The 260,986-nt window shown below is 42.1% G+C and overlaps 2 protein-coding genes across 3 annotated transcripts; one reads left to right on the forward strand and one right to left on the reverse strand.

Moving 5' to 3' along the window:
• Positions 1-119,393: 119,393 nt before the first annotated feature.
• On the forward strand, positions 119,394-203,163 carry RASGRP1 (RAS guanyl releasing protein 1). 2 transcript variants are annotated; one of them, XM_030318533.1, is made up of 18 exons: positions 119,394-119,482; positions 119,904-120,052; positions 126,676-126,860; positions 166,744-166,849; positions 172,477-172,539; positions 173,509-173,640; positions 175,743-175,896; positions 179,763-179,936; positions 180,907-181,023; positions 183,207-183,482; positions 184,813-184,893; positions 186,154-186,258; positions 186,974-187,083; positions 187,867-188,011; positions 188,961-188,997; positions 189,755-189,907; positions 191,313-191,698; positions 200,629-203,163. In XM_030318533.1, the coding sequence occupies exons 2-18, from the start codon at positions 119,991-119,993 to the stop codon at positions 200,761-200,763; spliced, it is 2,421 nt and encodes an 806-aa protein (XP_030174393.1). In that variant the 5' UTR covers positions 119,394-119,482; positions 119,904-119,990; the 3' UTR covers positions 200,764-203,163. The 2 variants fall into 2 exon arrangements, with proteins under 2 accessions (XP_030174393.1, XP_030174394.1); XM_030318534.1 differs by lacking the exons at positions 119,394-119,482; positions 119,904-120,052 and adding an exon at positions 122,155-122,249.
• A 3,111-nt stretch (positions 203,164-206,274) lies between these two features.
• FAM98B (family with sequence similarity 98 member B) lies at positions 206,275-242,120 on the reverse strand. Its single transcript, XM_030318536.1, has 8 exons — positions 242,011-242,120; positions 233,862-234,007; positions 232,612-232,746; positions 225,284-225,462; positions 222,390-222,470; positions 221,710-221,826; positions 209,367-209,534; positions 206,275-207,087 (listed from the first exon to the last, which is right to left on the reverse strand). The coding sequence occupies exons 1-8, from the start codon at positions 242,079-242,081 to the stop codon at positions 206,692-206,694; spliced, it is 1,293 nt and encodes a 430-aa protein (XP_030174396.1). The 5' UTR covers positions 242,082-242,120; the 3' UTR covers positions 206,275-206,691.
• Positions 242,121-260,986: the final 18,866 nt, after the last annotated feature.

Here is a 260,986-nt window from a genome sequence, read left to right on the forward strand (position 1 = left end):
GCAAGCTTTGGTGATTAAGAGCACAGTCTCCAGAACCAGACAGCTGGGTTCAGTGTGAACTCTGTTAGTTTCTTGCTGTGTGACTTTAAGCAAGGGATGCAACATCTCTGTGCTTCAGTGCCTTCATTTGTAAAAAGGAAATAATACTAGTACATACCCCTAGGGAAGTTTCAAAGATTAAATGAGTTCATGTAGTTAAAGTTCTTGGCACTGTGCCTTATCCTCATCTGCTGTGAAAAGCGGAACACAGCTTTTCAGGGCCAGGTAAGTGAGAATCATCTGGACTAAATAGAAAATTTGGTACTAGACAGATACATATTTTCTCCAGAAAGATGACAACATATATGTTTATATCTCTTTTTTAAAAGCAAATAGAAGATATTTCTTTGGGAAATGCAAGAAGAGATCACAAGTGCTGATTATTAGATACATGTTTTTCCCCTTTTGTCTCAATCTTACAGCAGATGTACTTCCTCTTTGACATCAAATTGATGACAAAATCTTGCCACCCACTTCAGAGTCAATCGTAACCAGCTAGAAAGGGAAGGAAATTTCCAGAGAAACCATGGAAATTGCATTTCTAATTAGATACAGAACTTCCTCCAGTCAGGAATGACAGAGTCTTCGAATTAGAAAGATAGACAGGTGGTTGGTAGATAACAAATTGCCTCTTAAGTAATTGATTCCGGATGATAAGTTTCTATCATTTCTCTACATGGAGAAACCATGCTTTCTGATCTTTCACAAGTTACCAGGAAACATTTGGTTGGAAAAAAAATGACGATAATAATTAATTATTTTCATTGACATGAGGCCAATGTAAAACTAAATGTAAAGGGGCACCTAGGTGGCTCAGTTGGTTAAGTATCTGACTCTTGGTTTGGGCTCAGGTCATGGGATCGAGCCCCAAGTCTGGATGCACACTAACAGTGCTGAGCCTGCTTGCAATTCTCCCTCTGCGCCTCCCCCGTGCTTTTGGTGTACTCTCTCTCAAAATAAATAAAATAAACTTAAAAAAAACATATAAAACAAAACTAAAGGTAAAGACCAATTTAACAGAAATTCACAGGAAATGAAATACTGGTTCAGAGAATATTCTTTTTTTTTTTTTTTTAATTTTTTTTTTTCAACGTTTATTTATTTTTGGGACAGAGAGAAACAGAGCATGAACGGGGGAGGGGCAGAGAGAGAGGGAGACACAGAATCGAAAACAGGCTCCAGGCTCTGAGCAGTCAGCACAGAGCCCGACACGGGGCTCGAACTCACGGACCGTGAGATCGTGACCTGGCTGAAGTCGGACGCTTAACCGACTGCGCCACCCAGGCGCCCCCAGAGAATATTCTTATGTTATGATATTGTCTGGGTTTAGTGTTCAAAAATAATGGCCCAAATAAGGCTAAATGTTTTCTTGGAACAGTGGGTGGAGTTCAAAATATAATACTTTCATAGATTTTTTTTTGAATATTGGTTCAAATCCAGTTTATTCTGTATTTTTATTTCTGTCCTTTGTACTTTGCTTGTAACTTTCAGTCTTTTGCTTGTAACTTTGTGTGTGTGTCTTATCCCAGCTAAGTTGTTCTCGAAGAACTGGTGGGGACCAAGTGTTCTGTCTTTATAAAATTTTGTATTTAGGGCACCTGGGTGGCTCAGTCAGTTAAACATCTGACTCTTGATTTCGGCTCAGGTCATGACCTCGGTTTGTGAGATAAAGCCCCTCATCAGGCTCTGCACTGACAGTATAGAGCCTGCTTGGGATTCTTTCTGTCCCTCTCTCTCTGTGGGTCTCTCTGTCTCTCTCTTGTGGTCTCTCTCTGTCTCTCAAATAAACATTCTTTAAAATTTTTGTATTTACTTATAATAAAAATATAGAAAAATGTGCAGACCATAAACCTACAACTCAATGAATTTTCACAAATGGAACACAACTGTGTAATCAGCACCCAGATCAAGAAACAACTTGCCTACAACTCAGAAGCACATTTCACACCTCCTTCAAGTCATTATCCACTTCCCCAGAGTAACCTCTGTTCTGACTTTTAGCTACATACTTTTGTGTACAATTGACCATTGCTGTATATCAAACAACCACAAAACTTAAGTGGCCCACAAAGTCAAGACTTCACGGTTCGCTCACTGGAAATGGTTGTAGAGGCAATTCTGCTCATCTTGGCTGGGCTCTCCCCCGTGTCTAGGGGTGGGGGACAGCTCTCCTCCAGAAGGCTAGCCTGGGCACAGCTGTGGTGATGGCAGAGGATAAAAGAACAAACAGAAACCTGCAAACTTCCTATTTAGGCAAGATAGGATCTGGCAGAGCCAGGATTAGCATGGGGCTAATAAAGTACGTTGTGCAAGTGCAGGGTCGGCTCCCGTCTTCACTGAAAACTGACCATTTGTTCACTATGATAGTTTTGCATTAATTGTGATTTTTTTTTAAAACCTTTTTTAAAAAAACATTGTTTTCCTTGACGGCTGAGGTTTTTGGCAATCCCTTAAATTTTGTGGCCAGGATAAATGCCTTGCTTGTCTCACCTAGGGTGCCAATAATGCAGTGAATTACCACAATTCGGTTTGACCACTTTTGTATTTTATTAATGGGGATTGTACAGTATGTATTCCTTTGAGTTAGGTCTTTTTCTGTAACCTTATGTTTGTGACACGCGTCCATACTATCACGTGTAGTTGTAAATCACCCATTCTCGTTGCTATATAGACTTCCATTGCACAAAGACACCACAATGCTGATGGGCATTCGAATAGTCCCGGTTTAGGGCTATTATGAATACTGCTGCTTTGAACAATGTGGTATAAATTTCTGTTAAATGTGTATGCATTTTGGTTGGGCACATACAAGTGGAATCGCCGGGTCAGAGGGTGTTTATGTGTTCGCTTTGAGTAGACAGTTTTCCGGCAATTAATCCCTTGAACTTTGTTAAAAGTCCTGATATCTGCTAGTGTTAAGTCCTCTAAGTTTCATTCTTCTTTTTCAAGACTGTCTTGGCTATTCTTGGCCCTTTGCTTTTCTAAATAAATCTTAGAAGTATCTTGTCAATTTCTCCAAAAGAAAAAAAAACGATAGAATTTTTACTGGGTGAGCTTGGAATCTCTAGAGTAATCTGGGATAAACTGTCATCTTTGCAATGTGCCTCCATATCTTCTTTTTTTTTTTTTTACATGTTTGTTTATTTATTTTGAGAGAGAGAGTGAGTGCGTACAAGTGAGTACGAGTGAGTGTGTGTGGGAGAGAGGGAGAGAGAGAATGCCAAGCCCTGGCACAGGGCTCAATTCCATGACCCTGAGATCATGACCTGAGCCAAAATCAAGAGCCAGACACCTAACCATCTGAGCCACCCAGGTGTCCCCTCCCCCCCCCCCATGTCTTCTTAAATGTCTCTCAATGTCTCATACCTTTGTGTGTCTACTTCGATTGAAATAGGTAGCCAGTAAGTGCATAAAATAGGTGGTCAATAAATGCATTGTTCGTACAAGGTTTTAGACCGAATTATATTTGTCAGACACTGTGCTAGCTTGTGAACTTGTCCTTCTACTCCTCTGGGTCTTCCATGTGTACTCTTTGTCAAGTGGGATTCCCTTGCTACCCTCTATCTCTACTGCCTGACAAAATCTAATCTTCCTTGATGACTCAATTCAAATTTCACTGCTGTACAGGGTTAGCAGATCTTCCTGTGGTATTCACTAGATTCTCCTTCAACTTTTAAATCACCACAGTGCATTGTGATGAGCTGCTCCATTAAACTCTTAGATGCTGACCACACCTCACCCAGTACTTGGTAGATATGTGTTGGATAATGAAAGCAGTCATCCATTTTTTGTTCATTTGTTTGGTTAAAGTCGTTTGTTGGTTGATTTGCTTGTTTTGTCTATGTGGGACTTCATTTAAGTGTAGTCAAAGAAAAAACGTAGTGTCCTCATTTGGCACCCTAGTGCATGTCAATCTCATTTTTGTTTCACTATTCATTTTGATTTGAAAATATTCATAGATACTCAGTCTCTTTCCAATAAGGCTTTGAAGTGCATACATTGTTTGAGCTAATTTATGTCACAGCTTCTAAGTTAGATTTAAAGAAAACCATCAACTCTGATTTTTTTTTTTCAGGTACCCTTAGCAAGGAGAGCTCATGAAAAGGCAATCACACCTCCAATGACCACTAGGTGGTAGTTTCACTCTCTATCAGATCAGCTTAACGATGTCGTGTGCTGTTGTTTGAGTCTGGGGTAGGCAAGATGAACTGTGGGGTAAACCTTAACTAGACCTCTTAGAGGAAAAATAAAGCCAAAAATTGGCCCTGAAGGAAATAGAATTATGGAGAATACAGAAAAATGGAAAGAAATGTTATTAGGTATTATTTCACTGAAAGGTTAAGCAAAAGGCTAAATTAACCGCATCCAACAAGCAGTAAGAAAAGCTACACAGAACCAGAGACAACTCATATAATGTTGGAGGGCAACGGAGTCTGCTGTTGACCCTCCACAACCGAAGCCTGGCCCCTTGGGGCAGGGGAAGGGGACAAGGATGAGGGGTATCACTGGTAGAACCCCTGGTACCAGAGCCCCTGGTAACATTCTTGAATTCTCCTGGGAGGAAGGAGGGTTACAGGCTTCAGACGACATTGGATGGGACTCTGCCCAAATGTTTTTGGTTGACATTGCTGTCGGCCACAGGATTATACGAGTGCCACACCAAAGTTTTGGTCTGCTTTCGAAAGGTAGGGACACAGGACATGTATTAATCACCTGTTCCATTCAAGAAACTTTATGGATCTGATTTCACTTAACCCTCACACTTTATGATTAGGTAGCCTTATCTCCATTTACAGATTAAGATACCTGAGGTTCAAGAGGGGTATATATCTTCTCCAAAACCACCAAGTAAGAGGTTGGGGATTGAAACCCAATACTCTAGCTTTTGCCATGACACCAGGCTGATTCCCAAGGAATCCCTCTTCCCTCTCCTGGGAATAATGAGAGCACCTCCCTCCTTGGGCCGCTGTGGGAGGAAGGGGATAATGCTCACAGAGAGCCTGGCACAGCGTCCGGGGTGCCCTCGGCACTCAGTACATGGCACTTCCAGAGGCAGAGGGTCCTTCCCCACCTTTTCAGGACCCTCAGAAAAGGCCTGGGGATGGGCCTCCCTATTTTGCCCATGTTGATCTCACTTAAAAATGACATCTCCACCACCCAAAGGAGAAATTCTCAAAGGTCCTTGTGGCAGGAACTGAGCCAGGTAGCAGTGGTGACCCTGAACAACTGACCTCAGTCATCCCTAACCCAAGACTGGGTGGGTCCCCTCTCCTAGCCAATCATAGAAGAAACCCCTGAGGGGCTCTGTTGAGTCTTTCCAGTTCTGACTAAGTTTGATAAGGGACTTCCCAGACTCACAGTGTGAATCAGGGCCAGGACTTATCTCTACAGAAAGCTGAGGTGGATCCTATAACAGCAGATCCAGACATTCCATGGGCCCATCCCCAGTAGGCCACCTATGGACCCTAAGGACACGAACTGGAAAATGAATCCTGAGGGGACTGTAGGCAGTTTTCTCTCAGAACTGGATTTTTTTTTTTTTTTTATGCCACAAATTCCTTCTGGCCTAGATTAGAGACACTGAGGCCCAGAGGAAGAAAGCAAGGCAGTAAATGGAAATTGTGTGCCTCAGAAGGGCATTGACACCTTGGATGGACCTGAGGAGACTGAAGCCCTGAGCAAAGCTGTCCTGCTGACATCTTGTTTGTTAAAACTTGACATCCACTCATAAGCCTGTGATAGAGTTATAATTTTTTGCACACACACAAAGAATCTGAGGGATCAAATTAACTACTATTTTTTTTTTCTTTCTTTGCTACCAACCCCACAAAGACTGTTCAGAACAAAGACATGCAAATCTACACCAAACTGCCAGATTGAGAGAACACTGCACCAGCTTTGAGTTAATAACCACTGGGGATTACAGTCTAAGTGAACAGGAATGGCTTCTTTGTCTGTTCCTCTGCTGTGGTATGAGCTGTAAAAGAAACTAAGGAGGAGAGCGGGAGAGAAGTTTAAAATAAGAGCTATTAAGAAGATGCAGGTAGCTTCTCGCCTGCCATCCTCATCACCACCACTGACATCAGCCCTTAGGCCTTGTCCCAAGTTGGGTGGTGGGGAGGAAGAATATAGGGAGGATTCCCCACAAAAGATCCAGGGAGAGGAGAGACTCTATGCTGTCACCTAGATAGAGCTCCCCAAGTAGCAGCCCCCACAGAACCTCTGCCACAGGGTCCTGGGGAGAAAGGGAGAAGGGAGGGGCAAAGCACACTCAGGTGGGAGGGGCTGGAAACTTCCAGGCTTCTCTGGAGTCATGTGTTGTGATGGAGGAGGCCCATGAGTTTCCTCAGACCCAATGTGGTCTAAGGCACTAGCTAGAACCTGACACAATTTACCAGTCCCAGGAGGACACTTGGAGAAGAGAGGAGTGTGGGGGATGGGTATGGACCACCTGCCTGGGGAGAGGGGCCTCTCTGAGCAGCAGAGAGGACAGGAAGCAGTAGAGAGCCCTATGTGCTTCATGTAAAGGGCAGCCTTGAGCAACATCTATCCCAGCGGCCAAGTGGGTGGGGATGCCAGTAGCAGATACCAAGAAAGAAGCAGACCTAGATGTACAAGGAAGCACAGAACATCAGAAGGAAGAATGCCCTCCCTTCCACCAGAACATGGCCGACCATTAAAAAGGACTTCACCTCTGGTAGCCACCACCGAAATTAGGTGTGTCAGAGGCAAGAAAATTACGTTCAATTGTAAAATGATACTCCACCTGGTACCCATTTGTATTAGTATTCTGATGCTGTAACTACCCTAACTTTTGCAGCTTACAACACAAATATAGTATGTCGCAGTGCTGTCGGCCATGAGTTGCACTGGACTGATATCAAGGCATCAGCAGCGCTCTGTTCCTTTGTGGGGCCCTAAGGGAGAATCCATTTCTTTGCTCATTCAGGGGTTGGCAGTTCCATGAGGTTGTAGGACTGAGGTCCCCATTTCTGTGGCTGTCAACTGAGGTTGCCCTAGCTCTTAGTGGGCTCTTTCTGGTCTTTGCATGTAGCCCCTCACATCTCAGAACCAGCAGTGGGGTACAGAATGCTTCTAACACTCCCATCTCTTTAACTCCTCTTCCATAGTCACATTTTTCTCTCCACACCCAGGGAAGGTTTTGTCTGATTTTAAGGATACACGATTAGAATGGGCCTACCCAGATAATCCAGGATAACCTCTTCATTTCAAGGTCCATAATAAGAATCATGCATGCAAAATCCCTTTTGTCATGTAAAGTAGCATATTTACAGGTTCTGGAAATTAGGACATGGTGGGCGAGGCGGGTATTATTCTGTTTACCACACCATTATATATTCAATAAGTACAGTAAAACCTTGGATTGCAAGTTACTTGTTCTGTGAATGTTCCGCAAGACGAGGAAACGTTTCTAATAAACTTTAACTTGATAAACGAGCAGTGTCTTGTAATAAGAGGAGTACTAAATGCCGAACGTCACATGATCACAACTGAGCCAATGGTTCTTGAAACTCACTTTGATAGATGAGCACTTTGCAGAACAAATTATGCTCTCAAACCAAGGTTTTACTGTATTTGTTTAGTGCCTGGTGCTGATTATCTGGAAGTTAGGCCAGCAGAGAAGCTGGGGTGGGGATGTAGCACACAGAGATATGCGTCCTAGGGCCCCTTTGCAGGACTCCAGGGGGCGCCATTTACATAAAGTGCCCTATAGATTGTACTCATCCCCACACATACACCCCCCACCAACCTCTTGACTCCCCACCCCTCATCCCTGAGTTATGCAGTCTAGATGTTGGTCTAGAAGTTGCTGGAGGTCTCTGGAGAAGATCCATCCAGTTCTGCTGGATCTAGGTTCACCCATAGCAGAAAGACAACAAAAGCAGAATAGGACCCCCAGAGAGGACTGGAGATAGATGCTTCTACTGCTCTGACCTGCTTTCATGCCCCTCTTCCCCCAAGGGGCAATAGAGAGGGAAATGCTCAGTGTCCTCTGGAGCCCCTTATAACTTGACATCATAAAAGAGAGATGGTCCGAAAAGTGTTGGTGTCTCACTAACTGAAGCTCTTCCGGCTGAGGCTCCCTGGCCTATATTTTGCAGCTCCAGGGCTCATGGGAGCCACCAGTTTGCTGGGTTTTTTCTCAACCACAATCACAGTGAGTCAGCATAGCGTCAGCTTTCAGCTGGGAGGCCGCAGCCCCAGAACAGCTCCAAGAGGAACTGCCTCCTGATGGGCCTGTCCCCATGTTCCTTCCAGTCCTGGGCCTCCCGGAACTGCCCAGCACCCTGGCCGTGTACCTGAGCAGCAATCCATCTGGCTCAGTGTGGTGCTTCCAGAGCCAGGGGATGAAGGTAATGGAGACAGATAACCCAGAAAAGAAGTCATCAGCCCGGTGTGACGAGTACATGCTTGCATTTGACCAAAAGCATCTCCGGCTCTTTGCTGGAGGCCAGACTTGAGATGGAAGGAAGTTGGTAGGGCATTTTGCTTTCCTCTGCTGTGTCGGAAGCCAGGCCCGACCACTAATACCCTTCAGAGATGTCCACATCTCCGCACCTCATGCTGGCCAACCAGACTTCCAGTGGCAGGAACAGCTACCAGGAAGGGGTGCTCAATGCCCCCTCACCTAAATGGCTCTTTACTACTCACGCTACAAAACGTAAAATGTCAGTGGTGATTGTCACTTCTGGTTCTACCACCTAAAATTTGCTGGCAGGGGAGCCCTTGGAGGGCGGGGCGGGGTTGGGGAGTGATGCCTTCAGGAACATAGCGTCCCTTGTTTTGGAACTAAATCGCTGACTGCTGCCCTGAGTGGCACAAAACAAATTGATAGCAAGGAGGAAACTTGTTAGCAATTATAAGCTCCAGACAATAGCCATGTGGCTTGGAAGACTTACTTTAAGGAATACCCCCCACCCCCCAAACCTCCCCAGCTCTGTGTTACTCTGTGTCTGGCTGGCAGATGTGCCCCTGGGTCTCTGCTTAAGACGCTGGCCTCCAGCTAAGCCTGAGAGGGAGTTTTCCTCTCTGACCTTCCCCCCAAAAGCACCATTGCAATGACCAGAATAAAAATGTCTCTAATCACATGCACTCGTCTTCAGTAATGCAGCATGGCAAAGACCAGCTGCTGTTTACAAACAGGAAGGCACAAGGCTATTTGACCCTCCACAGACTCTGGTTGCTGATTACAGGTATATGTGGCTTCTGTTAGTAAAGTTATCTCCTTTCCCTCTTGTTTCTGATCTGCTTTTAGTAAAACTTTCTGCATAAATATGCACCTCCTTAAAATATCCATGGGTATCTTTACTTTTTCCTACCAACTTCCCACATTTCAGCCTCAGTGTGTTCATAGACAAATTAATAGTTCGACTGTCTGATGAGCTCTTACATAAAAGGGATGATAGCTCCCCCACCCAGAATGGGAGAGCCCTTGACCACCCCCCAGCCATTTTTGCACTACCTCAAAACTGCCGACATCATCTCAGCCACCTGACTTTGGGGAAGTAGAGACAAGTCCTCTCTTCCTTTGCACTGTGGCTAGCCCAGGTCATAGACTCAATTTCTTTGTGGGGAACATAATCTAATCATCTTGAGCACACAGAATCAACAGCAAAAATAAGGTCACATGTTGCAGAACCTCTTCAACTCAGGAAATTCTGGAGGGAGTTCATCAGCTGAGAGCATCTATAGTACATGAGAGTATCTGCGCAGGAATGTACAGAACATGGCGCCCCACCTGCTCTCATCGACTGAGAATGTAAGACAGCATAAGGAAAAAATTTTATGTCCCCTCATGGAGATGGTGATTTATATATAAAGTGTTTCAGGGAAACAACAACAAGATTTATAAGGAGCCAAAACTAGGATGACATTAAAAGGAATGAATGATACTGTCCATGGGTTGAAGGTGAGACCCTTTTCGGTGGGGAGGTAAAGGTGGGCGATGCTGTCACTGAGGGAGTCTCCTATGCTCTGGGAAGACAAAGCTCTTATCAGAGAACATCTGAGAAGCTTCTCAACTGTCACATTACCTCTTAGGAACCTTTAATGTAGGTGTCCATTCATGTCTTGGGATTGGCCTAAGTTCCACATGGGCCGTTGGAAGGAGCTTAGAGCCTACTCCCTTTGTTCCAGCCTACCAGCCTTCGTGTTATTCCTCTAACTTCTCAGGTTTGTTCCCATGGAAGAGGCCTTTCCCATCATTTCCTCTATCTGGAATATTCCTTCCCCCAGCTCCCTGTGTGGCTGGGTCCCTCTTATCATTCAGGCATCCAATCAAACTTCTCTCCTCAGAGAGGCTTTCTGTGATGCCCTCTCTGAAGTAGCCCACCCGAAGGGCTCACTGTCCCACTGTCCTCTCTCATTTTCTTCTTGTCACTGTCTGGTCTGATCTGATTTGTTTATTGCTTACTGTCTCATCTCACCCTATACATGAGTGAGCTGCATGGAAGCAGGACCCTTGTCCGCCTCATTCACTGCTGTGTTCCCAGGGTTTCACATGGTGCCTGGCACATAGCTGGTAGCCAGTAAACATTTGTTGAAGGAATATTGAAAGGCATTTTCAGATGTATGGCCTAAGAATCCCCCTGGGGGTCGGACTTGAGGGAGAGAGCAAGATAACTGATTTCTGAGGAAGTCCCCCGAGTAGACAAAGACTCCGGTGGAGAGAGTGGGACCAGGCAGTGAGGAGGTTCAATGGCCTTGCTGTTCCAGGTTGAGTATAAGGCTGTGTTATGTGATTCCCAGCCCTGACCCCACCTCAGAGAAGAAGAGTGTGGAAGTGTATATTAACCAGGGCCCCCGAGCCTGTGATGGAAACCCTTTGGAAAGATCTTAACCCCAGAAAGCTTCTATGAAGACCTCTGAGAACAAAGACACTGGAGGCTAAATTTCTATGCCTCAAAACATCTTCAACTCAGGAAACAGGAGAGCATCCCAAGTTTGAAAACTATTAGGGAGTGTAATTTAAGCCAGCCAGAAAAACTGTCCGGTTCCCTGCCTACCACTCCCAAGACAGGGAAATATAAAGCTCACTGGAGAGGAGAGAACAGAGAAAGATTTAGAAGAACAGTGAGAAGTAAGCCTCCACCTTGCACCCTGCTACCACATAAACCTGAGGCCTTGTCCTGCATGGGGGAAGAGGGACCAGGGAAAGGAAGAAAGAATGGTCTCTCAGTGAGGTCTGGAGATCTGATGAGCAGGTAATACTGGAATCCTTCTCTCTGCCCCATGCCAAAGTTTTCTGAACTGCAACCCCTACAGATCATGCCCTGCAAAATACATAGTATAATTTTCATTCTCCAGGCAAAAGTTGAAGACCAAAATGTAATGGATTTGTGACAGATCATGTGCTCATTTGCCTGCCAAATCACCATCCTCACCGGTCTCCTCCTTGTGTTAGAACCCTGATTTGGGGGATAGGGAGGCCAGTGTTCAGGGGAGGCTGAACCCCTCTGCCAGCCCAGGTAAGGAAATCTTTATTAGATTAAGCCAGTGGCCTCAATGCCTGCATATTAGAACCATCTACTCTAGTTAGATCAGCCTTTCTGGGGGTGAGTTGTAGGCCTCTGTAGTTTCACAAAGCTCCCCAGTGGCTCTGATATGCATGCAGGGCTAGGATCCACCCACCTAAACCACGAATTCTAATTTCTATTCTCACCAGCACGGAGTGAAAAGTGTCTTGGGGCTTCTAAGAAAGCAGGATTCTCTTTGAAAAATGCATGTATTGTGTTGATAAACTGTACTGCCCATGGAGGTGGGCCTGGGAATGTGGACACCATCTTCAGCACAAAAGCCAGTATACTGAAGTTGGCAGAGAAAAGAAAAAAGGAGAAAGCCTGGATACTTGGGCTGTTGTTGAGCAAATGGACTACCCAACCCTGGAACTTTCCTCTCTCTGGACTTTCTATTTAAGTGAGTTCTTAAAGTTGACTTGGCCAGATTCAGTTGGATTTTTTCATTGCTTGCAGCCAAGAGCATCCGAAACGATAAGGTCATACAGGAAGTGGCAGAGCTGAGACTCAAGGCAAGTCCAAGCCTAAGGCAGCTAATAGAAGCCGAGAGCAAGGCGAGGCCATGTGACCATGGGGAGGCAATTTGGATCAGGTCGTGGATTTCTAAACCATCTTTTTTCGCTTTTTCACTACCAAAAAGGTGGTTTGTTACAGTTAGGTTTTTTTTTTCTTTCTTTCTTTTTTTCTTTTTTTCGTATTCATCAGAATCCCTATCTGAAAATGAAGTCAAATGTTATCTAGAGAGTTAATTGCCAGCTTCCGGTTAAAAACAAATTAATTTGGAGACAAAGTCCAGGTTTAGGAGTTTAGAAAGTTACCAAAATTGTAGCTAAAATAAGGAATCTGGATTGTCTTGGATTTTAGTTAAATATCTAATAAATCTACCCACCTAGCCAATCAGCTCAGTGGCTAATTGGTCTAACCAGTTTCTCAGCTGAATTGAGTTTTCAGTCCAGAAATTTTCCATTTGGGGCCACCAAATGGCACTAGAAAGGCCCCTTTTACTATTTGGTCATAAAAAAATAATCAAATCTCCAGGGCAAAGCATCACCAGAAACACAAGTGTTTCTCGGAAGGTTCTTGTACCATATCGTCAAGGCAGCTCAAGGAGAGGTGGTTGTACATTTCCACTCACATGCAAAGTCCAGATGGCCCCAAATTTCTGCAACCGTACTGAGAAACTACCCGAAGGTGGCGCTTGTGGGTGGTATAGACACAGCATCTGATCAAGCAATTTCTGCAACTGGAAAGAAAAAAGTCAAGGCTAGTCTTTCTTTTCTTCTTGATGAAGTTAACTGCCTTAACACACAGCATAAGACTTTGTGGCACAAAAAAGGCTAACAGAATTATGAAAGGTATAATTTGGAGGCTCTGTCACGAGCTGTGATGATCACACCCTAATAGATATAAACGCTCTGAAGCACTAATGCTCGGTGACAAGGGTGCCTGAAGGAAGAACAATGCCTGCATTAGTGTTCAGGCTCCGGAGAGGAAAAGCTTTGCGGTCTGCAATTACTAATCTGCTATTCTTTGCTTTAGAACACATCTACTTGATGCTTGCTATTTTTTCAGGCATACTTTTCCCCCAGACAGATTCACATGTACATTCACATGAGTAAAATATGCTTTTCACACTTTGATGGGTGTTGAAGTCACTGCCTGATGGAAAGACTCAAACCCTCACCTTGCAGGGGCTCTTCCTGGCACTGGATTTGTGAGGCTTCAACGTTCAAAACACAGTCATCTAGACAATACCATAAGGCCACTAAGTTTGCATTTTCTGCCCTATTTCCCAAGCCTGAATCCTCACGTGTATCCCACTCATGTTCTTCCTGCTGAAGCTCTATAAAAGTGTGTCCTTGCTTCCCTGGAGAGTAAGCTGCTTCTAGAATAGGAACTGCTAACCCTTTCTCTTGTATTACTTTGGCAGTAACAGACCTCCTGCCTCCCTTCTTGGTCCCGCATGACCACCACCCTACACCTGAGTACTTTTCCACCTTGGCTGAGGCTAGCCTGGAGTGGATCTTCCATGGCACATTCCCCTGATTTTAGAAGGTCCCAGACTCTGACCTGGGGCTGTTCTGGTTCTGGGCTTATTCCCTTGAAGACAAAGCCAAATCCTACCCAGGAGAGCTTTTGTGGAGAAGAAGTTGAGCGTATCTTCTCACTTAGAAAATTCTTTCTGATTCCTTTTATCTTTAGGGACCCTGGACTGGGCTGAAGTATGAATGCAGAAAGGTGGCCAAGATGGAGACCAATAGAAAGGGACTGCAGTTGGTATTGCTCTAGCCTCACCCTTTCCATAACTCCTCAAGCCACAAGCTTCCTATGAAAAGGAAGATTTTCCCTTTGTCTTCTCTCCGCCTCCACTGCCTGGTGGCCTGGCCTGACTATCTGCCACCCGCCCCCTTGGTTTCTTTCTTTCAAGGTTAGTCATCTTCCCAGGCTTGCCTCTAGAGGGAAGTACTTCAAAATGAGGGAAATAGAAAGGCAGACTTGTGGAATGGTGGTGAGCCACCAGGGGTGTGAGAAACCATGTGGCCTCGGATGAGGAAAGCATTTTCCCCCTCAGGCCTCAGTGCCTTGCATTAATCCACAGGCATGCTTTGAGTAGAGAACTGTCAACACATCCCCCAGTATCTCTTCTTTGTGACCAATACTTGTCTCCCAGACTAACTACAGGTCTTTGAAGGGGCTCAATGAATACAACCATCCATACCTTTATTCTTTGTATGCGCTTTGGAAAAGGCATCTTTCCAAAGTCTCCCATCTGTGAGCAGTTTGGGGGCAGGAGGCAAGCCTGGCCCAACCTCTCACCTGCACGACAGGATATGACATTTAACATATTTCATTATCTTCACATTTGAAATCTCCCTGTTTCTCCATAAATCTAGTCAAACCCAGGAAGTAAGCCAATGCCCTAAATCAGCACCCCATGGTTGCCCAGAAATCACTGCCTACGGTTCTCTAGATCCTCGCTAGAGGAAGTCGTAACCTATTTGTTCTTCCCAAATGTACTTGCATTGACCGAATGTTCATCAGGCCCAGCCACTCCTACCATGTTGCTGGACTCCCTCACTGCAAATGGCTGCAACAGCCCTACATTCAGGGTGCTGAGTGCTCGGAGGCCTTTTACATGGTACCTCAGGTGGTCTTCACGACAGCACACACATCAGCACTGTTATTATCCTTCCTGTCCTACAGCTGAGGGCACTGAGGTGCAGAGAAAGCAAGCAACTTCCCAAAAGTAAGTGACGCAGCAAGCTGTGTATAACGTACCATGGGAACATCGATAGCATCCATGAAAGAACAGTTAACAACAAAATAAGTCACAGCTAATGTTTATGGAGCTCCGGGTATCAAGTCCTGTGCCAGGTGCCGCAGAAACATTCTCTCCTTTAACCTCCCATCAGCTAGTCTGGAAATGACATCAGAAGCACGGGCATGTTCTCCCATCAAGGAGAGTGAACACATTTTTTAAAAAGCCCTATCTTTTTGGCCATCCTCCCTGTTGTCTCTTGTTCTGACCACTAAAGTTTCAGATGCGCTTGGAACAGACCCAGCTGCCCCCCCCCCCCACGGCTTCCTCTCACGCCCCCCTGTCCGGGTCGCGATAGTAGTCGTGCCTGGGATAACAGCTGTGCTCTCACACTACCCCAGAACCTCTAGCTGTGTCCCTGGGAATTGTTGTTACTCCCAATTTAGAGATGAGAAACCCACAGCTCAGACTAGCTAAATAGCTTGTACAGATTCATTCAGCTTATAAAGAAGGGATTTGGGGGCAGGAGAAGGAAGTAGATAAGCCCTCGTCCAGCTCCAGGGCAAACAAGGAAAGTGAGGGCATCACAGGTGTTTGAAACAGCTTGGACAGGAGCGTGAGGAAGTGTGTTTGGTAATGACCTTCAGGTAGATGGATGTGGTGGGCATATAGGGCAGTGGAAAGGGTGAAGGAATATGACCTTGCAGTTAGCTGGTAAAGAAACTTGTATGCCGCGCTGAACGATTGCTCTATTCTGTGACCCCAAGATTTTTTTTAAGTTTATTTATTTATTTTGAGAGAGACAGACAGACAGACAGAGTAGGACAGGGTCAGAGAGAGAGAGGGAAAGAGAGAATCCCAAGCTGGCTCCACACTGTCAGCTCAGAGGCCAATGAGGGCCTCAAACCCATGCACTGCGAGATCATGACCAGATCTGAAGTTGGGCGCTCAACCGACTGAGCCACCCAGGAACCCCTGTGAGCCAAGGATTTTTTTTTTTTCAACGTTTATTTATTTTTGGGACAGAGAGAGACAGAGCATGAACGGGCAAGGGGCAGAGAGAGAGGGAGACACAGAATCGGAAACAGGCTCCAGGCTCTGAGCCATCAGCCCAGAGCCTGACGCGGGGCTCGAACTCACGGACCGCGAGATCATGACCTGGCTGAAGTCGGACGCTTAACCGACTGTGCCACCCAGGCGCCCCAAGCCAAGGATTTTTAAAGAGTTTTAATGTCATCAGATCTACTAATTAAAATCTTTGACCAGAATATTTCAAAATGATTTGCTACTCTTGATTGACTCCATGAATGAACCTATGAGACAGAATAACAGCACTATCACCCCCATTGTACAGATAGGGAAACTAAGGCAGAGAAGTCATGCTTAGGATCATGGACTGTGATGGACAAAGCAAAACTTTATGCCCGATCTTCCAGTTCCTGGCCCTAGAAACCCTGTCCCTGACAGTGGCCTAATGTCGGACTCCAAGAAAACTGCCAGGCCCCAGGCACACTTACCCTGTGCTAAAAAAATACAAAAACCTCTGGGCCCCACCCACCACCCCCATTGCCTCATTCAGGACCTACTTATGCTGCATTGCTCCTGTGCACGCTCTCTCCCAGCTCTGCAGACAGGTTCCTGCCACCCTCAGTCTTTTTGTCTTTGGTGGTGCAAACATTTACTCTCATAGCAAGAAAGAAAATTCAGAGGCCAGCTGACCTTTATCAGCTGAATTGCCTTTTGCACTTTCCCTGTTCTGGTCAGAACAAAAAATTATTAACCCTCAGAAAACTAAGCTTCAACAAGTTTAAAGCACTTCATTGAAGAAGATAGATACACTTGAATTTGGTGTTTGAACAATACCCTGTAACCCTATAACACTGGGTTTATCCTTTGAAGAATTCTAAGAACCTTCTCACAGGAAAGGGTGGATCTGGGGCCTCTGGTGGTTCTCTCTGGGTTCCTTTGAGCTCGGAGTTTTGAAGTGTGAGTGAGGCCAAGAAAAGATGGTTGGGGGGAGGGGGCAGGATGGGGAGACTGGCAATCAGTGGACAGAAGAACCAGCTGTGCAAAACCTTGGTTGGTGAAATAGATCACTTCTGGGAACAGTGGGCCCCTCCTTCGTAGATGGCTGTGTCCCCAGCCACCAGCACTGCAGAATAGATTTTGATGATATTGACTGTGGCTCTATATCATTAACTAGAGAAGGAAGAATGGAGGGGTGCAGGAAAGGCGGCATTTAGAGACAAAACGAGTCACTAGGAACTCTAATGATGCCAAAATCTAAGAGCTAGGATTGGGGCACAGGAAAGGACAGCCTGGAAACCATATGAACCCGCTGTGAAGGCCAGGACTCTGGAGACAGCAGGCCTGGAGCAGAGTTCTGGTCCCACCCCACCCCTAGCTGCATGACTTTGGGCAAGTTATAGAACCCACTTCTCACCTCTGTAATGGGGGTCACAGCAAAATCTACTTCCCAGGGTACCTGGGAGATTTGCAGTATAAACCATCTCTAAGCACTTAGTTTACTACCTGGCCCTACCAAGCGCCCACTAAATGTGAATTTTTATTAATTAAAAATTCAAGATTGTCCTCCCCATTTCTGAAACGTTTGCCGCTTCAGTGCGTTCCTCTCATAGTTTTTTCTGTATTGATTTCAGAAATGGTATTTGCAAAGTATATGCATTTGTAATTCTCTGTTCGCCAGCTTATCCACATTCAGTTAATCAGTTCCTCTTAAACAAAGCGAACTTCTCAGCCTCTGAACAAAGGGCTCAGCTGCCCTCTCTTGCTTTCCTCATTGTTTAACCAAGTTTTGTTTTGTTTCTTATTTTCTGGGAAATGGTGTTTGCCTAAGGTTCCTCCTCCCCAGGGCCAGTACCAGGGCACCACGGTTTCCATCTCACTGAGCACATAACAGGGCGTCCTGGGGAGATAATGGATTCAAGAGAGCAAGGGGCCACTTACACAGAAGAGCCCAGGGTCTCGGGCTAAAAGATGACAGCGCAGAAACCTCACTAATGCACTCCTTCCATTACTGTTCTCCAATTTTTTCTGTCTCCCACTATTACCTTCAATTAAGCTTTGCTCTTTAAAACCCTTTGTCTGCCCCCAGGGTCATTAGCTTTCATCCGGCACAGCGGTCTGCCACCACAGCTAACCCTGGCACTTCTTCGAAATCTCAAAGTTTGGAGCCAGATAATTTTTCAGAAACCTCCTTAACACGGTTCTTTACCTTGACTGTTTTCGGCTTCGACAAAAGGGGTGGTGTACTAGAGGGAAAAGGTGGCTAGCTTTATCTGTTTTCTGTCACTGGTGCTGAGTGAGGGTGGGCAGGCCAGAGTTCAGGTAGACCAATAAGCGAGTTTATTTTGCAACTGACTTATCAGCTAGAGGTATATTTTTAAATTTTATTTGGCATAACATTTAATGTTGTTTTGTCTCCCAAACTGGGGAAAGGGAGAGACTGGTCAGCAGGCGGGGGGGGGGGGGGGGGGGGAATGGGAAGGTGTCAGAATGATAGAGCAACTACCCCATGACATGCAGACATTGTCATTCTAGAGTATTGGTCTGCTGAAATCTTGGAACATCTCATTTTCTAACACTCTGTTCCACTTCCCCACACACCCACTGGAACCCCCCTGAAAAAGAATTGAAGTCCGAGGGCTCGGTCTCTATGTCATTTAAAAGAAACTTCCCTGTAATACATGGATATTACCACCAGATGGCATCAAAGGTCACAGTTCTGTTGGTGTGCTTCTTGCTGCATACCTTGCTAGGCTTTTTTTAATTTTTTTTTTTTTAACGTTTATTTATTTTTGAGACAGACAGAGACAGAGCATGAACGGGTGAGGGTCAGAGAGAGAGGGAGACACAGAATCCGAATCCGAAGCAGGCTCCAGGCTCCGAGCTGTCAGCACAGAGCCCGACGCGGGGCTTGAACTCGGACCGTGAGATCATGACCTGAGCTAAAGTCGGCCGCTTAACCGACTGAGCCACCCAGGCGCCCCGTAAGAATTAGGGGGTGAACAAAAAAGAGTCCCAACCCTTCAAAAGATCCAAGTCTAGCAAGAAGACAGACATTAACCAAAATATTATAGATAATTAGATCACAATACCAGGAGGAAGCGTCCAGACTTGGGCTGAGAGCGGGCAGAGACAGCAAAGCTCAGCACATGTTCTCTGGGCTTCTCCACCTTCCCCAGCCACCTTACAGTTGGGTGGGACCTTGTGACTGGTGCAGGGCAATGGGACGTGAATGGGGATTACACGCAATACTCAAGAGCCAAAGTAGAGAAAAGTGAGTATAATTTCTCCATGCTTCTCTCTTTCTTTACTGTATTAGCTGGTGATGTGACAGAAGGCAGGGCCTCTGTGAGCCTGTATCCCTGAGTGACTACCTAGAGCAGAGCCATCACTAATCCCCATGCTTGGTGACCCCAAATCTCCACTGCTCATGTAGAGTAGGTAGCATAAATCTTTATTCAAGTAAGCCACAGAGATTTTGGCCTTAATTTGTTTCTGCAGCATAATCTAGGAGGTATGTTAGTCTGACGAAGGACTAACTTTCTAGTTGCAGAGTTAGGTCAAAGAATGAGTCTTTTAGGTCTAAATGAGTGGGCCTTTGTGCAAGAAGCACAGACTTGTGGGAATGGAGAAAATGAAAGTGAGCTACTTTGCCACCTCTAACCCTCCCAAGACCAATGAGAGGAAGGGGGAGGCTCCATAACCAAAGAGGCTAGCCAAGGCCACCGTTTCTTACCATTTCAGGCAGGCTATTGAGCACCTGATAACAGACCAGAGTGGTATAGTTGTGCCAGCAGGCCCAGGTTCAGGCCAGGGATATGCAGAGCTCTAAGCAGCTAGTCTGGGCAGGACTGGCTCATAGACGTGTCTCAGGCTGGCCACAGAGATGGCCATCAGGTCTCTACAGTAGCCACAAACGAAACAGAACAGAGTAGTCAGGTATTCAGTGGTTGGGCTGGGCAGGCACCAGTCACCCACAAGTTGGCTTTCTTTTCAGTGATGTATTTTTTTGGCACTTCTCATTTTGATATAATTTCACACTGACACACACACACACACACAAATGGAAGAATAGAAAGAACACCAATTCACCCTTTGCCTAGATTCACTCGTGCACTTAAAAAGTGTTTCTAAAACCAATTGTCTCTTTCACCGCAAACATTGTTTTACTGCCTCGCTCAAACTTCAATGGGAAATGTAAGTTTCATAAGCTAGTTTTATATTTAAGACTTGTAAAATATACAGTATCCTTGATAAATAAAGAGTTGTTTCAAATCCATAGAGAAAGAGTTTCCCCTCCTGGAAGAATGGGCAAAGGCCACAAGTAGCCAGTTGGTCAAAAGAAGTAGAAGTGACAAATGAAGCTATGAAAAATATTCAACACTCTCATTCTTAAATAAATATAAGTCAAAACCTTATTTTCCACCTAGCAGACTGACAGACATTTACGTGAATGATAATACTTGTGTTAGAGGCACGGTACTTGGGTTGGAGGTTTAACATGGCAATTTTAATCCTAGGAATTTATCTGAGGGAAACAGGGAAATAAATATCCCTGATTGTCCCCCAAGCAGGAGGGTATTCATCACATTATTTATTAGAGGAAATGTCGAAACATAGGGACTTAGGCTAAGTACATAACAGTGCTCCTTACAAAGCACTGGCACCATCTGCACAGCACTTCCTGAACACCAGGCTCTTATCTTAACACTTTACATGTGTTAGTTCATCCAACCCTCCCAAAAGATAGGTCCTACAATTACCATCAGCCTTTGACTGAAGTACAGCGAGCCTCCCTCACCCATCCTCTGTCTTCCAGCCATACTTGTGGCGCTCACACGCACCCAGGCAGTCTGGCTCCAGACTCTGACTCTTAGACCAGCCCTACCCAGCCTCTCATATGATATGTCAGCCTTTCTCTGCAGCCATCTAAATGACAAAATAGCTTTATATTCACTGTCGTGGGAAAATGTGTCGTAAGATATGAAAGAGAAAAGTCAATTACGAAACACGATGTACAGTGTGAAACCATGTTTTAAAAAGGAATTACGTATACACTTATATAAGAGTACATAACCTCCATCAAAAGATTAGCAGTGTTAGGACTGGGGAGGGTGTTGCTTCTTTTTGCTTCTCTTTATTTCCTAAGTTTACTACAGTGATGGTGTGTTTCTTGTAGTATAACATTTTACATGACTTCCCCCACTGCCCAATCCTGCTTTCTTCTCCCCTTTTCTCTGGATATTGGTCCCGTGGCCACTCCCTATTAAACATGCTAAAGTCCATCTCAGGCTCAGCTTCCCAGAGAACCCGGCCTTTGGGGGTTGGTGCCAGGAGTGGTCTGAGAAGGCAGAGGGAAAAATGATGTTTGGAAGCTGGGTCACTCCCCCCTCGGCTGACAGTGAGGACCCATCATGGAGGTCACAGGAGCACAGATGCTCCCTGATCAACTGTTATGACTTCCCCTGTGCTGAATTAGGATCATGCCTAGGCGGAAGGGGGTGCAATAGCTAGTGCTCTGTATCTGGTGTCAGCAAAGTAGCAAGAAAGAGAAAGCTTGAGGACAGGGAGAGGGAGTGCCCGACACTATACTCTGTTGGAGTTCTACAAAAAGAACACAGCTGAACAAAAAGCTGAGAGCCAGGACCAGCCCATTGAAAGTCAAGTGACAAAGCCAGAGGCTCTCCGTGAAGGCAAATGAAGAGGTTTTGCTCACCTGCAGAAGGAGGACAGGGAACGTGGAGACCCAGGCCCTCACAATAAGTGTAGCCCCAAACTCCAGTGGAAGTTAAAACCCCAATCAAGTCAGAGTTGTGAGGCCCAAGTCCACAATCTGGTCGGGGAAAATGAATGATGACATGGAATGTCTGGGCTGATTTCTTCCAAGCTCTCAAATTAATTTCCAGATTCCTCTAAACCCTCTGAGCCTGAAGAAATGAACCACCTCTCTCATTAAGAGCTAGGACCACTCCCTTGTTTAGAAACATTTTGGCCAAGATGTGGAGCATTTGATTTGGGGATCAGAACTCAGTCTCATAATCTTTGGATGGTAGACCCAGCGTTAGTCAAAGCACATGATCATAGGCTAACCCTGCGCACCTCCCTCCCCAGACCCAAAGTGTACAAAGGGTTCAGGTTGTGGGTACTTTCTTCCATGCCTTTTTTCCCCCATTTATTTAAAAAGTCTTTAATCCCATCACTAAGATATATAACCTCTGAAAATATTTTTTCTCTTTCAGAGAACAATTTGGTATGTAACCTTCTGGACTTTTTCCCATGCTATGCAAGCCATTTAATAACCTATATTTTTTTAGACTTAATTTTAGATTTACAGAAAACTTGAGAAAATAGCACAGAGGGTTCCCACATACTCTTACCTAGTTTTCCCTATTATTAACATCTTATAGTTGTATGGCACACTTATTATAATTAATGAACCAGTATCTGTACATTATTATTAACTAAAGTTCATGTTTTATTCAGGTCTCCTTAGTTTTTCCCCTAATGCCTTTTCTCAATTCCAGAGTCCCATCAGCACACCACATTAAATTCAGGTGCCAGTCTCTTTAGACTTTGCTTGACGGTTTCTTAGACTTTCCTTGTTTTTGATGACCTTGACAGTATTGAGGAGTACTGAGCAGGTATATCATAGGACACTTCTCTATCAAAATTTGTCTGATGTTTTTTTCATAAGACTGGGGTTATGGGGCTTCCTTGGCTCTTTTTTTTTTATCCTATTTTGGGTAACTTTGAAAATGGTCCCAATTACTGACTGAAGAGAGATTTCTCTCTGATCTCTGGAAAATCTCAGTTTCTTGCTGCTTTGGTGAGTTTAGCTAATGTTCAACTTTTAAGAGTCAGAAATAATAGAAGGAAAAGTCTCAGAATATTTGCTTTAAAAAAAAGACCTACTCTTAGGGCACCTGGGTGGCTCAGGCAGTTAAGCGTCTGACTTCAGCTCAGGTCATGATCTCATGGTTCGTGAGTTCAAGCCCGCATCAGGCTCTGTGCTCAGAGCCCGGAGCCTACTTCTGATTCTGTGTCTCCCTCTCTCTCTCTTCCCCTCCCCAACTTGCTCTCGCTTGCTCTCTCTCTCTCACACAAACATTAAAAAATTTTTTTTAAATAAAAAAAGACCTATTCTTGGCACTGAGGATCCTATAAAGAAACTTTGCAGGGGAGCCTGGGTGGCTCAGTCAGTTGGGCGTCTGACTTCAGCTCAGGTCATGATCTCACACTTCGTGAGTTCGAGCCCCGCGTCAGGCTCTGTGCTGACAGCTCAGAGCCTGGAGCCTGCTTTGGATTCTGCGTCTCCCTCTGTCTCTGCCCCTCCCCTGCTCACACTCTGTCGCGCGCTCTCTCTCTCTCTCAAAAATAAATAAACATTAAAAAAATATTTTTTTAAAAAAAAGAAACTTTGCAATGAGCATTACCTTTTTTTTTTTATTATTCATTCAGCATTTGTTGGAGAGGTACCACTTGCCCCATTGCAAGGGCACATATATCTTATTTCAGCTCAATCAAGATATTTTGCTAATCACTTTATAATCCTCACACTTTAATAAAGTACCAAGGAGCAATTAGTTTTTGTGAAGGTAATTGGCACTAAAATATTACTTGTGCTTGAGGTGTTCTTCTTTTTTCTTTCCATATACAAAAGCAGAATCACATGATGGAGAAGGCAAATTTGTGCATGCTTAATTGACTAACAATAGAAAAGCTGGCAGCTGCTCTTGATACACATTTGTGGCACTTTTGCTGTCTTATAAATACCTCAAGCTGAACGAGTGACAAGCAAATTTGAAGGGAAAGAATGGTGGTTCGCTATATGAAAAATAGGAGTTTTATTTATACTGAGGTATAACTCACTGTAACATACACAGATCAGTGATCAATTTGAGCAGTTTTTACAACTATATACCCCCTAGCCACTACCCTAAACAAAACAAGGAACCTTTCCATCACCCCAGAAAGCTCCTCTGTGCTCCTTTCCAGTGAATTCCCCCTTCCCCCTCTGGTCAGAGGAACTGCCTTCTGATTTTCATCACAGATTTGTTTTGCTTATTCTTAGACTTCACGCAAATGGAATCCCACTGTCTGTAACCATGTGTGTCCAGCTTCATCCTGTTTTGAGGTTGACTAAGCCATAATGGCAGTTCAGTGCCCAGCTCAAGGGCGAACACAGCCCCTAGGACTCTGGGCTAGGCAAGCCCATCAGTAATAGTTATTCCTCCAGGACAAGGGGCACTTCTCCAGGAGAAGGGTCTGGAGTCAGTGAGGAACAGCTGAGAGAATTCCTGAGAAAGAATAGAGAAGAAAATGAGGGTCAAGAAAATGGTCACACGACACTGGAGGGCTGTCATCTGAAAGAGGAAATAGATTTTGTGCGTGTGGTTCCAGAATCAGAATCTGTGGGTGGAAATTACTGGGAGGCACTCTTGAGCTCGGTGTAAAAAGGAACATCTTTCAACAACAGGTCATTGGGGCACCTTGAATAGTCATTGAATGTCTCATCAAGGCGGCTGCTCAAAAAGAAGCTAATAGCCAGTAGCCATATATCATGGATGCTATTAAAGGAAATCCCCCATGAGGTGGGGGAGGACATCTCCCTATGACTTGTGGTTTCCCATTTAGACAAAGCTGGGCTTTACCTCTACTTCATTCTAGTTGGTCCCTGTGGTTTGTTACAGTGTGTATTGCACACGGGCAACAAGGTCACGTGGTTTTCACTCCAAATATCTCAGAACTGGCTGTTACCATGAAGATGAGGCCAAAGTATTCAGGATCAAGGGTGGATTGTGCTCTTATTTTCAAAGCATTCTCCACAACAGAGTCCTTCCCTGCCTTGGTCCCCAAGGACCCTGCTGGATAGCCACAGGCAGTATGAGGTCTTTATCCTAACAAACATGAACACATCATCCACTAGGGCCAATGACACTAAAGAGTTTGCCTTGTTCTCCTTCAAGTTCCCACGTGCAACTAAAATTAAAAACCAGAGAGCTCTGCAAATCTTCCATGAGCTGCCCTCTGTGAGTTAGATAAATACAGAAGAGGAAGTAACGAGAAGAGAGGCATCGTTTATAAGAGAAGGTGGCTGTCCTTCAGGTAGCTGAAAGGTCTCCTTAACCTGTCTACAATATCTGCACACACCATCCTCCCCCACCTCCCAGCCCAAAGTTACCCAAAGTCCAGCCACCTGCCTTAGATCCTCGGATGCAGGCTCGGTCCCAAACAACTGTCCTCAGAAGAAAAAAGCAAGCAGAGGAAATAAGGGGTCATCACCCATCCTGCATACCCTGAGCTGACCTCTTATCACTGTCTACAAATCTGCTCTTACAAGCACCTTCATTGTCCTCATAGCTTGTTCTTCACATTTTCCCTCTCCCACCTACTTTTAAGCTCCATTCCCTCAGTATCTATGCCATACCTGGAACTGCCTTCCTTGTCTCCAAAACCACCGTATCAGAGAAGCCATCCAGGGAATCTCACCCCTTCCCTCCCTGACCCCACCTCCTGCAGTTTGTGAACAGCCCGGGTGAGCCCGGGTGTGCCCTTGTGACCTCATTTAACATATTGCCTGGCAAGCACAGCAAAGTCACATCTAGAGAGCCGTAATACTGATTCAGCAAAAAAAAACTCATTTATTTTTCACGCTGGACAGTTGACCATATGATCTTTGGGGTTACAGTGGGAAGGCCCCCCATGCTGAAGCCCCAACAGGCACTTCCAGTGCCTTGTTCCAAGGAGGATTGGTCAAAGGTGGCTCTCTCTGCCAAGAAAGATTCGATTCTTATAATGGCTCCTTCCTCCCACGATATTTGCATGAGGCTGTGCCCCAGCCACACCCCTCAGGAGAGCTAATAGGCAGGAAAGGGCTAACTAAGCATTCAGATGGGCATGCAAAATAGCTAAAGCAACCTGGGCTTTCAGGAGCGCGATTCTGCTCTCAGAGACCATTAGAGCAGTCAGGGAAAGGGGCCTCTCCAGTGCCTCCCTGTAACAAAGAGCGGAGCTAGAGCAGGAGCCCACATTTCCCCAATTTTTGCATGACTAACCTTAGGCAAGGGGTTAAAAGTGGATAAAGAAAGGGAATTGTATCAGCAGAAAGCTGGTGTAACTCACAAAGAGCTGGAATTGACCTGGTCTGTGGCTACATGTATGACCTTGACTCGCAGAAGCCATTTTCTCATCTGTGAAATGGGCTATGAGTCCCTCTTATAGCCCTTGTGAAGGACAGAAGGGACACATTGCATGCAGATGCCTTGCTGCTTACTGACATCCACTATGTGATTATTTCTGTCTTCTGTTACAATTTAGCCAGCCTCTGGCATTCATTTCTGGGTTAATGCCTCCCCAAAACGTAACAAAAGTTGTCCCAAACATTAGAAATCTGAAACAGTGTGCAACACTAAAATCTCCTTAAAGTGAATGTTTATCTTATGTTATTTTGCTAGATTGTCTGAGCTAGAATCAAACAAAGTTAGAGGAGGTTTTTCAAAGCATCTTGTGGCTCTTAACTGCTGTTGGAAACATCTGGGGCTTGTTTTTCACCTTTGAAGATGATCTTGCCTCGTAATTTTACATCTTACAAGGCATGAGATACATTGACAGGTTGGCTAGAGATAACAAGCATGAAAAAAAAAAAATCCCGATTGAACAATACCTGGATGGAAACTTCTCCTCCCTGAGAATTTCTTACTTTAATTTTGAAATACATTTTAGAGCATAAAGGCCCTGTCAGCAATGCGAGGGGCTGGCCAAGAGAGAGGGAAACAACAACTGAACTTTGTTTGGTAGAAGGTGGGAACTAGTGAGAGTCAGAGGGGTCTGTGGTCAGTCACCCTTCAGGTGGAGTGAGTTGGCCCAAAGCCTGGCCTGGGGCGTGGGGCATCCCCACTATTTCCGTGGCTGAGCCATGACCCAGCAAGGAGGCATGAAGGAGGTGAGGCCATCGGCTAATGACCTAACATGCTGTCAGTGAAGGCCGAGTAGGTGGGCCTGCTCTCCCATAACCCCTTCTCCAATAAGCACACAGTATACCCTCATGTCCCCAAGCTGTAGCCTGTCCTTCTATGGCTTTCCCTTTAAAGCTGCCTTGGTGCTCTTTATAACCTGATTGCACTTCTAAAAAACATGCTGCGGGGGATGAAACACCCGGAGGAATCTGCCCCAGCTCTGTGCCACGCCACCATCCCTCCCCACTCCAGATAGTACTAGTTGCAAAAGTTTACATTCTGGGCTCTCAGGTATGTTGATATTCTGCCTTGAAAAGCTGCTGTGCTCCATGTCCCCTCTACCCTTAGTCCTTCAGGAGTGCCCGCTCTCCCCCAAGAGGGACCCTCTGTGTGTGCGCTCTCTAGCAGAGGGCTATTTACTTTGTCTCTTGGCATCCTGCATACCTTCCCACTTTTTAATCCCAACCCTGAGAAGCATGTACTGTTTTCTTAATGTAATGTTTTCTTAATGTTAGACTTATTCTACAACAATTTCTCCCTAAACTGAAGCCATAATTTAAAAAAAACTTATTTTTGGGGCGCCCGGGTGGCTCATTCGGTTAGGCATCCGACTTTGGCTCATGTCGCGGTCTCGCGGTTTGTGAGTTCGAGCCCCGCGTTGGGCTCTGTGCTGACAGCTCAGAGCCTAGAGCCTGCTTTAGATTCTGTGTCTCCCTCTCTCTGTGCCCCTCCCCCATTCACACTGTGTTCTCTCTCTCTCTCTCTCTCTCTCTTTCAAAAATAAATAAAACATTAAAAGTTTTTAAAATTATTCTCTTTCGTAAGAAAATAAATAGAGGCCATGGATTTGTTTTTAAAGCAATGCAATGACATTCTTAGCTGCCTATTCAAACATCTACTGACATCTTCCTTCTTCCTAATAAAACCCCAACTTCATTTTCTATTCCACATAGCTCATGTCTCTGGGGGAAGCTGCTCCCACCCTCTTGTCCACGATGGGACAGGCTGGTAGGAATACTCCAGTTCCTCTTGTTAGTGACTGCTTCGGAAGTGGGCAAGTGATCCCACTCTGGCCTATAAGACTTGAGAAGAGATGTGACAGGGATCTTCTGAAAACTTCCTGGCTCTTAAGAAAGAACCACAGGGACTCCTGGTGGCTCAGTCAGTTAAACGTCCTACTTTGGCTCAGGTCATGATCTCACGGTTCATGGGTTCGAGCCCCATGTCGGGCTCTGTGCTAACAACTCAGAGCCTGGAGCCTGCTTCAGATTCTGTGTCTCCCTCTCTCTCTCTGCCCCTCCCCAGCTCATGCTCTGTCTCTCAAAAATAAATAAACATTTATTTTATTTATAAAATAAATAAAGGTATTTATTTTACCTTTAAGGTAAAGGTATTGGATCAACCAACGCTGAAGGCATCCCCCCCACCCTTGGACTTCCTGCCTAATAAGCAAATACATTTTCATATGACATTGACAGGCTTAAGTTTTCTGTTTTTCACAGCTAAAGGCATATTTTTTTTCCTTCCAAGATTTCATTGAAATTCAAGTTAACATATAGTGTAGTATTGGTTTAAGAGTAGAATTCAGTGATTCATCACTTACATATAACACCCAGTGCTCATCACAAGTGCCCTCCTTAATGCCCGTCACCCATTTAGTCACCCACTCCCCTCCAGCAACCCTCAGTTTGTTCTCTGTAGTTAAGAGTCTCTTATGGTTTGCCTCCCTCTCTGTTTGTATCTTCTTTTATTTCTCCTTCCCTTCCCCTATGTTCCTCTGTTTTGTTTCTTAAATCCCACATATGAGTGAAATCATATATGCGTCTTTCTCTGACTTATCTCGCTTAGCATAATACAGTATAACTCTCTAGCTCCGTCCACATCATTGCAAATGCAGCTGAAAGCATCTGTAACTGATACTGGTATCTGTCACATCTCCTGCCTCCATGTAACTAGGCACTCACCATTCACATCTTGAATGGTGGTCAGGAGACATCACATAATCTTCAATCAACAAACAAAAGTCAGGTTTTGAACGTGGCAAGTTTATGGGGCGCCTGGGAGGCTCAGTTGGTTAGCATCCAACTTTGGCTCAAGTCATGATCTCCTGGTTCATGAGTTCGAACCCCGTGTCAGGCTCTGTGCTGACAGCTCAGAGTCTAGAGCCTGCTCTGTGTCTCCCTCTCTCTCTGCCCCTCCCCTGTTCACGCTCCTTCTCTCTCTCTCTCTCTCTCTCTCTCTCTCTTTCACAAGTAAATAAACATTAAAAAATTTTTGAATGTGGCAAGTTTCGTATGATGCATTTAGATGGCTACGCATTCTTTGTCTTTGGGAGGCTGTTGAGAGACTGAATCAGTTTCCCCTTCTCTTGAGTCTCGGTTGGCCACGTGACCTATTTTGACCAACAAAATGCAGTAGAGTGTTACTGGGTAACTTTCAAGCCTGGGCCTTGAGAGATTGGCAGCTGCCATCATGCCATTTGGAACACTCTCTCTCAGGGCCTTGCCATACTCTGATGCCCACGCCATCCAGAAGCCTAAGCCAACCTTAATGAGAGACAGAGAGAGAGACAGACAGACAGACCCTGTGGAGCAGCACTGAGGTGCCAGACACGTGGTAAAGCCTTTTCAAATATAGCCAAGTGAACTCCATCAGACACCATATAGATCTAAAGAAACACCCAGCTGAGCCGTACCAAATTCATGACTCACAAATAAAATAGTTGTTGTTTGAAGCCACTGAGTTTTGTGGTGGTTTGTTGTACAGGAATAGATCATTGAAACAAGAGGAAAATAGAGAAACTCGTGTTTCACAAGCTTCAGTAATGGAAACAAAACACTTTCTGCTGAACCCTTGTGTAACTAGAAACTTCATTAGTGGGGACACTATTCCCCAAGTACCTCAGCCAATGCTGGTTCTCAGAATGCTTGACCTTATAATAAGATACGTACACGCAGCATGTGAATGTCTGTGAGTAAGGACGGTGTTGCTCTACCCCATGCCTCTTGTCAAAGTTTTCAACACACTGAAGAAAACATATGGGAGAGTGTTATACAACCAAGGGGAGCCCACTTTCTTGGCCTCACAGAGCATTCTCCGTCTATGTACATACACGCATATGTCCCCTCAGCGTGAGTCCTGACAGATTCGTAGTCACCGTGTGCGGCCTCGCAGGACAGCAATTGTTCAAGCATTTGTCCCATAAAAAGTCAGTAGAATTTGAATTAGCCACCAATTTCTTTTTAAGGTGAGCTGACATTTTGAGCTAAATTTATTTTAACTAGGGATTTATGACAGGAAAGGAATAGTTCTAATTAAATAAGTATTAGCCTCAAACAGTGTGAATAATGACCCATTGGAAGTTTCCCAGTCCCCTAATAGCTAATTAACAGCTCATAACTGGGTTCCCTTTGTGTCCCAAAGCAAGTGTGAAAAGGAGGCCTTGACTGATTAATGAGATCGGCTCAAACCGGATTAAAAATGAAAATTGGCTTTAAGGACTCCAGACCTGCAAATCCACTCCATGTGAAAAGAAGGCATCCTGTGGGAAAAGAGAGCGCTCAGCCAAAGGCATTGATCTGTTAACACTCTCCCTGTGACCCCTTTCACAGCAGCCTGGACAGAGGACAGACAGCCTGCTGTGAGGAAAATGGCCTCATCGCTGTCATAAGGTCTACCTACCGGGTTTGAGCTGGAAAGCCAAATAGCCCTTGTAAAGACTCCCTCTTCCTTTGCCGTGTTTGTGTTTCAGATAAATACAAGGCAGACAGACCACAAATGAGAAGCCAATAAGTACCAATTTCCATCTCTGTGATTCCATATTATGTGTTAGAAACTCTTCTCCCTCAGTCATAGCTGAAGACAGACTCTTCCTTATCAAGGGAGATCGTGCTTGGCTTTCCTGAGGCAATAGTAAGCCTGTACCACGTCTCCTCCCACATAACACTTTCTCTGGCACTTACCAGAAAATGTTTGTGAACAGGCGGGCATGGACTCTGGAAAAATACTGCATGCGTTTTCAGAAGCCCTTCTCTGCTGGAGGGAAACGCATCCCTGGCTAAGTCCTAAATCGGCACCTGCTTTTACCATCACCCTTTAGAAACTTGAAAATAGTACAAAGAGCCCATATGTATTTTCCCAATAAAATTCCATTCATGCATGAGAACTGCTTTCAGTCAAGGTGGGGGAGGGGGAAAGGGCTCCTGTGTCAACATGAAATGTAAACTCTTCTCAGAGCAGCCTGCTGACCCCACAGCCCCCCATCCTGCCCCACATTTAAACAGAGGACATGATCTGAGGGTAAGCCGGAGCAAGCCCACAGTTGTAAGTGTGCTGATTTGGGGTCACCATAGAGCAGATGTAGCTCTTCATCACATGCCTAACCTGCATGAGCAGATTACACATATAAGACGGAGGAGAAACACCTTTCAGAGTCGATAAGTAAAATGTACGATCTACCATAGTCAGGAAATGGGATGCTTTCTGTTAACCATGTAGATTGCCATTGTTCAAAAACCTGGGATTATATTGAATTGAATTGAGTCTTGATTTGATAATTTTAAAAAGGCATTGGAGACTCCACAGAGCCCTCAATTCTTTATAACAAACTTTGTCAAAAGGTAAGATCTACTTAAGAGAGAGATTAAAAGCTTTTGGGGCACCTGGGCGGCTCAGTTGGTTGAGTGTCCAACTCTTGATTTCAGCTCAGGTCATGATCCCAGGGTTATGGGATCCAGCCCCATGTTGGGCTCCACATTGAGCATGCAGCCTGCTTGAGATTCATTCTCTCTCTCTCACTCTCACTCTCCCTCTGCCTCTTCCCCCACTCTCTCTCACTCTCTCTCTCTCTCTCTCTCCTCTCTTTCTCAAATTAAAAAAACAAACAAAAAAAAAAAAAAAACAAGCCTTAGTATGCCTACCTTCCATCCCAGAAGATTCCTAACCTTCCAGTATTTCAGTATCCTCCTCTCCATCTTACCATGACAAGGAGAGAACCACAGCAGGATTAGAATCATTTTCCCTCTCCTCCAGGAATATCCCCTCCAATCTATGTGCCTCATTTTCTTCTACCCAAATCCAAAGATGGATCAGGAATCAAGGACCATCAGAACTTGTACTGGACAGACAGCACAAAAAACAAATCCATAGCCCAAAAACAAGGTGTGGAAAATACCTGGCTTTTATCTAGTCCTTGCAAGGCTTGATGCCAACCTATTTGGTTGACTGCCAAGAAAGGTGTTAACTCTCAAGGGATGGTGGAGATGCTAGAAATCAGTTAATTAGCACTCCCTCAAGGTGAACAGAAGTGCTCTCCTAGGCTGGAAAGAATCTCATTTTCTTCTAAAACTGTGACTTAGGACTGACACTTCAAATTGTCAACAGTAATTTGGGGGGTGGGAATGTGTCTCTTTAGTTATTTTAATCAGCAGCGTGTACTGAGCACACTTTGGTGCTCTGTCTGCGTGAGTTTCTGTGGGAAGATAAGAATGATGATCATGTCTGCCTTCAGTTAACTGATCAGGTTAGGCAGGAAGTTAGGACCCACAGAGACTACATCATAAAGGATACAGGCAAGTCCATACGTAGAAAATAATATTAGTGTGGTGCATGAATGGGATGACAACAATTGAAGAATGGCCATCTCTTACATTTTAGTTAAGGTCTTCAATGCTGAGGACATTTTACAATAGTGTATTGGAGGAAGTAGAGGGTGAGGATCGACAGCAGAAAGGAGCAAGCCAGTAAGTTCTACCCAAGGATTGGCCAGAAAATTTGATAGCGTGAGAACATTTAAGAAGCCTGTGGCTTTATAGAACAAGAAACAAAGAGAAAATCGTAGTATTTAAAGTTCCAAAAGTGATGAAGAACAAAAATCAATAGCATTAGTATCCAAAATTGGGAAAAGGCAGTGCTCGCTTCAGCAGCATGTATACAAAATTGGAAAAGGCATAGGGAGTGGGGAAAGAGGGGGAATGATCTAATCCTTACCTTCCATAGAAAGAATAAATATTGTCCAAAGTGAATAAATCAAGAAACAAAACCATTAGGAATCAAATAAAAATTGGTGGTGGTCATTTTGAATTTCGCCATTCTGATCAATGTTTCACTGCATGTAGGTATTATTACCTTGATGACTTAAAATGGGCAGTGGGGGCCCTGATGTTCCAAGTACTCTTAACGCTTTTACCATCTCTATGATGACCTTCTCAGCATGCTAGGTATGGCTTGGGAGGGGAGAACAGTGACTGCTTCAAAATTCAGTACATGGTAAGAAAAAGAGAATCTTCAGGTGTTCTTCTCATATCATTCATGCTAGACAAGTCCCGATATATGGTGCCTTATGACTGATAGTATATTTTGAAGCCTTTGCTCTTATTTCCCTGTTAAGAGCTATTGGTTGTGGCAATAGCAAAATCGGACGCTTGCATTTAGAAGAAAATCAGCAGCGTTTCTGGGGGCACTTAGATATACTACCATTCTAGAATCCTTTGTCCTGTTCACATAGGAAATCCAAAGTGAACCAGAATTTTCCATTTTCTCAAGGTCCACAAAAAGTTGATCTGATATTTGGTTTCTGATCATTTTGCTAGTTTCCTCCAATATTATGTTCCCAGAATACAGAATAGAATTAAATAAGTAGAATTGCAGAATAAAACAGAATAAGTAGAATTCTGGTACTGAAGAGTTTATTTCAAGGGTTATCTAGTCTATTTCCCTCATTTAAAAAAGTTTTTTAAACATTTATTTACTTTTGAGAGACAGAGCATGAGCGCATGAGCAGGGGATGGGCAGAGAGCGAGGGACACACAGAATCCAAAGAAGGCTCCAGGCTCTGAGCTGTCAGCACAGAGCTCGATGTGGGGCTCAAACTCACAAACTGCGAGATCATAACTGGAGCTGAAGTCTGATGCTTAACCGACTGAGCCACCCAGGTGCCCCCACTTCCCTCATTTTAAAGATGAGCAAACTGAGGCCTCTGTGACTCACTGGTGATCACGAACAAATTAGTAAACTGACCTCTTTCGGGGGCTTTTGATGCCTACAATTCTTTTCCACAGGTCCATTTCCCCTTACCCCAATGAAATCCTAGAAGAAAAAGTTTTTAAGAACAGTCAAAACTTACCTTCGCAAGAAAGAGGTGAGTCACATACCAAAATTTCTCTCCCACCCATCACTTCTTATGTGCTTCATCTTAAAGCGTCACTTTTATTCTGTGAAGGAAAAACAGCCTTTAAGGGTCGGATATTCTTAATTCAGTCAATGTGGAAGAGGGAGGTGAAAAAAGAGCTCTCTGAAGATAATCACAATGAGAACAAAAGCTTTTCCAAATTATGCAATACATTATAATTATGCCATAAAATTGCTCTTCAGCTGGAGGTGTCAATGGAGAGCATTACAGTTTTTAAATAGTTCTGTTCTTGATGGGAATTCACGAATATTTGAAATGTTCATGTGTGTGCACACAAATTTTGGCAAACCATGGGGCTATAAGTATTCATCCAGAGCTCTGGTATCCTTCCCATCCCCACCCCCCAATTAAAAACAAAGGAGAAAAAGCAAAAAAAGAAAAAAAAGAAAGAAACTATCTAGATGTACAGGCAGGCATTGCCCTTATGGTGGGTTCCTTGAAGGAAAAGAATGTAACTCTCAATTCAACACATCTGAAGATCTCCAGGGCTTCCCAAAGCTATTTGGTTTGAATTTATTTGCCCTAAGCTGTCTGTCCACCTGCAGACAAAGCCAACTGAAGAACAGCAGTTGAGTATGTTCTGTAAGTGAATGGAAAAGAGTTCTAGCAGCAAAGGGATCGATGTATGAGAAAGTACAAAGTATTGATGTTCATTCGTTCGCTAAGTATCTCTCTGAGCTCAGCTCCATGCTGGACATTTTGGTCAGTACAACAAAGTAAAGACTTCTTGCCGTGCCTATAACAAGAGAGTCATGATTTACAAAGACACTATTTTGAAGGGCTTCTCTGAGTTTCAAATTCTTACTTTAAGATCTCCCACTTTTTCTCTTCCTTGCCCTACGGCTTGACTGAATCAACTATTTTTTGTTGTTCATGTTTTTGTTCTTATATATCAATGGTACCCAACCTGGCCTCACATGAGTGTCTCCTGGGGAATTTTAACTCCCTCCCCCAACTAATACCAATTGAATCAGGATCTCTAAGTCTGGACGTCCATATTTAGAAAAGCTCCCTCCATGTGTGTAATGTGCAGCCATGAGTGAGAACCCCTCTTGTTATAACAAGATCATTCTGTAGAAACTTTAGTTAAAATCAGTTTTGCCTATTAATTTAGTCAAAAGTTCTGGATGTGATGTGTGAACAGGACTTGTATGGGACATGAAACTAATGGTACCTATTCCAAGACCTATAAATGTCAGTGGATGAATCTAGGGCCCATAGAGAATCCCAGAATTTAGTTACTTCAAGTCTGAGGCCATTTTCTGTTATGGACAATGCAATTTGACTTGTCTGTAGCCAGTCCTACATTTCTACTTCATTATGTGGTTTTCTTTTTTTTTTTTTTTTTTTAATTTTTTTTTCAACGTTTTTATTTATTTTTGGGACAGAGAGAGACAGAGCATGAACGGGGGAGGGGCAGAGAGAGAGGGAGACACAGAATCGAAACAGGCTCCAGGCTCTGAGCCATCCGCCCAGAGCCTGACGCGGGGCTCGAACTCACGGACCGCGAGATCGTGACCTGGCTGAAGTCGGACGCTTAACCGACTGCGCCACCCAGGCGCCCCCATTATGTGGTTTTCTAATACAGTCTTTTGTCAAAGTCTTTTTCTAGACTGACTATAAGCTCTTTCCTTTCACAGTGGTCCTGGAACTCTTTTTGCAAAATAGGCATGCTCTAGCCAGATATATCTGCTGATAGATAGAATGGATCTCTTCCTAGTAGCTTGGTTTTAGAACTATATTGGCAATGTTTTGCTTCCAGAAGAGGAGTATAGCTCATGTGCTATCATTCACTGCTGTCAGTGGTATTTCTCTCTCCACCTTGACCCTGCAGATGAGTCTGCACTGAGTGTGGAGTGTAAGACTCTGAGATCAGGTGGGGACAGAGAACAAGGAAGCCAGTGATGAGGGACCAGGGGCAGCAGCATGGAATGATGACCCATGGATAACATTTTGTGTGTGAGTGGCCACGGAAATCTGGACTTTAAATACTTAAACTAGAATCTTTCTTCGGAATATAATATTTTTACATATATATTTCTACATACACATACACACAAATATATGTGTGTGTTATATATAATTAGATTATAAATTTCTTGGAAAAATACATCAGGGTTCTTGATCACACTCAACAAAAACTAATGCTAACTTAAAAAAATAACAAATTTTTGGAAAGATACTGGGCACATCAGAGAAATGACAGAAAGGATGGGAGCCAGGCTCAGAAAATACAAGCAAGGCATGCTATCTATGCTGCTTTGCTGATGCCATCACGTTTAGACCCTTGCTATCACCACTGCTGGCCCCATTGGCATGGGACACTCACCATTATGTTTTCTGCTGAGCTTTGGGTAATCCAACACGTGACTATCCCCAGTTGTGCCATCAGGAGTAGGAGCCTTTGCGGAAGTCACATCAGAATCGGGAGCATCAGGAGAAACAGACAACAGATTGCAAGTTCTTTGAACAGAAGGGACATGCCACGTCCACCTCTCCACTACAACTCTGCCTGGCATAAGATGGTGCTCTATAAATACTGGTGAATTTCAAAAATGAAACAAAATGAAGTAGCGTGACACATCATGACAGGATGACATTGATGACAGAGCATACCATACAGGCAACAAATGATGAGCAGACTGTTATCACAGAATAATTTCTATGGAAGAATTTGCGTCCTAACTCTACAACTTAGGAGTTTCAGACAATGGGTAATCATTTACTTCATCTAGGCCTCCATTTCTCCACAGTAAAAGAAGCATAATAACTACCTTGCCCCTGTCGTAGGGTTGTTTCAGTACTAGATAAGTGCTTTGAAAGTACACATGCCATACTTTATGGCTCTGTGGAGTATAAATAATTTCCTACTAAAAGTACAAATTAAAGATACTCAAGAAACCCCCCCACACACACACTTCATAGTCTCAACCTAGGAAGACATTGCCTGTCTTAGGTTAGTCTACATGCCGATTAAGTTCTAACTTAGTGATGCAATGGGGATTTCTTGAGGAAGGTGCTTAGTTAGGTTGAAGTGGGCACCATGAAAGGAGAAGAGTGAGTAAAAACTGGGGAAATTTACAAGAAGCTTTATTTCCCAGGGCATCTGGATAAATTTAATTCTTTCATACATGCTACAACCCAGGCCTCAACTAAGACATTCAACCTGATTGCTTGACTTCGGCAGAAATCTGACACTTAGGAGAAAATAATTTTGTGTGTGTATTATATTTGAGAGGCGATAAAGTCCTGTACTGGGACTCATTGAAGACACAGAATATTTCTTGTACATGGGTATTTTCCTATCCAGCACCTTAAATAATTTCTAGCACATAATAAGCATGTAGTAAATGCTGCTGAACTAACCAATTTAATGAGTGGGTTAATTCATTAATATGAATAAAGAATCGTGTACATATAATACATATAGTATGGTATAGTATCATTTCCTTAGCCCAAACTACCAGTGTGTTGTGTAAGTAAGCACATGGAAACTGCAAAAGAATGAACTAATACATGAAGGATAAATAAGAAAACAGAGATCAAAGGAGCTCCCATTGCACCCCTACCCCTACCCTCTTCAATCAAGTCTAAAATGCCTCTCTGAGCTACCACTTACATTCCTGTGCATTAAATCATCTCTAAGCACTGACTTAAAAAGAAACAATATCCTCTTCATCTCACCTCTTCATGAGAAGAAACTTAAGCACTGCCCATTTTGCCTAGGGTTATAAGAGCAGAAGAATGAAGAATATTTGCAAAAGATAGGAAATTCGTTATGACATCCTGCATTTGTATTATACCTTATACCTTTTTTGAATAGACTTTCTTTTTTAGAACAGTTTTAGATTCACTGCAAGATTCAGGGGAAAGTACAGAGATTTCCCGTATATCCCTCCCCCTACACATGCATAGTCTCACCATGTTCAGCATCCCCCACCTGACTGGTACATTTGTTACAATTGATGAACCTACACTGACACATGATTATCACCCAAAGGCCATGGTTTCCATTAGGATTCACTCTCCGTATTATACATTTTTTGGTTTGGGACAAAAGTATATTTGTACAGAAATGGATACCTTATACTTTTTCAAAGTATGTTTACTACACCATCTCTCAACGATCCTCAAAACAAGCTTATAAAGTGAGTAGGAATTTTTGTCTACATTGAAATATACAGACCAGTGAAGTGACCTATCCATCATTATGCATGGAAAGAGCCAAGACAGGACTCTGTGTCACCATGGTGAAGGGTCTTTTAATCCCCATCAGTCATTGTCTATAGTTTTGTTGTATACACAAAGTGTCCAGGTGAGTCTGCCTTCGATCACCACACCAGATATGAAAGTGCTCAGTTAGACACCAGTGCTGAGACTCAGGCCAAGAAGAGCTACGTATAAATAGACCACATAGAAAGTGCTATTTCTGAATTGCTATTCTGGGGAGAGAAGTTAAACACAATGTAATTTCCCCCGTTGTTTTGCATTTTTGTGTGTGTGTGTGTGTAAACTTTATCAGGTAAGATATTCCATACTGCAGAAAGAGCTGGGAGTACAGGGGAGAAAGAAAGAGGGGAGATTGACAGAGTACAAGAATAGAACATTCTAATTAAAAGCTATAAAGTGAGGATCTTGCAAGGCTTTTAAGGGGGAGTATGCTTCCTTGAAAAGAGATCTAAATTGAAAAATTCAGAGGGAAACAATAGATGTTGGTGTAGGGACTTGACTTGTTTCTTGTGCTTTGCTTACATACATCATACTAGAAATGCAGCCACTCAGATAATCTTAGGACCCTAGCTTCCCCTTGACTCAAGCCTCATGAAAAAGATGACACCGATAAAGAAGGAAAGAGCTAATGCATGTCACCAATCCATCATCAGAGACCAACAGCATGGACATCTTGACCTCCAAGGAGTTACCAACAATTTGAGAAGTTAGAGAGAGCCACACATGAAACAGAACAATTAAAGCCAATCAGTAGTCAAGTGCCTTGAAATATAGAGAGGGACAAAGTTCTCTGATAGGGGGTGCATACACTTGAAGGCAGGGGTGACACCGGGATCTTCACCCTGACCGTATGTCAGATAGTCATGGTCCTGAGCGAAGAATGGAATTCTCCCAGGGAGGGAGAGTTGACCGTGGCTGCCTCGCTTTCCAATAACCCTGACAAATGGACTTCTGTGTCCCTACTTGAATGGATGTATCAACTATTTAGTAAAGACTAGATAATATAGCTCCTACAAAGTGGGCAAATGCCATGAAATTTTCTTTTTGTAAACTATCCATGGGTTGAAAATACTATTAGTAACGTTAGTACAAATTAAGTGCAGGAAGATGGCAGGGCTGCTATTTCCACCTCTCCTGGTACAAAGCTCTTCATCGGCTTCAATGTGAGATAAGCTTCACAATGATCTTTTCAGATCTGGCAACAAATTTTTGAAATTATCAACACATAAACAGTATTTGAAATGTCAGTTTACATCCACTACTTTTAACAATTAACCCTATCCCTATGTAAATATTTATCCCGGAGATATAAGCTGATTAGAACCTGAAGACATTACAATTGGCATGATATTTGTAAACATTGTTTACTTCATTTTTATCTCCTCTCTTGAAATTTCTCTCGTTTCTGGGGGTGTCTCGTTGGCTCAGTTGGTTAAGCATCTGACTCTTGATTTCGGTTCAGGTCATGGGATTGAGCCCTGCTTCAGGCTGCATGCTGACAGCACAGAGCCTGCTTAAGACTCTCTCTACCCCTCTCTCTCTGCCCCTGCCCTGCTCACACTTGCTCACTCTCGCTCTCTCGCTCTCTCTCTCTCTCTCTCAAAAATAAAATAAAATGTCTCATTTCTATAAAATGTTTTAGAGCATTTACATGTATATAGTGTCAAGAATCAGTAAATGGATGTATCAGGAGCTACACTCAGAAACACTCTGTTAGTAGGGATATGCAGTCAGAAAAGCAGAGGTCGCTGGTATAATAGTGAAGCTGCAGAAACTCAGAGAAGATGAATCAATAGGAGCCAAGGTCATAGAGAGTTTCACAGAATTGGTATTTGAAGGATGGGGACGCATAAAGAAGGTAAGTCCAGATAAGGAAAAAATGTCAACAGGGACATGAGAAAAGAACGTGAGCTAGAAGATGAGACTGATTTGAGGCTGACACTGAAGAGGAACCAAAGCACAATAGTTCGGTTTGGGATATACCTGCCTCCTAGTAACAGGAAGTCAGAAAATCTAGATTTTTTAAAAAGATTTTTTATGTTTATTTATTTTTGACAGAGAGAGAGAGGGAGAGAGAGACAGAGCATGAGCGGGAGAGGGGCAGAGAGAGAGGGAGACACAGAATCTGAAGCAGGCTCCAGGCTCTGAGCTGTCAGCACAGAGCCCGACGCAGGGCTGAAACTCACAGACTGCGAGATCATGAGCCGAAGTCGGACGCTCAACCGACTGAGCCACCCAGGTGCCCCGAAAACCTAGATTTTTAATTCCAGCTTCACCCCACATTCTCTCCCTCATCTCTGTCTGTCGTTCCACGACCTCAGCTGCCTCCTATAAAGATCACCCCCTCAGACATGTCTTGATCTCTAGGCTGGTTTTGCCAGGTGCCTTTTGGTTATCTCCTTGAATCACTGTCACTCCCCAAATTCCAGAAGTTCAAAAACTTTCATCAGCTTGAAAGTACCTCTTCACCAATCTCAATCTTCAAAGATCCTACCTCTTTGCATTGCAGTCAAGTAAAGGGATCAGGCGAACTAATAACTATTTATTGTTCCAAAAGCTACACTTTACATCTTTTTTAAGGAACTAAAAGCAATTATTTATTCAACAAGTATTAAGTACCATGTGCCAGGCACTAATAAAGGTACTCAGGATACATCAGTGAAAAAAACACACAATGCTCTCTGACATACAGGAGCAAAACATCTGCTCTTAAGAAGGTAAATAAATACACCTATAGGTAAGATAAAATTTCAAGTCCACCAATTAACTGATCTTTGAGACGTACTTAGGTGACATTTAGCAGGAACATCTTTTACCTCACAGCGGCAATATGCTGGGTTTTCTGGCATCAAACCGATCTGGGTTCAAATCTTAGCTCTATCAACTAACAAGCTTATCCTCTTTAGACAAGTCACCTCCAGTCTGTTTTCTCATCTGCAAAGTGGACATAAAAATACAAAATTGCATTATTGGAGGTTTCTATGAAATAAAATCTGTAAGTCCTTTACACACAGTTGGTGCTCAATAAGTGCTAGTTTCTTTTTCGTTAGTAAGTATGCTCCTATTGGTTTCATGCGGAAATGGTATGTATGTGTGGATGCCATACAAACAAATCAAATTTAAAGGACAACTTGGGATGCGGGCACCGAGGGAAGAAGCCCTACCCAACCACTGCTGCCTCTTCTAACGAAGCTTCTCAACTTCCAATCAGAATTCATTTTCCTGGACCCACGTTATTGTTTCTAGACCACAGGCATTTTTACGGTGGTGATCTCTGTATCTCCCCCTCTACAATTCTTAAAGACGGTGTCTTGTGCTTCATGTCCCCTTCAGCACCCAATACGGTGCCAACCACAAACATGGTTGAATTCAGATAGCAACTCAACACATTAGTGAAATATCCTGTTCACTGTACCCCGGTAAGACATTGTATATGACTAGAGGAAAGAATCGTGGGATGGGTTCTGTATTAGTCAGCGTGGGTTGTCATAACAAAATACCTGAGACTTAAATATGGCTGTTCCTCTGCATGCAGAGTTCTTCCTCTTAAAAGGACACCGGTCCTACAGGATTAGGGTCTCACCCTTATGACCTCATTTGACCCTATTTACCTCCTTAAAGGCCCCATCTCCAGTTACAGCCACCTTGAGAGTCAATGCTTTAACATATGAATGGGCAGGGGGTGTGTGGAAAGAGACCATACAATTAGGTCCATAACAGGTCCCTAGCTTTATTTTTTGTCTACAAAGAGAAAGATTAATTAAAGAAAATAGGTGTTTTTAGTCCTTGATCTTATGAAGCTCACATCTGTCTCCATCTCTCAAGACTTGAAGGCAGAGCTAGAAATGAAGAGAAAAGAAATAGTGGGGACCCCCTGATTCCACCAACATGTAAATTATGTCACCAAGATGGAAAAACACATTAATCAGGGAATTAGAAATTCAGCATTAAATGCCAACCAGTCCAGTGACTTACAATGCACTAATCTCATGCAATGCATCTAACCTCTTTTACCTAATTTTCTAATCTATAAAATGAGGTTAAGACTTCCTGCTGCAAAAAATGATGATTCTGTGATTCAAAAATAAACAAGACAATATTTTCCATTTTAAATAATCTCCTTTCCCCTAATTAATGTCAGCACCCTACCTTTGAAAACGTATCTGATCTTGGTTATTTTTTTATTGTTTAATGCTTGGGATGCATTTACTCCCCAAACACAGGCAATCCCTTTGTGTTTACTTTTGCCTCTTGGCCGTATCTGGTATCTGGGTAGAAATCGCTGCTCTCGTCCCAGAGCAATTAAGAAGCTGCATCTCTGATTTCTTGTCAGAGGAAAAGAAAAAAAATACAGCTCCCCTGTGTCTCCTATTTGAACCTCATCTACCTGAAAATGTGTCTTTCTGGGCCCTCCCTGCCTCAGAGCTCAATGTCAAGCTCCTTTCTGTCCCTGGATATAATTTGAGTCTACTTGGCAACAACAAGCCAACGTCAAAAAGATAGTCACGAGTCCTGTTCACCAAGCTTTCCACCTCTCTACTTGACTTTCGGGTACGTTGCAGAATTGCACTTTCTGGTCACTTTGAGATTGGGTAGGGCCATGAAACTGATTCTAGCCAATGAGGCAAAGTGACTCGTGTCACTTCTAGGTCCATCATTTAGTTGTAAGCCTGTTCACAGCACTCTTCCTCTACCTTGGTGGCCAGCAGTGTTTCAGACAGCAACTTCTCTGTCAGACTGGATCAGGAGCCAGGGTGCAGAGCAGTCTTCCCAGACCCTCAAAATCCCCCTTCACCAACCCAGGTCGATGTGTAGTAAGAGTGAGAAATAAACTTCTGTTGGGTAAAGCCACCAACATTTAGCCTATCCTGACCGATAAAGACAGCTACATTCCTGCCCCTTCCCAACATTCTTAGACTTTCCTGAAGGATAGTCTCTCCACCTTAGACACCACAGTCCCAAACGTGGTTGTTCAAGCATACACAACTACATTTTACCAGAGAAAATAGGCTCCGAAGTTCAAGAAAAACATAGATATTCATATAATTCAGTTTTCTGGATCCAAATTTAAAGTGGTAAAGTGTTCCATAATTTGAGGGCCCTTGTTCTAAACCTGTGTTGTTGTCCAACGTGGTAGCTACTAGTCATGTGTGCTATTGAGTGTTTGAAACGTAAGCAGTTAATGCAACTGAGGAACCAAATTTTCTATTTAATCTAATTTTAATTCATTCAACATTAATATTAGTAAAATATCTCAAATACTACTTACATTGATTATGTGTTAAAATGGTAATTATTTTGTATATTTTGAGCTAACTAAAATACGTTACTAAAATTAATTTTACCTACTTCAAACGTTTTTAAACATGGCCACTAGACAATTTAAACTCCTATACGTAGCTCACATTGTATTTCTTTTGAATGGAGCTGGGAGCTGGTCTGGAACCTTATCCTCAGGGTTGCAATTCTTTATTCGAATCCTGCTTGGTCTTCCAGTCCCATGCAGAACTATGCTGTCAACTTCCTTTAGTTTCTAGAGGAGCAAGTTTTCCCCTTGTGGCCCCAGAAATCCCTACTTGGCTAGGGATTAAAAGGAGTGTTTCCCCTGCTTTACCAAGTCCTGAAGAACTCCTCCCTAAGAATTCTGTGTGGTTCTCCTCTCAGAGGCCCACCCTCCAGTCCTGCTAATGAGTCCTTCCCCAGCTCTTTTTTGGAGGGCTGCACTATGGTTTCCTGTTTTCCTGTGTGTCCTTTTCTCAGAACCACCTCCCAGATTATCCTGCTCAGACATTATCTGACTCTATCGCTTTGAGACGTTGCCATAATCTTCTCCTTAAACAAGGAAGTTACAGACCCCTGTATTTATGTATGTTTTAATACTGGGCTTCTTGTGTAATGTGGGTAGGGGAGAGTGCCTGTCAGCTCACCATCAGGTTTTAGGAAGGAGGAGCATTTATTCTCAACTTCTTATGAAGAGATTTGACTTAATCTACTGTTTTCCTTAGATGAGTCTCAGAAAATAGGTTTCTCTGTTGGATCACCTTGACATTCAATGACATCATTTCTGTATCTATCCACAGATTTCTCCTGAAGCTCTTACGGTCTCCTGCTCTTCATAGTGAGAATTTAAAGGATCTTGGATGGTTTGAAGTCAGGTCATTAGAACAAGCTTACAGAATCTGTCAGAGCCTAGGGAGAAGCTAGCATGTAGAGACCTGGACCCGTTCTATTACGCTCCTTTGCATCAGATATTTATCTGGCCTTTTGTGCTTAGTTCCCTTTCAGAGCTGCCCCTCTGAATGTCAAATAACTGACCCAGTCTCACATTCTTCAGCACTAGGTAGAAAGGTACCCCCACCATGGCCTATCACCTACCAAAGGCCCACTGGAGGTGGTTATCATTTTTTGGAGCCTGCAAAGATCAAACAGTTCTTCTACAGTTGCTCAGACAGCCACAGAAAAACTCCACCCCCCTCCCCAACCTAACTTCCTGACCCCAAAACCCAGAGTCTAATCACTGAGCCAATAGGTTTAAAGTTGGGGTTTTGACAGCTACAGAAAGCCAAGTTGCAAGAAAGCGGCTCCCAGATGGGGACAGAGGAGAATGCACAAGAGGGCCTGTAGATTTACTTACTTACTTTCAGTCTGCCAGTTCTTCTCATCAGCATGTTGCTTTGCATACATTTTCAGTTTGAGTACCTTCTCATTCGAACCCTTGAAGCTAATTAGTTTCAGGGATTAAAGCCAATGAGTTGTGGATTTTGTGAATTAATCAGCAAGGCAAGTCCTGAGTGCACCTTGCGTGGTCTCTGTTTCAAACTGAGGGGCCCAGAATACAGAGGCTGATGGAGGGCAGAGATTCAGATCCAAATACATTGCACTGAGTTTAGGGCCAAATAAAATGTTGAATGTGAATAGTAAGCAAATGAAATGGATGAATATCTTTATGTGAAGAGGTATCGCCAGGCTTCTGACCTGAGCTCAGTGATGGAACTTCATACTATGTAAACCTCAAGGCTTAAAGGCTAAAGCTACCCAGCGTGCCATGGATAGAGGGGTTTGATGGCGTAGGCCCTGGTCCTTGCCATCTAAGTGAAAGTTTCGCTGTTTTATGCATGTTTTAAATGTGTTTAGGGCTGTAGACTGCTGTGTTTTTGCATGCATGTGTGGCCATTCATAGGATTTTAGAATCCACAGCACTCTCTACCCGTACTGTCTTCTATTCGTGAATTACTGATGCCTGAAATGCCCCCACTAAGTAATTTGTCTTAAGGTTAAGAGTATCCATAGAAGGAATGATACATTAGAGCTCATTCATCATCCCTAGAACAGATGACCCTATATCTTTCTATGCCACGATGCAAATGCATTTTATCAAGCCCTTTCTAGGAGCTACTTTGAGAGAAGAAAGAACAGAGGTTTGAGGTACCTGGGGAAGTATTTTAGAGAGAGAAAATGGTGCTGCAAGTTCCCCTGCCATCTCTTCACGGAGGCAGCTCCGGGTGGAGTTGAGAACTAGAGGGGCAGGAAGACAGGGTAGAAAGGGAATTGGGCATGTGGGGAGGACCCCCAGTTCTGCTTTCTCTTTCCTGCCCTTCACTTCAGCTTGCTTACTGCTGAAGCGTTGAGGCCAGGCTAGGGAAGGTTATCTTTGTCACCTGAAGGGGAAGGAGGTGTGGTTTTATTTTAACTTCAGCTTCCTTTGTTATCTGAGTGCTGCTCTCATGAGTGTGTTCACTTGCTTTGCCCATTGGAGCTGAGTAGTTACTACCTGAGCCCATAGATTTCAGCAGAGAGAGGAAAAAACTATCCCTTTGAAGAGAACGTGGGTGAAAGAGAAAGCCACATTAAACAACCAGCAAGTGTTAAATTTGGGCTTGCTCCTATTTGTAAGAGGTTTAAAAATACCCTGGGCCATTTTCTGCTTTTGCACTTTTTTACCTAGCTACTTGCCCCATTTTCCAAGCAGCCCCATGTAAAGGCGCTTCCTTTGACTCTCTTACACCCGCCAAGAGCTTTGATATCATTCTCTGAAGGTTCAGGGGCTCTAGAAACTCCTGTTAGAAGCGTGAAGACTCTTCACAGCTAGTGAAGAAGATCTGAATTCAAACATGACAAACAACATTGAGAACTATTCATCCTGCCCCACCCACCCGGCACACACACCCCAATCAAGCCAAACTAAACCCACACTCAAGGGGTGTGTCCCCCGAGGTGCTTACTCAAAAATAAGTTCATTTAATTGTTGTTGTGGGAGAGTTGTGGAGTGCACTCATTTGATGGTGTGGTGGGGGGTTACAACTCTCAGGAGAGCGTCTTGATTTGTCTCTGACAGCTGAGCAAGTTATGGAGCCATGGAGCTCTTTGGGGGAAATAAAACCCCTTCCTGTGTCCTATCAGAAGGAGTTCCTAAATACTACACTCAAAATGAAAAAAAAAAAGTGAGAACAGACATCAGTAAAGAGCGGGTTAAATATAATACAGTATAACCATAAGTGGAAAACAGAGCAGTTGCAACACACACACACACACACACACACATACACACACACACACACCAGAATGAGGAAGCTCTCTGGGCACTGATATGGAACAATTACCAAAAGATATTATTAAGTGATAAAAAAGAAAAGTACAGAACAATGTGGATAGTCTGCGACTATGATAAAAAAAAAGTTTCTTCCCATTTTTATACATAGATTACCTAGGATGCACAAGGAAGATATTCTATATATTGTCTCCCAGAGCTCCAGAATGTCCAAGCCCCAGATCTCCTCAGGGACCTATCCACTGAGTGCTTACTATTTGCCAGGCACTATCACGAGCAAATAAAATCCAGAAATACTCAACATGACACACAACACAAACATTTAGCTACGACAGTATTACCTCACTATCCCTGTTATTTCATCTGTAACTTCCTCCACTGCTAAATTTCTCCCTACCCCTCCAACATACACATACTTAGGATTATTCTGAAAGAATAATCACAGACATCTTGTCATTTCATCCATAAAGATTTCAATATAAACTTACAAAATACCAGCACTAAGGTTTTAAACCTATACCTCCAAGGGGTGCCTGGGTGGCTCAGTCGGTTAGGCGTCCGACTTCGACTCAGGTCATGATCTTGCAGTCTGTGAGTTTGAGCCTCACGTTGGGCTCTGTACTGACAGCTTGGAGCCTGAAGCCTGCCAGCTTCACATTCTGTCTCCCTCTCTTTCTGACCCTCCCCTGCATGTGCTCTGTCTCTCTTGCTCTCAAAAATAAATAAAACATAAAAAAGAGTTAAAAAAAAATAAACCTATACCTCCAAAAAGGAACAATTCTTTCAAATCACCAAATACCTAGACCATGTTGACTCTTATAAAATGACTGGGAAAATTTGAACACTAACTAGATTTGCACATAATTTTTAATTTTAGAGTTATTTTGTTTGAATTAAGATTGAAACAGGGTACAGGGACATCTGTTTGATATTGAACTGAAAGCTATTCTAATCTAGATATGGGGTTTATTTTGGAAATTTATTTGTTGAATAAACTTGTTTGTTGGACCTTGGAGTCTCACCTTCTGGATTTGGCTGATTGCATTCTCACGGTTTTGTTTCAGTTTTGTCTATTCAACTTCCTATGTAAATGGATGTTCGATCTAGAAGCTGAGTTTGATTCAGATTTCATCTTTTTACAAGAATACTTCATAGGTGGTGTTGTATGCATCCATCAGGAGGCATATGATGCCTGGTTGTCTCTCTTAGCGATATTAGCAGCTATCGACGGTTATTACCTAGATCCATTATTTCAATCAGGAGTTGTAAAATAGTGCTCTCCCAGTTCTGTTGGTCTTCCTTATTAGCTGGAATACTCCTGTAAAGAGAAAATTCTTCTTACTAACTACTTGCTTACCCTGAGATAGAGTGTCACGTGAAAGGAAAGATCAATGCTTAACTTCTTCCCTCTACTTGTGGATAATTCAGGACACAGACTTGGTCCTTCATAATCCTCCAAAGATGACCAATTAGCTTTAGTTGGCTCTTAAGAAATGTTGACACAAGCCCACTGGTCTTTGATAATCCCCTGCCATCTAGTATGACAAGATATCCAGTCTCTTCTTTTCCATTTTATGCCTTTAGACCTGGAACATCCACTTCTCCAAAAAACCCTAGTTCCTTTTACTGGAAAATATTGTTTAGATGCTCTAGGCTGGGCACAAGGGGTACTTACTGGTATTGAGTTGACCTTTTTATGGACAGAACCAGGCAAGAAATATTTTTTTAATACACTGTAAACTCATACTGTTATTTTTCATTCAACTTTAGGATTACAAGGCTTTGCTTCTGTGATTTTATATCCTTTTTCCTCTTACAAGGAAAATCTTAGTGTTCTAATCTCTTTAACACAATCATTTATTTGCTTTATACTATAACATATATAACCATTTCAGGGACACTACAGAGAGTGCCATCATTAAGTTGTTTGTTTGTTTGTTGTTATTGGGTTTTTTTGCAACTCAATTTCTCTTCATTCTACTGCACTAGGGTTGTGTCGTTCTATGACCATTTTAAATAACTAGTTTTTTTTATTTTAAGGAATTGCTTTTTTAATTTTGATTTGATTTTTTTTTTATTATATAAGACATTTACATCGTACCACTATTATATCTACAAAACAAAGTACATTCGGAAAAGTCTAACTTTCACCTCTATCCTCTTCACCCACCTCCTCATTCCTTTAAGTAATTATTTTATTTATGGTTCCTCAAATATCACCAAGTATACACACATGCACTTATGTCACCCTTCGTCAGATAAATGTTAGAATACTCTTACACTTTGCTATCTTAATTTTTTTAACTAAACATCTTATTAAGCTGATAACTCCATGGCATTATACTGAGATAACCTTCCTGTTTATAACTGCATAGTATTCCACTGAATAGTATTCCATACTATTCCATAGTATTCCTCCACTAATATGGAGGGTATTCTATAGTTTAGTCAATTAGTTTTCACTCTTTTGCTGTTATAAAAAATTCTACAATGCAGTGTCATGTATAAAAGTCTTTTTGTACTTTTCCAACATATTATTGGGATAAATTCCCACAGACTGGATTACCAGATCAAAGGACAAATGCATATGTACTTTTACTAAATATGTCAAATTCCCATCCATGGGATTTGTATCATTTTGCATTCACCCTAGCAACGTATAAGATTGCCTATTTTGCCACAGCTCCACCAACAAAATATGTTGTCAATCTTTTAGATTTTTGCTAGTCTGATAGGTAAGAAAATCGTATGTTAGTGAAGTTTCTGTGTGCATCTCTATTATTAAAATTAAGGTCTTACGCATTTTCAGATGTTTAAGGGCCATTTTCGGGGCACCTGTGTGACTCGGTCGATTGAGCACCTGCCTTCGGCTAAGGTCATCATCTCACATTCATGAGTTCGAGCCCCACATCGGGCTCTCTGCTGTCAGCACAGAGCCTGCTTCAGATCCTCTGTCCGCATCTCTCTTTGACCCTGCCCTACTCACACACTCTCTCTCTACTCTCTCTTAAAAATAAATTAATTTTTAAAAAAGGTGGGGGGGGTGCATTTTCCTTTCCTTTTCTGTGAACTGTATGAGATTTGGAGCACTGTTCTGGTTCTCCTGGGACCACGCGGCCCTTCTTCCTGGAGGAGATAAGCATTGTGAGTGTTACCAGTTAACATACACAAGCACTTTACTTTGCACGGAAGGAAAATACATGCTCACATCTGCTAACGCATGCACCTGGTCTTTGTCCGGCACAGATCAATAAGGATCCCTTATACATTTGCAAGTGGCTTCTTGTGCAAAGTTTACCTGGGCACTTTATAAGTTTCTTGTGGGAGTTTTATTTATCTTTTATACTCTGTAAATTCTTAGAACATTATCACATACTTTGTAAACATTGGTGGCTGCTTATTTATTGATTAACCTTACCTGTTCAGCTATTAGAAGTCTTATTTCAGCTGCCATGTTGCTGTTACTGGCAGGAACAATGAAAGAAGCCAAGAAAACTATTCAAAATAAGCATTTCCCGTGCTTTACCACCCATCAGTCCCTCTTCCCTCTAGTCCCCCTGATAATAAATAAGTCTTTTCCTTTCTGAAAAAGGGCAGTGAAGAGCCAAATGAATAATTATAAAACAAATTATACAGCCTGCCAGGAGGACATGAGACCTAGGACAGGATTTTGAGGCTGACTTTTTTTTAATAGGATGCTTCTTTAATTTGGGATATAAAATATTCTACTTGAGAAATGTGTTCCCTAAGCACTTTTTATCTTTGGCTATAAATGATAGTCCTTTTCTTCCTGATGACTATTTCTAACTTAGTAACTAATTTTCATTCCACTAGACACTTATTCTCACACACAATTGAAGTAACTATTTAAAAAGAAACCTAAGATATAGATGTTTTCCTTAGGTCCTGTTAATATTTAGTAAGTGCCTACTAGATGCCTGGTACTTCCACAAGCACTGTTTGATTTAATTTTCTCCTAGAGTAGTTGCAGGTTCTTTTTAGTAAACATTTATTAAGCACCTACAGGTGCCAGCACCATGCCAAATGCTGGGGATATTTATCAGTCAGGAGGGATTTGCTCATATTGTGGTATCACACAAGCCCACATCATAGTGATTTAAAACAGTGAAAGTTTATATTATACTCATGCTAAATGTGCACCATGGGTTGTCTGGAGCTCTGTTCACCATCTTCATCATCCTCACTCTGGGTCCAAGTTGACAGAGCAGTCCCTACTAGTATATTGCCAGTCAGCTAAGAGAACCGCCAGAGGTCTCCCAGTGGTAATTCACTTTTCTGGCCCAGGATTTAAACAAATCACTTTCACACATAAGTCTTTGGCCAGAAATAGTCACGTGGCTTCAGAGGGATAGGGAAGTACAATCCCACCATGAAGCAGAGAGCTAGAAATAGTGAGCGGCCAGCATTAAGGACACTACCGGATAGACAATTAAAATGACATGGTTCTTGTCTTTGCTGGAGCCATCAGTCCAGTTGGGGAGACAGACATAAACAGAAATGTTCAAACACTGTGTGCTCAGTGCCAAAACTGAAGTCTGCAAAGGTGGCTACAGGGTCACAGAGGGAGAAATCAAGGTTGGAGGGCTGAAGGGAACACCTGAGGGAATAGTGAAGGACAGGTGGCATCTAGCAAGCAAAGAGGGCAGGGAATGGGTCAGCCCTCTAGGCAGCTGGAGCCACGGCGGAGGGGAGAGACAGCTCAGTGTGTGTGAAACAAGAAGCAGGGCATTTGTGCAACATTGCCGAGTGTCAAGGGCTAGACCAGAAAGGACAGAAGAGAAGACTGTAGCTATAGGTGGGAGCCAGGTCTTGTCATTGTAGGGAGCTTGAACCTTAATGCAGAAAAGAGAGAACTACGTAAGTGTTTTAAGTAGGAAAGTACTATGGTCAATGTGTCATCTCTTGGGGCATACAGTCCAGCATTATCCCTTAAGTTCTTTGGAAATAAAAGAACAGAATGATACTTAAAGCAAAATTATGAAACCAACCCAAATTTGATCAAAAGCTAAGAAGTGGAAAGTTACCCTAGGGTGACAGAATGTCTCCAAACTATGTAGATTAGAACCTCTATTAACTGAAAGACACTTGGGAGTGGAAGGAATGGAGAGGTGTTGTTCAGCCTTGAAAACCTAAAAAATGACATTCATAACGTCAAATGTAGACCATGCGCATTCAACTCTGTAATGGACTTGGAGAATTCCGAGTCACATCGCCAAGGTCAATCCGATCATGAGACAGCTGCCTCAGGTGTTATCAGAACCTGATGCTGTTAAACAAAATCATTGTTTCAATAATTCCACTTAATCTAATTTGGTATGCTATGCACTACACAAACTTCCCCTTAGGACTTTTCTCCAAACATTACAGAGGCCTGAGAAGGTGTCCATCAAGCAGGAATATTTAGGTTTCTGAATGCTTTTCTCACTGTGAACTGATTTGCTAACAAATCAAAATTTTGAGCCTTAAAGATGTATGTCCATGGTAACATCACCAAGATAATGTTATTCTATAAAATCCTATAATGAAAGCCTGCTATACCTTCTTCCCTGGTCAACAAACAGACTCTGAATTACCCAGCGGACATGAAGCTAATGCATTTATAAATTTATTTTTTGTTCCGTTTTTAAAATATGAAATATTTCAAATATACAAAAGTACATATGACAGCTATCTACACACCTATCACCAGATTTAAACATTTTGATACTTTGCTATGTTTGTTCTATGTATTTTTTAGAAATAACAGAATCATCGTTCTGTGTTTTCAAATGACATAAATATAGTATACGCTCCTTTTGTAACTAGTTTTTTTTAGCTTAACATTAGCTTCAAGAGATGTATCCATATCAATATATGAAGATACAGTACATTCATTTTTTCAAAATTTTTATTTATTTTTTAAATTCTGGTATAATTAACATATAGTAGTATCCTAGTTTCAGATGTACAATATAGTGGACAGGAACACTAATTCAAAAAGATATATTCACCCCTAGGTTTATTGCAACATTATTTATAATAGCCGAAATATGAAAGGAACTCAAGTATCCATCCATAGATGAATGGATAAAAAAGATGTGGTATAGATATACAATGCAATATTACTAAGCCATAAGAAAATAATGAAATCTTGCCATTTATAAACATATGGACGGATCTAGGGGAATAATGCTAAGTGAAATCAGTCAGAGAAAGACAAATACCGTATCATTTCACTCATGTGTGGAATTTAAGAATCAAAACAAATGAACAAAGAAAAAAGAGACAAACAAAAACCCAGACTCTTAAATATAGAGAACAAACTGGTGTCTGCCAGAGATGAGGTGGATAAGGAGATAGATGAAATAGGTTATAGGGATTAAGAGTACACTTATTATTATGAGCACTCAGTGCATTTATTTTGAATTGCTGTATTATAGTGATTCTTAACCCCAACTGACATTAGAATCTCTTGGGGAACTGTAAAAAAAACTGATCCCTGGGGCACCTGGGTGGCTCAGTCAGTTCAGCGTCTGACCCTTGATTTCGGCTCAGGTCATGATCTCACGGTCGGTCGTGAGATCAAGCCCCATGTCTTCCTCCACACTGAGTGTGGAGCCTGCTTTAGATTCTCTCTCTGCCTCTCTCTTCACTCTTCCCCCATTTCAAAAATAAGTAAATATTTTAAAAATAACTGATCCCTGACATCCACCCCAAATCAATTCACTCTAAGTACTAAACTTTGGTAAATGCTATAATTGCCCTTAAAATCAATGTATATTTTCTAACTGGTAGATACAGAGTTTTATAAATATCCATCAGATCTATTATGCTAATTCTATTAGTCAAAATTCCTATGTCCTGTTTTTTATCTTCTTGAGCTATCAATTTCTAAGCAATATATGTGATCAAATCTCCGATGGTGTGGTTGCTGATTTATCAATTTCTCCTTGGAGTTCTTCACTTTGGAGTTTATATACTTTCATATTATGTTGTAATACCATCCTCAAAAATTGTTCCTTTTTATTGCTTTATATTGTAATAAACTTCATTTATAATAAGGTGGGGGGTTGTTTTAAAGTCTGCTTTATTTAAAATTAAGTTTTTTGCATGTTAGTGTTTTCATGGTGTCACTTTCACCAGAATTTTATTTTTTGTGACATTATATTTATGTATTTTGAACCCATCATATATCTAGATTACAGGATTGTGGGAGTTTTTTTTTAATACAATCTGAGCCTCTGTATTTGAGCTTGTGAATTTAGTCCATTTACATTTATCATGATTACTGATATATTTGGTTGTATCTATTTCTATAATTTTATTTTGTGCTTTCTATTAACCTTTCCTTTTCATTTCTGCTTTTTCTTTTTCTTTTTTTTTTTTTTTTGAAATTTTTTGACATTTATTTATTTTTGAGAGAGAGACAGAGACAGAGACAGAGTGTGAGTGGGGGAGAGGCAGAGAGAGGAAGACACAGAATCCAAAGCAGGCTCCAGGATCTGGGCTGTCAGCACAGAGCCCAATGTGGGCTCAAACACACAAACAGTGAGATCATGACCTGACCCGAAGTCGGACGCCCAACCGACTGAGCCACCCAGGTGCCCCAATTGCTGCTTTTTTCTTAAATTCTTCTGGACTTATCATATTTTCTATTTCCTCTTTGCTTTCTTCTGGTTTTGAAGTTATTTTTTTATTTCTATATTTTTAGGATTACTCTTAAAATTCTACATACATGATCAAAAAAATCTAAATTTAATTGATAGTTCTAACTTTCTCACACTTAATACAGAAGTACCTTAAAACTTTTTCTATATTTAATGTTTATTCATTTTTGAAAGAGAGAGATAACAGGGAAAGGAGAGGCAGAGAGAGAGGGAGACAGAGGATCCACAGTGGGCTCTGCACTGACAGCAGAGAGCCTGATGTGGGGCTCGAACTCACAAACTGCAAGATCATGACCTGAGCCAAAGTCAGACGCTTAAAGAATGAGCCATCCTGATGCCACTAGAACTTTTAAATCAGTAAACTCTCCTACATGTCATCATTTTCTTCTACTTTAATTCCACCTTGAAATTACCTCTCCACAGTAGTCATCATTTTGTTGGTACTGTTATTATTTATATCACTGCTTGTCAATTTATCACTATGTTTTACATCATTTATTATGCATTTTGAATTCCTGGACCACGTAGGCAATATAAATTTGGATATTGAGTCCATGCAAGGCATAGGTCTGTAGTTTCATTTTCTCAGGTCAGACTTTTTTTTAACCAAGAGCCATATAGAAACAGAGAAGTTTCCTTTTTGAATCTTTGGCCACTTTGTAGATTTTTTTTTCCTCTTTTGTCCTTTCACTGAGAGTACAGCCTCAGCCTCTGAATGTCTTGGCTTTTGCAGACATCTCAGGTTCACTCCCCACATCATGCAAACTCTAGCTCCTTATTTCACATATTCTAGTCCTAAAAGCCCAAGACTCTGCTTGTAGGAACCCATAAATCCCCAGACCAAGGGCAGCCAATGCCAGTTTATAAGCTTACTGATCTGGTTTTCAGTTCCCTCTTCATTTCTGGGATCTAGGGATTTCCCTTTTTTTTTTTTTCTTGTAGGCTCAGCTATAAATTTCAAAGAATTTTTAAACCTTTCAGCTTTTCTCAGAATTTGTAGCGGGAGAGTTTCAAGTTCTCTTAGTCTACTCTTTTTCCAGAAGCCACAGATTTTCTACATATGTATACTTACGTATACATCTATGTATTTGCACATGTTTTCTATGCACTTATATATTTTCTGTCTTATATACACTTATATATACATGTATGTATGTGTATATGTAAAACACATATATAAAGTACATGTATACAACATACCTTCACAACTGTAACAATGACACATAAACTCCTACAATTGCATAAGGTCAAATTTCTGTAAGAAACTCCTTGTTATGATATAATGATATAGAACTGCTCGTAGTGGTTTCTGCTTCTCTGATTGAACCTTGACTGATAGAAAATTTGGTTCCGGACCCTCTTGCACTGTTGGTGGGAATGCAAACTGGTGCAGCCACTCTGGAAAACAGTGTGGAGGTTCCTCAAAAAATTAAAAATAGACCTACCCTATGACCCAGCAGTAGCACTGATAGGAATTTACCCAAGGGATACAGGAGTACTGATGCATAGGGGCACTTGTACCCCAATGTTTATAGCAGCACTCTCAGCAATAGCCAAATTATGGAAAGAGCCTAAATGTCCATCAACTGATGAATGGATAAAGAAATTGTGGTTTATATACACAATGGAGTACTACGTGGCAACGAGAAAGAATGAGATATGGCCCTTTGTAGCAACGTGGATGGAACTGGAGAGTGTTATGCTAAGTGAAATAAGCCATACAGAGAAAGACAGATACCATATGTTTTCACTTTTATGTGGATCCTGAGAAACTTAACAGGAACCCATGGGGGAGGGGAAGGAAAAAAAAAAAGGGAGAGAGAGAGGTTAAAGTGGGAGAGAGCCAAAGCATAAGAAACTCTTAAAAACTGAGAACAAACTGAGGGCTGATGGGGGGGGAGGGAGGGGAGGGTGGGTGATGGGTATTGAAGAGGGCATCTTTTGGGATGAGCACTGGGTGTTGTATGGAAACCAATTTGACAATAAATTTCATATATTTTAAAAAAAAAGAAAATTTGGTTCTGGGAGTGGTTTGGTTGGTTGTTTCTAAATGTACAGAAGGACTTGGGGAAAGAAAATGATGAAATCAGGGCAAGTTCCCAGCACAAGATCTGCATAAAGGGCCCAAAATATAGGGGTTCCCTAATAAAAACCCTTATCTCCAACAGCCTTATGGCCAAGATTTCCAAAAACACACCCAAAATCCTCTCTTGTAGGTGGCTGAACTACACTGCAAATTGACTTCCCTGTCACATAGCTTCCCACATTATAATATTATTTGGCAAAGAGTGGGACCTTGAATATCGGAATAGGGATTTATGGGTAAAATCTAATGAAGCTGGGCAACTTGAATCCTTGAGCTCTACTAAGCCTCCTTTTCCAGGAGAGGCAGCCCATCTTCCCTGTCTAAGGAGGTTAGTTTGCTTTTGCCTGAAGAACCTGTAATCACCTCCCCTGAGATATTTTGCCTGGCAGGGAATTGCTGATCTTCCTTCAGACCTAATTCTACCACCTCTTACTGCTCCTAAAACTAGACTCAAGTCCCAGAAGATCCAAGAGAGCAATGTACAAAGCATGGATCATAAGGAGGTACAATAAACTCCAAAATAATTGAATGATTTTGCCAGTTTACATCATTAGAAATGTCACAACCAATTCCCAGACTTGAGCCAGCTCACAGACCCAGAATCCCTTGAATAAAGAAGGGTCCCCCTGAATCAGAACTCTGCTCTTCAGACAACTTATATTGTAAATCTTCCTGACTTTCCCCAAAGGCACCTATGGCCATTTATCAAGGCGACTATGCACTAGAGAAGGAAAAATAATCACACTTTTCAGGGAATACTGGACATTCCCTAATTTCCTGGAGATCCAAAGCACCACTGTGTGTACTAGTCAGAGTAAAATTTTATAGGAGATTGAGTGAATACAATTCTGATGAATAGAGTTTTGGCTTAAGGCTGTCTCACAATAGTCACAGTGGGTATCCTAACCTTCGACAAAAGGCATCCTTGTATGCCACTGAAATTGTTGTGGTTTGTTGTTATACAACCTTAGTGTGGCAGTAGATAACTGATGTAATTGATTTAAGAAAATGTAGGGTAGTTAAGTTCAAAGGGCCTGATTTTTAGATGTGATAAGCAGTATTAGCCCTATTTACAGATAATGAGACTGAGGGATAAGGGAAAGACAATTTACTTGTGTAAGGTCACAAAGGATAGTATTAGAAAGTGTCCCATTGTTATTCTCTGGTGCGATGGCATGTAAAAGTAAGGTGCAATCATATTGCAGAGAGGTTATAATACCCCATTTAACTAATAGACACTTGCAAAGTAGGTAGTAGGATTTAAAAATCGTGTTCTAACTTTCTTTACTTTTTGCAATAGGCTACCATTTGGTCATCATGTTAATGGTTACCCACCCCTATCACTACTTCTCTGCTTAGTATCCCACAGAAAGGGTTATAACTATAATAGCACTAATTTACTTGATGTGAAAACATGCCCAAAACTATGAGTTGCCATTTTTCTTTAAGGCGGAGTAGTGGGGTCCAAGTTCCGCTGTGTACTTAGGCAGTTTAAGGGGCCAGCTACAAGGTGCGATTTTCAGGAGCACAACAAAACCAACTTGTCCTAACTGAACTACCCAATTAGATTCCCTAAGTTCTTGCTTATTACCAAGAATCACCCCTTGGGTTCTTATATTAAAAAGAGCTACCAAACTCGAATATTCCTTGAGGATTGTAGCATAAAATGCGTGCATGAAAGATTTTCTACTACTTGGGTAGGTCGGGGGGAAGGGAGAGTATGTAGAGAAAAACGTCCAGGTCCGGTGAGGTCGATGGAGGAGAAGCCCAAGTAGATGGGCAACCCTTCTGCCTGGAGTCAGGCAGACTTCCAAGAAGCTCCTTGGGATGGAGAAAGGATGTTGGAAGCAGGTTTATCTACTTACTCGTTTGAAAGAGGCAGGTGTTTCCTTCTAGGAGTCAGAGTGGGATACGATCAATTTCAAGGAGTCAGGAACAAAAGTGGTAAAAGAGTAAAATTAATCAATAGATTGGAAATTAGGAGACCTAATTGGTGCTAGGCTCCAACTTGATCCCAAACAGCTGTATGACTTTGGGCAGTCACTTCACCTCTTTGCCCTTACTCCTCATTTCCAAGGTGAGGATCCTCTAAGGACATTTCCTGCTTTCACATGCTGTGAAAGTCCCCTGGTGGAGCCCCTGGAGCTAGATAAAAAACACAGCAGAATTTTTTTTTTTTTTAAAGTAGGCTCCATGCCCAATGTGGGGATTGAATAAATGACCCAAAATCAAGAGTCACACGCTCCACCAAAGGAGCCAGCCAGGCGCCCCTGTTTTGTTTGTTTTTTTTATTTTTTTATTTTTTTAATGTTTATTTATTTTTGAGAGAGACAAAGAGAGAGAGAGAGCACAAGCAGGGGAGGGGCAGAGAGAGAGAAGGGGACACAGAATCTGAAGCAGACTCCAGGCTCTGAGCTGTCAGTACAGAGACTGACGCGGGGCTCAAACCCATGAACTGCGAGATCACGACCTGAGCCAAAGTTGGATGCTTTAACCGACTGAGACACCTGGGCACCCCATCCTGTTGTGTTTCTTTTAATCCCAACAAGTCCCAATGTCTAACTACAGTTTGTGAGTAGAATTTTTGTGTTTACCTCTCAGAACAACCACATTCAGCACTAATAGACCCTGAGTCCTTATCATGAGGCTAATGTGCACGTGACCCATGGAGTCATTGCCATCACCGGTATTGGTGGCCCTTGTTGACTTGACGGCACTGTTTCCAAAAAACATTACGATGAAGCTAGCTTTGCTGTGATATTCAAGGTAACAGGTGGTTGTGGTTTCAGAATGGGTCTTTGTACTTAACCCCTTGCTTAATTCAAACTTCTCTTCAAGTCGATTCAGGCTCCTGGATGATAGAAGCCCTGAATCTTACTACCAGATGTAAAACCTGCCACTTCAGACCACCCCAAAAATACTGTTTTTCTCTTTGGTCCCAAGCTTCAGAGTTTATTTACCAAAGAGGCCCACAGCCAACCATGCTCCCCTAACTTGGAGGAAATGGCTATTACATTGCACACTAGTTGCTGTCCAGTTATCAAAGGTCATCATAAATTCTTTGCAAATGCTGATTAATTCTCTCAATAGACCAGTAGGGAAATTTCTATAATGAAATATGACGAAACTGAGACATAGAGCACATGAATTGCCCTTTATTACAACACAAGTTGGCCTGAGACTATATCATAAGACGCCAGAGTGGTAGGCACCATCTCTCATGACTCTAAGTCTCTTAACATCTGGAAATCCCTGATCCATTTACAGGTTTCCCAAATTGCATCTTTACTTTTAAGAATACAGACTTTGTAATTCTGCCAGACAAATGGGGACTAAACCAATCTCATTCTATGAATATTTCATGTTAACAAGTATCTATTAGGCTTTGCTTAGTGTACTCCCATGTGCAAAAAACACACCTTTGTTCCAAAACGTAGGTTTGATAGTCTATGGCACCTCCCACTCTTTGGCAATAACATAACTCCTTCTCCCAGCTAATATGTCAATGTATAGACAATACCAGATGGATCCAAGTTTTGCTAGCCCAGCTTGTGACTTCAGAGTGAGGAGAAAAGTATTCCAAAACCTGTCCTACTTGTAATACTCATTTTAATCCCTATCTAGTGGTAGAAACTGAAAAGATTCCTCTGGAAGTCTTTGCCTTATTCCAACCAAATTTTCCATAGGCAACCTCTGAACTTCATCTGAGAATTCTTTTACCAAAGAAACCCACAGTTCATCTATAATTCTCTAACTTTGGAGGAAATGGCTGGAGTAGGGTCAAAGAGAGAAAGGGAAATTGTTTACATGTAGGCAAAGGGAACGTTCTCTTGAAAGCAGGGTGGAACACACACTTTAGGCTCAGATGTACCCTGTCAGGCATTTGGACAGTGGATTTGCCCAACATGCGATGGAGTAACTTGAACTTTTTTCAAAGATCCAAAAGGAGTGAATAATGAGATCTGCCTGGAAATGTAATCAATTCATCCAACTCTTCCTATCAGTTGGCTTTCTGGCTTAAGGCAGGCATAAGTCTGCAGTGGGAGACTTTCTCTCCTCATACATTTCCTTGGTAAACAGAGAAGTTGTTTCAGAAGATAGTCTCAAGTTTAAATTAATCTTCTCCTTTCATTGTCACTGCCTGTCCCCTAATTAAGGCCCTTGTCACATCTCATTGTGGACTCTTGCAAAGTTGCCTGCCTGGACTTTGGCCTGTAGTCTTGCCTTCTTTAATCCATGCTCTGCACTGTCACCAAAGTGTTCTTCCTAAAATGAATTGTCCTGAGGGACACACAGAATAAAATCTGAGCTCCATAACTTGGTTCTCAGGGCCCTTCCAAATGTAGCCATTACCTGAATTTCCAATCTTGTCGGTAATTTCCAATCTTCATATCCCTCTTCTGCTCACATGTCTAAGGGGACAGCAGCAATCATTTATTGCCACATTAATTCTATGTAACAATCACCCTACACTTAGTGGCTTGAAACAACAATAATTTGTTCTCAGTCTCCCACGTTTGCAAATTGGCAGGAGTGGCTCTGTTAATGTGTTCCCTTTATGGGGCCCAGGCTCAAAGGGCATCAGCTACAGAGAGGTAGCTGGTAGCTCCTCTTCATGGAGGAGGATGGAAGCTTCCAGAAAAGTAGGTGGAAACACAGACATCCTAAGGCCTAGATAGCTAAGAATGGACATGCTGTCATATTTGCCCAAATATCCTTGGCTAGAGCAAGTTACATGACCAAGTTCAAGATGATTAGGGCACGAAAATATATTCTGCCTCTAGTAGGAGAGACTGCAATACTATACAGCAAAGGGCTTTGATGCAGAAAAAGGTAAAGAATTGGGAATGAATACCTATTGCTGCATAATAAATTATTCTTAAAACAGCAAATATTTATTATCTTGCAGCTTCTCTGGGTCAGGAATCTGGAAGCAGCTTAGGTAGGTGATTCTGGCTCATTGTCTCTCATGAGATTCCAATTGAGCTGTCAGCCAGAGCTGCAGTTATCTGAGGCTTGATGGCTGAAGGATGCACTTCCAGGTTCGAGCCATGATTGTTGGCACACCTGATCTCCTCCACGTGGACCTCTCCAGAGTCTGCCTGAGTATCCCCACAACTTGGAAGCTGGCTTCACCCAGAGGCAGTGATCCAAGAAGGAGAAAGAGAGAGCCCAAGACAGAGCCACTGAATTTTGGCACTTCATCTCAGAAGTGACACACCCTCACATCTTTCATGTTCTGTTGGTCACACAGACCAACTCTGGTATATTAGGAGAGGGGATTACATAAGGGCTTGAAAATCAGCAGGCTGGGATCATTGGGAGCCATCTTGAAGCCTCGCTATCCACCCGATTTCTGATTTAAAAGATCTTATTAAGTTGTCCTATAAACTGCCAAACTGATTCTACGCTTTATTTGTACAGGGTCTAAATCATTGTTGCAAAGCCTGGGTAAAAAGCAGTTGCACAAAATTCTTTGTCAAATCCCATTAGTTTTTAAACCAAAAATGGTAGCCATAAATATCAACGGTTTTTCATCTTTTGGCTTTTTTGTTTTAACATATCTGTCTTCCTGTCTGTAAGTTTATTTCACACTGGCACATCACACCCCTTACTACTTATTCTCCCTTTCCCAGTCAACCAGCTGAGCTCCCGAGTATCACTCTTTCTTTTAACTTTTTCTGGCCCCTGCACACATGTGACATGATCCTCCTATGCCCATAGCACCCTGTACGTACCTCGATTAAGAGCCCTTAGCTCACTGTGGGGCATCTGTATTCCTCCCAGTGTCCTTCCTTAAACTCTGAGAGGTCCGAGGCCCAATATTTGGTATGATAGCAATTCAATCAGTGGTTGAAGAAAGCGTGAGAGGTGGGTCAGGAGAAATAGAGACAACACAGGGCCAAATCCTGACAGGCTCTCCATACCCTGATTTCCTACTATCTGCTGGTTAAGCTCCTCTTGTGTGCAGACAGTGTTAGATGCTTTCATAGTCACGCCTCATTATAACCTTGCAATAATCTAGCAAATAAGAGTTATTTGGGGAGGATTTGGTTTTCAAGCTCAGTAAAGTTAAATCATTTTCCAAGGAAGTGGTAAAACCAAGTGTTTATTCTTGACTCTTGGGTTCCAAACCCAAGCTCTTCACACCAGCTCATGCAGCCTCCGTAGGGAGGAGCCCACTGCTTTTACTGTACTGAACAGTGCGTTCATTATCCACTGGAGCTAGCTCTCTCACTTAGTGACCCACCTATCACGGTCCCCCGAAGTCTTTCATCAGGCTTTCCCTTGACTGATTGCTCTCTTTACCCTTGTGCCTTGATTGGGTCCCAAACCTGGGGAAAGCCTGGAGGTTTGCTTTTCATCTAAGTGAGTTGTATCTAGAGGAGCAGGCGCATTACAAAGGAGTCGGGAGAAACTCTGAGCCCTGCAGGCTGAAAGAGCCCAGCCACAAAGCCCAGCTCTGGGCACCCTCTCCCGCAGAGAGGATGGGCAGTTGCTGCCACCATGACATGCAGACGTCCATCACTGGAGCCCGGGCAGAGAGCCCTGGCGGCTTTGACGTTTAAAGGTCACACCTCCCTGGAAGTCACGAGGATGGAATAACGCTGTACATAAAAGCATTAAGAAGTCTTTGAGAGATAACCGCTATATAAATTCAAGGTAGTATTAGCATGTTTTTGAAAATCATGGTTTGTGTTAATTTCTTCTTTGACCACCCAGTTACACTGGGTGCATATGTATGCACACATATAAATAAAAATAAATATGTACATAAATATAATATTAATATCTCTAAAGTGTAAATTAAATCATATCATAGATATGGGAGTAGGGGTGTGTTGCAGTCTTTTCCTTTCTTTTCTTCTCTTTCTGGCCTTCTCTTCCATACTTCTTCCCGGCAGAGTGTTGAACCTCATAGGTCTCCTTCTGTATCTTTTTCTCCATGCTCACATGCACATTAGTACATTTACTGAAGATGGGTCATTACTTATTTAACAACAATGGAAATTCTATTACACAAGCTTTCCAGCATCATGCATTTCTCAATCAACATAATGTCACAAAAATCCCCCCAAGTCAAATGGCGTAGTTCTAAATTCTTTTTAAAGTTGCACAATATAGGATGGTGTGATGGGCCCATAATTTTTGTATCCATTCCCTTCTTAACTTGCCCTTACTTGTCTCCGGATAATTTTAGCACTACACACAAGGCTGCAGTAAGATCTAGAGGTGGAGCTTCCCATTTTGGTGTTTTCTTTCTGTGGAATACATACCCAGGAAAGGGATTGCTGGCTCGGAGGGAATATGTGTTTTGTCTGGTAGACATTGTTTCCAGTCTGGTGGGACTAAGGAGATCGCTTTTTGTTACTTATGGTGCATTTCCCTGAGTGAGAGTGAGCATTTCTTCAGGTATTTGTTACCATGTTTATTTTTCCCTAGTGAATTGTCTTTTTCTATTTCCCTTGCCTTAGTTTTGCTGGATGGCTTGTGTTTTATGGATCTGTGAGAGCTCTTCAAATATTTCAGACAAAATCTTGCTCTGTCTTCTACATTGGAGCTATATTTTTCCATATTTACCATTTTTTCCTCGACATGACTCGTGGTCTCCTCTGACTTCGCTGTTATTTTTGCATACATAGGTATATATTTACATATTCTTTTATAGTGTCTGGTTTAAATTAAGAAAGTGTCCTATATCCTAGATTATTCACGAGGATTCTTAGATTTTGTTGTATTTTGTTGTATTTTTTTGCATTTGCATCTTTAATCCATCTGAAATTTGATTTTTGAACATGATATTATAGAGTCTAATTTTATCTTTACCCAGATGAAGAAACATTTGTACCAAGAGCATTTATGTAAAAGTCCATCATTTTCCCCTTGAATCACCTTTAAAGTATATTCAGTCCTCGCATATACTTCAGTCGTTTTCTAGCTTCCTTATTCTGTGATGCTTGTCTATTTCTCTCTTCCTAACACAACCTCATATTTACGTGATTACAAAGTTTTCTGCTATCTGGAAATGCAAATCCAACTGTAGAAAAGCCTCCCTTCTTTGTATTCTCATTTAAAAGATATTCTTGGACATTTATTTTTCTATGTGATATTTAAGATTATTTTATCTGATTCCAAGAGAAAATCTATTGAGATTCTCATTAAAGCTTGATTCAATTTTTACATTAGGCTTAGGAAATTTTATTTATAATTCTCAGCCTTCTTCTCCAAGAACAAAGTATACCTTTATAAATCTCTTATAATTGTCATTACTATTGAGAATGGAATGTATTCTGCATGTTTATTTTAGGTGCTTATGGCAATATGGGGAAGAGCTAATGATTTCTATGCACTTATACATAGCCACCTACACAATCCTTTTATACATTCTGTTGTTGTTGTTTTTTTTCTAGACCTGAATTTTCTAAGTACACAACTGCAGATCCAGCAGAAGTTATTTTATTTAAAGGCACTTGGGTGGCTCAGTCGGTTGAGCATCCAACTTTGGCTCCGGTCATGATCTCACAGTTTGTGAGTTCGAGCCCCACATCAGGCTCTGTGCTAACAGCTCAGAGCCTGGAGCCTGTTTCAGATCCTGTGTCTCCCTCTCTCTCTGCACTTCCCCTACTTTCACTGTGTCTTTCTGTCTCGCTCAAAAATAAATAAACATTAAAAACAATTTTTTAAAGAAGCTATTTTAGGGGCGCCTGGGTGGCGCAGTCGGTTAAGCGTCCGACTTCAGCCAGGTCACGATCTCGCGGTCCGGGAGTTCGAGCCCCGCGTCGGGCTCTGGGCTGATGGCTCAGAGCCTGGAGCCTGTTTCCGATTCTGTGTCTCCCTCTCTCTCTGCCCCTCCCCCGTTCATGCTCTGTCTCTCTCTGTCCGAAAAATAAATAAACGTTGAAAAAAAAATTAAAAAAAAAAGAAGCTATTTTATTTCTACTTTTCCAAAGTTTATGCAAACTATTTATTTTTTAAATATCATTGCACTCACTAGAATCTTTAAGCCAATATTAAGTAGCAGTATTGATGACAAGCAATCTCATCTAGTTCCTGATTTTTACTGGAATGGTTTTAGCAAGGTTGTATAATTTGGGGAAATGATTGTGTCCCTGTTTAGGAGCTCACTCCCTAAATTCTCTTCACTTGCTGTGAGCCGTCCAGGGTCCTCCAGGAGACTGCATGTTCCTGCTCTCCTATAGGTCCATCTAGAAAGGGAACTTGAAAGAAGAGGATGGACCAGGAGCGATGGAAATCCTTCTCCCTTCCAGGAGGGGAGGTGCCTCATGGAGTATCATGCCGGGAGCAAACGTGGGCGCAGAGGCTAGAGCACATGATGCTCCCTGTGCACTGGTCAAAAATCTTCACCTGCCACCCAGGCACCAGATGCTCTGCTGCCCCAATTCTAGGCCCACTTATTTTCTAGCAAACTCTTTGGTTTCTCCCAGAGCCAACTTTTCATTCCACAAACCTGGGCATGGAAAGCCCAGCCCCACTCCAGCTTACTGCAGATTTTCCCTTCCATCGCACTACACACTCCTGGAGTCCTACCTCTTCTTCCACGTGAGACCCACGGAGAATGGGCTTCACCGTGTCTCACTGCAGACACTTTACTGCAAATGTGTGTGTAGTGTTATCTGCCTGCTGGGGCGGATCACCAACCACTGTAAAAGAATTGAACTCCTAGGACAGGGTTTCTCAACCTTGGCACAATTGGCATTTGGGGCTGGATAATTCTTTGTGATGGGGTGCTGTCCTGTGCATTGTAGGATGTTTAGGCCTCTTTAAAAAAAAATGTTTTTAACGTTTATTTACTTTTGAGACAGAGAGAGACAGAGCATGAACAGGGGAGGGGCAGAGAGAGAGGGAGACACAGAATCCGAAACAGGCTCCAGGCTCTGAGCGGTCAGCACAGAGCCCGACGCGGGGCTGGAACTCACGGAACGTGAGATCATGACCTGAGCCGAAGTCGGACACTTAACTGACCAAGCCACCCAGGCGCCCCTGTTTAGGCCTCTTTAAATGCCAGTAGCATCCCATTTCCAATAGTGACAATAAAAATCTCTCTAAACGTTGTCAGAGATTCCCTGGTAGGGCGTGGGGCAAGGGGGGGTGGGTACGAAACCATCCCAGTTGAGAATCACTGCCCTAAGCTATGCGTCTTGAAGCACACTACCTAGAGTTGCCAGTGCATGAAATAGCTCGTTTGTTAATCATTGCCTACAAACTGAAGCATCTGCCCTTGTCACTTTCAATTTGAAACTTATTTGAAACTACTACTTCTTTCTTCTACTAAGAGAGCCTTAAGATGCATATGGCTTGCTTCTCTTGACTGGCAGTCATCCAGGCCTCTCATTGAAGGATGATGGCTCAGAGACCCTGAAAGTTAATTTTGTGTGTGTCACAGTGGGGTCAGTTCCCATCAGTGTTATCTATTTTTGGTTGCAAGAGTAAGATCATTTTTATTTAGCTTGCTGGTGTATCACTCAGCGTGAAGATACATGTGCTTCAGTTCCTATTGATGATGGCAATAAAATATGTGCAGCTTTCAGAATTGCAATTTTCAAAAGGAAATTAGCTTTCCACTGAGCAGCCTGGCACTGTGTTTGGATGATGACATCCCAATAAACAACCTACAAACAAACTCTCGACTCTAGAAATAAGTAGGACCTATTTATACACCAAAAAATGATTTTTAAGTGGGCAGGTGAAAAGAAAAAACAAGCTGAGAAGTCAGCAAGGAAACTCCCCTTCACCCAGGATCTTGAAGTGAGGAACTGTAGAGCCATTCACCAAAATGGAAAGTCTGCGTCACTAAGAGAGGGATGATGTTTCGGCACGTTTTCAGCTTGTTGAAAATGTCAACTCATTTGATTTGACACGACCACAGACTCAACTTAAAACATGAAAACCTGAAGACTTAGCCTTAAGACCAAGGAAACAAAGGGATTTCAACCAAGATCTTGGAAATATCAATCAGATGACGTGTATCCTAGCAACAGGAATGCTGGTAAAGGCTGTCTGACAAAGGTGAGGTTTCTCACTCTGAGGTTCTTTGAGATTGGTCTCCATGTGCACGCGAGTATAAAGTCCCCCGGCATTCTGAAGCAGTGTCGTGTCACTGCTGCTCTCCTTTTTTGCTAGGGAAAATCAGAAAACTTTGAACTGTTCTTGGAGCAAGTCCAATCTAAGATAGGAGACTGGGTTACAAGCAGCTCTGAAGTCAAGGAGCCAGTGTCCTGAGAGGGCAGTCGTGTGGGCTCTGCAAAGTCAAAGGATGGTTCTTGAGGAATTGAGCTGTGTGAGAGTTGGCCAGGGATGACAGTCTCCTTCCCGATCGGCCTTTCCAAGCTGTGTATCGTGGCTTCTGCATTTTATGACTCCTCACTTCACTGGAATTTAGGACAAAGCTCAAGGAAAAAGCAGCCTCTGGCTAATGGGAAAACTGGCCCTTGGTTCCCAGAGGATAGGGACAAACCTTGCTGTCTTTTATAATGCCACCGATCTGAGCATCTAAGACCTATATCTAGAATATATAGATATTGTTAATCTTGATGAGGCACCAGCAAACTTTTTCTGTAAAGAATAAGGAAGAAAATATTTTTGGCTTTTCCGGCCATTCGGTCTCTGTCACAAATATTCAACTGTGCCACTGTAGCACCAGGGTAGCCGTAGACAGTATGTAAAAGAATGGGTATGGCTGTCTCCAAATAAAACTACTTACAAAAATAGGTGGTGGGCCAGATTTGGTCCACAGGCCATAGTTTGCAGATTCCTGATCTTGATGAAAAACATCACACCCAACTAAGGTTTCCCATCAGAAAAGACCACTCCTTCAAATCTTTCTGGCCCCTGCCCTAGTTTGGCCCCTCTTCTTCTCTTAGTAGAAGACAGCATTCCTGCCTGTAGGTTTAAATGGAAGTAGTAGAGAACAGAAAGAAGGAGAGGAGAGGAGAGGAGAGGAGAGGAGAGGAGAGGGGAGGAGAGGAGGAAGAGGGAGGAGGAGGGACGGAGAGAGAGAGAGAGGGAGGGAGAAAGAAAGAGAAAGGAATGAAATAAGACAGGAAGGCAGAAGAGAGGGAGAGAGAAAAAGAGGAAGGAAGGAAGGAAGGAAGGAAGGAAGGAAGGAAGGAAGGAAGGAAGGAAGGAAGGGAGGGGGAGTGGGTAGGGAGGGGGAGAAAGAGAGAAGAAAGAAAGAAAGAAAGAAAGAAAGAAAGAAAGAAAGAAAGAAAGAAAGAAAGAAAGAAAAAGGAAGGACAGGGAACAGGGAGACCCCTCTGAGAAGATGATTATTTGGACTGATACCAAGTATTGACGATGAATTGACAATGAGTGATAAGCAACCACTTAAGGCACTGCACAGAGGAAACTGCACAGAGAAAGTACCTTTAAGTGGCCCTTGAATAAAGGGTAAATGAAAATATTGCTATATGTAAATAAGCTGTAATACACTTATTTAAAAAATTAGGTCAGTACATCTACATGTGCATATAGGAAAAGATATCTAAGATTACTCTTAAGTAAAAATAAAAGTAACTTGCGGAAGTATTTTTAAAGTTTTAAAAAATTGAAATAAAAAACATCCTATGTATACACATGTTAACCCACCCCCAAGAAATTTCCGGAAGGATACCCAAGTGAAAGTTCAGAGTAGCAACTTCTAGGGGTGATAAAGAAAGGCTCTGATACATTGGCTTTCTATTTTATACCTGACTGTGCAGCTGGAATTTTTATAAACATGTATCTCTAGTATAATTTTAAACACAAAAAAATCAAGTTTTCAAGGAAAAAAATTTTCCTCCATGAAACATTCTTCAGTGTTTTTAGTCTATAACTTACGGGTGAATTTTTCCTAACATACTGGGGGGAGATTCTTCTCATTCTCTTTACCATTAATGAAGTTTTTATCCCTCTCTCCTCACTTCCCGTGGTAAGGGTCCCCATCCCTTCAATACTCTTCACACACACCACATGGCTGCTCACCCTCACAGTTTACCAAGGGTATCTTGTTTCTTAAGTTTATTTATTTATTTTGAGAGAGAGAGAGAGTACATGTGGGAAAGGTACAGAGAAAGGGAGAGAGAGAATCCCAAGCAGGCTCCACACTGTCAGCACAGAGCCCAACGCAAATGGTGAGATCATGACCTGAGCCAAAATCAAGAGTCAGGTGCTTAACTGACTAAGCCACCTGGGCACCCCACTAAGGGTATCTTTTTTGACTGTATCATTGTGTCCAGAAGCATTGATTGAGATTCACCATTTTAAACAGGCTGGGGTTGGCAGATAAAATACAGAATACCCAGTTAAGTTTGGGTTTCAGATACACAGTGAATAATTTTTTAAGGTCTGTCCCAAATATCGCATAACTAGAAAATTATACTAAACAAGTATTCTTTGTTCATCTGAAATTCAAATTTAAGTGAGCGTCCTGTTTTTGATTTGCTAAATCTGGCTACCTTAAAGCATACACATGCCCTAAATAAAAGATATTAAAATCTTGAATGAAGGACATTAGATCTTCTCCATAAGCATTCCCTCCACAGAGTTGGAAGAATAATGGCGCATTTTTCCACATCTTGACTCTGTCTGAACATAATCCCCATGGCTCCCTTTTCATTGCTTTCTTTCTCAAAAAAAAAGAAGAAGAAGAAGAAGAAGAAGAAGAAGAAGAAGAGGAAAAAGAGAAAAAAAAAGAAAATTTAGGGGCACCTAGGTGGCTCAGTCAGTTAAGCATCCAACTTCAGCTCAGGCCATGATCTCCCAGTTCGTGAGTTTGAGCCCCACGTCAGGCTCTGTGCTGACAGCTCAGAGCCTGGAGCCTGTTTCAGATTCTGTGTCTCCCTTTCTCTGTCTGCCCTCCCTGATTCATTCTCTCTCTCTCTCTCTCTCTCTCCCTAACATTAAAAATAATTTTTTTAATCCACACATGATAGACTTTCATTTTGTGCTTCAGTATTTATTCCACTGTCCTTCCTTAAACCTTGTCTATATCCATGCTGACTTAGAGAGTCCAGCAGAGAGAGCCCTTGTCCTCATATAGATCCACGTCCTCGCAATGGCACGTATAATGCCTCAGAGCCAGACTCTGCTTTCCTTTGGGCAGTGGGACTGAGCCCTGATTGCACCCAATAAACTTTTTCAAACATTCCCATCCTAGATAAATGAATGCAGACTCCAAAGCAGGGGGGCCCAGTCTGTAATATGTTCTAAAGTTCCCCAGATGATTCTAAGGCGCAGCCGGCCTGGTGAACTATTGTCTTAGCACTTGGCCACCCTCGAGTTTTCAGTCACGTAAAACTGTGCCTCTCAAACTTCCTCTGCATGGAGATAAGCTTGGGGTGCTGTTAAATTGCAGATCCTGGTTCCATGACTCTGGAGTGGGGCCTGAGAGTCTGCCTTTTTAGTAAGCTCTCAGGTGATGCCGCTGCTGCCGCTCGACCTTGACACACTTGGAGGAGCAAGGCCCTTAAGTACAATGCGGGGCCAAAACACCTGGCGACCAAAGTCATTGCCACTTTATACTTTATAATCCATTGAAGAAGCAAAATAATAAAACCTGGTAATAAAAACTTTCTCTGGATCCACACAGATCTAAGACTAGCACCATATGTGAACTGCACTTCCAAGTCGCAACTTTTCTGGATCCGTTTCCTATCTGTGGGAAGCTAACGAGAAAATAATAATGGTTCCAGTTCCAGCACACAGATTTTTCTCAGACACAAATAGTCGGAAACCTCAGGCTAAAACTTCCTGTCTCAGGGTCATGAAACCCCAAAAGATGTGTCAGACTTACCTGTGGAATGACTTCACTCCCAAGTATTTTCAAATAGGAGCGACAACATCCTGGTTTCCACGTGCCGCGGACAAGGGTGAGACTCAGGAGCCCCCGCCCCCCCCACCCCGCCCCCCGGGCTCTGGGGTGAATCTCAGCTCTCTCACTGACAGGCTGTGACCTGGGGCAACTCATGTCACCTCTCTCACCCCTTAGAGCCCTCAGGTATCTCCTGGAAAAAGGAAATACAGGGGCAGCCTGGGGGGCTCAGTCGGCTAAGTGTCCAACTCTTGATCTTGGCTCAGGTCATGATCTCATCATTCGTGAGTTTGAGACCCACATCAGGCTCTGGGCCGACAGCTCAGAACCTGCTTGAGATGATCCCTCCCTCTCTCTCTGCCCCTACCCCCTAGTGCACGTGCTCTCTCTCTCAAAACTAGATAAATAAACACTTTTTAAAAAAAGGAATACAAACGGACATGTAGATGAAATTATAGGTAAGGTATCTGGTTAGCCCAGTGCCTGGTACATCGGTCACATTAAATCTTTGCTGCCATTGGTATGGGTCCTCCTCCATTTATAAGTTAGGTAGAAATATAAGCCTTGACGTGTTAGGTAGAAAGTTAGGTCGAAATATAAGCCTTGCAGAGAGAAGTTGAATTGCTGTATTCAAGTACAGCACACACACCAAAGTCCTGTTGCCCTCCACGCTCTGGCTTTTGGTTCGAGCCCGAGTGAAGGACAGCAATTGTGCCCACAAACAAATGTAACAATAAGCACATCAAATCTGCACACATTAAGAAACCATATTGGGGCGCCTGGGTGGCGCAGTCGGTTAAGCGTCCGACTTCAGCCAGGTCACGATCTTGCGGTCCGTGAGTTCGAGCCCCGCGTCGGGCTCTGGGCTGATGGCTCAGAGCCTGGAGCCTGTTTCCGATTCTGTGTCTCCCTCTCTCTCTGCTCCTAACCCCGTTCATGCTCTGTCTCTCTCTGTCCCAAAAATAAATAAACGTTGAAAAAAAAAAAAATTAAAAAAAAAAAAAAAAGAAACCATATAAGGCTTGAAGGCAAACAAAATCCATCAGGTTCTTCTCCCACTTCATAGAAAAGGAAGTTTGTCTTGTGACCAGGGCTGCTTCCTTTTAAGGCCACGGAAGAGAGAACTAAGGACAGCTTGCGTTACTCGGTGCGCCCTTTATAGGAGCAGAGCCTTCCAGTGCGATGCTATTAGTGGGGTCTGCAAATGGCAGGAGAGAGGAGCCAGTGAAAAGAAAAGTGCCATAGCTTTTTAATATGGATGAGAAGCTGCCTGCTCTCTCCTAAGCTACTGGGTAGCTACAAGAGTAGCAAGGAATTCAACCATATTTACAGGTAGTCTCTGGAATGAAGGGTAGACGGCAGAGGTGACGTTGTTCAGAGCCATGCGGTGGTGGAAAACCTACCAGTATCGAGTCTGGCTTCTGGGAGACAATCCCTGGTTTGTTTCATCAGAGAGACAACGAAAATGCAAAAATAGTAGATAACCCTTGAAATGCCAGTGTCAGCCCCCAAAGAACAGCTTCCAGGGATGAGGGGTGGGTGGACTTCCAGAGACACAGATTCAGATTCTAAGTTTAGCCTGGACTTTCTGAAGCTGCTTAGCAGTACCAGGGGAAAGATTTGGTGTGAAGGTGGCTAAGAATAGCAGCTCAAATCAGACTGTGGAATTAGATGAGTCTTGATCAGCCGCATGCCTCCCACCCCCCAGTCTCTCCCTTCCTCCCCAGTCCCAGTTGGACCTGAATATCCTTAACACTGGAGAGGTGGGGCTCTGAGACTGAGCTTAGACCCAGAACAATGACAACAAGAGCTGACATGTGAGTGATTAGGACGGCAGGCCTTATGCTAAGTGTTCCACACAGATGGATTCATTTAAAACTCACCCAATACTGGGGCGCCTGGGTAGCTCAGTTGGCTAAGCATCTAACTCTTGATTTAAGCATCTGACTCTTGATTTTGGCTCAGGTCATGAGCTCTCGATTCGTGGGATTGAGCCCCACATCGGGCTCTGTGCTGACAGCATGGAGCCTACTTAGGATTCTCTGTCCCTCCCCTGCTCGCTCCCTCTCTCTCTCTCTCTCTCTCTCAAAACAAATAAAAATAAACTTAAAAATAGAAAAAAACCAACACCTCACCCAATACTAGGAGTGTCGTTTACCTTGCAACTAGGGATACTTATGCTTAGAGATATCCAGATAGTAATCAAAGGTCACTCAGCTGGTTGTGCTGGAAAAAGAACAATGGGGTGCTGGGAAATGGGAAGAAAAGTGAGAAGAACAGGAAGTTCTAGGACCTTGAGAAGGAGGACAGACCTTTAAGTACAGAAAGGACTGGACACTGGGGAGATGTGGTTGTCCTTCTCCATGGAAAATGATCAGGGACTTCTCACACTGCAGCAAGGAGGCAAGGAATTAGGTTAGATCCAAGGGGAAAAAAAGAAATCTGGGTTGTGAAAATGTGTGACATAGGATTCATTATTGAGGGACAATGAGAAATCCGCTAAGTTAATTAAAAACACACATGGGGAGCCTGGGTGGCTCAGTCGGTTAGATGTCTGACTTCGGCTCAGGTCATGATCTCGCGGTCCGTGAGTTCGAGCCCCGTGTCAGGCTCTGTGCTGACAGCTCAGAGCCTGGAGCCTGTTTCGGATTCTGTGTCTCCCTCTCTCTCTGACCCTCCCCAGTTCATGCTTTGTCTCTCTCTGTCTCAAAAATAAATAAACATTAAAAAATAAATTAAATAAATAAATAAATAAATAAATAAATAAATAAATAAATATAAAAACACACAGATGACGGGTGGTTTTGTGTTTCTCCAGGTATATTCCACAGGATATTGGTTCTTGAAGACATTAGTAGGTGTAACCAAATACAGACAGGAAATACTGGGCTATTCAGAGTCAAACAGCTTTCCTGACTGGAGGAGCCCTAGGAGCTCTTCATGAACTAATAGACGTTATGAATCTCTAGTAGTAGAATACAGTAGGGAGTGTTTCCCAAACTTATTTGACCAGAACCCTTTTTCAAACTAGCCTTTCCTCAAATACACATGGGTTTTCTAAGATGATCTAAGTCGGAATGTCCTGGAGGCCGGGGACTGGCTATGCTATTCAGAGCATGTTCCATGTATTTTGTCATCAGAATAAGGCATCACTTAGGAGCTGGTGAGAAATACAGAATCTTAATCCCACCCTTGACCTACAGAATCAGAAACTGCTTTTTAGCAGCATTCCCTGATGATGGGGTGCCAGGGTGGCTCAGTCAGTTGAGCATCCCACTTTGGCTTGGGTCATGATCTCGCGGTTTGTGACTTTGAGCCCCACATCGGGCTCTGCCACAACAGCTCGGAGCCTGGAGCCTGCTTCAGATTCTGTGTTTCCCTCTCTGTATGCCCTTCCCTCACTTGTTCTCTCTCTCTCAAAAATAAGTAAACAAACTTAAAAAATAAAAAGAAAACAAAAAAAAACAAACAAAAAGGTATGCCCTGATGATGTATTTGCAGATTAAAGCTTGAGAAGCTCAAAACTTTTTCAAGCCTCAGGATTTGGTCACACCAAATTTCATAGCTGTCTGTTGCAAAACAAACACCCCAACATGTACCGTGTCTTGAAATACTAATGATTTCTTTCTCGTGATTCCGCAGGTTGACTTGGCTCAGTTGGTGGGTTCTTCTACTTCAGGTGGCATGGGCTGGGGGCAATCACTAGGCTGCATTCACGGGCTGGACTGTAAGATTCGAGGTTTCACTCATATCCAGGGCCTCAGTGCTCCTCCCTGGGTTTCTCTACATGGATAGCTTGGGCTTCCTCAAAGCACAGTGTTCTTTGGGCTTTGGATTTCTTACATGGCAGCTGGCTTGCAGAAAGTAGGACATAGGTCCCGTCAATTCTGGAGGCCTGGGCTTGGAGGACCCAGAACATCACGTCTGCTGCCTTCTATTTGTTAGTGGAAACAAATCACAAGTCCAATTAGATTCAAGGAGAGAGAAAATGGTTTACACCTCTTGATGGATGAAGTGGTGAGCATACGCAAGGAGGGAAGGAATTGGTGATGGTCATCTTTGGAGAGTATCTATCTTACTGCCCCTCTTGGGTGATATCACATGTTGTGCCTGAGCCCTCCCTAATCTCTAAGTGCTCAAAAAGTGCTCTGGTGTATGTCCTAGACTGGCTCTTTCTCTGAGGTAACCAGGCACCTCAACCCACTTTGCAAAAGGGAAGCTATGGCCCATCCATGGAGCATGTCAGTGCCATGGGGAAGGGGTAATGGGTTAGGTCTCTTTGTTTATCAAATACCCAAACTATTTATTCTGGACCTACTGTGTGCCAGGAACTTATCACTGGGCATATAGCGGTATACGATAGTTTCATGCCTGCTCTCTGGAGTTAACATTCTAGTGGTAGGAAACAGTAAACTAGTAAACCATCAAATAAACACAATAGTTTTAGAAAGTGATAAGGACTATGGAAAGAGTAAAATCACATACTATAATTGTGAGTGACTTCCTCGGTGAATTTAGGAGACCCAACGAGGTCTCACGGAGGAGGTGTCAGTGAACTAAGATCCAAAAAATGAGAAGAAGGCAGCCATTCAAAGAACCGAGGTCAGAATGACTAAGTAAAATAAAAAGCCCCTGAGGCAGGGGCATGCTCTACATCCTGAAGGGACTGAAGGAAAGCCACTGTGCCTGGAGCACATTCTACAAGGGGAAGGTAGGCCAAGGTGAGGCTGGATTGCTGGGTGGGGGCCAGGGCTTCATAGAGTTTTGTGGGGCTGAGTAGACCAAGGCAGGAATATAATGAGTGGACCTGGGCAAGAATAACAGGGTAATGGAAAACCACTGGACAATTTAATACAGAAGGCGACACAGTTTGGCTTGCATTTTTTATTATTTCTCATTTTTTATGAGATGACTGGCTGCTATGTGAGAGAGAGATTATCGAAGGAGAGGAACAGAAACAGAGAGAGCACTTAGGGGCTGATGCAACCATCCTGCACCACAGTGGAGCTCTGAGTACTAAAGGACCTGTGGAATGTCCCTTCCTCTCTATCCTGCTACTGGGGGGGGGGGGGGGGGCGGGAATGCAGTCAACTGTCCTCAAAGCCCCTGTGTCCACTTGAAGAAATACACCTTAATTTAGGCCTTCACAGAGTAATATTGCCCAGCATATCTATCTTTTTTTCCTCTTATTGGGTTAAGGGGACGAAGATTAAAATAAAATGTTCCTACATGTCCTTTGGTACGTAGAAATATGGTGACTTTGAGACACTCATTTCCTTCCTTAATCATCCAGTGTCTTGACCTAAAGCCAATTGGTCAGAATTAGCAAAAGGCCAGTGTGATACCACAGTGAGCTTTGGTAGCAGTTGGATGACACCAGCTGATTAACATCAGTTATCTTTGTTCATGTTTCAGATATTTTGGCAAGGTCATCCCCTCTTGCCTTGCGAGATTAAACACAAAGAAAACGCTATGTGATTCCTGTCTTCCAGTTCGGACCCAGAATGTGCACAGATGCCTTAGCTAGTGCCCACCCCCACCCCCTAGCTACTCCTGACTTGTGACAATGCTGAGTGACAAAGTTTGCCTTTCTTGTTTCTAAGATAGTACTTTTAAATCCTTTACATGTCAGTTTCTGGTCTTGCAAGCCCTGAGCATGACATCACGTTTAATTTTCTGAGATCACCAGTTTTTACATACTTTTTCTTTTCAATAAAGGTGACTCATGCAATACATAACTAAACAAAGTTCATATTTATACTGTTGCTGTTTCATGTAAGTTTCCAAATCAGAAACAACTACTTCTCAAGCCCTCTCTCCAAATCTTGTTTCTAACACATAATCATCATTGGGTGCCTGGGTGGCTCAGCTGGGTGTCCGACTTTGACTCAGGTCATGATCTCATGGTCCGTGAGTTCAAGCCCTGCATAGGGCTCTGTGCTGATAGCTCAGAGCCTAGAGCCTGCTTCAGATTCTGTGTCTCCCTCTCTCTCTGTCCCTCCCCTGCTCACACACTCTCTCTTTCTCTCTCTCAAAAATAAACAAACACAAATTTAAAAAAATTTTAATAGTCATCATCAATAACCTCTTCCTCTGAGAAGGTTGTAAAGAGTATCACTTTGCACATTATTGGCTCCTTCAAAATAAAGCATTCATTGCACACCCACTACTTGCCAGGCTTGTGCCATGTACCCTCAGGAAATTCACAATCTAATGCACTTTCAACCATGGTGCTCTAATCAATTAAGAACTTAGTAAATGACGTTTGGTCATGATAGTTATTTTCTTTCAACTCGGTTGGGTAGAAGTTATAACAAACAGCCTAGGTAAACTACATGTAGTAAACGACAAGGAGAGAGGCCAGGAGTACAGAAGATCTAGCAACACACAATTTATTTACACCTTCATTGATTTCCCCAAAACCTCTTTTAATGTTTGCAGCTAAGAGGAGAACAAGCAGTTTGAGACCTCAACTCTATTAACCACTTTTCCATGAACTGATAAGACAAAGGACTCAGTTTCCCCAAGAGTTCATCAATAAAGGCAAAGAGTGGCTTTCTCTCCTTTATTCCTCTGAGAGCTTGGAAGAATCGTCTTGTTTCTTGCGCATTATGTTCCAGAAGCTGTCACTTATAAACAGAGGTAATAGGATTGGTAGTAAGCTGGGCTGAGGAGGGGAGGGAAGAGAGAAGGCAGGGAGAGAGAGAAGATGGTTAAATAAAGAAGGGGGGGAAAGAAACGGAGATGAGAGATTATTAGAAAAGAAGTAATGATGGGGTGCCTGGATGGCTCAGTCAGGTAAGCATCCAACTTTGGCTCAGGTCATGATCTCATGGTTCGTGGGTTTTATCCCCGCGTCAGGCTCTGTGCTGACAGTGTGGAGCCTGGAGCCTGGACCCTGCTTCAGATTCTGTCTCCCTCTCTCTCTCCGCCCCTCCCCTGCTGGCACTCTGTCTCCTCCTCTTAAAAATAAGTAAAGATTTTAAAAAAAAACTTTTTTTTTTTTTAAAGAAAAGAAGTGATGAAAGGCGCCTGGGTGGCTCAGTAGGTTCAGCATCCAACTTCAGCCCAGGTCATGATCTGGGAGTTTGAGTCCCATGTTAGGCTCTGTACTGACAGCTCAGAGCCTGGAGCCTGCTTCAGATTCTGTGTCTCCCTCTCTCTCTGCCCCTCCCCTGCTCGTGCTCTCTCGGTTTCTCTCTCAAAAATAAATAACATTTAAAACAAATTTAAAAAGAGACAGAAGAAAAGAAGTGATGAGATTAGGATCACAGTATCCCAAACCAGAAGTGCAAACTCATTTCTCCCACCGTCCCTTAAATCATCAAGAGACTGAGACAAAGTGGCAGAAGTGGGACCAGAACCAGGCTCTTCTGATTCTCAGAGCCTTTTTTCTTCCATATTTACTTTGTTACATGGTGATTTTGAGGATCTTGAGAAACTCTGCCTCCGTGCGTGTCTGTGACATAACACCTTACGTTGTGTGTAGCCAGGGCAGAGAGCCTTGTAAAGCGCTGTGGCTTGGTTTTAGTTTAGAATTCCGTTCAGTTTCAGTGCCCTCAACCCATCGGGTTTCTCCCTGCTAGCTGCTGGTGGGATGGTCATTGGAAGGAGAGACATCCTGGAAGAAATGGACACATTCCTGAACACCCACACTCTTCCAAAACTCAATCAGGAGGAAATAGAAAGCTTGAACAGACCCATAACCAGCGAAGAAATTGAATCGGTTATCAAAAATCTCCCAACAAATAAGAGTCCAGGACCAGATGGCTTCCCAGGGGAGTTCTACCAGACATTTAAAGCAGAGATAATACCTATCCTTCTCAAGCTATTCCAAGAAATAGAAAGGGAAGGAAAACTTCCAGACTCATTCTATGAAGCCAGTATTACTTTGATTCCTAAACCAGACAGAGACCCAATAAAAAAAGAGAACTACAGGCCAATATCCCTGATGAATATGGATGCAAAAATTCTCAATAAGATACTAGCAAATTGAATTCAACAGCATATAAAAAGAATTATTCACCATGATCAAGTGGGATTCATTCCTGGGATGCAGGGCTGGTTCAACATTCGCAAATCAATCAACGTGATACATCACATTAACAAAAAAAAAGAGAAGAACCATATGATCCTGTCAATCGATGCAGAAAAGGCCTTTGACAAAATCCAGCACCCTTTCTTAATAAAAACCCTTGAGAAAGTCGGGATAGAAGGAACATACTTAAAGATCATAAAAGCCATTTATGAAAAGCCCACAGCTAACATCATCCTCAACGGGGAAAAACTGAGAGCTTTTTCCCTGAGATCAGGAACACGACAGGGATGCCCACTCTCACCGCTGTTGTTTAACATAGTGCTGGAAGTTCTAGCATCAGCAATCAGACAACAAAAGGAAATCAAAGGCATCAAAATTGGCAAAGATGAAGTCAAGCTTTCGCTTTTTGCAGATGACATGATATTATACATGGAAAATCCGATAGACTCCACCAAAAGTCTGCTAGAACTGATACATGAATTCAGCAAAGTTGCAGGATACAAAACCAATGTCCAGAAATCAGTTGCATTCTTATACACTAACAATGAAGCAACAGAAAGACAAATAAAGAAAATGATCCCATTCACAATTGCACCAAGAAGCATAAAATACCTAGGAATAAATCTAACCAAAGATGTAAAGGATCTGTATGCTGAAAACTATAGAAAGCTTATGAAGGTAATTGAAGAAGACTTAAAGAAATGGAAAGACATTCCCTGCTCATGGATTGGAAAAATAAATATTGTCAAAATGTCAATACTACCCAAAGCTATCTACACATTCAATGCAATCCCAATCAAAATTGCACCAGCATTCTTCTCGAAATTAGAACAAGCAATCCTAAAATTCATATGGAACCACAAAAGGCCCCGAATAGCCAAAGGAATTTTGAAGAAGAAGACCAAAGCAGGAGGCATCACAATCCCAGACTTTAGCCTCTACTACAAAGCTGTCATCATCAAGACAGCATGGTATTGGCACAAAAACAGACACACAGACCAATGGAATAGAATAGAAACCCCAGAACTAGACCCACAAACGTATGGCCAACTCATCTTTGACAAAGCAGGAAAGAACATCCAATGGAAAAAAGACAGCCTCTTTAACAAATGGTGCTGGGAGAACTGGACAGCAACATGCAGAAGGTTGAAACTAGACCACTTTCTCACACCATTTACAAAAATAAACTCAAAATGGATAAAGGACCTAAATGTGAGACAGGAAACCATCAAAACCTTAGAGGAGAAAGCAGGAAAAGACCTCTCTGACCTCAGCCGTAGCAATCTCTTACTCGACACATCCCCAAAGGCAAGGGAATTAAAAGCAAAAGTGAATTACTGGGACCTTATGAAGATAAAAAGCTTCTGCACAGCAAAGGAAACAACCAACAAAACTAAAAGGCAACCAACGGAATGGGAAAAGATATTTGCAAATGACATATCGGACAAAGGGCTAGTATCTAAAATCTATAAAGAGCTCACCAAACTCCACACCCGAAAAACAAATAACCCAGTGAAGAAATGGGCAGAAAACATGAATAGACACTTCTCTAAAGAAGACATCCAGATGGCCAACAGGCACATGAAAAGATGTTCAGCGTCGCTCCTTATCAGGGAAATACAAATCAAAACCACACTCAGGTATCACCTCACGCCAGTCAGAGTGGCCAAAATGAACAAATCAGGAGACTATAGATGCTGGAGAGGATGTGGAGAAACGGGAACCCTCTTGCACTGTTGGTGGGAATGCAAATTGGTGCAGCCGCTCTGGAAAGCAGTGTGGAGGTTCCTCAGAAAATTAAAAATAGACCTACCCTATGACCCAGCAATAGCACTGCTAGGAATTTATCCAAGGGATACAGGAGTACTGATGCATAGGGGCACTTGTACCCCAATGTTCATAGCAGCACTCTCAACAATAGCCAAATTATGGAAAGAGCCTAAATGTCCATCAACTGATGAATGGATAAAGAAATTGTGGTTTATATACACAATGGAATACTATGTGGCAATGAGAAAAAATGAAATATGGCCCTTTGTAGCAACGTGGATGGAACTGGAGAGTGTGATGCTAAGTGAAATAAGCCATACAGAGAAAGACAGATACCATATGGTTTCACTCTTATGTGGATCCTGAGAAACTTAACAGGAACCCATGGGGGAGGGGAAGGAAAAAAAAAAAAAAAAGAGGTTAGAGTGGGAGAGAGCCAAAGCATAAGAGACTCTTAAAAACTGAGAACAAACTGAGGGTTGATGGGGGGTGGGAGGGAGGGGAGGGTGGGTGATGGGTATTGAGGAGGGCACCTTTTGGGATGAGCACTGGGTGTTGTATGGAAACCAATTTGTCAATAAATTTCATAAAAAAAATAATAAAAATATAAAAAATAATAATAATAAATAAACATTTAAAAATTAAAAAAAGAAAAAAAAAAAAAAGGAAGGAGAGACATCCAAAAGCAAATGAAAGAATGATTTTCAGTCTCTCGGGGTCAATGGCACAGGAACCAATCTGATAGTGGCAGCTCCTTGCTGAGGACCTGGAATCCCAAAGGTGAAGATCTCCAGAAAATGCCTGGCAGAGAGCATTCTATAAATTTTCAATAAATGAGTAAATAATCCTGCCCTCTGCTCCGTGTCTTACAACACAGTCCTGAGCACAGAGAGGCTTGAACACACAAAAGGAGAAGGAAAACATTTCAAAGGTGGAAAATAAAATCATAATGTGGTGGTTCCTCTGTTGCCTAGGCGTTCAGTTCAAAGGAGATCTATTTAACAGCCAGGAATGCCCCTCCTGAAACTGTTATTTAAATACCAAGAACCGATACTTCAGCACTGAGTGGGTGAGTGAGGTGAGGTGTGGGGCACCTGTAAAGTAACGAACAGTAAACACATTAAGTCAGAGACAAACAGAAGTAGGGGCCTGTTCCACCAGCCCTGGAGGCAGGGAGAGCTGAAGACCATGGGGAGCTAATGACACTGGGAGAATTTGGTCCTGGACTTGGTGGAGAAGAGGAGGAGCCAGTAAGAGGATCCTTGATTCCAGGTGGGGATGCGGCAAAGGAAGGTCTGCCAGCCCCCCCCCTCTGGACTGCAGTGTTGACACTGACCTGAGCACACAGGAGCCCTGCTGAGGTCTCTAACACCTTGACTCACGTGTGGGGAGGAGAGTGGAGGCTTAACCGAGGAGAAAAGGCGAGCAGTCCCAATTTGTTTTTATACTAAGAGGCAAATATTCAGACATGCAAGCAAATAGTAAGAAAAGAAACCAAATTTTCAGTACATAAGATATCCAAAACCTCATTTCTGACCCCTTTAAAACCAGTAGGGTTTAGGGGCACCTGGGTAGTTCAGTCGGTTGAGTGTCGGACTTCGGCTCAGGTCGTGACCTCGTGGTTGGTGAGTTCGAGCACCACATCGGGCTCATTGCTGTCAGCACAAAGTCCGCTTTAGATCCTCTGTCCCCCTCTGTCTCTGCCCCTCCCCTGCTTGCACTCTCCCTCTCTCTCTGAAAATAAATAATAAACTTAAAAAAAGAAACAGTGGGTTGTATCCAATGGAGACAGGGATTAGCTGTACATCCTTAGCACTTACACCTATAAGACTACCTGCTCTAAGAGTCCTCTTGTCATCTCTTCTAAGATAATAAGTTCCTTGAGGGCAGGACCCAGATCTATTTCATCTCTGTATCTTTCAGCACAGAGCACAGTGGTTTGCACTGTTGAAAGGCTTATCATGGAGGAAGGCTATCCCCACAGGCTTTCCCGGAGATCTTTCCTCTCCCCACACACTCCGTATTTTATTCCAAAGCCATATTAACCTTTGTAATATACAATTCTGAGTATGTCCTATTTGTACTCAAAACTGTCCATGGTTCCCTAGTGCATACAGTCTATCAAGTCCACTGTCACTGGCTGATGGGCATGGCCAATCTACCATGCCAGCCTTGTCTCACACCTTCCCCTTTAAACCCCGTCTGCTTTACAGCCCTCTGCCTGCAACTATTCCCTAGTTCTCAAACACTCTCCATGCTCTCCAGTTCTGTACCTCTACTCACGCCTTCCTTCCGCCTGGGAAACGGCAGCAGAAAGACCAGACGAGGAGTCTGGACACTACCCACCATTAGCTGTGTGACCTATGGCAATTTTGGGTTTTTGTTTTTCCCACCGAGTCTCATTTCTTCATCTTTAGAATTAGAGATCATACTAGTAACCTTGCAGAGTTGTTGTGGAGAGCCATAAAATTAGATGCCCTCTGCGAAAGCGCCAGGTACTGTAGCTGCTCCATCAGTGTTTGTCCCTCCTCTTTATGATCCTTCTGGCCTGAGCACACACTGGCGAGAGAAGAGCCTCTCCCTGCACCGAACCTGAGCAAGTAGGTAGGGGAGGGTCCAGCCCCAGGTTAGCCACGTGGAAGCAGACGGCCCGTGGATGACACAGCCACCTGTCCTCAGACTCAGACCTGGAGTCAGAGAGGTAGAAAATCCTGGCAGATTATCCAGCCAATCTTCTGTTTCAGAGATAAGGAAACTGAAACCCAGCGAGGAACCAAGGCTGGGCTCCCGCCTTCTGTGCATTACTCTTCCCCATGCTGGGAACAAGAGCTAATGCTCACAGGAATGCCTCAGGCTGAGGCTGGAACCGGAATCACAGACTAAAGAGCTTCCTTCAGAAGCGTCCACTCCACCGCCTTGCTCCAGACAGGCCTGATGCATCTACTACTCACTCAGTGCCTATGGGGCTCCTACAAAATGTTAGCTCCACACCGACAAGAAGGATAGTAAAATGTCTGAGATGGACACCATCCCACCCTTAAGATTCACAACCCAGCCAGGGAGGTGTCATGTGTTTAAACAGTTGCCATGCAGCGTGGGAACTGCGTCCACCCCACCGCAGGAACACCGAAGGACTGGGCCAAGCTCCCTGGTAGAGCAGAAAATGCTTTCCAAAGCAGACAGATGAGTTAGGCCTTGAAGGATATGCAGGCCAAGTACCCAGGTGTTGGGAAGGACATTCTCCTTTGGTCATTGATTTTTGCTGTGCAGACAATTACAATAGCAGATGCTGCGGGTGGGGCCACACACCGGAGTCTGCCGGTGACGATCTGCTCCATGAAAGGCAGCCAGGGACTCTCTCAGGATGCGCCAGGCCCCGGAACATTTTTGAGCCAAATACCTGCTGTCGTTCCTAATGTATTTGTTTTACAAAGGTTACTTCCAAGGGTCCCTCATCACCTCCTTTATTAGCGAGACTGAAGAGGGCCTAGATGAAATAAATCAGAACCTCAGATATGGGAGTTTTCATCCAGAAAAAAAAAAAGGCAAACACAAGTGGGAAACCTTTTAAGTGAGAAATAAGTGAGTAACCTCTCAAAAGAAAAGGTATTGGTGCACAGTGGGCTGGTTGGCTCCCTCCAGGAAGAAGACAAGACCGAGTTAGAGGGACGCCTGGGCAGCTCAGTTGGTTGAGCATCGGACTTCAGCTCAGGCCATGATCTCGTGGTTCATGAGTTCAAGCCCCACATCAGGTTCACTGCTTGTCGGCGTGGAGCCCACTTCACATGTGCAGGTGGGAAAGGGATTTATTTCAGGGTATGAAATGGCTTACAGAATCGTTGGAAGGGCTGAAGAAATGGACTGTAAGTTGAGCTGTCGGTGGAGCCTCGGGAAGCACCCTGTCCCCACCTCTCTCTCTCTGCCCTTTCCCCACTTGCGCTCTCACACTGAAAAATAAATAAATCTTAAAAAAAAAAAAGACTGAGCTAGGAATCCAAGAGATCTGTTGGAGATGAGGCCTGTGAAGAGAAAGAAGACAGGAGGCAGGAGGGAAAGACCTCAGACCATGATAGAGGCCTGACACCTGTGAAAGGTAAAAGGCAGAAAGGAGGATTGGCAGGAAGTTCAGGTGCAAAGATTGCCTCTAGAGGTGAAACCATTGGCCCCTGGGCCTCCCTGAGCTCAGTGTTGGCGAGGGCTACCTGGGTAGTGCTAGATCAGTCCCAAAACCTAAGCAGATCCCCAGGGAACTGCTGCTGACAGCAGGCCTTGCCGTGGGTTCTCGCTTAAAGAAAGATCTCAGCCACACGTCTCCGTGGCTGCTGTATAATGCATCCTCCTGGAGTACGAGAATTTGGAGGAGAATTTACTGTGCTGGTACTTAGAGACTTGTTCTAGGAATGTGGGAAGTAGATCCTGATCTTAAGATAACAGAGTAATTGTAGGCTCTGTTTGTTGGTTAATTATTGGTGTCTGGCAGGGAAAACTCAATCACTAGTGTTTAGGACTGGCCTGGGTTGGGAGTACAGCTTTGGTCCTGGAACTCCTGGCTCCCCAGGAGCCAAATTCTTTGCTTGAGCAAGCTACTCAACTGTCTGATCACTAAATGAAAAGCAGTAGAATGGAAAGAGTCAATGCTCTCAGCCAGGTAGACAAAATGGAGGAGGCCAAGAGGAATAATCTACTAGACTTTAACAACCATAAATACAGGATTCCATTGGTCTTTTCCCCCGGTGAATAGCCAGCTGTCCTAGTAGCTGGCACATGGAGGCCCTTAATATATATATGGGATGAATGAATGAATGAATGAACGAACAGATGAATGTCACCTCCCTGTGTTTAGCTTCACAGACATACTCCTTTGATTTTGTTTTCTGTATTTGTACATACCATGCTGTATCGGCTGGGGTTAAACTTTCTAACAAATGTAGGTGGGAAGGGATTTATTTCAGGGTATGAAATAGCTTACAGAATCGTTGGAAGGGCTGAAGAAATGGACTCTTCGGTTGAGCTGTCGGTGGGGGACTCAGGAAGCACACTGAAGAACCAGCCCATCCAGGGGGCTGCTTCCTCTTCCACCACCTTGCTGCCTCCACTGGCACCACACTGCCACGGCGGCCCTCTGGAAGCTGCCAACATCTGGAATCTTCTACCGCTGCCAGCTCTGGATCACACCACACCTGCTGCGATACCAGTGAATGCCCCATACTGCCCCTCGCCGCCCAGGAAAGTGATAAATGGACTCTGGAAAGGCTAAATGCCTCCACGTGCTTTTTGGCCCTCACAAGCAGCAAAAGGATGGCCCCTGCCCCATGTCTCTCTTCCAAATCGACAAGAGTGCCACATGTTGGTCAAGTTTGAATCGGAAGCCTAGCTTCCGAGGAGTTGAGAAAATGTTTAATTCCAGCCTCTGCAGGATAGAGGCAAGTACTCTCAAAGCGAGGGAGGAAACCACAGAGAAGGTCCCGTTCTCTATTCTGTGTCAGTCACAACCTAGGCACCTTCAGGCCAATCTTTGGGTTGCATCCTCACTTGTGAAAAGGTTTAAAACAACTTGAGTGCATTTTCTATAGAGATAAAAGTGCAGGAATCATCGATCATTAGTTGTCCTCCACAAAGGGACATCGTCTATAGGCTTTGGCTGCCTGTACACTCCACCCCATTCGGAATGTCACGTGGCCGCTGAAGTCACTTTGGAATTGTGACTTTTGTGAAGTCAAACACTTAACAAGCCTAAGTACTCCGTAGCAACACCAAACCACAACTTCTAGGTTTGACCTTTGGTGTTCTTATAACTTCTGTATCTCCATGTAGAAGGTTCTGGTATTATCATTATAACCTTGTTGCCATTACTCAGGAAAAACACCTGCTGCATGTCAAGCACTGTTTATACATGTATGAGGCATGTTGAATAAGTATGACTCGTGATGTACTCAGTACTGTTTTTGTCCCCCATTCTCCCTTAATGTTTTTTTCAGTGTGTTAACCTCCCTTGCCCTTGGATAAAAAAACCCTGGCAGGTGTTTTGGCTTTTTTGCTCACAAAAAATGACTCCAATATTTTTGGAGTCACTTTAGGCACAAAGACCTTCTCACTTTCATCAAAATAAGGTCTAGTCTCATGTAATGGTCAAGAGGCTGAACCCCACTTAGTATTGAAGCCTCTCTCCGTGGGCCAGCCACAGTCTGGAAGCCCACAGTGGGGCAAGAGGCTTGATATCAGCTTTCCTCTTCCTACCACAATCTTCCCCACTGTCATATCTAAAGGAGAAAAGGAGGAAAGGAGTGAGGAGAGGTTAGGGCACAGGACCATACTTGATGGATGGCTCTGTGCTTCCTGGGTCTGGCATATGGTTCATGCTGGTATCCTTGGGTAGGAGAACTCTTTCTCTCTTTTGTAGTGTTGCATGGGTCCCCTCCTAGACTCACCTCTCCTGCAGACCCTTTTGACCTGGAAAACACACTTCTATTCTTGGTGGCCTCTTCCAACTCCTTCCTCATCCCCTGGGCCTTAAGCGGTGTACCTCTGGCTCTTTTCTGTGGGGTTTCTCCTCTCTTCTTTGAGACAGGACCACTCTTATTGGATGGGACCCGGCCTCACATCTCTCCCAAGTAGCCTTTGTCTAGCCCACAGGAAATGCATCCTTGCCCTCAAAAGACCTTGATCTGACTGAGGGGCTGAGGGACATGAAACACGTCCTCAGAGTCCCTTCTTCTGTAAATCTGCAGAGGGTATGGAAGTGGTAGGCTTTGTTTCACACTTTCGTTGGTAGGTCCCTGACCCTTTATACAGTGAGTTCCTCAACAATAGAAATCCTGCTTGCATTGTTCTCCCCCGTCACTAGCCATTCCCTCCACATCCTTCAAAATCCAGCTCATTCTTTATTCCTTTGGTAAAGTATGAAGTCTTTTTAGATCTTTCTGACTGGCTAATGTTTCTCAACCTTTCACAGGTCCTCCATGTTTGCCTTATCCATGAAGCCCTGATCTACCTGAATGCCCCCATCAACACAATTAGCTCCCTCCTTGGAGCTCCCTAAGGACATTTACATAAATCCATTACTACATTTTGTGTTGCTTTCTCCCCTAGCTCTTTGCCTTACATAGTAGCCTAAGAACTCTTCAAGAACAGCACCTATGTCTTAGCCAATCGATGCCTCTAAGTCAATTCATACCACACCACACTTAGTCAGCTCCTACCTCTAGCATCATACTCAGCCCATCAAAGGCAATCAATTCATTTATCCAACATGTGCTTATTTTTTTAATATAATTTATTGTCAAGTTGGCTAACATACAGTGCACGCAGTGTGCTCTTGGTTTCAGGGGTAGATTCCCATGATTCATCTCTTACATACAACACCCAGTGCTCATCCCAACAAGTGCCCTCCTCAATGCCCATCACTCATTTTCTCCCCCTCTCCTGCACTCCCCTTCTACCAACCCTATTTGTTGTCTGTATTTAAGAGACTCTTATGGTTTGCCTCCCTCCCTCTCTGTTTGTAACTATTTTTTCCTCTTCCCCTCCCCCATGGTCTTCTGTTAAGCTTCTCAAGTTCCACATATGAGTGAAAACATATGATATCTGTCTTTCTCTGACTGACTTATTTCACTTAGCATAATACCCTCCAGTTCCATCCACATTACTGCAAATGGCAGGATTTCATTCTTTCTCTTTTCCAAGTAGTATTCCATTGTATATATAAACCACATCTTCTTTATCCACTCATCAGTTGATGGACATCTGGGCTATTTCCATAATTTGGCTATTGTTGATAGTCCTGCTATAAACATTGGGTACGTGTGCCCCTATGAATCAACACTCCTGTATCCTTTGGATAAATTCCTGGTAGTGCTATTGCTGGGTCATAGGGTAGTTCTATTTTTAATTTTTTGAGGAACCTCCACACTGTTTTCCAGAGTGGCTGCACCAGTTTGCATTCCCACCAGCAGTGCAAGAGGCTTCCCGTTTCTCCACATCCCCACCAGTATCTGTTATTTCCTAAGTTGTTAATTTTAGCCACTCTGACTGGTGTGAGGTGGTATCTCAATGTGGTTTTGATTTGTATTTATCCACCATGGGCTTATTGAGCAGCTACTACGAACACTGAGGTCACCATGGTGAACCATGGTGAAGGCATTTGCCTTCATGGTACTTGAAGGAAACCAAGAACATTGGTGGCATGTCACAGAATTTCCCTCGCTGAGGTCCTGGTCTGTGCTGGGCCCCTTGCAGGTGCATCCCCATAAATAGGTTCAGTGGGATTCTCCACTACTTCACATGGAGGTCCAGCACACTTCAAAACACTTGCCACAAATATCTCTGGAGAAGTCTGACCTATTCCAGTAATGTGGATTCACCCCTTCAGTGGCACAGTTTATTCAAAAGAAAGCCTGTGAGTGACCTGAAAGTCTAATATTGGGGACTGTTTTATACTTCATGAGAAAAGTTATGCTCCACAGAGGGGTGTGCCCCTCCCCGCGAGTCACCCAACCACGCACCCAACCCAGGCTTCCCCAGCAATGACACTGGTCTGTGAATGCAGAAAGGGGGGGAAAAAAAAGGCTCACATAGCAAATGTTCTTGCCTTTACTTCTAATAAACGAGTATGGCTTCTTGAGGTTCTAGATCATGGGACTATTTGTTTTGTTGTACTTCTTTATGTGAGGTGGAGAAGGACTGTAACAATAAGGCAGAGCATACCTGAACATTGGAAGTGAAAAATACCTGAGTCTGAATCTACAGTGATAACAAATTCTGTGCAGTAAGCACACTGGCAGCAACAGCCTTCTCATAGAGGGTGACCTAAGGGCAATGGGGCCTAGAAAGGACCTTCTATCCAAAACACATTTCTTCCCTCACTCTACAACACGAAGCAAGAAATTCTCACCATGGCACTCTGGCTAAAATAAGATGTTTCTAGACACTCCATGTTTAGATAGCCATGAAGGGCAGTGGACGTCAGAAACTCCAATGATAGTTATTGACAACAGATTCCTGGACCCTAAATATTTTCATTCAGAGAGCTTTCAGAATGCAAAACACTATAGAATTTTCTATAGCTTTTTCTATACTTGTTACAGAATTTACTCTGCATAGAATCAATCCGTCAAATGTCTGTGCCTGATCTCAAAGGACACAGGATCGCGGAGACCTGACAAAGGAAAAGTTGACAGACCATGTCCAGACTTTGGGATCGACACAGAGAAGAGCAGTCCCGGGGAGGCAAAGCTGTGGGAGCCCAGGAGCTGAAGGAAGGAACCCCTCACAGAAGACAAGCTCCACATCATATCAATGCCTAGGCTGCTGGTCACTGGGAGGGAAGGGAGACAGCAGGCTGGTGTTCAACATAGAGTTATAGATAGCAAAGGCACATGGGAAATTTTTGTTTTAAAATCTTCCTACTTTCTCAGAAGCCTTCCTCGCTGGGACTCCTCTGTCCTGCACAGCCCTTTCTTATAAAAGAGGGTGTCAGTACCACAAAACCAAATTGTGAGTCAGCTAAGCTGCCAGCTTCCTGGAGGCAATCACCGAGCACGAGACTGGCTCAGATTGGACAGAACTGGCTTTTCCAGGTGTCTTCACTCAACCAGCTGATCCAGAATGTCCTTGCAGAGATGAAGTGTCCCTTCAGCAAACACCATTGGTCTCCTCCTGGCATTTGGAGCTGGGATTTGCTTTACAACCCTGACAGTAGAGACCAGGAATAGAAATGAGACATTCTCGGAGCCACCAGGCCCAGCAAGAGCACTGCTCCACCTACAAGAGACTGCTGCAAAAGAAAAAAAAATAGGCTAAGATGATGCTGAATCTGCAAATGTATAGGCAAATTTTAAGCCTGAAACTCTGCCCTAGTGGCTCTCCCTTGTGGACCCACTACTCCTGTTTCATAGGCCTCATTATTCCACACTCCATCCTCTGCCCCCAGTAGATGCCATGGAGAGTCCAAATTCCCTGCATTTGCTCCCCCTGTTCCCCTTGTCTGGAATGATTCGCCCTTTTGTCTCTCCATCTCGCAGCTTCTAGGACGCAGGTCTAATTTTCAACCTTCTAACAAGGTATTGTTGAGAACTCCAAACTCCAAAAATCCTAACTGAACTGCAGTTCGAAAGTCCGGGACAAAACAAAAGTTTCTAAGGAAACTTTTTTCATATTTACCATTGCCCTCCTCAGACTGTCTGAATCTGAAATTTGGGGAGTGAGGCTAGAAAATCTGTCTTTGGTTTGGGTTTGGGTTTGGGTTTTATTTGTTTTTTAAATGTTCTCATACATCCTCATGTAAGGGTCATTCGACTATAAAGAAACATGTTGTGGGGTGCCTGGGTGACTCTGTCAGTTAAGCATCCAACTTCAGCTCAGGTCATGATCTCACAGTTCGTGAGTTCAAGCCCCGCATCGGGCTCTGTGCTGACAGGTCAGAGCCTGGAACCTGCTTCAGATTCTGTGTCTTCCTCTCTCTCTCTGCCCCTCTCCCACTTGGTCTCTCTCGCTCTCTCTCTCTCTCTTTCAAAAATAAATAAACATAAAACTTTTTTTGAAGAAACATGCATACTTGATACATACTATCACATTATTTTTCAATTGTTTTGAGTTTGTTATTTTGTTTTTTTCCACCAACCCATCAGCTCCTCTGACCAGGGGCAGGGCTACACACACACACACACACACACACACACACACACACACCAGTGCAGTATTAAGTACATGGTGAAGATAAAATAAATAATTCTTGCTGGATTGCCATACCTGATGAAAAAAGAAGGAAATGGAATGTTAGGAGATTAAATTATTTATATTGTCTTCCTTTTGTTGTGACTCTATGAAGAACAAATTCCGCACATGACCTGGACCATTCTCTCAAGAACCAGTCTTAGAAGGGGAGGTTTGTGGCCAAGAGCACTGACAACACCAAATGCTGGTGGGGATGTAAATTAATAGGAATTCTCATCCATTGCTGGTGAGAATACAAAATGGTGCCGCCACTTTGGAAGACAGTTTAACAATTTCTTACAAAACCCAACGTTCTCTTACCACATGATCCAACAATGCCACTTCTTGGTATTTACTCAAATGCATTGAAAATTGATGTCCACACAAAAGCCTGAATGGATATTATGTCAGCTTTATTCACAATTACCAAACTTGGAAGCAACCAATGTGTCCTTCAGTAGGTGAATGGATAAATAAACTGTGGTACATCCAGACAATGGAGTATTATTTAGTGCTAAAAATGAGCTGTTAGGATATGGAGGACATTTAAATGCATATTACTAAGTGAAATAAGCCAGTCCAAAAAGGCTACGTACCATATGAGTACAACCCCATGACATGCTGGAAAAGGCGAAACCATGGAGACAGTAAGAAGATCAGTGTGGTTGCCAGGGGTGGTGGTGAGGGAGAGATGAATATATGGAGAAGAGGACATTTAGGGCAGTGAATCCACTCTGTATGATATGATAATGGGGATACATGTCATTATTAATTTTTCCAAGCCCAGAGAATGTAAAACACCAAGGCTTCACTCTAATGTAAACTACGGACTTTGGGTGATAGGTCGATGCAGCTGCATCAAGTTGAACAAATGTGGTAACAAATGTACCACTTTGGAGGATGTTGATAATAGAGAAGGCTCTGCAAGTGTGCGGGGAGGGAGTGTATGAGAAATCCCTGTGCCTTCTGCTCAGTTTTGCTGTGAACCTAAAACTGCTCTAAAAAATAAAGTCTATTTTTAAAAAGCGGGGGAGAGGGTAAGTTATCTCGGTACCATATGACAACCCATGCATTCCCGGCAAGTCTCACTCTAGTAAAAGGAGGGTTATGGTGAGGATACAATGCTGGAATCTTTTGGAGAGGAAATTAGGTAAAGAAATTAGGAGAACTGACAAGCCATCAGAAATATTAATAATAATGATACTGGTTATCATGCAGTGAGTGCTTCTCCTGTGCCAGGCACTGTGCTAAGCAAGTCACCTGACTCCAACAGTCCTACTTTAAAGGTGAGGAAATGGAGTCCTAGAGAAGCTAGATAATCTGCCCACTCATAATTAACAGAGTCTAGATTCCAGCCCCAGCCTATCAGACCCCAGAGTTGAAGTGTTTGGGTTTTTTTTTTTTTTTTCCCATTTCTTAGTGTCCTATGGGCTCTTTCTTTCGTCTGCCTTACTCAGTGCAAGAGTTTTCTCTACCTCCTCATCTATTTACATGTGATCCAAAATGGCTGCCTCATCTCCAGAGCTTTTATAGAGACTCTTATCTCCAGGACTCCTAATTCACTTGAGAAAATAGGACTAGCCAATGAATTGGCCGGCTTTGAGGCCAGTATCCATCCAGGATCCAATCAGCTATGGCTAGTCCATTCAGCTATGGCTGATTGGATCTTGGATGGATACCTGTCTGGTCACCCCAGAGCTACAGGTACCAGAGGCAATTTGCCTGACAAGTCCACCATATTGGGACATCACTTACTATCCTTGAAACCAGAACCCTAGAGTAGGCACTGTAAACCTGCTGCTTTCCTCACATGTAGAATCAGGCTAATAATGATAGGCCCCCATGGTGTTATGAAATTTAAAGGAGATAATCTATGTGAAGTGTAGAGAACGGTGTATAACACACAGTAGTTGCTATGAATGGTATTAATTTTTTAATGTTTATTTATCTTAGAGAGAGAAAGAGAGAGAGCAGGAAAGTGGCAGAGAGAGAGGGAGACACAGAATCCGAAGCAGGCTCCAGGCCCTGAGCTGTCAGCACAGAGCCCAAAGCAGGGCTTGAACCCAGAAGCTGAAGTCCAAAGCTCAACCGACTGAGCCACCCAGGTGCCCCCTATGAATGGTATTATTATTCAAGCTGTCCCACAGGTACTCGTGCTGGTCTTCTAGTACGCTTATGTCCTTAACTTGCAACTTTGTTTGCCTGACCCACCCCTTCAGGAATATTTGTCCTAACAATTGCCGAACATAAGCGTCCCTGGAAACAAATCCTTTTTTCGTGCAGGTTTGCTAACACCCCTTAGACAACGGTTTAAAAAAAAATCAACTGACTAAATTTGAAGATCTAATTAGCTATATCAATCATTTGATACAGCCATCCCCTCTAGTAATTCGAAAGACCCTCTGCAAAATGGAAGGATTTTACAAGCAGAAGGAGGGTGCAGCAAGGAAGCTATTCGCAAAAGAGAAGAAAAGATGGTTTCAGGCCAGGTCATCTTTTGCGGGGAAGGGAACTGCAGGGGCCTTAAACAGATCACCTCACTCGTGCTGATCAGGAAATTTCAGATTGATTGTTTAAGGGCCCCATGTCTGGGAGAAGTCTTGGTTTGCTGTGATGGGGCAAGTAACTCCATTTTGAGCTCATTGTTTCTTTTCCCACACAACAGAGGTGGATGATTCCCAGTCTGAAAGCATCAGGTTTATTATTTCTTTTTTTTTTTTTCAACGTTTATTTATTTTTGGGACAGAGAGAGACAGAGCATGAACGGGGGAGGGGCAGAGAGAGAGGGAGACACAGAATCGGAAACAGGCTCCAGGCTCTGAGCCATCCGCCCAGAGCCCGACGCGGGGCTCAAACTCACGGACCGCGAGATCGTGACCTGGCTGAAGTCGGACGCTTAACCGACTGCGCCACCCAGGCGCCCCAAGGTTTATTATTTCTAAAATGACCCAAATCACTGCTAGCCTTCTTCTTTGGGAGGGTAGTTACAAAAGCAGGTCTTGAAGGAAGAAAGCTGAGTTCACAGACGTGATAGGCAGAAATGCCCGGCAGCAAACTCTGCCCCTGAAATCACAGGTTTCGCTCCACTGACCCATTTAACAAGGAAACGATTCATTAATGACTGTGAATAACAGGGGAAAAGGATGATCAGACTGAACTTGTCCAGACAACCAAAATGACTTACCGCATTTGCACGATCTCCCTAATAATGCCACCACAGTGATCTGGGGGATTTAAATATTTCCAGATGATTGCTATGAATCTTAGCAAAGTTCTTCTAGAATCAACTCAAACAGGGCTTTACATAAAATAGGCATTCAGGCTTTCGTTGACTTGATAAAGAGTAAATAAAGAACAAAGAGGCAGTGCTGCATGAAGTTTCATCCAAACAAACAAGGTAAGGGATTTCTCAGCCCACATTATCATCGCAATCTCCACGTTCCAGTTAGGTTATTTCAAATTTCTTATTTGATATTCCCAACGATTGCCCTGCAAGCGAAGGCCACTATTACTCAGTTTTACAGGTGATAGAAATGAGGCCCAGCAACTTGCCACTACTTGCCATTGCTAGGCAGAAGAAGCTAGGACAGAGCCCTAGTCCCCTGACTCATGTTGGTTCCCTGCCCCATGATATCTCTGTGGTATGTCCCACTGAAAATTCTGGAAGGAAACTTCCAAGTGGGGAAATCAACGAACCAGTTGAGAAATAGTCAGCGTCCCTTAAAGTGTGCTCCTTCAATCTCTAATGTGCCACGACATTTCGAGACTACGCTTAGGAATTACTGCTCACCAGATAATCTGCCTTGATGTGCACCACATCTGAGATCTGAGCAATCCTACCACACAGAAACATGTACAATATATTAACCCTGTGTTCCTGAAACTTATTTGAGGAAATAAAGAAAATTCCTTTCGTGTGCATTATCTATTCAGATCTCACAGAGGAATATTGTTTAGGAAATATTTTAGATTATCTTAAAAACAACTATTCAGTGACATAAGTAAATTAAAAAATTGTGCCTCATTCTACCTTGCCTAATCCCTAGTTTCTTAGGCCCAAACTAATTTCTAGAAGTAACCTTAATTGTAAGGAACATTTCTGGACATGCACCCTGCTATTAGGAAGTCTATAAGGAGAGATGAAACTTTCAGAAATTGAAATAGGCTTTAGGAGGGCAGATTAATATAAAAACAGAGTTTCTATCTCCAACCTCCTGGTTCCTTTTTTTTTTTCCTCCACCTATAGCTTTTCGTGTGTCTACAGCTATGTCAGTGTTATGAGGAGTAAGATATTTCTCCTTCTCTTCCTTATCTGTGGCTCTCTCCAAAGAGAACTTTCTCTAATTTGGAAGGAGAAAACTTTGGCTCCTTAGAGACCAGCATCTTATATGCAGTGTAGAAAGGTCACCCTGTGGTGGCCAGGAACACTGACCTGCAGTGGTAAGGAAAAAGGGACTGTAATTTACATGCCCTTGAAAAACTTTATCAAGTATCAATTAACCAACCAACTGAAATTTACACATGAACAGAGTAAGCCCTTTCATCATCAGACTTCTTTCCACCACCTTCTCATCAGTGGCTGCACATTTTGCTTGGGGGAGGCAAATTATCTCAGAGACCGAATTTGCCTTTGCAGCCATTTATATAACACGGGTTCACTGTGGAAATTTTGTAAGCTAATAGCATACACGATAATGACTTTTTTTTAAAGATTTTTTTAATGTTTATTTTTGAGAGAGAAAGAGTGCGAGTGAGGGAGGGGCAGAGAGAGAGGGAGACAGAGGATCTGAAGGAGGCTCTGAGCTGTCAGCACAGAGCCTGATGCAGGGCTTGAACTCATGAACCATGAGATCATGACCTGAGCCAAAGTCGGACACTTAACCGACTGAGCCACCCAGGCACCCCAAGATAATGACTTTTAGTAAGTCAAAAAATAATAATAATAACACTCTAAGCCAATCACACTATTGTTCCAGGCAAGGAGAGATAAAAGGAATAAAGTCCAGGGGCACCTGGGTGGCTCAGTGGGTTAAGCACCTGACTTCAGCTCAGGTCATGATCTCATGGTTTGTGAGTTTGAGCAACCCCTGGGGCTCCTCTGCTGTCAGCATAGAGCCTGCTTCAGATCCTTTGTACCCTTCTCACTTTTCCTCTCCCCTGCTTGTGTGCTCACTCTCTCGCTCTCTCTCTCTCAAAAATAAAATAAACATCAAAATAAAAAAAAAAAAAGGAATGAAGTCTAGTCTAAGTTTTGTTGTGTCTTTACACAAGTTGGTACTTGGGGGAGACGCCATAGCCAACCCAAAGCTGAAGTCCAGCTGCCAGCGCAGAAGGAAATGTCTCCTGTTGCCAGAGCACGTCTCTAGGGAACGACGGAGCCAGTGTCGATGGCAACATGATCTTTGTGGGGTCACTTCATGGCTTTTGCCGCTGTTGGTAAAAGACTCACTTTTACTCCTGCAGGAGTCAATTGCCCCGAGGTCTTCAGAGAGCTGTTTAGATCAGCGAAACACAGCCTTGCCCAGACAAACATTCTCGGATAATCCTCACACACTCAGTATTTATAGTCTAAATGTCCCCTTGCTTTTTCATGTATTTTTACTGATAAGTTCCCAGCAAGACCTTCGGCAGCTGAGCTACTGAGCTCTTATGTGAGGACAGATGAAATGGTGCTCACTTCCGCAGCTCATACGCTAAAAACTGGACCAATGTCGGGGCGCCTGGGTGGCGCAGTCGGTTAAGCGTCCGACTTCAGCCAGGTCACGATCTCGCGGTCCGTGAGTTCGAGCCCCGCGTTGGGCTCTGGGCTGATGGCTCAGAGCCTGGAGCCTGTTTCCGATTCTGTGTCTCCCTCTCTCTCTGCCCCTCCCCCGTTCATGCTCTGTCTCTCTCTGTCCCAAAAATAAATAAACGTTGAAAAAAAAATTTTTTTTAAAACTGGACCAATGCAAAGACCAGCATGGCCCCAGCACAAATTCACAAAGCGTTCCATAGAACAGATGAAATGACGACATCCTGACACAACTTACTTCATTCTTACCTCAAAACAACTTTACTTCTAAAAACAACTCCATTTTTCTGGTCAGAAACAAATAAATTCAAACAACTTTGCTTAAGTCCTAACAAGAGGATATGAAATCACATCACACCAGGACACAGCCCTGCAGCTCCCCAGTTAACTACGAAAGCAACTTCCCTTGAGAGAATTTTGACTCTTCTTGACCCTCCCGCCCACCTTTGATATCCAGATTGAATCGTTGAGCCACATTGCCAATTTATGGCACATATTTCCAACTTGGGGAAACACAAGAGCTTCCTTGCCTCTGGCCATTCCCTGAAGCAGCAGTGTTTACGGCTCGTCTTTGGCGTCACCCAGGGGCAACTGGCTGCTTTCTGCGACATTGAGTTTTCCTTCTTACACGATCCAAAATGGCCTCCCAGAGATCTCCCTCCTTCTCAGGTTCTCAGTTCTGAGGTTTCTTCTTCACCATCAGGACAGTTCTCTCAGGAAACAGTCTCAAGGCTTAGGACAACGTGCCCCAGAGACCAGCCCCTCCCGCAGCCCACAGGCTGTGGCATTACTTCCTCAGTGGCCCAGGCTTCTCTCCACAAACGGGGTTTCTCAAGAGTGGCGATGGGTTAGGGACTTCCTGAGCGCCAGCTGGGAGACACATGGGGGTCCACAGCCACCATGTCCACCTTAGCCACCTCCGTGCTCTCCCAGCACTCCTGAAGCAGGGGTTTCCCAGCGAGATGGTGCGCTTCCTCACAGCTCCCGTTCTCTGGGAACTGAGCCCTGGAAAGGGCTCCATCATTTGTCAAAACTCTATGGCCAACACTGAGCACTTTTGGGTCACCTTTCTGGGAAGGCCAGTGTGCTACCATCTCTTCAGTCCCTCTCCTGCTCGGAGCAAGAGCAAAATTAATTCTCTAGCCATTACAGAGTGCAGCATTCTTTCTTGAAGATTGTAACCACCCAGGGCAGAAAAAAGCTCAAAAGATTGCCCTTCTTAGCTGCTTGTAATGTCCTCTGTACCTTTACATCACTCTACCCAAGTTAGAAGTGGTACGTTTCTTTCTTTCTTTTAATGTTTATATCTGAGAGAGAGACAGAGCACAAGCAGGGGAGGGCACAGAGAGACAGAGACACAGAATCCAAAGCAGGCTCCAGGCCCTGAGCTGTCAGCATAGAGCCCAATGCAGGGCTCTAACTCATAAACCCGAGATCATGATCCGAGCCAAAGTTGGACGCTTAACTGACTGAGCCCCTCAGGTGTCCCCGAGTGGTACTTTTCCTAAAGTAAAAGTATGGAAAGGAAAAGTGGTCCTTTTCCTAAAGTATTGAATAATATCTTCCAATAACAAATAGTTATTTAAATAATAAAATCAAACACATGTAAAATGCACATAAGTGCTTTATCAGTGTTAATGTTTACATTGGATAAATATAGTCAATATTAATAAACTCACATAAAATGCTATGATAGTGACTATTATTATTCCCATTTTACAGATTAGAAAACTGAGGAAGAGAACAATAAATTCCCTATACAGCCAGTATAGTGAGGGGGAGAGCTGGTGTTGCTTTTTCCCCTCCCACACTCTACCTGGTATCCTTACTATAAGGTATTACTCCCCCTGGGAAAGTTTCTCTCTCTCTCTCTCTCTCTACCTCTCTGTCTCTGTCTCTCTCTCTCTCTCTCTCTCTCTCTCTCTCTCTCTCACACACACACACACACACACACACACTGTTAAGTTACTCTGGCTTATTGAAGACCATTGCAATAGGGGTATTGCAGTAGGAGAGAGAGGGGCGCTCAAATCCAAATACAACAAGGACACGTGGGGATTTATAGCCAAGGTGCCAAGAGAGGTGTCAGTGGAGGGAACGTTGCTGAGAGGAGACATCAGGGCTAGGGGGATTCTTGCTAAACTGGCTAACAGGCCCAAGACAGGATGAGGGCCAAGGTAGAGACCTAGCTGAGAGGAGGCCTCAGAAAGGACCTCACTAAAGTTTGGTCAAGGAGAGAGTCTGTGCCAACACATGTGCATGCGCACACACACATGCGCTCACACACACGCGCTCACACACACGTGGCCACACACTCACTACGTGAGACTTGCCCTCTGGCAGTCTCACTAGTGTTTTTCCTTTTCTAAAACAACCTGGGGGCAAGTCAGTGATCAGAAAACTTGAATTCTAAACATGGCCTCCCCCTTGCTCTCCCCCTCTTTATCCTTGAGCCCTGGGGTAAAAAAGGATACACTGAGCAGGCATTCTCCCTTGCACAAGACTCCCCTAGAAAGTGTTGGGTGGTGGAGAAAGGCAAGAGAACCATCATCGGGGGTCCCCATCGTGTACACTAGGTGGAGGCAGGCCCAGTGGGGCAGAGTGCTCCAGGAGCGGCCAGAGGCGGCCAGGCAAAGCAGGCTTGGGGCCCTGTGCAGGTTCCAGGAGGAGAACGAAATGCTCACTTAAACTGCTTTGGGGCTGGGCTATGTAACAATGTTGCCAGAGGGGAAATTAGTGCTTGGAAGGGTTTCCTGGAGTGACTTCAGACAAAGGCTCTCTAGCACCCCAGCTGACTGGACTGAAGCACACAATAGGGTCAATGAACACTGTGAAGAAAAAAAAAAAAAAAACAACCTTTGAAATTGGCAAGGTGATTGTGCCTCTCAGTGGAATGCAGGATATTGTCTGGAGGACCCTTCCAAGGTTGTTGGATTCATTAGACTCATTAGAGTCTGTGCCTTGCTTGGCCTTCAACTGTTTTGCAACTCTAGGTTTTGACTTGTGGAGACCTGAGAGCCATGCAAATGATGCCTGTCCATTAAAAGCAAATGAATTTGGTCCGGTGAAATCACAACTGATTTCCACCCCTGTGGTACAGGCTGTTTTTGCATCAACTAGCAAGTTAAAATCAGCATTTCTGGTTGCCCGTGTAAGCGACCATCTTTGGCTTTTCCTTTGAAGTAGTTGTAATATCGTACTAGTTCTCTCAATATTAGCAAGTTAAATAAAGTATTTGACATGGGTCCATTCTGTATCTGTATGCGAGTCATGGTTTTACTTTGAAAACAATTATTCTGTAACAGTTGAGAGTCCACAGTTCAATAGCTAACAATGAAATCCTTTCTCACTCCTCTGTTCTCAGCCGTGACCCTAAAATTAGACCAGATGCCAGTTCGTGCTGGCTCTCAGAAAGACGTAGCTTTATGGTTTTTTTACAGCTTTTTATTACTTTTTTATTTTTATTTTTTTAGTATGAAATTTATTGTCAAATTGGTTTCCATACAACACCCAGTGCTCATCCCAACAGGTGTCCTCCTCAATGCCCATCACCCACTTTCCCCTCCCTCCCACCCCCCATCAACCCTCAGTTTGTTCTCAGTTTTTAAGAGTCTCTTATGTTTTGGCTCCCTCCCTCTCTAACCCTTTTTTTTTTTCTTCCCCTCCCCCATGGTCTTCTGTTAAGTTTCTCAGGATCCACATAAGAGTGAAAACATATGGTATCTGTATTTCTCTGTATGACTTATTTCACTTAGCATAACACTCTCCAGTTCCATCCACGTTGCTACAAAAGGCCATATTTCATTCTTTCTCAAAAAGGCACAGCTTAAAAGTAAGTAAATGAAGTTTTAAAAGGCTCCTGGCAAGGGGACTAAGGACCTCATTGGCCATGTGTCATTCATTGGTAAAGACCACCTGGTTCATGGAGGTTGCACCTGGGCAAGCAGGAAAATATCAACCAGCAGCATCTGGCCAAAGAAAGGTCCTGGGGGGGGGGGTTCTGCAAGTATAGCTCGTGTGTGCTAGCCTCACACTAGGAGAGCTGGGACACAACCTTCCTAAAGAGAGGGGTGGAGAAAGCAAACGTGCAGAGAGCAAGAAAGAGTTCTAACTCACATCACTTAAGTTACTTGAGAATTGGGGAGTTTTAGTTGATATAGTCTCACTTGTCTATTTTTGCTTCTGTGGCTTGTGTTTTTGGCATTGTATCTAAGAAATCATTGCCAAAAGCAAAGGAATATTATTCAGCCTGAGAAGGAAATCCGGCCATATGCGACAACATGGATGAACCTAGAGGACTCTAAGCAAAGCAAAATAAGCCAGTTGTGGAAGGACAAACACTGCATGATTCCACTTGAATAAGTATTTAAAATAGTCAAACTCTGAGAGTGAAAAGGTGGTTGCCCAGGGCTGGGGGGAGGGGGAGTAAGGAGTTGTCATTCAATGGGTATAAAGTTTCAGTTACATAAGATGAATAAGTTCTAGAGATGTGCTGTACAACATTGTGTCTATAAATAACAATACCATATTGTATATTTAAAACAATTTTGTGAAGAGGGTAGATCTTGTTGTGGGGCAAGAATATTCCGTCTCCTTTACAGGGAGCAAGAACTCCTGTGCCCTTTAAAATCTTTCTAGCTGGACAAAGAATCAAATTGACATGAGACAGATTAACAGGGGGAAATCAAATTTAATAGTATTATGCATGGAGAAGCCACATAGACATGGAAATTCCAGAGTCAGGCAGGCAAAATGAGATGTATATGTCATCCTGAACTAAGGAGGATGGGTAGGGGTCTGGGACTTTGAAGGGAAGGAATGAAATTCACAGAGCAATGAGGAGAAGAGCAGATATTTGGTAGTTAAATGTTTTTCTGGCCAGACAGATGAGTCCCTCAGATAAGAATTATCTCTGGTAGTAAATCATTATTCTGGGAAAGACCCCCAATTTAGATTCTTCTGTTTAGTTAAGGGAGGGCCGAAATTTCTCTCGAGCCTGCAGGGTTTTGATTGTCATCAGCTCAGAATAATCATCATGCCAAAGTGACCATCTTTGGGAGGCCTGCCCTTGACCCTTTCAATCTCGTTACCACAATAAAGGAAGGAGGAAGAGAGGAAGGGAGGAAGGGATGCCGGTCAGGGGAGGGAGGGAGGGAGGGAGGAAGGAACAAAGGAACAAAGAAAGGTGAAAACAGAGTAAGAAACTTAAAAAAAAAAAAAAGAATTGGGGGCTATTTCAGATTCCAGTTTTTCATTGCAATGTTATTAACCCAAACCCAACAACACAGACCAGAACATGGCTATCATGATGGGGGGGGGGGTGGGCGGGGGACAGGCACCAAAGTTACATGGGCAGCTACTCCATTCCATGCCCCTGAGTTTTGAGCTCCTTTGATCCTTCTTAACCTGAGAAAAAAGGGTCAGAGGCAGTGAGCAGTACGTGCCCCATCACCACACCACTGCCCAACTCCCGACACCACCACGACAGCAAGTAGCCTGGTGTCATTAAATAACACACGGGCCCCACGGATCAGCTGGTTTCCAATCATGGTCCCAAGACCACCTGCATCATGAAGCTTGTCAGAAATGCAGGTTCCCATTCTCCACCCTAAACATTCTGAATCAGTTGGTGATATGAATGTCCCTAAAAGTTGGTAAGTCATTAAATTTTAGCTCAAACATCCAAAAGAGGGAAGCATGTTGCTTATCCTCTGTGGGTCTTAAAAACCAGACAGAGCTGAGTCAGAACTGGGCTCCAGCTCTCCAGCCATGCAGGCTTCTCCCACCAGGCCCTGCTGCCTCTGAGGCACAGTTGAGGTTGAGAAATGAAACTAGCCTGATAAAAGTGTTTTGCTCTTTACCATCTGTTTACCATTTTCAAACCATCTGTTCCTTCTCATGAACTATTTTGGCTATGAAGACAGTAGGGACTGGTGATTAGGGCTGGAATCTTGACCTAGAATACCAAGATTGAAATTCTGACTTTGCCACTTTCGAGCTTTGAAACCCTGGCTAAGCTACTTAACCTCTCTGTGCCTCAGTTTTCTCACGTATAATAACAGTATTTATTATTGTTGTTGTGAAAGGTATACTCATGTAATTAATACTCTTTAATGCAAGTTGTGATAGTTTAACACAGGCTGTGTGAATTCAAATAACAATGTATGCAGAGGGTTTAAAGAGAGCCTCATATGTAATAAATGCTCAGGAAGTAATAACTGTCACTCTTATTATTGCCTTCTCCCCTCTGATTATTTCTTAAGATAGGATGAGGGTTTAACAAATAATTTGCATGTTGTGGGTTAATACTGAGAGGCAATGGCCCAGATGTCTTCTTAGTCCCCTGGCTTAATCTCCTTCATTTGGCCTTATCAGTCAAGGTCACGACCTTGAAGTCCTGCCCAGGTGCAGTTTCAGTGAGAACTGAGCTTGGCTGGCACAGACTGTATGAGATAAGAACATGAAGGGGAACCCAATTATGTTGTGACTGTGAGATATGTCACTGCTGGCTACTTTTCCCTTGGCTAGCTTTCAGTAGAATCAAAGGTCTCCTTTAATATTCCATCCCCCTGGCAAAAATCAGAAAGGCGTCAATGAAGACTGAGCACAGGCTCCTCGGGTAAGAAAAGTTTGAGACGTCTCCCTCCCACCCTGATTGGACCTTGTTCTTATATACCTCCCCCAGCTTTCCTACCAGGTCCCAATCAGAGGACTCTCTCCGCACGGAGACTAGTGTTGTGATCAATTCTGTACACCTGGCCTCTTCTGAAGCACTTATAGCATGAATCTTGTCCTTTTAAAAGATGCCATCAAGAGGTGGCTATTACCAAACCAAGTCTGTCACTTAAATGAAGATCGAGCCCTGGAAGTGAGAATCACTTGAGGTAATAACTCTTCTTGCTGTTAGGAGAACTCATGACACTCACCATGCGCACTGGGTTGGAAAGTCATTAAAACTGCAGAAGCATGTTGTGTTACAGTGCACTCTGTCATGGAACCCCTAGACTCCTCCGCCCCCCAACGCAACATAGGCTGGTAAGCGTCACAAGTCTCGGAAGTGCTGCTGGCTTATTAAACAGCAAATATTTGTCCTATGATTCTGTGGGCACCGGAGGCCACAGGGGATGTATGAGAACCGTTCTGTGTGGCCACGTGCTGTGCTCCTGATTTGGAATGAATACTGCCAGTCTCTCTGAAGTTTGATTTCCTCACCTGGGACACGGGGGGCAAATACTTAAGTACATTAGTTAGGATGCTTTCTTTGGGTGGAAGTTACTGAGTGCTTTAATAATCATGGGAAAGCCCATCTCATGGAACAGCAAATGCCCAGGTATGCCGGGAGCCAGGGCCTCCCTCTGCTTTGCTTGGCTCTGGCCTCTTCCCTCTGTGCTGGCTTCTGTTTCAGCTATAGACATTCCAGGCAAACATCTAGATACCAGATGGTCCAGAGTAAGGAAGAAGGATGTCTCTTTCTATGTACCTGTCTTTCCTCAATGAGGAAAACTTCCCCTACCCCCAACCCTACCCAGCCAAGCTTTACTCAGGCCTCCCTGGCTTGAGCAGGGTCACATGACTACCTCTGAACCAATCACTGATGATGGATGCCATGACTGGTTTAGAGTATTCAGCACTTACTCCTGGGCTGAGGGCGGCATCACCTTTCCCTAGGACAGCGTGATAGGAAAACAAACCTAAACAATAGCAGGACTTTGCAGACACGGAGGAAGCAGTAACTGGCTGGGGTATAGACAACCCACAGTGTTTGCTCAATACCCTATCAAATTCTACCATGAATATAGGAGATGGTGGATGAAAATGGCCCACCCAGTGCCTGGAAAGTGGCAATAATAATAGCAGTTGACATTTTTGAGGACTTATAATGTGCCTGTCACTTTACATAAATTCTCTGCCCTATAAAGTAGGCACCACTGGTATGCCCATTTTACAAATGAGGAGGCTGAAGCACAGGTGAGTTAAGCAACTTGACCAAGGCAGAGTCTGCATTGAAACTCAGGCAGTCTGACTTCCAAGTCCTACCCTCATGCATTCATTGTCTAAGACTTACTGGAATGGTAAGTCAAGTTCATCACCACATCTCTAGCCTAAACTCAAGAACTGTGTCAATGTTAAGTTCAGTGGGATTCACACACATGAAAAATTTGAACACAATACAATACAGCAGCTAATGACAATCTCGGTGGTATAACAGAGGATAGAAGTAACCCACCCACATGCTAAGCATAGGGAAGACAGTAGGGGATGATGCCATGTTAAGAACGCAACAGGGCCTGAGCCTTGGTGGAGGTGGAGGGAGGCAATGGAGAGCATGCCAGACTGGGGTAGCAGCTTATAGTTCTCAGGAATAAAAAGCTACTCTTATGTGACTTGGCCAAAGGGAAGTGGCTTTGGAATCTACTCGAAGGAGTGGAGAAGCAGAGTGGGGCTCCAGCCACATTAGACTCTGGGAGAAACCTTGAAGGCTATTTTGCTCACAAAACCTTGGACTTCTGAGCTGCATTACAGTGGACTTCCTGAGTCATACCACTTTTGTGCAAGGCAAACCAAATCCTATCAGTAAACTCTAGAGGTTTCCTACTATTCTCATAACTCATGCCTGTGGGCTCCAATCTGTAGTATTTTTTTAAGTTTATTTATTTATTTTGAGAGAGAGAAAGAGCACACATGAGCAGGAGAGGGCAGAGAGAGAGGGAGAGAGAGAGAATCCCAAGCAGTTTCCACACCCTTAGCACAGAGCCCGACTCGGGTGCTAGAACTCACGAACTGTGAGATCATGACCTGAACTGAAATCAAGAGTAGGATGCTTAACCAGCTGGGCCACCCAGGTGCCCCTCTATAGCACTGTAAACTTCTAAGAGAAGTTTGATATAGGTGGACAAGGCCTGGAATGCCCTGCTGCCCCCATCATGGCAAGATCTCCTATAGATTTGAGTTGGATGAAAACAGGTGCTCAAGTTCAAACTCAAGGTAACTGCACATATGCTCATCTCCCCAAGGATTACATCCCATGCCTGCAGCTTGGGGGCCCAAGTCTTCTGAATGACTGGAGATTTGGTCCTAAGCCTCACATTCTTATGAAGAGTACCTTGGGCTCCCCACTCAGAGAGAACACGACAGTGTCAAACACTAGATGGTATTTCCCAGAGGAATCTGACTTGAGGCAGGGAATTTCTCCTTATGTGTTACACCTTTCTCTAGCACCAACTTTCATTCCAGGGAAGTATCTCCAAGAATATGTTCTGGGCAGAATTTCAAGTCATATTCTGTTCCTAGGTTGATGTGTTTCAATCATATTGCTAGGTCTAGATCCTATTGAGTGAGAGTTTTGTCTCTTATCAGGTCTTGTTTATGATCTTTTACTTTATGTGGTCTTAAAAGTACTTCCCAAATTCCTTTGAAATCTGATATTTAGACAACAGGTACTTTTCTAGGTTAGCAAATTAGATCCAAGTTGGAGAAGGATGGCCTTTGTCATCAGAGCTGGAGTTTAAATTTAGAGCCTTGTCACTCACCACTGGGTGCTTCTGGGCCCAGGACTGAACTTAGGAGGCAAAGACCCCACAGGCAAGACAGAAAATGCTCCATCCAGGCAGGGTGAGCAGAGCATAAGGAAGTCATCTAGATCATTCTTTGGCACCTAACTGGTGTTTTAAATGTTAATTTCCTCCCCCTCTGTCCTTTTCCCTTTATGGGGAGCAAGGGAGGTTCAAATGCAGTAAAAGCAGAAGAGTCCTTGTGTAGTTTACAAGATGCTCGATTGTGCTACTAAATTGCTGTGTTCCTTGGGGCAAAACCTTTACCTTCTCTAATTCCATTTTTCTCATCTGCCAAAAGAGGAGGTTGGATTTGATATTCTCAAAGTCACCTGTATATTTAGAATTATACTTTTATTATACACTGTGTACATTCCCCACGTTCTGAGTCACAGGAATTTCCCCAATTCATCTGTCACATCCAGGCTCCCCTGTTGTCTCCCTCAAGCAAGCAGGTGTGGCCTGGTTTCTTCTCTTTCAATTTGGCCAGGAGGACCCCTCCTGCTTCTGACCTGTTGTGAAATGGCTGCCGGCTAAGATTAACAAGTACCTACCGACCCCTTAGGGGGGATCTGGCGGGGACCCAGTGATAGTGATCTCAGAATGGTCTAGACTGCTGGCAGTTTAGTCAAAGTACCTGATAGCAAAGATGTCAGCAGAAAGGAATGTGAGGTCACCTTGCTCTGTTGTTTACAAACTGTGGTGTCTCAAAGACCTAAAGTTTCCTCAGAGCCCCTGGAGGCTAAGGGGACAGGGAGGCAGAAACAGATGGGCCCAGCTCCCCTCCACCATAGTGGGTTTACCTCTGGTTCACTTACTTCCCAGGTTTCTTCAAAAGTTTCTGCTGGAACAGTATATTGGCTGAAAACAAAAGAAAGCTGGAAAGTCACCAATTTCATCTTAACCCTTTCATTTTACAGATAAGGAAACTGTACTTCATACTTCAAAAGCCTAAGAATGATTCCTATACCCTTTCCAATCCCACTTTCAGGTAAGTTATCCTAAGAAAGGATTGATTTGTGTAAGTGTCAAGAATGTTAACCATGCTGTGGTTTAAAATGGAAAATCGGTAATGCCCGCAAGAAAGGAGTAGTTGAACAAATACTGGTACATCTCTAAACATGGCATATGGGGAAGTCCCATATATCATAGAAGGAAATTATTTATATGGAGGATCACCTACAGTTGACCTGTGGCACTCACCTGTCCCTTCTCTCACCTACCAGCTCTCTCTCATGCATGACCTCTACCTCTGCCACCATAAGAAGAAGTATGTCCATACCACTGTCCTATCCAACTGTCCTCATGCTTCCATGACCAGTGCATGGGAAGTCTGCTGGGTTCTTGGCAAAACAGGTAACTCCAAGCCATATTTTTTCCTGATCCTGAATCAGCCCTGCATGTGCCCAGAAGCACACAGTCTTTTTAAGTGGTTCCATCCATTTCTGGCCACCACTGCCTACCCCACAGGTTTCAAGTCCAATACTTCAGCCAGAACTAGAATAGACCTCACAGAACCTTCCGTTCTCTCTTTCTGATTTTACTTTTCTCTCTTCCCACAAAATAAACCAAAAATCTCCTCACTGTTCCTCATATTATAACAAAAAACATTTTCCCTGGATCTTGTCAATCTACTACCTTACGTGGCAAAAGGGACTTTGCAGGTAGACATGAAAGATCTTGAGATGGGGAGGTTAGCCTTGTAGGCTCAGTGTAATCACAAGGTCCTCATAAAATGAGCCAAGAGGGACAAAGCCAGAAAAAGGTGATGTGACAATGGAATTAGAGATCGGAGCTGAGCTGTGAAGATGGAGAAAGTGACAACAGGCCAAGGAGTGCCAGCAGCTTCTAGAAGGTGGAAAAGTCAAGGACACGGATTCTCCCCTTGAGTCTCCAGAATGGATGCAACTCTCAACATGTGAGTACAGCCCATAAGACCCTTTTTTGACTTGTGACCTGCTAAATGGTGAGGTTATAAATTAGTGTCATTTTCAAGTCACTAAATTTGGAGTAACTGATAGCAGTAATAGGAAATGAATACTGGAGGTTCAGGAATATGGTTGTCATGCCAGGAACAGCCAAACTATCCTATTGTATCATGGTAAGGGCAGAGTAAATATTCTTTTGCTTATGTGTGTTTCTTATCTTTACTAAAATGAACATTTTAGTAACAAAAAATGACAAGTTACTATCTTCGAAAAGAAAAGTCTGATGGACCATTGCCTTACAGTCCTAGAAGGGAGCTGGCCCCATGGCAACAGTGGGGAGGGGAAAGAGTCAATGGGAGATCCAGCATGCGGTCTGGAACATTTCTAACACCCATTATTCCCAGGGCAACAATGTACAGGAACTCTTGAGAGATGGCTAAAACAGCCCTCCAGAGCACCTGGCTTTCCCCACACTGAATGGAGAGGATAAGCAGGCACAGAAGAACGAGAAAAAACTGAGAAAAAATGCATTAGGCAAAAACAGAAAAATCAAATATTACGTGAAAGTGAATCCTCAGGCATTTTATGAATCTGTATGAAGGAGGCAGAAAGAGCAAAGGTCAATCTGCTGGCTACGCTGAGCAGATGCATGGCATGGAGGGATGTTTGCAGCACCTTTTTCTAGTAGATTCTGTGGGGTTCCTCCCATCAGAACATCCCATCCACACCCTTCCAAGAAACAGTCCTTTCTGCAGGTTTTTCCTAGCCCTTTCTTTCCCACCAAAATCTGTCATATTCCAAGGACTGTCCAACTGTCAGATTTCATTAAGTCAATGTCATCGGGCAGAAAGGAAAGAGGCACGTGAATGATTAGAGATCCTAGTTCTAGAGAAAAGAGCTATAAAAGGCATTCTTCAGGGAATTGAGAACATTTGAACAGGAAATGGACAACTGGGGGGAAAAAGGACTATAGACTAGTTATTGGATACTATTATAGAATTATTGTTGTTGTAAGTGAAAATTATAGATATGTGGGAGAGTGTCGTTATACTTAGGGGACTTAGGCTGATTGATGTACTTAGGGATAAAGCATCATGATGTCCGTAAATTATTTTTTAAAAGAAAGCAAGCAAGGGCAGATATGTGGGATATGTGGGAGAGTGTCCTTATACTTAGGGGACTTAGGCTGATTGATGTACTTAGGGATAAAGCATCATGATGTCCGTAAATTATTTTTTAAAAGAAAGCAAGCAAGGGCAGATATGTGGGATATGTGGGAGAGTGTCCTTATACTTAGGGGACTTAGGCTGATTGATGTACTTAGGGATAAAGCATCATGATGTCTGTAAATTATTTTTTAAAAGAAAGCAAGCAAGGGCACCTGAGTGGCTCAGTCGGTTGAGCGCCAGACTTCGGCTCAGGTCTTGATCTCACGATTCATGGGTTCAAGCCCTGCATTGGGCTCTGTGCTGACAGCTTGGAGCCTGGAGCCTGCTTCGGGTTCTGTGTCTCCCTCTCTCTCTGCCCCTTCTCAGCTTTCTCGCTCTCTCTCTCTCTCTCTCTCTCTCAAAAATAAATAAATCTTAAAAATATTTTTTAAAAGAAAGCAAACAAACAGGGCAAACTGTTAAGAGTTATTGGGACCAGGTGGAAGGTAGGTAAGTGTTCTGTGTACTGGTCTTTCAACTTCTCTCCGTGTTTAAAATTTGTAACAAAAACTTGGGGAAAACACATACACACACATCTGCCCTAGACTGCATTCCAAACAGGGACAATTTATCTATTAAAAAGTGTTAATCTGCTGAATGAATTGTGCTCAAACGTTTTTTAGGGTGAAATATTTTCTGGAGGAAGCAGCATGGTTAGTAGTAAAAATTAAATTCAAAGACAAAAGATCAAGATTCCCGTTCTAGGTTTATCATTTACTAGTTCTCTAACTCGAGTAGCCCTATTTTGGAAGGTTGCAATTCATAAATATAACCATACATATGGCTCTTTCTATAGGAATTCCATTGGCTCTTTCTATGGGAGCCAATGAGTGAGGAAGCTACTTTTGTGCAGAGGTACCCCGATGATACCGTCATGTGTCCACCTGGTTCATAATGCTGGCATCCTGGCAGGGGAGGGGTTCTCTGAAGCCTCTGTCCCCAGCCACATGCTCCTGAGCTATGGTGACAAAGTATTTGCCCTGCCTGAGGTACCATTGCCCCACTAGCAGGAGATGGATGGGCAGCCTGGGTCACCTGATAGCTGGAAATGGCTTTGAAATTATGAAATGTCAAATAATATCTAGAAGTAGAAATATCCAAATCATGTGGGAAGGGGCCATCCCCGTGGACAAAGAACACCAGACATCCACTAAAACAGTTTGTTTTGGAATAGTGTCCATTCATCCTCAAAGCACCACAGTCCATGTAAGATAAAGAGAAAGCAGATACGTGGGTGTCCACATCTGTCATTTTAAGTCAGCCTCAGAGGAGTCAGGGAATGTCAGCATCAAAGAAGGAAAGAAAGGGGCGCCTGGGTGGTGCAGTCGGTTAAGCGTCTGACTTCAGCCAGGTCACGATCTCGCGGTCTGGGAGTTCGAGCCCCGCGTCAGGCTCTGGGCTGATGGCTCAGAGCCTGGAGCCTGTTTCCGATTCTGTGTCTCCCTCTCTCTCTGCCCCTCCCCCGTTCATGCTCTGTCTCTCTCTGTCCCAAAAATAAAAAAAAATAAACGTTGAAAAAAAAAATAAAAATAAACGTTGAAAAAAAAAAAAAGAAGGAAAGAAAAATAAAGATTTTACTAACCGGAATTAAAGCTCCTGAAGGAGTTTTGCATGTCCGTGTTCTCCCTAGAAATTGGTTGAATTGGATTGAGTTTTTTTTACTCTTTGCCAGAGTCAGGAATAGGATACAGGCCTCTTCTTCTAAGTCACAAACCTCAAGACTCATTTGTTATCCCCAAACATAAACACTTAGCAAATACAGAAATAATTATCTATCTCAGAAATTCTATTCTGGTGGGTTCCATTTTTTATTCTGCCAAAGATCTTAAGATTTCTGAGGAAGTTACACAGGCCTCTAACTCCCCCTCTTTGTTTTTTATGTTGCAAAGTCTCTCTTTTACTTAATTTTAAAATTCCAAGATGATAGCTTTCCTCTTTTCTGTACAGGTAACTTCAATTGCCCTTGCTCCCTTTCTTGGGTATGCTCCCCTGAAATCTGTCAGCACTGAACATCTATCACCACAGCACACACACCTGCAATGGTACACACCCTCAGACACACACACACACACACACACACAAACACATGCACCTAAACAGACTCATACATTTGAAGACCACACTCAAATCCCAGAGGTTGAGATTGTCCTCAAATATCGTGGGTCAGGCAGCCCGGGTGACTCTTTAGGTTAAGTATCCGACTCTTGATTTCAGCTCAGGTCATGATCTCACAGTTTTGAGTTTGAACCCCCGTTGGGCTCTGCACTGACGGTGTGGAGACTGCTTGGGATTCTCTCTCTCCCTCTCTCTCTGACCCTCCTCCCCACCACCCCCCCACCTTGATCTCAAAATAAATAAATAAACATTTGAAAAAAAGACTCATGGTTCAATCAGTCCCTCCAAACCTTATAAAATTATAACATCTAGATAAACTTCTCAAGTTTGGACCAACTGATGTGAAGAAGGTCAATGTCATATTTGTATTTATTTTTTTTAACCTAACTTATTGTCAAGTTAGCTAACATACAGTATGTATACAGTTATGCTCTTGGTTTCAGGATTCCCATGATTCATCGCTTACATACAACACCCACTGCTCATCCCAACAAGTGCCCTCCTCAATGCCCATCATCCATTCCCCTACCCTCCCCATCAACACTCAGTTTGTTCTCTGTATTTAAGAGTCTCTTATGGTCAATGTTGTTTTTTTTTTTAAGTCTCATCTATAGAATATCTTTCAGGATATGGATTTTTGTTTTGTTTTGTTTTGTTTTAACTTCACAGGACATGTATTAATTGAAGCTTCTTTTAGAATGTTGGCTCTGTCTACTTTGCTCAACTTCTCTGTATTAGTAGCAGCAGCATTTAAAAAGCATTTGTATCTCCAAAGTGGTGTTCTTCTTAGCAGTTGAACTCCTTGCTCCTCCAATCATGTACTTAGGCTTAATAAATAATTTCTCCATATATATGTTTTTAAAACAGTATGCTTCATCTCATACCTCTGGAATTACTAACCTCTAAAAGGATTGAGTCTGGAATAATGATGTTTTACTGTATTGCTTATGTAACTGAAGATCAGGGTGTTCAGTCAAGATTAAGTGAGATGGGGACACCTGGGTGGCTCAGTCGGTTAAGCATCTGACTTTGGTTCAGGTCATGATCTCACAGTTCGTGAGTTTGAGCCCAGCATCAGGCTTCGGATCTTCTGGCTCTGCCCCTCTCCCACTCTCTCTCCCTCTCTTAAAAATAAACATTTAAAAGAAAAGATTAAGTGAGATTGGAAATTATCACAGATTCTATAAGTAGAGCACTGCCAGGAACACTAAGATTTCAGGAGTGACCTGTCTAGTGTGCAAAGCAAAGAAACAAAGAACTGAACTAACAACCCACCACTGTTTACTTAAAAGCTAAGGAAAACACTATAAACCTCAAAGTCTGATGGTCCCTGACCTGCCTTTTGAAACTAGTTTAAGGGTATCCTGGCCTTTGCAGCTCCAGAGAAGGAGAAAGGAGGGAAGTATACCTCCGGGACCATCTAGCCCCTCCAGAAGTTCACTGTATTTCTGATCAGTGCTCTTTGGGAATTTTTTCTCAAGAAAACAAGGTATGAAATTCAGGAGATTTTTGACATTTATGTCCATAGTAAAAATGAATGGATTCTTCCAGTTTATATACACAAGTCCCTATTAAAAGACAAAAATGACATATTCAAGGTCAATACTAAAACTGCTCTTAGGCATCGAGTTGAGTACTTGCTTACCTAAACTATAAGACCAGACATGGCACACAGCAAGGGCTGCAGTAGGGATGATTTCCAGGATACACACAGTCTTTGATATGTCATTTTATTTTATTTTTTGTTACATGGGTTTCTGCCTTTTTAAGTGAAACAAAATGACTTAGCAGAGAAGGAGTGCATAAAAATAAAATTGTATAGGGGCGTCTGGGTGGCTTGGTCGGTTAAGCGTCCGACTTCGGCTCAGGTCATGATCTCATGGTCCGTGAGTTCGAGCCCCGCGTCGGGCTCTGTGCTGACAGCCCAGAGCCTGAAGCCTGTTTCAGATTCTGTGTCTCCCTCTCTCTGACCCTCCCCCGTTCATGCTCTGTCTCTCTCTGTCTCAAAAATAAATAAACGTTAAAAAAAAAAATTTTTAAAAAAATAAAATTGTATAATGCAGATCAATTACGAAGGCTAGCCAGACTTTGCAAATACCTGCTAGAAACCAGGAAACAGAAATGAGATGAACAAAGGCAAAGACAAAAGTTTTACTACCTGTGACATAATCTTTTCCAGAAAGACTCGATGCTGTTTCGGTCAAGAGGCCAAATTTGAAGACATGATGCAATTCTCAATTTGTTACTGACTCACCTTGCAGCCTAAGACAAGTCACTTATCTCTGTGCCTTGGGAAGGACTCTGGTGAGTAATAAACAAATAAAAATGGAAAGTCCTCTATGAACTAAGAGGCACCTCCTATCTACAGAAGTCCCAGGAAAAATTCAGGAAGATTTGGGATTCCCCACCCCTCAGCCCTGAAAGTCTAGAACTTTCCTGTGCTAGACAGTCCCCAGTCATGAAGACTCAGTCTAGCATGTTTTCAGAGGACTCCCACAACCCTAAATCTCCCCCAGCAAACCAGTGCATATTTAAACATTTTTTTTTAATTTTAGAGAGAGGGAGCATTTGGGGGGAGGAGCAGAGGGAGAGGGAGAGAGAGAGAGAGAGAGAGAGAGAGAGAGAGAGAGAGAGAATCTCAAGCAGGCTCCATGCCTAGTGCAGAGCCCAATGCCAGGCTTGATCCCACAACCCTGGGATCATAACCTGAGCCATAATCAAGAGTCAGATCCTTAACAGACTGAGTCACTCAGGCGCCCCACAATGACTTAGATTTTTAAGAGGACTTTCTAAACAACTGCCAACATCAATTATATATAATTGTCTAGGTCCATCCTGAGTCCAACCCAGATTCCTCACCCCCTCCCCACACAAATACAAACTTCTGACATCAAAGCAATAACACTACAGCGGGATCACACCTGCCTGGGCCAAATTAAGATCCAGCATGTGCTAACCTTCCTCAGGGAACAAAGCCTCACTTCTGGGGCACTTGAAAAATCACAAATAATGGGCACTGACTGGATTTATCACAACATATGGCAATGCTTTTAACTGATTAATTTAAAATCAATTAAGCAGAACACTCAGTTTGACAGTGAGGTCTCTATCCATACTTACGAAGCCACAATGCAGACTTCTCCATCCAGCTGCACACTTTGCTCAGAGTTCAAAGTATCCTCAGTTTGATACAAGGTACAGCAAAAAAAAAAAAAAAAAAAAGGGGGGGGGGGGGTGGGGGAGGAGCAATATGAAACAAAAAAGACAGCTTTCTTTTACAGTAAATTTTGGCTATCATTTGGCTGGACGCTGAGATCAGTTGCTAATTAGACATGGAGGCAGATCAGTCTTGGTCAATATTTGCAACAAATTTAAGCTTTGAGCTTTGTTTTTTAATCAATGCATTTCTAATTGTCATGTTGGTTGCTCTCTTGGGTGTGACTTTGTTATTCGTGAAACGCAAACTCTGTACTCAGGGAACACAGTTACCCACAAGGTTGAAGATACACCCTTCTTAGGGGGGCCGACAGAGCCTCATGTCCTACTTCCAAAACCAGAGGAACACAGAAGACAGATGATTCCAGCTCACTTTATACTTTCCTAAGCCTGCCCTCTGCCCAGAAGAGTTTCACTCCTGTTCCTATGACAAAGAATCAGACTGAATAAAAAGACACTTACACCCCACGTGGGATGGGGAAGACTGGGCTTTGGCACAGAGCAGTGGGATGGGGGTGAGAACCCCACCTACTGCTTGTAAGTTGTGTGTGAAATAAGTTACTTCAGTACTTCTTAAATATGAATAATGTATGACCCATTTTAAAGGGAAAATTGTTTTATCTAGATTCTTAACTATATGTCTACAGATGACCCCCATTCGAGAAACACTCACCCCTATTAATGTACAGTGATTTTCCCCACTGCACACATGCAAGTGCATCTATTAATATTCAGGAGTTTTCATTTCAATCCTATACTTATCACAGCGCTTTTTTGAGTGTGTATTAAACAGTTTTTGTACCCAGAAAACCACATCCTTTGACTGGTCCAGGCCATTTGAATCTTTCTACGAACTGTTTTTTTCCAGCTTTTACCCATGTGTCTTTGTACAGGTTAAATTATTAAGCAGTAACGATGCTGACACGGTGCCAGGTACACAATAGGAGTTTTAAAAATAGTGGTTGCATTCCAAAACTAGCTTTAGCATTTAGATTATTGCCATTCTGTTTGCAATGCCAGCCATTTGAGAGGGAGCCCGGTGTTGGAGTTTAATTAACTCCGGTCCTTTTTCAACAGTTCCTTTCAAGCACCCAAAGGCAGACTTGAGGAGTGGTGTTAATTGAATCACGTCTAAAGTGGAGGGGATTTAAAGAGCTCATGGGGGGACTCGTCAAGGTGTGAAGCCTCTCAGATTCTGTCAAGGCAACAAGATTAAGTCAGACTTGAGAACCTTATTTATCCATTGGCAGGGGGTGGGGAGAATCAGAGTAATTTCCTGAGTGTCCTACTTAGTTCAGCAAAGCACTTGTTCTTCCTCCTCCTTACTTCCACATCCTCCTTTTCTCTGAAAGACTCTCCCCTCCCCTCCCCTTCCCTGGCCCTTCACCTCCTCTCTCTGTTTGGCTCACTGTTCACCTTAACCTTTGCATAGTAGCCTAGACCTCACTTCCTCTAAGAAGCTGGTTCCCCATGAATCAACAGCTAGGGTACTATCCCTTTGGGTGTCATCGCATAGCACTTACTAGGTTCTGGAAGCATTCACTTTGTATGCCCACAACTTGGCACCGACTCATCCCTCAGCGGTTGCTACGTGCTAGGTCTCGGCCATGTCATATCATCACCAGCAAAGTTCCATGAGGTAGGCCTTGTTTGTATCCATTTTCACAGACATGAAAATGGAGGTCTAGAAAAGTTAACTTGCTCAGGGTCACATTACCGGGAACCATGAGGGCTGAAATGCGTGAAAAATATACTCTTTGACTTTATATATATATATATATATAAAAACTTGAACAAAGCAGATTCACCAGCAACTCACCTTTGCTGGTCCCAGCCTCTGGTTTTTTAAAGCCACTCAGACCGGAATCAGAAGGTAAGCTCTATGTCAGAATGATTCAAAATAGGATTTATTTATTGAATAGATGCTTGTGCATAATACAAAAATAAAAGCTACAAAAGAGGAAACAATGAAAATTAAGATTCCGCCCCCCGCCCCAACTCAGAGCCAGCTAGATGCCTTTTCCAGAAGTATCTATGAAGATCTATTGTTATCACGACAGGTAGATCTAGAACTATATTTTATAAACGATGAATCCAGCCTAGTAATGGATCAATGCAGTGGGTCCAGAGCAGCATTCATTTTTTAAGGTCATTAAAAAGATATATTTGAATGAGCACTGGGTGTTGTATGGAAACCAATTTGACAATAAATTTCATATATTAAAAAAAAAAGATATATTTGAAAGGATTATGTTTCACACAGCTTGTGTGTTGGTTTTACACATAGTGTAAATGTACATCAGAGCCACAGAGTGTAAAATGTAACTTTACAGTTCTCATCACAAGGTAATGTTCCAAGCAGTCTGCAAGCCACTCACCTGGTAGACCTAGAAGTTGGAAATTATGAAAGCCACTCCCACACAGAACCTCCATCCTTACCTCCCATGAGTCACTTTGGAACCCAGAAACCTGAATGACCCTAATGAAACAAGTCAGATCCATTTCTTCTCTGTTCAAAGCCCTTCAGGGGCGCCCGTCTGAGGAGGGCAACAGCTATAAGGCAGCATGTATTTCTCTTTGTTTGTTGTGTTAGCATCCTAATAAAAAATATATCCCAAATCAAAAATATGGGCTGCGTAATATAAATAAATATGGCTTTGTGGGGAAGGGGCTCTGGGAAGAGACTTCACAGAGATCGGCAGCATCCTTCAAAGCGGCTGAAATTAAGAATGGATATTCACAACTAGGGTCTGTATATGAGATGAGCCATTTTAAAAACAGGACATTCGTACAATTCCCCTGGAAGAATTCTGGGTGTACCTGAAGGAGAACACTGCCCAGAACAGCTGGCCCATAGACAGAGAGGCTCCCAGGGAGGCAGGACTCTGCATCCATGAGAGGATGCCGAGGACCAAGAAATGAGCAGGGGTCCCACACAAGCCCCCAGTCTATAGGCACGAAGCAAGAGGGGCTGCTTCTCGTGTGGGTAATTCCTGCAGCCTTGGTCCAAGGTGAGCGGCAGCAGGAACGCAGTGTCTGGTGTGCTGCTGCACGGGACAGCAGCACCATAACAAAATAATGAGGCCAATTCTCTGTGCCTCAGAAACAGGAGCAGCACTCAGCAGGAGAGTAAAGCGTGATGCCGCATCGGCTCCTTCCCTTCCCTCTCCATCCCTCTTCGCTCCTCTCTGGAGCTGTGGCAGCTTTGTCCTCTCAGTTGCATGTGGGGCCTCCACTGGGACACCTTGTAGTGTCCCCAGCAGCACAGGGGTAACCAGACTCTGAAGGGGCAGCTCCTGGAAGTCAGAGTGTAAAATCGTGGTGCATTTGTTCATTTGTTGACTTGGTTACTGTCTGTCTGTTGGATTAGTGAGCTTGCATGAACAGGGATCTCATCTGTCTCGTTCTCTACCAAATTCTCAAGGCCACGGACAGCATCTGACACAAAGTTGGCAACCAGTGAATACATCTTAAACGGATGAATGTTCAGCAACAGAGAAAGTGGGAGCTGTGGTGGCCATAGGTTCTCCAAGGACAACTAGGCAGACTGCGAATGGTTTGTACCCCTCTGTACCTGGGAGGTGGCCCTGTATATCCTCTCTAGGGTGACTTGACAGTTTGACATGCATATGGTGTAGCTGTGCCTTTGTGTGTTTACCAGGTGAAAAGAGACGGCAGGCGGAAGGAAGTTCACAAGCAAAAGCACCAAGGCTTGTAAGAACACAGGGCACAGCATTACCAGGAGTGACGGAGGTGCCGCCTAAGAGGTCAGGTGCCTGGGAAGGCATGGCTAGAGGCTAGGCTGGACAGGTAAGGTCCGGTTGTGGAGACACACACCATTAACAAGTTTGCACTTTATTCTGTAGCCAACTCGGGATCCCTTAGTGGTTTGGAAGCAGACTAATGACGTGATCAGGTAACTCTGAAAGCAATATGAAAGAAGGATCAGAGAAAAGGAGGTTCTGTAAGTAGGGAAGCCAATTATGAGTCTATGACGCATGTCCAGATTCAGAGATAATGGGGGCTGAGATCAACGTGTCGCCATGGAGATGGCCTCTGGGACAATGAAAAGAGGTGACCAGTTGGAAATGTGAGTGTGAATGTTAGACATCAAGGTCGAATATTCAGACTGAAAGTCACATGGGTCCTGTTGAAGTCATGGAAGAAAATAAAAACGCCTAATTTGAGTAATGTATCATTTAGAAAATCTGATGAAAACTGGTGTTTTTAGTTTCAGAGGCTTTGCACATACCCACCAAAAAAGCCAAGTAAAGGTCCATGGACATCAGTTAAGAACACCTGATTGAACAGAGGAAGAATGACGGAGCCCCAACCTCTCTCAACGACTACAGTTGGTATTGGCTACAGCCCATCCGAGAGGTAGGAGAAGAAGACAGGACCAGAGAAATGGAGAACTTTGTTCTTGAGGTCAGAGGTGCCTCACACAACACCAGGGAGACTAACCACATAGCAGAAGATGAATAAAGAGATAGAGCTCACTTCTAATTTTTTACATGTTTAGAAAAGATAAATTGTTTAAGTAGAAATGACCAGAAAGCCTCATCAAAGAACTCAGGTGGGTTCAGACACAGTCAGGTGCAGGTGGAGTGCAGCACTCTCAGGAAGCCAGAGATAAAGACGCTTCCCAGGCAGAAGCAGGCCTCTTTCTTCAGTAAACTCAGCAAGACTTGCTTACTGACTGAATCACTAATAATTTCTATACTTCTATACGTAACGGACTCTGGTGTTCAGGTGTGTGCAACTGCCTACATGTGTGTATACGCCAAATATATACACGATACACAGTATTGTGTGTATACACCAAACAGCATATTTATCTATAGATGTGGATATGAACACATATTTACATATAATTTTTCATTTACATAAAGGTATGTTTATCCATTTAGCATATATACATGTGCATATGCCATATAGTCTAGAAAACTGCCATAATGTAATATTTAATAAATATCCACATGCTCCTTCTATATACATGGCTTGGACTGAGGACACCTTGGCTGTGACCCAATGTTTATGATGATTCTCTGGAGAAATTTCTTTGTGGTCTTACTATTAAGAAGAGTTGATACTCTCTTGAGTAATTTTTTTTGTCTTGCACGTGACAGAAATTTTATTCTAGATCAAGCTCCCTTTTGAACATGACTACTAGAAATCTGGGAGACAAATTTTGGTCCCAGTTGTAACCAAGTGCATGGAGATCTATGTGGTGCGTTAAAAAAACAAAAAAACAAAAACACGACTTTCACTTCTGGCTCCATTTTATATGCCTTATTTTTCACTTTTCGTTTCACTCACTTCTTTCTGTAGGTTATATGCCTTTGTAAGCTTTTCTTTTGGCATATAAACATGAAGAAATATAGAAATGACATCACAGAGGGAGACTTTAAGGTCCACAACATTATGGCTGGGAAGAAACCTATTATTGTGGCTGGAGTTAAGGCATGTAACGATGATAATGGGTGTGTTATTAGGACAGCCCATCAGCGATTACAGGGAGTGAGACAGATCTCAGCCCAGGTCCCAGTTCTCTCTGCTGTTTACCAGTCGTGTGGTGGGAGGCATCTTATTCTCCATGTCCTCTCATCTCGAAAACAGTGACTTCTTGGGATTTGGGGGGATGGCTTAAACGAGGCAACGTATAGAAAGCACTTTAGCACAACGCATTCCATCAGTTAGCTACTGTTACCATCACTATCTTTTGGACAAGCAGAGCTAGGCCGCCATTCCTGGCTCGGTCCGCTGTAAGAAAGTTCTTCCCCCCCGCCCCCCTGCCCCCCCGCCTCCACTCCCCGCATCTCCCACACCCACAGTCGCCAGGCGGCCAGCCGTCTCCCGCCAAATACGGATCACACTTCTGGAGCGCACCTCCGCTCCCGCCGCCTCCCGCGGGAGTGCAGGGCGCCAATCTCCGGCCAAAGTCCCGCAAATTGCTACCAAGAAGGCCCGGGAGGCGCGGGCTAAGGCAGATCCACACCTGAGCGTTAGTTCCTTACCCCGCCCCGGCTGCCCTCTGACACGTACAAGGGGGCCTGCGAAGGGCCCTGGGGTCCTCCGCGAGGCCGGACTGGAATGCGGGGGCGGGGGCCCCAGCGCGCCGCCGGGCTCGCACCTCCCCCGCGGTGCCCCCGGAGCTTCCCCAGCCCTCGGCTCCCCTCCAGACTTGACCCGGGGGCCGGGAGCGGCGGGCTGCGCCGCGGGGCGCTCGCGCTGGATGGGGGCGGGCTTCGGAGAGCAGCCCGAGAGCGCCACACATTTCCTACACCGATAGCATCAGCGCGTGTCAGGTGGTTGGTGCGGGCGAGAGAGTGCGCGCGCGCGTGAGGGCGAGAGGGCGCGCTCACAGAAACTTTGTGCCTGCGGGTGCGCCTCGGGCGGGCTCGCCGGCTGCGAGAGCGGCGTGTGGGCGGCCGGGGGCGGAGGGGCCCGGCAGGCGGCGGCGGCGGTGGCGATGCGCCGCGCCCCGCCGAGCCCGTCCCGCCGCGCTAGGTGAGGCGGCCGCGGGAGCGCCGGCCGCGGCCATGGGCACCCTGGGCAAGGCGAGAGAGGCTCCGAGGTGAGTAGGGGCCCGGGGCCTCGGCGGCGCCGTCTTCCTTCCTTGGGGCGGGCGACCCCGCGAGCCCTCTCAGGGGGCGGGGGGAGGGGGTGAGTGGGGCGGGCGACATGGGTGCCTCCTTCTACGGGAAGTTGCTGACCCGGGGTCCGGGCGGCGGCAGGCCAGGGTCTCGGCTCAAGTCCGGGGAAGCGGGCGACCGGGCAAGAGGGGCGGGGAGCTGGGTCGTGCGCGCCACGAGCTCCGGAGTTGCACCGACGGCCCTCCCCACCCCGTCCCGGCTCCCCGGCGTCCGGCACCTGGGTCTCTCCCACTCGCGGACTTTCCGTACCACCCGCACCTGCTGCGGTCCCGGGGCTCCGGCAGCGCCACCTGCCGGCCTCTCCGTGCCCTGCGGATCCGGGGCAGGGCCCGGAAAGGCCAGCGGCCGTTTGCAGGGAGCGAGTGGCGGTCCCTGAAACATACAGCCTTCTGGGTGGAAACTGTGCGCCCCTCCACCCCCACTGCGATTCTAGAGAGATGTGTTAGGAGCGTCTCGAAGATGAAGTTAGTGTGGTAGTGCAAAGTCTTTTGGCAGGGGAACGAGGCCTGGGGGGTGGGGGGGTGGCAGGCAACTTTGAGTGTGCCCCCTTAGAGCAGGGAGGGTCTGGGCACAGCACGCCAGTGCGCTCTTCCCAACTTCCTCCACGTGGACTCTAGTGTGACCGGCCCGCACAGACATGCCCGCGAGAGGCAGGAAGCTTTGCTCTGCTGGACTTTTTGGAGCCGAAGGTTCTTGGCCCTTTCTGCACTCGGACACCCTGACGGTGTTTGCCCCGGGGTGCAGCCCTGCACCTTCCCTAGATTGAGGGGAGGGGTGTCTGTAAGTTAAATTGAGTATACATTAGAGGGCTGAGGGAGAGGACAGGACTGGAAAGAATCCTAACCAGAAGCCAACCAAAGCCATCTTCTGCAGAGAAAGTTGTGGAAGTCTGTGTTCTCATTCCTCCGTTTCATCGCTTAACTCACTCTTCTTGGCTAGTTTTCCTAAAAAGTTCAACCTGAAAGTGTGTGCCCTCTGCTGAGGCACCTGTGCTGGAGAGGATTTCACCTGAGCCAGGTCAGAGTTTCCACCGCCTCCTTGCTTCCTGAGGCAAATTCCATGCAGCCTTGGCCACTCATAGTTCTCAGAAAACCCCTTCAAGTTAATGTGTTTCTCTCTGGCCTTATTTTTTTATTTTATGTTTTAATTTACATGGGAACATTTGGCTCCAGTCCTTTAAAAATATGCCTTTGGAGACTTAGAGTATTCTTTCTATGATTTTTAAATACTCTTTGATCTACCTATAATGAAACATTTTGTACATCCTTATCTGTAGACCTTTCACCAGAAGACCGAGTGGTTTGAAGGTTTGTCAGGAAGCAGCAGTCAAGAGACAGCAGCCAAAGAGCCGAGTTTCCTACTTTATGGCGCAGATAACCCTATCTTCCCAGACCTCTCGGGATGCAGTGTGGTTTTTAGTAGCATCTCTTCTCCCTGGTGTCTTGGGCCCAAACTGTGCGTCTCTTTGGCCTCCATTCTCCCAGATTACATTTCTCACCTTCCCTTCCCCCTACCCTAAATACTCCCTTCACACTCTTTTTCTTTCTGTGTGGATCTACCCTTAGTTCCCTCTTAGTTCTGATAAAAACATCTGCCTCTAAGAATCACCTTGTGAGCCAAAGTGGTTTCCCCTACGGCTGACATTAGGGAGCATTACCAGAATTAGAGCCAGCGCACTTTTCAGAATCCTCAGTGGTCGATGCCACCAACCGAGAGAGAAAATGGAATGTTTCCTGGATCCCACAGTTGAGAGACAGAGATTAACACCTCCCAGCCCCAGGGGAAAGAGCTGTATATGGAGATAGGGCCTGTGGCCTGTGGTTGAGTCCAGTGGCCGCCTCTCTTTGGAAGGCCTAAGAGAAAAAGACTTCTCTTGAGAAGGACTTCGTTTTCATCTTTCCCGCCTTTGCCTTGGTGGGGGTCTTCGTGGTGGAAAGGCAGCAACGGAGGCAGAAGTGTTTCCAACACTGGACAATGAGCACCAGGTTTAGAGAGTTGTCTGTACTTATAGGAGGGGAAGGGAGCCTAGCCGGCGAACAAAGCATGGGGCGCAGGAGGCCCGGCTTCTACCAGCCTCTGCTCCAGTGGCATTGCCTTTCTGAGCCTGGACCTCCACATATGTATATGAAAGTTTGGAACGTGACCATCAAGAGCCTGCCCAGCTCTGAAGACTGTTCCAGGGGCCCACAGGAGGGTATGAGGTGGAGACTTTATGTTATCAGCTATGCTTTTGGATGATTTTTGAGTCTTAAACTTTTCAGCCTCTCTGTGGCAGTCTCCTTCTAATTCTAATGTAGTGAAAGTTGTATGGTCCCAAGCACAGTAAATACTTATCAAATAAAGCCAGAGAGGCATCAGGTACAAATCCCAGATCTAGCACATAGGAGCTGTACAGCCGTGGCTATGTCATTTAGCAGCTTTTAGATTCAGTTTCAACTTCATGTAATGGAGGTGATCTCTTTCTGGGGTATAGGCTTTAAAAATCATTTAAACCTCCCAGTACAGTGCATGTGATATCATAGGTGCTAAGTTCATTATGGTCATTATTACTTTCTCTTGATTTCAGATACTGATCTGATCCTGGGGTTATCACAGGGCCTGGATAAAAATCAGTCATGGTCAGAAACTTAAGTCCTGTAACACCAACTTGATCTTTCAGAAATCACTTCCTTGGGTTAGTAGATTCTGGGTAGCCAGTTGTTGATGCAATTTCACTGGGCCCACCCCAGGCCAAAAGCAGAGTCCAGTGGTCACTGCCGGACCAGCGCCATGGAGCTAGTTTGAAACAGATCAGAGGGCATGGTCTTCCCTCCACTAGTCTGGCTGCGTACCGGGTGGCCCGTAGTTCAGTACACTCTCTTTTAGCAGAGAATCCATGTGTGCCCCCAGCATTTCATTTTGATCAAAGCATTTCAGCCCCTTCTGGGGGATGAGATTATATCTTACTGGAGCAGCTTCCCCCAACACTCCACCTGGAACCGGTTCTCTCTCTTCTGAGAACATCACGCTTCTTATGCTTGACACCCACAGGACACTTAAGATTTATAGAGCTGTCTTTTCATGGTGTAGGTCTGGTTCTCCAACTAGATTTTTGAATTAAGGAACGTCTAGTTTACCTTTCTACAACAGCAGCAATAACTAATGTAAGGAGTATGTCTTACAGTTTACAGAGTACCTCACATAGACTGTCTCACTCCAGTCCCCTTCCCCTCTGGCCTATCACAGTGTCTTACTAATAAAATAAGTACTTATTAACTAATGCCCTTACGTGTTTAGCAAAATATATAGTGAATAGCTAAAGTTATGGATCTGAGGTACAAATTTTTTTGTCTCCTCTTCGGTCGTAAACTCTGAAATAACCAAAGCCACAGAATTAATTATATGTTCAAAGAAGTTAACCAGCAACGACACCCATCACTATTAAACCTGAAAAGATTATAGATATGCATCTGTGTGTTTAAATAGGAAAGAAAGTAAAATACTTCATCATTTTGCAAACAACTTGACCTGTACTGATGAGGTCATGACCAAAGACAGAAGCTAAGTGAGAGAGAACATAGGTGACCTGTTGGATTCCTAAGCCATTTCCAGATCCAGACTTCTCCTTTTACATTCAGTTCTGAAATAAAGCTCACATAAGCTCTGCTTTTTTTTTTTTTTAAATCAGTATTCCCCAATTAAGGACTTGATAGAATGATAATATTTAGTGGCAAAAACTGACATATAATGATTGCCAGTATTATCAACAATGGAAAACGGAATCTTCAAGATTTGTGAGAAAGGCAAGATTAGCTGAAAATCTGAACACCTCCACTGTAAATCCTCTCCCTTGCACATGGGTCCTTAGTCTTTGACTTCTCCCCTAAAGTTCAGAGGTGTTTTTGAGGCCACCTGACCTTCTGCAGCATCTCCGGTATTGCTCAAGATGAATGAATTTGGTTGAAGATGAGACCAAATAAAACAATGCTTCAGACCCAAGTCAGTGGACTTCCAGCTAAAATATTGGTAGGAGCTAAGGACTACCTACATGGCCTGGCCTTTGCCTCTCTGGTTCAGGAGCCAGAGCCAGCACGCCAAAGCAATTCTAATCCCAGACTGAAGAGCCCTCGTTGCAGCCCTGAAATCTCACCTTATTATTTGCTTGGGAGATGTCTCTTTAACAGCCAACCAGTCCGTTTGGTGCATTTGCCAAGTGGGAGGGGTATGTCTTCTATCAGCCCAACTCTCAGGATTAATTGTCTTATCTCTACTCCTTTCCTGCCCAGTCTGCCTTCAGAGCTTGGAGCTGCCAGTCTGTCTGTCCCCTGGCTGCTTGGCTTGCACTCACTGCCTCCCCTCTTTCCCCAGGAAACCTTCTCATGGCTGCAGAGCTGCCACTAAAGCAAAACTAGAGGCGAAGTCAGCCAGCAGCCCCTTCCCTTCTCATCCCAGCCTGGCCCAGATCACCCAGTTCCGCATGATGGTGTCTCTGGGACATTTAGCCAAAGGAGCCAGCCTGGACGATCTCATCGACAGCTGCATTCAATCTTTTGGTGAGTTCGCTAACTACCCACATGCATAAGAATCTATTACTTTGTTCTTCCTTAAAAAGTTGCTTTGTGGAATAGCAACCTAGATTGTATTTTGGCTTTAAAAATATCTTTTGAGCCTTTGAAATGTTGGAGACCGTGTGCAGTGCCTATGGCACATGACTGTGTGGGTGTAATAGGTCGTGATGAGAGGCGTGATTTCAAGTGAGAAAAGTTACGGAGGAGAGTTTGCATTTCCATTTCTCTTAGGATGGAGGTTGTTCCTGTGATGAGAAATCTCATAAAATGCTACTGTGCCTCTGGTGCTTTGACATTCTTCTGCCCTTGTGTTCGTAGGGCACACAAAGACAAGGTTACGTGAGCAAACACTGTTATCAAACAGAAATTTGAAAGCCTTTGGATCATGTAGATGATAGAGTGTAATAATCCCCCTTACAATTGGAGGGTAGTTGTGAGGGACTAGGAAAGGACAGGATTTAAAGCCAGAATGTCTGTGACTGGAAGATACTGGTTAGGAAGTATTTGTGATTGGGGGTCAGGGATCTGGGCGGGGGGTAAGCAGACACACACATGGACCATGAATTCTCTAGAATGCTGCCCTCTGTCATCACCATTCTCAGCCTGAAGGGTGCACGGTTTCATACAGCTCACGAGCGGTTATCTGCAAAGATGCCCATTTTTTAAAAAAAAATCTTATAAGCACTGTCTTTTTTTGGATTGTGATTTGTGAAATAGTGATTGAAAAATACTATATATTGGTTCCCCTCAAAAAAGGAATTATTAAAATCGATGGAAAATTCATAGATTTCCAGCATCACTGTTCCCCCCCTCTGTGCCCCCTTTGAACCCCTGCGTCTCCCACCGGGAAGCAGATGAGCACAGGTGGCTCAGCTCAGAAGTGCCTGCCCATCTCAGACCCTCGTGGAGCCTCCTGGGGGATGTAGGGGAGGCTCGACCCGATCCCAGGCAGCACAACACACAAATCAGTTAGAATTCAGAACTAGGGATTCTTGGCTGGACATGTTTACCGTTGGGCCAGACCTTATTTATGGAATCGGGAAAGATTTGACATCTTAGGGATACTTGTTTAGTACACTTCAAGTACAAAATTGAGTAGTTCTGATGATTTCCACATTGGTTTAAAGCAGCAGTTCTCACATGTTGGTGCAGAATCACACGGAGGTTATCTTTTTTATGAACACAGATTGCTGGGCCCTGCCCCCAGAGGTTCTCCTCCAGTGGACCTGGGGTGGTGCGCAAGGATTTACATTTCTAACAGGTTCCCAGGTGATGCTGATGTAGCTGACCCACGTACTCACTTTGAGAACACTACATTATTGTTGTAGGCTTTTTAACTTGGAAAAGAGGGAGCACTTTTATTATTACTAGGTGAGCCTCAAATTTTAATTAAATCTGTATGTATTTACACTCTAATTTTTCAGTTAAGAATGACACGGGGAGTGGAATGAATGATTGTCTGTTTTAAAATAATCTTAGAAAATACATGGGCAAGGAGGTGAACCTAGAAGTCAGGTGGAATCTAGTGGGCAGGTGGCTGTGAGGAGCCATTGTTCTTTCTGGGTCTTACTTTCAACTGGCTCCCAACTGGAATGAGCTGCAAAGTTCCTCACGCAGTCTTGGTAGTCCTACATACCAGTCTTTTTGCAGGGCACTGTTGCTGTTTCAGGAATAAGGATGTTTATTCTTTTTCCATTTCACTTTTGAGAAAATGGGGACCGGGAATGTATTTATCACTAACTTTCTTCCTCTTGTGCCAATCAGGCAACTGCTGGCTGAGGTCAAAGCTGTTTTCCTAACCTTCCAATAATCATGACATCTACCTGAGAAATAGATGACCGGTTCTAAAGTCCTTCCCCAAAAGAACCAAGCCTAATCCACTCCCCTCAACAAATCCTACAGGGGCAAAAGATGTATTGTTTTCTGGAATATGTTGAACTGAAAAAAGTACCTTAAAACCCAAAAGCTTTAAAAATCCCATAGAGTCCAAGAGTCTTATCCACCCTGAGGAAGCATTGATTAAGCCCATAATGGCAACAGACACAGGCTAGGCAGTGCACAAGGAGAATTACTGTGACCAGACCCCTGTTCCAGTATCAGAGCTTAGAATACCTGAGAAATGCACCTTTCGAGGGAAAAAAGATAGATACACAAGGCAGGGAAATAATCTAAGGCATGTAGGAAGAATACATTCTTTATACATGTGGAGTTTTGAGAAAGTTCATTTCAAGGGTAAGGATGGATTAGGGAGAACAGCCACTGTTCAAACTCCTCTTTGGCCATGGGATTGCAGGGGGAAGGTGGGTAAGTAAGATCTCAAAGTTTTGCATAGTATGCATGCACGGTTTCCTGCCACAGAATTTATATGAAAGAGGTGGAAAAGAAAAGACATGCTACGTCTGGAGGGAGTGGGAGACAGCACGTGATTTTCACTCATGGGGTATCGTGACCATGTGTCGCCAGGGAGGGGAGGGGAGCGGAGTTCGAACAACAGAGGTGAGCAGAGCTGGGGATCATGAGCAGCTCTTGACAAAGAATAATCCGTGGCAGAGTGCCTGCCGGTGCTTCTGGAGGTCTCCTCGGAGGTGATCTGAAAATAGTACAGAGTGAGCCTTCTGTTTCTCTTGAACCTCTTCTTACTAGTTATTTTCCCATGTTTGTATCGGAAAGTTTTGCTTTAGAAGAAAGCAGTCTAGCTTAGTTTTTTGTTAATGAGTTGAGATGTCTTATCATTTTAATGCCTGTGAAAAGAGAGGGAAATGGTACAGACATGTGGGGAGACTATTATTGGTTTGGTTTTCGTAATCTTGCACTTCAGACTCTGGTTGCAGCCACTCTCCCACCAACTTGGGGGGAGAAAAAAAAAGGAAAAAACACCTGTTTTGAGCATAAAGACTAATTAGTTAATTTCTACTACCTTTTCAGCCGCACCTTCATGCAGATGCTTTCAGGAGGTTTGAATTAGCTAAAGCAGTATGGTGCAGTATGGTTGCTATTAGCCAGATCTGGCTTTTTACATATACATTTCAACTAATTAAAATTAAAGTAAATGTAAAATGTAGTTCCTCAGCCTCACCCGGCATATTTCAAGTGCTCAGTATCTGCAAGTGGTAGCTGCTGCTGAACAGAGTAAACAAAATATTTCCGTCATGTATGGCAGAAAGTCTGTTGCGCAGTGCTGGATGGGGTAGATGGTTGACTTGAAGGGGGAAAAGCAACAGAGAGACCTTCTGGAAACTGTGGAACTTGCATATTTCTAGCATCTCTAGGTAATAGCCTGAATACTCACTAAGGTATCATAGACATTTGGATTTAGCATCTTTACTGATGCCTCTCTCTTTAGTGTTATTAACCATTAATTACCACCCACACTGTTCTCAGAGAGAGGACTTATGACAGTGCTTTTAAGGATGGGTGACCAGCACATACATATTAAGGGTAGTCTTGAAGGTCTCACAGCAAGCCTCCTATTGTCACATACAGGGTTACAGATCTGTGATTAGAAACTCAGAGCCTTGAGTCATAGTTCATTGCTTTAACCATGAGACAACCCACTCCCACCTTCTGTTTTAATTGGAGGTCATGCTTTACATTCTCAGCAAATTATTGCCCGTTAATCCACTCTTCAGCTGAGCATAATGAGGCAAATCATCACAACCTGGTACATTTATGTCAAACGTATGTGAATCACACCATCTGTTTCAGGGGTAGAAAAGACCTATGAGATCATCTGGTTTTTAATGTTTTCACTTTTTAAGAGGGCTGCCAGCATTTGGGGCCAAACGGAAGGCTTCTCATGTCCAAATTCACAAAACTTCCCTTGTTCCCTTCTGAATGCCAGACAACTTTCAGCAGCATCAGAAAGAAAGCTGTGAACGTGTCCCAGAAAGGGACCCTCAGCAAGGAACCCTCCTGCTCCCAGGTGGGGTGTAGGCGGACATTCAGCGTCTCTGTCGTACCTGTCAGTGTGAAGGGAAACGCAGCTTAGCTGATACCTTTATATTTATAGAGCGTTGTTTATTTTTTATTGGAGCTCCATATGTATTGGTTTTCTTTTAAACTCAAAACAGCTCTGAAATTGGAGGGTCAGGTTGTATTGTCTCCCCTGGACAAATGAGAAAATAAATTGGGCCTCTGAGAATTGACGCAATTTGCCTCGTGCCCTCAGTCTAGAGAGAAAACATGCTGCTCGAGTGCTTTTTCCTCTGTCCCCAGCAGCCTGAGCTGGGGCTCGCTCAGACCCCTCTCCCAGGAAGGCCCCTCTTCATGCACAGGATACCTGCATGCCACACGGGACATGCCTGAACCCTGTGCCCACCTTCTGCAGGCCTGGTCTCCCCCAGATTAGAAGTTAAACTCATTCAATATGAGGACTGTTCATTGGACCCCACATATATATGTCTGCCTGAAATTCTATCTTGAGCAAAGTGTTAATTAAAATTTCCCATAGGTATTGTGCTAATGCTATACAAAGGCCTCCCAAACTAATAGGTATATTTTCTGCAGCACGGAACACTTAGATGTTAGACGTATTTTATAGACCTCAGCTTGTTAAGGGCAAAATACTACACCCACTTTTAAATTTTTTTTCAACGTTTATTTATTTTTGGGACAGAGAGAGACAGAGCATGAACGGGGGAGGGGCAGAGAGAGAGGGAGACACAGAATCGGAAACAGGCTCCAGGCTCCGAGCCGTCAGCCCAGAGCCTGACGCGGGGCTCGAACTCCCGGACCGCGAGATCGTGACCTGGCTGAAGTTGGACGCTCAACCGACTGCGCCACCCAGGCGCCCCTACACCCACTTTTAAAAATTGGAGCCAAAAAAGGCAAACACACACTTTTTGGGACCACACACAGTTCCCTCTGTGGCAAAGGGAAGGCTAGGGATTTCTCACCACTCTGCAGGTTACAGGCTGTGCACCACAGTGAGGTGTCCAGAGGCAACAGGAACACAAGACCAGAAGCCAAGGGCCATGATATCGAAGGGCACTCAGACCCAAGGATGGGCAACTCCAAGGAACAAAGCCAAGTGTAGTGTCAAGAAGGGACTGAAAACCATGTCCATTGTCGAACATAGGCCCTTTGTGAAGAAGACCCAAGGTGACCCAGTAGCCTCCTCAGTGGAACCCGCAGGTGCTTGGGTGTCACATACAAAGGATGGTCCTTGGGACACCCACGTTCTAGGGCTTCTAGGCATCAGAACAGCTCCAGGGCGTGCCTGTCGTTACCCCTCTGGAGCGAATTCACATCCTGTGATCCAGATGCTATTTATTCCAAGCAGTACCTTTGCTGCATCTTCGACAGGTTGGCATCACCCAGTGCCCAGCCTGGTGTGTACGCCTCTCATGGGTGTGAGGTACAGTGACTGCCAGGCTCAAGAAAGAAGGAGATAGGAAACCCCCGTCACTCGAATCTGTCTCTCCTGCCTGGTGGTGTTGACGGCAGGCTTCCCTCTGTCCAGAGAGATGAGGGTTACCACTGGGAGACATAGACGGTGAACTGACGTTGGTTGAACACTTACTTCTTGTGGGCTGTAGGGTACTGTGCGTTTACCTGAACTGGGCCCATCAATCTTTACAACAATCCTAATTAATAGGGAGTGGGAGCTCGGGGTGTCACATAACCTGGGGAACTTGGCCCAGTTCATTAGTTGGAGAGCCGCTGGGATCTGAACTGTGGTCATCTTGTCTCCGACGCTCTTGTTCTTTCTACTCTACCAGAGGTTCTCCCACTTGAACATGAACAGTAATCATCAGGGGTGGGGTGTGTGCATTTAGATTCCTGAGGGTCAACTCCAGAGATTTTCATTCAGCCAGCAGTCGCTGTGGTTTTGATGGAGGTGACCCACGAACTGATGGTGAGAAATACTGTCCTACAGCACACTTGCTATCCCTTCTCAACTGTGCCAACTTCCTTCCAAACTTCCTGCCTGTCAGCGGTTTGGCCGCGGAAATAGACAGCGTGGGTGTTCCTTACAACTACAGTTTGGTTCTTTGCACTCAAAGGCAGCATTCCTCGCCTGCATTTCTGCCTTTAAGCCATGCTCAGACCAGTTTACTGGAGTGCTTAGGGCCCTGGACCCCGTTGTATGCTTGTCCCCCATAGGACAGAGCGTGGCTATGCTGGGAAACGGGAGAGGTGCTTCATCTAAGTACTTCTCCAAAAGTACCGCTTTGCCAACAGATGTTTTAAGGCCACTTGTTGACATGAAGGTTGTTGAGTCCATGATGGAAACACATCAGGAAAGGATGTGAAAGCAAAAGCACTGTAATCAGTAGTTGACCGAAACAGCAGTGATTGGGCGGAGGCCACTGGAGGTGGTCTGAAGTGTGGGTCCTGCCCCAGGCCCTCCTCCTGGTGGTGGGACCCACCCTCTTCTGCTGGCGCGGTTACAGCTGCTGGATTTGGTGGCTTGTTCTGCAGGTAGTTTGGGCTACCACCTAGCTGGGGTTGTCCTAGAGAGGAAGACAACAGGGGAAGACGAAGAGCCTAAGCAAGGCCGGCTTCACCAGCACCATAGTCGGTTTAGTGCCGTTACAGTGCTGAAGCTCTTAATCTGCAAAAGCAGTATTAGATTTCCAGGAGTTTTCAAGCCAGTTGTTAGACACAACCACCATTAAAAACCTGAAATTATATTAAAAACGAAGGTAAGAGGGGCACCTGGGTGGCCTCAGTTGAGCGTCTGACTCTCAGTTTCAGCTCAGGTCATGATCTCATGGTTTGTGAGCTCGAGCCCCGAGTCAGGCTCTGTGCTGTTAGCACAGAGCCTGCTTGGGATTCTCTGTCTCCCTCTGTCTCTGCCTCTCCCCTGCACTCACTCTCCCTCCCTCCCTCCCCCTCTCTTTCTTTCTCTCTTAAAAATAAACATTTTAAAAAATGAAGGGCCTCCTGGGTGGCCTCAGTTGAGCATCTGCCTCTCAGTTTCAGCTCAGGTCATGATCTCACAGTTTGTGAGCTTGAGCCCCAAGTCAGGCTCTGTGCTAACAGCACAGAGCCTGCTTGGGACTCTCTGTCTCCCTGCCTCTCCCCTGCACGTTCTCTCTCTCTCTCTTAAAAATAAAGAAACATTTTAAAAAATGAAGGGGCTCCTGGGTGGCTCAGTTGGTTAAGCCTCTGGCTTCCACTCAGGTCATGATCTCACGGTTTGTGAGTTCAAGCCCCATGTCAGGCTCTGTGCTGACAGCTCAGAGCCTGGAGCCTGCTTCAGTTTCTGTGTGTGTGTGTGTGTGTGTGTGTGTGTGTGTGTGTGTGTGTGTGTCTGTGTCTCTGTCTGCCCCTTCCCTGCTCATTCTCCGTCTCTCTCTCGTTCTCTCTCTCAAAAATAAATATTTTTTTAAATGAAGGTAAGAACCCTCAAAACTCATCATTTCCTAATGCATGACCACATTTTACTATTATTCTCTATTCTCCCGAGGTTATGCCTGTGGTCCCCACACGGTATGAATGCTACACGGTGGTATGCTGTAGTATATACATCTCCTCCCCGACCCTGATCCGTGAAGTCATGCTGATTGCTTGAAATTGGCCTGGGTTTGGGGTATTTATACCATGGAATAAATGTTTGTCTACTAATCAGGGCTTCACACACACTAGTTACTAATCAGGGCTTCCGGTTGAACCCTGTCCCTGGAAAGGTCACTGTTACAGGTTTCTGAGCGTAGCACTTACTCCCAGCTGCAGGGTTTACTTACATAGCGAAGTGTCTGTGGTAAAACCAGAAATGTTATTTTATATCCCCTAATTAGGAGAAATAATAATTTGTCATCCTTTGGCTTCCTTCATGTAACAATCATATACAACAACTCCATGTGCTCTTCAAAGAAAAGGAACAGTTCACTTCAGCTTAGAGATAAGAAAATCAAATGTGGCTGAAGTTGAAAACTTTTCTTAAAGTGACAGTGGAACTTTAAAACTCAGTCTCACTCAGAAGTTGAAACTGTTTGTTTTCATTTTTGCTTTTTTGGTTTACCTCCTCTAAACATTCCCCATGATTCAGCTGTCTCTCATTTCTGACCAGCCAGACCTCACTTTTGTGACCTCCGTTCTCCATGTGTTATATGCTCTGTTTCTCAGTCCATCTATGTACTCATTTGCCTCCATTTCCCGCTACGTGGTAACAGGTGCTATTGGTAGTTGGATAGATAGGTAGATCGGTATTTATTTTATATATATGTGTGTGTGTATATATATATATATATATATCTCCAAGCTTTTGTTCTTTTGTTGAATATGTTTTCATAAGTTTCTTTTCCAACTATATTTCCAGTTTTGTGAACTATTCATACCCTTTATCACTCGCTGTTTAATGTTCTTATTATTAGAGGTTTGCAAAAGCTTTTTATTTTTTTTTTAAACATTTTTTTTAACGTTTATTTATTTTTGAGACAGAGAGAGACAGAGCTTGAACGGGGGAGGGTCAGAGAGAGAGGGAGATACAGAATCCGAAACAGGCTCCGGGCTCTGAGCTGTCAGCACAGAGCCCGACGCGGGGCTCAAACTCACGGACCGCAAGATCATGACCTGAGCCGAAGTCGGACGTCCAACCGACTGAGCCACCCAGGCACCCCTGCAAAAGCTTTTTAAATGAAAAGCTCTTTGAATACCATTTGCTATAGGCATCCCTCCCACCCCAATCCTATTTTCATATTTTATGTTGGTTTGGGGATATTAATGTCTAAAAATTTTACATTTTTATGTAGTTAGATTGTACCACATGTTTAAAATCTTTTGCTTTATTAACTCGGAATTATTTTTTTAAAATATCCTTTTTACACAGATACAGTGAATGCTCCTTTGTCATTTTAATCAAAGTTTGAATAAATCTATTGTATGATACAGTTCTGTATCCCACTCTTGTGAATGATCAGTGAAAGCTTGTCAGTAGGTTTTTCCTGAAGAAAAAGAAACCTCCAGTTTTGTTTCTGAGACTCATTGGCTTAAAACCAGAGAGTCTGGACAGTCGCTTTGTCACTCAGGGCCTCGGTTTCCCCTTGCCATGATGGCGTTGAAGTGACTTCTGAAAGTGACAGTGTCTGGGAGAAGGTGTCATAAGGTCTTCTTGATCATGATGTTGAATGTGAATTTGAAGAAAGTTCTTTACAAGTGATTTCTCTGTTTAAAGAAAATTCTTTGTTCTATTTGAAGCCAGTACCCTTAGGGTGGAGACTTAGATAACCAACCAAATTTAAATCCATTTTTTCCTAAATTATTAATATAGAGTGAGTCTGTATTGTTCTTACACGTTTTTACTGTCATAAAATGTACAAAGCATAAAATTTACCACTTATATAGACTTTTAAACTATTTTAGTAGTAGTTAACTTGAGTATTTACTGTGAACAATATGGTGTTCGTATTAATATGTTATAGGTACATATTATCACTTAATCCCCACCCTTTTATAAGTTCTTGTATTTACAAAGATCTGACACTTAGCTCTCATATTTACTTTTCACATTTTAATAACTTTAAAAATTATGTTCACTACAGAAAATTTAGAAAATACAGATGAGCAAAAAGAACAAAATTGCAGTCCTCCTTTCTACCACCAAGAGCAAGATAAGCACTATGAACGTTGTTTGGTATATCTCCCTCGATTCTCTTCCTTGCATGTTTACATGTACTGTAGTCTTGTTGACTTTACTATGGTAGACTTACTGTTATTAACTCTTTGTTTTCCATAATTCACATTTTAAACAATTGTTATCTTAAAACCAATATTAGTATTGGTAAAGAGGTATGCTAGCATACAAAGTTGCTACTCAATCATCAAATTGATTTTTTTTTAAAGTTTTGCCATAATCTCTTCAAATGTGGGACATAAAGTTGAAGGTTGTTTGGCAAGTAAAATGAGCCTAACAAGGATCAAGAAAAGTAGCTACTCATTTCTTTCTAATGCTAAGTGCTATAAGCATGACTGATTAGAGTTATGATAAATCAAGGAAACAAAAAAATGCTTCCATTAGCTTAAAATTCTAGATGTGAAGGTTTGTTTTGTTTGTTTTTTAATGCACAGAGAAACTCAGATGGCTTTTGTTGAAGAGAAGCTTTGCTTTCAGAAACAATGAAAAAAATCTCCTGTCTTTATTAACTTTCTGAGAGAATCTTAAGAAGTAGCCACTGGGAAAGATACATAGCAGAAACACAAAGATGCCACAGTTTGGTACATCTGTGATTCTTCTGCAGACTAAGAGAGGTGGTGGGCAGTGGTGTGGCATAGGCCACGTTGAGTACTTTGGTTTTTTCCAGAGAGTGGTCAAGGGCCTTGCTGAGGTTCTTACCAAAATCTTGAAGCAGAAGATACTGCCAGGATGGAGTTTGGATTGGAGGGATACCAATGATTAATTGAAGTGGACAAAAAAAGTGAGGACTTGAGGCACTATCCTTTTTTTTTTTTTTAATGAAAGTTATTGTCAAATTGGTTTCCATACAACACCCAGTGCTCATCCCAACAGGTCCCCTCCTCAATGTCCATCACCCACCCTCCCCTCCCTCCCTCCCAACCCCATCAACCCTCAGTTTATTCTCAGTTTTTAAGAGTCTCTTTTGGTTTGGCTCTCCCTGTCTAACTTTTTTTTTTCCTTCCCCTCCCCCATAGTCTTTTGTTAAGTTTCTCAGGATCCACGTAAGAGTGAAAACATATGGTATCTGTCTTTCTCTGTATGACTTATTTCACTTAGCATAACACTCTCCAGTTCCATCCACGTTGCTACAAAAGGCTATGTTTCATTCTTTCTCATTGCCAAGTAGTATTCCATTGTGTATATAAACCACAATCACTGAATTTACCCAAGGGATACAGAAGTGCTGATGCATAGGGGCACTTGTACCCCAATGTTTATAGCATCACTTTCAACAATAACCAAATTATGGAAAGAGCCTAAATGTCCATCAACTGATGATTGAGGCACTATTCTTGATGGGGGGAGGAAGAAGCAGAGATTGCCAGTTTCATAGTGAAGGAGAGAATGGGCTAACCAGAGTAGTCTAGCGCTCAGAGATGAAGTCATCTGGGAATTTCTGGGGTGGAGGAGAAAAGGTAGCCATGTCTGGCTTCCCTTCACTGATCACTCTGAACCACCATCCAGGACTCATTTTTCTAAGTTTTAAGAGGGCACCCACAGCATTTAGGAGGCCAAGAAATATTCCAGCATTAGCATTTATGAGTCTGTTGTGTTAGGCTTTAGTACAGTCTACAGAAAGTTCTTAAATCTGATGAGCAGTTAATCATTTTGGTCAGTTTTACCTCCAGTTATTTAATGCCAGGTATATAGGGGGGTTTTCGTGCTCCCTTGCCCTCTTACTCCCCAGTTCATTAGCATCATGGGTTCCAGATTTACTCCATCCAAACCTGCCTTGGTGGGTTTACCATTTACCTCTACTCCCAGGTAGTTGAGGTCACACAGTGAGTCCCTCCAGCTTCTATGTGCTGTCTCCCAGAACTTAGTTGTGGTACTCATGCTGCTGGCTGCCAGGCCCTTCAGTTAATGCCAAGGGTAAGCTGAGTACTTGGTCTCAGCGCGTGACTCTGGGCTTCACCTGTTTGGTCCTGCTTCAAGCCCCAAAGGAAAACTGCCCACACTTACTATACCCATGGTTCCCCAACCCTCTCTGTCCCCAGTGGCTTTGAGTCCCCTTACCTGGTCTGAAACCACCAATATCTACCTGAGATGGACTTAGCTTTAGTTAACTGAGAAACTGTGCCCTCAAAATTGCGAGAAAGCTAGAGAAGAACTCTGGATTGAGAGAGACTTAAGGGAAATTTCACCCAGTCATAGTGTGTGAATATTTTTTCTAAAAATTGTGTGCATGTGTGTATGTGCATATACATACACACATACACTGGTAATTATGTTAGTATATGATTATTTGTATTTGGAAATTTGTATGCTGACTGGATAATTCTCATGTTAGGGAATTACTATTCATTTTGTTTTAGGCATGTTAATGCATTTTTTCTTAAGAGTCCTTATTCTTAAAAGTGTATACTGAAATAGTTACTGTTGAAATATCGCATTTGGGATTTGTTTTAAACTAATATGAGACAGAGAAGTGAGTGGGGTACACATGGACCAAAATTGGCCATGTGTTGATAGTTGTTGAAGCTGGCCAAACCCGTAGAAGTTCTCCACCTTGTTTTGCCTATTGTGGTAAACGCTTATAATTTTCCATAAGATCTTGGGGTGCCAGCCGGTAGATCATGCAACTCTTGAGGTTGTGAGTTCGAGCTCAGCATTGGGTGTAGAGATTACTTAAAAAAAAAATCTTAGAAATAAATATAATTTTCCATAAGATCTTGAAAAGTGTTCTCAAACCTAAGAAAAGTAGATGATTAAGAACTAAAGAAAATTCAAAGGAATGTATTGTTCTAACTTTCTTGGATGATGAGCTAGAGTACCAGGTTTGTGTTAAGGAGGGAAGCAGAGAGTAAAGAATAAAAATGGGGTACTTTGGTTCCATATCACTGAAATTATTTATTCATGTCCCGTACTCGATTTTCCCCATCACATGCAGCCCGTTCTCTATTCAGCATAGAGATGTTGAATTTCTTGTATCCAGAAAGACAAAAAATAAAACCAAACACTTTCATCTTCAACCCCATCATCAGAGGTGGGAGTTGGAGTGAAGTGAGAGAATGTCGTAGTCTCTCCCCACCGCACCTCACCCCTCACACAGCCAGTTTTGATCTGGAAAATGCCATGGCTTTGGCACAGCCTGATTTCAGCAAGGTAGTGAGCAGACTGCAGAGGGACCCATGGGAGACCACATAGCACCATGGTCTTTGGGATCTGTCCTGACTCTGCCACTCACCAGAGGCTGGCCTGTGGCAGGCTGTTTTACTGTCATTTTCTCATCTGCAAGATAGATGGTAAGGGTGAAAAATATGAAAGGTTTTAGTTTGGGTGAAAATTAAATATGGTCTCTTATTAGAAATAAAGCATTTATGGAAAATATTATCAAAATGCCATTACACAGTAGGTACTCAAAAATAGTAGCAATCATTATTGCCGTGGACTCGAATGTTAGTGAATCAGTCTTTCAGATTAATACAAACTGCCAACGGATCCAAAACCACATTTTGGAGATCTAAGATGGAGATATGTGGCTGGAATGGTTTTGTCAAAGAAATAACCAGGATGTTATCATGATAGACAAGCATGAGCATAGGAAATAGTGCTATATATATTTTAAAATTTTACATGAACTTGAGCTACATTAATAGTTGTTCAGTAAAAAGACCCAAAAAAAGCAATTCTTTAATTTTTCAACCTATTAGAACAATGACAGAAATCTAACATGAACTATCCTATGGAATTTATTAAAAGGAATGCAAGTATTTCATATAACTAAGGCACGAGAAGAGTATAGGATGCCTACGGAGGCCTTGGGAACATCTGAAATTAGGGACTAGAACATTATCAGGAGACACTAACATGTCTCTGTCTCTTTCTCTGCCCTTACTGTTCCCCTTCTTCTATCTGTTCTCTTTCTCTTCTCTCACTGGCTTGCTTCTGTTTGGCAGTTAATCATTCTCTTTCAGTGAAGATTTGTTTCCTTCATGGACAGGAAGTATGGCACTAACATCTGCAAATCTTGCATCTCTTACCATTAGAGATTTAATTTTTCCCCCCTCAAGTTCAACGAAAAAATTGCCAGGGAAGAACTTGATTGGTTCCAATTGAGGCTACTGCTTGAACCAGTGATCTGTGGTCACAAGGGTGAAGTCATTTAAGAATGGAGCCTTTCTCTCTAGAACCACATGAGTGAAGTTGGGGAAGTAATGTTTCCCAAAGGAAGGCTGATGTTCTGGGCATACAAAACAATATCTGTCTATTGCACCAAGACCTGACCAAACACTAGAGTACAAAGTGTTATTAAATTCAGGTTTAGTCTCTGGGTCTTAAGATAGGAATGGAATGTTAGAGACAGGATAGAGGAGATAAACAGTTAAGAAATGATATAGAAATAGAATCTATGAGGATATAAGATGGCAGCACCTGAAAAGAAGACAAATAAGTGGCTTTTTCTTTCTTCTCTGACTTAACAGTGTTGGGCATATGTATGCCCTGATACTGTTAAGCAAAGAGAGGACGAAGAGTAAATGGATTTAAATTTCAGCAAACAACTGAAGCTTCCCATTCGTAAAGGTATTAAACATCAAAATAAGAAGTTCCAGGTTTGGCTGTAATTAAATATTGGGTACTGGAATTATTTTCCTTCTGTAAACAACTATGTAACTGGACAACATATGTGATGCAGGTATTTTCAGGTATTGAATGACAGGACAGACTTGTAATTGTGGATGAAATCAAAAGACACAAGGTAAACCCAAAATTCATCTTGGCTCTCTGCTTGGCGGCACTTTACAAATTGTGGTACAGGGAACTAGGGCCCAGATAGCAGTGTCTTACCTGACAGAGGAAACAGTGTATATTCAGGGCTTCTGGGATGGCTGGCATTGGTGGAGTTGGGTACTAGGGAGGGGGGGTTTCCTTTAGTCTTAGGCCAAATACTAAACATGGTGGGAATCCATGACACCAAATAGTTAAGGAGGTCTGTGAGACAGAAGAAGTTTCATCTCCTGAGAAATACTGCAGTTACACCTGGCCAGAATGGAGAGAGAGAACACTTTGGGCCTTCAGTTGAAACATAAAAAAGATTGCAACATAGGCGTTGAGGTACTCTAGCCCTAGAATAAGAGCTAGTCTTGACCCATCCTAATGAAGCCTAAATCTAAGCCTTGACAAGATCAGTTTGAGGTTCCCATAAATTAACTGCCTCTGCAAAGAAATGTGATCCAAATTCTCAGAATTGTGTCCACTGTGTCCAGCGTGTAACATCAAACTGCAGGAAAATATGACCCATGACCAGAAGAAAGAAGGTTAATAGAAATGAACTGAGTTGATGCAGATGTTGGAATTAGTATATAAGGAATTTAAGACAACTATTATAAAGATGTTGAAGGATTTAAAATAAGATGAATGGGGAGTGGGGTGCCTGGCTGGCTCAGTTGGTGGAGTGTATACTCTTGATCTTAAGGTTGTGGGTTTGAGCCCCACTTTGGGTAGAGATTACTTAAAAATAAAATCTTTAAAAATAAATAAGGTGAACAGATGGGCAACCTCAATAGAGAAATGGAAACAATAAAAGGAATCAAGTGGAAATTCTAGAAGTGAAAAATACACCAAAAGGAAAAATTCACCAGATGGGCTTAATATACTCCATTGGATACTGAGAAATGGAAGATCTGTGAATTTGAAGGCAAGTCAGTATCTCAGAAAAGACTGGGAAAAAAAAAATGGAACAAAAACTAGAGTTTCAGGTGACACAACTAGAGCTGATATGGAGATGAAAGGACCTGGGACGGCCAAAACAACCTGAAAAAGAAAAGTAAAGTTGGAAATTTTACAGTGCCTGATTTCAAGATTAACTGTAAAGCTACAACAGTCAAGACCATGAAGAAAAATATATCAGTGGAACAGAATAATGAATCCAGAAATAAATCCACATATATGGGCAATGTACCAAAGCAAGTCAACGGAAAAAGGAATGTCAACAAATGGTGACAGAACAAGTGATATCCATGAAAACAAACAAACCATTACCTATATTTCATACCATATACTAAAAATAATTTGAGATGAGTCTGGGACTTGAATATAAAGTTAAAACAATAAAGTTTCTAGAAAGAAATATAGAGGAATATTTTTGCAAACTTGGGGCAGGTATTTTTAGACAGAATGCAAAGGACTTGCCATTAGTGATATATTTTGTAAGTTGAACTTCATAAAAATAAAAAAAAAATTCTGCTCGTCAAAGGATACTGTTAAATAAGTAAATGGCCAAGCCACAGAATGGGGGAAAATGCTTGGCAATACATACCTTTCAAGAACCTTTATTCAAAATCTATATATAAAGAACTGCAGCAACCAAATAGTAAAGACCAATGTAATTGCATGGAAAAATAGTTGAACTCCAGCTTCACAAAGGAAGATACATAAATGCAAATAAACACATGAAAAATCCTCAACATTACTGGAAAATGTGAATTATAATCTGAGATACCACCCGGCGCCCACTAGAAAGGCTAACACCGAAGACTGACAACAGCAATAGGTGAGGAGGCGGAGCATCTGGAACTCTTAAACATTACAGATGGTGTTGTGAAATGATCTGATCACTTTAAAAACTGTTCAGTTTTTTATAAAGTTAAGTATACATCTACCCGATGGCCCATCACTTCCACTCCTAGGTGTTTACGCAAGAGGAATGAGAACATGTATCCACGATATGACTTGTGTAAGAGGGGCCATAGCAGCTGTAGATCCAAAAATCCCACACTGAAAGCAACCCAAATGCCACTGAACATCAAAAAAGAATAAGAAGAATGTTATTTATAGAATAACATACCCACCCAGCAATAAAAAGGAATGGACCACTGATACAGTTAACATGGGTTAACCTCTAAAACATTTTGCTTTGTTACACACAAAAATACATACTGTATGATTCCAATCATGTGAAGTTCTAAAATAGGCAAAACTAAATCTGTGATATGAAAAAATTACAATAGTGGCTTCATGGTGGGTCGAGTCGGAGGAGCTGACTGGGAAGATTAGGGAATTTGCTGGGTCATAGAAATATGCTAAGTCTTGAGAGGAGTCTGGGTTACATGGATGTATGTATTTGTCAGAAGATGTCAAACTGTACATTAAGATACGTGCCTTTCACTGTACCTCAATTAAGATAGAAAAAGTTATTTTAAAAAAAGACAACAGCAGCACCCAAACAGGTGATGAGAAAACTGTAGAAGTTCATTCTGTAGCAACTTTAAGAGAGGGGAGGTCTCCTTTTAACAATCCGTGGCCCCGTGGCAGGGTTTGCTAGAAGGCAGAGCAAGACTTTTGAAGGCAGCAGCAGATGACTAACTTCTGGTTTACCTCTGGTCTAATCCTTTGGGTTCCTCTGTGGTTGTGTGTGCTCTAAAATGTGAGGAACAAGATCTGAGGGACAAAATGTCTAGTAACTCAGAAGCCAGGGCTCCCCTGTGATGACTCGTAGGGCAGGGGTAGGGAGATAAATAAGACCACCCACATATTTTGTTTCTTAATCATTCTTTTGAGTTTGTTCCGATTGTCTTACCAGAGTTGCTGAAATGCTATAAAATAACTAGTGTTCAATCAATCCCCCTGTGAGTTCTCTCCCTGGCAGAAGTGTTGTTAGTGGTAAAAAGCCAAGAATTGGGTGGTGAGAAAGGGAATGAGAAGTGTTTTAATATCATGGGTAAAATGCCCCAGTTTAAACAAAGTAGACCAGGGTCATCCGTGGGATTGAACTTTTGGTGTCCCTTCATCACGCCTGGGAAGTGATAGACCCCAGTGAACACTCCCTACCATACCAAGGGCAGAGGGGAAGAAGACTGCCTGCACATCACCATAGACAAACACCATTAATGAGGAGAGCCTGTGAAGACCCCAGGAGAGCTGACATCCTTATTTTGGAGAGTTTCAAGGGCCCTCATCTACCACCTCAGCATACGGCTGTGCAAGCCCGATCGAGAAAAAAGCTTTGCTAGTTAACAGTAGGAAGCTCCCTGTGGCCCAGATCAATTACCTTTGATCATGGTCCTCTGGCGCACCCCACATTGATTTCTGATGTGCTTCTGATTGTGCTTTATAAGTTAGAACTAACCAAGGCCCCCTGGGCATCGGTAATGTTGATACCAAGTCGCCTGTTTACTTCCCTTGCGTCTAGCCCTGAAAACAGCCAGAAGACCTCACCACTGATCTCTGGAATTGGATGTGTCCTCACGGGGTCATATTATAGCTTGCAGACCTACCCCAGGGTGTGGAATGAACTAAACAGTCTCAGTCAGCCTAATCAAACTTGACCAATCATCAGATCCCTAAAGAGATTTAAAAAAAAATTCTGTGCCCCATCCCTGGCTATCTTGATGCTAGCAGGTATGAGATGGGGGCTTGGAACCTGTTTTGGGGGAAGTTGTCTGGTTTATTCTTGCTTGTTTTTAAGCTACCCAGGAGGTCTTGAAAAATCAGGTTTGATATGTTCATTTGCTTCTGGATAAGCCTGAACATATTCTTTCTAATATAGAAAACCACTGATTTCCAACCCCCCTCCCTCCCTGAAACTCTTCATTAAGGCCTCCTCACGGTGGGGGGATCCACTTCACCTACCAAAGCCCAAAATTTTACACTATTGGGAACATTTTCTATTATGTTATCTCTTTTCAGAATGACTGTTATTATGTAAATAGTGGTTGACGATTATTGAAGTCTCCAACACCTTAATAGGGACACCTTTCCTATGGTTTCTGTAAGTAACCACATGTGCGGAGAGGCAGAAGGGAAAGGGAAAAAACACACCAGGTAGGGAAAGCATTCAAGTGCTCACCTGCTTCATACTCAGCTCTAGACCTCTCTGGACTGGCTGAAAATTATAATTTTACTTAAGTCACTAGTATGGATTGGGCAGATAAGCCAGGTGGTGCTTCTAAGGGACCAAAGATGAAATGAGGATATTTACCCCCACTGTGATAAAACTCAGCCCAGCAGGTGAAGCGAAAGCCTTGCCAACTTTCAGCCCCCTCCCTGCTGACTTCTTACACATTTGGGGGGTCTGAATTTGTTTGAAAGTGAGTGGTGCAGCATCTCTGTGACAGATCTGGGGAGCCCTAAAGTCTTTGCTCCCTTGTAATCATGGATGGCTTCCGTATGGTTCCTCAGCTTCTACAGCAGATGGGGAAGGGTGTGGATGGGGAAGGAAGTTCAGAATTAAGATGCTAAGGCTGGCAAAGTGAGGTGGGAGTGATAATAATTGCAAATAACTGTCTTCTTTAATTGAAAATTAGTTGAGTTTAATGAAGAACAGCATTTCATACTCTGATATGACCTCACTGTGACAGCAAGTGCACATACATATACATACACACTTTCTAGCCTTCCCTTGGTGGCTGTGTCTCTTTGGGTCTTTGCGGTTAGGGGGAAATATGCACATAGAAATTAAAATAAGTTCAAGGTTCTTTAGAGATGATCCACCTTGAAAAGAGAAGGGCCAAGGTTGTAAGGTGCAAAATGTGGTAATTGGAACAGAATGCTAGGTGAGAGGACACTGCTTTGCTCCTTCTGTAGACCATCTGCTCTGGCAGAAGGTGAAGGTGAAGGTCAGAGTAAGGGCAACTCCCAAGTTTAGTGTGTGAAGTCCCCACAGTGCAACCCTCATCTCCATTTCCACATTTCTCTCCCTGCCTGGCCAGTGCTTTCTGATTCAGCCAAACCAGGCTTTACATCTTTTCCCAGATATACTTGTAACTGTCTCGTTTCCCACAAAGCCATTTCTCCCCCAGCCCAGAATATGCTCACTTCCATCTTCATCTGTCAAAATTTGAGCCCTCCTCCACACTGCCTTAGTGTTCTGTTGGTACCTCTCTCCAGGCCCTTGCTGTATTTGTACCGTATTTTTTTAGGCCTGGGAGCTCCTGGATACTTAGTGGGACAGGATCCTGGTTATCTCTGCACACCCCCCACCCCATACCTGTCACAGCACTCTTTAAACAAAATCCCTCGACTGATGATAAGAACATCCAAACCTGAAACTCCCAACTCTGCTCCTTGATGATGGTGTTATCCGTGAGCCAGTTGTTTATCCAGGAGTGATATGCAAAATACTTAATAACCCGTATGACACAGGCCCTCATCAACCTGAACAGATGCCAGTTGGGCAGATGGAACATCTGCCCTGTTGTGCCTTTCTCATCTGTAAAAGAGATAGAGTCCCTAGCCACCTCCCAAGTTTATTGTGATAGTCCAATGAGATATGCAGGTGAAAGTATTTTGTAAAGTGAAAAGTGTTATGCAAACCAAGTCAGGGTTGTTGAGTGGGATTTCTGGGGTATGTGTGTGAGGTTGGTTGTCCTGCCCGTTTGCATTGCCTTGACCTGTGCTCTGAGCAGGATCCCAGGAGCTGAGTGAGGAGGTGTTGGTCAGTTGAACAGGCTACAAAATTAGAGAAATCTTGCCATCAACCTATTAGATCCCACAGAAACTCAGGATCTCAACTTGTTCAAACATCTCCCCTTACTTTTCAGTTCTGAAAATGTAAATTTTTCAGTAAATAAGTTTTGGAAGATCTGATCAAAATGAAAAGACTAGAAAATGCTTTTTGAACATTAGTCTAAAAATTTTCTCACTGAGGGCTTTGTCTTATTTTTTATTGGAGTATAGTTGACATACAATATTATATTAGTTTTAGGTGTACTATATAGTGATTTGCTATTTATCTATATTACAAAATGATCACAGTAAGTCCAGTTACCATCTGTCACCATAAAAGTGATTACAGTATTACTGACTATATTTTCTATGCTGTAGTTTATATCCCTGTGATTTGTTTATTTTATAACTGGAAGATTGTACCTCTTAATCCCTTTTGCCTATTTCACCCATCCCCCTAGTCCCCTCTCCTCTGGCAACCCCCAGGTTATTCTCTATATTTATGAGTCTTCTTCTGTTTTCTTTTGTTTGTTCCTTTCTTTTGTTTCTCAGATTCCACATATAAGTAATCATAAGGTATTTGTTTATCTCTGGCTTATTTCACCTAACACCTTCTAGGCCCATCCATGCTGTTGCAAATGGCAAGATTTCATTCTTTTTTGTGGTTGAGAAATAGTCTATTGTATACGCATACCACATTTTCTTTATCCATTCCTCTATCACTGGACAGATAGGTTGCTTCCTAGTTTGGCTATCATAAATAATGCTGTAATGAACATAGGGTTGCATATATCTTTTTGAGTTACTGTTTTTGTTTTCTTCAGATATATACCAAGAAGTAGAATTGCTAGATATGATATTTCTATTTTTAATTTTTTGAGGAAACTCCATACTGTTTTCTATAGTGGCTGGACAAGTTTACCTTTCCACTAACAGCACAGGAGGGTTTCCTTTACATTCTCACCAACACTGGTTATTTCTTTCTTTCTTTTTTTTAACATTTTTATTTTATTTTTGAGAGAGAGAGAGAGAAAGAAAGAGAGAGCGAGCAAGCATGAGCTGGGGAGGGGCAGAGAGGGAGATCCAGAATCGGAAGCAGGCTCTAGGCTCTGAGCTGTCAACACAGGGCCCAATGAGGTGCTTGAATCCACAAACCTTAAGATCATGACTTGAGCCGAAATCATATGCTTAACCAACTGAGCCATCCAGGCACCCCAACACTGGTTATTTATCTTTTTGATAATAGCCATTCTGACAGGGATGAGGTGATAATTTATTATGGTTTTGATTGGCATTTCCCTGATGATGAGTGATGATAAGCATCTTCTTATTTATCTGTAGGCCAGATAAATGTCTTCTTGGATGTCTTCTTTGGAAGAATGTCTATTTGTGCCCTCTGCCTATTCTTTAATCACATTTTTGGGGAGGTGTTAAGCTGTATCAGTATTTTACGTATTTTGGATATTAACACCTTGTCAGGTATATCATTTGCAAATATTTTCTCCTATGCAATAGGTTGCCTTTTTGTTTTGTTAATGGTTTCCTTTGCTGTGCAGAATTTTTTAGTCTGATCTAGTCCTAATTATTTATTTTTGCTTTTGTTACCACTGCCTGGGGGGACAGAGCCAAAAAAAAAAATATTGCTAAAACCAAGATGTCCAAGAATTTACTGCCTGTGTTTTCTTTTAGGAGTTGTAAGGTTTCAGGCTTTCTATTTAGGTCTTCAATCCACTTTGAGTTTATTTTTTGTATGGTGTCAGAAAGTGGTCCAGTTTCATTCTTGTGCATGTAGCTGTCGAGTTTTCCCTGCACCATTTATTGAAGAGGCTGTCTTTTCCCTATTGTGTCGTCTTGTCTCCTTTGTCATAGATTAATTTACTGTATATACATGGGTTTATTTCTGGGCTCTCTGTTCCATTTTTCTAGGTGTCTGTTTTTGTGTCACCCTCGTACTGTTTTAGTTGCTGTAGCTTTATAGTATACCTTGAAATCTGGGATTGTGATACCTCCAGCTTTGTTCCTCTTTCTCAAGATTACTTTTGGCTCTTGGGATGTTTTGTGGTTCCATACAAATTTTAGGATGATTCATTCTAGTTCTGGGAAACTACTGGTTTAATTTCATTACCGGTAATAATTCTATACCGATTTCCAATTTCTTCTTGATTCAATCTTGGAAGATTATGTGCTTCTGGGAATTTATACCTTCTAGGTTGTCCAATTATTGATATATATGTACTTATTGTTATTTTGTAAATTGTTTTGTACGGTTGTTTTCATAGTTCATCTCTGTTTCTTTCTGTCTCTTCCCATATAATTTGATGACTTTCTTTAATGTTATTTTTGGGTTCCTTTTTTTTGTGTGTATCTATTTTAGGTTTTGGGTTTGTGGTTACCATGAGGTTCATATATAACACCCTATGTGCACAGCACACAGTTCAAACACATTCTAAAAGCACTAAGTTTTTACCTCCTGTCCCCTAAATGTTTTATGTATTTGACGTCGTATTTTACATTTTTATTTTGTGTATCACTTAACTAATTATTGTAGATCCTTTTGTTTTTACTACTCTTTTCTTTTAGCCTTCATACTGGCTTTTATAGATGGCTGATCCATTACCCTTAGTATATGTTTGCTTTTACCAGTGACATTTTTTCTTTCCTAATTTTCTTCTATTTATAGCATTTCCTTTTCTTCTTAGAGAAGTCTCTTTGACATTTCTTACAAGGCCAGTTTAGTGGTGATGAACTACTTTAGCTTTTGTTTGTCTGGGAAACTCTATCTCCTTCAATTCTTAATAGGTAACCTTGCCAGGTAGAATATTCTTGGTTGTAGATTCCTCCCCCCTGTTACACTTTGAATATATCATGACACTCTCTTCTGCACTGCAAAGTTTCTGCTGAAAAATCAGCTGATAGTCTTGTAGATATTCCCTTGCATGTAACTAGTTGCTTTTCTTTTGCTGCTTTTAATATTCTCTCTTTAACTTTTGACATTTTATTTTATTCTTGTTTTTATTTATTTTGAAAGGCAGAGCACAAGCCAGGGAGGAGCAGAGATAGAGGGAGAAAGGATCCCAAGCAAGCTCCATACTGTCAGTGCTGAGCCCGGTGGGGGTGGGGGGCGGGTGGCCCTCGAACTCACGAATTGTGATATCATGACCTGAACTGAAACCAAGAGTTGGCCGTTTAACCAGCTGAGCCACCCAGGTGCCTGTAACTTTTAGACATTTCAATTATTATGTGTGTTGGTGTGGACCTCCTTGGGTTCATCTTGTTTGGAGCTTCCTGCACTTCCTGGATCTAAACGTCTGTTTCCTTCCCCAGGTTAGAGAAGATTTCAATTATTTTTTCAAATAAGTTTTCTGCCTCTTTCTCTCTTCTCATTCTGGGATTCCTGTAATGCAAATGTTAGTACACTTGATGTCCCAAGGGTCCCATAACCTGTCCTCAGTTTTAAATTCTTTTTCTTTCTGCTATTCACTATGGATGATTTCCACTATGCTATCTTCCAGATTACTGATCTGTTCTTCTGCAGCTTGTAATCTGTTGTTGATTTCCTCTAGTATAATACTGGTATTCTATTTTCTCTTTGTTGAAATTGTGACCGTATTCATCCATTCTTCTCCCAAGTGCAGTGAGCATCTTTATGACCATTACTTTGAACTCTTGATCAGAGGTATTGCTTATTTCCATTCTTTTAGTTCTTTTTCTGAGGTTTTTGTCTTGTTCTCTCTTTTTTTTTTTTTTTTTTAATTTTTTTTTTCAGCGTTTATTTATTTTTGGGACAGAGAGAGACAGAGCATGAACGGGGGAGGAGCAGAGAGAGAGGGAGACACAGAATCAGAAACAGGCTCCAGGCTCTGAGCCATCAGCCCAGAGCCTGACGCGGGGCTCGAACTCCCAGACCGCGAGATCGTGACCTGGCTGAAGTCGGACGCCTAACCAACTGCGCCACCCAGGCGCCCCTTGTTCTCTCTTTTTAATCGTATCTCTTTCTCCTTGTTTTATTGAACTCTCTGTGGTTTTTTTTCTTTGTATTCAGTAGATTAACTCCATCTCTGGGTCCTGAAGGACTGGCCTTGTGTAGAAGGTGTCTGTGGGGCCCAGAAGCACAATACCTCTGGTCACCAGAACAAGGTGCTCCACAGGCATCTCCCGTGTGGGATATATGCACCCTCCTGTTGTGGATAGGCTGCAACTGCTGTGTGTGTGGTGGAGGGAAGGGCTGACTGTAAAGCCTAGCCATGACTGTTATGGGTACACTGGTGGGCCAGGATGCTACCCCCACCCTCCAATGGTAGGAGGTGTTTTGGAGGGGCGTTGGTCCCACCTGAGGCCACCTGCTGGGTGTGGCATAGTGGGAACCACTTGGGCCTGGTGCCAGTCCTGGCTGAGGCCAACTTCTGGGTGTGATGTGACAGGAGCCACTTGGAGAGGGCATTGTCTCAGCCAAGGATGCCTGCCAGGTGTGGCAGGGCAAGAGCCCCCTTGGAGGGGTGCCTGCAACACAGGCGAGTTGGGTGGGACAGGTCTGCAGGGGAACAGTGGTGTTGGGTGACGATTGCTAGCAAGGTAGATAGAGAGTGTCAGAACTGGCACCCACCAGTGTTGGACCAGCTAGACAGAAGCAGAGGGGAAAAAAAAAAAGTCGTGCCTACAAGCACTTCATTCCCAGAGAAAGTTCCTACAAATCCCTACCCCTCTAGCACGTGCTTGAAAATCAGTAAATCTCCTTTACATGTGGCCCAGATGTTTTTTCATCTGCCATCTCTGTGCTGGGTCTTGGAGCAAGTGAGATTATGTGTGGACCCTTTAAGAGTGGAGTCTTGATTTCCTTTAGCCCTCTAGTTCTGTCTGCATTAAGCCCTGCTGATTTTGAAAGCCAGACTTCATGGGGGCTCATCTGTGGGGGTGCAGTCCCCAATGGTGGGGTGTGCCCGAGGTGGAACTCAAGCCCCTCACTCCTCGGAGAGGACCTCAGTACTGGTGATAGCCCTCTCACTGGTGCACTGCCATGCTGGGGGTGTAGGTCCTGCCCAGACTGCATCTCTGCCACACCTACCCCTCTCGATATGACTTTTTCTTTATATCTTTAGCTGTGAACGAGCTGTTCTGCTCCAGGTCACTCTCAAACAGAGTTACTGTGTATGTAGTTGCAGGCTTCTTGTGTCTGTGGCAGGCGCTGAGTTCAGGACCCTCCTACTCTGCCATCTTGATCCGGCTCCTCACTTGAGGACATATTGTTCTATGGCACAGTGACCTTAAGACGAAGGATTCTTTTTTTTTTTTTTTAATTTTTTTTTTTCAACGTTTATTTATTTTTGGGACAGAGAGAGACAGCGCATGAACGGGGGAGGGGCAGAGAGAGAGGGAGACACAGAATCGGAAGCAGGCTCCAGGCTCTGAGCCATCAGCCCAGAGCCCGACGCGGGGCTCGAACTCACGGACGGCGAGATCGTGACCTGGCTGAAGTCGGACGCTTAACCGACTGCGCCACCCAGGCGCCCCAAGACGAAGGATTCTTAAAGGTATCTGAGAAGCTCTTATTGTTACTGTGTCAAGGGACTGTTCTGTCTAGATCTGTGAATGGAAGGAATTAAATGCCAGTGACATTAACACAGATTGAAAGAACAGTCTAAATCTTAGTTCCTGCTTTGTCCTTATAGTTTCTCAACTCTTGTTTTCACCCTTTCTTTTTAAAAACTGTGTTAAAATTTCCTCGTCATCCCCCCCCCCCCCCCCCCGCATCCTCTCACATTCTCCAGGTCCTGGGAATATAAATCCTTAGCTGTTTCTTCCTTCTAAAGGCATTTAACTCTTCACAGTAAGTGTGTACTTACTGTTGTGTGTTAACAGTGGTTGCTAGCCAATGGCTATTCTTATACGCTATGATTTAAGTGAAGGTAATGAACCCAGTGTTAATGGGTACAGCAGGGGACTAGAGACTGTAGGAAACTGATGGTTTCCATCATAGACTAAAAACCCTGGAGTCAGAATTATAACCAGGACAGGGGTGCCTGGGTGGCTCAGTCGTTTGAGCATCTGACTTTTGATTTTGGCTCAGATCATGATCTCACAGCTCATGAGTTGGAGTCCCACATCAGGCTTGCTTGATAGCACGGATCCCGCTTGGGATTCTCTCTCCCTCTCTCTCTCTGCCCCTGCCCCACTTGCATGCTCGCCCACCCGCCCTCCCTCCCTTTCTCTCTCTCAAAATAAATAAATATTTTTAAAAAAAGAAACAACGATAACCAGGACAGCAGTTCCCTTTCCTCCCAGCCTCTTCTCTTTGGGACCAGTACTGAGTTATTTTACTTCTCTTGAGTGTTTCTTCGTGTGTGAAATGGAGAATCATCTAGCGTACATAGGTGGTAATAATTAGAATACCCGGCACATGGGATGCTCGATCCATGGTGGCAGTTGTTGATGTTAGTATTCTCATTTACAGTCTAAGCTGGATCCAGCAACCCTCAGGTGCTGAGGTGAAGGATGTGCCTTTAATCATCACGCCTCTCAGAATGAGAAGCAGTGGCATTCGGTGGAAAGGGCAGGGCTTGTGTCAAAAGACCAGAATTTAAGCCCCAGCAGTCACTCATCAGATGTGTCACTTGAGGCAGATCACACCGCTTTACTCTCCCATTTCCACCCCCCACCTCCCAAAAAATAATAAAAATAATACCTGTCCCACCGATTTGCCATGAGGCTCAAAAGAGCTAGCATCTGAGGAGACTGTGGTCGGCAAGAAAGCACCAATAAATGCACTTCAGCAACAGAGTGAGGGTTTCATGTGCCTACGTGACAACTGTCAGGCAGCCTAGATATTCAGGACCCACAAGTCAACCAGATGTTACATGGTTTGGACTCAGTTCAGGACCTTGTTCTCCCCAGAAGATATCACAGCTCCTTCCTTATCTCGACTGATCTCCTGATTATCTCTCTACTGGGCGGCATGGGGGCAGGACATTGCCAAGTTCTCACTATGCAAATGAGCAGGCTGTGGCTCAGAAATGATCAGAGCTATCTGAGGCCTGGGCAGCCTGGGTTCAAATCCCTGGTCTGCCACTTCATAACTGAACTCGGGGAAGTTAGCTCAGCCCCTTTCTGCTTCAGTGTCTTTCTTAATCTGTCAGATAATAATATCACCTATGTCATAGAGTTAATACACGTAAAGACTCTCTTACACGCAAAAACATTTCATGTGTGTTAACAAAAAGACACAGAGAAGGAGACATGGTCAGGCTAACCTTTGAACGTGGTTCATTTCTTCTAGTCCGATGTCGCATTTACTCCAGCAATGCCAAATATCCTCCTGGCTCTTCCATCTTCTAGTTGGTATCAGCATTGTGTTTCACTGCTGCATTTGGGCTATTTCTGTAAGATGGTGACAGCACCCAACACCAGTTGGGGTGTTTTGGAACATTCTTATTTGGCTCTTGGCTCCTGAGTAGAGGGAAGTTTCTTTTTTCCCTCAGACTGTAAGAGATTCTTTGCCCATCCCTGCAGTTCTCTCTGGATAGTGAGGCTGTCTTACTATCTGTTCTCTCTGGATAGTAAGGTGTGTAGGTCTGTTAGGACCAGACTTGTTTCTCAGGTCCTCATGCAGATTTCTCTGGCACCTCACTAAACTCTGAGCTGCCCTGTCTTGAGAGTCTGAGGGGTAGGTGCACTTCAAACCTAGGATTGCAAGGAAGTTAGGAAGGCCCCCAACTAACTCTGCCATGGAGCGGGACCGTGCCTGAGAGGAAACCAAGTCCAGTCTCATTGGCACAGGCAGCATTTCATACCACAGTGGATAGCCACTCTTTGAGTTATGGTTATAGTGTTTCATGAAAAGTCAAGAGTTCCATCCGGAGTAGCTGGAGACTAACAGGAGCAACGAGAAAAACAAAACGGGATTCCAAACCCAGCAAGAGAAATAAGAACAATTCACCAACTGCCGGAGGGCCTTACAGTTTACTGAGCACCTTTCTGTATTCAGTCAAACGTAATCTAATCCTATACAACCAAAGAAGGTGGGATGAGACCTTCACAGTAACTTCTGTCTGATTGCAAAAGACTTCGCTGAGTGGCTTTCGCCTACATGGTGATCTGATGATGGTCTCGTACAGGACTGCTCGCTGCAGGGGATTATACACCGAGAGCCGAGTCTTTGGTGAAAGGGCAGTTTGTGATGAGACTATACTCAGCGTAGTGCTGTCTGATGTCAGTACATAGCGATTGCCTCAGTCCTGTCATGCCCTGGAACGAGGTCTGTTAAGATCAAGTCACACACACTGAGAAAAACTTGTTGAAGAAGGTGGACTGTGAGGCTAACCAATCCATCTCAGCCAGGCCTTGTACTAATTCTTTCCCTGGAGAGCATTTGGGAAGTTCCCCAGGCTGCTTCTTAGTACCTATTCGGCCTGACAACAAATATGCAAAAAAGGCTCAAAATGTAACAGTCAAGAATGAAGCCATAGGAATGTGCTCCAGCGAGCAAGGGAAGAGTGCTGTCCCAGATTTTCCTCCCTGTTTTGTTTGCGTTTGTCTCTTTTTCTTTGTGTCCACTCCCCCTTTGCTGGCCTCTCTCCCGGCCACCTGCTGGCAGCTGTCTGTGTCCTCTGGGGAGCCAAGACAGGTCTCTGCCTGACACATCCCTGTGCTGCTGTGGTGGGGGAAGATGACTGCGTGAGCCGAGTAGGCTCTACTGACGGTAGCTCACCAAAGACTCAAACGGCAGCATAGCTACCCAGGCAGATAATTTGCTCCCAGGGATTTGGACCCAGAGAAGCAGCTGCATGCTGGGTTTAGTTGGTGCTATCTTCCGACAGTGGCTCACAGAGTTTGAGGTCATGGTGTTGTCCTAGGGTCAGATCACGGGGCCCACCCAGCACCTGTCACACCTCTCCCTCCCTGTTCTCTAGGCGCCAGCCCAGTTCCCCAGCTCCCATCTCAAGAACTGTGTGCAATCTGCAGAACTGACGAGGACAGCTTCCCTCAGCCCCCTTATTCTTCAGACGTGACAGGTCCAGATTGAGGCAGCAGTCCCCAGGGAAGGCCAGCTGTCTTGCTCAGCAGAGGCGACACAGCTAAGAGCTCTTTTTCACATTAGGCGATTCATGCACTTGGTTAGACATTTATAGATTGCAGTCTCTCATCCGAAAAATCTGGGTCATCTTTTACATAGAGCTTCACGCTTTGGAAGAAAAGCCGTGCCCAGGGAGGAACGTTCCTGCTGATGGCTTGGCCAAGGGAGTGGAGAGAGCACCTGCTGCACCAGAGAGGGGGGAGGCAGGCCGACACAGGAGGGCTGGGAGCTCCCAGGGGCCTTGGCATTTCCACCCACATGGCCACTGGCTCACCAGGCATTCTGGGTTCTGGTTGTCCTAGCTAAATTGTGCCAGCAATAGCTGCCTTGTGTTGATGCCATGAAAAGTGGTAGGTTTGTTAGGCTCTCCAGGGTGATTGTTAGGGAATGTGTCGTGATTGTAGTGAGAAAGTTGGTCTGTATGGGTGCAGGGCTTCTTGGACAGAGAACCAGAAGTGGGGCTGCTGGTAAAGGAGTTAGCCTGGTAGCATGGATGGCCAAAAGGTAGAGCTCTTCCCAATATAACCAGTCTTCACCCCATTCACCTAATCCCTGAAGGGACACTGGTGCCAAGGTAAGAGCCCTGGGCTGGGGGCCAGAGGATCATTTCTGTCCAGGAGCCTCCACTCACCAGCCCTGTGACCATGGCCAAGGCATGATTACCTTATTTCTTCATCTTTAAACTTGAGCCAACGGTCCCTGAGACAGCACAGAGTTGTGAAACTCCCACGTTCCACACAGGTGATTCTGTATGTGGAAACTAAGTGCTATAAAAACAAAGTATTGCTATTAGGTGTTGTCATCTGGGGAGACCAGCGCGGTTCTCCACTGGCTTCAGGGACAGCGTGTGTGTGTGTGTGTGTGTGTGTGTGTGTGTGTGTGTGTGTGTGTGTATGCATGCGTGTAAGTAGATGCTGTTCCACTTGAAATGCCTGCCTCGCCCTCCCACTCCACAGCTCTGCCCCAACAGGATGGAAAGTAGGTAGAATGAAGGGATGGTGCACAGGTTCTTTTCCTTCACCAGGCATCTCCCTGGTTGGCCTCTCTGGGTCAGGAGTCGAGAGAGGCCTGATTAGACCAGATCCCCTTTATTGTAGAGGCTGCTGAGCCAGGTTTTCCCCTTCTCTGAGTCCCTTGCCTTGACTGTCATCACCCCCCAGGGGTTGGGTGGGAGCAGAGAAAAGAGGTGAGCCTGACCAGCCTCTTACCCACTTGGGTAATACTCTGCTTTTTAAAGGCCTGTTGCAGAAGTTTGAAATTGCAGGTCATGGTTCAGTTGAGGCTTGCGTATTGTCTATGTCATGGCATTCCCTGGCCATTGCAAATAAATAATTAAAAGCCAAATTCAACCAAGATACTCAGAGCTCCTGGACACTGTACTGGGCCACGGAATAGGAAATATTCTAACTAGTCCTACATCCTCGCACTCACAAGGCAGCCTCCATGCCTTTGGCCTGGGTGTGATATGCCAGGTTATCCCAGAGGGAGTAAGAGCAGGGCTGGATTTACAAGGCACTGGGAGCCTCCCTTCTGCCACATCCTCACCTTACATTTAAATGTTTGTCCTGGGTTAGAGCACTAACCACTTCAAGAAATCGCTGCTGTGATGTAGATCTCTCTGAGAGGGTTCACCCTTCTCTACCCGAGGAGCTTCTTGATCTGGATTAACTGCTCATTCTGTCACTAGGCGAGGCCCAGAAGGCATGAGGTGAGGAGTCAGGAGCACCTGATAGGAAGAAGTACAGCAGGATGCTGGGCAAGACCGATGGTGTCGACCTTGGGTCTGCTGCTAGAGTTTGCATCTGGCCAGAGCTGACTGCGAGCATCTCACCCCAGCTCCGCGCTCAGTGGCTTTGTGCTAGTAGCTTGGAATTGGCCGTAATGGGAGTATTTAGGTCATGGAAGTCTGCAAACACTACAAATCAGGGTCCCCCTCACCCCCAGGAGAGCTGTTCTCTAAAATCCCACCCGCGTACCGCTGGCAGTGGTCGTACTGATTGTCTCCCTTGCCCTGTGAAGTATGACTCCATCCTGGTAGATCACTCGCTTCCTCCTGCTTGTTCTTCTGCCCCCAGGCTTGAGGGGCTGGGGCACCAAAGCAAGAGCAAGGTGGTATCCGACACGTGTTGGAAGCTGTGCAGGTGGTAGAAGTTGTGAGAGTTGAAGGCATGCATCACCCTGTTCCTCCTTCACGCGCACTTGCTGCCCCAGTGGCAGCTGTTGGCACCAGAAAGCAAAACAAAACCAAGGACAATGACAAACTGTTAAGTTGTTTTTTCAGCTTGCTGATTTTTTTACCTTCTCCAAACAGGATTTAATGAATGTAATAGTCTTTCTGTCAAGTAGATTTTATTTCTTTAAAACATTTATGAAGTGTTACACTTCATAATTCTGTGTGTGTCTGTCAGCTTCTCCCTGGATCCAGTCTTCTCATTTCTGGAGACACTGACCTCCATTAGCAGCTTCTGCCCTGCTCTGGGTTCTGGATTCACCTCTGCTGTCATGGTTTTCTGTCCATAGTGTTCCCATTACCATTTTCTGGTCACTGGTTTTGACATACCTGTTACTTTGTGTTATGCCCCCAATGGTGACAGATGGCCTACCTGTGATAAGCCAATTTCTGAGCTTTTGTCTTTGGTCATGAGACTTCTGTGTCAAGAGATTTCTGTGGAAACCAAAACAAAGAGGAAGCAAAGACTCTGTTCTGCAGTTTCTCTGCGGTGGGCCATATTTTATGTCCATCTTGGAGCAAGTGGTTTGTGCCTCATCCCCAGGTGAGCCTGTGCTGTAGGCAGGTCACCCCACTTGTCAGCAAGAAGCAGGGCCTGGAATGCAGCTGAGTACAGATTTACTCTCACGGGATTCTAATCATTAGGGAGTAGTTCGTTGCTATGAGAGGCAAATATTTAAGGTTAAACCAAGGAAAGGAAGAAAAGAGTGTACAGAGTGATTGAGGGGCAAAGGGCTCAACCATATGATCTCTTGAATAATCTCAAAGTTCTGGGTCACTTCACCACGGGTATCAAGATGCTTCCTGAACCATCATGAGTGGATGGGTCTCTGCTTCCTCTGAACTTTGCATCCTTCAGTGTGCTCTCTGTAAGAGCTTCACCCTTAATATTTACTGCCTGATATTATCATGTGTCTTGGGTATGTCTTATTCCCCAACCAGATTGTTGACTCCTTAATGACAAGGGGCTTCCTTAGAGCTCCTCAGCTTTCCTTTGGGATCTAAGATAGCACCTTGCACAGAGTAGATTATGGACCAGTATTGGTTAATTGCATCAAAAATGTTTCCAGTTGAAGTAGAATGAAAAGTCACTATATGGAATAATTAGGGAGCCATATGCTTTCATTAGAAATGTGCAAGTAGATGGGGCGCCTGGGTGGCGCAGTCGGTTAAGCGTCCGACTTCAGCCAGGTCACGATCTCGCGGTCCGTGAGTTCGAGCCCCGCGTCAGGCTCTGGGCTGATGGCTCAGAGCCTGGAGCCTGTTTCCGATTCTGTGTCTCCCTCTCTCTCTGCCCCTCCCCCGTTCATGCTCTGTCTCTCTCTGTCCCAAAAATAAATAAACGTTCAAAAAAAAGAAAAATAAAAAAAAAAAAGAAATGTGCAAGTAGATACTAGGTAACAAGTTACCTGTGGTACTTTTAGGAAGAAACAATGCATGAGATAGAAGGTTAAGGTAGAAGATGTCAGAGGTCTTCTCCACCCTGAGATTCTGTGATTCCCTATAGTGGAGTCATGGCCGCCACTGAGTCTAATGATGGAAAATGGGTTTTTTGGTTCATAGACACATGACTTTCTGGAAGCCACATGGCTTTTCTTTTTCCACAGGTTGGGTGGGTCTTTAATATACCTCCCTAACAGCGTACGTTACTCCCCAAGTCTAGTGATAGATTATATAAGATTGACATTTTGTACCCACTGAGGTTTCAGCCCTTTAAAGAAGTCTCCCCTAAAGTGTTAGGAGGAGCAGATGGTACTGAGAAAATATGCACATTTTATTATGCATTGCACATTTTACTTATTAGAATTTTTAGTATGACACCCTGCATTTTTAAAAGCCTAAAGATGCAAACAAAATGAAATTATTCATTGAAATATTTAAATCAGCTTACAGCAATTATATCAAAATATCAAAATTAAATCTTGAAGTCTGGAAGGTAAATCCCCCTTGACCACCCACTTAGAAATCTGACTTTGAAAGGGAGGCGCTTCCTCTCAAAAAGGAAGAGGTGCTTGTTCTGTGAGATGAAGTCAGGAAGGGAATACATCCTTAATGAGGTCACACGGAGGCCGAAGATAGCGTTGGAGAGATGTGGTGGTAACGAGGGCAAGTGAACATGCAGAAATTCTCCTGGTGAAACAGAACCAAGAAGGGGGTTCTGGATGTAGATGTAGAGTTCTTCCTCCCTCACCCCATTCCTGCCTCCCTTTGCCGAGTGAGTCATCCCCTCCTGGCCTTACCATTTGCCAGCCTTCACTCCCACAGAGCCACAGTGGGGGAACGTCATGGAACTCTGGAAGAGGGGTTACAAGGCAAAAGTGGAGAGTGAATATGGTTTTGAATCTTGGGTACAGCCCTCTTCTTACTGAAGGACAACTTTAATGATCAATATCAATCAGCCAAGGCATGCAAGAGTTTTTCAGAAATCACCAGGAGTACAAAAGCTATTCTTCCAAATGTGCATTAATTCCAACCCTGTATCCCAGCAGCATCTCTTAGATTCAGCCCTGAGCACTGGAAGAGATCTTAAAGCTCATCTCCTTCAGCCCCCTCATTTAACCCTTGAATTCCCTGTCCTGACAAATGGCCGGGCAGCAGGCAGCTGAGTGTAGTGGAAAGAGCTGGAGTTCTAGAATCAAACAGACCTGGAGCCAGATCCTAACTCTTTTTCTCTTTGACCCAGAACAGATTACCTCATCTTTCTATACTACGATTTCCTCGGCTATAAGTTTTGAGCAATATTGCCAAATTATTTTCAGAATTAGAAATAACGTCATGAAGGTGCTTAGCACAGCTCCTGGTATTGGTATGACTTCAATAGATAATAGCTGCTATGCCAGTCAAAATGATATAATCAAGTGTCCCTCTCCAGCCTCCTCATGAATATCTCTGTGATGGGAGTGCTTCCGTTGTCGCAGTCCTGTTGGTTCGAACCTTCTGCTCCATGTGGTGCACAACCCTCTTTCTTTCTCATCCTCTTCTGGTTCATTCTCTCTGGTTCTGCCATTTGTGGCCACACAGAACAAATCTAAACCTTCTCCCACAAATAGTACCCCAGATATGTGAAGACGATCCTGGTATCCCTCCTTGATTTTCTCAGTGGCAAACCTAGTTAGCTCCTCGAATCCTTCCATAGGTCACTTGGTTTTGATCTCACTCAGGACACTTCTAAGCCCCTTCCCCCAATACGTGAGCATGCATGGAAAGATGCCAGCCAGCCACAAAGAACAGTGGAGATAGCAAGCGTGTCTATACTGAAAAAGCCTGTGACTGTGTCTGTAGCTCCTGTGATATTCCAGTGCATACCCTACAAATATGTTTTAGTTCCCCTGCTTTTTACCCTAGTATTTGGAACATGACGCTACTACCCTGGTGAGGAACGGAGCATTATAAAAACTATATTGTCAGATGCTGAACTGAAAAGTTATCCCCTTATAGCTGTGGTAAGATGTGATTGCATTAACCCCCTCCCCCCATTTTCCACTTTTCTCAGTGTCAGTGATATTTTTCACGAAACTTTAAGGTCCCTGCTCCTTCACTGGAGACCCCGCAGTGTGACTTGCTGTGGCCAGCAGAATAAGGCAGAAGCGACAGCATGCCAGTTCCAAACCTAAGCTGAAGAGGCCTTCGGTATTTCCAGTTGCCCTTTGGTGCCCTGCCGTCACCATGAAAGAACATACCGCAACTAGCCCACTGGTCCAGGGCAGCTGGGAGGTCTGCAGAACAGAGGCCCCCAGCAAAGCCCAGCCTCTACGTGCCGATCCCCTGTCCCCAGCCAATTCATAGCACTTGAGAAAAAATAATTGATTACTTTCTGAAGTCACTGAGTGTTGGGTGGTTTGTTATCTGGAATTTTTGTGGCAAGAGATAACCATTACAGAAGTTAAGCCAGAAAACAGAGAGAGGAAAACTAACCAGTTCCGTGTAGTTGCTGTATAAACACGTTTGCCGTGAGCATTTTTACCACAAGCATTTTCACTGCATAACTAATCAGCTGAAACACAATTTTCCAAAAAAGATAAAATCACAAAAAAAAAACAGAAGAGGGACATTCATTAAAAACATGAAAAATGAATAACAAACAAAATTAAAAACACTATTGCAAAATACAAAATGTTTGAGTACATTTAAAATGTGTGTTGGCCATACTGTGCAAATAACTGAGTTTATTTTGTGTATTATATCTAAGCATAGTCTTCAAAGTCTTTCATTCATAGTATTACCCTTTTTTTTCTTTCTTTTGTTTGATTTGTCTTGTGGCTAAAATTTCTTCCTTCATTAAGAGAGGTATCCATTTCGAAATACTAGGATGCATACTTGTAGCTGAGATTTGTATTGCGTTTTGAAAGCCTTCTCCACTGTCGCTTGTCCTTGGCATATTGTCACATGTCCACTAGCAGACATTCCAAGTTTGGTAGGAAATGTAGGTTCAAAAGTCTGCGACTGTATAGACCATTATGAGGGCTGAGCTTTATAGCCTGTAAAATGGAAGTGCTGCATGAAGGAGAGATGAGGCCAAACTTTCCACCAGTTATTTTTTTAATGTTTGTTTATTTTTTGAGAGACAGAGTGCGAGCAGGGGAGGGACAGAGAGAGAGGGAGACACAGAATCTGAAGGAGGCTCCAGGCTCTGAGCTGTCAGCACAGAGCCCAACGCAGGGCTCAAACTCGAAAACTGCGAGATCATGACCTGAGCCGAAGTCAGATGCTTAACCTACTGAGCCACCCAGGCGCCCCCTGGTTAGTTTTTTAAATCTTGTACGGCAAAATGGCCTTACAGACTATTAGTTTTGTGGCAAAAACACTTGTGGGCCAAGATGCTGGTGGTGAAAATGCCCAACATGATATTAACCCTTCCTCACTAAGTTGAGAAGAATTGATGAAAGAGTGACAGAACTATAACCAGCCTAACTGAATACTTCATAAAGATGATTTGCCAAGTTTTGTTTTTTTCTTTTTAAAGTTCATTTATTTTGGAGAGAGGGGGAGAGAGTATGAGTAGGGCAAGGGCAGAGAGAGGGAGAGAGAGAATCCCAAACAGGCTCCGTGCCATCGTCAGTCCAATGCAGGGCTCGATCCTGCAAACCATGAGATCATGACCTGAGCTGAAATCAAGATTTGGATGCTCTACGATCTCACGGTTTGTGAGTTCGAGCCCCGCGTCGGGCTCTGGGCTGATGGCTCAGAGCCTGGAGCCTGCTTCCGATCTGTGTCTCCCTCTCTCTCTGCCCCTCCCCCATTCATGCGCTGTCTCTCTCTGTCTCAAAAATAAATAAACATTAAAAAAAATAAAAAATAAAAAAAAAAGATTTGGATGCTCTGACTGAGCCACCCAGGTGCCCCAGTTTCTCAAGTTGTAACCTTGAGAAAACAAGTGTGTAGATTATGTATCTCATCAGCAAAATAGCTTATGACAAAGCAAACTGAATATCCAAAAACATGAAAAGTGAAGGGTTCTCCTGTTTGGTACAGTTCACTCATTGACTCAACAACTATTTAATGAATACCTGCCATGTATCCTCCTTGTTCTAGGCCCTGGAAATATGGTCATGGGAAAAACAGACAGGGCTCAGGTCTCATGAAGCTTATATTCTAGTGGAGACTCAGAAAATAACAAACAAAAGATAACTTCTAATAATGGATGATAAGTGCTGTGCAGAATCTCAGGCAGGGGAATGGCCACCTCAGGTGGTTCAAGGAAGACCTCTCCAAGGATATGATGTTGAAACTGAGACCCGAATGACATGAATAGGCCAAGAGAAAAAAAGACCACATTGCAGGAAATATCAAATGCAAAGGCCATAAGGTGCATGAATAACCTTGGAAGGTCTGAGGTGTAAATAGAGGGATGGAGAGGAGTGATGTGGTGTGAAATGAAGTGGGGGATAGTAGAAGGGGGCAGAACATATGGAACTTCACTGGCTACAGCAAGGATTTTGTGTTTTGTTACAAGTGTAATGGAATCCATGAAAGTGTATGAAGGACATGACCTGGTTTATGGGTTTTAGGGGCTCACTCCTGGTGTGTGTGTGGAGGATGGATTGTAGGGGGACAAGAGGGGAAGCAGGGGTCTTTTAGGTCACTCTTGGGTGGTACTGGTGACATTTTGCAAGTAGAATTCAAGACTGGCTGATGGATTGTGTGTGAGGGAAAGTGACAAATTAAGGATGACTCCTAGGTTTTCTGTTGGGGTAACTGAGTGTAGTTGGTGCTGTCATTTCCTGAGAGGACGAGGAGGAATGGGCGGGGGGGGGGGTGCGGAGAGAGAGGTCAAGAGTTTTGTTGGGATGAGTTAGTTAAGTTTGAAATTGGACGTCTGAGTAACTTTGCCAAGGAGGATGTTGGACATGTTAGTTTGGTACTCAGGCTACAGATAAGAGTTGGGCAGTCATCAGCAAACAGATGTGGGATTTTAGCCATAGGAATAGATGAGTTCACCTAGAAAAAAGTTAAAAAGTTAAAAAAGTTAAAAAGTTAAAACTTTCAATTTAAAATTTAACAAGTTTCAAAATTTTTAAATTATTTTGAAAAGAAGTGGGAGGATTAAGCCACAGAGTGTGGTGACATTTAAATGCTCAGCAGAGGAAGAGGAGACAGAAGACGAGCGTGAGAGAGAAACTGAGACAGTGTGATGTCGTGGAAGCCAAGAGAAGCAAGTGTTCCGGGAAAGATGGTTGTCAACTTAGGTTGGGTTGGGCTGAATGCAACTTGACTCATAAAGTTAACATGAAGCCAGAGAAAGAAACTATTGGATTTGGTGACCCTGAGAATAAAATATTTAGTGGGAGGACAGAGATAAAAGTCAAAATTGGACGGTTGAAAATGAATGGCAGGTGAGAAATTGATGACAGGTTCTGCTACAAAGGGGAACAGAGAAACGGAGAAGTCTTAGAGGTGGTGAGAGCTTAAGGTTTTGTTTCATTTTGTTTTAAATAGGAGATTGGGGCAAGGCAGGGGTAATGTTTAAATGCCATGGGTAGGTAAGGCAGGAGAGAGAGGAGTTGAGAATGCAGGAGAGAAAGTGGACGAAGGCAGGGTCATCACCCTAGAGAACGGAGGAGACCCCAGGCATGGTGGAAGCCATGGCCTCTGCAAGGCCTCTCATGGAAACGGGAGGGCAGGCAGTGAGAGTAAGAGCATGTGCACGAATTGGCGGGGTTGGTGAGGGGAAGGTAAGTGATCATGTCCATTCACTTATATTTTCTCAGTGAACTGTGACTTCAGGTCATCATTTGAGGACGAGCCAGGACTTTCTGAATCCTGAGCCCCGTGTCCTTCATTTATCATTTGGTGCCCTCGGAGAGATGAAATGGCAGGGCAAGTCGTGTCTGTTCTTCCATCTGATACTGTGCCCGGAATCATTCAAGTTCCCGTCAGAGAAGCGAATTCATGTGGTTTGTTTAAATGAAAGCACTCAAACGAAGGAACTCCTCACAGAGATGAGGATGCTGTTAAGGGATGCTGCACCCAGGCTGTCAACAACCACAAGTTACCCCCCACCCCCATCACCACCCCCTAGGGCCACAGGGTCAAGGAAGATTAAAAGTGTTAGATCCAATGAGAGCTGGAGTCATGGGGGAGTGGCCAGCCAGTGTGGTCATTCATTGAAGAGGCCTATAGCTGCTATCAGGGAAATAGCGCCAAAGCAGAGAGGGGATGAGAGAGAAATATCTTGAGTCCTCCCCCCTCCCATCTGTTGCTGATGCTTCCCCGTGGCTGAACCCAACTGGAAGCTGGCTGGCAAGGGTTATGCAATCCATGGTGAAGGACAGAGAATAGATCTGGCAGCAAATAACCAACACTTCAGGCCACAGCTGTTGAAAAGATTTTGAAAACCACTCCAAGGGGAGTATTTACACCCAATGCCATGTATAGAATGCATCTCGTTATTTGGTTCCTGCTGAGACTTGGAAAACCTAGCTAGCCATGATCTTTGAAGTGAACCATCATGGATACTTGTAACCCACCCATCAATCTCCAAATGTAATGTTTGTCCATAGTCTTCCTCCTTTATTTTCATCCAGAGGCATATTATTCTAAAACTAGGAAAGCTTGTTCAGGGCCCCTCACTGGTGTGAATACCTTCCAAGGCCATGGGAGAGCCACAGTTGTGTATTCTTGCCATCGTGTGTTCTTGTCAATTTTACAAAAGTAGTATGTTTAACTGTAATCTGTTAAGACTGTGTTTTTTCACTCTGACCCTAGAAAGCCCCCCCCCCATTATATGCACTTTAGGCCCCACAAAACTTGTATCTGCTTCTCTTTCCAACAGAGACTCAAGGATACAGTGCAAATTTTATCCCTTTCCCCAAATTCTCCCATCTTTCAGGTGGGGTGGTTAAAGAACATCAAAATGAACAATTTGGGAAGGGGGGAATGCAGCAGGAGGGTAAGAAGCAGAGAAGGGAGGGGTGTGCAGTGCTCAAGACAGGGGAGAAGAGCACTGTGTGGAGTACCCCCTCTCTGGCCGTCCACCTTCAAGTGACGGAGGGTTGTCACGTGTCCCGCGGGGGACTCATTTCTCACGGGGGCCTCGCTCAGATGCTGCTCTTTATGCTTTCAGATGCAGATGGAAACCTGTGTCGAAGTAACCAACTGTTGCAAGTCATGCTGGCCATGCACCGAATTATCATTTCCTCTGCTGAACTGCTCCAGAAAGTTGTCACCCTATATCCTTTAGCACAGTGGCTGATGGTCCCCAAGCGGGATTCATTCAAAAGTATTTCAAATCTTGAGATTTGAAATTTGCTTTCATGTTGATTGGTTTGGAATAACCCCAAGTGGTAAATGGGTCCAAATGTCCTTTGAGAGGTATGGGGTTTGTCTGTGTGTCTTGGGTGTCCGCGTGCACACGCACACGTATGTGTCACTTCTGTTGGGTGGGGCAGTATTAGCAATGCTGATTGCTCTGGCAAGTAGTCACAGCAACGGGCAAACACAGTGGTCTTCAGCGTGTCTGGCTAGTAAAAATACGTGTCCTGTAGGTTAGTAAGAATCCCTGTTCATCCTGTGCAAACTGACGGGGGGGTGCAGTCATAACTCAGATGAGAAACTGGCTTTCCTGTCCAATTCCTCAATTTTCCCCAGGTTCTGGAAAGAGCTGCATGACACCCCAGTAGCTGGAGTCTGCTGGTGCTTCTGCTTCAGGCAGAGATGGCTCTCAGCCCAGCAAACCTGGCTGGATTTTAACTGTCTTACGCGGTGCAAAGCGAGTAGGGTGAAGAAGGAGCCTGCCCTCTCCTGCTCGCGGAGCACAGTGTAAGCTGTGGCTGTAGTTGGGGTGAGACTGTTGAGCACCTGAAGCCCGGGTCCCTGGCACTGAGTCATGAGTGGTAGCTCTTCTGATCCTTCACCCCTCCCCTGACCCCCCTCCCATTTCATCTCATGGCACACCAGAAGGTAAAAGCCACCAGAAGAGACTGAATCTCTTCTATAACCCTACTTATAAATCTTTACGTTTCAGATCAAAGGAGATGTTTCCAGCAGCATTCCAAGGGAAGAGCATTGGGAGGGGTCTCTGTAATTAGAGGTGCAGGTCGTAAGTGGGTGTCTGGTCTGCAGAGAATTTTTAAACCGTCATAAAGCTGACTCACAGTCTTCCGACTTTTTGTTAAGTCCACGTACCAACAGTTCTAAACAGTATCAGTGATTAACTCCTCAGTGAAACACTTGTTGGTCTAGGGACTCAATTGTGCCCCTGGCTGTCCCCATGGTGGGCAGACCCTCTCCCCTCCCCCTGCTCTCTCCCACACCCCCAGAGGTTTGACCCCTCACCCTTGTCCCTTTCCTCCACTTTCACCTCTGCCTCCTCAATGGCACCTGCCCCTTGGCCTAAAACGCATTCAAGTCTCCCCAACCTAAAAATAAACTTCTCAGCCCTGCCTTGCCTCTGTTCCATTGTTAGGGTTAGAAATTTGATGCACAAATGTCTTAAAATAGTCTGCACTCACTATCTCCAATCTCTCAACTCCCACTCACTCCTTAACTGAGCCTGGGCCCCCACCCGTGCTCAGACTTTCCTCTGATGTCACCAGTGGCCTCCTGGTGGCACCAGTGGCCTCCTGGTGGCTAAGGCCAGGGGCTCTTTTCTGTCCTTGCTTACTCTGGGCTTTGTGGACAATCCCCTGCTTCTCCAAACCCTCTCCTGCAGGGCTCCCAGGCGGTGCCCCCTGGCTCTCCTCCTTCCTGAGCCGCCCCTCCTCTGACTTCCCATCTGGCGCCTTCTCTGAGCACATCTTAAATCAGGGGACAGTGTCCTGGTTTACTTCTCACTCTACCTCCTTCCTGGGTGATTCCCCACCAGGCTCTCCACCTCCATCCTTTGGTGCCATGGACTTTCAAATCTATATTTCTTTAACCCAAGCCATTTTGTAAAAAATATCTGGACTAATTTGTCCTGCCAACACTTGGATCGTAATATGCTCAAGCCTTAATTCGTTTTCTCACCAGCTTCATCTCCAACTACTGCCCATTAATTCTGCTCTGACACCTGCATTTTCAGTTTCAGTTTCAGTGCATGGTGTCATCGCCCATCCAATCGCCCCAACCAGAAACCTCAGAAGCACACTTGACTCCTCCCTGCCTTTCACCTCCTACAGAGTCCACTACTCAGTCCCAGGGCTTCTCCTTCAGAAATGACTCTTAGCTGTTTTCTTCTCTCCCCCTGCCCCGCCCCCCCGCCACTCCGGGCTTCATGTGGGCCTCCATCTTCTCTCCTAGGCCCCTCTCTGGGACTGCTGTTCTCCCCCACGTGCCAGTTCACAAGCCACCTTGGACGTGACTTTCCAGAGAAGCACGTCACATAAGCCCGTTGCTCCAGAGCCCCTGTAGGCCGCACGGGTAACGCCCCACTCCTCAGCTGCCAGGACAAGGCCTCCACAGTCTGAGTTGGGGTGTCCATTCAGCTCCACCCTGCAGCTCTCCCAGAAGCCCTTTCTTCCCAACCTGGAACTGCTCAGTACACCTGTGCCTGGGATGTCTTTGCCTCCCTCATTGCCTAGCAAGCAGACTCAGGATCCTTCTGTGAAGTCTTTCCTGACCTTTTCAGGCCTCCACACACCCCTCCCTTTTAAAGATACATCTAGTGTTTTTAAATAATGCTTTGAAAATCTAATTCCTGTCACTTTAGTTTTGTATTGCTAAAGTCAATGTGTCTCACCTCTCTGGTCCGGATGTAACCTGCCTTGAAAAGCTTTCCATCCGTGACTGCAGAAAGTGTGAGGTATTTCTATTCTGTTAGCTAAATAAATTGACCTACCAAGACTTCTGTCTGAGTTTTGCCAGTGTGATACATATGTGCTCTGATCTTTATAGATGACTGTTTCAAGTCGATTGCCGAAACTTTGCGTCTAGCTGCTGTTTGATTTGTGTTAGTAATATAGGAAGTTGCAAAGGTACTAAAAATTAATTTGATTACAAGTCAACTTAAGAAAAATATATAAATTTTTAACATATATTAAAAATATATACGCTGTAACTTATCCACTTACATGTCTCCTCTACTAATCCGTGTGTCCATCGACATCAGGAACCAAAGCTTATTTGTTTCTCTAGAACTTAGCTCAGGGACCATCTCATGATTGGACACAACAAATGTTGCCTTACCATTCATGAAAAACATTGGATACTCTTTCTATATTGGGACTTTTAGGTGAAAAACTCAAGCTTTGCTCAGGTCTGGGGTGGTAGAAGAGATTCTAAGAAGGGAATATGAAATATTGAAACCCAGGTTAAACACTGGAGGCAGAATGATTTTCTCTTCATGTGTCTGTCTCTGTTTTCTGACCTGGGAGTAATAGAATTATTAGTTAAATAAGCTTAGGGTTTCCTGTTGTTTCCTGATTTTTCACTGTTAAAAAAAAAAAAAAAAAAATTGGGATTTTGAAACATGCTTTGAATGGCTCAAATGCCTGAAAAGTACAGTCAGAACTGTACTGTACTTCATAGTCCTGGTACCAGCTGTGAAGAGAAGGAAAATGCGTGGAGCCTGAAGCTTCCAGCAAACAATGACCTTAAGCCTTGCAAGGCAGACAGACCCCTGAGCCTCTTTTACTGGCCTGCACATACTGGGTGTTCCCCTTCTCTCCCAAAGGGAGAAAGCGGGTGCTCTGCCTCACTTCAGGGCTGCCTTCGCTATGGTTTAGGGGCTCTGATGAGCGGGGAGGTTCTGCCCTTAGGATGGGTGCCCTGCCTGCCTGCCCCCTGCATGCGGAGCACCCGCATGCACACTGACTGGTTCACACAGGTTCTGCCCCGCCCTCGGCCCTCGTCCCACAGGGATGGATGGTCAAAGGGAGGGAAGGACCGGGAGTGACTGGAGGAAGAAAAGTCCATAGTAAAGGGCACCATGTTGATTTATAGATCTACTTGGTTGTTTTAAAGGAGAAATATGTTTTCTCTGCCTTCCCCATTAGAAAGGAAGACAAAAATTTCGAGAAGTACATCAAGTAATAGAAGTATAGAACCTGAGACCTATTGATCTGGAATGTGCCTTGTGCTTGAATCTCTTGGCACTGAAGGCAGACATTTCCTCAGCAGTGCAGCATAAGAAATGTAAAGTCATTCTGGTTCACTCTTAACTTCTATGCCCAAAGAAAGGCAGTCATCAAAGCCTTTTATTGCATGCAGTTTGATGGTTTCCTGGGGTTTTTATTTTTATTGTCCATGTTGTTATGCATGTGGGTTTTTGTGTTTTGTTTTTGTTTTGGTGCTTCTGAAGACAGATTTTATAGGCAGTGAATCTATTAAAATTTAGTTTTTAAATTCAAGTCATTTTATTAAAAGTACAAATTATACAACCATAGCTCTTCTTTAGGGATTCAGGTTTAGCTTGCAAATATTATTCTTTCTATAAGCCTAACATGTTTCACCAAGCATTTTTAAGGGACCTTGAAAAATGTTTGGTTAATTTGAATAATGGTAATTAAGTACTTCCAATGGTTTTAAACTACAATTATGAATTTTAAATTTTGGATTATTTTTAAATACTTAAGATGCCTTCCTGAATTCTAAATGGTTTTTATAATAGTACATTGAAGTTATAAACAGTTACCATTATTTTAGAAGTTCCAAAACTATGATTAAACTTAGTAAGATTTCAGTTTAAAAGCACAAGTCTAAAGCACTTAATTATATATTCCAAATCAAAGTTTCAAGACTATCATTCTAATATGCTCTAAAATATTACAGGGAGACAAAATCCCCAAATGCTCAGATTCCTTCCTAATCAGAAAACACTAATCCTAAGATGTGGACTTTCCCTTTTCTGTATTTACGTGTGAATTTTTCAGAGGTTTAGAATACACATTCCCACTGAAGGAAGACCACTCCGTCCCGTTGAGATCTCTGCCATCTTACTCACTGGCCTCCTCACTGGACTACTCCTACTGAATTCCCAGTAGGGCCTGGGAATCACTGACCCCTGTATTGCAGTTATGATGGCACAGTTTTTAAAAGGGAAAGAAGGCATCGCCTTGCGGGGGCGCACAGTGCACATACCAGCCTGATTCCTCAGTGTGTCGACCAAAAGTGGTAGATCCACCTAGGTTCACCATTGGATTGGATTTTGCATTTCTTTGGCTCGTAAAAGAAATATTCTTTCCACATATTTCTAAAGATATGCAAACTTAATGGGATCTTACTATTCTTTGATATTCTTAGGATGGCACCCTTCTCATGGAATATTCCGAATGCCATGGATCCTTAAACGTGATCAGTGATTGTATTTTGGATTGTTCACATGGCTTTGTCTGACTTGCCATCACAACTTGCAAGGTCCATCTACTGAGCCCCTTAGGCGTATATGTTACCATTTTTCACATTACTGCTTTTAATTATGACAATATATCTGAATATTCATTCCCCTTCTAACTTACAGCACAAATTGTTTATCCATTACTGGAATCACTTTAAAAGAGAGGGGCTCCTCTTTTTAAGTTGTTTCAGTGGGAGTCCTCATCTCTTGGGCATGGGCAGGAAGCCTTTTGCCCCTTCACTTCATAGAGGCCACCTGTGTTGGGACCTTTCCATGCTGTTGGCTTCCCACTTCTCCTCCTGCAAAGGACTTCTCCTTCTTTCCACAAGCCATTTCAGTGTGGGCTACATGGAAGGTCACCACTGTCACCCTTCCAAGGTGATAATATGCATACAGCTGCACACATCAAGTTGGTTTTTATCCTATGGCCAGAAAGAGAAGAAAACATCTGGGAGGGGGGTAGTTTTAGCAAATACTTCCACAGATAAGAAGTTGTTTGGTTTCTGTAACAGAGGCTTTTATTTCCCTTAACCACAGCCCTACCTATAAGGATGCCTTGGCAAAGAATTCGCCAGGGCTTTGCCTGAAGATCTGCTATTTTGTAAGGTAATGTTTGTGGGTGCAGTTGGGACTTGTGGAGCGGGCGGAAATGAAAGACTGAAGCAAGGGGTGTTAGTTTTTTCCTTGTGCTCCCCACCTATCCTGTCCTGTCCATACATCACCTCTGGGAGACTGGAAAGGGCAGTGCTGCGTGCCAGAGATCCCTTATTGGAGCAGTGTTTTTCTAGCATGGCTGAGCTTTACTATTTCATACCAGCCTTTTCTTCAGTCTGATAGCATTTTTGATATCAAATGGCAGTAGGGAGAGATACAGAGATAAGGAAGGATCTCTTCTCTTTTTCATTTTTATTCCTAATTATAAAAGTAAAACAGGTCATATTAGAGCATTTTGAAAATACAGAAGAGAGGGTAACTTTAGTAATAGTTATTCATATCCCACCCCACATTTTGGGATATTTCCTCTGTCCTTTTTCTAAGCAGATTTTTTTTTAACATAGCTGAGATCAAAATACATACAGAATTTTGTGTCCTATATTTTTCATTTCATATCATAGGAATCTTATTCCATCATTAAAAACTTTTTGTAGACAGTATTTTTAATGGCCATATAATATTCTGAGATCTGATAGAGAGTAACTTACATGTGCACTACCTGTCTTTGGACATTTGGTCTGTCTGTAGCTGTGCTCCTTCTAATTATCTGTGACACACATGCTGGTGCCTAAATCTTTGTCATGGCTTTTTCTGTTATGATTCGCACCTCCTATCACAGCATGCCAGTTTGCAGGGGCAGAGGACTGCCAGCAGGTGGTTTTCTTCCCATCCCCCACCCCCTCATATTCTGTATATAGAATATGTATTCTGTGTTCCCAGGCATGTAGAAGGACAGGCCAGCCTCTGTGTCTTCCTCATTCCTCTTCATGGGGAAGAACCCACCAAAGCACGAGTCCTCGGCTGCAGTTTTGGATTGTTTTTTTTTTTGTTTTTTTTTTTTTTTTAACTCCCACCTTTTAGATACTGGATAACAGAATTCTGGATCATGTTTAAAATGGATGCCAGCTTAACACACACCATGGAGGAGTTCCAGGAACTGGTGAAGGCCAACGGGGAGGAGCTACACCGCCGTCTGATTGACACGACCCAGATGTGAGTTTCCGGGTTCGGGCTCGCCTTTCCAAACCACCCCCCCTTCTGTGCCGCCTCTGACAGCTGCTCTTGGCCCACTCGGAGAAGCCCCTCACACAGGCTCAGATTGCATCTGATCGGCTGAAAAGTGAAGAGACTGACATTTAATAGGAAAGCAGATAAAGCTATAAGTGACTAATATCCAAGAGCAGAAGAAAAAAAAAAGTCCCAGTGGAAAAGAAATCAGGTAGCAAGGTAGTGACTAAAATGCACCCAGGTCCTGAGAAACTGAAAGCACCTGCCTAAGCTTCCTCAGCAGCACATGCCTCAGGTGTGGGCCTTTGTCAGTGAGGAAGGGGCGGTGCAAAAATGCATTGAGGGTTTCTAACCTGTATGGGTGTCCACGACAGATGCTTAGACTTGCAGAGATGGGAAGGCTCACAGGAATATTTCAGATCATACCTTGGATTTCTTATCTATGAGATTGGCCCATTCTGGAAGCAGGAGAGCCTTTCCTAAGTCAGGGAGAGGACCGTGCACACACACACTGCGTGCTAAGGTTTTCTCAGTGTGGCCACTTTGTTTTGGAATAATACACATCCCTAGAATATAGACTTCTAGGATTGAAGCATATTCTGGAGATCATTTCATCCAACACCCCAGGAAATGGAGGCTTGGCAAGGTCATTTGGGGTCACACAGTGGCAGAGCCGAAGCAGGACTGTGACAGCCCTGGCAATGTGCTGTCCCATAGCCACACAGAAATGACTTCAGAATCACATTTCACGGCCCCAAATATTTTTCTGTATGACAGTTTGGATTCACTGTACTTCTCTGCTTAGAATTTACAACTTGAAAGATAAAATTTCAAAGAGTGGTGCCTTGGTGGCTCAGTCGGTTAAGTGTCAGACTTCGGCTCAGGTCGTGATCTCACAGTTCCTGGGTTTGAGCCCCATGTCGGGCTCTGTGCTGTCAGTGCAGAGACTGCTTCAGACCCTCTGTCTCCCTCTCTGCCCCTGCCCCACTCACACACTCACTCTCTCAAAAATAAATAAATTTTTTAAAAACTTAAAAACAAATTTTTTTAATATAAAATTTCAAAGTAACAATGCTCTCTTTTTAAAGTTATAGAACCTGGGGCATAGGGCAGTTTTCACACCCCAGTGTCTTCGTCCCAGTATGTACCTAGCTGGCTTTTTTCTACCAGGATTTCCCACAGTAAGTTCTTTGGGAAGTAGTCAGTAGGATAGTGCCTGACCAGATCTGCTTGAGAGGTAGTGAGTGAAGCTTCCCTTTTGCAGCACATCTCACCCTGTAACGTGTTCATTAGCCAACGGGGCTACAGAATCGGTAGCATTTCCCAGACTCATTTAAGCACAGAACCCTTTGTCAAGAGACAAGGTGCTCCTGAATACCAGTTTGGGAAACACAGATCTTTACCCTGCTGCCTCTCAAAATATGGCTGCTTCCTTCTGCTAACTTAGTGAGGGAAATTGAAACACACCGATCGATTATAAGAAATTATAAGAATTATAAGAAAATGTGGGGATTGGGGGGGCACTCTAGGGTTAGCTAGGTTTCCTTGGTCATTTCAGTGGCTGGGAATATCTGAGGGAAATGCCACAAGTCTGCTCAGAGTGACCACACATTCGTGCACGATTCCCTGAAGCACAGCTTCTCATCTCTGTGGTTCTCTGCGCTCTCCTGGCACCAAAGCTGAGATCTCCAACCCAAAGAGAGAGTCCCCATCACCCTCAGGAGAACGAAGGGACACACAGAGGGCATGGAGACAGCAGACATGCCAGGAGACAAAGGAAAGCAAGGATGAAAGGCCAGGAAACTGTGACCAATGCCCGAGACTGTCTTTCCCACGGCCTTAAAGTAGACACATTCTACCCAGTTCCCCTTGACATGCTCAGAAGGTTTGTTGAAAACAAGCAAGGCTTTCCTTGTTGGTGCCCTAGAAAAAAAAGTTGATTTGAGGAAAGTGTTAATGCTTTGTTTTGGTCGAAGACAGTTAGCTAATGGTGCTTTGTATATTCTTGTAGATTTACTCGAATTAAAAAATAATTCTGACCTATTTCTTTTTCCCCATCTTCTCCCTTTCATGTTTGCCCACAAAAGCAATGCCCGTGACTGGTCCAGGAAACTGACCCAAAGGATAAAATCAAACACCAGCAAGAAGCGTAAAGTCTCCCTGCTCTTTGACCACCTGGAACCAGAAGAGTTATCCGAGCACCTCACGTACCTTGAGTTCAAGTCCTTCCGGAGGATATCCGTATGTACCCAAGGGGCGGGAGGAAAACTTCCCTGTGCTATTTCAGAAAATAAGCAGAGCAATTCAACAGCTCATCTGCCATCTAACCCTGGAGTCCCTCCACCCCTCCAAAGCTCAGGCTTTCCCATCAGACTTTGTAGAGTCTGGAAAACGAGTACACTAGAAATTTCTTTGTTTCTCCGCTGTGTTCCTCACCTCCTGTCCTCCATGCCATCCCACCACTCACTCAGGTGACAGTTCTGTGGGCACAGGTGACACCCTGCACGCATACATAGACAACTATACACACGCACGCGCGCGCACGCACACACACCTTACCCTTGATAACCATTAGGCTTCCGGATTTTTATTTTTAAATTTTCCTTCGAAAAAAAAATGAGGATATGTCCTTACAGAGTTTGATTCTAGGATAGTCTTTGAATAGCTCTGGGAAATCCTGAAATAAAGTATAGACTAATTTTCTAGCCGAGAATATAGCCGAGTTCTTGACAGAGTGCTGACAGGGCCCAGCAGTCACCCATGATTCTAGAGATAAACCATGCTGACCCAAACCTTGCTCCTTAAAACTCCCTATGTGATACCAAAGAACGCTGGTTCTGTACAAGAGAACTTGTCGGCATGTCAGATGCCAACAGACCCTCGCTGGCCAATATGCTTTCCTGAGAAATGACACCTGTCGTCCACTCTGTGTCCACCCCTGCCAAAAGACAGTCTTCAACTTTGCTCTAAAAATACAGACTACCTAGTTGCCGGATGCGTTTCTTAGAATGACCTGTGTTCCCCAGATGAGGGGATGGGCTGCTCAGAAAGTGGCCTAAACAAGGTCACTCGGCCTGTTAGTCAGACCAGGGCTGGGGCCACATGACTCTTTGTCACTCAGCACCAACTTATTGAGCCTGCTTGTGTCTGGAAGGAGAACTACAAACCAGGTTACAGAGTTACTTCATCTTTTCTCCCATGCTGCTGACATCGTCCCGTTTACACACAGCCGAGCGGCCATTCAGCCAGCCCCCCAACTCCCATGTGGAGACAAGCCTCCAAGCACTGATTCACTGGCAAACCAACCCCCGCCCCCTACCCTGACAGAACCACAGGCCCTGACTGGGAAGCTTCTCCCGGGGAGTTTCCATTTGGCAGTGCCTCCCGTGTCACAGGGAGGGACACTGAAAAGAGCCATTTATCACACGGGGAATCTGAGCTGTGCCAGGCCCCAGCTGGCGAGGTGGCTCCAGCAGGCCTCCGGGATGTCTGCACAACGCCAGTGCTCAGACCGGCAGAGGCGGAAGAAACTGCTGTTGAACTAGGACTCTGAGCTAGTGCTCTGCCCGAGTTGAGACCACATTCTATTTACAAATGAAAACATCAGTTTAAAGTTTTATTTCTTCGGGGTGGCATGATGCCTTCACAGAAGAGGACTTGGGGGATTTTGTTTCACCTACAGTTCTAAGCAGTTTTCCCAAACAGTAGTGTCCCTCTCATTTGCTATTTCCTGCTTATTATAGTACTTATGACAGTACTAATTATATTAAAAAACAAGTGGATTCAGTGTTACAGAGAGAAGGGTATATGAATGTATTCACTGGAATGAGTCATGGGAACTTTCTCTCAGAACCAGTAAGATTGCTTATGTGTCCCTCTTTTTTTTTTCATGATTGATTGATTGATTTAGAAAGGGGGAGGGGGAGCCCATAGGGGGAAGGGCAGAGAGAGAGAGAGAATCCTACGCAGGCCCCACAGCTCTCAGCGCAGAGCGCTGCGCGGGACTCAAACTCACAAACCCTGATATCATGACCTGAGCCAAAACCGAGAGTCAGACGCTTAACTGACTGAGCCACCTGGGTGCCCCAACTTATGTGTCCATCTTGAGTACTTTTGGTCTGCTCTTATTTTTCCACCCATCAGCAATCACAGCACAGCAAGATGGGGCTCAGCTAATTTGCATGTATTTGGTTTAGGTTATGAGTTTTTCTCATCAGTGTATTGCTTACAAGTCAGGCAGGACTACGGTTCGTCTACTGAAGTAACAACCCCCCCACCCCCACCCCACCCAATCTCAGTGGTTTAACAAAGGCAAGTTTATTTTTTACTGACAGTTGAAGGCTACCGTGCGTCAGCAGGGCCTCTGCGGATCCCAGTCACTCAGGGACCCAGAAGTAGGAGGCTTCATCTTGACATGAACTTCTGCCATCTCTGTGCCATTGGAAAGGCAACGCAGCACATCATTTACTGGCTCTTATATCTTTCCCTCAAAAGCCCCATCACTTGCACCCAATGTTCTCCTGGCTAAACTGTGTCACATCTGATTTCAAAGGGGAGTTCAGAAGCAGAGAGCTCAACATCCCTGGGAAACCGCACCAAAAGCTTCCACAGGCCTGCTAGAGCAGAGCAGATGACTTGTCCCTCGTGGTCATACTATCTGAACAGAGGATGGTTTGTGATAGGGACAAGATAGCTGCAATCATTGGTTAGACAGCGATCTCCTGACACATTTCCAGTTTCACATAAGCTGTTCACCGTCAGCCGTAGTCAGTACCTTTGTCCACTTGGAAAACTGTGGTCACTATGTTGTAATAGCTAAGTGGGTTTCATGTACCCCATTCACATGGCCTCTGCCCGAGCTGGTGAGTTGAAGGAAATCCAAACAGGTTTGTTTCAGCATGAGGTTAATAATTACCCTGTCAGTAGCACCTCACGTGTGCAGCGCTCTGAAAAGGTAAAGTGCTTTCACACATTGTTGTGTTACATTAACAATTCCGTGACCTGGATAGGCCAGATTTTATTCTCCCATCTTTTTAAGACAGTTGTTTATTTTTGAGAGGGAATGAGAGCGTGAGCAGGGGAGGGGCAGAGAGAGAGGGAGAGGATCCGAAGCAGGCTCTGTGCTGACAGCAGAGAGCGTAATGCAGGGCTCAAACTCACAAACTGTGAGATCATGACCTGAGCCAAAGTCAGACGTTCAACCAACAGAGCCATCAGGCACCCCTGTTATCCCATTTTTAAGTTAAGAAACAGTTGGGGGTGCAGGGGAGAGAGAGAAAAAAAGATTTTTGTGAGAGGATTATCTGCTCGTCCCCTTAATTTCAGCAACAGAGCTGGAACTAGTACAGATCTTACTCACCTTGAAAATATCGTTACCTCGAAATGCATGTAATACATCTAAGCTGTCAGCATCATAGCTCGGCCTAGCCTACCTTAAATGTACTTGGAGCACCTTACGTTAGCCTACACTTGGGCAAAACCTGATGCAAAGCCTATTTGTAATAAAATGTTGAATATCTGCTATAGTTTATTGAAGACTGAAAGTAGAAAACACTGGTTATGAGTACAGATGGTTGTAAGCAGATCAGTTGTTTACCCTCCTGATCACACGGCTGCCTGGGAGCTGCAGCTCGCTGCCCAGCATCACAAGTTTTGTACTGCATATGGCTAGTCTGGGAAAAGGTCCAGATTCAAAATTCAAAGTATGGTTTCTTGCGAATGCATATGGGTTTTGCAACATTGTACAATAAAAAAAAAAAAAATCCTAAATCAAACCATTCTAGGCAGGGACTGTCTATACTGAGATTTCTGTTCTATATTCTTTAGAATTTAGAAGGGACACAATCAGTAGCTACTCAAATACAGTATTTGGGTTAACTAGTGTGTGTACACATCCACTTATGCCTGATGACTTTTGATGGAGAGAGGCCATGCTGTGGGTAGAGTAAGAAAGATTTCCTTCCCACCATTCTCATCAGCCAAGTGGAAGACATGCAAGGAGAAGACGAGGGTTCCCCTGTCCCGCAGAATCAACTGAGCAGAGGTGATGTGCCCCTCGGATCTCCCAGAATACCCGAGGCAGTCCTGATGGATTTCTTTTTCCCCAGTTCTCCGATTATCAGAATTACCTTGTGAACAGCTGCGTGAAGGAGAACCCCACCATGGAGCGGTCCATTGCCCTGTGTAACGGCATCTCCCAGTGGGTACAGCTGATGGTTCTCAGCCGCCCCACCCCGCAGCTCCGGGCAGAAGTCTTCATCAAGTTCATCCAGGTGGCTCAGGTGAGTGACTAGAGTTAAGAATTTTGGCCTGGGCAATGAGCTAAAGTATCCCGTCTTTCCTGCAACCTAGTCTATCAATTAGGGCTGCTTTCCTCTCCTAAAGCATGGTGGAGTTTATGTGCCTTGAACTGTTCCCAGATTTAGATATGATGATTTGTCTCTTTCCCATATAAGGGCAGTATGGTGAGGACCATACATACTATCTCAGGGGTCAGGATACAGTTTTAGATCTGTTTAGATCTTTTAACATTTTCAGAAGATGCTTACCAGCCTACATCGTTGCCCCCAGTCTGGCCCACACAGCAAAGGGAAATTTTCCAGGATTTCCTGGAGCTGGGCCACCTCAGTTCTTAGGTCTTTGAGCCCATATCGTGTCGAATGGCTGCATTTAATGTCTGAGGGCAGAGTTTAAGCATTTGATAAGAGGAAAACAAGGTAGTACGAACACATAATTGAAATTCCCGAGATTCTACCTCCTTTCCCAGTTACTGTCTTGCATAGACACTGACATTGCACAGAAAAGACAGTCTTTGTCCTTAAAAATACAAGTCTGGTTATTTAGGATCAAGGATATAAAATATTAGCTCTAGGTGGTCAAGACCAGTGCTTCTCAAAGTCAGTACATGGCCCACCTACTCTGATATTACCTAAATGTTTATCCCTAAGGTCAGCCGTAGATCCCAGGAATCCAAATAGCCGTGCTTGGATCCAGAAATCTTTGGGTTAAACAAGTACTTTGGGCGGTTCTTAGAAACCACTGATGTAGAGGATGGTCCGCAGATCCAGTGCAACAAAGGAAGATGTGACACCGTGCTAAATTTGGGACCTTTGGTCTGAAATTAAGCCTAAGGGGGAAAGTGGTCTGACAACTGCAACACCTCATTGCTAGGCTTTGGTATTAGGAAGACTCGAATTGAGAGGCGTGTAACTGACATGTATATTGACTACGCTCATCTCTTTTGTGTCACAGAAGCTCCACCAGCTACAGAACTTCAATACATTGATGGCTGTGATAGGTGGGCTGTGTCACAGCTCAATCTCCAGGCTCAAGGAGACAAGTTCGCACGTCCCACATGAAATCAATAAGGTCAGTGCTACTGGCTTCTCCGGGGCCCCTTAGTACCATTCCCAGGACGAGCATCAACATTTCCCCCTTAAGAGGCAACCCAGAGAGCCTTTCCGGGGCACATCACCCTTTGTCAATTAGGCAAACTGCCAAGGAGGCAAACCCCAAGAAAACCCATAGGATGGGAACGACCCAGGTCTGAGAGTCACTGTGATTCAGTCTGGGCTCAGCGTTACTACACGTTCCAACTGATCAGTTGAAAGAATGTGTGTCTCTCTCTTGCACTCCTATGAATATTCGGAGTCACCGTCTTTAATACTGACTCTCTTCCTCCAGCAACTTTTTCCAAAATGTTTTCCTAAATAGTGCTTCAGTTGACTGTAGTTCAGTTTGCATGTGAGACGTGTACAGCGAGCAACACATTAGAAACCTACCTATTCAAATCCTATGGAGAACGACATTCTGGATAGTTGAAAATGACCTTTTCAGGTGCCACTTTGTAATAGATAGTGTTTTGTTGAGGAGTATTTTTCTTAAATGTCCTATGCGCTTTTCTACATTCTTTAGATGTTACAGAATAGACTTTAGCTCTTTATAGCATAGGGCTGTTGTGATGAATACAAACCACGAAGACGCACTGGAGATAAGAATGCAGCTCTGGTGTGGACCATATTAACTGCTCTTTTGAGCATTTCCATCTTGTGGGAGAGGACCCCCTTACTAACCTCAACCCCAGGCCTCCCAAACTGCATGGACAGACTCTTCTTAGGGAGACATGCCTGTGTCTCATTGCCCCGTTTTTCCCGGGTGTTCAGCCTCCTTCTGGGGAGTCTCAGATTCATCATCCCTGCTCTCACCCCACCCCCACCTCCCAATTCCCTACTAGTTCTGCCAGAACTCGGTGGAACCACTGAAAAGGTTCTTCATGTCTCAGAAGTCACAGAGGGAGACAGTCATGGAGATTAATATGCTCTTGTGCTGTTTCACTTACAAGATACACCTTGCTCCTCTTAGCCTTGGGTCCCTCCACAGCAGTGGTTTCTTGTCTGTAGCTGCTTGACCCTCAGGGTGGTCTGCGGCCAGACTTAAATCAAGTATCCCCTCATCCCCTAGTAGTTTATTTCACCTTCTAAGGAGAATAAAACTATCTCATTTTTGCTGCTAGTCTCTCATCATGTGAGCACTGTTGGCTCAGAGGTAAGGAAGAGGCTGTCTTGCCAGCTCATTGTGAATGGGGGGAGGCTAACTTCAAACCTCAAATTCTTCACTGAGGAGAAATGGTACTTCTTAGGCCACAATTTTATTAAAGGAATTTCCAGCAGTGTTTAAAATATTTTGTGCTGTAACATAATTAGTGGTCTTTACTTCCCATCTTTGCCTGTTGAGGAAGCCTGCCATCATGCATGGGGATTGGGGTTCTGTAGACTGCCACCTTGAACCAGGCATATTTGACAAGAATACCAGAGGTGGCTGCTCCCTTTTTATGCTGTACAGACCTGCCCTTTCCTGGGCCGGAAGCCCTAATGAAGAGCTCCCCGGGGCCTCGGCCTCACATTGTCACATGCCTTCTGCTGGAAATTGGTCTATTGGTTCAGTCTCTGGTTCAGGATTTCAGTCTGTGAGTGGAACATCACCTGCTTCCTTGACGTAGGCCTGTTCTGAGAACCGCTGAGAGAAGGCCCACAGAGGGCAGCGTAAGTCAGACAAACGCTCAATAGACCACTGAAGCTCCCAGCTGTTCCCCATGCCTGCGACGGTCAGCACTTCCGACATCACATTCCACACGTGTCTCTGGAAGCATTCAGAGGATACTAGGGAGGGGAACTGCATGGCGTGGGGACAGAGGTCAGGGGGACACTTACTCTCTGCTGTATATTCTTGGACCGTTTTCATTTTTATCTCAGGTTTTTATTTTTATGTTTAAATTTCAGTATAAAAATAAGACCTCACTTAAAATTTCCCAGTAGATAGTACAATGAAGTAAAGCATACTTTGTGTGTGTAAATACACTCTGACATTTGAAATCAGCTAGACTTTTTTAAATCTGGGAGTCACAGTCTGTAGCTTTTAGCGTATCACCTCCTGCCTGAGAAATTAGGGATGGGGTGAAATAGTGGGAGAGGCTGAGAGGAAACAAGGTGGCCTCTGCGGACAGTACACCGTGCCTGGTGGGCACCTGTGAATGGGTCTCTTCTGTTTTGTAGGTTCTGGGGGAGATGACCGAGCTCCTGTCCTCCTGTAGAAACTATGACAACTACCGGCGAGCCTACGGGGAGTGCACCCAATTCAAGATTCCCATCCTGGGGGTGCACCTCAAGGACCTCATCTCCCTCTACGAGGCCATGCCCGATTACCTGGAGGATGGGAAGGTGAACGTCCACAAGCTGCTGGCTCTTTATAATCATATCAACGAACTGGTCCAGCTGCAAGAGGTGGCCCCACCCCTGGAAGCCAACAAGGACTTGGTGCACCTGCTGACGGTGAGGCTCACACGGGAGGCAATTACTGAGGGCTGTCCGTATGCCACACACCACTCTCTGCGCCTTACCAAGTATTAGCTCAGTTCATTTTCATGAAACACAATGGAGTAGGTACTACCATCATCTCCACTGTTTGGACATGGATACTGAGGCATAAGGATATGACGTGTCAGAGGACCACACGTGAGTAAGCAGCAGAACCTGGGTTCACACCCAGGTGGTAGGACTCCAGAGGTTATGCTCCTGAGCAGTATGCCCTCCAGAATCCTAGAATTGTTTCTTGCCCCCAGCTACAAAAGCAATCCTCAACTTTCTGGGAGGAAGGAAGCTGATAACAAATTAGGATACAAAACTTCTTAAGAGTTAGGGATAGTGTATTCTCAGTTACAAAAGGGTAAGGCAGTGAGTAAAAAAAGCAAACAAAATGGAGGCATTCGAGTCAAGAATAGGTGAACACATGTGGTGGTACAGGAGCCTACCTGCATGGTCAGATAAACTCCCTTCCAAAAGCATGATTCTGTAGCTCACCACTGTGTGACTGTGGGCATGTAACTCTAAATCTGTTTCCTCCTCTGTAAATCAGAGATTACTCTCTGGGATAACTTATAACTTCTCAGTTCTAAAATTATACAACTTTTTATCTGTATTTTTGTAGAATGGAGTAACTGTTACAGCCTCTTCCTCCCTCACATCATGATTCTGATAGAGCCCCAGGATTCATAGCCAGCTGGGGTCTAATGTTAGCCCTTTTGCTAACTGGCCAGATGACTGTGGCAGGCCTTGGCCTTAGACATTGTCTGTTAAAAAGATGTACCAAATCTTAACTTTCTCGGATCACAAATCATGTGATGAAAACCATGAACCTCCCAGAAAAATAGACACGAGTTCTGGACCTCTTGAAGCCATCCGTAGACTCTAGGTTACAAACAAGATTAGTTATATGAAATTGATTAACTCTTAGTATCATTTTATAATACCTGTTGTCATTTAAACTGGGTTGTTGTAGAGAACAAGTGAGGTGTGGACCATCTGACCACATAGGGCCTTCTGCCTAAGCTCTAGATACAGGCTTAGATATTAAATCAGATCTTAAAAGAGGACATCTTGAAACTTCTCCAAAATTTAAAACATTTTAATAAGAAGGAGCTAATGTTTGCCTTATTGCAGTACCAAGTGTTACGCCCTCTAAGCTTTGTGAATCTTGAAAACAAAGAGCCTAGAAGAGTAAATAAACAACAGGAGAGGAGGAGGTACCAAGAAAGAAACCCATCAACCCTGGGAAAGGCAAACAACATCCTAGCAGTTAACCCTGTTCTGTTTTGATCTGCAGTTGTCCTTAGATCTCTACTACACTGAAGATGAAATCTATGAGTTGTCCTATGCCCGGGAACCAAGGAACCACAAAGCCCCAGTGAGTTGTTCATATTTTTATGCTAAGATTGCTGCATGTAACAGGTGCTTTACAAGTTGCTCATCGAGCTCATCATCTTAAGGAACAAATCTTTATGTGATAAGTACTGTGTTTCCACTCTGCCCAACCTTGTGCTAGGCACAGAGAAAACTTCACCATATGTACAAGTAATTCTTGGCCAGAAAGAGCCTGCAGTCTACTTGAAGGGATGAGACTAATACAGGAACTGTAAATATATGCCCTAAGCACATCCAAATGACAGGTGCAGTCAGTCAGTGGTTTACTGAGGAGGGAGATGGTGTCGCGGGCCATAGTGACATCTCCTTCCTATTATAAAGTATCCTCACATCATTCGTTTCTCTTCTCTGATTTTTTGATGATAAGTGTATACTACTTAGTAAAGCTGTAGAGATCATCCTGTATTCATCTGGGTCAGAAAGGACAGTCTCCTGGGTCTTTTGACCTCTTGTGCTGACAAGTCCTCACAACAGTGCAGTCCTGGTGCTGCAAGGAAGGATCTACACAGGTTGTCTCGCCCCACCTCCCGTACAGGCAGGTGAAAATTTCAGTTTTCCTTGTGAAGGACCAGAATTCCCCTGCAGTCTCCAGGGAAGCTGCCCAGTCCCCAGATAGTACTCAGGGGAGAGAGTTATCCACACATAAGAAATTCAATTTGTCTGTTCAGGTGGCTACATGATACTGTCTCTACAACCGAAAGATCAAGTTCTAGCTCCTACTCTAATGAAAGCTGTTCACTGAAAATACTTAGCAGGTTCCACTTTCAGGGTGTTAGAGGCATTTCCATGGAAAGGGTACCTTCCTCCATTTGGGTCAAGTCTCAAATATTTAGGAATGGATTCCATCCCCCCTTGTCCAGGCCTCAGGCTTTCTTCCTTGTGTTATCCTGCCTTTTAGCTGTTTTTCTCCTCATCCACATCTTTATTAACCAGTAAGTAGAGAACAGAGAGGAAATTTAAATGATCCAGTCTTTTGCTGACAGTTTGACAGAAAGTCTAATGGGTAAGTTTAAATTATCTGTAGATGGAGATAATATACGTGAGAAGCATTTTGTCACCTATGAAGCACAACAGTTGTTATTAGCCAGGATTAGAGCTCAAGATTTCAGTTCCACCGGCTCTCAGTTCCTGGCACATAGTTGAGGGCTGTTCATAGATGCAGCCATCAGGTAGTGGGAAAGGAAGTTGCTGCTGGTTGTAGTGCTTTATAGTCACAGGGATTTCTCTGAATATTTCATTTCAGCCACTAACACCTTCAAAGCCCCCAGTAGTAGTGGACTGGGCTTCTGGAGTATCTCCCAAACCTGACCCAAAGACCATAAGCAAACACGTCCAGAGGATGGTGGATGTAAGTACAGCTGTGCTCCGGCAGACGGAAGCAAGGCACATACAAACTGGCATAGTTCTGTATGCGGCCTGGGGGACACGGTGGCAGACGCGCAAAGGTGGGAAACCTGACACTTGTTCCTAGCGCACACCTCATATTGTGCCTGCAGGACAGTTCATAGGTTACGTTTTGCCAACACGCTTTGACCTCCTGTTGCGGGGGGGTGTGTCTCCTCTTAGAGACCAAGCAGGAGAGCATTGCAGTGGATTTGGGGGCAGAGAGGTGGTAGAAGGGTTTTAGTAGAAATAAGGATAATAAGGAGAATCTAATACTGCAAATTTGGCCCTCCTGATTCTCTTCATGGTTAACTGCTGAGGAGAGTGTGTGTCTATATTCATCCTTATGGACCAATCCAGCATAACAGAAAAGTGAGAGACAGTACGTGTCAGAATAATTAGTAGAGGACTACAGGGCAGGGAGCACTTGCAGCTGGGCTGTTCACAGAAGCAGTGGAAGGGGGGCGGAGCAGAGGGGACACCCCTGTGCAGTGAGCTAGGAGCACGCAGGCACCGGGCAGACGGCACGATTGGTACACTAATGGACCTGAGGGAACCGTGTCCTCTCATTCAGGCTGAGGAGAGGCTTTTATCAGATGCTCAACCCTTTGTCATTTGGCTAAAGGGAGAAACGATCGGTTTCGCTTTGGTAATCACCAGAGAAACTCCTTTTTTCACAGTCGGTCTTCAAGAACTATGATCATGACCAGGATGGATACATTTCTCAGGAAGAGTTTGAGAAGATTGCCGCCAGTTTCCCCTTTTCCTTCTGTGTGATGGACAAAGACAGGTGAGGGTCTGTGTATGGAATATGAGGCTCTTGGTGCTAAGGGAGCAATCATCACATGAATGCCTGTCTGGTTTTGGTTCACATCACAACAGACAATAAAAAACACATCTGTGTTAAATGTCTCAGAACTGAAAATTTCATAAACCTGCCAGTTTAGTCAACAAGAAATAAGAAAAACTTTAGTCTTCCTTCTGGCTACAGATTATGAGAAACAACTATTTATTAATACCTTGCCTATTTTTCTGAAGTTGATAGAAGCTCTCTTGGTTTTCTGTGTGAAATCAAAGGTATGGCACGTGGGTTCCAGTTGTATGTCATGTACTGTCTAAAGGCAAACCGCAGCATAAGGTATTTCTCTCCCTATACGCAGTTTCCATTTCTTTTTTCAAGTCTTAAAATTTGCTAGGAAAACCTGCTTTGGCCAGATAACACCTGTGTAGAAGTGGATACTACCACGTCACCTCTTTATTACATGCTGTCCATGTATCGCTATTTAAGAGGGCTCATGGAAGTAATCCTCAGTCCTATGTGCTGTACTGCCACGCAAGGATAGAAACAAAAGTGAGGGGTGCCTGGCTGTCTCAGTCGGTGGAGCATGTGCAGCTCCTGACCTTGAGGTAGTGAGTTCGCGCTCCACGTGTGGTATAGAGATTGTTCAAATAAATCAACTTAAAAAAAAAAATTAAAAACAAAAAGCAAAACAAAAAAGGTGAGTTTCTAAGGCTAGAAGCCAGTCTCGCTACCTCAGACCCTACTCACACCTGGACTGTCGCCCGCTGGCAGGGAAGGCCTCATCAGCAGAGAGGAGATAACGGCCTACTTCATGAGAGCCAGCTCCATCTACTCCAAGCTCGGCCTGGGCTTTCCTCACAACTTCCAAGAGACCACCTACCTGAAACCTACTTTCTGTGACAACTGTGCTGGATTTGTAAGTTGTTCCTAGAGTGCTTCAGGTCGAACTTGAAGAGGGGTATGAGACGGTATGAATGAGCTTTAGGCCAGGCACAGACCTCATAACCCTTATCAACTATGCCAGCTTAGAGCCTAAGCTCTAATAACCTTGTTCTCAAATGGTTTGATGCATGGTTAACTTGAATTTAATGTTACCATTTCTTCCGGATATTGTTTTTACCTCTGGTGCATGAGGCTTGGGACAAATGGTAAGGAAATGTTATATTTGGGACATACTTTTTAAGTAATTATATTCAGATGCTGTTTCCAATGTTAGAAAAAAAAAAATAGGAGACATCCCTGCTCTTCCCCCTTCAAAAGGAACTGCTGTTAAGAAGCCATGTAGTTCTGCCCCTCCTCTGTCCCAGCCCTGTCCAACCTAATCCCTGACCACAGAGTTCTGTATACTTGTTCTTTAGTTTGGAGTTCTGAGAAACCTGTTTATTCTTTGATTCATCTACTTCAAGCCTCAAGAAGGCCTAGACCATAGAGGTGCCTGGGTAGCTCAGGCTGTTAAGTGTTCGACTTCGGCTCAGGTCATGATCTCACAGTTTGGGAGTTTGAGCCCCTCATAGGGCTCAGTGCTAACAGCTCAGAGCCTGCTTCGGATTCTGTGTTTCCCTCTCTCTGCTCTTCCCCCACTCATGCTCAGTCTCTCTTTCCTTCAGAAATAAACATTAAAAAAAATTAAAAAAAAGAAGGCCTAGGCCATAGGTCCACACTACTGAGCTTCTTGAGAGCATGAGACTGTGATCACAAAATCTTCGTGTTTGCAGTTTAAGGTCAGGAGGGTTAAGACAGGAGATAAACAAGGCTTTTCTTCCTTGAGGAAGAGAACACAAAGAATGGGTATCAATGTCTCGCCTAATACCAGATTGATGAAGGATGTATAGTGTGCTCTAACTGTCTCCTATCTTGTCTCATAGCTCTGGGGAGTGATCAAACAAGGATACCGATGTAAAGGTAAGGCTCAGTTTTGTGGATTGTCTTGCTTTTTCTGGTCTTTGACGCTCTCCTAATAAAGCATTTTTTTACCGATAGTAGTTGTCCATTGAATCCACAACTTCTCAGTGCAGCTTACAGCCTCATCCCCAAACTGGCTTCCCTAGAGCACCCACTGAGAGTGACTGCCACCACAGAGAAGAGGAATGCCTGGGTGACCGGTTATAAAGCTTCCCCTTGCAAGGTCCTCTCTCTGTGTGGGTTGTTCTGGAAACAGAGATCGCTGGTGGGAGAGGCTTCCATATGGCCATGAAAAGGTGGGTCCCTAAGGAAAGGCACTTTGGGAATGGAAGTGATTACCAAAGGGCCTTGCCAGTTTTCCGTTTATCAGTAGGTACCTCAGGGCCTAATTGTCCTTCCTTATGACTAGAAAAATTCAGGAGTGGACAGGAGACTTTTACTGCAAGGAAGAAAGAGTAAGACCTAAGAGCTGGGAGCCTTTAGGGGGTCTCCTTAAGGTAGGCAGTATATGCAGGATGACTAGGACATGACTTGTCTCCAAGACAGTGGATGCTGCTTGAGACTCATGATAAGGGCTACAGCAAGATGGTAAGATCCAGAGTTGACCAAATACGACTACTAGGTTCATTAGGAATAGCAGGTGTCCTAGCTCCAGACTAGGACAGGCATGTGTGACAAGACAGCCCTGCATGAGTGTGGTTTTGAGACTCTGGAAAAGAAAGCCAAAGCCTTCCTGACTAGGCTGTCTTGTCCACAGACTGCGGGATGAACTGCCACAAACAATGCAAAGATCTGGTTGTGTTTGAGTGCAAGAAGCGAGCCAAGAACCCAGCAGCAATAACCGAGAACAGTACCCCTGGAGGGCCAACATCCAGCCTTTGCTCACTGGGAGCCAAAGACCTGCTCCATGGTAAGGAGACACTGAGAACATTCCTCTTGGAAAGTGAAGTGGGAAGGGTAAAGTTTTCGGGGAGGAAAGATGACCTTTGTCCTTCCCATTCTTAATAGAAACCACCACAGACACCATTGTGGAAGACACATTTTCAGAGTTAAACATCATCTTTAGGGACCACAATTCTGTCACATAAAATACACATTTTGATGGGAGAAAGGTGGCAGAGAGCAGCATGAAGGTCTGGGGCCTATTAAAGAAAAGTTAAAAGATGGAGATACAAAATATCATCATCCAAAACGCTCCTCCAAAAAATACAGGGTTGTTACTTTAGGATAAATACAGTAATTTAAATATTCTGATACTTCTGTTAATTACAGTTTTGAACTTTATTTGGGTAAAAATTTAGTGTTAAATTATGTCCTCTGGGGGAAAGTTAAACTAGGATCCTTATAAGGTTTCTAGTATTAGAAATTTTTTTGTTGTCCAGAAGCCACGTTGGATTTGTACACTATCCAGGCTGGGTCCTGGGCAAGGGTGTTGGGTGGAAGAAGAAAACCAGAAAGATTCCTCTCTCCTTTCCAACCAGTATCAAACAAAGCTAGAACTTCCCTATGCTATTCCCACTATACAAATGGGTCCCAAAGAAAACTCCTACCTGCTCCTATAATAGGACCAAACCTTGAATGCTGAGAGCTCCCAAATCCCAGGGTCCACAGAAAATATTTATGGACTGGGACCCCTGGGTGGCTGTCGGTTAAGCATCGGACTCTTTATTTCAGCTCAGGTCATGAACTCACGGTTGGTGAGTTTGAGCCCCACATCACCTGGGCTATAAGAGTGGATCCTCCTCAGGATTGTCTCTCCTCTCTGCCCCTTCCCCCTCATTCACATATGCTCTGAAATAAAAAGAATTTTTTTTTTCAACGTTTATTTATTTTTGGGACAGAGAGAGACAGAGCATGAACGGGGGAGGGGCAGAGAGAGAGGGAGACACAGAATCGGAAACAGGCTCCAGGCTCTGAGCCATCAGCCCAGAGCCCGACGCGGGGCTCGAACTCACGGATCTCGGGACCGCGAGATCGTGACCTGGCTGAAGTCGGACGCTTAACCAACTGCGCCACCCAGGCGCCCCAAGAATTTTTTTTTTTACTGTTTACTTAATATTCATAGACCGTTTCTCTTGCACTGAGGCAGGGACTTGAGCTTACCTGCAGAAACAAATCTTCTGGGCAGCCTTTGTGCAAATAGAAAAATGCCTGTTTCTCTGGGTAGATGCAGCCTGGCACCAGTGGCTCTGGTAGCCTTTATCCCCTAAAGAGGGTGCCTGCAAATGAGTCCACTTTGGGCCTAGAATAAGAAAGTTGTCAGTTGAGTCTGTTTTTCTGACTAGAGTACCAACATGCCACGTATCTTCCTACAGCACCTGAGGAGGGACCTTTCACATTCCCTAATGGGGAGGCTGTGGAACACAGTGACGAAAGTAAAGATCGGACCATCATGCTCATGGGAGTGTCCTCACAGAAGATTTCTGTTCGGCTGAAGAGGACTGTCGCCCACAAGGCCACCCAGACGGAATCCCCGCCTTGGCTTGGCAGTGAGCGTCCCTGTGGTCCCTTTGTGCTCTCTTCCCCAAGGAAGACAGCCCAGGATACTCTGTATGTGCTTCCTAGTCCCACATCTCCTTGCCCCAGCCCAGTCTTGGTCAGAAAGCGGGCTTTTGTCAAGTGGGAGAATAAAGAATCCCTCATAAAATCAAAGGAGGATCTCCGTCATCTCAGACTGCCAACCTACCAAGAGCTGGAACAGGTACCTTCCTTTCCTTTTCTTTCAGACGCCGAGAGAAGTGGGGCTAACCCAGGGAAGAGCGCTGAAGACGCTGACCAGGTTGACTACTCGTAGGATAGAGCCACAAAAGAACAGAAAGGATTCTGGCTTTCTTTCAAACCAGTGGAGGCCCTGGCTCACATTACATGAGTAGAACAAGACCGACAGGGCTCCCTGTATGCCAGAAAGGTACCATTTTAAAGTGCTGGTGCCAGGCCCAAAGTGTGTTCACAACAGCCTCCTGAGAAAAAAACAGTTTCTACTGGTCAGCTCTACTGTGCTGACACCACACCCTTTTTCTAGATGAAATTAAATCCTCCTCCCCTAGAGGTCTTTGTTAACCTACTCATCAGGATGTTTTGGGACTTTTACGGTTGCCTAAGCATCTCCCCAAAAAAGCATGTAAGCCTTCCTCTTAATATAAATGAGCAAGGAAATACATCTTGTACATCTTGTAATACCTTGATCTTGTTCTTGTAATTCCTTGATCTTGTAAATACATTAGACAGTATCTGGCAGATACACAGCTGTGTATAATATAATGTATAAACTGGTAACTGTTATAGTACCAGGAGCTTCCTTTTTTTGGTTAGGCTTAGGAGGTCCTAATTATAAGATGCCCCACAGAGAAAAGGGCATAGTGCAAGAAGAGGATAAGGAAAAGGACAACAGGCAGTTGTTCAAACAAAAAGAAGATGTTAGTAATTGGCTGACAGGATTGAGTATTTGGAGTCCAGGGGTCATGTTGAGGCTGGCTCAGGTTCCTACCAGTGATGGGTAACTAGGGATGCTTAGATCTAACATTATCACTCACTTTATTAAAGGTTTTCTTTTTTCCAAAACATCCAGGTTGGCCATGTGTTTTTGGAGGCCTATCAGTACAAACCCAAAATCAACATCCAGTAGCTAGAATTCCTTAAATAATTCTATGTAGTGAAATTGCCCAAAAGGGCCTCAGAATTCCCTACCTTGTCCTCAGTGTTATTCCTTCCCTGTCAAAGACTCCTAGAAACATTTGAAGAAACAAGTTAGATAACATATGTGAAACTCTTGGTGCTTTGAACAAAGAACGTAATGTTAAGAGGAACAGATGAAAAAATACCAGGTTTTCTAGATGAAAGGTATTCTCTTGCTCAGAATGTTTTAAGACATGCTTTAACTTACACAAACCCCTTTCTCTTTAGGGGTAGAAACTGCCAAAAGCAGCTTATAAGAACTCTGGTCTTGGGGACAAAGACTTGTGATTCTAGTCCCAGACATTTCTTTTTTTTTTTTAATTTTTTTTTTCAACGTTTATTTTTATTTTTGGGACAGAGAGAGACAGAGCATGAACGGGGGAGGGGCAGAGAGAGAGGGAGACACAGAATCGGAAACAGGCTCCAGGCTCTGAGCCATCAGCCCAGAGCCCGACGCGGGGCTCGAACTCACGGACCGCGAGATCGTGACCTGGCTGAAGTCGGACGCTTAACCGACTGCGCCACCCAGGCGCCCCCCCCAGACATTTCTTAAACTAGCTGTTAAACTGCACCTTACTTGCTCTTGTGTAAAATACAAGGCCAAGAATCCATGCTCTCTACGACTTGCTGCAGATTGTGAATAATTACTGTTATCGTCTGACACATTACCTGGCACATCGCTAGCTAATTTTTGAGAAACAACTCATTGTATGCAAATCACCCAGAAATTGCCCACATTTGTGGGGAGGGAGTCATCAATCTGATATAACAACACTGGATTCCAAGTCCGAAGACAAGAGACGGTCATCATGGCAGCGGGAGTTGTACCTTTTCACCTCGCCCCTTTATTTACAACAAACTGGTTATCCATAACCAAACAAAAGTGACCTGTGTTTACGTACCCAGGAGACTTTTTTAAATAGGTGGACAGGACCTCAGAGGGGGCTTTGGATCCAAGGGAACTGGTGACCCTGCATGCCCGTCTTGCCATGATCAGGTGAGAGCACTACTGGAGAGTGCAAACCAGGGTGGACATGCAAGGAAGATAAGAAGGGAGGTCCTGCCAGCCAGGGGGGCGTTTGGAGGCGTCCTCCCTCACAAAGGACAGGGAAAGCACGAGGGGTGACTGACCAACCACCTGGCTGCATAGGCTGCATTTGGAGGGACCCCTTTCTCTCCAACAGCGCTCAGATTTCTAAACAGGGACCTCCACGACTAGGGGGAAAGAGAGGAAAGAGGCAGACGAGAATAACAACGGGCACTGAAGGAACGCATTCCCCGCTGCCTCCCTTGGGGTTTCAGCAGGTTTGCCCACGGACCTCCAGGAGCACCCCCACTGGAGGATCCCCTCTCATGCCACGGGCACCTCTCCAGCACTGTGTACACCAACTTTTTTAGCACACTCCCAACTACACCACCAAAGTCAGCTCAGGTAAAAAGAAACCCAAAACTTGAGCTACAGCATGTGGCCACCTTAGGAAAAACAGAAAGGATTTAACTGCCTGTCTGTTGAACTGTAACAAAATCAACAAGAAAAGTGTGTGCTACTTCACATGTGATGGCAGAGGCACGTTTCATCGAATACTCTGAGAAATCACAGTATATTCCAACAACCAAACTCAAAGGTGTGGAATATTGGGATCTTAACTGATCAAGAATTCAGAATAGTTGTTATGAAGAGATTCAACTCGGAAAGCTATTCAATAAACCAAAGAATAAAACTAATGAACAGAAGGAGTTAATTAGCACAAAGACTGAAATTTTTTTAAAACACCAGAGATTCCAGAGCTAAAGAATTCAATGAGATACAGAAATGCAGTAGACTAGAAAGCTTAGGAAATCAGATCAAGAGCTAACAACTGAGAGGATAGGAATTTAGAAATGATTCAGAAGAGGCAAGAGAACTAAAAAGTGAAGAAACCCTGCAAAAGCTATCAGATATAATGAGAAAACTGTAACAGGGCTACCAGAAGGAAAAGGGAGAGAGAGCATATTTAGAGAAATAATAGCTGAGAATTTCTTCAACATGGAGAAGAAATTGGAGAACACAAGTCCAAGAAGCTAATGGACCACTCAATTAATGTACAAAGACCTTATTCAAGACGTTATAAGCAACTGTCAGAAGTCAGTGATAAAGAATCTAAGAGACTGGAGAAAAAGGAGAAACCTACAAAGGAACCCCCATTAGCTGTCAGGTTTCTCAGCAGACACTCGAAGGCCATGAGAGAGTGCAATGACAAAGTAGTAAAAGATAAAAATTGCCCATCAAGAATACCTTTCAGTCAACTCACCTTTCAGATACAAAGGTAAAATGCTTTCTCAGACAAAATGTGAAGGAACTCACCACCATGAGACCTGCCTTGCAAGAAATGCTGACAGTAGTTCTCCAAACTGAAATGAAAAGATGCTAATTAGTGACATAAAAGCAAATGAAAGTACATAAAATTCCACCAGTGATGAGAAATAAACAGAAAACTGTGACTATATTAGAATGGTGTATTCAACCTCTTAAGAGTATAAAGGCCTCAGGAAAGGAGCATTAAAGATAACTATAGCTACTATAATTTCTCAATGAATTCACAGTAAAAAAAGATAAGTTGTGACATAAATATAAAAAGGAAGAAATAAAAAAGTAGAACCTTTATAGGTAAACAAAGGCAATAAAAAGGACCAAGGGGCACCTGGGTCAGTTGGTTAAGTGTCTGACTTCGGCTCAGGTCACAATCTCGTGGTTCGTGAGTTCAAGTCCCGAGTCAGGCTCTGTGCTAACAGCTCAGAGCCTGAAGCCTGCTTTTAATTCTATGTCTCCCTCTCTGCTTGCATGCTGTCTCTCTCTCAAAAATAAACACATATTGGGGTGCCTGGGTGGCTCAGTCGGTTAAGTGTCCGACCTCACCTCAGGTCACGATCTCACGCCTTTTGGGTTCAAGCCCCGCATTGGGCTCTGTGCTCACAGCTCAGAGCCTGGAGCCTGCTTCCAGTTCTGTGTCTCCCTCTCTTTGCCCCTCCCGCACTCACACTCTGTCTCTCAAAGTTAAAAAAATTTTTTAAGATAAAAAGGACCATTTTATTTATCATTTATACATAAGTTACATGGTAACCACAGAGCAAAAAAAGATCACCACAAAACATTAAAAAAAAAAAGACTGCAAATCACCACGGAAAAATCACTTTACAAAGGTAAATAGAGAGGAAGAGAAAATGGAGATATAAAACAACCAGAAGGCAAATAAGATGGCAGTGGTAAGTCTTTACCTAAGAATAATCACTCTAAAATATAAATGGATTGGTTTCACCAATCAGAAGTCACAGAGTGGCTCGATGGTTAAAAAATAAGACCCAATTCTATGCTGCCTAAGGAAACTCATTTCAGCTCCAAACAGCTGAAAATAAAGGAATGGAAGAGGATATTCCATGCAAACAGAAACCAAAACAAAGCGGGAATAGCAACACTTTTATCAAAGAAATAGACTTCAAGTCAAAAATCATAACAAAGGTCGTCATATAATGATAAAAGGATATGATACATCAACAAGATAACACAACAGTAATATGTACACACCCAATATTGGAACGCTAAAATACTAACAGATCTAAAGGGAGAAGTAGACAAAAATAGTGATAACATGGAGTTTCAATACCCCAATGTCAATGATAAACAGGTCACCCAGACAGAAAATTAACAAGGAAACGTTGGAATTGAACCAAATTCTTAAACAAATGGACTTAACATATAGAACATCTAACAGCAGATACAGATTCTTCTCAGTGCACAAAGAACATTTTCTAGGACAGAGTATTATGATAGGCACAAAACAAATCTCAGCAATTTAAGGAGACTGAAATCAGACCATTTTTTTTCTGACCACATGGTCTGAAACTAGAAATCAACCAGAGGAAAGCTGGAAAATCTATAATATTTAGAAACCAGACAACACATTTCTGAACAAATGAGTCAAGAAACCAAAAGGAAGTTTAAAAATTATGGAACGCAGCAAAAGCAACTCAGAGAGCTTTTACAGTTAAATGCATATATGAAGAAATTATTTCTCAAATACACAACCTAAAAGAATTAGAAAAAGAACAAACTAAATAAGCCCAAAATTAGCAGGAAGAAGAGTCCAGAAAAATAGAAAGGATCAACTAAACTAAAACCTGGTTCTTGAAAAAGATAAAATTGACAAATCCTTAGCCAAACTAAGGAGAAAAAAGAAGTCTCAAAATCAGAACTGCAAAAAGAGGAGCACCTGGGTGGCTCAGTCGGTTAAGCGTCCGACTCTTGATATCAGCTCAGGTTTTGAGATCGAGCCCAGTGTTGGGGCTCTCTTAAGATTCTCTCTCTCTCTCCCTCCCTGTGTGCTCTCTCTCTCAAAACAAACATACATACATACATTTTAAAAAATGTGAAAGGAGACACTGCAACTGTTACTACACAAATCGGACCATAAGAGACCATTATGAAAATTATAAGCCAACAAATTAGATAACCTAGAAATAAATTTCTAGAAACACACAACCTACAAGACTGAATCAGGAAGAAATAAAAATCTAAACAGACCAATAAAGGGCAAAGAAATTATATCAGTAATCAAAACCTAGCCAACAGAGAAAGCCCCAAGATCAGACAGCTTCACTGGCAAATTCTACCAAATGTTCATCTCACAATCTTCCCAAAAAATGAGGAAGAAATGCTTCCAAACGTATTCTAAGAGAACAGCATTACCCGATACCAGAGCCAGATTAGGACACCACAAGAAAACTACAGACCAGTATTGCTGATAAATACAGATGTAAACATCCTCAACAAAATATTATCAAACTAAATCCAAGAACATACAAAAAGGATTATACACCATGACCAAACTAGGATTTATCCACTGAATGCAAGTAGATAACATAGGCAAATCAATAAATGTATCACATTAGCAAAATGAAAGATAAAAATCACATGATCATCTCAGTAGAGGCAGAAAAGGCATTTTACAAAATACAGCAAACGTCCTTTCATCATAAACCAAAACAAAACACCAAACTGGGTATAGAAGGAACATACCTCAACATAAGGGCCCAAAACGATAAACCCACAGCTAACATTACACTGAATGGGGAAAAAAGTTTAAAGCTTTTCCACCTAAGATCAGAAACAAGACACAAGGATGCCTACTCTCACCACTCTTATTCAACATATCACTGGAAATCTTAGAGCAGCTAGGCAAGACAAAAAAAATAGCATCCAAATCAGGGAAGAAGTAAAATTGTCAGTATTTGCACATGAGTCTGTACATATAAAATCGCCAACAAAACCAAAATACTGTTTGAACTAATCAACAATTTTGGTATAGCTGCAGGCTACAAAGTCAACATAAAGAAATCAGCTGCATTTCTACACACTAAGGATGAAACATCTGAAAAAGAAAACTGTCCTATTCACAGTAACACCAGAAGCAATGAAATATTTAGGAATAAATTTAACCAAGGAAGTGAAAATTCTGTACAATGAAAACAAGACTCTGCTGAAAGAAACTGAAGACACAAACAAATGGAAAGATATCCCATGTTCATGATCCGAAGAATTGTTAAAATGTCTACACTACACAAAGCCATCTACAGATTCAATGAAATCCCTATTAAAATACTAATGGCATTCTTCACAGAAATGGAAAAAAAAAATCCTAAAATTTGTATGGAACCGCAAAAGAATAAAGGCAGAGGTATCATACTTCCTGATTTCAAACTATACTCAATGCTACAGCAATAAAATCAGTATGGTACTGACACAAAAACAGACACATAGACCAGTGGAACAGAGAGCCCAGAATTAAACCTTGCTTATACAGTGAGCTAATATTTGATAAGGGCGCCAAGAGCACCCAAGGGGGAAAAGGATAATCTCTTCAACAAATAGCGTTGGGAAAACTGGACAAGTACATGCAAGAGCAATGAAATTAGACCCCTATCTTAACACCACTCACAAAAATTAACTCAAAATGTATAAAAGACTTAAACATAAGACCTGATAACTATAAAACTCCTAAAAGAAAACATATGGAAGAAGCTCCTCAACACTGGTCTTGGCAATGACTTTTTTTTTTTTTTTGATGTAACACCAAAAGCAAATCAACAAATGAGACTACATCAAACTTAAAAGGTTTTGCAAAGCCAATGAATTAACCAAATAAAAAGGCAACATACAGAATAGGAGAAAATTTTCGCAAACCATAAACTGGATAAAGGGCTGCTATCCAAATTATATTAAGGGTGCCTACAACTCAGTAACAACAACACAGTCTGATTAAAAAATGAGAAGAACTAGGGGCACCTGGGTGGTTCAGTTGGTTAAGCGTCTGACTTCAGCTCAGGTCATGATCTCACGGTTTGTGGGTGCAAGCCCCGCGTCAGGCTCTGTGCTGACAGCTAGAGCCTGGAGCCTGCTTTGGATTCTGTCTCTCTCTCTGCTCCTCTCTTGTTCACTCTCTCTCTCTCAAAAATAAACAAACATTAATTTTTTTTTTTTTTTTAATGAGAAGAACTAAAGACACACTTTTCTACAGAATAAATACAAATGGCCAACAGGTGCATAAAAAGATGCTATCACTCATCATCAAGGAAATGCAAAATCAAAACACATTGAGATACCAACTAACACCTGTTAGAATGTCTAGCATCAGGAAAACTAGAGAGCAAGTGCTTGCAAGGATGTGCTGAAAAGGGAGGAACCCTCATGCACTGCTGGTGAGAATGTAAATTACTACAGTCGCTATGGAACACAGTGTGAAGGTTCCTCAAATATTAAAAACAGAACCATCATATGATCCAGCAACTCTGCTTCTGGGTATTTATCTGAAGAACACAGAAACACTAACTCAAAAAGATATCTGCACCCCACGTCCACTGCAGCATTATTTAACAATAACCAAGATATGGAAACAACCTAAGTGTCCATACCTCATCAATGAAGGGACAACACACACACACACACACACACACACACACACACACAGAGTATTTGCCATAAGAAAGGAATGTGCAACAACATGGACATTGAGCACATTATACTAAGTGAGGTAAGTCAGAGCAAGACAAGTTCTGTATGACATCACTTGTATATAGAATTCTAAAAAGCCGAACTTATAAAAACAGAAAAAAATGGTGGTTATCAGGGGAAAAAGGGTGGAGAGTACAGATGTTGTTTAAGGGTACAAACTTACGAGTGGTAAATAAGCCCAAAAGATGTAATGCGTAGTATAATGAATGTAGACAATACTGTACTATAATGAAGCCTGCTGACACCAGATCTTAAATTATTCCAATTATTAAAAAAGGAAAACTACTAACATGAAAGGTGCTGATTATTGCTACAATGGCAGTGTTAAAATTTAACTATCAAACTTACACGTTGTACATCTTAAATTTATACAATAGCATATGTCAAATATATTTCAATTAAAAAAAAGTGGAAATTAACTACCACAGAGAATTAGATACCTAAAGTCCCATTTAGGGGGGTAGGATAAATTCTTTATCAAAAGAGTCCATTAGTTTTCTATGATTTGGGGGGGAAATTAGAAAACCATCATATGACATAGTTCATTTCATTTAAATCACTGTTTTCATACCTCAGACTTGACCACAGACTCTCCGTTTCTGCCAAGTTTAGGTTTCCCACTATATAACATCCAAAGGTTTTATTATCCACCTATCGTCTGGGAATGATGTATTCTGCTTGCTACCCATTCATATCTTTGATATGATAACAAAAACTAATTGCTGTTTGCACATGCTCATTTGGTATTTAACTTGTTATGTTCTATTCAGAGCAAAATAACTGCCTCGAAAATAGTTTTTAATTCTCAGCCACAGTGAATAGAAAATGCCAATCAAGTGTAGTACTCCCAATATTGGAACTGATTTGCTATTCATTGGTGCTTTATTAACATACATCTCCTTTCCCTTTAGGAAATAAATACCCTGAAAGCAGATAATGACGCTCTAAAGATCCAACTGAAATATGCACAGAAGAAAATAGAAACTCTCCAACTTGCAAGAAGCAATCATGTCTTAGCTCAGATGGAGCATGGTGACTGTTCTTAGCCAAGAATCTCAAGGAGCACAATGTGTAGATGAGTATATCAGAGATCTCACTTAACTAAAATAAATAACAAACACCTGGTGTACCTTAGATCAACCAGCTCTTTTAAAGGTCACTTTAAAAGAGAAAAGCAAGTTACTTTTTTTTTTTTCTTCCTTTAACCTAGTAAGTGGAACTGTCTTCTCTTCCAGTCACTTGAATCAAAGGGGAGGAAAGCTGAAGAATGCAGAATTTTTGCCATTCACACCACAAACATCTGCCACCCCCCACCCCGGGACTAATAGCTACAGCTTGATAAAAACATGGCTGTAGTTTTCTGACAAGGTAGCTTCTCCTATGTGGCCTGCCTAGCTACTTCCTCCTTAGAACTAAAATCCCTGGAAAATGAATTTGCTTCGTTCTGTGGGTTTTCTGGGAGCTGAGGGATTTACCCTGTTCCATCCAAAGCTTGCTTACAGTGGAAAAATACATTCCACAAACAGCTTTACTTCCTCTATATTCCAGCATTCTTTTCGAATCTGGTTCCCACTTCACTACCTCAGATCTGATCAACTAGCCTTCTCCCACTCCTTCCTCACTAGGCTCATACTCACATGAGAATATCTACCTACGAATAAACATCTAGAGATGGAGCCACAGATCAGGGGGGAACATTATCCAATTACAGGTCAACTCATAGTTTTAGTCACACAGTCATAAGTAGCCAAACTAAACACCTAGAAACATGGCAAATACCACTTCAGACATGACTGGCCAGGTAGCTAAAATAAACATACTACAAACATGATGTCTGTCCTCACAGATGTACATTGGATAGAATTAGGAACTTCAGGCTTTTTGAAAAAGAGTCTGTTAAACTTTTCATGTGCCATCTTTTTTTTTTTTTTTTGGAAGTTAACTATTTTGAACTGAATTTGTGCTTATACGGTCTTAATACTATTTAGAAATAAGCTAATTGGATCAGAGGCTTCAATAACAGCCCAGAGTGTATATGTGTATATTATGTATATACAATATCAAGCATGCATGTGGCTTGGAATTTTGTCTCCTCCTTCATAAAATGTGGAATTAAACAACTTTTAGTCATTTACACAAATCCACAAATTTAAAGTTGTTTGTTACAAGATAAAGAAATAGCTCACCACATAAATTGTATTGTTGAGCAAAATCACAAGAATCCGATGAGCTTTCTAGTGATGAAGGTTAATGATAAATGGGCTTGTTTAGTTGGGCAACTGTTTATAAACTCCTTTATCAGATTCTTGATTTCTCTAAAAAGTTCAAATTATCATTCTTTTTGAGGGGAACTTACCTTCCATGTTGGAAAGCTTGGTACCAAGCAGACTTGAAATTCATACAAGTTGACCAACAGCCAAGAACTTAATCTCAACAATTTAAAGTTCCAAACCTAAAGCCAACAACACCAAATCTTAATCAGAATACGAAGAACATATACAGTATAGCTTCCTTGGAGGATTCAGACTATTTAAGAAGTTTCCTTGATGAAAGACCAGTTCCCATTTGCATACCTCCTTGCTCTGAGCATTAGTGACAAAGCTAGTGAGTAGCTTTCAGTTAGTGTTTCAAAGAATTACTTTACACACAAATTTACCCTTTCCTAAATCCAAACTCAGAAATCCCCCCAGAAGGCTGCTTAAGTCCATCACCTGGTATCTAACTTAAGAAGCACTTTGCTACTTACCTTATATGGAACAAATTTATGATAATCTTTAAAATTCATACTCTTCACTGTTCTTTTCCTCTGATAAAGACCAAAGGTGGTACAGCTCAATTTCTTTATATAGTTATCTAACACAAATTTTTTTTCATTCTCCTTACCCTCCAAAATACAGACCCTAGGTTAGTTTCTGTGTAATCTGTAATCCTAGAACTCCAAAGGTCAGAACTCCGTTAATCAGTCAAATGTATATGGCTAGAGGTCTCAAACATTCCAGAATTTATCACTGAAATGGGTAAGAAGCAGTTTTATCACAAGTTTTTGCAGTCCAGCAAGGGCCAAAGAAGAACAGCATGTAAATTAGTATTATTTGCACTGAGTTACATGGGATTAGTGGAATATAGAAATAATCTGGAAAAAATTTTGGTCAAGCCTAGGATACAAATTTTTGTCTTGTACGGACTTGAAATAAGTTTGAGCATATATTTATCTGTCAAAATAAGGACAAATCTTGTTCTGTCAACAACATTACTTTTCATTTTCTTTGGTAATTGACTTGCCTTTTTACTGACCACTTGTGAATTTTTGTCTAAGGATGTACAATGTAAAAGAACTGCAAGGAAAAAACAAGTGTACAGATTGTAAAGGTTTTTTTTTTTTAATATCTAATGTAAGTTTTCTTTATGTAATATTTATATGATAAAAGATATTAGGATCTCTACCACATAGCTGTCTTGTGTTTCTTCTAGTTCATGAATATATAGAAGCTTCTCTTGAATTTTTACTATAATCAACAGCTGACACCACTCGCTTATTAACCAAACTGAGTTTTCCTGGAAGGAAAAGCAAAGCAACTAATTATTCAGTAGAAGTCTTATCTAAATCGTTTCATAACATGCAGAAATAACAGTTCAAAAATATTCGACCTTTTCCCATCTTACTGCATCAGGACTCACAGTGGTCCCAAAATATTGCCTATGAATATTTCACAATGAAGGAGACAAATTTGAGCTTGCCATTTCTCTGTGGCTTTTGTCTTTAATCCCACAGTTCTAAGAAAACTAGCAAGTAAAGGAGAACTTTGAAGTTGTGCGTGAAACTGGTAGAGAGGGTGGTTCAGTCCAGGGTAGACCACCCACAGCAATTTGTTTGTGTTCATGATTACTTAGAGTGATTAAGAGATAGCCGTAGCTTTCCCTTAATCCTCAGCCAACTTTTGTTTAACCAGACCAATAAAGAGTGGGGGTAAATTCCAATCACTCAAATTCTGAGGAATGCATTCTGGTACATTTGGATGTGGGTGTATCTATCATTTTGGCAATTCGTAACACTTCAAGTCACATTGACAACCTGACTCTGAAGAAGAGATTAAACTGCCTCCTCTCTTTCCTCTCTTCCATCCCCAGTTCCCATCCCAAATTTCTCCACCCTGTGCTCCTTATAAGGAGTTCTCATTGCTCAGAACATTCTCTGGTCACAAATCTTTTTTGGGTTACCTACCTTCTTTTGACACAAAGGTAATTAAGTGTACTTGGTTTAAAACGTGTTTTTCTGCTTAGAGAGGCAAGGTTTCCCTGATCTACAGAACATAAGGGAATAGGTTCAAAAAAAATACCCGATCCCTTCTTTCGCTGAGAGCTCACGTCTACAATGGATAGGAACACAAATTCTTTATATAGTCCAGATAAGAGATTATTATTTTTTTTAATGTTTATTTTTTAGAGAGAGAAAGAGACAGAGTGTGAGCAGGGGAGGGGCAGAGAGGGAGGGAGACACAGAATCCGAATCAGGCTCCAGCCTTTGAGCGGTCAGCACAGAGCCCGACACAGGGCTCAAACCCACAAACCATGAGATCATGATCTGAGCAGAAGTTGGATGCTTAACTGACTGAGCTACCCAGGTGTTTCCCCACCCCCCCCCCCACCTTTTCTTTAATGTTTAAGAGATTAGTTACTTCTTTAATGCAGAGTCTCTCAGTAAGGTCTTATCTACATGGGCTATTTGATACCAAAGGCTAGACTAAGGTAGGGGGTGGGAGGGGAGGATAAATGAGATAATAGGAAAAATGAAATTAGAAGAGTAGGCACATCAAAAGGTATCAGATTGCAGAAAGCAGTCATGTACCATTCATCATACTCTATGCATTGCCCTCAATTTATAAAACATTTTTACATTATGGCTCTTCACATCAAAGCCCCAAATTGCCTATTGCTGGCCTAGATATTGCACAGGACACTCTTCTACAAATGAAATTTTTACTGAAAAAAGGTATCATGAAAATTCTACCTTCCAGGGGAGAGTAAGATATTAGGGTCTAGATGACCCTGGTTTTCACTCAAGTGACATTTATAGGAATGTATAAACACCAGTGGTCCCAGCTCCAATACAATTCCAGGAGCAAGTGATAAACTTGCGTAACACTTACAGTGAGTACAGTGGATAACCCAACAGCATCCCTATGAAAGTACACAGAGGTGTTACAGAAATGGATAAATTAATGTTTCTGCAATTATTTGCCATAAACCTCTAGCGATAAAAGAAGTTAAAGTAGTTGAAAACCCGTTCTGTATCAGCAACTATAGTCCAGTAGTCTTTGATTATATATTTTTAAAAATTATTTATTTTTCAGAGTTCATAGCTATTAAAAAAAGTTTTTTCTTAATTATGGAAAGCCTTTTTTTCCAACTATCACAAATGAAATTAAGTATATTCATTAAATATAAACACATTTTAAAAATCTATTTTACAAATAACCTAAAGTTTATGTTTTCCTATCCTGAACAAATTTCTTTGAAGAGTTAGCTTGAAAAATACATGGCAAAGACTGCAGTATATTTACCCTTAAAGTTTTAACATTATTTTAGATTTCACTACAGGGTTTACTGGAAGCAAAACAACAACGAAACTGCCAAATGCCAAATACCATGTGTCCACTGGTACTCCACTTTCTATCTGTTGAGTTTGTTAGATCAGAGGAAGTTGTTATGCACAGATGTTAACCAGGCGCCCACACCAGGACATTTTATAGTGGGCATGAAAAAACGTGTGTGACTATCTTATCTAGCTCTCTTTACTGAAAGAATAATGCAGTACTGAGCCCACTTCTTAAACCATTTACAACAGCCCTCAACAAATCGCACTATACTTAGGTCTTTATGAAACAGTTTGAGAAGAGATCAAGTGTCACAATCCCCATCTGACAGATGAGGACAAATCAGACCTTGAGAGCTGTGGTCGGTTCACCTCAGAGCGCCCCTGGGCTAGTGCCATGATTCAAATTCACAACTCCTCATCTCCAAACCTTTACCTGTTCCAACCACCAGACCACATGTAACCATTCACTAAGCCGGTTTCCCAAATCTAGCTGTGAATCAGAATTTCTAAGGGATGCCTTGAATCCTGCCTCTGATGGACTGAAACAGGAAATAACTGCCCTAATCCTGAGCAGTGCAGCTCAGCCTGCCTTTTAATATTCAAACACCTAAAGCGATGGCATAAGTGATGAAGAGACCAATTTATACGAGTGTTTTCTACATCGTAATGTAAAATTACTTGTCTTAATCCCTTCAGAATAAATTCTGACTTCAGTCTTTAACTTTGCTTTGTCAAAGAAAATCACAGGTTTCAAATCCACTTGGAAAATAAATCAAATATGCATTGCAAAAAGTAGATGTGAGCTTCAATTAATGGAACTTTAACAGAAGCCTGGCGAGAAATTGTTTCCTAAACCAGAGCAAACAGGTCATGACAACTACCTATTGAACACAACAATCAGATAAGTCCCTTTCCCTATTTCATAAAGAATAATTAACAAATACAAACACAGCCACAGGAATACAGATGAGGCAACAGTCTATATTCCTTTCCATTACAAGTGGGGTAATTTATGTGTTTCAAACCTGAATAAAATACGGGTAACAATCTAAATTCAATCATGACAATAAAATACTTTCCATTTTCCAAGTTTGATGGTAATAAATATTTACATTTTTAAAAATAATTTTTGTTCATTTTTTGTTTTTTAAAAAGACATGCTCAAGGGTACACAGAATATGGAAAAATCATCACTTTGTCTAAGAGATCAAATGGTAGTATAAAAACAATGCTCTTACATATTAACCCAATTTAAGAATGATAACAAGGAAGCTAACATGGTGTTTACTTGAAAGCTGACATTCAAGTATGTTACTTAGAACACTACACCTAATGTCCCTACCAAGAAGTAAGCACTGCTATCTAATTTTGGTGGTTTTTAATACCTTCTATATCCACCACCACCTCCCCCATACGGATCTCCATAACCTCGTCCCCCATAGCCCCCTCCTCTTCCACCATAGCCTCCTCCTCTTCCACCATAATCTCCCCTCCCGCCATAATCTCCCCTGCCTTGGAAACCTCCTCCTCTACCGCCCCCTCCCCCACTTCCACCCCACCCTCCTCCGCCACCTCCTCCTCCCCCACCACCTCCCCAACCTCCTCCACCTCCCCAGCCACCTCTTCCACCCCCACCACCTCCTCGACCACCCCCACCACCCCAACCACCCCTTCCGCCGCCTTCTTGTCTCTTTTGCCAAGGGGGCATTTCCGGGGGCGGTGGTTCAATTTCATTTGGCCTTCCTCCTCTGTCAGGCACCCTTCCCATCAGCACCTGTGTGAAGAAACATGGTCTTTCAGTTTCTAATATTTTAGAAGTTACAATTTAGATAAAGGATTTAAGTGGTACTGAACTTACTCTTCTCATAAAGAAACAGAAGCCAAACATTTAAGGACGTGGAAGTATCAGACATGCAGTACAGATTAATATTGAAAATATGAATGTGGTATGTGAAAAATTCCTCACAACATGGTATTATTTTTAAATAATCTGGGGAATATTTCAGAAACTTAAGAGCTTTGTTAATTTCTCCTTATTTAAATTTGCTTACCAAAAAAAAAATTTTTTTTTTTTGAGAGTGAGCCCATGCATGTGCATGCATGAGCAGGGGAGGGGCAGAGGGAGAGGGAGAGAGAATCTTAAGCAGACTCCCTGCCCAGTGTGGAGCCTGATGTGGGGCTCAATCTCACAAGCATGAGATCATAACCTGAGCTGAAATCAGGAGTCAGACACTTAACTGACTGAGCTACCCAGGCACCCCTGTTTACCAAATTCTGTAACAAATGTAGTACCCACCACACTAAAATATTTTAAGCAGAACACTTTCAATATACGTAAACTATTCACCCTATTAATTAACTTCCTATCTATACAACAACTCTGGACTTTCCACTGCCATTCATTTGGTCATGGGTTATCCAATAAAAGACTATATTCTAAGCACATTTTATTTTAACAAAGTATGAAGTATATATGGTAACATGTGGGTTTAATGAGACGTCAGAGAGGAATATAATGACTATTATCCAAGGTATTATTCCAGAGATAAAAGGATTCTCAATGAACTATTCCCTTCTTTGAAACTTAACCTCACAAACTTTCAATGATGATACTAGTTACTATGTTATTATACAGAAAATAAAGACTTAACTAGGCTTTCTTAACCATGCTTGATAATACTTTGAAGGATAAGTCAGGGAAGAGTTTGGTTTAAGTCCCCAGCCTTCTGTATAAAGGAGTTACTTGATATGCCCATAAAGAAAAACAGACAGTGGTGAGGAAGGAAGCTAGGAAACTAGCTTCATGCTAGTTTCTTTCAGGAAAGAAGGTAAAACAGTAAATGCCTCAACCAAAATGACCTATAAATCAACTGGGTTCTACTTCCATTGATCCTCTAATCAAAACCATGTTTTAGTAATTTATGTCACACAAAAAACAAAAAGTACAACACCCTTACTATGGGCCAAAGTTTGAAGAATGCAAACACTCTTTTAAAGTCACCAATAATGTCCCAATCATCAATGAAAAAGAGCTTTTCTTGGTTGTTATTCTCATTGGTCTCACCATCAAACATGCTACGTGGATGGCTATATGGGGACAGTGTTGCAAGAACTGGTAAGACTGCCTTCAAATAATTAGACTACAAACTTGGAAAAGAAATGGACAATGTCACTTAAGAAGTAGAACTCTTAATCTGGCAAGACTAGATCATCGCCTGATAGAAGATACTAAGTAACATATTTAAAGACAATACTTTCAGAAGCTAGAGGAGACTGATCTAAAATGGAAGAGAGAGGAACAAACACTGGTGACTAACTTAGCAATAACTAACTTTACATACAAACCATACCTCTAGCAAGACATCCTGTATAGAGAATACTTTTTTCACTATACCGAGTGAGGAGCAATGTTTTAAAATTGCCCAAATCCCTTCTGGTTTTTTGCTCTTTTGTAATAAACTCTGCCATACATGCCACTCAAACTGACAAATCTAGATTAGTTTATCACTATTGCTGCTATTGTAAAGTAAAAGATTCGGTCTCTTTGAGCTTGTTTAAAAGCAGTGTTGGAGAAATGGATCTATACTCTGAATCAGAAAATGGAACCTCCAAAACACTCAGTAACTTGCCCAAGGTGATTTCTCTCTGCAAATGATACAGCTAGGATGTGAATCCTGATCTGTATGACTCTCAACAAGTACTCTTCCTTCCTTCCCAAGTATATAAGGAATCTGTTAGTACTTAAATACTACACATTTTTACTGACAAAAAAAAAAATGACATTCTTAGAAGGCAAATTAATTCTTGCTAAAGCTATTGACAAAAACAATTCTTCGTTCTTCCAATTCAAATAAAACTGTGGCTTAATTTATGAATACAGAAATTCAAATGAACATGCACACACAAAACATAACTAAGCCTAGATGAACTGAAATGCTTTCACCACTCTCTTTTCTAGGAGTTTACCACAACAAAAATGGATTAAAATCTGTAAAAACATCAAATGAGGATATTATAAATTCATTCTCCATTGCACTGAAAAGAAAACCCAACCTTATTAATGGCACATGCCGTCTTCTCTCGGCTGGAGCCGCTACTTGTTCTAATGATCTTGGATAGATCTTCACGAGCAGCAAGTAGATGTGCCAATGTAATCGTTGTCTTCGGTGATAGAGCATAACGCTTCGGCTGGTAAATTCTTGCTATGTCATCTGTTTTTACCTAAATAACCAAAGTTAGGGGGGAAAAGGAACCAAAGAACATTTCAGTGAAAGAGCAATAAATCATAGTCTTCAGAAAGAAAAAAAAAAAAGAGATCATGCACAAGCAAAGAAATGGAAAAGAGCAAAATATTAAATAGCTCATCATCTGTATGCAGAATGAAAAAAACAGACCAACAGATCCCTAAAGAACACATAACTACCAATAACAAGTCATTAAAAAAGTAACACACAAAAAAAGATTCCATCCATAGCTAATAACAAAATAGCTAAAAATAACTTTAACCAAAAATCACTTATAGGACCTTTAAGAAGGAGACATTAAGTAAAGCTTATAAAAACAAAAGGAAAACTTGAATGAATAGAGAGAAATGCCAAGTTTCTGGATAGGGACAGTGAGTAATGTCATTTTCCCACCACATTAGCTTATAAATGTATCGTAATCCTACTGGAATGGTTTGTGATAGGATGGGGAGAAAAAAGGAATCTAAAGTTAATCCAGAAGCTATATATGTAAATACAACTAAAAGAATTTTGAAAGAGGGCTAAATATTAATATGTGATATATCATCATCAGTCTTAACAGCTAACATTCCTTGAGTAGTTATTAAATATGCCAGGATACTGTCCACTTAATAATCATTTCTAATTCTTAAAATACCTTTTAAAAAATGGTTGCTTTTATTATCCCCTTTTGCAGATGGAAAAAGAAATGAGACCAGGAAAGCTTAAACAGTTCCCCCAAAATACACAGAGTCCCAGCTGTGCCTGGGTCCAGCTGACCCTGTCTTACCCCAGGCACAGGTACAGATAACAATACACTATCCTACCTCAGCCTAAATGGGACTTGAGGTAAAAACAGACCGATGAAACAAAATAGGCAAATGAGATTCAGAACCTCATAAATATATGAATGCAAGAAATGACAGAGGAGGCATCAAAGATCAGTGAGAAATGGGGGAAGGGGGTAAAAAAAAAATCAGTGAGAAAGGAATGGATTAATTTTTAAATGGTGTTGGAATGAACTGTTGAACAATGGAACAGTAATAAGGCATACCATATAACAGAGAATTCCAAATACACTAAAGAGTTCAGTGTTTCAAGTTTTAATTTAAATTGAAAAACTTACCTATATTATAAAGATTAAAATTTCTATACATCAAAAACATAAAACAAGTGGTGTAAATATATTCCACAAATAAATCAACTAACTTCCTTAATATATAAAAAGCTCAATCAAAAGGAAAACAGGAAGACCCAAAGGGGAAAAAGGACAAGACAAAAAGAGATTTCGAAACAAGAGGAAATTCAAATGACTAATAAGCTTATGGAAAAAAGTTGAACTTCACTAATAATGAAAATATACAACTTAAAACAATTTAGTCTTTTTTAACCATCAAGTTAGTAATCAAACTGTTAATATTCTAAATATTAAAGAAACTAAAGTGAGGACAAAATTTCATTTACTCTATTGGCCGGAGTTTAAATTCATAAAAACCTTCCAGAAAACAATTTGGCCATGTGAATCAAGAGCATCAAGAGTCATAAGCTTTGGGACACCTGGGTAGCACACTCAGTTAAGCATCCAACTCTTGATCTCAGCTCAGGTCATGACCTCACAGTTTGTGGGTTCGATCCCTGTGTCAGGCTCTGCACTCTCGCTCTCTCAAAAAAATAAACTTAAAAACAATTTTTTTTTTTTTTAAAAGAGTCATAACCTTTGACACAGTAAACTTCCACTTAGGAATCCACCATAGGAATATACTTCGAAATTTACAAATAAAAATTACATACATTAATATTCCTAGCAATTAACACAGGAAAAAAATGTATAAAATAAAAAAGTAAACTATGGCATCAATATATGATAAAATATAATGCAGCCATAAAAAGGATACTGAAAGGAAGTACTGTTATATTCAAAAACAACGGATGAATCTTGAAAGCATTATGCTAAGGAGCCAGACATAAAATGCCACATAGTGTATGATTCCACTTATAAGAATCCAAAGAGACAGAAAGCAGATCATAGTGGCAGCTGCCAGAGAATGGGTACATGTTCCTTTTTAGGGTGATGGAAATGTTCTGGAACTAGACAGTAGTAATGGTTACAAAAATATAGTAAATAAACTAAAAGCCACTGAACCGTACGTACACTTTACGATGGTGAATCATATCTCAAAAAAAAGAAATTAAAAATTAACTTAAAAAGAGTATTAAAACTTTTAGAGATACAGGACAATGATCACAATATGTTCAGTGAAAAAAGCAAACTATAAAATTATACTCACAGTCCTATCTCAATACTAACAAAATAACAGAGAAAAGAAATCAGATTATCCATACTAATATATATAATCCTTCTGAAGGGCAACCCTGCAGTATGCATCAAAAATATTAAAATCTACTTATACATATTATTTCATCAAAAAATCCCATTTTAGAAATGTATCATGGACATGAACAAATATTCAGCTCCAAGGATTTCATTAAGGGTCAAACAGATAAAATTAAGGAAAACCTCAATACCAACAGAGTATACCTAGATGATAAAATATCCTGCAGAGTTTAAATGCTGTAGAACAATATTTTATGAGTCATTCGACAATCTCAGACACATGAAATAGGGGGGAAATAATAATAATGTGTTACATTTAACAAGAAAACCTGGGGTCCAATGCATGTATTCATATAATCAATTGAAAAGGATCAAATGAAAAGACAAGCTGACCCTAAGAAAAAGAATTTTTAAAAATCATCCAAACTAAGGAATAAAGAACAAAAACACAACCTCCTTTACCTAAAACATGATGAAAAAAAAACCAAGATGAGAAGATAAATATCAAGTTACTTCCTACAGGCATATTTTCTCAAAGTCCCCAAGATGAAGGCTAGTAAACAGTCAACGTGTCCATGAGTCCATGCCACTCCAAATGTTCAAAGAAAACAACCTGTCAAAAGTTGTTTTTGAGACTGCCAGCTCAGGTCATAACCTGTGCTAACAGCTCAGAGCCAGGAGCCTGCTTCAAATTCTGTGTCTCAGTCTCCCTCTGCCCCTCCCCTGCTCATGCTCTCTCTCTCTCTCAAAAATAAACATTAAAAAAAATTAAAAAAAACAACAACTTGTTTTGGATTTCTGTGTCAACTTAAGGTCCATACTGAAAGTATCCTAAATTAGTATATGAAGATCCTTTTAGTGCACTACATTTCATAGTTTTCCTTATATTCTTAAATTCCTTTTCATCATTAAAATTCTATCAGGTTAAGCTGAAGACCCAATATATAAACAAACTATTAAATTTATAAAACTGGTACCTCCCATACAGTGATTGACACATATGAGGTGCTGAATAAATGTTTTTTGAAAGAAAATACATGAATGACAGCTCTACAACTCTGCCTTATAGCTATTCTATGATTCCTATGCTCAAATGTTTCTCAGAGGACAGTTCAGATGGTGGCACGGGAGGATCCTAAACTCACTACCACCACTGGTCAAAACAAATATGAAACTACATATAGAATAATTCCCTCAAAAAAAAGTCCTGAAAACTGAATGAACAGAGCCTCCACAAGGAGGGACTAAGAGGAATCAAAGTGGCAGAGACCTCCTCCCCCCCCCAGAGGGGGAAAAAACCCACACCACAACACAGCAATCCACAGACAGGAAAGATTTCAAAAACATGGAACTTCTTCCTGAGGAGTGAAGGGCTGGAGGTCCACACAGGTACTCCAACCTTTAGATCCTGCACAAGAGAGAAGAGAGCCCCAAAGCCAGACTTTCAAAACAGAGATTACATCCAGGAAAACCACAGAGCTACAGGGAACAGAGAACCTGCTCTTAGAGGGCTCATGCTGCTCAGACAGGCAGGCAATTGCTAAGACACACTCTAGAGACGGAAAACACCGTCAGGGGCCCTTTTGAAGATCACATTCTACTTTGCTAGTGCTGATGCTAGCAGGTGCCATCTTGGAACTCTCAATCTAACATGCTAATGCTGCTGGCACCCCACTGAAAGCCTCACCCACTGGCCAAGTCCTAGAATAGGGAGGTATACGTAGCTCACACAGAAAATGCCTCTTGAGCATGTGGCTCTGGTGATGAGGAGGGAGTGCACTTCTGGGCCCCACAGGACATCTCCTATATAAAACCACTCCTTTAAGACCAGGAGAGGTAGCCAATTTGCTCAACACATAGAAACAGAGTCAGACAAAATGAGGAAACACAGAAATATATTCCAAATAAAAGAACAAAACAGAGGCGCCTGGGTGGCTCAGTCGGTTGAGTGACCAACTTCAGCTCAGGCCATGATCTCACAGTTCATGGGTTCAAGTCCCGTGTCAGGCTCTGTGCTGACAGCTTGCTCAGAGCCTGGAGGCTGCTTCAGATACAATGTCTCCTCTCTCTGCCCCTCCCCGACTCGTGCGCTGTCTCACTCTGTCTCTCAAAAATAAAGAAAAAAAAAAAAAAACTTAAAAAAAAAAGAACAAAACAAAACCTCAACAAAAGCTCTTAATGAAACAGAAGTTATCTGAAACAGAGTTCAAAGTCAATGGGCATAAAGATGCTCATCAAACTCAGAAGAATGGATGAAGTGTAAGACAGTACTACTGTTCAAAAGTGTAAGACAGTATTAATCAGAGCTGAAACATGCAACAGATGAAACAAAAAAGACAGAGGGAATCAAAAAGCATATTAGATGATAAAGAAGAACAGAAAGTGACCTGGAAGATAAGGTACTGTAAATCACCACCATCAGAACAACAAAAAGAAAAAAGAACTTTTAAAAATGAGGATAGTTTAAGGGACCTCCAAGACATCAAATGTACTAATATTCACATTCTAGGGGTTCCAGAATGAGAAAAGTGGAAAAAACAGGCATGAAAACTTATTTGAAAGAATAATGGCTGAATATTTCCCTAACCTGGGGAAGGAAACAGACATTCAGGTCCAGGAAGCAAAGAAAAACCCAAATAAAGAGATCCATACCATTGCACATTGATAATTAAAATATCAAAAGTTAAAGATAAAGAGAGAAACTTACAGGCAAGAAGTGAAAAACAACTAGTTATATACAAGGAAACTCTCATAACGCTATCAGCTGATTTTTCAGCAAAAAGCTTGCAGACCAGAAGGGAGTGACATGATATATTCAATGTGCTGAAAGGAAAACTTACAACCAAGAATATGCTATCCAGCACAGTTATCATTCAGGATTGACAGGGAGGTAAGAGTTTCCCAGACAAGATAAAGTTAACAGAGTTCATCAACACTTGCCAGATCCCAAAAGAAACATTAAAAGGATTCTTTAAGTAGAAATAAAAGGCCATGACTAGAAATAAGGAAATATATGAAAGAAAAAAATCTCACTGGTAAAAGCAATTACATAATAAAGGTAGGGAGTGGATCAACCACTTACAATGCTAGTATGAAAGCTAGTATGAAAGCTCAAAGACAACAGTAGTAAAAACAACTATAACTACAATAATTAGTTAAGGGATATATAAAATAAAATGACACAACATATGATGCCAGAAGCATAAAACACTGGTGGCAAGGCAGAGTATGCATTCATTAACATATTCTAAGTGACCATCAACTTAAAATAGACCACTATATATACAGGTTATATGTGAAACTCATAGTAACCATAACCAAAAACCTTATTAATAGATACACAAAAAATAAAGCAAAGAGAAGCTAAACCTAACACTAAAGAAAGGCATCAAACTACAGGGAAAGAGAGCAAGGGAAGAAGACAGGGAAGAACTATAAAAATAACCAGAAAACAATTAACAAAATGGCAATTAAGTACATACCTATCAATAGTTACTTTAAATGTTAATGGAACAAATTCTCCAATCAAAAGGTACCTGTACGTTTTGAACAGATAAAAGAACAAGGACCATTTATATGCTGCCTACATGACACTCACTGTAGATCTAAAGATAAAAAAGGATGAAAGTGATGGAATAAAAAAAGATATTCCATTCAAATGGAAATGAAAACTGGATACCAATACTTTTATCAGACAAAACAGACTTTAAAACAAACACCAAAACAGAAGATAAACAGGGGTATTGCACAATGAAAAGGAGGTCAATCCAACAGAAGGATATAACATTTGTAAATATTTATGTACCCCAACAAGAAAGTACCTAGATATATAAAGCAAATATTAACAGACATAAAAGGAAAAGTTGAGAGCAACACAATAATAGTGGGGGACTTTAACTCCCCACTTACACCTATGGATAGGTCATCCAGATAGAAAAATCAACAAGGAAACAATGGCCTTAAACAACACATTAGACCAAATGGACTTAATAAATATATACAAAACATTACATAAAAAAGCAGAACATACATTCTTTTCAAATGCACACAAAAAATTCCCCAGGACAGATGGCATGTTAGGCCACAGAAATCTCAATAAATTTAAGAAAACTGAAGTCCTAGAAGGCACCTTTTCCAACCACAACAGCACGAAACTAGAAATCAATTACAAGAAGAAAATCGGAGGTGTGCCTGGGTGGCTAAGTTGGTTAAGATCCAACTTGGGTTCAGATCATGATCTCATGGTCTGTGGGTTCAAGCCCTGCATTGGGCTCTGTGCTGACAGCTCAGAGCCTGGAGCCTGCTTCTGATCTTGTGTCTCCCTCTCTCTCAAAAATAAATAAGCATAAAAAAAAAAAAAAAAAAAAAGAAAAGAAAACCTGAAAAAATAAACGTGTGGAATTAAACGTGTTAAAAAAAAAACAACAAAAAACAATGAGTCAACAAAGAAATCAAAGAAAAAAATAAAAAAATACTGGGACAATGAAAATGGAAACACAATATTCCAAAATCCTTGGGATAAAACAAAAGCAGTTCTAAGACAGAAGTTCACAGCAATAAAGGCTTACCTCAAAAAACAAGAGAAACCTCAAATATTCTACACCTAACGGAACTAGAAAAAGGAGAACAAAGCCCAAAGTTAACAGAGGAAGGAAATAATAAAGATCAAAACAGAAATAAATGCACTAGAGATTAAAAAAAAAAACCAAAAAACAGAAAACATCAATGGAACAAAGAGCTGGTTATTTGAAAAGATAAACAAAATTGATAAACCTTTTGCCAGACTCATCCAAAAAAAAACCTTTTGCCAGACTCATCCAGAAAATATCCCAAACAGAACTAAGAAATGAAAGAGAAATTACAATTGGTAGCATTGAAATACAAAGGACCCTAAGAGATGATTATTGAACAATTATATGCCAACAAATTGGACAACTCAGAAGAAATTAATAAATTCCTAGAAACATACAATCTTCCAAGACTGAGTCATGAAGAAAGAGAAACTCTGAATAGACTGATTATTAGCAATAAAGTTGAATAAGGAATCAAACAACTCCCAACAAAAAAAGTTCAGGATCAGACAGCTTCAAAGCTAAATTCTACCAAACATTCAAAGAGTTAATCATCATTCCCTTCTCAAATTATTCCATAAAACTGAAGAGGATGGAATGTTTCCATACTCATTTTACAAGGCCACCATAACCCTGAAACCAGACAAAGGCACTAACAAAAAAATTACAGGCCAATATCCCTGATAAACACAGATACAAAACTCCTCAACAAATGATTAGTAAAATGAATTCAACACTACATTAAAAAGAATATACACCATAATCAAGTGGGATTTATTCTACAGACACAAGATGGTTTAACATCTGTAAATCAAACAAGATACATCACATTAACAAAATGAAGGATGAAAATCTTATGATTGGGCAGGAAGCCTGGGTGGCTCAGTTTATTAAACATCTGACTTTTGATTTCAGCTCAGGTTATAACCTCACAGTTCTGAGATTGAGCCCGCATCAGGTTCCATGCCCAGCCTGGAACCTGCTTAAGATGCTCTCTCCCTCTCCCTCTGTCCTTCCCCTCTCACACATACACTCTCTCACACTCTTTCTAAAAAAAAAAAAAAAAAAAAGAAAGAAAACATCATATGATCGATCATCTCAATAGATGCAGAAAAAAACATCTGACAAAATTCAACATCCATTAATGATAAAAACTCTCAACACAGTGGGTAACATACCTCAACAAAATAAAAGCCATATAAGACCAAACCTTTGCAAACATCACACTCAACAGTGAAAAGCTGAAGGAATGCCCTCTAAGATGGAGGAAGTCCTAGCCAGGGCAATTAGGCAAGGAGGGGAAAAAAATGTGGCATTCAAACTGGAAAGCAGCAGCAAAACTGTCATTAAGTGTAGATGACCTGATATTGTATCCAGAAAATCCTAAAGACTCCACCAAAAAACTATTAAAACCCATCAATGAACTCAGTAAAGTTGTATGATAACATAAAGAAATCTGTTGTTTGTATATATTAGTAACAACTATCTGAAAGAGTTATTAAGAAAACAAATCTATTTACAACTGCATAAAAAAACAAATCAAAACCCTAGGAATAAAGGCTTAGGAATAAAATTTACCAATGAGGGGAAAAACTTGTACAGTGAAAATTACAAGACACTGATGAAAGCAAGTGAATACAAATAAATGGAAAGATGTACCATGCTCATGAATCAGAAGAATTAGTATTATTAAAATGTCCATACTACCCAAAGCAATCTACAGATTCAATGGAATCTCTATCAAAACCCCAACAGTATTTTTCACAGAACCAGAATACCACTACTATAAAATAGTACTAAAATTCCTACGTAACCAGAAAAGGCCCCAATTCGCAAAAGCAATTGTGAAAAAGAACAAAACTGTACATATCATGTTCCCTGATTTTAAACTGTACACAAACTATAATAATCAAAACAGTTTGGTAGTACCAAAACCAGATACATAGATCATCTTAACACAATAGGGAGTCCAGAAATAAATGCATGCTTTATGGTCAATTAATCTACAACAAAGAAGGCAAGAATATACAATGTGGAAAGGACAGTCTCTTCAATAAATGGAAAACTGGACAGCTACATGTACAAAAACGAACCTGGACTATCTTCTTACACCATACACAAAAATAAACTCAAAATGGATTAAACACTTAAATTAAGACCTGAACCCATAAAATTCCTGAAAGAAAACAATTAGTAAACTATTTGGTATCAGTCTCGGCAGTATTTTTTCGATCTGTCTTCCCAGGCAAGGACTGCAAAAGCAAAAATAAACAAATGAGATGACACCAAAGAGGACACCTTCTTCATAGCAAAGAAATCAACAGAACTAAACAGCAACCTACTGAAGGTATGGTTGAAAGGATATTACCAATAAGGGTTTAACATCCAAAATATATAAAGGACTCATTCAACTCAGTATCCAAAAAAATCATATTAAAAAGGCAGAGGACCTACATAGACATTTCTTCAAAGAAGACCTACAGATGGTCAACAGGCACATGAAAAGATGTTCAGTATCACTCATCATCAGTGAAATACAAATCAAAACCACAATGAGATAACATCTCACACCTGTCAGAATGGCTATTATCAAAAAGACAAGAAATAAAAAATGTTGGCAACATGTGGAGAAAAGGGAACCCTCGTGCACTGTTGGTGGAAACATAAATTGGTGCAGAAACTGTGGAAAACATTATGAAGGGTCCTCAAAAAATTAAAAATAGGAACTACCATACGATCCAGTAATACCACTTCTGGCTATTTACCCAAAGGAAAAAACCCACTAATTTGAAAAAATACATGCACCCCTATGTTCACTGCAGCATTACTTATAATAACCAAGATAAGGAAGCAACCTATCGGGGGACACGGATAGATGAATGGATAAAAAAAGATGTGGAGAGATTGTGTGTATACACATATATATAAACAAATAATGGAATATTATTCAGACATAATAAAGAATGAAGTCTGGCCATTTGCAACAACATGAGTGGATCTAGAGGGTTTAATGCTAAGTGAAATAAGCCAGACAGAGAAAGGTAAATAACCTACGATTTTACTTATATGTGAAATCTAAAAAGCAAAGCACACAGCTTTTCAATGTCTTGCTCTTAATATGAGCAACCAAGAACCATCCTGCATTTGAGGAAAACCACCACAAGCAAGAGACTAAGAAAAACCAGTAAAAAATTACGCTGGAGGAAACAGAGATAATTTAAGACCCTTTTTTTTTTTAATTTTTCATTTTTATTTAAGATGATAATACATCCATAAAACAAGAAAAAAATATGAAAAAAAGGAAAACTACAGAATCAAAAAGATTCCCTGGAAATTAAAAAATGATGGCAGAAACAAAAATTCGATACCAAATACAAATAAAATTGAGGGCATTTCTAAGAAAACGTATCAAAAAAGGAAAACAGATAGAAAATGGGAGAAAAAATAAAGCAACTTAAGTGGATGTATACAGGATGTCCAAAATCTGACTAATAAGAATTTCAGAAAGAGAAAATAAAACAAAATGAAAGAGATTAATGAAGAAAAATATAAAAGATAAGAGTCTATACATTCAAAGGTCCATTTACTGTTTTAGCATAATGAATGGAAAAGACCCATACGAACCCTTACTATGAAATTTCAGAACTCCAAAGCTAAAGAAAAAGCCCAAAAGTTTCCCAAGAAAAAATTTTAAAAGTTATCCAAAAGGACACAGAACTACATCAGGTTTCTCACCAGTAGCACAAAACACTAGAAAACAATGAATCAATGCCTTCAGTATTTTTAGGGAAAAATAGGTTCAACCTAGATTTTTATATTTACCCACACTATCAATCAAATGTGACAAGAGAATAAATACATTTTCCAATGCAAGGATTCAGAAAAATCACCTCCTATAGTGGTAAGGAAGATGAGGTGTCTGGACAGATGTGATTAATTCAAAGATTTTCAGATACAAACATTATCCTGTACTATGTGAGTGGGCCCAGTATAATCACAAGAATACTTGTAAGAGAGACACAAAAGGTGATGTGACAATGGAAACAGAAAGACTGGAAGATCTTACACTACTGGTTTTGAAGATAAAAGGATGACGTCACGAGTCGAGTCAAGGTATGCAGGTAGCATTAAGGAGCTAGAAAATACAAAGGAAAGAGATTCTCCCCTATAGTATCTGGAGGAATGCAACCTTGCTAATACCTTCATTTTAGGACTTCTGATCTCTAGAACTATAAGAATAAATGTTCATTATTTAAGCCACTAAGTGTATGCTAATTTGTTACAGCAGCCATAGTAAACCAATACAAAACACCACGTAGAAACAGAGACTACTTAAGAACCAAGACAGGCAAAGCACACCAACAATCAGCAGAACCCACACTATGAGACAACCATCTTGAATATTCCAGCCCAGTCCCAGCATCAGCTGAATGAAGCTGCACAAGTGCCCCAGCTGATACAACATGGGGTAGAACTGCCTAGTCAATACAAAAAAACATAATGATAACGATGACGACGATGATGATGGTATGATATGTGAGAGTAAGAGGCACCAGATTTACCATCCCACCTGAAACAAAAGTGGACAACCCATGTGAACTAGTGATTTCCACACACTGGACATGAAGGAGCACAGAACAGTAATCCCTGAAACAGGGGACGCAAATGAGGCAAGCCCTATTAACTGTCCCAGCTTACTGTCTGGAGAATTTCTAGACTATGATGCAGAGTGGGGCAGGGTACCCAGACGAAGCTTGAATACAGTTTAAAGGCATAAAATGGGAGTGATGGGAGACAGCTCTCTAGAAAGCTATGTGATAAATCCATTATTTGGGAATGCCCCCACCATCCAACCTCCTCTTAAACCAGAACACAGTCCAGAGCCTTACAACACCTTTCAGAAGACTTGTTCTGGCATCAGCACTACCTACACCTATTCCAATGGTCTCCTTTCTTGACCGGTTGTTTACTGTATCTATCTCACTGCCTCATATGACACCCCTTCTTTTATGCCTATCATTGCATAAATCACAACATGTAGTAGTTTAAAATCAATGTGAAAACATTTGGAAAGAAATCAAAATATCTGCAAACGGGGATTTACAAAAGACTAGGATCATTATGTAAGAGCAGTAGTTGGCCCGGGCATGTGCTTCAGAGTAAGTGGTAAGTGCAAATGTGGCACAATTACATAATGACAAACAGTGCAGCCTGAAGAGCTGTCACAGAGTACCACCTACAGGACACAAATGGGAAAACAGCCCTACCTTTGCTCTATCAGACCAACCAAAGGACTGCACTGTCACATCTAATCGTTTCATCAACATCCGCCGGCGGCATTCATATTCACAGGAAAGAGCTTCATTGATTCTTTCCAGTTGTTCCTAAAGAATTCAGAAACAAAAATCAAAAACTTTACACTCTGTATACACAGAAATTTGAAAACTGTGGTCAATACCTCCTGATTCGAAAGATATTGTACGTGGTAACCATTTTCTGATCCCATGAGACTTTATGGTAAATTTTTTGAATAATAAAGAGTATCTGAGAGAACATTTATGATATTCAGAAATACTAAACATATGAATTAAACTCTACAACTGGGAGACTTTACCTCATCTTCAATCAAGCGTTTTAAGTAAAACATCTACTTGCTAAGTGGTCTGGACCAATAAGGAAAGAAAATGCCAAAAATTTCCACCTTGTTGGCTTTTGAGCTACTATCTTTTTCTAATCACAACTATGCTAACATACTGGGTGCTATCTATACTCTTGGACAATTAATAATCTGAAATGTCAGGACCTATTACTCTAGGATGTCAATCCATTTTAATTCTCTAAAGTAATAAAGGTATGCTACCCATTGTAAAATCTAGGTGTCCACTAATAAAATTAAGTCATATTCACTAATTGAATTACATAAAGGGAATAAAGCAAGGTATTTTACCGCCTGTTCCAGATTTAAATCAATTTTCAGCAGTGGTTTTCCCACATGATTTTTCTGGACTTTTGAGAGAATATCCTTCACCTAAAAGTAAATATAAAAGATTGTGAAAAAGTATATCCCTAATTTAAAACAACATTATCCTTAAAATGCTGTTTTGAATGCTGAAGAATAAGTGAAATGTTCAAGTAAAATAAATGAAATATACCTTCACATACTAGGAAAGAATATCAGCACAGTGCAGAGTATCTTCTTTTCCAGAATAAGAAATAATGTATATAGACGACTAAAGAAGTAGCTACTGAAAGGTTTTACTATGAGAATCTGTGTGGCCTTATGTGAAATAAATTGGGGAGCTTCTCCTTGAAATGGCACACTCTTATGCATGCTTCTGTATACATGCCAAGTGCAAGCATTCTGGTTTCATTGTTCAGCAAAACGCAAGAGAGCAAGTCCTCTAAATTATAGTCACCACATACACATTTCATGACTTTTGCAAAGCCACTAATTTGAATTACTTGCAACACTTTTGTTTTAGTAAAGAAGTTATTAGACATTTGTTTTTGCTCTAGCAATATCAGCCATTCCAATAACAGTAATTTATCCCGAACAAAACGACTGAGAAATGATAGCCTAAGTTGGGCTCACCCTAACTGAAGAAATTTTCATTATCTAAAAACAATTTCAAAACAGAATGATATATCTACAGTTTCTTAGTTATAAGGTACAATCAAGACAGTTCAGATTTTGAGGAATATCAAGCTTATTTAATGTTAAGGGCATTCTTTAAGAAAAAGTTAAAAACCGTGAACATAAAATTAACTTGGAAACTGCTGGTAATGATGGGGAGTGACTGTAAATGGACAGAAGGTTTCTTTGGAGGCTGATGGAAATGTTCTAAAATTAGATTTTGATGATGGTTGTACTCTCTAAATAAAATTCACTATCTATTTTAAGCGAGTGAAGTTTATGACATGTAAACTCTACCTTGAGAAAGCTATTTTTTAAAAAATTAGCTTAGAAAGGCTTGTACAAATGAGAGGCCCCAAAGCTTAAGCTCTATTAGCTTCGTGGCAAATCTACTCTACAACAATACAATTCTTATTATAAAGAATTAACTTATTTTCTTAAGATACTCAACTTCTGTAGATTTCCCAACTATTGCAAACACCTCCAATTTTGATTATTTCATATGTTACTAAAAGTCTGAGTTGTAACTCCTCACTCGAGAGGGATTCTGAATGTTTACTTATAACTTCTTACATGTAATCATGCTCAGTTCCATTCCCAGGATTTCAACATTGGACAACAGTTTCAGTAAGTTTGAGAGTTCAACTCAAATAGGAAGTTAAGAGCACAGACTCTGGAGGTTGCCTGTATTTAAACTTCAGGTCTGCCACTACTACTTAGAAACTTGCTTGTCCAATTTATTCCATCTTTCAGCACCTTACTTTCCTCATATGGCTGTTGTAGATAATAGCAACTACCTCATTATATGTGACGTGAGAATTAAATGAATTATTATATGTAAACATTTACAACAGTAAATGTATATGTTTGCCATTAATATTACTATAATTACTTTAGAGTCACACTTGAACAGCTTCAAGTTAGAAAACACTAATTTTCTTTCCTAATGGTGACAAAGCATATTCAATAAGGAATGGAGAACAAAGTCCTTTTAGGAAAATATTTGGCCACAATGGCCACAGTAGCAAGTACCTTCAGATTAGCCTGCCAGCACTTGAACGTAGGCATTATGCATAGCCTACTTCAAGTAGAGAAACAACAGGTTCAGGGATATTTTTAATTGTAACTGAGACCCATAAAAAAGAAAAGCCTTTTGGGGATCAAGATGTAGAAGCACAGGAAGATTAGAAAAAGCCTAGATATCTGTCTCAAGGTGAAATTATCCCAGACATTTTAGCCAACCCTAGATCATTCTTAATCCAGAGGAAAAGAGAAAAGCATTGAAGAGTAACTTGTTAACTCCATAACGCTTTTGAGTGATTCAAAAAGAGTTATTCTTTGGTCTGCAGGTTCCACAAAAAGAAAAAATGTTTTTAAAATTGTGTTTTCATGTTAATGACACCAAAATTCTGTTATGTTCAATTAAGACAAATCTTTTTATCTTTTCAGTTCCTAAATTATCAATGCAGGAATATTTTATCCAAGAATTTAGTATAACACAGCATGTATAAAAATGGAGCTTTAACCTGTTCTTGAGAGTAAGAACGTTCTTTTCCTTTAAAATGAATCCTGTGTTATTCCCCTTGAGGAATCCTAGGAAATAGGCTGGAATTTGGACTGCAAGGGTAGCATTCTCTCTAATATGTGGCTCAACAGGGAAGAAGAGTAGTTTAACAACTGAAGAGAAAATTTCACAAAGTTTGAGGTACACAGCTTGTGGTTGTTTTTAACTACATCAGGACACTATTCATTCATTTATTTTCTATACAACAAACATTTCCTAAACACCTATCCACCAGAAATTGTGATTGCTCACTGCCAAAGACAACCACATTACAATTCTATTAACAATATCCATTTTTTTAAAAATGTAGTTTGCCTTCAACTTTGGATTACTCTACTTCTTTCATTATACTACATTCTAACTTTACTTGGGAAAGGGATCCTTTAACTTGCAAAGTGATTTCTATCATAGAATACTCTTGCAAAGCCTAAAGGCCCTCACTCATTAAGATCTGATTCCTGAATATTAGCTATTGGCAAATTAAGTCACATACGCATATGAACTCAGAATCCAAAATTTACTTTACAGGAAGATAAACTTCTCTTGAAATGGAATGCATCTTAAAGGAAATATTTTCATTTTCAGTACATTTACATGTTAGCATTTAGTTCCATTTTTGGAAAATGAAAAATAAATACGATACCTTTGATTCCACTTGGTTTAGCATAAGCGGAATGTCAGAAGTTGCTGACTTGGGTACACCAAGAGTATCACAGATAGCTTCAACTTCTTGATAAATTTCACTGTTTTTATCTAATTGAGAATTTTTATGTTTCTTATTCTGTAGTATCTGTAAAGCTTGAAGCTCTGTACTTAAAAACACTATAATAAAAAAAGGAAAAATGAATAATGTTAAAACATGCAAGAACTTCTTAAAAATCCCACTTTTAGGTATATATCCAAAGGAACTGAAATCAGGATCTCAAAGAGATTTGCACTGCCCTGTTCTCTGCAGTACTGTTCACAATAGCCAAGATATGGTAACAATTTAAGTGCCCTTCAACAGATGAATAAAGAAAATGTGGTATATACATACAATGGAATATTAACTCAGCCGTAAAAAAAAAAAAAAAAAAAGGAAATCCAGCCATTTGCGACCACACAGATGAAACTGAAGGACACTAGGCAAAGGGAAATAAGCCAAACACAGAAGGATAAATGCTATGCAATATCACTTTTCTGAGCAATCTAACACAGTCAAATTCATAAAGCAGAGAGTAGAATGGTGGTGGCCAGGGGCTGGGGGAGGGGAAAAACTGGAAGTTATCAAATATAAATTTCTGAAAAACAGGTGATCTGTTTTAATGAAGCTTTCAAATCAGAAGGACTTGGCAGAGTCCTCACAAGCAAAGTCTGATAAATTTTGTTAATTATACAAGATGATTTAGTCCCAGAGACCAACTTTATAGGAAAGTAACTAGTTAACAATAATACTGTATCATATACTTAAAAATTTGCTAAGGGGATGCCTGGGTGGCTTAGTCGGTTAAGCTTCTGACTTCAGCTCAAGTCATGATCTCACAGTTGTGGAGTTCGAGCCCTGCATCGGATCCTGCACTGACAGCTCAGAGCCTAAAGCCTGCTTCAGATTCTGTGTGTCTCTCTCTCTGCCCCTCCCCTGCTCATGCTCTGTCTCTCAAAAATAAACATTAAAAAAAAAATTTTTTTTTTTAATTTGCTAAGAGGGTAGACCATTATGTTAAGTATTCTTATCACAAAGACAAATTAAAGAGGGCAGGAGGAAACTTAAAAAATGGGATAGTACCTACTGCAGAATTTAAAGTCTAGTAGGAGAGACCTACCAGTAGTAAATCAACAATTTAAGAACGTATAAGTGTAAAAGTGAAAATATTTTCTCATATGAACAGAGTGCTCAACCCAGGGGAGAATGTTAGCTCTAACCAACCTATAAGCTGACAGAGTGGTTTGAATAACCATTGGCCTTTAGAATAGACCACCCCCAGCTGTTCACAAGTCCATGTTATTTAATCCTTAGTCCATGTTCACTGCCATGTTATTTAATCCTTTCAATAGCCATATTTAAGCAAATTACTTAAAACTCTTACATGATTATAGTTTTGTTTTAAATTCTATAGTGTTTAAAATACTGAATTTTGTTTTTGTTTAAAGTCACGCGCACACAGGAGTACCTAGGTGGCTCAGTCAGTGAAGCATCTGACTTCAGCTCAGGTCATGATCTCGCGGTCTGTGGGTTTGAGCCCCGCATCAGGCTCTGAGCTGTCAGCACAGCTGACATCCAAGCCTGCTTAGGATTCTGTCTCCCTCTTTCTCTGCCCCTCCCCCACTCACGTTCTGGCTCTGTCTCTGTCTCTCAAAAATAAATGCTAAAAATTTTTTTAAATAAAGTTATGCACACATACTACCTACACACCCCACAATACAGTAGTTTCAACTTCACCTGAGAAATATCTGAGAAACTGTTTAAAAGTAGTTTTACTGCACTTCACTTTACTACACTTCACAAATGATTGCGTTTTTACAAATTGAGGGTTTGTGGCAACCCTGTGCTGAACAAGTCTATCAGTGCCATTGCCATTTTTCCAACATTGGTCACTTTGTATCCCTGCGTCACATTTTGGTACTTTTTTTTTTTAAGCTTATTATTTATTTGGGTGGGGGGTGAAGGGAAAGACAGAGGGAGGGAGGGAGGGAGAAGGAGGGGGCATGGGCACAGGAGGGGCCAGAGAGGGAAGGAGAAAAAGAATCCCAAGCGGGCTTGGCACTGACAGCGCGGAGCTTACTCTCATGAACTGAACTGTGAGATCATGACCTGAGCCAAAATTAAGAGTTGGACGCTTAACTGAGCTACCAAGGCGTCCGTCCCCCCTCATTTTGGTAATTTTTGAAGGAGATTAAAAAAGTGCTACTCCAGTGAACACACGAATAAGAAGGTGCAACAGCCTGACTGCTGATATGGAGAAAATTTTAGTGGTGTGAATAGAAGATCAAACCCAGCTACAACATTCCTTAAACCAATCTAATCCAGAGCAAGGCCCTAATGCCCTTCAATTCTATGAAGGCTAACAAAGGTGAAGAATCTGCAGAAAAGAAGTTTAAATTTGAAGCTAGCAGAGGTTGATTCATGAAGTTTAAGGAAAAAAGGTGTCTCCACAGCATGAAGTACAAGGTGAAGCAACAAGTGTGATATAGAAGTTGCAGGAAGCTACCCTGGATATCTATCCAGAAGACGTAGCTAAGACAATTAATGAAGGTGGCTACATTAAACAACAGATTTTCAGTGCAGATGAAACAGCCTTCTATTGAAAGATGCTATGTAGGATTTTTCGTAGTTAGAGAGAAATCAATACCTGGCTTCAAAGGACAGGCTGATCCTCTTGTTAGGGGCTAATGCAGTTGGGGACTTGAAGCCAATGCTCATTTACCACTGTAAAAATCATAGGACCCTTAAGAACTATGCTACACCTACTGTGCCCGTGCTGTATGAGTAGAACAACAAAACCTGGGTGAAAGCACATCCATTTACAGCACGGTTTATTGACTATTTTAAGCCCACTGTTGAGACCTACTATTCAAAAGAAAAGATTTCCTTCAAAATACGACTGCTCATGGACAATGCACCCAAGGGCTCTCGTAGAAATGTACAATGAGATTAATGCTCTTTTCATGTCTGCTGACACAATATCCATTCTGCAGCCCACAGATCAAGGAGTAATTGTGACTTTTAAGTCTTACTGTTTATGAAATATAATCCTTAAGGCTACAGCTGCCATAGTGATTCCTCTGATGATCCAGGCAAAGTAAATTGAAAACCTTCTGGAAAGGATTCGTTACTCTAGATGTCATTAAGAACATTTATGATTCAAGTAAAGAGATCAAAATACCAACACTAACGGGAGTCTGGAAAAAGGTGACTCTGAACCTCATGGATGGCTTTGAAGGCTGAAGACTGCAGATGTCGTGGGAACAGCAAGGGAACTAGAAGCAGAACTGAAGATGTGACTGAACTGCTACAATCTCATGACAAACCGCAAGAGATGACGAGATGGATAAGAAAATGATAACTTGAGATGGAATCTTCCCATGGTGAAATACTGTGAAGATTGTTGAAATGACAACAAGAGATTTAGAATATTCCATAAATTTAGTTGATAAAGCAGCAGGGTTTGAGAAGATGGACTCCAATTTTGAAAGAAGTTCTACTGTGGGTAAAATGCTATCAAACAGCATCGCATTTTATAGAGAAAATGTTTGTAAAAGAGTCCACTCATGCAGCACACTTCGCTGTTGCCTTGTTTTAAGCAATTGCCACAGCCACCCCAACCCTGAGCAACCACCAACATGATCGATCAGAGGCCACTGGCATATAGAGTCAAGACCCTCTAGCAGCAAAAGATTACAACTTACTGAAAGTTGAATGATAGCTGGCATTTTTTTGGAATAAAGTATTTTTTAATTAATGTACATTGGGTTTTTTTCAGACATAATGCTACTGCACACTTAAAAAAACTGCAGTATACTGTAAATGTAACTTTTATATTTACTGGGGTAACCCAATATATATTACTGGGAAACCAAAAAATTAATTTTTTTTTTTAATTTTTTTTTTTCAACGTTTATTTATTTTTGGGACAGAGAGAGACAGAGCATGAACGGGGGAGGGGCAAAGAGAGAGGGAGACACAGAATCGGAAGCAGGCTCCAGGCTCTGGGCCATCATCAGCCCAGAGCCCGACGCGGGGCTCGAACTCACGGACCGCGAGATCGTGACCTGGCTGAAGTCGGACGCTTAATCGACTGCGCCACCCAGGCGCCCCACCAAAAAATTAATTTGATTCGCTTTACTGTGATATTCACTTTACTGCAGTGGTCTGGAAATGAACACACAACATCTCCCACCCTCAAAGATTCTGAACCAGCAGATTCTGAACCAACAGGAGTTAAGTATGCGTATGATGTTACACCCAAGGTGATTCTCATGGGCAGGCAGGATTGAGAGCCACTGATTTAAAGACTTTTCCCTGCAATCTACACATGACAGTCTAAGGAGCTCACAAAAAGTTAAGACAGTATGTATCAAACTGTACTTATGAAGACTATGCCAAGGTCCCTCTGATTTCAAAACTTCATTCAAACAGATCACCAGTTCTTCAAAAATGTGTACTTTGGACAGAATCTAAGCTGGTCTGCCTTTGTTCTGTGGGAACGTGCTCTATGCAATACTACAAACAAGAGTTCGGTCTAGTATTTAAAAGGCTAATCCATGCAGATGGTAAACAATACAGTGAAAAGTCTTCTTCCCACCACAGATCTTCAGATTCCCCTTCTCCAAAGGCAATCAACATTAATGTCTGGGATATCATTTTAGGCATATGTGTATGTACATTGAGAATGCATATCTACCATCTACATGCTTTTGTTTCTTTTATATAAACGAGTGTACTGCACATATCCGTATATATTTTTAAAACTTACCAACACATCTCAGAAATCATTCCATACCATCACATTTGATCTATTTTCAATCTAATGGCTATATAGTGGCATCACTGCAAAGATATACCATTTCTATTTAACTACTATGAATAATGCCATAATGAACACCCTTTTCATATATCTGTGTACACTTAGGGAAATAAATATGTATTCCTAGTTACGGAATTTCCGAGTTAAAAGGTAGGTGAATTTTAATTGTGATATTGAGAATCTGCCCTCAAATAATTAAGTGAAATAAAATATATAAAATAAATAAAATAAAAAACTGTTTTAACAGTTATTCTCTCACATTTTAATGCCTAACAGTATATGAGGATGCATATTCCCCCAAACTTGTATCATCACATTTTTTTTAATTTTTATTATTTACTTGTCTGTTAAGTGAAAAATGGTATCCTGTCATTTTATTTTTGTAACTCTTTAACTTTGAGTGATACATCTTTTCATGATTAGAAGCAATTTTTTAAAAACTTTTTTCTGTGGAGTGCCAGTTCATTTCTTTCATACTTTACGCATTTTTCCACTGAGTTTTTATCTTTTTCTTCTGGATTTATGAAAGCTCTTCACATACTAAGGACTTTGGCCCTTTTTGTTTTATACATGTTGCAAACACTGCAAGAAAAGTATGAAGAGACTTACTGCATCATTATGTTTTAAACACAGAGTCAAGACAAAGACAGAAGAGATGGCGGTAAGACTGTGAACTGGTGTAACAACTCTGGAACAAAATATGGTAATATATACCTAGAGTTTATTTTTAAATGTTTATAATCTTTAAGTAACAGTAGCCAAAAACATGAACAATGAATTAAAAATAGAAAAGAATCTAAACACCCATTGTACAAAAATGTTATGTCCATAGCATAGAATGCTCTGTAGCCATTTAAATTATTCTTTCCAAAAAAATATTAAGTGATGGGGAAATGCTCACAATACATTAAATGAGAAGGAGGAAGACAAGGAGCTGCATCTACGATAGGCTCTTAATCTTACTTACATGTGTGTGTACAAAGGAAAAAGAGAAGGAAAAGAAAATAACACCAAAAACAATTGATGATTCTGAGGAGTGAGATTATCAATGATTTTCTTAACAATTCTCTATACTTTGTAAGAATTCTATGATGAACATATAATTTTAAACACATAACATAAAATTTACCATGCCATTTATAAACACACAACAGCATTAAGTATATTTGCACTGGTAGGCAACCATCACCCAACTCAAAAACATTTTTATCTTCCCTAACTGATACTGTACCTGTTTAACACTAATTCTGTTTTGCCCCATCTTCCAGGCATACGTTTTCATCATCAGAAAAAATTATACCAATTTCTCTTTTACCTCCTTATTTTTACTTGTACCAGAAACCTGTAATGCTATTATTGTTCAGATTTTCAGCAGATAAGGCAAAAAGGGAAACACAATGGAGCACACAGTTCTCACTGACAGAGCGCCCATGTTTCTCTGGGCCAAGGCTTCTCAGCTTCCTTTCTGTCCCCAAGGGTTACTGTGCTCTCCCATCACTAACAATGGTTCCTTAAATCAGTGACTCCTACTGAATGGGAGGAAGACAGGGAAACAGTATAAGAAAAGGGTGTTGGGAGGCGGGGGGGTGGACATAATTTTTATCCCCTGCAACCCACACAAGGCAATTCAAATGTCAACACTTCTATCACCACCACTTAACACTTATGATTTCTGCGCCAATTAAACAAACACTACAGCCTATGAGGAATATATCACATGGAGTTTTTTATAAATGGTACAACCTGAAATAACAGAAATCTTCAATAACAGATGCTAGAAAAATTCTTTCCAATGACCATTGTCTGTAGAACTTTGAAAACAGCATGCAATTAACTGAATTTTAAAAATGTTTAAAGGACCCCAATACAAATAAATGGATTAGTTGTGGTAATTGTTTGGATATAGGGTAATCTATATTCCAAACTCACCCCTGACAAAAACAGGTCACACTCACTAGAATTCAAATGGCCAGAGGGCACAATCATTTTAAAAACTGATATAACCCTAGTGCCTAGAGCAGTTTCCAGTTTAATAATAGATCAGTAAATATTTTTGAACCAACTCTCATTCAATGCCTAGCACTAAAAACAAGATCTAATAATGCACTTAACTGCCTAGTTTCAGAGTTTTAAGAATAAACAGGGCTCTAAATGACCAACCTATTCATTTAGGTATAAATGCTGAGTGATGAATTACATGAAGAAAAAACTACTAAAACAGTATGTAAATCACAAACACAGCATTCTACAATGGCCAAATAAATCTTAAGTGTTAGAAATCTCAGCACATTAGAATTTATACATTTATGTAAGTATTGCTAAGTCAGCTTCATATTTTAAGTCAAATATTAAAATCTTTTTAACATACAAAATGTCCAAAACTTCATTAATCAAATTTCTAAATCTTGAACATAACAAAAACCACAGCAAACACATGAGTTTAAATGTTCAAAGAAAGATAACTTACATAGAAGCTTCAAACAGTCATCCTTCTTTTTTAAACGGTCCTTAATATCTCCTGATATGAGTACAGAATACGGACATGCCATTTCTTTTAAAAACCCACTTATCTCAAGCTGGAAGCTTTCTAGATCATCTCTCCCTTTAAAAAAGAAAAACCATAAAAACACTTACCGAACATTTTACCATATAATCTGAAACTATAAAATCTACCGCTAGTTGATTTCAATTTTATACTTAATTAAAAATTTTCAATTTGACGTAAAATCCTTACATGTGTGACACCCCCATGCTTAGGTATAGATAATCAATTTCTACATAAAAAAAATGAACACTTAAATTTAAGAACTTAAGTATCTAATCATGACATAAGTATTTTTATATTTCAATCCCTGTTTTCCAATGGACTTTCCACAAAAGCAGATAAACTGGAACTATTTTACGTCAGTAAATGAAATACCGAAAGTGTTACTGTGACTATAATAACTGGCTTCACAGCAAATGATGTATTTCTATTGTATTTCTATGGATTCAGATAAAAAATGCAATCATTTGAGCTTCATTGCTTATCTTTCTTTCATAATCTAATGATGTATGAATTTGTGCCACATGTTTTCAATTCAGCTAATTTTACTTTGCTTCAAGGGAATTCTACTGGATTTGTCAAGAAAGGAAAACAATTTAAAAGGACAACTCCAGAAGAGAAGGTTACTTTGTACCCTATCAAGTGCTCAATATTTTTTTATTTTTTATTTTAATTTGCTATCTGAAATTCCACCAAAGAGCCACAAGGACTCCAGTTACCAAGACAGTAACAAATTAAACAAACATTTCTGATCTAGCACAGGAGTTTTTTAGAGAACTATTTCTACGTGAATCCATGTCCTGAATTACAGGCATGGTAATTCAATTTAAATTAGGAATTACACGTACCTTAACAACAAAAACAAAACCTAAATTCAAAGTAAGCAATATTCAAAATTTTAACCTTTTAAATAATCAAATTCAGACTCTACTTTCTCTGAAGAATGATACTAAGGTTAAGATCGTAAACCGTTGTTGTTTATAATCTTATATAAATTTAAGAACCAATTTTGAATTACTATAAAATTTAACCCAAAGGTATGCAGTTTCACATGCTGCAGTTCTTCATAATGTTACTGAGTTTTCTTTGCAGGCACATTGCAGGTAAAACTATAAATCATAAGCCATCATTTCATTTTACTACTACAGAAAAACAAAATACAATGGCAATACCAGCTGAAGTGATACTTTCTTCCAAGTTGCACAATGATTTTATCTGAGAGCCTAACCAAACACAGAGCTCTGAAAATTCAGGCGAAGACAGTCCACCCTCTGCTGCCTTGGTAAGGGCTTGCTCTTCTAACAGTGGTCCCTTGTACCTAGAAAGAAAGACGTAAAAGGTGTAAAAAAAAAAAAAAAAAAACCAAACTGGTAGTACTCTATATATCAAGGCCTGGGGCCTATTTTTATAAATAAAGTTTTACTGGAACATAGCCAATAAATGTATCCATTTACAAACTATCTCTGGCTGCTTTCATGTTGCAACTGCAGAGTTGACAGTATGGTCAGCAAAGCCTAAAATTACTATTAGGTCTGTTATAGACATGGTTTGCCAATTTCTGCCCTATTTAATTGGCATTTGGCTTTTTGTCAACATTTTATCATGTTTTAGTAACATTATTAACCAATTTTAAGATAAATATTACAACTAACACAAAGTCAAATAGAGCAGTCTAATAACCATATACTAGTTACAAAATAAGCAAAAAAAAAATTTAGCAAAAAAAGAACAGACACAAATTTTATTTTATTTTTTGAGAGAGCCCAAGTGAGCGAGGGGCAGAAACACAGAATCCCACAAAGCGCAGAGAGATGGAGACAGGGAGAGGGAGGGGGGAGGGGGAGGGGGGAGGGAGAGAAGCGGGGCTCATCCAAGGCAGGACTCGAACTCACTAACCTTGATACCATGACCTGAGCACAAGTCAGAAATTTAACTGACTGAGTCACCCAGACACCCAGATGCAAATTTTAAATTAAAAAATTAAAACTGGAAAGGACCTACATATGAGATCATTTTAACCTAAACCATTTATTTTATAATTTTGTACTTTTAAACACTGCTACAAAATGTATTTGAATAAACCTAAAATATTCTAATTTTATATATTAACTTCACTGAATTATATACCAGTTTTCTACTTTTATTGTTCTTCCTGCAACTATTTTTTTTCCATTATAAACTTTTAGATTTTAACATATTTAAATTTAATCCACTGCTACTTATGTATGTATGTATGTATGTATGTATGTATGTATGCATGTATGGATACTTAAATTGTCTTACCTCTGCTTAGTGGGAGCCCATTCATATTGGCCACGGAATCCTTTTATTCCCTGTATTCTCCGAATTCTTTCCTTGCTTTCTATGACAAGATGTTCTTGCCCTATACCTGTAAATGGCCATTTCTCCAAAAAGCCCTGATTCTTTTTAATCATACTTAAGAGTACACAATCTGATACTAAAGGTAAGTCACTGTATATGCATCTTTTTAAGAGAAATTACATCAGGAGTTCACATTGCTATTTCTAATTCAAATTTAGAATTGTAGGATATTATTCTGTTTTACATTTCTATTATCTCTCAGAATGAAATTCTGGTTTGTAATGACATTTACAGAATCCTACTACACGTAAAAATAGATTTACAGATAGCTTCAGAATGGGAAAATCAAATAACTAACAATAAAATTCCTGAAAACAATTTTTATCTTTAGAATATATTCTATTAAGGGGCACCTGAGTGGCTCAGTCAGTTAAGCATCCAACTCTTGGTTCTGGCTCAGGTCGTGATCTCAGTGAGTTCAAGCCCCGCATCAGGCTCAGTGCTGCTGGTACAGAGTCTGCTTGGGATTCTCTCTCTCCCCCTTTCACACTCGCGCATGCTCTCTCTCTGTCCACCTCAAAATAAATAAATAAACTAAGGGCACTTGGGTGGCTCAGTCAGTTAAGCGGCTGGCTTTGGCTCAGGTCATGATCTCATGGTTCATGAGTTGCAGCCCCCATCAGGCTCTCTGATGTCAGCACAGAGCCAGCTTCAGATTCTCTCTCTCTCTGCTCCTTCCCTGCTCACTCTCTCAAAAATAATAAATAAAAAAAATTAAAAATAAATAAATAAGCTTTAAAAAAAAAAAGAATATATTCCAGTAAGGATGTAGGAAAAAATAATCCCTTTCCATGGGATGAAACCACCTACTCCATATACTGGTAAACATTTGTTTCATTTTGCTTTCAATTTTCAGCAATTTTTCTTGCTTTGATTTCATTTTATTTACTTTTGCTTTATAATTATGTAAAACGTACATTATTTCAAAGTCTCATTTAGAAAACCAGGAATATTCAACAAACTTAGCTTGCAATCTTAATCTTGTTCCCTCTACTCTGTTCCTTCCTTCCCGTGCATGTTTATTAGGGGTGGTCATTCCATAATGTTTTAAAATATAAACGTATATATACTTTTTTAGGTAAAGGCAGTCTACTACACACTGTCCTATTCCTTGCTTTAAACACATACACACTCATACACATACATTTACATATATAGCAGACCCAAAAACAAGGAGTTAGGGGTGCCAATCCTAACCCTGCATATAACTTTGGACTCCTGAAAAACATAACTACTAATAGCCTACTGCTAACTGGAAGCTTTACTAATAATATAAAAAGCCAACTAACACGTACTTGGTATGTTATTATGTATCACATACATATTCTTACAATAAAGCAAGCTAAAAAAGAATCATAGGAGTTTTACAGTATTATACATATATTTTTTTGAAAAAAGTCCATGTACACGTGGACCCATACAGTTCAAATCCATGTTGTTAAAGGTCAACTGTACTGGAGATCAGCAGAGACACTGCCCAATTATTTTACAGTTATATAGTACTCCACTGTAAGGAGTACTAGGCCCCCAGTTAAGGACATTTGGGTTATTTGTAGTATTGTGCTATCAGAAAAAATTTGGGGTGCATCTGGGTGGCTCAGTCGGTTGAGCATCTGACTTCAGCTCAGGTCATGATTTCACAGTTCATGAGTTCAAGCCTCACATAGGGCTCGCTGCTGTTAATGCGCAGAGCCCACTTGGAATCCTGTGTCCTGCTCTGTCTGCCTCTCCCCCACTTGCACTGGCTCTCTAGCTCTCTCTCTCCCTCTCTCTCTCTCAAAAATAAACATTAAAAAAAAAAGAGAGAGAGAAGAAAAATTTAGCAAATTTTTGTCAGTTTTTACCTGCGATAGATTTCTAGAGGTCAGACTGTTGGGTCAAAGGGTAAATGGATATCTAACTTTGCTAGATATTATTAAATATTCCTCTACAGGGGCTGTACCATCAAGGTGTAAGAGTACCCATTCCCACACAACTCACCAAAGTTGTCAAACATTCACATTTTTAACCATCTGGTATCTCAATATAGTTTTAATTTACATTTCTCTTAAAAGCAAGGCTGTACATCTTTTCATATGTTTAAAGGCCATTTGCGCATCTTTTTCTCTGAATTCTCTGGTCAGAGCTCACGAAGGTATTTTCAAATCCCCATTTTGCAGGTAAGAAATTAAGGCTTTGGACACCTGGGTAGCTCAGTCCGTTGGGCATCTCACTCTTGATTTCGGCTCACGTCAAGATCTCAGGGTCATGGGATCAAGCCCTGCATCAGGTTCCACAATGTGCACAGAGTCTGCTCAAGACTCTCTCTCTCTCTTCTCTCTGCCCCTCCCCACCCCAAATAAAAATTAAAAAATTAAGGCCTAATGAGGTTAAGGTACCTGCCTTAAGTAGCAGGCTAGGCACAGTAATGGGCAAACATAGATAGATATACGGTACAGATATTGATAATTATATTTATTCATAAATCATTTAGCCTTTACAGTAATGCTTTGGAGTCAGCATTATCTCAATTCTATAGGATCAGAAGTAACTAGGTGATGACTCTAGGATTTAAATCCAGATTTGAACCCACACACTCCACATGAAGTCACACTTCTGTCTATACTAATAAGGAAACTAAGCAAATAACCTGGCCAGGTGATGCAGCCAAGTAAAGGCAGAGCTAGGACTAGACCACTGCCCCTGTTCCTATAGGCAAGACTGGTTCCTCCATATGTTACCTTTCCTCCAGATCTTACAGTGCCTCTTAGTGAGATTGAATAGTAAACATCTTCTTTCCCCCTACTTGCTTTCACTTCTGCAGTAAAGAAATAATCATAAACTCTTAAATAAATTTAATTAATTCATATCATTGGTGATAAATTATTTTTAACTGATATGCCACTTATAAAATTCAATTAAAACTTTTTAAATCATCAAAAATAATTTAGAAGAGAAAAAAAACCATAAATCTCAATGCCTCAGCTCATCACATGAGGTAAAAAATAAAAACAAGAAAAAGTGCATTTAACCAAACTGACTAATAATAATCACAGTTTTAGTAGTAATACCACAAACTGCTCTTATGGTAGGCCAGTGCTGTGTGCTTTATGTATTTAATTTAATTACCTCATTTAATTGCCACAATATCCTATACGATAGGGATTATTATATGCTCTTAGTTTGTTCTATGTATTTTTATGTAATTAAGAAAGTGCTATTATTCCAAACACTGGGGACACCTCCCCTAAGCCTAGACTTCCCCACAGTTGCTGGTCTGGCCCTGCTTCAATCTGGGTGATCCAAATCTTCAAGCCCATTAAGGCCATTGGCAAACCTCCACAAATACACAGCCACTGCCTAATTTACTTTCTCTTTTCCATCAGCCAACATATACAGTATGAGACCCTTTCCTTCCCCCTATCATTTACACACCCTACTGGCTTGCCTCTAATCCAGCTCTCCACTTCCTGCATCCCAGACTCTTACACTCCATGAACAACAACTCTCCTAGATTGTCCCTCTCTTCTCAGAAAGATTATCCCTGCCACCTCTAGCTTTGGTGATGTTACTCTCTGAAGTTCTTCAGGAGCAGATGGTAAGGTTTCTGTCCTTTTTGCTTCCCCAAACAGCATCCATATCACTGCTTCCCCATCATCTTATAAATATTCCTGGTCTCTCTAGGTTCAGGCCAGTCAGATTTGCCATCCTCTTTCTCTTGTGGTTTTCACCTATTAATTGTTTGGACACTCTCCAAAATTCCCTGCTCTCAGTTTCCCTCTCCATCCCTATTCTGCCATTGATCTGTATGTATACCCTATACAATAACCTCAGCTCTAATTCCTGAACTTTGTCTTTTCCGACCTTTGCCACTTCATGTCAGTGAGCCACCCCTTAGACCTTACCATCCCTGGGAACTACTCCACCTGCAAAATCATTAATTCAACCACAACCTACTACCTATCCTTGGGCTTGCCCTTTTGACCACTCACTGACAACTATTCTTGGATCTCATCTCTACCTCCATTCCATGGTCCCTCCATAATCTCTGTATTGACTAGCTCTCTGCTGTCTTCATTTTCTTCCCTATCCAATTTAGATTCCAAAGTGCATCCTTTCATTTTGGTTCAATAAATACTTACTGAAGAAATGAGTCATTGATACCATCATGTTCTTCAGCTCCAATATCCAAGCAACCAGTAAGTTCTGCAGTGCACTTCTTTCCATATCCACTTCCACAAAGCACCCATCACTTCTTGTCTTGACTATTAACTAAATTCTCCCATCCATTCTCCACCTTACTGAGGTAACTCTTGAAACTGGACATCTGTTCTCTCCCCTTTTTATTTAAAATCCTTCAATCATGCCCCACTGCTGTTACGACAAAGAACAAAATCCAGAACACAGCCTAAAAAGTGTTGCATGCCTTGGTCCTCACCTAACTCTTCAATCCAATTTTCCACTATCTTGGCCCTTGCTCTCTGCCCTCCAAACAATACAGCAAGCTTCTTTCCACTTCAGGGTCTTCCATTATTTTGTTCTCGCTTTAAGGACACCCTTGTTCTCCTTTCCCATCCAACTTCACCTAGCTTACTCCTGTCCTGCTCCTGTCCTGCCCTTACATAGGTCCTCCTGTCATGTTATGCCACCCTTTTTTTCCTTTAAAGCATTTAATACAGTTTATCACGTTTGTGTGATCACGTCTGTTTCTCCACTGGACTGTCCACCCGGACAGGGCTCAATTCTATTTTGCTCACCACCGACTTCTCAGAACAAGGTGCAACACAGAGTTGTGATCAGTAAATATTTGAAATAAACCCCCTTCCATAATGGTGATTCTCAAATAAGCTGTGAAGCTTTTTCAAAATATGCATGCCTGTATGCACCCTGGAAGATCATGATCCAGTCAGTCTGGTACATAACAGCCTGGAACATTTTATTTCACAAGCTCCACACATGATTCTGATGTACAACCAGGGCTGAGATCTACTCTACAAAATCAGACTGTCAAAACTAAAAAAGAACTCTGAAATCATGAGCTTGAACTCATGAGGAAACAGTTATTCCTACCCAGTTTTCAGTATATCACCGAACTGTTCTTTCACATAGATTTTCCCTTTTAATTCCTCCCTTTAATTTCTAATTTTACTTGATAAAGTACTTTCACTGATACCCTCAGTGTTTTAATCACAACAGAAAATGCATTATTCACAAACTACACGGATATTTTAAAACCTAGTGCTCAATTACAACACATATTTTAAGTAAAAACTGTTTTCTGTATTTCATTATCATTGTAAGAAAACTCAAACTTCAAAATCATGTCCTCACATATTCCAGGAAAAATCAGTTCTAACATACGTAAACTGTTTTATTTTCCATATTGAATAATCTTAAACTAGTTTTCCTTCATAAAAGTCAAGGTTATAGCAAACTTAATTTTTCAAAACACCTATAATAGGCACAATTAAAGGAATGAAGGAAGAGAAAAAAAGCACTGACTTTCTCTTTTTCATAAACTATTTACATAATAATACTATTTTTATCTGGAGTACTCAGGATCTCAAACTATTTGGGGCCTACACACTTCTAGTAAGTATTTTAACTTCTTGTTTTGGCTACTTCTGTAACCAAATTAAGTGAAAATTTCCAAGAGATTTCACAGAGTAAAAATACCCCTTAAATAATCTGACTCAGTTCTTTCATTTGACAAACATTTATTCCGATCTACGAAGTGCAAGGCTCTGTAACATTGTCAAGTAGGTATTATTGGGGTCCAAATGAAGCAACTGACAGAAGAGCAAGTGCAGTTTTAGAAAAAAAAAAAAAAAAAGTGGGTGGGGGTTTCAAGCTTCACAATAGAACTGCAAAGACACAGCCTATCCCATTCAAGAAACTCCAGCACGTGGCAGGGCAAACAACTGCGCAGATGGTCCCAATCTCTAAATTTAAGTAAGGAGTATTTTTTGACTCCCAACTATCTGGCCCTATCTCTATCTCTGTGCATTCTCTTCCTTGAACTTTTTTTCATTTACCCATTCATCGAACCATAATTTATTGTACAGGCCGCCACTGTAGGACGTTGCTGGGAACAATACAGGTAAGGCGCCTGACTTCCTGGAGCGGGAGGAGGTGGGGGCACTGCGAGAGAGGATAAATACACGGGACAAGATAGTTTGGGATACGGACAACAGCTGGGAGTAAAAACAGGATGAGGCTGAGGGAGACTTTGCACCTCATGATCCCCGGGCTTCAAAGCATTAACATCATTCTAGGAGTTCTCATGGCACTTAGCATCCTGAATTGTAAATTCCAGTAGACTCTTTGTAGCCCCAACTATGTGAGCTACTAGTAATCTGAAAACGGTCTTTTTCCTCTGCCTTAGCACATAAACATGCGTTAATTAATATGTATTAACACCACGGCCGTGTGTTAAACAAACGGATGAAACGGTAGAATGAATGGACCCACACCAACTTAAGGACACTTTCTCCGGTCAAGGAAGCAGGAGATTCGCTCCCGAACCCTAATTAAGCCACAGGTTGTACATCGCAGGGACAACAGTCCCCAGCCGCAGTTGGGGTTCCAGCACCCATCGCCCCGGGGCGCGACCACTACGTCAACAAAAATACCAGCCGCGGCGCAGGGACACGCTCCTCGTCGAGGCTGGCGCTAACCTGGCTGCTCCGCGCCAACGCCGCGGGGCCCGGCTGCGGAGTTTCGGGGCCAAGAGTTTGGAAGAGGGGGCCACGCGCCCCAGCTCGCCGGCCCCGCTCCACCCCTCAAACGGATTTCTCTCCCGCCTCCCTCTTAACTCCGTCGGCGCCGGCGGGAGCGCGGCTGGGAAGGCCTCCACCCAGCTGCCCGCGCCCAGCAGAGGCCCACGGGGAGGAGACCCCAGCGGCCAAACGGAGGGAGAGCTTTACGTTTTCAGGGGAGGGCGTCCCTGGGAATACTCACCCCAGCGCCTCCAGGGTGTCCAACACGTCCCCTTCCATCGTAGGTTCGGGACCCGACTCCGGCCCTCTCATGGTCCTTGGGCCCAACGCTGTTCGGCGCTCTAAGAAGCCCGCCGGAAACCTGCGTCACGGCGCCAAAGTTCCGGGTGGAGTCTCCGCCAGGACTGCTTAGGAGCGCCGCTGAGTGGGGGCGTAACCGTTCAGGCCGGAGGCAATCGGAGCTCTGTGCCTGAAACCGCTTTACGTAACAGTGCGAAGTTTTTTTAATTACGATAAATTATAATAATAAAAAGATTTCTTTGTGCTGGCTCTTTTCTGTGTTGACATCAATCTTAGGAAACATCGTGATTCTACCCAAGTTGTTCTCAACCTATCAGACTCCGGACCTTTTAGTAACAAAAGTCCTGAAATGAAATCATTATCTGGAGTAAAACTGGTATATAATGTTACGTATCTACACCTATATTTAAATCAGTATGCACGGCAATGCTCCGACTTTGAACAAGAAATAAAGGGAAAGTAATGTATGACAATATTGGTACACTGTGAAAGGTAGGTCAACGAAGTAATAGGGTGCTTGTTTCTATCTGTAGAAACCTCTTAAACACACATACGGAGCATGTGTTGTGTAAGAAACAAAAATACCAAAGGCAAAGTAGGGTAGATGATGTGATCTTCTAAAATTGTGACTAACTCTCCATAAAGTCCCAAAAAAACAAAACACTATTCCTTCTATGTACTATTCATGGAGAATTCAGTCTCTATGTAAACCACGCAAAAAACATTTTAGGGTTCATATGTAAAATAGAGTCGGATATAGGGTAAAACCATTATTAACAGTTATATCACCTACACGAATATCCAGCGGGACTATGGAAAGTTGTGCGAGACACATTAACTATTGGCCCTTGTGAGGTAATGTCGCTGCCTTGCATAGCGTCGCTTGCCCCAGTCCACTAAGAGTAATGCTCTTACCTGTTATTGCTACAGATAAAAAGCTTACCCATAAAATTGTAAAACTCTCTGACGGTCACTTAACCATATATTTGAATCAATTTCAATAATGACTGATCTACCATATATCCCAGGCTTAAATATAAAATTACTTGCAGTTGAATGCATTGGAATTCATCTCTAAATCAGAGAGAGAGAATGTATATTCTGAGGAGTTATTGCCTCCCTCAAAAAGTTGCAGAGTCATACAAAGTACTGTTTTTAGTAATCTTGGCCAAAAAAAGTGGCTATTAATGTCATATAGAAATGAGGTAACTGTTCTTTATTAATGTTGATCTTGAATGTTCTGCTATTTTTTCTTTAAAGTGAGGCACTGAAAAAAGATTAAAAATACAAGAAAAAAGATGTGACAGATATATGGAAAAAGTAAAAGGGAGGATGCAAGAAGAGAGTCTAGACTCATTCTTATATCACATTACCTGTAAATATTATTAATGAAAAAAGATTAAAAATTAATTATCTAAGTGTGAATCTCAAGAAGCTGAAAAACAAAGGAAATTAAATCTTCAAAAACAAAAAGAAATAATAAAGATAAGAGACATCAATGACAGACATCATCAAAATGGGAGAAAATAGGGAAAATTAAGCCAAATTTGCATCTTTTTTGCAAAAACCAATAATACTGACAAATCTTTAGCCAAGTTGATCAAAAAATAAAAGATGATGACACAAATAACCAATATCCAAAATGAAAAAGGGGACATCCTTACTATTCATCAGACAATAGACAGTTAATAAGATTTCAGGAACAACTTTATGCAGACAAATTTGAAAATTTAGATGAAACTGATACATTCTTTGAGAAACAATTTAAAAGAAATAATATAAGGAATAACTTAAATATGAATAGTTCCATGTCTATTAAAGAAATCAAGCTACTAATTAAAATCACTGAGGAAGAACACTTCAGACAAATTCCTACACTGGCTTCTGATCAGTTTCTCTGTTGAACAGTGTCCTCCTTTCTAGAGAGTGTTCAGTAACTATTTGTGGAATGAATGGAATGGACCATAATAGAACAGAACCACAGTATTCAGAGACACATTGTTATTTGATGCTGTGAATATTCTATAATTTCTGGCCCAAATATCACCTATCAGAAACTATTAACTTCTGGAAATTCCTAAATTTCACTCAGTTTATTTTTATGCTAATGACATCAGTAGTAGTTTAGGGACATGATTAGACAACTACTGATTGGTTTGATTAGAGAGAGGAAATGCTAGTCCTTGAACTCAGGACTGATTATATAATGTTGTGCACCCAGACAGCAGGGTACCTGGTGGCTCAGTCGGTGGCTCAGTCGGCTCAGGTCATGGTCACAGTTTCTAAGTTCGACCCCACATCAGGCTCTGTGTTGACAGCTCGGAGCCTGGAGCCTGCTTCAGAGGCTGTGTCTCCCTCCCTCTCTGCCCCTCCTCTGCTCTCTCTCTCTCTCTCTCTGTCTCTGTCTCTCTCTCAAAAATAAATATTAAATTTTTTTTAAAAATTAAAAAAAAAAAGAATCTCAAGATAGCAAAAGCAGAGCATTAAACCCAGAGTAGAACTCTGGTAAGGGCAGGTTTGGTGCAACTGCACAGGTCACATGCCCATTAAGTTGGCCCTTCTTGTACCATCCAAAAGCAAAGAGGAGTTTATGAATTCCAACACTGAACCACTGGAGGCTCTACAGCAAAAACTACTTTTTTGCATCAACCCAGGAACCTATCTCACTGATCTCAATACAGACTGATATATTCAGAAAAAAATATTCTGTATTCAAACTTATCTTCTGGACCAAGGAAACTACCTCTACCTTACTAGTTGCCAAGAATGCGTGGGCCCTCCTAGACTGTATGTGTAGAAAGTCAGAGCTTCTATTGAGCATCATACAAACTAGAGAAAACAACAGTAGCCATACACTCTTCTTGGTATCAGCTCTGTGGATTCCTCAACAACAGAAACAGGACTCTAAGGAGGTAGAAATGTGAGATCGTACCCTTGACCAATATATAGTTACCATGCAAAGGATTTGAAGCGGTATACACAAAGAAATATACAGCAAGGGCTCCCCATTCACCTTTCCTAACAACTTCAAGTTAGACATGCATGCCTTTTCCATGCTTTAAAGTAACTGGTCTCACTGTCAGTCCAGGAGCAGGGTCATTTGGTCTAATATTATCCCATCTTCCTTGTGAGAATGAGCGTGACATAATCTTTATCAGTATGAAATAAGGGGGAAGTGTCAAGCCAATAAAAGGATATTATATTTGTAAACATATATGAACCCATCATAGGATCACCTAAATGTATTAAAAAATATTAACAGAACTAATATACATACTTTGTGGTATATACAAAGAAATATACAGCAAGGGCTCTAAGAATCTCTTGAGGGATGTTTATAAGTAATGCAATGTATAAAATTTATTTGAACGTTTACTATCCTTGAAATTAGGAGGGGAGCACATTTGGAAAACACACTGGCGTTTGAAATAAGATCCTTCAATTTGCATAATAGAACCCAGGATTTGAGATGGATGTCGGACTTGAACTGACCAAATGTCTGGAGGTGGGAAGTTATACTAGTTCCATGCACGGCACCACCTGTAATATGACTATTTTCCAGTGCAACTCAACCCAGACCTTCAAGTTGGCAGCTGGAACTTAGTGCACCAAATGGCTTTTTAAGTGGATACAGCAGGTACCTCCTTGCACCTAGGACTAAATATTCTGTTTGAATTATACTATCTTCATGTGTAGGAGAAGGCTCAAGCTGGGAAGAGGCATTATTGTGAACCCCAGAGAAAAAAGGTATAGTCCCCATTTAATGCAATATTATGTATAGTACAGGCTTCCAGTTACAGAGTGAATAAGTGATATGAATAAAAGATACAGCAATAGGGAATATAGTTAATGATAATGTAGTAGTGTTGCATGGTGACAGATGGTAGCGACATTTGTGGTGAGCACAGCATAAAGTATAGAGATGATGAATCACTATGTTGTATACCTGAAACTAATGTAACGTTATGTGTCAACTATACTCAAAAACATTTTTAATATTATGTACAATAGAATAAACTGATTGCTGTAACCATCTCAAAATCTCAGTGAATTAAGTTTATGTCTACCTGTGTCATAGTTCAGTGAAGTGTTTGCTGGGAGGATATGACATATTATATTCCCAGAGATGGTCGTGACAATGTCACCAGTACCATATTATCTTTGGCAAAGTGGCTTTGCCATTGCCACAACAAGAAGTAGTTTATTTCCCCATTGAATCGAGGCAGGGCTAGCGGCTCCTTTAATCAATAAAATATGCTGAAAATGATGCTGTGCCACTCCAGGTAAAGTCCTTAACTTGTCGGCTGCTTCCATTTCCTGCCTCTTAGAATGTACCCTTCCAATATGGTTCCTTTTGGAACTCAGGCACAAGGCCAAGAGGTTCTTGAGCCACAGAGTGGCCACATATAGGCACCCCAGTTGTCATCCCCAGGGGGGTAACCAGCAGATAGCCAGCCTCAGCTATCAGCGTGAGTGTACCTTCTGGTCATCCATGTCAGTTGACCATCAGATGACCATGGTCTCAGCCAACAATTGCCTATAACTGCATGAGAGATCTCAAGTGGGAACCACCAGGTAAGCCCATTTGTTATGGCAGAATCATAACAAATAATAATACACTGTTGTTTAGGCCAATATCCTTTGAGGCAGTTTACTATGCAGCAGTAGCTAACCAAAACAATGATTTTCTATGTAGTAATTCAGGGACCTGAGATTCTTCTCAAACTCTGCTATTTTGATAAATGGCAACCAAAGTCTACATAGAAATGAAAATAAGAACAACAGATTATACAAAGACTTTCATGGTAAGGACTAGAAGAAAATATATCACATCTGCCTATACTTCACAGATTAAAACTCAGTCACAGACACATTATCCCAACCTGTCTTCAGAGAGAGGTCTTCTTATGTGCCTAGAAGAAAAAAATAGTTGGTAAAGCCATAACATTTTTTTCTACCATAATACTCTTTCAAAAGACTTATCTCCCCAGTTAGAAACATCTGGAAAAAAGGATCTGACTGAATCCCCTTTATCCCACTTGCTGGCTAGATATCATTCTCTCATTACTGGCTCTTTCCTGAAAGTTCAATGTTTTCTAGTGCTGGAGACTGTAATATTGGCCTGTGCCATTGTATCAGCCTTTATATCTCAGAATTCTGTTGTTTAGAAATATACTAAGTCACAACAAAATAAAAATAAATCAGCAACAAAAAATCAACTCAGATTAGCTTAAGTAATAACGGGAATTTATTGGTTTGGGTACCTGAAAAGTCCAAGATAAAGCCTCACACATAGATTAGTCTGGGTTCCGGCTCTAATTATCCATTTCTCTATGAATCCCTGTGCTTTGGTCCCATGGCTGCTTTCATTTTCAGGATGACTCCTGGCCAGTAGAGCCAAAGCTACATGCTTCTTCATTTATATTCAAAGGCAAAAAAATAATAATAATTGCTTCCCGCAGCCATTGGGGAAAAAATCCTTCACACGAGAACTTCATCTAGTTGGGCTTCCTCCGATCAATCAGGTTTATTAGAAATGGTCGGGTGCCACCCTGACATCCATTCCCCATTCACCTTTCCTAACACAACTTCAAGTTAGACATGCATGCCTTCTCCATGTTTTAAAGTAACTGGTCTCACTGTCAGTCCAGGAGCAGGGTCATTTGGTCTAATATTATCCCATCTTCCTTGTGAGAATGAGCATGACATAATCTTTATCAGTATGAAATAAGGGGGAAGTGTCAAGCCAATAAAAGGATATTATATTTGTAAACATTTATGAACCTATCATAGGATCACCTAAATGTATTAAAAAATATTAACAGAACTAAAGGGAGAAATACGCAGCAATATGATAATAGTAGGAAACTTTAATACCCTACTTTTGTCAATGGATAGTTCATCCACACAAAAATCAATAAGGAAACATTGGCCTGAACCGGCACATTAGACCAGATGAACTTACAGATATGTACAGAATATTTCATCCCAAAACAACAGAATACACATGCTTTTCAAGCACACATGGAACATTCTTTAGGAAAGATTATATGTTAGACCACAAAGCAAATCTTAATAAACTTAAGAAGACTGAAATCATATCAAGCATCTTTTCCAACCACAATGGTATGAAACTAGAAACGAATCAGATGAAGAAAACTGGAAAACTCACAAATATGTGGGCATTGAACAGTATGCTAGTGAACAACCAAGGGGTTAAAGAAGAAATCAAAATAGAAATTGAAAACTACCTTGAGATAAATAAAAATGGAAATGAAACATACCAAAACTTATAGGATGCTGCAAAAGTAGTCCAAAGAGGGAAGTTCATTGCAATAAATGCCTATATTAAGAAACAAGAAAGTTCTCGGGGCTTCTGGGTGGCTCAGTGGGCTAGGCATCCAACTTCCGCTCAGGTCATGATCTCCCGTCATGAGTTCGAGCCCCGCGTCAGACTCTGTGCTGACAGCTCGGAGCCTGGAGCCTGCTTCAGATTCTGTGTCTCCCTCTCTCTCTCTGCCCCTCCCCCACTAGTGCTCTGTCTCTGTCTCTCAAAAATGAATAAACGTTAAAAAAATTAAAAAAAAAACAAGAAAATTCTCAAATAACCTAACTTTACACTTCAAGGAACTAAAATAGGAAAAACAAAGCCTGAAGTTAGTAGAAAGAAGGAATTAACAAAGATTAGGTCAAAAATAAATGAAACAGTAGGAATGCAGGCTGGTGCAGCCACTCTGGAAAACAGTAAGGAGGTTCCTCAAAAAACTAAAAATAGAACTACCCTACGACCCAGCAATTGCACTACTAGGCATTTATCCACAGGATATATGTGTGCTGTTTCGAAAGGACACATGCACCCCCGTGTTTATAGCAGCACTATCAACAATAGCCAAAGTCTGGAAAGAGCCCAAATGTCCATCAATGGATGAATGGATAAAGAAGATGTGGTATATATATACAATGGAGTATTACTCGGCAATCAAAAAGAATGAAATCTTGCCATTTGCAACTACGTGGATGGAACTGGAGGGTATTATGCTAAGTGAAATTAGTCAGAGAAAGACAAAAATCATATGACTTCATGCACATGAGGACTTTAAGAGACAAAAAAGATGAACCTAAGGGAAGAGAAACAAAAATAATATAAAAACAGGGAGGGGGACAAAACAGGAGAGACTCATAAATATGGAGAACAAAATGAGGATTACTGGAGGGCTTGTGGGAGGGGGGATGGGCTAACTGGGTAAGGGGCACTAAGGAATCTACTCCTGAAATCACTGTTGCACTATATGTTAACAAATTTGAATGTAAATTTTAAAAAAATAAAAAATAAAATAAAATGATTAAGCAAAAAATAAAAATAAAAAAATAAATGAAACAGGGACTAAATGACAAAAAAAAACAAATAAAATAAAAACAATGAAACTAAGAGCTGGTTTTTGAAACAAAAAACAAAACTGACCACCTTTAGCTAGACTCACCAAGAAAAAAAAGACAGGACTCAAATAAATAATAAGACGGAAAAAAAAAGATGGTATAAATGATTCCACAATAATACAAAGGATAATAAGAAACTATGAACAAATACACACCAACAAATTGGACAATGTAGAAGAAATGGATACAGTCCCAGAAACATACAATCTACCAAAAATGAATCATGAAGAAATAAAAAATATGAACAGAATGATTACTACTAAGGAGATTGGAGGTTTTTAATTACTGATTCAAAAAAACAAAAGTCAAGAATCAGATGGCTTCACTGGTGAATTCTACCAAACATTTAAAGTTAACCATAGCAGAAAGCATTTGACAAAATACAGCATCCTTTCTTGATAAAAACCCTCAAGAAAGTAGGGATAGAAGGAACATACCTCAACATCATAAAGGCCATATATCAAAGACCCAGAGCTAATATCATCCTCAATGGGGAAAAACCGAGAGCTTTCCCCCTGAGATCAGGAACACGACAGGAATGTCCACTCTCACCACTGCTGTTCAACATCGTACTGGAAGTCCTATCCTCAGCAGTTAGACAACAAAAAGAAATAAAAGGCATACAAACTGGCAAGGAAGAAGTCAAACTTCCATTCTTCACAGACGACATGATACTGTACGTGGAAAACCTGAAAGACTTCACCAAGAAACTGCTATTACAGATACATAAATGTAGCAAAGTTTCAGGATATAAAATCAACATACAGAAATTGGTTGCATTTCTATACACCAACAATGAAGCAGCAGAAAGAGAAATCAAGGAATTGATCCCACTTACAATTACACCAAAAAGCATAAGATACTAGGAATAAACCTAACCAAAGAGGTAAAAGATCTGTGTGCTGAAAACTATAGAAAGCTTATGAAAGAAATTGAGGAAGATACAAAGAAGTGGAAAACCATTCTATGCTCATGGACTAGAATAACAAATATTGTTAAAATGTCTATACTACCCAATGCGATTTGCACATCCAATACAATCCCTATCAAAATAACATCAGCATTCTTCACAGAGCAGAACAAATAATTCTAAAATGTGTATGGAACCAGAAAAGACACCAAATTACCAAAGTAATGTTGAAAAAGAAAACCAAAGCTGGAGGCATCACAATTCTGGACTTCAAGCTGTATTACAAAACTGTTATCATCAAGACAGTATGGTACTAGCACAAAAACAGACACATATAAATCAGTGGAACAGAATAGAGAACCCAGAAATAGACGAACAAATGTATGGTCAACTAATCTTTGACAAAGCAAGAAATAATATCCAGTGGAAAAAAGACAGTGTCTTCAGCAAATTATGCAGGGAAAATTGGACAATTTTCTCCCTGGTGACGCTCTGGTGGGAAGGGCAAATCCCCAGGGACAGAGTGCGGTCCACACGGGGAAAAGCGATTCCACTGCTGGAAGGACATTTGATAGAAACTGTTGAGGCCACCTGGTCCCAACAGACCCCAGAGAACAGCCACATTCGCTGGTGATGGAACAAGTACATTAAGGGTGAAGCCTGGTGCCAGATGTGTGTTGTGATTTTCCACAATCCCTGAAATGCTTTTTCTGGGGCAGGCTGGCACCTGGCCACAGTCCCAGGGCACCGGCAGCAGCACGGTCTCATGAACTTTCCTGGGTGCAGCTGGCATTCAGCCATTGCTCCATTGCTCAGTGAGACCCTCTGTAGAGGAGCGGAACAGGTCAAAGCCACAGTCCCTCAGAAGTTAGGGACCAGGGAAAACAGCCGCATCTGAGACAAAACGTGGGAGAGAGGTACTGCCTGGGGCTTAGTCATGGACAGTGAAAAAGCGGGAAGTGGACAAAGCTGAAGACAGAGGATGGGTGCTTGATTGCTGATCAGAGAGAACAAAGTTCCCATACTAGAGACTGGGTAGCTGGGTGACACCATTTTCACCGCTCCCCCGCATGCGCATACCCACCTATGAGCTCCGTAACAATCCACCCCGGTAGGCTAGCAGCACCATCTAGTGGAGAACAGAGCCATTACACTGAGCCCTGCCCAAATGGCCCAACCTCGCTCTTCAAGAACACAAGTCTCACCACCTAGTTTATGAACAATGAAGCGCTATATAGTTTGACTTCTAAGGAAAATGAAGTAATTTCAGTCCTATTTCAATCTGTTAGCAGGTCCATCTATTCAATTTTCTTTCTTTTTTTTTTCTCTTTTACACTATTCTTTTTCTTGACTACAGAAAGAGAAAAAATTCATTTTTATTTTCAATTTTTATTAAAAATATTTTTCTTTAATTTTTTTACTCTATTTTTACTTTTGTGTAAATTTTTTCAAACTCTATCTTCCATCATTCTATCTGAGTCTACTTCAATGTATTCACCTTTTCAAATTTTCAAACAATTTGCTTGTTTTCTTTTTTGTTTTTTTTCTCATTTTTGTTTCTTTTCTTTTTATACAATGCAGAAAGTGAAAAACTTCACTTTTACTTTCAATTTCTATTAAAAATATTCTTCTTTAATTTTTTTTACTATATATTTTCTATGCTTTTATGTAAATTTTTTCAAATTCTATTTTACTTCCATCATTTTATTTTAGTCTACTACAGTGTATTCACTTTCTCAAATTTTCAAACAATTTCAGATTTTTTCTTTTTTTCATTTCTTTTTCTTGAATACAGAAAGAGAAAAAAATTCATTTTTATGTTTAATTTTTATTAAAAATATTTTTCATTAATTTTTTTGCTACTATGTTCTTTACTTTTGTGTAAATTTTTTCAGATTCTATTTTACTCCCATCATCTCATTTTAGTCTACTTCAGTGTATTCATTTTTCCAAATTCTCAAACAATTTCCTCCCCCCTCCCTTTTTTCTCTAATCTGTCAAACCACTTTCAACACCCAGACAAAAAAATACCTAGGATCTAGCATCATTTATTAGATTTTGTGTGTGTGTGTGCGTGTGTGTTTAAGTTTTTAATTTTAATATTTTTTTAATTTTATTTTTTCTACCTCATTAATTCCCTTTCTCCCTTCAAAATGACAAAATGAAGGAATTCACCCCAAAAGAAAGAGCATGAAGAAATGAAAGCCAGGGATTTAACCAACACAGACACAAGCAAGATGTCTGAATCAGAATTTAGAATCATGATAAGAAGAATACTAGCTGGAGTTGAAAATAAATTAGAATCCCTTTATGCAGAGATAAAAGAAGTAAAAAATAGAATGAAATTAAAAATGCTATAACTGAGCTGCAATCTCTAATGGATGCCACGGCAGCAAGGATGGATGAGGCAGAACAGAGAATTAGCAATATAGAGGACAAACTTATAGAGAAGAATGAAGCAGAAAAAAAGAGGGAGATTAAGGCAAAAGAGCACGAATTAAGAATTAGAGAAATCAGTGACTCATTAAAAATGAACAAGATCAGAATCATAGGGGTCCCAGAAGAGGAAGAGAGAGAAATAGGGATAGAAGGGTTATGTGAGCAAATCATAGTGGAAAATGTTCCTAACCTGGGAAAAGATGCAGACATCAAAATCCAGGAAGCACAGGGGACCTCCATTAGATTCAACAAAAACTGACCATCAACAAGGAATATCATAGTAAAATTCACAAAATACCCAGGCAAGGAGAGAATCATGAAAGCAGCAAGGGAAAAAAAAGTCCTGAACCTACAAGGGAAGACAGATCAGATTTGCAGCAGACTTAACCACAGAAACTTGGCAGGCCAGAAAGGAATGGCAGGATATATTCAGTGTGCTGAATCAGAAAAATATGCAGCTAAGAATTCTTTATCCAGCAAGGCTGTCATTCAAAATATAAGGAGAGATAAAAAGTTTCCCAGACAAACAAAAATTAAAGGAGTTTGTGACCACTAAACCAGCCCTGCAAGAAATTTTAAGGGGGACTCTCTGAGGGGAGAAAAGATAAACAACACACACACGTATATACATATATAAATACCAAAAGCAACAAAGATTAGAAAGGACCAGAGAACACCACCAGAAACTCCAACTCTACAAGCATAATAATGGCAATAAATTAATATCTTTCAGTACTCACTCTAAATGCCAATGTACTCAATGCTCCAATCAAAAGATATAGGGTAACAGAATGGATAAGAAAACAAGATCCATCTATTTGCTGTTTACAAGAGACCCACTTTAGACCTAAAGACACCTTCATATTGAAAATAAGGGGATGGAGAACCATCTCTCATGCTAATGGTCAACAAAAGAAAGAGTACTCATACTTACATCAGACAATCTAGACTTTATTTTTTTTTATTTTTTAATGTTTATTTAGTTTTGAGACAGAGAGAGACAGAGCATGAACGGGGAAGGGTCAGAGAGAGAGGGAGACAGAGAATTCGAAGCAGGCTCCAGGTTCTGAGCTGTGAGCACAGAGCCCGACGTGGGGCTTGAACTCACGGACTTTGAGATCATGACCGGAGCTGAAGTCAGACGCTTAACTGACTGAACCACCCAGGTACCCCTAAACTTTAAAATAAAGACTATATCAAGAGATTCAGAGGGCATTATATCATAATCAAGGGGTCTATCCACCAAGAAGACCTAACAATTGTAAACATTCATGCGCCAAATGTGAAAGCGCCCAAATATATAAATCAATTCATCACAAACATAAAGAAACTCATCGATAGTAATACCATAATAGTAGGAGACTTAAACACCCCACTCACAGCAATGGACAGATCATCTAATCGAAAAATCAATAGGGAAACGATGGCTTTGAATGACACACTGGAACTGATGGACTTAAAAGATATATTCAGAACATTTCATCCTAAAGCAGCAGAATATACATTCTTCTCCAGTGCACATGGAACGTTCTCCAAAATAGATCATATACTGGGACACAAATCAGCCCTAAGTAAGTACAAAAAGATCAAGATCATACTGTGCATATTTTCAGACCACAACACTATGAAACTCGAAATCAACCACAAGAAAAAATTCGGAAAGGTAACAAATACTTGGATACTGAAGAACATCCTACTAAAGAATGAATGGGCTAACCAAGACGTTAAAGAGCAAATTAAACAGCATATAGAGGTCAATGAAAATGATAACACCACAACCCAAAACCTCTGGGACACAGCAAAGGCAGTCATAAGAGGAAAGTATATAGCAATCCAGGCCTTCCTAAAGAAGGAAGAAAGTCTCAGATGCACAACCTAACCTTACACCTTAAGGAGCTGGAAAAACAAGAGCAAATAAAACTCATAACCAGCAGAAGACAAGAAATAATAAAGATTAGAGCCAAAATTAATGCTTTGAAACCAAAAAAAAACAGAACAGATCAATGAAACCAGAAGCTGGTTCTTTTAAAGAATTAACAAAATTGATAAACCATTAACCAGTTGGATCAAAAAGTAAAAGGAAAGGACCCAAATAAATAAAACCAAGAATGAAAGGGGAGAGATCACAACCAACACAGCTGAAATAAAAACAATAATAAGAGAATATTATGAGCAATTATATGCCAATAAAATGGGCAATCTGGAATAAAAGGACAAATTCCTAGAAACATATACACTACCAAAACTGAAACAGGAAGAAATAGAAAATTTGAACAGACCCATAACCAGTAAGAAATCGAATTAGTAATCAAAAATCTTCCAAAAAACAAGAGTCCAAGGCCAGATGGCTTTCCAGGGGATTCTACCAAACATCTAAGGAAGAGTTAACACCTATTCTCTTGAAGCTCTTCCAAAAAACAGAAATGGAAGGAAAACTTCCAAACTCTTTCTATGAAGCCAGCATTACCTTGATTCCAAAACCAGGCAGAGACCCCACTAAAAATGAGAACTATATACCAATTTCCCTGATGAACATGGAGGCCAAAATCCTCACCAAGATATTAGCCAACCGGATTGAACAATACATTAAAAAAATTATTCATCACGACCAAGTGGGATTTATACCTGGGATGCAGGGCTGGTTCAATATCCACAAAACAATTAACGTGATTCATCACATCAATAAAAGAAAGGACAAGAACCATATGATCCTTTCAATAGATGCAGAGAAAGATTTGACAAAATACAGCATCCTTTCTTGATAAAAATCCTCATGAAAGTAGGGATAGAAGGAGCATACCTTGAGATCATAAAAGCCATATAGAAATGACCCAACGCTAATATCATCCTCAATGGGGAAAAACTGAGAGCTTTCCCCATAAGTTAGGGAACAAGACAGGCATGTCCACTCTCGCCCCTGTTATTCAACATAGTATTGGAAGTCTTAGCCTCTGCAATCAGACAACACAAAAAAATAAAAGGCATCCAAATCAGCCAGGAGGAGGTCAAACTTTCACTCTTCACAGATGACATGATACTCTATATGGAAAACCCAAAAGATTCCACCAAAAAACTGCTAGAATTCATGAATTCAACAAAGTTGCAGGATATAAAATCAATGCACAGAAATCACTTGCATTCCTATACACCAACCATGAAGTGACAGAAAGACAAATCAAGGAATCAATCCCATTTACAGTTGCACAAAAACCATAAAATACCTAGGAATAAATCTAACCAAAGAAGTAAAAAATCTATACACTGAAAACTATAAAATCTTATGAAAGAAATTGAGGAAGACACAAAAAAATGGAAAGATGTTCTATGCTCCTGGATATGAAGAACAAATATTGTTAAAGTGTCAATAGTACCCAAGCAATCTACATATTCAATGCAATCCCTATCAAAATAACAGCAGCATTCTTTACAGAGCTAGAACAAACTATCCTAAAATTTGTATGGAACCAGAAAAGACTCCAAATAACCAAAGTAATCTTGAAAAAGAAAACCAAAGCTGCAGGCATCCCAATCCCAGACTTCAAGCTGTATTACAAAGCTGTAATCAGCAAGACAGTATGAAACTGGCACAAGAACAGACACTCAGATCAATGGAACAGAATCCAGAAATGGACCCGCAAACGTATGGCCAACTCATCTTTGACAAAGCAGGAAAGAATATCCAATGGAATAGAGACAGTCTCTTCAGCAAGTGGTGCTGGGAACACTGGACAGAAACATGCAGAAGAATGAACCTGGACCACTTTCTTATACCGCACACTAAAATAAACTCAAAATGGATGAAAGACTTCAATGTAAGACCGGAAGCCATCAAAATCTTTAAGGGAGAAAGCAGGCAAAAACCTCTTTGATCTTGCCTGCAGCAACTTCTTACTCAACACATATCTGGAGACAAGGGCAAAAATGAACTACTGGGAACTCACCAAAATAAAAAGCTGCTACACAGCAAAGGAAACAATCAGCAAAACTAAAAGGCAACTGACAGAATGGGAGATGATATTTGCAAAGGACATATCAGATAAAGGGTTAGTATCCAAAATCTATCAAGAACTTATCAAACTCCACACCCAAAAAACAATCCAGTGAAGAAATGGACAAAGACATGAATAGACACTTCTCCAAAGAAGACATCCAGATGGCCAACCGACACATGAAAAAATGCTTGATATCACTCATCATCAGGGAAATACAAATCAAAACCACAACGAGATACCACCTTACACCTGTCAGAATGGCTAACATTAACAACTCAGGCAACAGCAGATGTTGGCAAGGATGTGGAGAAAGAGGATCTCTTTTGCATCGTTGGTGGGAAGGCAAGCTGGTGGAGCCACTCTGGAAAACAGTATGAGGTTCCTCAAAAAACTAAACATAGAAATACCCTACGTCCCAGAAATTACACTATGAGGCATTTATCCACGGGATACAGGGGTGCTGTTTCGAAGGGATGCATGCACCTCCATGTGTATAGCAGCACTATCAACAATAGCCAAAGTGCCCAAATGTCCATCGATGGATGAATGGATAAAGAAGATGTGGCATACACACACACACACACACACACACACACACACACACACACAATGGAGTATTACTCGGCAATCAAAAAGAATGAAATCTTGCCATTTGCAACTATGTGGATGGAACTGGAGGGTATTATGCTAAGTGAAATTAGTCAGTTAGAGAAAGACAAAAATCATATGACTTCACTCATAAGAGGACTTTGAGAGACAAAACAGATGAACATAAGGGAAGGGAAACAAAAATAATATGAAAACAGGGAGGAGGACAAAACAGAAGAGACTCATAAATATGGAGAACAAACTGAGGGTTACGGGAGAGGTTTGGGAGGGGGGATGGGCTAAATGGGTAAGGGGCACTAAGGAATCTACTCCTGAAATCATTGTTTGACTATATTCTAACTAATTTGGATGTAAATTTAAAAAAATAAAAAATAAAACAAGTTTAAAAAACTGCTGTAAAAAATAAAATCTATTTAAAAAAGAATATGGGATATATACAATGAAATACTATTCAGCCATAAAAAAGAAGGAAATCCTGACATTTGCGACAATAAGGATAGACTTTAGGGCATTATGCTAAGTGAAATAACTCAGAGAAAGACAAATAACTGTATGAGATCACCTGTGTGTGAAATTAAAAGGAATTAGGTTTTTTTTTTTAACAAACTCATATATACAGAGAACAGATTGGTGGTTGCCATAGGTGGGGGCTGGGAGGGTGGACAAAATGGGTGAAGGTGGCCAAAAGGTACAAACTTTTGATTATAAAATAAATAAGCCTAGAGATATAATGTATGGCGTCATGATTATAGCTAATAATATTATGTATTTGAAAGTTGCTAAGAGAGTACATCTTAAAAGTTCTCATCATAAGAAAAAAAATGTAGCTATGTTTGGTGATAGAAGTTAACCAGACTTATTGTGGTAACTACTTCATGATATACATGTATTGAATCATTATGTTGTATACCTGAAACTAATATAATGTTATATGTCAATAAAAATGATTTTAGAAATCAGTTGTATTTCTATAACAAGGAACAAACAGCAATTGAAACTTAAAACCACCAATTCTATAGCATCAAAATATATGAAGTATATTTAGACATAATACAACAAAAGGTATGTAGATCTGTACATTAAAACTACAAAATATTTCCAACAGAAAATAAAGAAGACCTAAATAAGTAGAAACAAATACAGTAAAACCTTGGTTTGTGAGCATCATTTGTTCCATAAATAGGCTTGTAATCCAACGTACTTGTATATCAAAGTGAATTTCTCCATAAGAAATAATGGAAACTCAGATGATTCATTTGACAACCCAAAAATATTCATATAAAATCATTATAGTACTGTAATATAATACCAAATAATACAGAAAATACAAAATATAAAGAAAAATAAATTAACCTGCACTTACTTTTGAAAACCTTTGTGACTGGTGTGAGGGAGATGAGCAAGAAGAGGGTCATTGTGCAGGACGACTTTTACTCTAACAGAATCACTGCTACCTATTGGATCAATGGAATCATTTTCTTTTCGTGCGACTTTAACAAGGAACCTATCCAATGCCACTTGCTTTTGCCTCCTTTTGAGGATTTCATGGAAATGTGACATTACATTGTTGTTAAACAGAGTCATCGCTCTCACTGCTACAACCTTATTCAGCGGGGGCTTTTCTACAAAATTCTTCACTGTTTCCCACGTTTTACACATCTTCCTACTCTCATATGAAGTGAGAGATTACTCTACCTTTTTCTCCTCCCCTTCTGCAGATGAGATCTCCTCCATAACCTCTTGCTGTTGCTGGTGATGCAAATCCATCAGTTCATCAGTAGACAGCTCCTGGCCATGTTCCTCCACCAGCTCCTGAATGTCCTCCTTATTCATCTCTAGTCCGCTGGTCTTCCCCAAGGACACAATTTCATTGGCAACTGGTGGCTCCTATTCGTGGGCAAGCCCCTCTAAGTCATGTCCAAGAACACAATCAGGGCACAGTTTTCTCCAAGCAGATTTGGGGGTTCTCTTGGTGACCCCCTCCCAGGCTTTATCAATGATCTTGAGGCAGTTCACGATTCAGAAATGAATTTTCCAAAACTCTTGGAGGGTAAGGTTTGTTACTTCGGTCATAAGGTTCACTGAAATAGTGCTTTGGTATAAAGTTTCTTAAAGTTTGAAATCATGGGCTGGAGGATTGGAGTGGTGTTGGGAGAAACAAACTTGACCTTAATGAACTCAAATTCCTTCAGTAAGTTGTCTTCAAAGCCTGGAGGATGAGCAGTGGCATTATCCATAACCAGCAAGGCTTTGAGTGGCAGATTCTTTCCTAAAAGGTATTTCTTCACTGAAGGACCAAAGACCTTGTTGATCCACTCAGTGAACAAGATATGAGTGACTCCAGCCTTGCTGTTGGACCTCCACATAACATTGGCTCCTCTGCACCCTGCCTTTCTTGAAGGCTCGTGGATTCTCGGAATGATACTCATGAGCAGGGGCTTAACTTTGAAGACCCCGCTTGCATTAGCACAAACCAAGAAGGTGAGACGGTCTTTCATGGGCTTGTGACGAGGCATTAGATTTTCTTCTTCTGTAAGGTAAGTCCTCTTTGGCATCTTTTTCCAAAAAAGCCCCATCTCATTGCAGTTAAAAAAAAATTGGTCCAGCAGGTAACATTTGGAAAACATGAGCTTCTGGAACTCAGTAGCAAATGCCTCAGCTGCCTTAGTGTTTGAACTCACGGTGTCTCCATGCCTCACAACACTATGAATGCCACTTCTCCTCTTAAAGTTATCAAACCATCCCCTGCTGGCCTTGAAGCCTTCTTATTTTCTGTTGACGTACCTGGCAGTTCACTTACATGGTTGGTGTACAAGGCCTTTGCCTTCTCACAGATAAAGTTCTCAGTCACAGTATCACCTTCTGGTTGTTTCTCGTTTACCCAAACTGGAAGCAACTTTTCTACATCTTCCAGAACATGTAGCCATTACTTTGATATTCTTTTGACTCCTTTTGCTGCATCTAGCCCCTTATTTCTTCTTTTTTTTCTTTAATATTGTGCAAATGGTCAATGTAGACTTCTTATAAAATATTGTTATTTTGGCCACTCGGATAACCTCATTTGTGCTTCTTGATGATTTCTTTCTTAATTTCCACAGTAACCATCTCCTTCTTCTTACTGCCTCTCAACTTTTTTCTGCATGGGGACCATTGTATACATTTGCATGGATGTTGATTACAGTACAGTATTAATAATCTCTTGTCATATACTGTATTTAATGTAACTGCCAATAAGGCAGCAGAGGAAAGGGTCTATATCTGCAGGCAGCCTGACCTAGAATGAAGCAAAGCATTCCTAAGCTTACTCTTGTATGGAAAGACAAAGGACTGTCCATATGTGCTTTGAAGTGACAAAACATACACTAGTGACAGTTGTGGGCACCTTCCAAAGTTCTGAAAAAACACTGATTTCTGCCAAACACCATGGCCTGAGACTGAGCATCTGAGCATGGGAGACAATCACCCACAATCTGGCAGTGAGAGAGAGAGAGAGAGAGAGAGAGAGAGAGAAGAACCAATGGCTCAGTGGT

The sequence above is a fragment of the Lynx canadensis genome, chromosome B3, assembly GCF_007474595.2.
Source record: "Lynx canadensis isolate LIC74 chromosome B3, mLynCan4.pri.v2, whole genome shotgun sequence".
Taxonomy (NCBI): Eukaryota; Metazoa; Chordata; class Mammalia; order Carnivora; family Felidae; genus Lynx; species Lynx canadensis.

Bases quoted from the DNA above. Each gene is read 5' to 3' on its own strand.
- RASGRP1 (XM_030318533.1), top strand. From the start codon at position 119,991: ATGACGGAGCCCCAACCTCTCTCAACGACTACAGTTGGTATTGGCTAC. The intron at 183,483-184,812 runs GTGAGGCTCACA...TTTGATCTGCAG, and splicing joins ACTTGGTGCACCTGCTGACG to TTGTCCTTAGATCTCTACTA. The intron at 188,012-188,960 runs GTAAGTTGTTCC...CTTGTCTCATAG, and splicing joins GTGACAACTGTGCTGGATTT to CTCTGGGGAGTGATCAAACA.
- FAM98B (XM_030318536.1), bottom strand. From the start codon at position 242,081: ATGAGAGGGCCGGAGTCGGGTCCCGAACCTACGATGGAAGGGGACGTG. The intron at 225,463-232,611 runs GTAAGTTATCTT...TTTTTATTATAG, and splicing joins TGACTGTTTGAAGCTTCTAT to TGTTTTTAAGTACAGAGCTT. The intron at 207,088-209,366 runs GTTGGGTTTTCT...TTCTTCACACAG, and splicing joins CGGCATGTGCCATTAATAAG to GTGCTGATGGGAAGGGTGCC.